General features: G+C 39.2%; 27 protein-coding genes, 4 long non-coding RNA genes, 4 other non-coding genes and 1 pseudogene across 48 annotated transcripts; 22 read left to right on the forward strand and 14 right to left on the reverse strand.

Moving 5' to 3' along the window:
• Nucleotides 1-5,787: 5,787 nt before the first annotated feature.
• Nucleotides 5,788-45,029, reverse strand: LOC144051077 (collagen and calcium-binding EGF domain-containing protein 1-like). Of its 4 annotated transcripts, XM_077564852.1 has the most exons (11): nt 44,752-45,029; nt 43,700-43,780; nt 11,613-11,665; nt 10,622-10,756; nt 9,815-9,952; nt 9,053-9,174; nt 8,860-8,977; nt 7,974-8,113; nt 7,803-7,838; nt 7,483-7,518; nt 5,788-6,237 (listed from the first exon to the last, which is right to left on the reverse strand). In XM_077564852.1, exons 1-11 carry the CDS (start codon nt 44,865-44,867, stop codon nt 6,052-6,054), a joined length of 1,161 nt encoding a protein of 386 aa, XP_077420978.1. In that variant the 5' UTR covers nt 44,868-45,029; the 3' UTR covers nt 5,788-6,051. The 4 variants fall into 4 exon arrangements, with proteins under 4 accessions (XP_077420978.1, XP_077420979.1, XP_077420980.1 ...); XM_077564853.1 differs by lacking the exon at nt 7,483-7,518; XM_077564854.1 differs by lacking the exons at nt 43,700-43,780; nt 44,752-45,029 and adding an exon at nt 12,440-12,879.
• An 11,131-nt stretch (nt 45,030-56,160) lies between these two features.
• On the forward strand, nt 56,161-59,023 carry LOC144051032 (uncharacterized). Its single transcript, XM_077564782.1, has 3 exons — nt 56,161-56,453; nt 56,940-57,164; nt 58,089-59,023. Exons 1-3 carry the CDS (start codon nt 56,261-56,263, stop codon nt 58,997-58,999), a joined length of 1,329 nt encoding a protein of 442 aa, XP_077420908.1. The 5' UTR covers nt 56,161-56,260; the 3' UTR covers nt 59,000-59,023.
• Nucleotides 59,024-60,123: 1,100 nt separating this feature from the next.
• On the forward strand, nt 60,124-62,894 carry LOC144050338 (uncharacterized). The gene is made up of 4 exons (XM_077563492.1): nt 60,124-60,176; nt 60,599-60,651; nt 60,739-60,792; nt 61,480-62,894. The coding sequence occupies exons 1-4, from the start codon at nt 60,124-60,126 to the stop codon at nt 62,625-62,627; spliced, it is 1,308 nt and encodes a 435-aa protein (XP_077419618.1). The 3' UTR covers nt 62,628-62,894.
• A 598-nt stretch (nt 62,895-63,492) lies between these two features.
• Nucleotides 63,493-65,998, forward strand: LOC144051036 (uncharacterized). Its single transcript, XM_077564787.1, has 2 exons — nt 63,493-63,957; nt 64,207-65,998. The coding sequence occupies exons 1-2, from the start codon at nt 63,831-63,833 to the stop codon at nt 65,112-65,114; spliced, it is 1,035 nt and encodes a 344-aa protein (XP_077420913.1). The 5' UTR covers nt 63,493-63,830; the 3' UTR covers nt 65,115-65,998.
• Nucleotides 65,999-66,728: 730 nt separating this feature from the next.
• LOC144051035 (uncharacterized) lies at nt 66,729-68,950 on the reverse strand. Its single transcript, XM_077564786.1, has 2 exons — nt 68,538-68,950; nt 66,729-68,296 (listed from the first exon to the last, which is right to left on the reverse strand). Exons 1-2 carry the CDS (start codon nt 68,659-68,661, stop codon nt 67,347-67,349), a joined length of 1,074 nt encoding a protein of 357 aa, XP_077420912.1. The 5' UTR covers nt 68,662-68,950; the 3' UTR covers nt 66,729-67,346.
• A 317-nt stretch (nt 68,951-69,267) lies between these two features.
• LOC144051033 (uncharacterized) lies at nt 69,268-71,609 on the reverse strand. The gene is made up of 2 exons (XM_077564783.1): nt 71,191-71,609; nt 69,268-70,822 (listed from the first exon to the last, which is right to left on the reverse strand). The coding sequence occupies exons 1-2, from the start codon at nt 71,315-71,317 to the stop codon at nt 69,651-69,653; spliced, it is 1,299 nt and encodes a 432-aa protein (XP_077420909.1). The 5' UTR covers nt 71,318-71,609; the 3' UTR covers nt 69,268-69,650.
• Nucleotides 71,610-72,929: 1,320 nt separating this feature from the next.
• LOC144051028 (uncharacterized) lies at nt 72,930-75,611 on the forward strand. Its single transcript, XM_077564779.1, has 3 exons — nt 72,930-73,290; nt 73,642-73,812; nt 73,949-75,611. The coding sequence occupies exons 1-3, from the start codon at nt 73,185-73,187 to the stop codon at nt 75,295-75,297; spliced, it is 1,626 nt and encodes a 541-aa protein (XP_077420905.1). The 5' UTR covers nt 72,930-73,184; the 3' UTR covers nt 75,298-75,611.
• A 252-nt stretch (nt 75,612-75,863) lies between these two features.
• Nucleotides 75,864-79,990, forward strand: LOC144051026 (uncharacterized). The gene is made up of 4 exons (XM_077564777.1): nt 75,864-76,013; nt 76,841-77,031; nt 77,754-77,924; nt 78,153-79,990. The coding sequence occupies exons 1-4, from the start codon at nt 75,898-75,900 to the stop codon at nt 79,424-79,426; spliced, it is 1,752 nt and encodes a 583-aa protein (XP_077420903.1). The 5' UTR covers nt 75,864-75,897; the 3' UTR covers nt 79,427-79,990.
• Nucleotides 79,991-80,142: 152 nt separating this feature from the next.
• On the forward strand, nt 80,143-87,227 carry LOC144051027 (uncharacterized). Its single transcript, XM_077564778.1, has 3 exons — nt 80,143-80,635; nt 81,952-82,329; nt 85,755-87,227. The coding sequence occupies exons 1-3, from the start codon at nt 80,476-80,478 to the stop codon at nt 86,885-86,887; spliced, it is 1,671 nt and encodes a 556-aa protein (XP_077420904.1). The 5' UTR covers nt 80,143-80,475; the 3' UTR covers nt 86,888-87,227.
• A 209-nt stretch (nt 87,228-87,436) lies between these two features.
• Nucleotides 87,437-89,033, forward strand: LOC144051039 (uncharacterized). Its single transcript, XR_013293983.1, has 2 exons — nt 87,437-87,846; nt 88,275-89,033. It is a non-coding gene; the product is annotated as an uncharacterized LOC144051039 (long non-coding RNA).
• A 1,725-nt stretch (nt 89,034-90,758) lies between these two features.
• LOC144051023 (uncharacterized) lies at nt 90,759-96,571 on the forward strand. The gene is made up of 6 exons (XM_077564772.1): nt 90,759-90,929; nt 91,032-91,158; nt 92,419-93,572; nt 93,653-94,210; nt 95,053-95,246; nt 95,834-96,571. The coding sequence occupies exons 1-6, from the start codon at nt 90,861-90,863 to the stop codon at nt 96,327-96,329; spliced, it is 2,598 nt and encodes an 865-aa protein (XP_077420898.1). The 5' UTR covers nt 90,759-90,860; the 3' UTR covers nt 96,330-96,571.
• A 157-nt stretch (nt 96,572-96,728) lies between these two features.
• Nucleotides 96,729-103,508, forward strand: LOC144051022 (uncharacterized). The gene is made up of 6 exons (XM_077564771.1): nt 96,729-97,948; nt 98,461-98,783; nt 99,442-100,841; nt 100,912-101,478; nt 102,229-102,422; nt 102,751-103,508. Exons 2-6 carry the CDS (start codon nt 98,594-98,596, stop codon nt 103,247-103,249), a joined length of 2,850 nt encoding a protein of 949 aa, XP_077420897.1. The 5' UTR covers nt 96,729-97,948; nt 98,461-98,593; the 3' UTR covers nt 103,250-103,508.
• Nucleotides 103,509-104,027: 519 nt separating this feature from the next.
• LOC144051029 (uncharacterized) lies at nt 104,028-106,632 on the reverse strand. Its single transcript, XM_077564780.1, has 2 exons — nt 106,232-106,632; nt 104,028-105,392 (listed from the first exon to the last, which is right to left on the reverse strand). Exons 1-2 carry the CDS (start codon nt 106,500-106,502, stop codon nt 104,047-104,049), a joined length of 1,617 nt encoding a protein of 538 aa, XP_077420906.1. The 5' UTR covers nt 106,503-106,632; the 3' UTR covers nt 104,028-104,046.
• A 582-nt stretch (nt 106,633-107,214) lies between these two features.
• LOC144051024 (uncharacterized) lies at nt 107,215-110,118 on the forward strand. Its single transcript, XM_077564774.1, has 2 exons — nt 107,215-107,644; nt 108,092-110,118. Exons 1-2 carry the CDS (start codon nt 107,518-107,520, stop codon nt 109,780-109,782), a joined length of 1,818 nt encoding a protein of 605 aa, XP_077420900.1. The 5' UTR covers nt 107,215-107,517; the 3' UTR covers nt 109,783-110,118.
• A 783-nt stretch (nt 110,119-110,901) lies between these two features.
• LOC144051034 (uncharacterized) lies at nt 110,902-113,341 on the forward strand. The gene is made up of 2 exons (XM_077564785.1): nt 110,902-111,364; nt 111,757-113,341. The coding sequence occupies exons 1-2, from the start codon at nt 111,172-111,174 to the stop codon at nt 112,662-112,664; spliced, it is 1,101 nt and encodes a 366-aa protein (XP_077420911.1). The 5' UTR covers nt 110,902-111,171; the 3' UTR covers nt 112,665-113,341.
• A 426-nt stretch (nt 113,342-113,767) lies between these two features.
• LOC144050339 (uncharacterized) lies at nt 113,768-119,371 on the forward strand. The gene is made up of 4 exons (XM_077563494.1): nt 113,768-114,257; nt 115,320-116,078; nt 117,443-117,649; nt 118,239-119,371. The coding sequence occupies exons 1-4, from the start codon at nt 114,065-114,067 to the stop codon at nt 119,252-119,254; spliced, it is 2,175 nt and encodes a 724-aa protein (XP_077419620.1). The 5' UTR covers nt 113,768-114,064; the 3' UTR covers nt 119,255-119,371.
• A 1,340-nt stretch (nt 119,372-120,711) lies between these two features.
• On the reverse strand, nt 120,712-121,539 carry LOC144050340 (uncharacterized; annotated as a pseudogene).
• On the reverse strand, nt 121,381-131,257 carry LOC144050341 (uncharacterized). Its single transcript, XM_077563495.1, has 6 exons — nt 130,884-131,257; nt 128,791-129,848; nt 126,726-126,912; nt 124,788-125,942; nt 123,690-123,899; nt 121,381-123,475 (listed from the first exon to the last, which is right to left on the reverse strand). The coding sequence occupies exons 1-6, from the start codon at nt 131,002-131,004 to the stop codon at nt 122,655-122,657; spliced, it is 3,552 nt and encodes a 1,183-aa protein (XP_077419621.1). The 5' UTR covers nt 131,005-131,257; the 3' UTR covers nt 121,381-122,654.
• Nucleotides 131,258-131,675: 418 nt separating this feature from the next.
• trnat-cgu (transfer RNA threonine (anticodon CGU)) lies at nt 131,676-131,748 on the forward strand. Its single transcript has one exon. It is a non-coding gene; the product is annotated as a tRNA-Thr (tRNA).
• A 1,848-nt stretch (nt 131,749-133,596) lies between these two features.
• trnat-ugu (transfer RNA threonine (anticodon UGU)) lies at nt 133,597-133,669 on the forward strand. Its single transcript has one exon. It is a non-coding gene; the product is annotated as a tRNA-Thr (tRNA).
• An 830-nt stretch (nt 133,670-134,499) lies between these two features.
• Nucleotides 134,500-139,381, reverse strand: LOC144051025 (uncharacterized). 2 transcript variants are annotated; one of them, XM_077564776.1, is made up of 3 exons: nt 138,901-139,381; nt 138,390-138,635; nt 134,500-136,369 (listed from the first exon to the last, which is right to left on the reverse strand). In XM_077564776.1, exons 1-3 carry the CDS (start codon nt 139,091-139,093, stop codon nt 135,135-135,137), a joined length of 1,674 nt encoding a protein of 557 aa, XP_077420902.1. In that variant the 5' UTR covers nt 139,094-139,381; the 3' UTR covers nt 134,500-135,134. The 2 variants fall into 2 exon arrangements, with proteins under 2 accessions (XP_077420902.1, XP_077420901.1); XM_077564775.1 differs by having other exon boundaries at nt 138,279-138,635.
• A 461-nt stretch (nt 139,382-139,842) lies between these two features.
• Nucleotides 139,843-142,688, reverse strand: LOC144051037 (uncharacterized). Of its 2 annotated transcripts, none has more exons than XM_077564789.1 (2): nt 141,450-142,688; nt 139,843-141,293 (listed from the first exon to the last, which is right to left on the reverse strand). In XM_077564789.1, the coding sequence occupies exons 1-2, from the start codon at nt 141,538-141,540 to the stop codon at nt 140,410-140,412; spliced, it is 975 nt and encodes a 324-aa protein (XP_077420915.1). In that variant the 5' UTR covers nt 141,541-142,688; the 3' UTR covers nt 139,843-140,409. The 2 variants fall into 2 exon arrangements, with proteins under 2 accessions (XP_077420915.1, XP_077420914.1); XM_077564788.1 differs by having other exon boundaries at nt 139,843-141,341.
• Nucleotides 142,689-142,837: 149 nt separating this feature from the next.
• Nucleotides 142,838-144,981, reverse strand: LOC144051038 (uncharacterized). Of its 2 annotated transcripts, none has more exons than XM_077564790.1 (2): nt 144,789-144,981; nt 142,838-144,313 (listed from the first exon to the last, which is right to left on the reverse strand). In XM_077564790.1, the coding sequence occupies exon 2, from the start codon at nt 144,283-144,285 to the stop codon at nt 143,269-143,271; it is 1,017 nt and encodes a 338-aa protein (XP_077420916.1). In that variant the 5' UTR covers nt 144,286-144,313; nt 144,789-144,981; the 3' UTR covers nt 142,838-143,268. The 2 variants fall into 2 exon arrangements, with proteins under 2 accessions (XP_077420916.1, XP_077420917.1); XM_077564791.1 differs by lacking the exon at nt 144,789-144,981 and adding an exon at nt 144,580-144,746.
• Nucleotides 144,982-145,927: 946 nt separating this feature from the next.
• LOC144050342 (uncharacterized) lies at nt 145,928-152,207 on the reverse strand. The gene is made up of 5 exons (XM_077563496.1): nt 151,717-152,207; nt 150,262-151,296; nt 148,206-148,225; nt 147,809-148,016; nt 145,928-147,501 (listed from the first exon to the last, which is right to left on the reverse strand). The coding sequence occupies exons 1-5, from the start codon at nt 151,907-151,909 to the stop codon at nt 146,561-146,563; spliced, it is 2,397 nt and encodes a 798-aa protein (XP_077419622.1). The 5' UTR covers nt 151,910-152,207; the 3' UTR covers nt 145,928-146,560.
• Nucleotides 152,208-152,800: 593 nt separating this feature from the next.
• LOC144051031 (uncharacterized) lies at nt 152,801-155,568 on the forward strand. Its single transcript, XM_077564781.1, has 2 exons — nt 152,801-153,278; nt 153,996-155,568. Exon 2 carries the CDS (start codon nt 154,043-154,045, stop codon nt 155,387-155,389), a length of 1,347 nt encoding a protein of 448 aa, XP_077420907.1. The 5' UTR covers nt 152,801-153,278; nt 153,996-154,042; the 3' UTR covers nt 155,390-155,568.
• A 1,722-nt stretch (nt 155,569-157,290) lies between these two features.
• Nucleotides 157,291-160,047, forward strand: LOC144050528 (uncharacterized). 2 transcript variants are annotated; one of them, XR_013293863.1, is made up of 6 exons: nt 157,291-157,381; nt 157,460-157,633; nt 158,146-158,227; nt 158,553-158,642; nt 159,165-159,334; nt 159,706-160,047. It is a non-coding gene; the product is annotated as an uncharacterized LOC144050528 (long non-coding RNA). The 2 variants fall into 2 exon arrangements; XR_013293862.1 differs by having other exon boundaries at nt 157,345-157,633.
• On the forward strand, nt 158,338-158,472 carry LOC144051128 (small nucleolar RNA SNORA31). The gene has a single exon (XR_013294004.1). It is a non-coding gene; the product is annotated as a small nucleolar RNA SNORA31 (small nucleolar RNA).
• LOC144051127 (small nucleolar RNA SNORA31) lies at nt 159,371-159,504 on the forward strand. The gene has a single exon (XR_013294003.1). It is a non-coding gene; the product is annotated as a small nucleolar RNA SNORA31 (small nucleolar RNA).
• Nucleotides 160,048-160,357: 310 nt separating the features above from the next.
• LOC144051067 (general transcription factor IIF subunit 2-like) lies at nt 160,358-165,282 on the reverse strand. Of its 2 annotated transcripts, XM_077564836.1 has the most exons (9): nt 165,118-165,282; nt 164,625-164,698; nt 164,440-164,464; nt 164,130-164,268; nt 162,482-162,541; nt 161,803-161,884; nt 161,479-161,578; nt 161,059-161,202; nt 160,358-160,767 (listed from the first exon to the last, which is right to left on the reverse strand). In XM_077564836.1, exons 1-9 carry the CDS (start codon nt 165,184-165,186, stop codon nt 160,645-160,647), a joined length of 816 nt encoding a protein of 271 aa, XP_077420962.1. In that variant the 5' UTR covers nt 165,187-165,282; the 3' UTR covers nt 160,358-160,644. The 2 variants fall into 2 exon arrangements, with proteins under 2 accessions (XP_077420962.1, XP_077420963.1); XM_077564837.1 differs by lacking the exon at nt 162,482-162,541.
• Nucleotides 165,283-166,015: 733 nt separating this feature from the next.
• On the reverse strand, nt 166,016-168,160 carry gpalpp1 (GPALPP motifs containing 1). Its single transcript, XM_077563837.1, has 7 exons — nt 167,815-168,160; nt 167,619-167,742; nt 167,448-167,537; nt 167,059-167,308; nt 166,722-166,886; nt 166,517-166,618; nt 166,016-166,412 (listed from the first exon to the last, which is right to left on the reverse strand). The coding sequence occupies exons 1-7, from the start codon at nt 167,891-167,893 to the stop codon at nt 166,194-166,196; spliced, it is 1,029 nt and encodes a 342-aa protein (XP_077419963.1). The 5' UTR covers nt 167,894-168,160; the 3' UTR covers nt 166,016-166,193.
• A 605-nt stretch (nt 168,161-168,765) lies between these two features.
• cyp27c1 (cytochrome P450, family 27, subfamily C, polypeptide 1) lies at nt 168,766-178,109 on the forward strand. Its single transcript, XM_077563836.1, has 9 exons — nt 168,766-171,401; nt 172,648-172,838; nt 173,051-173,250; nt 173,349-173,558; nt 174,263-174,426; nt 176,326-176,492; nt 176,646-176,724; nt 176,916-177,119; nt 177,238-178,109. Exons 1-9 carry the CDS (start codon nt 171,105-171,107, stop codon nt 177,355-177,357), a joined length of 1,632 nt encoding a protein of 543 aa, XP_077419962.1. The 5' UTR covers nt 168,766-171,104; the 3' UTR covers nt 177,358-178,109.
• A 674-nt stretch (nt 178,110-178,783) lies between these two features.
• Nucleotides 178,784-188,308, forward strand: rbm26 (RNA binding motif protein 26). Of its 4 annotated transcripts, none has more exons than XM_077564443.1 (22): nt 178,784-179,235; nt 179,434-179,552; nt 179,661-179,779; nt 180,009-180,097; nt 180,187-180,458; nt 180,708-180,983; nt 181,054-181,293; nt 181,490-181,630; nt 181,725-181,865; nt 182,121-182,229; nt 182,319-182,478; nt 183,452-183,646; nt 183,896-183,997; nt 184,091-184,159; nt 184,243-184,341; nt 184,895-184,969; nt 185,611-185,781; nt 185,940-186,044; nt 186,297-186,500; nt 187,107-187,193; nt 187,453-187,566; nt 187,870-188,308. In XM_077564443.1, exons 1-22 carry the CDS (start codon nt 179,177-179,179, stop codon nt 187,957-187,959), a joined length of 3,036 nt encoding a protein of 1,011 aa, XP_077420569.1. In that variant the 5' UTR covers nt 178,784-179,176; the 3' UTR covers nt 187,960-188,308. The 4 variants fall into 4 exon arrangements, with proteins under 4 accessions (XP_077420569.1, XP_077420570.1, XP_077420571.1 ...); XM_077564444.1 differs by having other exon boundaries at nt 183,899-183,997; XM_077564445.1 differs by having other exon boundaries at nt 181,490-181,621.
• A 6,586-nt stretch (nt 188,309-194,894) lies between these two features.
• LOC144050662 (uncharacterized) lies at nt 194,895-222,977 on the reverse strand. 3 transcript variants are annotated; one of them, XR_013293898.1, is made up of 4 exons: nt 222,684-222,977; nt 203,424-203,516; nt 200,710-200,773; nt 194,895-195,679 (listed from the first exon to the last, which is right to left on the reverse strand). It is a non-coding gene; the product is annotated as an uncharacterized LOC144050662 (long non-coding RNA). The 3 variants fall into 3 exon arrangements; XR_013293899.1 differs by having other exon boundaries at nt 194,895-197,946; XR_013293900.1 differs by lacking the exon at nt 222,684-222,977 and adding an exon at nt 204,756-204,818.
• Nucleotides 222,978-227,768: 4,791 nt separating this feature from the next.
• LOC144050661 (uncharacterized) lies at nt 227,769-267,626 on the reverse strand. The gene is made up of 3 exons (XR_013293897.1): nt 267,422-267,626; nt 246,013-246,089; nt 227,769-235,363 (listed from the first exon to the last, which is right to left on the reverse strand). It is a non-coding gene; the product is annotated as an uncharacterized LOC144050661 (long non-coding RNA).
• On the forward strand, nt 229,801-236,629 carry obi1 (ORC ubiquitin ligase 1). The gene is made up of 6 exons (XM_077564152.1): nt 229,801-229,966; nt 230,154-230,289; nt 230,837-230,928; nt 231,262-231,483; nt 231,595-231,683; nt 234,207-236,629. The coding sequence occupies exons 1-6, from the start codon at nt 229,895-229,897 to the stop codon at nt 235,474-235,476; spliced, it is 1,881 nt and encodes a 626-aa protein (XP_077420278.1). The 5' UTR covers nt 229,801-229,894; the 3' UTR covers nt 235,477-236,629.
• pou4f1 (POU class 4 homeobox 1) lies at nt 237,603-240,601 on the forward strand. Its single transcript, XM_077564153.1, has 2 exons — nt 237,603-237,925; nt 238,308-240,601. Exons 1-2 carry the CDS (start codon nt 237,803-237,805, stop codon nt 239,322-239,324), a joined length of 1,140 nt encoding a protein of 379 aa, XP_077420279.1. The 5' UTR covers nt 237,603-237,802; the 3' UTR covers nt 239,325-240,601.
• Nucleotides 267,627-278,976: the final 11,350 nt, after the last annotated feature.

Below are 278,976 nucleotides of genomic sequence, written 5' to 3' on the forward strand. Positions count from 1 at the left end.
AACATCAACAAGAAGTACTCTGCGGCTTTTCATAGGAATTGTTACAACTTGTATTGCTTTTCCAAGGGAATGTACTAACACACATCATCATTTTCATTAATAGAATGTTGTTTTTATTATGGACTGACACGACAAGATGACATCTGCACTCACGCAGGCAGGGATACGATATCGCTAGCTATGTAGCTTAAACTCCGAATTGTGATACTTCCTATGGGAAGCAGCTCACTTTAATTTTATTTTTCTAATGGCAGGAATACTGTCATTATGTGCTGTATTCGTCTATCTTTGTACTCTGTTTTGAGGTAACAGGTTAGCAAGCATATAAATTGACCCAATCGCACACCTACATGGTTATCAACCCAACGAACAGAGACAATACACAGCTATCAGTGGCTAACACAAAGCTAGCAGAATCGTTCAGACAAATATCACCTGGCTAACATATTAGCACACAGCTAACAGGGCTATAAACAATATCAATGCTTGGTCTGCCCCTGTGCACATTTACATCATGCCTCGCACCAGACTTGACCTGATCATGATAGCCCTTCGTGTTAACATGCACGGTGAGACTCGGCATCAAATGCAACGCTACGGGCCAGGTCAGAAGGTCGACGACGTTGGAGACGAATCAGTCTCGCAGACTTGCATGCGAAGCGCTCATAAATGGCGCAGGAAGATGAGGTGTTTGCAGCCCGAGCGCCTCGGGACAGGGGAGTTTACACAGAGTGTTGCTATTAATCCGCCCTCTCTGTGATTGCGCTTCCGTAACAATGCCTGTCATGTTGTAACATTCCCGTGAAGGAAGCACAAGTCCTCACGCACGGCTTCATTTGCTTGGTAAACAAATGGCATAAGTGTAGCACAGTATGAGGAGTGTTTGCATGAAAGCAACATGTAAGGTTTGTTACAGACAGAGACACAAGGCAATGATTTACCCTAGCCGTAGTTGTGTAAAAACCTCTTTAAGATATGTGCTAGCATGTAATAGCCACTGACACAGGTGTATTTGGTCACTTTTAGCTGTCTGCCTTTGAGCTCGGTTGTGATCTGAGCGCAACCGGTTGACTTTTGTGCTGCTACGGACATCATATGTATGTATGTATGTATGTATGTATGTATATATATATATATATATATATATATATATAAGTATTATAGTATTAAAGTATTATGTTTTTTTAATCTCGAAAACAAGCAATACTTTTATCGAAAATATGCAAATGACTTTTTTCTCAATATTGACTTTTAATCAGGAAAATATACAGTACACATTTTTATTGACTTTATTCTCCTAATGCTATGACTTAAATCAAGAAATTACATTTGAAATTTCTCATAATATTATGATTTTTGTGTCTCAAAAATATGCTATACAATTCTCAAATATTCTGGCACTTTCACACAAAATATCCATCTCTTTTCTTGACTTTAATTTTATACTATTCTGGCAATATTATACTCTGAAAATTAGGGATGTTTGATACCACTTTTTTCAGTTTGATTCCAGAGTAGTCACCGATACTGATACCAAGTAAATTAAAAAAACATAACAAAACAAAAAAACTAATCATTTTAAAGGACAACCTTTGTATCCCAATATAGCATTTTTCCTTAAAATTGCATTACATTTTCTTTTACCTTTTATCCATTTGTTCTTTAAATACAGATTTAGTATAGAACACATAATAGAATGAATTTAATAATGTACTACTACTAACTTTTTTTCTCAGAAAAAAAAAATCTTGAAAATATACTACTTTTTTCTATAATATATGACTGTTTATCTCAAGATCATACAACTTAAGACTCCTTTGAAGAGTGGGCGGGTCACACACACACAGACACACACACACACACACACACACACACAGTAAAGCAGGCAGTATTGCGCCTGCGGCGTGTCACTGCGTTTTAAGAATGAGTTAGCGTGTCAAGGTTGCGTGTCTCGCCGGCAGACCACGCCCGCACCTGTCAAGTGTTCGTGCAGTAGAGCGTATGTGCGTGTTAGGTACCAAAAAGTGTGTGCGCGTGTATGTGTTAGCGTGCGCTGAATACCCTAGCGATGATGGACGTGATGTTATTTTATTATTATGTTGCAAACACGCTTTGGAAAAAAAATATTTCATATATTTGTATACCCTTGTCACCTTTGCTGACTTGTGCCATGATCAAAGTTTCTCTGTGCCAGCTGTCACATTTTTTTGTGTGCCACTGGATCAATCAGTCATGGAGCCTACATTTGACCTCACAATGCGGCATAGTTAACGCATGACAACAATTTTCTCATATGAAGTAATGAGAATAGAAATCACGCATGACACGATCACGGTCAAATAGCAAATTGAACTTAATTAACTGTACACACGATAATTCTAATACAAGTGTAATAATATAAATATTGCAAATTGTAATCAGTACAACCAAACATTAGCAATACTATAAATATTTTATACTATATTAATATAGTTTTAAATTTATAGGCCACTCCTCCTGGCTGACGTACGACGTAATAGAACTTAATTCATTTCTGGTTTCCAGTTGTGCAAGAATAATTTTCTCTCCGGTGTCCAGGCACTGATTAATTTGCCTGCTATTGTGTTGTTCAAATTTGGATGTCCTCCCCTTTAGTGCAGTTCCAGCCAGACACCTCTGAAAAGTGCATTCGGTCACACAACCTCGTAATTCCGGTGTAAACGGTTATGTGTCAATCATAGGTTAGCTTAGCAATTGGCATGGCTTCTCAGTCTTTCCTCACTAGTCAGAAGTGTAGCTTATTCGCCACAATGGAAGCAATGATTACTGACTTAAGAGCGACTCCACAACGCATTTATTCGTATGACCTAGCCAGCTGAAGCTCGTTGCTGGCTAGCTGGTGTGGCGTAAATAGCACTGAGATTGCCTCGACCTCCGACTACTCGAGTGACGTGATGTGAGCACGTCCAGCCCAGCGAAATTTTTGGGGACCGCCTCTACAGTTCAATTATTGGAAATTTTTTAAATGTGATTCTCAGGTTTGCTATTCAATGTGTTTTCAAGAGGCACAAAATGCTAATTTTGATCACAAACTGCGATACAAAAAAACTTACTTCGAGCTTTGGTGTATTTTTTAATACATATAATGGACATAATTCATCATGCTTTTGTCATAATTCTCATTACTGCAAAATAATCACTCTTAATTGTTGATGTAATTTATTACAGTGAAAAACAAACAAAAAAAAAGATCAACCGTTATTTTTTTTTTTTACTGTAAATTATAAACACTTTAAGTAGGTCTTCTTGCTCTTTTCAACCATCTACCATTGATCTCCCCTCCGACGCCCCCCGCAGGCCAACGGGCGGGCCTCCAATCGCATAACAAGAGCCCACGGAAGTGAGCTCATCTCTTGTGTTCTTTCTGGCACATGACACGCTTTTCTTACTTATTACTTACTTAGTGACGGAATTGTTTCCTGTTGTTTTGGGGCCTCGACTGTCGGTCGCCCTGACAACCAGTGCGGAGACGCCTGTCATGCGAGGCTCTTACACACACACACACACACACACACACACACACGCATTAAACAATAGCTCTTGTATGTCAATACAATATATGTATAAAAATACACATAGACAAACACTAACAATCAAATACACAACACAATGTCCAGACAGACCACCAAACATCAGCCAGACAGACGTGTGTACGTGCTTGCATGTGTGTGTGTTTTGACTGGTGGTGGTGGGAGCGAGTCCGGGCAAGCCCCCCCCCACCCCTTCACTCTGCAATTATCCCCCCTCAGCTGTTTTTACCTCTGACCTCTGCTACCTACACTTCTCATAATGACACCTAGCCACGCTAGGGTTCAACAGTGTGTGAAGACGTCCATGTGTGCGTGAGAAAGCATGAGTATTTATGGCCTGTCATGGGTGATGGCTTATTGGAAAATACACATACATGGCAGGTCGGGATCCTCATCTGGGCAATTTGGAATACAGTAAAATGTATTGAAAAAAACCCAGATGCTGTTTTTTAAAGCTCAAAAAATGGAGTATAATAGGTGTAGGTGTTGAACACATTTTTGAGTTGTTCTTTTAAGAATTCTTTTTTAATTACAAAAAAAATGTTTAGCTTGAGAAAAATATTGATAATAGAGACAGTGTTACAGGAGGAAATTTCATTACAGAGAAGAATTTTAGAAGAATACAGTTTTATTATTTTAAAATTGAATAAATTTGAGTTTGAGAACAATGAGAAATTGTCCAGTTATAAAAGTCAAAATTAAAGTAGAAAAAAATGCAAAATTATTTTTTCTTTGATTAAAAAAAAAAAAGCCAAATTTTAAACTGGTACACACACATATGGAAGGGTGATAGTGCACCTTGGTGCCATCCTCTGGTCAATACCAAAAACATGAGGGACAAAAGGAAAAAGTTTATGTTTAAAAGTTTGAGACAAAAGCCATAATTTTACAAAAAGTAAGTCATATTTGGTCCAACAAAAGTACCATAATTCTATAATATCTCATCCATATCTATAGAAAAGAAATTTTGTATGTATTTTATGAGTTAAAAAAAAGTGCATTCTAATGTTACTGTAAGAGGGGAAAACAGTCTAAAATAAGGTTTATTAAAGTGATTTTTGAAAAGAAAAAAAGTGGACAGGGATTTTTTTTTTATTAAACTCAAGCTTAAGGAAAATACTTACCAGTAAAAGAAAATGATTTTCCAAAATTGATTTTTAAAAAAAAGTGGTACTACAAGTTAGCAGGCTCCCTCTAGTGATATTCGAAAGAATTATTGCATAAGTACAGTTTAGTTTTAGTTTATTCAATTTTGGAGTTAACTAAATTTCCATTTAATCTTCCGGAACAATAATAATAATAAAAAATACCTTAATTTTAATTGTATTAACTTTTGTGTGCATTACATTTTAATTAAGGAAAGTTGATGGGGAAATTGTTGATTTTGATTGCTGCCTGAAATAAATGAACAATGAATGAATGAATGAATGAATGAATTAATTAAATCTTAGGTACTTGTTTAACATATCAGATTAGAAAATTATGAATGTTTATCTTGAAACATTTTCGTCCCACTCTAATTAGCCTCACAACCACTTTTTCCCCCATCAACATATAAACATCATGATAAAAAATAATACACTGCACTTGACTGTTATTTCATTCATGCTGAGAAAAAACAAATAAACTGGTGCAAAGTATTTCCTGCTTCAGCCCTTGAAATTATATACTGTATACATTTGTTGATTTGGTTAGAAAACAAGATGCTTTTCCTCAGCCTTCTTGATGGCTACTGATACGAAGGAGAAAAAGATTTAAGACACTCACAACTTGAGTGGATTAACTCCAATCTTGTGATTTTACGTGGGAGCACAGTAGTACACACACAGTCCAAATTGTTGGTACACCTTAGTGGAAATTGATAGTCTTGAGATTTCATTGTACTCAGACTCCAGACCCCCTGTGTCAGATTTAGGAAAGTAGCAATAGATAATAACATAGCCTCTTCCATGTTTCACAGTAGGGACAGTGTTAGTTTGTTGGTATACTTCATTTTTGCATAGAGCTGATGTGCCTTGCCTAAAAGTTCCATGACTTGTCTGTCCATGGGACAGTCTCCCAGAAGCTTTGTGGCTTGTTGACATGCAGTTTGGCAAATTTCAGTCTCACTTTTTCATGATTCGTTTTCAACAGTGGTGTCCTCCTTTGTTTTTTCTTGAAAATGAGACCTTATTCTCATTATATTGATGTTTTCTTAAATACAACTTTTGTGCATATATGACTTTTTATTTTTTTATTGAACAAATATGACTCTAAAAATATGACTTTATTCCCTCTCAGTGCACACTGACAATAAACAATGTAATTGTAATTCCAAGGGAGATTCCCTGTTTGCATGCTAACCCGCAGCAGGAGGAGAGAAGATGAGGAAGAGATGCCTATCGATCAGGCTTGTCCTTTCAAGTCCTTTGTGTCCTTCCAGAATCCTCAATTTTTTTTTTTTTAAATTTTATTAAATACCACCAGCAGCGTTCCAAAAAGTTCAGGTGCTGAACATGAGGTCCCCTTGGCCAGACCCCCACTCGGCAAAATCGGGCTCCCCACCGGAGGGAGACGAGTCCAACGAGAGGCCCCTCTTCTCGCCAAACACTTTCTCCTGCAGCTCGATGATGTCGTTGCGGATGTCAGCCATCATCAGCAGCAGGAAGTCAAAAGAGCCGGGAGGGCCCTGATGGACAGATCGTCATGATGAATGGTGTGCTTGTCTCAATACTTCTTTTTTTCAATTAATCAACATATTTTTCAAATAAGGTACAAAAAAAAACGTGTAACGTAATATATATTTTGAACAGATCAGTTGTTTTGATTTAATTTCATACAATTGTTTTGTAATTTAGTTTTTCAATGTATTTTAATAATGTAAAAAATGTTCAGTCGTATTTTCATTTTCACTTCACGTTCATGTTTACTTTCAAATGGGAATTATTAGTGCAGTTGTATATTTGTTAGTTAAATGTCAACAAATGAAATGCACAGTCACTTAATTGAAATAAATTATTACCTTTAAATGAGGCTGATTTCCGAAATATAACAATAATTAAATAATTTTGTGTTTACCTCTTCCTTCTCTGTTTTGGCCTTAATAATAATAATAATAAGAATAATTATCATCAACACGCTAGAGGTGTGGAGTATTTGCCCTGGAAAGGAGGAGAATGAAAATTAGCCGTAGCAAGACGGAGTATCTGTGTGTGAATGGGAGGGACCCAAGTAGAAGAATGCGGTTACAGGGAGAAGAGACCAAGAGGGTGGAGGAGTTTAAGTATTTAATGTCAACAGTCCAGAGCAATAGAGAGTGTGGAAAAGAAGTGAAGAAGCGTGTGCAGGCAATCTGGAACAAAAAGGTTTATAAAACTGTGGAGAGACCAGCGATGTTGTTTGGTCTGGAGACAGTTCTGCTGAGGAAAAAACAGTAGGCAGAGCTGGAGGTGGCAGAGATAAAGATGCTGAGGTTCTCTTTGGGAGTGACCAGGATGGATAGAATCAGGAATTAGTATATCAGAGGGACAGCGCATGTTAGAGGCTTTGGAGATAAAGTCAGAGAGGCCAGACTGAGATGGTTTGGACATGTCCAGAGGAGAGATAGTGAGTATATTGGCAGAAGGATGCTGGGTTTCCAAATGCCAGGCAGGAGGTCTAGAGGAAGACCAAAGAGGAGGTTTATGGATGTAGTTAAAGAGGACATGAAGGTAGTTGGTGTGAGAGCAGAGGATGCAGAGGACAGGGTTAGATGGAGGCAACTGATTCACTGCGACGACCCCTGAAGGGAAAAGCCGAAATGAAAAGAAGAAGATCATCATCATCATGCACAATCATATGTATAAAAATCTATATGAGGACACACAAACCCAAACATATATAACTACCACTACTACTGGTACTTTTGATCTATTAAAATGTGCAATTAACTCACAGGAGGACCACTGGGACCATCTGCTCCTCTATCACCCTGGAAATGGCAAATTGTATACAAGTATGGTTAACACACCAAACATCACATTACTTGTCACAGAAATTAAGCGTGCATCATGTTTATGTATATGCAGTATATTTGCGAATGAGAAGAGACTGAGTCATTGGTTAATTTTGAGCTGCTGTGAGCTGTTGTTATAACTTCCAGTTTGGCCACCAGAGGGCAGCAGTGCATCTCACAAGTACATACATGGACATAAACACGAGGAACTAGTTTTTATATGAGTATGCACTGTGTATGTATTAGGATATTGAACTGACCTTTAAACCGTCTTTTCCTGGGGCCCCGGGTGGTCCCTGCATGGACGGTAAAGCACATATTTCAAAACGTTATATAAGTCATGCAGAGTGGTGGCTTTCTATTTCAAATGATCTACAGTATGTATACAATTGTGAATGCTGTGTTGTTCTATTGTTTATTTTCATTTTTACCACTGGTCCTCTGCGGCCTCTTTTGATGTGCTTCAGATCAGGCTCTGGACCTATGGGTCCAATGTCCCCCCGGGGACCCCGAGGCCCTGGAGGGCCTTCTACGCCTGGGTCCCCTCTAGCTCCTGGCCCCCCTGGGTGACCTGCGGAGTTGTTACAGGTAAGTAGATTAGGTTGAGATGCAGGAAAGGCAGGTGGATAAATAGGTTTGTAGATTAGGTCGGTAAGAAGAGATGTAGCTAAAGCCTAGAAGTTAGATTTGATAGGTTGGTAGGAAGCTAAGAAGGTAAAGTGGGTAGGTAGGTAGGTTTTTCAGTAAATGTGTATATTGGGAAATAAGTTCGGTCGGTATGAAAGGTAGGTTGTCTGGTAGAAGGTTGGTCGTTAGGTGGGTATTTCTATCCGTGAGGTGTAGTTCTATCCATGTGTAGGTTGTTCTGATCAATATTTAAGGGTTAGGATATACACAAGATTATGTAGAGGCTAGGAGGTAATCAGGTAGGTAGCCAAGCAGATCAAATGGTATAAGCAGGTTTAGGGAGGTGGTTGGTAGGCAGGTAGGTAGGGGGCAGGAAGATAGACTCGGTAGCTAGTTTAGGTACATACTGTACAGTATATGTAGGTAGATAGGTAAGTAGATTAGGTGTATCAGTATATTAGGCATACATTAGATTACGGCAGGTAATGTTACTAGACAAGGTAAATAATTATTAGTTAGGTAGGTCTGTGTACCTTAGGTTGGTGGATTAGGTAGACCGTTTAGGTAGGTCGGTAGGTAGGAAGAAGATTAGGTAGAATGTGTATTTAGGTTAGCTGACTTTCTGGTACATTCTGTGGTAGATTAGTAAATACAGTAGCTGTGGTAAATTAGCTATGTGGAAGGCGTCACCTGGGACCCCAGGAGATCCTGGAGGTCCAGGTTGACCAGGACGGCACGAGCCGTCCCGGCTTTTTTCTGGCCTCCTAAGAGGAGGTTTGTCACTGCGGTTGGCCAGGAGGTCAGGAATCTGCCAGCACAATAAGCATTATTATTAGCACTACAACTTTAAGTACAACCAGTATTAGACCTCCGCCAAGGCTACCTGCGGACTGGCCAGTCGCAGTTTTATTTGCAGCAGACTGCTTTTCATGTTGATGAAATCCTGGCAGGTAAAAGTGCAGGTGCCCGCACTCATTAACGTGTCCGACTTCCCTGACGAACTCACTGAAAACCAGTGCAACACACATTAAAAACAAAAAACAATTGCATATAGTTTTGCTTTAATTAAGGTGCACATTAGCTAGTTTTGTTTTTTTAGGGAAGACACCTCTCATTTGGTTTAGCTTTGCACAAACTGTGGCACACACTAAAATTATCCACATTGTTGCTTTGAAACCAACACATCAGCGTTGACGAGCAATACACTGTGATTTAGGGTGATATACCCCCCAAATATGGGATAAACTTCTCTTGCGAAATGTTGCTGTGCCTTAGTCAAGCCGTGCACACAGCGTGGATTTATTGCTGTGCTTCATGCTTTGGAGTTACAACATTAAAACATTCAGCTGCTCCACATGGGTTGGATATAAATACATAGAATGACAACATGTCTACTGCACATGCACCAGCTTTTTAAATCATCATAACACAAAATGTGTTTCGCATGCTGGGAGTGCACCTGCAATAAATGAAGTCTACATGTATGTTTTTTATGTTTATGTAGCCTATTTCATATGCTCACACAGTACACAAAGGCCATTTATCGGGCAAGCAACCATATTTGGTAATTGCAAAAAGTAATAATGGACAACATATGTCTCACTATAATATATATATATATATACACATTAGTTTAGCATCTTACGGTTGTGCACGGCGATGCAGGAACACTGGTCAGGAGCCAGAATGTATCCACTGTGGCATCGACACAGGAAGCTGCCTCCCGTGTTGACGCACTCGTGCTCACACACGCTGCCGCCCGACTCCTCGCACTCATTGATGTCTGCGGAAAGAGAAAAATTGACATTGCAACGTTCAAATGGAACCACTAGGTCAGGAGTGGCTAAGTTCGGTCCTTGAAAGCCACTATCCAGACTGTTTTCCATGTTTCTCTTGCACTAACACACCTGATTCATGATCAGGATCGTTATCAGGCTTCTGCAAAGCTTGCTGATGAACTGATCATGCAATTCAGCTGCACTGGAGGAGGGAGACATGGAAAACAGGCTGGATAGTGGCTCTCGAGGACCGAAATTGGCCACTCCTTCGGGAGTTGGTTAAAAAATAGTGCTTATAAATATACGTCTGCTACTCATAATCCTCATAGTGCTGTTTTAAAAATATTTTCTTTTCCCTTCCACCTTTCTTTTAAAATTATCAAGCAAAATACAAATAAAAACATCAGAACACATAAATGATCAAGTAATCAATGTATATATGATAAAATACAAAATAGAAACACAAAAATAAACATAAAGAAGCAAAAAATAAAAGTAAATACAAAACATCAAACTAGAAAACTGCTTAAAAAAGTTCAATAGTTTAATAAAATGTAATAGTGACTATTTTTAAGATTTTAAATGAGTAAACAAATGAAATGGCTAAACGCCTCCACAGAAGACTGAATTCTGTTCTGTGATTCAGCCTTTGTCCTCTTCGTAACGTTACTGACCAAGACAATAAGGAGACTTGTGGTTGCGGTGTCTCTCCCGGTCGAAGCGATAACCAGGGTAGCACGTGCACACCACCCGTCCAAAGTTGTCGGTACACTGTTGCTCGCACGGCGACACAGCGCACACGTCCACATCTGCACCAAAACAAATTACATAGAGGAAGCCATCAAAAATTAATTACGGAATAGCCATAGGAGTTTTTTGGAGTGCCAAATGTGTATTGTGGGCTGAAAGTACACTAAAACTAATGTATCTTTGTTCGTCTATCTATGACAGTTCCGCACAGTGACAGGCAGAACAATAAATTCTCTATAGACAATAGATTATTTGGATCTTTCCTTATACACTAGTAGGCTACTTCTTCAGCAACTTAGAATAGGATACAATTGTCCCAATATCATATCTATATGTAGCCTGCTTTTGGTGTGCATATGTGTGTTTATTTCAAATGTAAAAAATAAAGGAACATTTATAAGTACGCTTGTGAGCTTTTCCTAAAACAGTATTATTATAGGTCATATCTACTATAACCATAGATACAGTGCTTTATATTTTACAATATAAAAAAAAAATCTCCAATTTTGCTACTCTTTCATAGTGGAACAACGATGGACAAGAGCCACCTGCGCTGTTCAGTGTATTTAATGTCAGTCATTTCCTTGATAAGAATACAACAAAATACACGATGATTGATGATATATTCCATATGACGCATAACAATGAAGCTTCGCCTCGGCCACTTTGTTGTTGACGCCAGCAGTGAGCTAATTTGACTTACATCATCGTTCCAAAGTGACAAAAAGGCAATGATGTGGAATTCTTTGGAGCGCCGCGCGAAGCCAATGTGGTCTGCAGACCTTGTTTTGGCGCAGGATGTTTCCCTGCTATAAAGGCGGCGGAATGGGAAGATTAGATGGGAGTAGGGGAATTATGTGTGTGTGAGTGTGTTTGTGTGAAAGAACAAAAAGATTTAAAGTGTGTTTTACCTACTTTCAGGTATGCACTGGCCCATCACAAACCTGAAGCCTTCACAACATTTCCTCCTGAAGAGAGAAAACAACCAGAAAAAAGGTTTGAATATTGATATTGAAATATGATGAAATTTGTAAAGTTATATTATTATCATTATTCAAATCAAATCAAGTATTATGAAAAAGCATTTTATTTTATAGGAATAAAGTTACTGCTTTTGTCCGATAAATATACTGTACACTTACTGAGATTTTTTTTTTTAGAAAGAGAATCAATTAGGGATATTACCAGAAAATGTTATAAACTATTGTACAGGGTAAAAAAGAGTTTTAATAAAAACAATATAAAAATCCAATCAAAACCAACCAAAAAAAAACAGGTTGTGACAACTTGGAATTTTACAAGCATAAACTTGCAATCTTATAAACACAAAACATTTGAAAATCATCTAATATAATTACTTTATTCTTATAAATATAATTTGCCCGTTTCCCCATTTTTCAGTGTAGCCCCAATACTCTTTTTTTACAACACTGATCTGTATCGCTTCTAAAAATATCATCCGTTGAGTCCCGTTTTAATTCATTCGTGGAAGCCATTACACTATAAAAGTGATTTAGGGTATTTGTCACATGTGGCCCAACACATGTTACACACATCACAAGAGGAAATGACTGAAGCGGTGTGACCGCACAACAAATATCACACAAGAGGGGAGGAAATGCGTAACAAAAGAAGTGTGTGTTAGCAGTCCGTGTTGTCGCATTTTATTCATATGCAGCATCCACGCAGTGTCACTTTAAATAACCCCCCTAAACCTTTTTCCCCCCAGAGTGAATAATCACCCATAAACCGCCGAGACAGGCCTGAACAGATGAGATCCAGATGATTGGGCCGCTTTAATCCCAAACTGAGGTGGAGACAGGTGGGTGAAAGTTAAGATGAAAATTGTCACTACTTCATTGAGTCCGTCGACAAATCAGTCGGCGGCGGTAATGACTTGCAGATGGGAGCCGCGTCCTGCGGGAGAAACTCATACCTTTTACGCCGCTCGGATTAAAGCGAGCTTCAAGGTTACGTGACGTGAAGATTCTAGTCGGTGTGATTCTGATGTTACAAGCAACGTTAAATCAGGGCGAAAGTGCTCTTTATTATAGGTGACTTCATTTCTACAAGACATCCATGCGGTGAGGCCAAGTCAGGAACAGTTCACCATCCTAAAATAGGAAATAACTACTTTTTGGGAGCGACGACTTTTGTTCCAGAACACCTGAAAAGGGACATATTATGTAAAAGCGACATTTCGGTTGATTATGCACAAATAGTTGGTTCTCCAGAGTGCCTGCTAACCATCAAGTGTGAAATTACATATACAATACAACGTATTACAACTTGGATTCAAATTTGAGTTACATTGCCAGCACAGGATGGAACTCCTTTTTAAGATCCGTCCTTTTCAAGTGGCAGAATACATGGAAAATGGGATCATGTCAAAACTTTATTGCTGTGAGTTCTAGTTAAGACCTGTTCAATGTATACAATTTCAGATTTAAGAGTAAAGATTCAAAGACTCAAGAACTACTAAAGAGGACATATGCAAAAGTGACAATTTGTTAGCTTTTATACAAAATGGAGCCAATCTTTCTGTTCTCAAGATCGGTCTTGGTCTCAAGACCACTTTTTAAGGGTCTCAGTCAGAATTTTTACCCGCTCTTGTCTCGTCTCGGAAAAGGCCAGACTCGGGAATCCTGATCAAGACAGGTCGAGACCAGTCTAGTACTACTGTGATCAGAAGTGAACTAAAAAAAAATCTTAGATTTGAAATTTAAAAAACAACATAGACTGCAACACGACTGTCTATTTTCTAAAAAAGTTTTATCCTGAAGGAAGATGCGCCATTTTCAAGTTATGGTCTACGAAAACTCTATCAAGGTCTATCATCAAGGTAACCATACCGTTGGGAAAAATGAACTATAGTAAATAAAATGAGCAAAAAGGTGCTAGTATGGAATCCCCTTTGTCTTTCTTTACGTGACACAGCGGGAGCATGAACGATGAACTGCGATATAGCGCGGGACAACTCGGCAGCAATTCTACATCAACGTCTGCACGTGTCCCTTGGGTGCTCCCGGTAGAGAGCACGGAGGAAGCCGTGGTGTCTGGATGAGCAGATGAGGGCAGCAGGAGAGCTGACCCGTGTGTTTTTGTTTTGCTGTGTGAAAGTATGCCGGATAGACAGGAAACAGGCCTCCAGAACACACTGACGAGTGTGCGTGCATGTGTGTGTCTTCACGTTTGACGGTTCTGTGGAGGACCTTCGTCTTCTTATTCCTAGAACAAGCTCCAGACACTTATCCCATGCGGGATTCGTAGTCCTTATACCACAGAGTGTTTAACCTCCACTTCAGCCTGACGGTCTTTCTCTCGTTGGTGCTTATTTGACAAGATTGCTTAATGGAGTGCTAATGCCTGCTTCTGGTTACTGTCAACTCGGCACTGTCAGCGCTGAATCTTTACATTGTCAACCGCCTTGAGCATGGTCTACCATCTGGTCTTAAGGACTTCCAGTTGGTCTTATGGACTGATGTTTCTGTACACACTTTTTGGGCAAGTGCTGATCTCTCATTTGCATCTCTTAAGATACAGTCTACATCATTATTTTTCAAAATAGGGTCCAAGAGCCGTAGCTTGTGAGTCTTTTAAAATGATTTTACGTTTATTACGTTGGATCATTTTTATAAGTCTTCTGTTTACGGCGGAACAGACATTCGAGGTTTTCAACAATTTGGCATAAAATCCATGGTCATCCATATTTTATACTGCCTAACCTATTCAGTCATGACAGGAACCATAGCCAATCCCAGCTAACCTTGGACCAAATGCGGATTACATCCTGGATTGGTCATCATTGAAAAAAAAATTTTTGCCATCAAAAACCTTTCAAAATTCAATAGGTCATCCATCTGTCCATCGATTCTTTCTAGACTGCAGACCATGGGAAGTAAAATTCTATCTCTCCAGATACGTACACTCTACACTACAACATACTGCGTCATTGAACTTAATAATCACTGTTAATAATGGTTTGTACCCTTTCCAGAACACCAAAAAAGGTAAAAGTGCCCAAAATCAGGAACATCTGAGTAGGACTCCAAAAGACAATCATGCTTTGCATATAACAAATGACAGGGTACCTTCATAACTTGGGTTTGTTCTACATGTTCAGACGTGGACCTCACAGGAAAAGAAAGATGACCAGAACATACACCTGCATTCATAGTGTATACCAGAGGTGGGCATCGAGGGCCGGAGTCCTGCAGGTTTTGCATGTTGCCCTTCTCCAACACAGCTGATATATGATTAGCTCATCAGCAAGCTCTGCATAAGCCTGATAACGATCCTGTTGATTGGAATCAGCTTGTGTTGGAAGTGAGAAACCTCCAAAACCTGCAGGACTCTGGCCCTCGAGGACCGAGATTGCCCACCTCTGGTGTATACCCTAGCTCGGTTGTGTCAAAGTCTGGTCCTCCGTTTTAGAGGTTTCCCACGTCCAACACAGCTGATTCATATTCAAGCTCATCAGCAAGCTCTGCAGGAGCCTGATAATGATCACTGAATCAGGTGTGTTGGAGTAGCGAAACCTAAAAAAAAAATTAAAAAAAATTAAAAAAATGCAGGACTCCGGCCCTCGAGGAACAGATTTTGACACCTGTGCAGCTGATTTCACTATTCATGGTCGGGCTCAGCAAGAGCTGAAAACCATTACTTTTCTATCTGGTTTGATATACACAAAATGTGCTATTAATATAAGCATTTGGGAATATGGGAGCTTCTTGTCTTCATTTCAGGATGTTGTAACACATTTTCTTCCTAACACATTCTTGCCCACATAAGTCACAGCAACACATACTGTAACTGTGAGCCTTTTAGCCCTCATCTACAGTGTAAAGTCATCCAGTTCCAACTCTGGAAACTATCTCTTGAGTCTTGTAGTGATGCTCTGCTGCTTTTGGCACCTACAACCAGAATGATGGCAGCATTGAAGGTTAGAGATGAGATGTGCAAGAACCCCCCCCAAATCCAGCACCCGCCTGAAAGGTCAGTTTAGCCTGTAGACAGTCAGCGTCATCACTCACAAAAGGCCCCCCCCCCCCCACCAATCCATCACCGAGAGGGATTTGTGCTGCTTGTTTGTTGAACGATTTTAAATCCTCCCTATCGCTCCCTGGCCAGCTCGCGTGATGTGTTGCCGGGAACTGACAACAGATCTGTTTGAGCCACGTAATGCCTCGTTTATTCTAGTGGTAACCTATTTCACCCGGTGTGTAAAAAAAAGCCCCAACAGCGAGTAGAATAGCGAGAGAGGTTTCACTTATGATTTGATTCGACCTGATTGAAATGAAGTAGGGACTTGACTTGCTTGAGTTACATGAAGCTTGCTTGAAACTTGAGGGTTTACACTTAAGACCTTTTTATGACTTGCGCCTATGTGACTTATTTGTACCTGTGGTGAGTAATAAATAGTCTGGTGCAGTACAGTATTATCCACTCTCACAGTTCTCCAGAGGAAATAATGTCAAGTGAATTCATCTGCTTCAGGCTCAAAATGTCACCGCCCTAAAAATCTATTATTGTTTATCTTTATTAGAAGAGATATATTTGACATTTTGTTCTCAAAACCGGCTTGTCTGTGACATTATTCTGTCAAAATAACTGCCCCAAAAAGATAAATTAAGTTTTTGGAATTGGAATCTGACTACCCAAAGGATCAAAATCGTATCACAAACCTGAATCCTTCATAACATTTCTTCATGGGCAGAAAAAAAACACAAAGAATCATAACTATGATAAGGAAATAATTGACATTTTTATTGGAATATTGTTGACATTTTTATGACATAACTTGTAAAACCACAATATTACAAGAAGGCTCTTTATCCTATGATAATAAAGTTACATTATGATTTTACGAGATAGTTCATGACAAAGTTTAAAATTTCGTAAGAATGAACCGGTAATGTTACTACATTTTTAGCGTGCCTAAGAAAGTTTTAAATAAATAAATTGCTTTTATCAAATTTCCACCTATTCAAATCTAATTCAAAGAGAATAACAATAAAGATTTGACGCAACTTACTTGTGAGTTTTTTCTTTCTACAGTAGAATAATGCTAAATAGTAACAAAATCGACACATGTGATTGGTAAGCTAGTTTTTCAACGTTTTGTTTTGCTTACGTCAGCACATGTGGGCAAATCGTGCGTTATTGCCCAATTTTTTGCTGTTGGTGAAAGCCAATTGATGAAATATTGGTGCAATATTTACATATTCTTACAGTTGTGTTGACAATATGTGTGTGTGTGGTCGTCGGTTTTGTGTACAATAAGCTCCAGATGCTGCAAGTTCGGATGAAGAATACTATTGATTTTGAGTGTGGAAAAGTCTCTGACTGTGTTTGTGTGTGAGTGAGTTTTAATAGATGGGTTAGCTCAACAGGCCTCAAAGATTCCCTTAAAAAGATGGATTGCATTGTCAGATTTTGTAATTCAAATGATATCATATGTTTTATAGACTATAGGACTATAGATGTATTTTCCCCATCTTTTGGGAGCGCTTTTTTAATATTTTGATTTGTACCTCCGCCAGGGAGGATTTGTTTCTCTTGGATGGGCTCTCTTCTTGCCAATTTTTTTGCCATATTTTTTCAAGAATGTCTCTATCCATACATGATGATAAAATAAGAGAGAGATAGAGATACAAATGGGGAAAGGAGGGGTGGGGGGGTGGTTGTTACAGGGGAAGCCTTTTTTTGAATAATGCTTTTACATAAATTTTTTGTTTGTCTATAAACTTAGTATATTTATTTTTTTATTTTCATTTGTTGCTCTTTTTTTGGGCATTTTACTACACTTTAACTGCAAATGTGTTTAATCGGGATTGATTTGAAAATAACAGTTTTGAACATGTGATTTGTGTTTGTGTGATTTTCTAATTATTATTATTTACACATGAAAGCCAACCAGCGTGTTTTATGAACGTGTTTCCCAGAGCAGCCTGTTGCAGCCCCTTTTGGTGTTTCTTTCTAATTACAGTACATTCGTGTGTGCGCTATTCTTGTGTGAAGGTGTTACACGCCAAGATCTCCTCCAAGGCCTCCTTTTTGGCTGTTTATTTGTCCTGCCAGCCCACCGAATGCTTCCAGGACGCCGGCCTCTGGGGAGGTATCAGACCTTCGCCTCACAGAGGAAGCTTTGACTAGAGCGAGCCAAGCAGGCGGTCCGGATGGGCTTCCGCCGCCAAACACGTTTGACCTGCACTTCCTGCTTTACTTCCTATGTTATGCATCGCCTCGCTCCCGGCCCCGGCGCCACCTGCCCATCACGTTCCCATCTTCCTTAAAACACATCCCAGGTGTCTTTTTAACATTTTTATTAGAATACCCAAAGGATCAAGAATTACAGTACTCTTTTACCCTAATGTTCTTGTTTCTCAGAAGTGAGCCTATTTTGAGGTCCTTTCTCCTGTATATGAGCCACTGCTCACCCCAACCCTCAGGACTGGAGCTAGGGTGTTGCAACAAGGTAAGCGGCTACTTGTTCACAAGCAGAAAGTAGAGAATGCAAAGCGAGCCCCCATGAAGACAAAATTGCATTTTCAGTGGTTATTGAGCAATTCATCACCAAGTCACCAAATTTCATTTTTTACTTAGCAGGTTTGTGCAAGAGGTGCATGCAACAGACATACAGCGTTTGCGATCCATTGCACCAAATTGTGGAATACTGTACATTTTTTTATGAGATGATAACTCCCTATTATTACTTTTTTTCTTTTATCGACTGTAAAATGTTCTGTTTCTGTATCCTACATACAGGATGTCAAAAACGTCACTATACACTTCCATTTATATGTTTATTTTCAGGTACAATTTAGACAAAAGAACAGCATTTTGCAATGTTGCTCCAAAATGTCTCATGGCAAAGGTATATGAATACGTTTGCTTACAATAATTGCAAAGCTTAAGCTGCCAAATGATACCTGAAACAAAATTCAAAACAGGGAGTGTATTGTGTTTTTTGGGGGGGAGAGAGACAGTGATAGCTTTGATCGTATTTTCACTGATGCAAGCGTCACTTCATCACCAGCCCGCCAAAATTCAGATGCTGAACCTCAGAAGTGTGATGTACACAGGCCTCTAAACAAGTTGAAAGAAGCATAAACATGGATTGTAGATCCACAGAATTACATTTGTCAATTAGTGTAGCAGATCCGTGCATGTGGCGCATGCAGTAGACCTGAGGAAAAAAGTGAGCCCCATAAAAGCAGTCAAAGTGAAAGGAGGTGAGAACAAGTGAGCGTGCCTTCCTCGGAGATGACAAGCGTTTGTAATGTGCCCCTGACCCCACAAAGGGCTCCGTGTCACCACAAGAATTTGCCATTGGTGACCCTCTGAGCATCTTACTATGACACACACACAGACACATGCGATGGTCTTTGTCCACTGGGAATCGTCACATTGACATCTGACAGACAAGCGTGCTCGCATGGGAACGTGTGTGTGTGCAGGGGGGAGAGGACACAAAACAAGCTTGAATTTTCCCCATGGGAATTTTCTTGCAACACATTGAAATACACTTAAACTCTACGTAAACACTCTCACAGCCACTACTGAAATGCTCTAACACAAAAAAATTAAAAGGCTCTCACTGAAATAACATTTGCACCGCCACTATAAAATACAGGGGGGGGGGGGGGGGGCTAACATCAGCAAAGGTTATGCTTCAATACATTTCATTTAAGAGGAGACTGAGGAAAGCGAGAAATGCTTTGCTGCAGCAAAGTAGAGACTGTGGGCTATAATACTACAGCAACAGGCTAAGCTAATGTTTTAGTTTTGTCATCTCAAGCTATGTATTCTCAAATTTGAGCGCAATGTGTGCAGTTGTATTACATGACAGTTTGACACAAGTGCTGCTTGCCTCGGGCAAACAATAGCATGGCAACAGTATAGTTACAGTGTATTATATTGGCCTGCTGGTTTGTTGTTTTGAGGCGCACACACTCACACAGCTAATGAAGACCACATTGTATGAAAAGAAAAAAAAAAACTGTGGTTTTCCAGAAAGGCGTTCAGGTGCACGCTAATCAGAAAAAGACGACTTGACTTTTTGTGTGCGTGTGTGTTGTTGGGGGTCACACTCCTCTGGTCCACAGCTCCTACCAAGACAATTAGGCTTCCATTAAAGACAGGAAGCTCAACGCAAAAGGCCTCGTAAAAAGATTTGGACAATGATAGAAAAGTTCAAGAGAAATGAAGCAAGTGTGAGAAAAATAATTTGGGGCCTCACGCACAAAGAGTTGCATGGCTTTCATACGGAAATGCGGCTTACGGACAAATCCAAACAATGTCGCACGTACAAAAAAATCCAGACGTATGACAATGTATGACTCACAATTGGCAGCCATTTTGCGTTGCCTCTGAAAACTTCTGTTCGGCTAGGATCCCTGTATGGAGTAATGAGAGCCTCTCAAAGAAGGAACTTCATTGTTTTGCATCGACCATTCAAAGTATTAAAACAGGGCGCACAAACTGGTTTGAGGTGTTGAAAGGGCTGTGTGGTTTAAAGTTTTGTAAGAAAAGCTTTTGGGGGAATTTTTGGTGGATACACATGTTAGCATTTAGCGTCTCTTGTCAGAGTCAATCACGACGGACGTTTGTAAGGAAATGCAACGCACCACGTTGTCTTTGGCACGTATGATGTCACCGTTGTGCATCTGCACACAAAAACACACAGTCTAGAATCTGATATCAAATCCTGATGGAGCGAGCTCTGTAACACAGGAAGTGTCAACAAATACACAAAAAATGGCTTGGTGTTTTCTTTGTATTTCCACTGACTGCAGCAAATAAGCCAATATGTAGTTAGTAGTTAGTTTTTATTTATTTGTTTTTTTATATATAAATCTTGCACTCCACAAATACGCCATATACTGTATTTAAAAAAAAACTAATACCAAAACAAATTTTAAACAAGTAAAATAAAATGAAGTATTTAAAAAAAAAAAAAAACTCTTGCTAGAAATTAATTTAAACTAACTAAAAAACAAAAAAGTCAAAAAATAATAATAATAACTCAAATGAAAAAGTCAATACGACTATAACCCTGTGGTGACCAGAGGGCCCATTAAAAAAACAAGAGACAAGTGGATACACACATAATAGGTGACGTGTGCACTTTGGGAATATAAGAATGAAAGTACTCTGGAAGCATGCGGCTTTTCTTCATCCAGATGAAACACAGATACTCGTCGGTGGGGGGGCGGAATTGGGGAAGTTGGCCAATCCAACCAACAAACGGCAGCCTGACACAACAATTCTCTTGAACGCTCTCTCAAGCTGTCAATATTTGATTTTATTTCACTTTCTCTGGCTTTGTGTTCGGCTTTCAGCGCCAGACGTTTATACGACTACGCCTCCCCAGAGTTTTTCGTTGCTTCCCTTTTACTTCCTCTCATTTCTTTCCACCTCCATTACTCCGCCACTCATCTTATGCTTTCTGTTGTGCTCCCTTGCCACAACAGGACAAAACTGAAGGTGAGGCATGGATTTAAAAGTTTGCCATAAGAACTTATGTGACTTTTTGGGTGGGGAGAGAAGGTACGATACGATACGATACGATACGATACGATACGATACGATATACTTTTATTTTCCCCGTGGGGAACTTTTTCCTGGACTCCGTCCAGCTGCAGTTTACAGTAAGGAAAAAACAACAGAATAGAAAGAGATAAAATCAAAATTAAATAAGAAGTGCAGCAGTAGTTTACAGTAAGAAAAACAACAGAATAGAGAGAGATAATTAAAATAAACTAGAAAAATTCCCGCGGAAATTTTGAATGGGACTGCTGACTCTTTGGTAATGAGCTGAACAGTTTAAAATTTAAACCACTGGAATCGCTCAAGAAATGTGGAAGTTAACCATAATCAACATCAACTAAAAGTATCTCACTGTCCCTGAAAATGTATTTTAAAAAATGTAAATGAGCTGAACATTTTAAAATTTAAATGACTGGAATCGGTCAAGAAATGTGGAAGTTAACCATAATCTAAAAATATGTCACTGTCACTTTAAGAGCACATACATTTTTGACTTGGAGACGTCACGCGCCCCACATTCCATTGAGATCGCATGAGAGAAGCACCCCTTGTACAAAAGCCTCTCACGACTTAACGGTTGAAGATACAGATTCAAGAAATGGCTCGTTAGAACGGCAAGGGTTTGGGGAACACGAGCATGTTCTCATTTTCTTAATCGGATAAAAAATGACCAAATGAGAGCAGGTTGAAAACTTATGATTTATCAGAAATGGAGAGAGGAAGGCGCCTGAAATTAACATGTACAAGACAGGCGAATTAGTCCGACTTCTCTTGCTTAAGGTGAAAATAAAGGTACTAAATGACACCTTAGTCAAATAAAAGTTAGTTTGTCTGAAAGAAGACACTCGTGACTACAAAATGTGAGAATTTGACGTCTAGTGACAAAAGATCGTTGCCATGGTGACGAGTTGAAGTGACGTCACGCACCCACATTGCATTGAGATAGAATGAGAGAAGCACCCCTTCAACAAAAGCCTCTCGCGACTTAACGGTTGAAGATACAGATTCAAGAAAGGGCTCGTTAGAACGGCAAGGGTTTGGGGAACACGAGCATGTTCTCATTTTTTTAATCGGATGAAAAATGACCAAATGAGAGCAGGTTGAAAACTTATGATTTATTCGAAATGAAGAGGAAGAAGTCGCCCAAATTAACATGGGAGAGATAGGCGAGAGAGTCCAACTTCTACTCGCTTAAAGGGAAAATAAAGGTACTAAATGACACCTTAACCAAATAAAAGTTAGTTTGTCTGAAAGAAGACACTCGTGACTACAAAATGTGAGAATTTGACGTCTAGTGACAAAAGATTGTGGCAGTGGTGACGAGTTGAAGTGAAATTTTTTCTAATACATTATTTGGTTCCCGGCACTGGATGGCTAATTAGCCAACAGAGTGTGTGAGAAAGCTAATTCAGCCACTGTCTTTGAACCCGAACAGGGGGGGGGGGCTTTCATTCCTTAAAAAAGATTTCGACACTGAGCTAAAGATGGGACAAATTCCTACAAAATGAGCTAAAATTCGTATCGGTCGGATAACGTATGCGCGCGCAGCGTGTCTTGGAAAAAGGTGCTTGAAGTGTGATTTTTTCCCATTCATTCCCAATGGGGAGTTAATTTGGGAGTTTTTTGGGAATAGCGTCGCCAAGGTAACTGGGAATTCTTAGAAAAATAATAGCGCAGCGAGTCAGATCGAGCCGCATCGTTTGATACCTCATTTGTGCCGGTGCGATGTACGGTACGGGCCGCATTTTAGCGGAAAAATCGTGGAATAATATATAATAACTAGAAAAATTCCCGCGGAAATTTTGAATGGGACTGCTGACTCTTTGGTAATGAGCTGAACAGTTTAAAATTTAAACCACTGGAATCGCTCAAGAAATGTGGAAGTTAACCATAATCAACATCAACTAAAAGTATCTCACTGTCCCTGAACATGTATTTAAAAAAATGTAAATGAGCTGAACAGTTTAAAATTTAAATGACTGGAATCGGTCAAGAAATGTGGAAGTTAACCATAATCTAAAAATATGTCACTGTCACTTTAAGAGCACATACATTTTTGACTTGGAGCCGTCACGCGCCCCACATTGCATTGAGATCGCATGAGAGAAGCACCCCTTGTACAAAAGCCTCTCACGACTTAACGGTTGAAGATACAGATTCAAGAAATGGCTCGTTAGAACGGCAAGGGTTTGGGGAACACGAGCATGTTCTCATTTTCTTAATCGGATAAAAAATGACCAAATGAGAGCAGGTTGAAAACTTATGATTTATCAGAAATGGAGAGAGGAAGGCGCCTGAAATTAACATGTACAAGACAGGCGAATTAGTCCGACTTCTCTTGCTTAAGGTGAAAATAAAGGTACTAAATGACACCTTAGCCAAATAAAAGTTAGTTTGTCTGAAAGAAGACACTCGTGACTACAAAATGTGAGAATTTGACGTCTAGTGACAAAAGATCGTTGCCATGGTGACGAGTTGAAGTGACGTCACGCACCCACATTGCATTGAGATCGCATGAGAGAAGCACCCCTTCAACAAAAGCCTCTCGCGACTTAACGGTTGAAGATACAGATTCAAGAAAGGGCTCGTTAGAACGGCAAGGGTTTGGGGAACACGAGCATGTTCTCATTTTTTTAATCGGATGAAAAATGACCAAATGAGAGCAGGTTGAAAACTTATGATTTATTCGAAATGAAGAGGAAGAAGTCGCCCAAATTAACATGGGAGAGATAGGCGAGAGAGTCCAACTTCTACTCGCTTAAAGGGAAAATAAAGGTACTAAATGACACCTTAACCAAATAAAAGTTAGTTTGTCTGAAAGAAGACACTCGTGACTACAAAATGTGAGAATTTGACGTCTAGTGACAAAAGATTGTGGCAGTGGTGACGAGTTGAAGTGAAATTTTTTCTAATACATTATTTGGTTCCCGGCACTGGATGGCTAATTAGCCAACAGAGTGTGTGAGAAAGCTAATTCAGCTACTGTCTTTGAACCCGAACAGGGGGGGGGGGCTTTCATTCCTTAAAAAAGATTTCGACACTGAGCTAAAGATGGGACAAATTCCTACAAAATGAGCTAAAATTCGTATCGGTCGGATAACGTATGCGCGCGCAGCGTGTCTTGGAAAAAGGTGCTTGAAGTGTGATTTTTTTCCCATTCATTCCCAATGGGGAGTTAATTTGGGAGTTTTTGGGGAATAGCGTCGCCAAGGTAACTGGGAATTCTTAGAAAAATAATAGCGCAGCGAGTCAGATCGAGCCGCATCGTTTGATACCTCATTTGTGCCGGTGCGATGTACGGTACGGGCCGCATTTTAGCGGAAAAATCGTGGAATAATATATAATAACTAGAAAAATTCCCGCGGAAATTTTGAATGGGACTGCTGACTCTTTGGTAATGAGCTGAACAGTTTAAAATTTAAACCACTGGAATCGCTCAAGAAATGTGGAAGTTAACCATAATCAACATCAACTAAAAGTATCTCACTGTCCCTGAACATGTATTTAAAAAAATGTAAATGAGCTGAACAGTTTAAAATTTAAATGACTGGAATCGGTCAAGAAATGTGGAAGTTAACCATAATCTAAAAATATGTCACTGTCACTTTAAGAGCACATACATTTTTGACTTGGAGCCGTCACGCGCCCCACATTGCATTGAGATCGCATGAGAGAAGCACCCCTTGTACAAAAGCCTCTCACGACTTAACGGTTGAAGATACAGATTCAAGAAATGGCTCGTTAGAACGGCAAGGGTTTGGGGAACACGAGCATGTTCTCATTTTCTTAATCGGATAAAAAATGACCAAATGAGAGCAGGTTGAAAACTTATGATTTATCAGAAATGGAGAGAGGAAGGCGCCTGAAATTAACATGTACAAGACAGGCGAATTAGTCCGACTTCTCTTGCTTAAGGTGAAAATAAAGGTACTAAATGACACCTTAGCCAAATAAAAGTTAGTTTGTCTGAAAGAAGACACTCGTGACTACAAAATGTGAGAATTTGACGTCTAGTGACAAAAGATCGTTGCCATGGTGACGAGTTGAAGTGACGTCACGCACCCACATTGCATTGAGATCGCATGAGAGAAGCACCCCTTCAACAAAAGCCTCTCGCGACTTAACGGTTGAAGATACAGATTCAAGAAAGGGCTCGTTAGAACGGCAAGGGTTTGGGGAACACGAGCATGTTCTCATTTTTTTAATCGGATGAAAAATGACCAAGTGAGAGCAGGTTGAAAACTTATGATTTATTCGAAATGAAGAGGAAGAAGTCGCCCAAATTAACATGGGAGAGATAGGCGAGAGAGTCCAACTTCTACTCGCTTAAAGGGAAAATAAAGGTACTAAATGACACCTTAACCAAATAAAAGTTAGTTTGTCTGAAAGAAGACACTCGTGACTACAAAATGTGAGAATTTGACGTCTAGTGACAAAAGATTGTGGCAGTGGTGACGAGTTGAAGTGAAATTTTTTCTAATACATTATTTGGTTCCCGGCACTGGATGGCTAATTAGCCAACAGAGTGTGTGAGAAAGCTAATTCAGCTACTGTCTTTGAACCCGAACAGGGGGGGGGGGCTTTCATTCCTTAAAAAAGATTTCGACACTGAGCTAAAGATGGGACAAATTCCTACAAAATGAGCTAAAATTCGTATCGGTCGGATAACGTATGCGCGCGCAGCGTGTCTTGGAAAAAGGTGCTTGAAGTGTGATTTTTTTCCCATTCATTCCCAATGGGGAGTTAATTTGGGAGTTTTTGGGGAATAGCGTCGCCAAGGTAACTGGGAATTCTTAGAAAAATAATAGCGCAGCGAGTCAGATCGAGCCGCATCGTTTGATACCTCATTTGTGCCGGTGCGATGTACGGTACGGGCCGCATTTTAGCGGAAAAATCGTGGAATAATATATAATAATAACAACAAAAATAAACCACTGTCCTAGGTAGAATAACAATATGTGCCTGCTTGCTTCGCAAAGCAGTCCCATAACTAGAAAAATTCCCGCGGAAATTTTGAATGGGACTGCTGACTCTTTGGTAATGAGCTGAACAGTTTAAAATTTAAACCACTGGAATCGCTCAAGAAATGTGGAAGTTAACCATAATCAACATCAACTAAAAGTATCTCACTGTCCCTGAACATGTATTTAAAAAAATGTAAATGAGCTGAACAGTTTAAAATTTAAATGACTGGAATCGGTCAAGAAATGTGGAAGTTAACCATAATCTAAAAATATGTCACTGTCACTTTAAGAGCACATACATTTTTGACTTGGAGCCGTCACGCGCCCCACATTGCATTGAGATCGCATGAGAGAAGCACCCCTTGTACAAAAGCCTCTCACGACTTAACGGTTGAAGATACAGATTCAAGAAATGGCTCGTTAGAACGGCAAGGGTTTGGGGAACACGAGCATGTTCTCATTTTCTTAATCGGATAAAAAATGACCAAATGAGAGCAGGTTGAAAACTTATGATTTATCAGAAATGGAGAGAGGAAGGCGCCTGAAATTAACATGTACAAGACAGGCGAATTAGTCCGACTTCTCTTGCTTAAGGTGAAAATAAAGGTACTAAATGACACCTTAGCCAAATAAAAGTTAGTTTGTCTGAAAGAAGACACTCGTGACTACAAAATGTGAGAATTTGACGTCTAGTGACAAAAGATCGTTGCCATGGTGACGAGTTGAAGTGACGTCACGCACCCACATTGCATTGAGATCGCATGAGAGAAGCACCCCTTGTACAAAAGCCTCTCACGACTTAACGGTTGAAGATACAGATTCAAGAAAGGGCTCGTTAGAACGGCAAGGGTTTGGGGAACACGAGCATGTTCTCCGAAATCCCTCATTGGCGCCGCTTCGCTACACCGTCGACACGCCACTCAACCCCCCCCCCCCCCCACGTCGACGACAGACGAGACAAAAGCCTTACTGTATATTGTAGCAACGAGAGATGTACACAATTGAGATTTAGAGCCTACTCAAACTTTTCTTAGTTTTTTTTTACTGCACATTAAAACTTTAATGTAACATCTGCTAGCTCTTTGCTAGCGCTAGCAGGTGCAGCTAGCATGTAGGCTACCATCTCTAGCACTTAACTTTTCCAATCTTGTTAAAACAGCAACATAACGTTCAAACACATCAAATACGTTTCAATACATCGCCAGTATTAACGTGATGTAGTTTAGGATGGGGAAAACTTGCAAAATCACACTTATTTAGCATTATTCACCAGACTACAAACAATTGCCTTGCAACTTACCTCAGACGAGATGAAATGGGAGGAGTAGGTTCTCGAGAAACTTCTAATTGGTGTCATTAAAGCGTCTCTCATTGGCCACAGCACAGACAAGCAGAAAACGAACCAATCAGGGAAAAGAGAGAAGACTAGATCCAACTATCATCAAGATTGGTTGCATTCCATTGAGATTGTATGACAGACGCACCCCTGGAACAAAAGCCTCTCACGACTTAACTCTTCAAGATACAGATTCAAGAAATGGCTTGTTAGAACGGCAAGGGTTTGGGGAACACGAGCATGTTGTAATTTTTTTAATCGGATGAAAAATGACCAAATGAGAGCAGGTTGAAAATGTATGATTTATCCGAAATGAAGAGGAAAAAAACACCCAAATTAACATGGAAGAGATTGGCGAGAGAGTCCAATTTCTCTTCGCTTAAAGGGAAAATAAAGGTACTAAATGACACCTTAGCCAAATAAAAGTTAGTTTGTCTGAAAGAAGACACTCGTGACTACAAAATGTGAGAATTTGACGTCTAGTGACAAAAGATTGTGGCAGTGGTGACGAGTTGAAGTGAAATTTTTTCTAATACATTATTTGGTTCCCGGCACTGGATGGCTAATTAGCCAACAGAGTGTGTGAGAAAGCTAATTCAGCTACTGTCTTTGAACCCGAACAGGGGGGGGGGGCTTTCATTCCTTAAAAAAGATTTCGACACTGAGCTAAAGATGGGACAAATTCCTACAAAATGAGCTAAAATTCGTATCGGTCGGATAACGTATGCGCGCGCAGCGTGTCTTGGAAAAAGGTGCTTGAAGTGTGATTTTTTCCCATTCATTCCCAAAGGGGAGTTAATTTGGGAGTTTTTTGGGAATAGCGTCGCCAAGGTAACTGGGAATTCTTAGAAAAATAATAGCGCAGCGAGTCAGATCGAGCCGCATCGTTTGATACCTCATTTGTGCCGGTGCGATGTACGGTACGGGCCGCATTTTAGCGGAAAAATCGTGGAATAATATATAATAATAACAACTAGAAAAATTCCCGCGGAAATTTTGAATGGGACTGCTGACTCTTTGGTAATGAGCTGAACAGTTTAAAATTTAAACCACTGGAATCGCTCAAGAAATGTGGAAGTTAACCATAATCAACATCAACTAAAAGTATCTCACTGTCCCTGAAAATGTATTTTAAAAAATGTAAATGAGCTGAACATTTTAAAATTTAAATGACTGGAATCGGTCAAGAAATGTGGAAGTTAACCATAATCTAAAAATATGTCACTGTCACTTTAAGAGCACATACATTTTTGACTTGGAGACGTCACGCGCCCCACATTCCATTGAGATCGCATGAGAGAAGCACCCCTTGTACAAAAGCCTCTCACGACTTAACGGTTGAAGATACAGATTCAAGAAATGGCTCGTTAGAACGGCAAGGGTTTGGGGAACACGAGCATGTTCTCATTTTCTTAATCGGATAAAAAATGACCAAATGAGAGCAGGTTGAAAACTTATGATTTATCAGAAATGGAGAGAGGAAGGCGCCTGAAATTAACATGTACAAGACAGGCGAATTAGTCCGACTTCTCTTGCTTAAGGTGAAAATAAAGGTACTAAATGACACCTTAGCCAAATAAAAGTTAGTTTGTCTGAAAGAAGACACTCGTGACTACAAAATGTGAGAATTTGACGTCTAGTGACAAAAAGATCGTTGCCATGGTGACGAGTTGAAGTGACGTCACGCACCCACATTGCATTGAGATAGAATGAGAGAAGCACCCCTTCAACAAAAGCCTCTCGCGACTTAACGGTTGAAGATACAGATTCAAGAAAGGGCTCGTTAGAACGGCAAGGGTTTGGGGAACACGAGCATGTTCTCATTTTTTTAATGGGATGAAAAATGACCAAATGAGAGCAGGTTGAAAACTTATGATTTATTCGAAATGAAGAGGAAGAAGTCGCCCAAATTAACATGGGAGAGATAGGCGAGAGAGTCCAACTTCTACTCGCTTAAAGGGAAAATAAAGGTACTAAATGACACCTTAACCAAATAAAAGTTAGTTTGTCTGAAAGAAGACACTCGTGACTACAAAATGTGAGAATTTGACGTCTAGTGACAAAAGATTGTGGCAGTGGTGACGAGTTGAAGTGAAATTTTTTCTAATACATTATTTGGTTCCCGGCACTGGATGGCTAATTAGCCAACAGAGTGTGTGAGAAAGCTAATTCAGCCACTGTCTTTGAACCCGAACAGGGGGGGGGGCTTTCATTCCTTAAAAAAGATTTTGACACTGAGCTAAAGATGGGAAAAATTCCTACAAAATGAGCTAAAATTCGTATCGGTCGGATAACGTATGCGCGCGCAGCGTGTCTTGGAAAAAGGTGCTTGAAGTGTGATTTTTTTTCCCATTCATTCCCAATGGGGAGTTAATTTGGGAGTTTTTTGGGAATAGCGTCGCCATGGTAACTGGGAATTCTTAGAAAAATAATAGCGCAGCGAGTCAGATCGAGCCGCATCGTTTGATACCTCATTTGTGCCGGTGCGATGTACGGTACGGGCCGCATTTTAGCGGAAAAATCGCTGGAATAATATATAATAACTAGAAAAATTCCCGCGGAAATTTTGAATGGGACTGCTGACTCTTTGGTAATGAGCTGAACAGTTTAAAATTTAAACCACTGGAATCGCTCAAGAAATGTGGAAGTTAACCATAATCAACATCAACTAAAAGTATCTCACTGTCCCTGAACATGTATTTAAAAAAATGTAAATGAGCTGAACAGTTTAAAATTTAAATGACTGGAATCGGTCAAGAAATGTGGAAGTTAACCATAATCTAAAAATATGTCACTGTCACTTTAAGAGCACATACATTTTTGACTTGGAGCCGTCACGCGCCCCACATTGCATTGAGATCGCATGAGAGAAGCACCCCTTGTACAAAAGCCTCTCACGACTTAACGGTTGAAGATACAGATTCAAGAAATGGCTCGTTAGAACGGCAAGGGTTTGGGGAACACGAGCATGTTCTCATTTTCTTAATCGGATAAAAAATGACCAAATGAGAGCAGGTTGAAAACTTATGATTTATCAGAAATGGAGAGAGGAAGGCGCCTGAAATTAACATGTACAAGACAGGCGAATTAGTCCGACTTCTCTTGCTTAAGGTGAAAATAAAGGTACTAAATGACACCTTAGCCAAATAAAAGTTAGTTTGTCTGAAAGAAGACACTCGTGACTACAAAATGTGAGAATTTGACGTCTAGTGACAAAAGATCGTTGCCATGGTGACGAGTTGAAGTGACGTCACGCACCCACATTGCATTGAGATCGCATGAGAGAAGCACCCCTTCAACAAAAGCCTCTCGCGACTTAACGGTTGAAGATACAGATTCAAGAAAGGGCTCGTTAGAACGGCAAGGGTTTGGGGAACACGAGCATGTCCTCATTTTTTTAATCGGATGAAAAATGACCAAATGAGAGCAGGTTGAAAACTTATGATTTATTCGAAATGAAGAGGAAGAAGTCGCCCAAATTAACATGGGAGAGATAGGCGAGAGAGTCCAACTTCTACTCGCTTAAAGGGAAAATAAAGGTACTAAATGACACCTTAACCAAATAAAAGTTAGTTTGTCTGAAAGAAGACACTCGTGACTACAAAATGTGAGAATTTGACGTCTAGTGACAAAAGATTGTGGCAGTGGTGACGAGTTGAAGTGAAATTTTTTCTAATACATTATTTGGTTCCCGGCACTGGATGGCTAATTAGCCAACAGAGTGTGTGAGAAAGCTAATTCAGCTACTGTCTTTGAACCCGAACAGGGGGGGGGGGCTTTCATTCCTTAAAAAAGATTTCGACACTGAGCTAAAGATGGGACAAATTCCTACAAAATGAGCTAAAATTCGTATCGGTCGGATAACGTATGCGCGCGCAGCGTGTCTTGGAAAAAGGTGCTTGAAGTGTGATTTTTTTCCCATTCATTCCCAATGGGGAGTTAATTTGGGAGTTTTTGGGGAATAGCGTCGCCAAGGTAACTGGGAATTCTTAGAAAAATAATAGCGCAGCGAGTCAGATCGAGCCGCATCGTTTGATACCTCATTTGTGCCGGTGCGATGTACGGTACGGGCCGCATTTTAGCGGAAAAATCGTGGAATAATATATAATAATAACAACAAAAATAAACCACTGTCCTAGGTAGAATAACAATATGTGCCTGCTTGCTTCGCAAAGCAGTCCCATAACAAGAAAAATAAACCACTGTCCTAGGTAGAATAACAATATGTGCCTGCTTGCTTCGCAAAGCAGTCCCATAATAAACCACTGTCCTAGGTAGAATAACAATATGTGCCTGCTTGCTTCGCAAAGCAGTCCCATAATAAACCACTGTCCTAGGTAGAATAACAATATGTGCCTGCTTGCTTCGCAAAGCAGTCCCATAACAAGAAAAACTAGAAAAATTCCCGCGGAAATTTTGAATGGGACTGCTGACTCTTTGGTAATGAGCTGAACAGTTTAAAATTTAAACCACTGGAATCGCTCAAGAAATGTGGAAGTTAACCATAATCAACATCAACTAAAAGTATCTCACTGTCCCTGAACATGTATTTAAAAAAATGTAAATGAGCTGAACAGTTTAAAATTTAAATGACTGGAATCGGTCAAGAAATGTGGAAGTTAACCATAATCTAAAAATATGTCACTGTCACTTTAAGAGCACATACATTTTTGACTTGGAGCCGTCACGCGCCCCACATTGCATTGAGATCGCATGAGAGAAGCACCCCTTGTACAAAAGCCTCTCACGACTTAACGGTTGAAGATACAGATTCAAGAAATGGCTCGTTAGAACGGCAAGGGTTTGGGGAACACGAGCATGTTCTCATTTTCTTAATCGGATAAAAAATGACCAAATGAGAGCAGGTTGAAAACTTATGATTTATCAGAAATGGAGAGAGGAAGGCGCCTGAAATTAACATGTACAAGACAGGCGAATTAGTCCGACTTCTCTTGCTTAAGGTGAAAATAAAGGTACTAAATGACACCTTAGCCAAATAAAAGTTAGTTTGTCTGAAAGAAGACACTCGTGACTACAAAATGTGAGAATTTGACGTCTAGTGACAAAAGATCGTTGCCATGGTGACGAGTTGAAGTGACGTCACGCACCCACATTGCATTGAGATCGCATGAGAGAAGCACCCCTTGTACAAAAGCCTCTCACGACTTAACGGTTGAAGATACAGATTCAAGAAAGGGCTCGTTAGAACGGCAAGGGTTTGGGGAACACGAGCATGTTCTCCGAAATCCCTCATTGGCGCCGCTTCGCTACACCGTCGACACGCCACTCAACCCCCCCCCCCCCCCACGTCGACGACAGACGAGACAAAAGCCTTACTGTATATTGTAGCAACGAGAGATGTACACAATTGAGATTTAGAGCCTACTCAAACTTTTCTTAGTTTTTTTTTACTGCACATTAAAACTTTAATGTAACATCTGCTAGCTCTTTGCTAGCGCTAGCAGGTGCAGCTAGCATGTAGGCTACCATCTCTAGCACTTAACTTTTCCAATCTTGTTAAAACAGCAACATAACGTTCAAACACATCAAATACGTTTCAATACATCGCCAGTATTAACGTGATGTAGTTTAGGATGGGGAAAACTTGCAAAATCACACTTATTTAGCATTATTCACCAGACTACAAACAATTGCCTTGCAACTTACCTCAGACGAGATGAAATGGGAGGAGTAGGTTCTCGAGAAACTTCTAATTGGTGTCATTAAAGCGTCTCTCATTGGCCACAGCACAGACAAGCAGAAAACGAACCAATCAGGGAAAAGAGAGAAGACTAGATCCAACTATCATCAAGATTGGTTGCATTCCATTGAGATTGTATGACAGACGCACCCCTGGAACAAAAGCCTCTCACGACTTAACTCTTCAAGATACAGATTCAAGAAATGGCTTGTTAGAACGGCAAGGGTTTGGGGAACACGAGCATGTTGTAATTTTTTTAATCGGATGAAAAATGACCAAATGAGAGCAGGTTGAAAATGTATGATTTATCCGAAATGAAGAGGAAAAAAACACCCAAATTAACATGGAAGAGATTGGCGAGAGAGTCCAATTTCTCTTCGCTTAAAGGGAAAATAAAGGTACTAAATGACACCTTAGCCAAATAAAAGTTAGTTTGTCTGAAAGAAGACACTCGTGACTACAAAATGTGAGAATTTGACGTCTAGTGACAAAAGATTGTGGCAGTGGTGACGAGTTGAAGTGAAATTTTTTCTAATACATTATTTGGTTCCCGGCACTGGATGGCTAATTAGCCAACAGAGTGTGTGAGAAAGCTAATTCAGCTACTGTCTTTGAACCCGAACAGGGGGGGGGGGCTTTCATTCCTTAAAAAAGATTTCGACACTGAGCTAAAGATGGGACAAATTCCTACAAAATGAGCTAAAATTCGTATCGGTCGGATAACGTATGCGCGCGCAGCGTGTCTTGGAAAAAGGTGCTTGAAGTGTGATTTTTTCCCATTCATTCCCAAAGGGGAGTTAATTTGGGAGTTTTTTGGGAATAGCGTCGCCAAGGTAACTGGGAATTCTTAGAAAAATAATAGCGCAGCGAGTCAGATCGAGCCGCATCGTTTGATACCTCATTTGTGCCGGTGCGATGTACGGTACGGGCCGCATTTTAGCGGAAAAATCGTGGAATAATATATAATAATAACAACAAGAAAAATAAACCACTGTCCTAGGTAGAATAACAATATGTGCCTGCTTGCTTCGCAAAGCAGTCCCATAATAACAACAAGAAAAATAAACCACTGTCCTAGGTAGAATAACAATATGTGCCTGCTTGCTTCGCAAAGCAGTCCCATAATAAGAAGTGCAGCAATAAGTAGAAATCTTCACAGAAGTATAAATGTGTAGAGAAGTACATACATGAGGACTGTACACACCCATATACACACACTCTCCTATATATATATATATATATATATATATATATATATATATTGCACCACTTAGTTAATGTCGGTTATTAAGCAGTTTGATGGATGTCGGCAGGAATGAGTTATTGTAGCCTGCCCACTTTTACGTTTAGAATACAGTTTTTCATAATTATTAAAACACATTCCTTGAAACTGCTACCCATTTTCTCAAAACCTTAAACACTAATCCCAAAATTAAAGCTAAATTTGCAAAAGTCAATTTCTTCTACCCAATTGGCCTGATCACATTAGAAGAAACGTGTGTGTGTTAACTTTTGAGTGGTTCTGTATCAAGATGGCAGCTGTGTTTTCATTTTCCACTCATTGTTTACAATTTTGCAACACAAGTGTATCACAGTGTCAAATGGGTTTTGTGACAGAGAATATGTTTAAAATTGGAGTTTGCAGTTTTCAAACTGCTTCATTGCTAGCATGACTTATTCATGTTGGAGTGTTGCAAAACATGAAATGTTACCGGTTTGATGTTGTTGTTTTTGGGAATGTACATATGGAAACCAAGGCTGCTGGGTGTCCCTGCACCGTTCTGTTGACGATCCTTGTCAAGGTATTTTTGAATAATAATTCAAATTGTGGCATAAGATGGTGAAAATCCCCTCAGTTTACCAACTGTTTACAGTGAAGCGGACTTTATTATCATTGCTGACGCTGCACAGTCAACAGACCTTCAGTCGGACAATCTGAAGCATACACTCTCTGTCACTTTCGTTTCTGTTCTTCGTGTCTCTTTATCGTTTCTGTTTACAGTACTCTTCAAATGTCTTGTTAGCCTGTCTTGCCCCCAGCACTGTTTGCTTAGCTGGACAACTCATTAGCTCTGTCTGATTTCAATCTAATCTGCCGTGGAGCCCCCCCCTCTTTTTCCCCAGCAGACCTTCTGCAAAGCCTCATTATAATTGCTCTCATTTTGCTACTAGATACAAATAGATGCTGACGTGTGTGTTTATGAGTTTATGAGCACAGTTAGCAGCTTTTTAAAGCCAGAGCGGAAGTGAAAGCCAAGTGTAATGCCATAAAACAAAGGAGATGAGTAAGGGGAGTAGGGGGTGAAGTAATCCCACTTTATTGGTGTGACAAAGGCCGCATGCACACACACACACATTCACACACTTGCCATGGTCTCCCTTTGTGATGTCCTGAAGTTCACTGACGTGTCAGCTGACATAACGAGTATGTCTGTTATGACTTCGGGAGCACGGGGATCATTTCAAAACCGGAGAATCAAAGCCATGACAGAAGACACGGCATTAATTTGCTTTTGTCTTTTTACACAGAACCCAGCGGAGGTGGAACTGTGTGTCTGAGCTGTCACACAGCAACACGGCACCCCGCTGTCAGGTAATTTGACGGGTGGCAATGTCAGCATCTTGTGTTTTGGCTCTGCATGAGTCAACTGACGAAGGTGAAAAGTTGATTTTCGGTGTCCGTGCCATTTGCACTGTAACAAGGACCAGATAAAAGTCATAAACATAGCTTTTAGCGGCAGCGTGAAACTGGCTAGTACTACCTGAAAATGTGGAAAATTGGCCTAAAAGAAAAAAAAGTGGAAAATGTATTACTTTTATAGGAAATATCTTTTGTAAGTGCCTTCTGATACTACCCCCACTGTTCTGTGGACGGTGCCGATTATATACAGTAGAACAGCAACTCGAAATAAGGCAGAAAATGGCCATCTTTAACAGCCAGTCTGAAAGAGGATTCTGATATTACCTAAAAAAAAAATGTGTGACTGACCTCTAAAAGAAATTTTACAGGCAGTGTAAAAAGAGTTACTGATACTAATTCCAAAGACGGATTTCGGGGTCGATTATGTGTCAGTGCAGTTTAAACTAGTGACCACGGGAAAAAAAAAAAATCTGATACTACCTCCTAAACTGCTTTGCCTAAGGCCCAAGATTTCTGTGTCCAATTCACCCCCCCCCCCCCCCACCAATTCTGTTTTAGCCGTGTTAATACTGAAGTTGCGGCTTGAAATAAGGCAGGGAAAAAAATACAAGCAGTGTGAAAGTGACTTCGGATACAACTGTAAAGATAAAATAATGCCTGTTAGTGCCGCAACAAAGACGCAACCCCCAAAGAGAAGGAAACAGCCAGCTTTTAAATGTTCAGTTTTCTGTTTCAGTGTAAAAGTGACTTCCAAAGAGGAAAAATTGTCAAGTCAAATTTATTCCACCATTCCATGTCTAAAGGCTTCTGATACTACCTCTGAAAAATGCTATATCAACTTTGTCCCCCTCTTTGCTTTTCGATTCTATTAATACAGAAGCGCAATTTCAACTGAGTAATCAACGCTTATTCAGCCTTTGGCGGAAGTATTTGAGCCACTCGGGTTGTGTTTTACCTACACTTTATTGGTGGGGACAAGAGTCAGAAGGGCATGTATACTTTGCCTGCAGGCCTCGACACTTCATCCCTAAGGACGAGATTTACGCCCGACCGACAACCTCTCATGACCTCATCTGCTTGGCGCGAGTGTGATACTTGTGAAGCACGTTTACCCCACCTGACCCGACGTTAACACTACGGCTACTAGACGGACGTCTGGCTTGTGTTTCTGTCCTGACAAATCAGAGCGCGTAAGGACGGGAAGTTGTTGAGCTGGAGATGGAGTCCAGGGGAACATTTGACATTGACCACCACTAGCCACCGAAGTACGGCTCATTCACATGGCATGAGAAAAATGTTTGTGGTTACAAATGACAAACGACCTGGAAAAAAACAAAAACATTAGCATTTTTCCCAGTTTAAAACTGTTCCCGGGTAGGCACTGGATGGGTACTGAAGTCTGTACTTCTTTTGGTACGGACTGATTTGGGTTGGTACCAAGCACGGATTCCGTCAAAACACACCAAGGATCAAGAATTACGTCACAGTACAACTTTCATTACCATGACAACCAGGGTGGAGCGGCAGCCCAGTGTCTTAAAGAGAGAAAAGTGACACCAATATGTATACAAGCTATGTATAAGTACATTTCACCTTTAAATTATTTACATTTGTGAAAATACAAACCTCCTACGGGAAAAGTGTCAAAATCCGAAGTGCACTCTGAAAACTGAGCCAACGATAACAACATTCACCGACCGCATTGGTGTTTCCCAGGGCTCTTTACGCACAAAACAATGAGTAAGCAAGTGGTAACAATAATAGGTTGTACGGTCGGTAAGTAAATCATGAACTCAATGTTTGGAAATGACCACAATCGACCCGCAGATAGCGTAAAATAAAAGCTTCTTTTGTTTGCTTTAGTTGGGGTTTCTGCTATTTATCACCTCTGCCAAAGAGATTTTAAAGGCAATAAGACAATAAGTCATCCATATGATTAACAATGTGTAAAAATCTGTTCTAAGCTAAGTTAAGAACTGTGGCCCAAGCTACTTGGACCACTTTGGAATTGATATTTGTTAAAATCAGCAGGAATATTTCAATGAAAAAGAACAAACAACAAGATGGACATTCGTTAACAACCATTACGTATTCCACACAGCTGTTTCAAGTTTCTTCCTTAGATATCAAACAACGATGCTTGAATATTTGAAGACGTCGGTCAAGAATTGTGATTGTTGAATAAAAGCCAAGTTGTCATTAAATGCTAAGTATCGTACCTACAAAACAATAATCTTGGCTTGCCAAGTAGAAACAAAGACAAAGCCGCCATACTGTTTTTATCAAATTTTAGATTTGCCCCCTTGATGTGGTTTGATGAGAATCTATCAGTGTCAGCCAAAACAGTTCAGTGGGAAGGAAAGTAGAGCTTGCATTCTGTAAGATATGACCGTCAGTTTAGCATAAATGTGGTTAGCTTGTATGTGCTTAGCTTGTATGTGGTTAGCTTGTAGGCGGCTAGCTTGTACGCGGTTAGCATGTATGCATGTATGTGGTTAACTTTATATGTGGTTAGCGTGTATGTAGTTTGTATGTCATCATTCGTCACATAGCAGCACATCTTTTCAATGGTGCTGAATCTGATCAAGATGTCCCCCGTTAAGTACACTCAGTTGTTTGCTGATGTACTGTAGTCTGCTAGATTGTCCCTATCATTATTGTAGTTTTTAACATTTTTTGTTTCAGTCTCTTTCACCCCCTTAATCGTGATTACTAAAACCCTACGGTCTTTTTTAATTATACTCTACTTCGTTAGCCTTCACACTATTGTTCGTTTGGTCATGTTTGAACACAGAAAAATCATGATATTTTCCCTCTTAGTGTGTTTGTTTGTTTGTTTTTTGGCTATTTGTGACAACAGCAGAATATTGACTCTTCAAGTGCCGAGCGGAAAACAAGACAAAAGTGTTTTGTGAACCATTTTGTCACTTTTAATCAAACTGTAGTTGGTTTCTGTGTGGTTTGTTTGGTCATGCGTAAACACATCAGAATGGTGATTGCCCCAGTGCTGAATAGAAAGCAAAACAACTGTGGCAGAGCAGGTTCAGTTTTGACATTTTGCCACTTTACATGTGGGAAAGAAAACTGATAGGATCGACGAGAGGTTGTTTTTGCTCGTTTATGAGTGGAAATGGACACGACTGACAAAAAGTGGACATATTTGGAGTATAATATATCATGTTTACAGAAATATCTGCCTGAAGTTTATGCTATAAAATGAGCCACAGAGAACAAAGTACATTATTCCTGGAAGAAAAAAAAACGGCCTCAATTGCTGACTGCACATCCAAAATCTTAAACGACACATGTAAGTGCTTGGACACGCCAACACATACACTCACGCAATCTTGCAAAGCACACACACATAAAGCACAGAATCCTTCCTTTAGGGATCCAGGCTGGAAACTCCTGGCAGGAATTCCGACACAAACGTGGATGTGAACGCATCTAAAGGATCCCTGATGCGACACAGTCCAGACTTGACTTGCATGGGAACGCTTCCTGGTCATGTTCACGGGAGGGAAGCCCTGCACGGGCGCCCTAATGAGTCAAGACAGGAAGCGGTTGCGGTTAAAGTGTAATGTCAACCTTCCATCAAGAACCTGAGGAGGCTCTTTAGAGGTCATTAAGAGAAACAAATGTCTGCTTTGTCTCATCCAAGGTGACTTGTTAGCTCGGCCATTTTAGCTTTCAAACAACATTAATTAATCGAGTCAAGCTAACGCTAGCGCAATACTGCTTGTACTACCTCCAAAGGTGCAACACTGCCTATTTGACTTTGACCACCATTATACAGAACCATTATAAAAAATATAAATAAATAAAAACAAGAAAAAAGTTATTGTGTAAACAAGCGGTCAAAACAACCTTTTTTCACCCATCTCTACTATTATTTGTCATTATCGTTGACTCTTAACTTCCACGTTACAAATGTGTTCCTTTTTGTCCTCCATTTTTTGTTTATTCACCTGTTCGTTACAGCAGCGTGCTGCCGTCACACTTACAGTACTCTTCACAGCTGCGAGGCGGCCGACTCCACTTTGTGTGTTAAATCTTAACATGTTTGCGCTGTCTTCAATTAACTGTATTTGTGTGGGCTCTACTTTTATTACGCGTCAGTCAAAACAAAGGCGCTTGTTGTCTTGTTGTTCTCTCCAATTTTGTGAGACTTCCACAGCTGAGAGCATTTAGCCACACATACATAGCAAAAAAAATAAAAATAATTACGTCATCATCCTGACAATGCAAAACATTTGGAGGCAGACTCAACATGCACACTCGTGGCATTCTGCCAAACCGAGTAATACGAGCGCGAAAAAACCACAACAATGACAATGTTAAAAAATCATTTTTGGGCCTCATTGCTGAGAAAACCACAGAAGGCGGGATATAGTGGTCATTTTGTCAGCGGGTGGTAAGGGGGTTCACTCAAAATGACGCTGCAAAACTCCTTGGGGACAAAAACATTGGATTTTGATTTTAAAAAGACATCTTTCCAGCTAGAGAGCATGAGAATCAAGTTCCCTAAAGCGGGGTATTAAATTAACATACTTAACAACCACACACTAGTCCAAATGTTGAGCTAACAAAACTAGCATCACTTTGCAGTTTATAACCCAACAAATATTTGAACACAAAAAGCATGAAATGACTAACAATATCAAAGTTTTAGTTATGTTGTTCTTCTTTATGTTACACCAAGCACAAAAAAGCATGATGCAAAAACGTTTTAATTCTGTCGAGTGCTACTCTTTTCTTTTTTTTTTTAAACCATGACAACATTTTGTGTGACTGGAACAAATTACTAACATTTCCACTCATTTCAGTGGGGAAAATGGCATAGGGTGAGCAGTTGTCACAGCGATTCATACGATAAACCGTTTTAAAGAGAATTTAACTGTTAAATACTGTTTAGCTGGCGTGTTTCCATCATACCAGCACTAGAACTACTTCCTGCTTCTGTATCTGTAAGATTCATGGGAAATATAGTCCTACTCGCCTAGTGCTGCAGTTGCTGGTCAGACCCAACGCAAACTGAGCTTTTCTAGCGGCATATTTCCATTGTCACAATGCAGGACCGCCGCTGCCGGGAACTTGAAAAAAAGGTTGGATAATGGTGAGTGCAGTGCCTTATTTACAGCTGTTAAACTGTCAACCAAGAGAAAGCATTAGCTAAAGTAATAACACAACCAGTTTGACTAGCGATTACATTTGTTATATATAGTGCCTGGTGAGTATTTATTTTATATTTGATTTTCAGCGAAATTGTAGTCGCAGTTTTTAATTTCAAAAATATGAACCCCCCTTATAAAAGCAACAAATTTCAGTTGAATTATTTGGATGATTCTCGGTCAAACTCAGCCATGTGGAGCAACACGTCAGCTGTACAACATGACAGAAAGTGTCATGTAATCATCCCGAGTCAAGACAGCTCGTAGGCGAGGGCAATTGAAGCGCCATAAGTGGCGTAATTAGCCCGGCTGTTTGGACAGGGGCCAGGCACGCCGCTTCTAAACGCTTAACACGTCAACGGCAATCACACGTAAAAATACATCCGGCGCTCCGAGCGATGATTGGGCTCGCCGGGTCTGAGTCAAATGCAGTTTAACGGCGTCACTCCACACTCGCTCTTTCTCTCTGGAGGAGTCCCTGAGAATAACTTATGTAGAAGTGTTGAGTGGCCCCCTCGCAACCCCGAAACTTGTCGCCACTGTTTTGTGTATATTCTACTGGCACGTGTGTTGTGTTAGCACATCCTAGTGCGTAGTCGGATGCAGCTAAGGCCTTGTTTACACTTAGAAGGGCTTCCTAATTACACGTAATGTGTTAGAGCATATTGATTGACAAGTAGACTAACAAAAAATGAGGCACTGTAATGAGTGGATAACATTTGAGTATCATGATGGCTATGGCTTACAGCGCCACCTGCTGCTTCGGAATGCCCTTTATAATCAGTGTCATCATGGAGCCCGTCTTGATTTGATTTGAATATCATATGCAGCATTATGGAATAATTTTAGTTTGATAAGAGATTATTCAATAGGCAACTGCCAACAAAATCAATGTAAGAAGTTTCATATGTTATATCATAAAATATACATATTGTTTTCCTACATTGGTCTACTAGGTGTGTGTTCCTGGTTTCAAACAGTTAAAAAAAAAAGGCCCCCAATAAACTCATATCAACTCATCAGATGGGAGTTATTACTTTTTTTAAAGGACAATTTGATCCAAAAATGTGTGTGGGGGGGGGGGGGGGGACAAGATGACATCCATCTTCATGTAAAAGTGCCTCACGCGGAGTTGTACGTCATTCAGCAAGCCAAGAAAGCAAACAAGATGCAGTCCGACCGCGACTGTGAGAGCATCCTGACTAAACGCCAGCCAGTTTTTCCTTGAAGGGGGAACTTGTCTAAACAATAAAAGGACTCACTGACGTGTTCCCCTGGCGTGTGGGAAGCTCCGTGCGCTCGTCATTCCGACATAAATCTGCATTGAATTCTCAATTCTTTCTATTTTTACACTGTACTGCCAGGAAGAAGTGTGATGATAACCACAGAGCATGAAATTGAATTTATGGTAATGTAGGAAAGGATATAAATGAGCAACGCTGTTAAATGTGAATTTTTTTTATATATATATATATATATATATATATATATATAAAAAATAATAATAAAAATGGAGAGCAATGATGACATGTCAAATCGAATGAACAATACTGAGCTCTCCATAGAAAAAAAGAAAAAAAAAGTGAAATACTCATCCATTATGTATTTCAGTATTTGATTTTGTGATAAAAGTTATTGCGGTGCTAAATTATTTGCACATAGTTACCAGCAGCTATTACGCAGCTACATGGTGGTTAGCAAAAAAAATAAATCTATAAAATATGAGCATTTTTAGTTTATTGTAGCAGGCTAGTATTAGTAGCTAACACGCAGCTAACAGAACCTGTTCACTTAACTAAAGCAGCAAATTTAGCACACGACTAACACGGCCTGTCACAAAGCTACATGGTTAGCAAACAAACAAAAAGAAATATAGCTATCAGTGGCAAACACCCAGCTGACAAGGGATTTCACATAACTAGCACAAAGCAACCAGAGGCTATACAGCTAAATGTTTAGCAAACAGCTAAAAGAGTCTAAAAATTTGGAAATTCTTAGTTTCTTTCAACAGTGTTAGTAGCTAACACACAGTTAACAGAACCTTTGACTCAACTACAGCAGCATTAACACACAAGTAAGATGACCTTGTTACAAACCTACATGGTTAGCAAACAGCTAAAAGAAACTAAATGTACTGTAGCTATCAGTGGCTAATGCAAAGCTGACATGGGCTTTCACACAACTAATGCAGATCTAAATCATTAGTTCGCAACTGAGAGATGCTAAATATATATATATATATATTATTTTTTTAAATCTATATACTGTATGTGCCATGTGGGTGGATATTGCCCTCAAAACGAGGAGTTTGTACAGTTTTCTAGATTCTTCCGGTATGAGACGAAAGCAATAAAAGTAACGAATCACATCCTCTGCTGTCAAATATTAAGTGGATGGGAAGTTGGGAAAAAAATGGACATGATGGTGAGGATGTCAAACGTATCCTGGAATGCAGACACATGAATTAGGATCGTGTTAATGCCTATTAAGTGGGCTTCTTCAAAGCCACTATGCTTTTAGGGATGAGTTTTTTTTTCTACTCCTTGTGGGAATACACAATTGTGGGTCTGGTGGGGATGAAAGTCCTGGAAAGGCTAGGCCAGGCTGCTATAACAGGAACATTATCAGGGTGTCTTACCTGAAGCAGGTACTGCTCCTCCCTCCAGCTTGGACGCATGGATACTCCACGGTTAAGATTTTATTGTCGGGACACTTGCCGCTGAGGAAACAAAAAGATTTAGAAGATTTTTTTTTCCGCAACTGAACACAATGCATTCATGGCTACTCATTCAAAAGTCTGTTCTGGTTGTTTAATTGAATCTTGGCCAATAATTTGTTCCCGTCGGCATGTGATGTCCAAAGAATTGAAGTTGTTTAATGTACATTAACTACAACAAATACAAATACACATACATTCTTAGCTTCTTAGTCTTTAAAGTTAAGACCGGGTGTTTTGTTGTTTTTAACATCTTAGTATGCAGTGGTTAACTTATTTTGACACTTGCATGTTGAAAACGTATTATAATTTACTTTTTATAGAAAAATATTGGGAAAATCTATCCATTGATTAATCTATCCATCTATTTTTTTGTCCCCCTATTTAGCTGTCTACCTATCTACACATCAGTACAGTACCTAGCTAGCTAATTGGTCTGTATCTATCTTCACTGTACATATTCTAACTATCCATTTATATCTTCCTACCTCTTAATTAATCAGTCAGCCAGTCAGTCAACCAATCAGTCAAACCATCTATCTATCCATCTATCCATTAATCCACACTCCTTTGCATACCAATCAATCAATCAATCATTTAACTAATCAGTTTATCTACTGTCCTGACCAACCTATCAACCAATCAATCCTTTAACTAATCAGTCGATCTACAGTCCTGACCAACATATTAATCAATCAATCAATCCACCTACCATTTATCATTTCATCAAGTTACCTATTGACCCAGCCAACCATCTACCAATCCATCCTTCCATCCATCCTTCTATCATCCATCCATCTATCTCAGTCTATTGACTTAACCATAATCCAAAATGTTTCTGTCCATCTATTAATCTATCCATCACCTATCATCTTATTTATCCATCCATCCATCCCTCCATCCATCTATCGACCCTTCTATGCATTAAAGTGGAGATCATTTGAATGGCAACCAAGTGTCTCGAAAGGACCTACTGTGGCGCGTCCTTCCCATGTGTGGTCCTGATGGAGCTGGCACCACAGTTGCAAAGCAGAGCCGCACACATGGCGGCACCAAACGCTAGTAGAGTGGCACCATCAATCTGACCCATGTCCGTGACCGATGCCCCTAAAGCTCCTTCAATTCTTCACATGAGTGTGCCACCTCCAATAACAAGAAGAAGAGGAGGAAGAAGACTCTTTAGTCCTCTGGCAGGACCGCAGCGAGGTGTCGCACGCATGTGAGCAGTAGTCCCTCCCGTGCTGCGCAGTCCACCCTGACTCGATGCACTGAGGCGGAGAAGGAGGACTTTACAGCTCAGTGCGCTCCCTCTAATCCCCCCTTGGATTTACATTCTTGCCCCCCCCACCCCCACCCCAGCTCACCCAGTTCCTCTTTAAAAGAAGCGGCTCTACAAAGGCACGCTCCTGCTGCTTTTGCTACAAAAGACAGCTAACAACAATTGGCTAATTACAGCTAATGTATTTAATATGGCCCTATTATTGAATTGCCTCTAATATGGTAACAATTGAATAACACAATTGATTCCATTAAATCCTTCTGTTTTCCAGGCGCTATTTACCAAACAAATCTCAATGTATTTCTTTGCTAACTGTCAACTGGTGCTCAGAGATTGATACAGTATTTAGACCAAAGTGGATGAGCCAATAGAGTCATATTGTGGTTTGGCATCCGCTGATTCACATATTCGCAGAAGAAAAAAATTAACAAAACCTTTCTTTTTAAAAGTCATTTGAATTTCTAAACTTGTTTTATCTTTCTCTGTGACTTTTACTCACTATTATTGTAGCACTTTGAGATCTCTTGTAGATGTAAAGTGCGTTACAAATAAAATATATTATTACTATTCAATAATTACATTTAATTTTCTAAATTTTTTATGTGGTTTTGGGGGATTTCCCCGGTTATTGGTGGAAAACATATCTATTGAATACATTTCAGTGTATTTGGAGAATTTGGGGGGGGTTTAAGGAATTTTTCATCCCCCGATGATGTGGAAAAAAATACTACTAAAACTAATAAAAAACAAAACAAAAACGAAGCATTTTCAACAAAAAAAATTAACAAATAAAAACTTACTCTAAAAACTCATTAAAATGAATTGAATTTAAATACAAAAGTAATACAAATGAACTATTATGAATAATCCCAAACTATTACAACCATGCAAATGCCAACACTGTGCCAAACACAATGATCAAATAATGCTCTGTATTAAATACAAACTACACAAAGCTAGCATGGCCATAGCAACACAGCAACACACTCGAGTTATTTTCAAACATCTGCGTGATCTGCGCGAGGGTGGAGGATTTATTGAAAGCAGCCAGATTACATTCAGGCGAAATTATCTTAAAATGAAGAATTTACTGTTCTTGTGTGCACATAACACTTCACATTTCTTCATACTTATTTCTCTTGAGGACACTATGTATGGAAAATGCCAAAAAGTTGTGAGATCAGGATGAAATCTGTCATCTAAAATGAGTAACGAAAATGGAAACTGAGCCAAACTACAATACACCATATTGCTCAACATCCATTCATTCAGTGTTATGCTCTCACAGTAAAATTAAACACAAAATATGAATTGAACACTAAAAATTCAACCACTGGATAAAAGTTTACGATATCTTAATTCCCCAACATGAATCATTTTGCTGTGTCATGATTGACTAATCAATGACAGACGAAGAGATGATAAAGAAATCACAAGTTGAAATTTAATTAAATAACTTATATATTAATATATATTAACTCATTCACTGCCATTGACGGCTATAGACGTCAAAAATTCATTTGAACTATTTCTATTAGTTTAACTTTTTTCCCCTACTTTTGTTAACAAGAGTATGAAAACTTCGACTTTTTTTATTGTACATTTAGAACAGATATAAAATTTGTGATTAATCGTGCGTTAACTAGTGAAGTCATGCGATTAATTACGATTTAAAAAATGTAGTCGCCTGACGCCCCTAAATTTTAATAATTTTTCCTTTTTTAAATCGTGTCAGGCGATTACATTTTTAAAATTGTAATTAGTTGCATGACCTCAATAGTTAATTCACGATTAATCACAAATTGTATATCTATTCTAAATGTAAATAATTTTTTTCTAGGTTTTCATACTCTTGTTAATAAAAGTGGAAAAAAAAAAGTTAAACTAATAGAAATAATTCAAATGAATTTTTGACGTCTATAGCCGTCAATGGCAGTGAATGAGTTAATAAAGGATCTGGGTCGAAGAAGTTTTTTTTAAATGTGTAATAGAACGGAAAAGAAGTCCAAAAACACACACAAATACATGCACACAACGTTGTGCTCAACATTTCCAGCATTAAAAATCTGACAGCGAAATAATATACAGTAAATATTACAAATTGAATTGAATTGTCAGATTGATGCAGCCAAACAGTTTAAAACACTTCCATTTGTATGTTTTTCATTTTCATTTTGAGCAGTAGAGCTCCAGCAAATAACCATGAATAATACTGAGGTTGTGATTAAAACATAACAAAAATTGAATGAAAAATGATATTTGGTATTTTTAAAAAGAACTTAAAGGAAAACACACACACACACTGTACATGGTGGTGAAACATAACCGCGGTAACGCATTGGAGCTTTTCCGCAGACAGATGGCTTGCGAGCCCCTCAACAACACCAACAACGAGAAGGAATTATTGCATCATTCTTCAAGGTTTCCTTTGTTGCTGGGAACAAGCTGCAAGTTATTAACTCTATTGAACCTCCAATATTTTTTTTTATTTTTTTTTTTACAACCAGGAAAGTCGACATTCGTGTTCGGCTCATATTGACCCAACAAGTTTTGGGTTTTTTTTTATTACAAAATAAAAAGTGAGAGGCAAACGGCACCATGTTTTTTGTGTGGTAGCAGAGACTTTAAAAAGTCTTCACACATTGAATCAGTAACAGACAATGTAGATGTTTTGCTCGGTGCTGCTGTTTTGTTTAGCAAAAAAGTTGAATTTTGTGTTGTATTCCCATACTCAATATTAAAAATGGCACAGCTTGCTAGGCTAGTTAAGAATAACAAAGGGTGAGAAAGGAGTGTTGGGGGGGGGGGTGCCATTGTTCTTAATAAATTGGTTTATATATTGTAGACTACAATATAGACCTTTTCTAGACATGCAAAGATACAAATAAAGTATTTATGACTAAAATAATAATGTGGTGAATAAAGGTAATTCCATTTTAGAAGCAACAATTGTTTCCTCCACTTTCTGCTCTGTGTCAAAGTCCAATTAAAGTTCATCTTCAACCTCAAGTAACTGTTTTAAAAATGGTCAACTTACAATACAGTTTGCTGTTGTTTTGATGGTGAATGCAGAGATGGAATTTGGTCGCTAGACAAAATTGAGAAAATCCTAAACTATTTGCCTTATCACCCTTTACAGAAAGCTGTTAAAAACTTTCTCAAAAATGACTACAAATATGAAGAAAAAAAAATTGCTTTCTTGACTGATTTCAGTGTGGTTGGTAAATTAAAGTCAAAGAATTTCAAAGTGGCCCTTGCAGAATTCCACTTTTCTCTATGCGGCCCTCAAATGAAAAAAATTGGGCACTCCTGCACTAGGGAGTGCCATTAAAGAGTTATTCACCCTATAACATGAGAGCAGGGTCAGGCCATGTTAAGTAATGGCACCCATTCCGCCTCCCCGCCACATCTCTTGGCCAGCGCTCAAACACAAACACATGCTTCTTATTCAGACTCAAATGAAGAATCCACATGCAAAAAAAAAAAACAGCCCTTCTTTTATTTAATACAGTTAATAATGTGTATGTTGTTCTAAATCTCATCTATTCTGGGTGCAATTCTATTTTTGACCACTCGATGGTGGCACTCAAATTACTCTGAGTGTGAAAATTTGACAGAAGAAGTTGATCAACAAAAAAGAAGAAGAAAAACACAGTCTAATTCTTAATGAAAACTGTTTAATGTTATCTTCTGTCACCCCGCTTTTAAAAGCTACAGAAAGTAACGGAACTACCCTAGGTTCATTTTATACATTTGTAAATTTTTAGGCATGACTATTGATGTATATTGTGAGATGATAAATTAAGTTTGTTACTTTGAAAAAAGTACACTGTTACAGTGGGGTGGTCTGAAACATACCCCCGATGATGGAGAGTTGAATTACTGTAAATCTATAATGTATAAAGAGGGAAAATAATGGTTGTTCGAGAGGCGCAGCTGCTGCCGAATTGGCAGACTGGTCTTCATTATTCCCACCGCACGTTGACTTTCTGTGCCGTTCCCAGCACGCAGAGTCCCTGTGCGGTTCCCATTTATCTGCTTTTCATTTCATTGGACTTCTCGTCATTCGCCAGGATCAAACCTCCCCAATTAGAAATGCAAAGAATTCCTCCAGAACTTTTCCCAAAAGGAGCCGCAGGCTTTGTGAAAATTGAGCGCTGCTCACCTTTTGCCATCATGAATATTCTTAAAATGACCAAAATTAATGGGAGCGTAAAGAGGTCAGTTGAGCTCTGTGGCATGTTGAGTGACAGCCTCAATTGATCAGGATTTTTGGGGGGATGTGGGATGAGAAGCGGTTTTGGATGAGGTTCACTGTCGGGGCACAAATTTCAGGCTATGATGGTTCTATTGGCTTCACTTCGAGAGGGGCATCTGTATTATTTACATAGTTCACGTCTATTGGAATTGCATCAGCAGGCGAGCAACTGTGCCAAAAAAAAGATGATATATTAAAAAAACATCAAAGTACCAGAGCTACTAACTAGATCCTACTTTTCCTCCAACAAGGTAAAGATTTGTAAAAACATAGCAGCATCACTACTTAGTCTTCTATAATACATTAAAGTGAAGAGAGGAGGAAAAAATAAACTTCAAACGTCACTTTTGACTCAAAGAAAGTGTTTTTTTGCAAGGTGTACAAGTTGCCGTGATTTACTCAATTTGAAGTTACAGGTGCAGGGAGCATTCATGCAGCTGGAAACACATTGACCTAAAAACATGTCAGCCGTTCCCAGCCAAACTTAAATGTGTGTCAGCTGTGTGAGGCACCGCAAATTGTCTTCAGTGTTTACAAAAAACACATTTGTTTGAGTTACTGAAGACGCCAACTTGTAGCCTATTCTGTGTTTACAAAAAATAATTGACTAGTTGTTGGGTCACAAAAGGTTCTAAATTGGTTTTAATGTTAACAAAAACTCAATATGTTCAATGAAGAAAATTGACATTGATGTTTAGGTAAACATGTATGCTAGGTTCAATGAACTCATATTTGATGTTTTAAACATCTGTGAATTGCCTGACATTTTTAAATTGCTGTAAAATCCTATTAGGCCAAAAAACAAACTTACAATGTTAATATTCAATGACATTGTAATATGACTGTATAGTTACTGTATAGCTCATATACTCATTTATGCCAAGTTCACATTTAAGAAAGACTACCAGGATCAGTGAATTTCCATACCAACGTAAGTTTAGACACAAATTCTCATTGTTTGTGACAGCATTTTGTCATCTTGCCATGACAAAATCATGTTTTCCACAAATGTTAAGGAAAGGTGGTATTAAGGTTAAAACATTTTGCTTTGACAAGAGGTCCTTTTTAAACTCCCACCCTTTATTTATTTTTTCCCTCACTGCCTGTTCCTTGCTTGGACTTCCTGGGTCTTCCTAACTTCTTCCTGCAGGTCTGAATCCAGCCACTAGGTGCTTGGAGTGTAAATGTGCATGTGTGCGAGTGTGTTCAATGATAGGTTCAATGGGCGTGAAGTGCGTAGAAAGCTCACAGTCAGGAATGCTGCTTGACCTCAGACAGGAGGGATTGCAAGGATGTGGGAGAAGAGTGACCTATTCACCTAAAACACTTGCATTATACAAAGGGGGAGTGGGACATGTTGGGTTACTGGTCGTGATGGACAGATGAAGCTTCATGAAGCACTTGCAATATTTTTTTTACTCCTGTAGATGGTGCTCTGAGTTTAAAGTTGCAGTGGAAATTGATTAAATTTAATATCTAGTCATCAGTTGCAAACGAGAAAGGTCATTGTAAATTTACAGACTTTAAATAATAATAATAATAATTGTAACATTTAAGAATAAAGTCATAAATTTCATTTTTGCATGACAGTTGTAATTATATAGAGATTAAGAATAAGATGATAAGATGTAATTTTACTAGGGGGGGGGGGGGGGGTAATTTTAGGGGGGGGTGAAAATCATGATGTGACAATATGGTTGCATTTTTATTTATTTATTTATTTTAGAAAATAATGTGTAATCTTGTCAAACTAGAGTGGTAATTTCACCAGGATTTTTAAAAAAATATATTATGGTACGACGACATAGTCATTTTAAAAGAAAATTGTTTATACGCTAAATATTTTTAATTAAAAGGTTTGTATTTCTGCAGAAAGAAATGTGTGTGATCTTATTATGACGGTAACACTTCAAAGAATGGCTACATGTTCTGGCTCCTCAGTTTTGACATGACCCCAAGTAGGAACTGTGAAGTCAACAATGACAAACAAGCCGACACCCACACCGAAACTTATAACAAGACATTAACGAGACATGCCGAAATCAAAAACAATTTTCTGCTTGCCGCGAGACTTCTCTTTAAACGGCAGCTGTGTTCACCGGGAATTATTCATATGCGTTTGCTTTCGGACTACCTGTTGCTTTTACGACGTCCCTTGACTCCCTTTGCTCAAAGTATACAAAAAAAAGTTATATATGAGACAGGCCTGCAGTGTTTCCATGGTCGCTGAACTGAGTAAAATGTTTTTTTTGTTTTTGTTTTTTAAAGGTGGTGCCAGGCACTTGTCCCTGCAGCTTTCAGGTCAGGGAAGGTATGCAGCAAAAGCACTCCGTATGTAAGTAGAAGTACAGATACTTGTGCAAAAAATATATATATACTGTGGTAAAATAAAAAGTACTGTATTTTCCGCTACTTGTGGTGGATTGAAACTGAGCCCTGTTGTCCCCCTGAAAAAGTTTCGGGATTTACCTAATGATGCCACGAGATGGCAGCAAAGCACCACTTTGATTAAAGGAAGCTCCTCAACTCACTTCACCATTGGCATCTAGATGGTGCCCAAGAAATACTTTCACTGGTTTGGCCTGAGCACAGAAAGAATGATTCCGTGAGTTTTAAGCAAATAAAATGAAAAAAATAAAATAAAATCTTACGATGGGGTAAATTTGCAAATGCCAAATTATGAGTTACTTGTCTGATTGAACTCATTCACTTCAGCAAAACTGAATAAGTACAAACTCTGAAATGTTCTTGGGTACAAAAGAAACAATAGCTTTCACCTTTAACATGCTTGTCTGTAATTTTCTTTTTTATCTAGAGACAACAATTTTTTTCGCTTCCTTTGATCCATGTTTACTGTAGTACACTCTCCAAACCGCACAGTGACTACTTGTCAGCCTATTTTGACAATGTAAGCAGTACAAGAATAGTGTGAGAGGCAATATCAACAAATAAGCAACCATTTGGAATTGGAGGCACCAAATGTAGGCTTTTAACAAGGTGGCCTCTGTGTCAGCGCAACTGTAAAGCTGTGCCATAAGCAGGAGCAGATGAGGACGGCGCTGCCAGTCGTCAAACCGTGAATAGTTTTCTTTTTATTGTCGGTCTGTCTTTACTGTTTCTTGTAAATTTCGCCGTCGGAGTGCGGAAGTGATGTCAAGGGGGGAAATGGTTGGGATTTAAAAATAATGAAACCCACCAGAGAAGCCAGCTTTATTAATCCACCGCTAGAACGATTATTACCTCCTCCAAGTACAAAGAGACACGGTGGTCTTTCAAAACAAAATGTCTGGTTGAGTTCAATTACAGAAAACGTGTAGGAATAACCACAGAGCAGGAAGTGGGGCTTACTGGGACTGAGCAAAGTGGGCAATGCAATTAAATATCAATTACATACACATTTTAATGTTACTAAGCCGTAACTTCAACAAGCTGGTGTAACGCAGTGGGCAAGTGGTTTTAAAGTCTGCTCACATTTCTTAGGCTTAGGGTTAGAGTCTCGGCTCAGCCATCGCTCCATACAATTTCATAAAAGTTCGTTGCACTCTGTCTGTTGACAGAGTGTTTACTAGCTTCAATAAGACTATGGCAGAAAAAATAAATACATAAAATATGGATTCCAGTGCAGTAAGCACTCGTACTTAAAGAGAAAGTTCCACCATATTGTGTGACTTTTTAGGTGTAATTTTTATGTCCAACCAGGTTGTCAGTATCTGCTGAATGTAACTATTAAAGTAACTTGTAATCTAACATAGTTACTTTTAAAACAAAAATAATCAGTAAACTAACTTAGTTATATTTAAAAGCAAGTAATCAGTAGAGTTGCTTTTTAAAGCAATCAGTAAAGTAACTAAGTTTCTTTTTAAAGCAAGTAATCAGCAAAGTAAATAAGTTACGCTATAAATAATATAATCAATTAATCAAAAATTAAAACACATTTCATTTAAAATGTTCTGGAAAGAAGGTACAAATTTTAATGAAATCTCTCATTCAAACCATCACTACGAGAAACATCATTGAGTATCTAACAAAGCGTGACAATTCAATTTCAAACTACAGCAGTGCAAGAAAAGTATATAATATTTCAATATTTCATCCCTGCTTCTCCTATTTTTTGGTTGTTTTTTTTTTGTTTACAATCCCCTGTGCATCACATTTCCCGTAACATCGCCGTCATCCGTCACATCATCTGACTTCCATTATTGATTTATTTATTGGCCACTGGCAGGCAAACACAGGCGACGTGACGCAGAGTCTGCTGGCCATGCCGTCGGTGTGTTGTGGCTCATAAAAAAAAAAAAGAAGAAGAAAAGAAAAGAAAAGGCGATGCGCAGTGCACGCACTGCATGTGCAACAACAGTGACTGGGTGGTTTGATTCTTCCTATTGGACTGTAGCCCCAATCTAATATCGCAAGAGCTGTATGCCATTTGATGACTGAGAGAAAGAGAAATTACGAGATGAAAAGAATAGATTGTTATAAATACATTGGTACAATTTAATTACATAACTATTTTAAAGTGGGCTTGAAATGTGTGTGCGTGCTTCTCATCGTGTTTAAGCCAGCAGAGAAGGTCTTGCTGGCCCGGACTGTTCACTACTATGAGATACATTAGCAACACAATGGCTAATACTAAATATGACAAATTAGCCAACCCCCCCCCCCCCCCCCCCCCCACCAAAAAAAAAATAAGAAAAAGCTCATAGAAGTTAATTTAATACATTAGGATTCTTAAGAGGCACCAGTAGCTGTATATAATACAAATTGGTATAATAATGCTACATTCATGATTACACACATGTGCATGCAAATTATTCTGTTACCAAACAATTGGGGGTGTTTTTCTCCTCAAGCAGATTTTTGCACTTTTTTCCCTCTTTTCTATGCAAAACACATGACAGTTGGCTTCCTTTTCTGCTTAGATCTGGATTGGCTTTGGCCACAGTGCTTCTTTTCTTCTTCTTTTTTTTTTTTTTTTTTTTAATAATATCCATATAATGAAGCCGTATTGTAATGAAATGTCTTTCCCCAAGTGGTGAGCGTTGCTGTCAGTTGAAAGCACAACAGTGTAGATGAGTTGGATCAAGAAGAAGAAGAAGAAGAAAAAAAGAAACAAAGAAAATGGTCTCCTCCTCATGTGTTTTTGCTTAATGCTGCCGGTGCTTTGTTTATGCAGCCCAGAAAGAGCAAAATAACGAGAGAAAGGAAGAGAGATACGGAGAAAGAGAATCAGGCAGAGGCCAGCTGCTGCTCCGAAATATTTAGAACACACTTCCCGCCGCCCAGTTCAGCACCACACTGTGACACCTGTTTATTAGGTACACCGCAACGGCCAAGTTCTAATTTCAAAACACATTTTCTCCCATACAGCTCAATGAAAACAGAAATAAAAACCCTGTGTGACAATATAAAGAACCAAAGAGACTAGACGAACTATGAGTGGCTAACACATCATCATCTAACGTTACATATAGCATATTTCATCATATAATCTATGCTAACACTGCAGCCCTGCTTATCTTTTGGTTTAGACGTGATTGTGCTTCTGTGAAGTCTGGTCGATCTTTACACAGCCTAGAAAGTCGGGAGTAAGATTTTATTTGGTGAATTAGCCCCTTTTTATGATTGCGGCAGTTTGACAGATTGTCAAATTACGTTGTATTCTGTGGGTAAAATATGTTTCGAAATTAGAAGAACTTAAAATTCAAACGAAGCAACTGATTTTACCGGCCTTAAACATCACACTTCAATCACATGCCTCTAAAATAGCCACAATTTGCATTAGATTATTTATATTCCCATACAACCATTATTTTTTTCTATTCTATGGTTATCATCGCATATTCTCCCCTTTGTTTCACTGGTACCCTTCTGTGGTGGAATCACACACAAAAATAGCCCAAAAAAAAGTGCAACAAACAAGTTGTCACTGCTCATTGATGTAAAGTCTTGCGAGGCCTATTTTTGAGATTTCGTTTGACATTTTTTACAAAAATGTATTGTTGCCCTCCCGTTGCTCCACTTTCGGACCCACTGACTGATTTCGTTCCAACCCGAGCCAAGGGGTACGCACATGAAAGCGTGAAATGGCGTCGCGCCACCGTGACCGAGCCTTCATTAATCATGGCCACAGAGACCGCTGATAGACGAGCGCCAGATCTGATCCGAGAATTGCTTCTCTGATCCGGCACCAGGCCTGTGTTTGCCTCCAGATGTTGTGGCCCTCCTGCATATGTGTGAGTGAGTGAGTGAGTGAGTGAGTGAGTGAGTGAGTGAGTGAGTGAGTGAGTGAGTGAGTGAGTGAGTGAGTGAGTGAGGGAGGGAGGGAGAGGGAGAGGGAGAGAGAAAGGGAGATGGAGGAAGGGGGGTGGGGTTGCACAAATTTCTTCAGTATTGTGTTAAATATTGCAGATTCAACATCATCTTTATAGAAAGTGTGGAATGAGATGGTCCTACAGTGCCATCTGCTGAAACATACTATAACGTTTTGTACTTTATAATTCAGGGGTGGTCAGAAATGTATCATGGACCTCATTGTATTGTCTAACAGATAAATGGGGCGAGGTTATTTGAAGGTGTTTTTTTTTTAAATTATTTTTAAAAGTAATTAATGTACCGAACGGCCCGGTATTTTTGCGAGTTTCTGCGTTGTGAAAGCACCCCTGAATGCACCGTGCACAGCAAACGTGTGGCGACTGTTCTATTTTTGTTATTATTTTTCATACTTTATTTAGGAACACAAAACAACATGTCAATAAAACAGCCAAGAGACAAAAGAAAAAGAAACATCCTACGAAAATATAAAGCTCACACAAATCCAAGTGCTGTGACGAATGTGCTTCTCGGAACTTACGGGCATTTACCCACAGGACATTACCCACAATGCAACGCCGCCCAGTCAGTGAAAACAACTGCTTTAGCCTCTAACGTATATTCCCCTCGGAAAATCATGCCAAAAAGTTGTTGTGCGGTTGGGTGTTCCAACCACAACATGATGGAAACGAAATTCTCGTTTCATGTTTTTCCCATAAACCCTGAACGTCGAAGAAAGTGGGTAAACGCAGTCAACAGAGTGCTACCGGACGGTTCGGAATGGACGCCAACCAAGAACACAGTGCTTTGTAGCCAACACTTCCTAAATGGTAAGAATCGTTTTTGAGTATGAATGGCGTTTACTTGACCATTAATAAACATTTACGGTGCACTGCTGGAGCAGCATAGATGTAAACAGACAAAGACATTATAATGTACACAACATCAGTGTGCAATACTTAAATGAAACTTTACTGGAATGGCATTTTTTTAAATCTAGATAGTTGTGCTTTATTTAATTTGATATGTAATCAACTGAATTGTTTTATTGAGAATCATGTTTCAGCCATGTTGCACAACCCTACTAAACACTTCTTTTTTTTAATCGTTTATATTGACCAGTTTATTTACCTTGTTCATAGCTGCATTGCCCTCTCATTTAAGGTTGAATACTTTATGTTAAAACGTGTCGAAATTTAGCCTTTTCCCCCCCTTTGTGGACCTTATTTTCAATCATACTAATAATAATAAGAGTAATCTGTTCTCTAGTAATATGTAGCATGATTAATTTATATTCAATTGCTTTCTGTTTTCAGGGAGACCAAATAAAGACCCTGCACACCCGGACTTTATTCCATCCATCTTCAAGCATATCCAAACTTATCCAAAGTTATCAGCATCAAAATTCCAGAAATTCTCTGTTGCTAAAAGAAGAAAAAATTTCATCGGTACACCAACACAGTCCAAAAAGAGGAGGGTACATCAAGGCAGCCTTCAGACACCGACAGTAGTTCCTTGCCCCTCATCTCCTAAATTCAAAGGTGTGCGCTTCCACTGTGGAGGGAAATGATAAGAAGTGTAAAGTTTTCACTGGTATTTCATGTGATGTGTTCCTGAAAACGTTTTTATTATTGGTGACATTTATGAAAGCCACTAAAATAGCCAATAAATTGGAATTCAGACACCAGTTTTTTAAATAACATTTACAAGAGGCTTGATCTGCCCTTTGAATACATCGGCTATGTTATGAATCTCTCACCAAGTCAGGCAGGCTAGTGAGGTCTTCTGGAGGTGCATCCAACTAGTGTCGACCAAACGTGACGTTATGATTAAAGTGTACCTCCGGAGTAACAATTTCAAAGTATTGATGGGGAAATTTTGCATTTATTGTAAAGTTTGATAAATAGCTTGTTCCCATTTTTATGTCTAGTCTTGTATTTGCCAAAGTAATTTGGCGTGTTAATTTTAATACTCATCGCCTTGTTTGGGGCAGATGTGACGTCGCCTCATTGACAGGACGTCATTCGTACCCATTAGTTACTATTGAGTGAGACGCCAGATCACTTGCCTGTCTTACTTTGTTGCTCATCTATTAGTTGTTCTTTCATGTTTCATGTTGAGCTTTGGTAGTTGAATTAATACAAAGTTTGAAACCAATGTGTAGCTGCCGTCAAAGGGAACTCTCAATTATGTATGTTAATTCCAAAGAACAAAGTTGAGCCTTGATTGAACTGGAAAGGAGTAACACAATCAATAATCATGATCTCAGTATCAATCAAAGTAACCATGATTATTATATTTTACATAATCGCCCAGCCCAAATTAACTTGCAATGTAAAAATAAATCACATATTTGAAATAAGAAATATAAAAGAAATATGCAGCATCAAAGTCACAACCTAAAACTTGACTGAGGAAATCTTGACTTTACCAAAACCATGTTTTTGTCTTCTTGTGTTCTGCAGATGCCAGTAACCATCTTCGTCCTGAGCAGCAGGAGCCAGAAACCCTTTACATTAAACAGGAAGAGGAACCAGAGCCCACACACCTTAAAGACGAAGAAGAGGAAGTTGTTATTACTGCGTGTCCTTTCAAAGACGAAGAGCAGGAAGTTAAGATCACCGAGTTTCCTTTGAATTTTGTCATTGTGAAGGTTGAAGAAGGGGATGGCGACCTTTGTGGAGGATCCCAAGCGGACGATCGCTTCGCTCTGCTATCAGAAAGTGACAAGATAACATCACACTCTGACACCGACACTGTTGATGATGGTGATGCTCATTGTTATGATGATAATGAGAAGGAGGATATGACATACAACCCTAATGGAAAAGGTGTGAAACATTCTGAGAGTGACAAAACTTTTTCCAGCATGTCGTCATTAAATAGACATACAAGAACACACACTGGAGAGAAACCCTTTGTCTGCGCAAATTGTGGTAAAAGATTATCTCGAAAGACTGGAGGGAAACCCTTTGCCTGCTCATTTTGTGGTAAAAGATTCACAACTACAGGAAAACCATTTGCCTGCTCAGTTTGTGGTAAAAGATTCCGCCACAGGACCAATTTTACAAAGCACATGCGTAAGCACATTAGAGAGAAGCCCTACCTCTGCTCCATTTGTGGCAAAAGATTCTCTCAAAAGAGATACTTAACAAGACACAAAACAACCCACACTGGAGATAAACCATTTGCCTGCGCGTTTTGTGGTAAACGTTTTGCTAGAAACACATATTTAACAACACACACAAGAATACACACTGGAGATAAACCATTCAGCTGCAGTTTGTGTGACAAAAGATTTTTTCAGAAATATCAGGTTAACAGACACAGGTGTGCTGGTGACAGAAGAGCATTGGTTCATGAAGCTGCAGAATAAACTAAGCTGAGGTTGTGTTGACAATCATTGACTCATTCCTTAATCACTGTGCAGTGGGCGCCACCCTTCAAGGCAGACTTTCAATGTACAATGTAAAAATTCATAATCCAAGTGTAGCCCAACTCAAGAAAACAGGTGAGCCAAAATGGTTCTTACCTGAGCTGTTAGGTGCTGTGATGTCATTTTCAGTCAACAACTGATAAAATGGCCGCCCACTTAAATGGACATAAACAGGCGGACTTTGGTGCTCAACTCATATTCTACAAACGCTGTATTAATCTATATTCATAACTAACAGTTGGCTAGCAATGCTAATTTTACAATATCTTATTTACGAGCTGGTAGCTACACAAATTTGCTATTCATTCCTGGCAACAAGCAAGGTTTCTTCTTAGTCTTTTCATTGTGCATCCAGTTCACACCATCAAGTCAAAAATATTTTTTGTAAGTTTGAACTTAACTTTACTATGTAAACATACAGGAGGAGAAATATAGCTTTGGTCTGGTTTTGTGGATGATATTGTTTGAAAGAAATACTCACTTTTGTCTTAGTGTTGTTTTTTTTTTATTACAAGTAAGATTGAAGAAGTGTCTTAAAATATTATATCACATTTATCTAACCACAGTTTATATTGAGAAACTGTTTAATTAAGAAAGACATTGAGGTGACTTGTAGCTTTTGCTCTGACGGACCTGAAAATAGGCTTCACTTATTTTGGCAATGTCCACATGTAAAATCTTTCCGGTATAGGCTAAGTATTTTTGTAAGAATTCATATTGAAATAATAATTTTGTGTTATTTTGGAGGAATGTTATTTTTGTTTTGCTCGGGGGAGCAAATACGTTTCCGATTAATATTATCTCATTGACGAAATTCCACAAACAAGTGTAAATTTATGGGAACTACTACTTACTTTCATTAACAAAATGAAGCTTCTTCAATTAGAGATTGTATGAAGGAAGGGGGGGGGGGGGGGTAATATTGACTATTTATGCCTCCGTGGCGTAAAGTGTAATATATTTATATAATTTAATTGGAATTCGTGTATAATATCTATGTACAGTGTCCACAAATGTACATGGTTATATTGTATGTATTATATTGTAGGGAAATTAGGAGGAAAATGGCGCTGACTAGTCACTCTCAAAATACGGAAGTGGAATTGCGAGGGCGAAGGTTAATTACATAAAATCTCTGCAATGTTAAACATACTACGTGATAAACATCGATGAAATAACATGCATTAATGTGGATACCATTTAAAGCTGAAAATTTTAAAATTACACATTGGGTGTGATCGATACAATTCCTCAATGTAGTCAATAGTCTTTTTAAAGCAGGTACTTATTTTTTCTTGAGCACAATGTGGGAGTAGTAGCAGGCAACATTTATGACAGCTGTTGTTTGTCCAAGTGGGGTTGCCGTACAAGGTCCAACCACCACATAGCTCATCTACCGCGTACAGTTTATGCAACCATGCCACCTTTGGTGAATATCTTTCCAAATTACTGAACGGACTGAAGCACCTGTCACTAATTTAATGGCCTAAAAAAAACATCATTCGTGTCCGGATATACTGTACTCGGTGCAAGTTAAAGCTTCCCGAGCTACATTAGCTTCGCTCGCTACCCGCTAACAAAGAGACACTTTTGTGAGCAACACACCGCCCAGCAGAGATCAACTGAGAGTATAAAGTGTTCTGTTTAACGTGTGAAAATGTGTGCAAACATTGTTAAAGACGAAGAGTTCGTGGAGGACATTTCGGAGACAAAAGAACGTCAAAGCAGAGGAGGTTTGTTCACAAGTAACTTGGTTGCTCATTACTGGATTTTAAAATTAACTTAGTCATTAGACTGGTCACTTGATTCAATAAGTAATTTAGTTGCTAAAAGTAACTACATTAGATTACAGATTACTTCAGCTACATTCAGCAGATACCGACCACACCACCTCAACCTAAAATTGACAAGCAGTTTTTCAATGCTTTATGACAAATGTAATAATCAAAAACAAAATAACGACAATAAATCAATAATGAGAGTCTTTCTGGATTCCACTAAACATAAATATGATACTTATTTTCATAAGAAATAAGTCATGTTTAAGAATTATGTTTTAAGCCTTTTTTTTTAAATTAACTTATATACTTGGTTTTAGTTATTTCTAGATTTCACTTAACATATTTTTTTATGTAAAATGATTTTTTTTTTCACCAATCATATTTAACTGTTAATTCTATAATAGCAAAATGAAGCACATAATGTACATTATTGATAAATATAACCAATACATTTTTTAACATGTTGCATTGTCTCATAGCCGTTTTTTGTATGCAGCTATAAATCAGTATTACGGTATCTTGTTATGATCATGTGACCGTAATGAGACAATTAAAAATTAGATTGAAAACACAGTTTTAAAAAAGAAAAGTTTTTAACAATGTATGGACTGGACTTGTTGGTCTTTTTGTGGTCTGCAGACATCAGTGAAGAAGATCTTCATCCTAAGTGCGCTGACGTTCAAGAGGAGAACCCAGAGCTTGCTCATACCAAAACAGGAGGGCCACCCAAATACTCTTGCACAAAAGAGGACGAGCAAGACGACGATATCACCAAGTTTCCATCACCCTACGTCATTGTCAAGGTTGAAGAAGGCGATGGAGAGCACTGCGGAGGATCAGACGTCCTCTTAGCTCCACTCTCAGATAGTGACGACAACATAACATTCCAAGCTTCTAATGATGGTGATAAGGACGAACACCCTAAAGGTGATATGACATGTTGCACTGACAGCAAACGCATCCAGTGTTCTCACTGTGACAAAACATTTCGCAAAAAGTCCTTGTTGAAAACACACTCAAGAACCCACACTGGAGAAAAACCTTTTGCCTGCTTACTTTGCAGTAAAAGATTCTCTTTAAAAACCAATTTAACGACACACACAAGGACACACACAGGAGAAAAACCTTTTTCCTGCTCGGACTGTGAGAAACGATTCTCAACAAAGACACATTTAACAAGACACACAAAAACACACACTGGTGATAAACCGTTTGCTTGCTTAATTTGTGGTAAAAGATTCTCTTTAAAGACAAATTTAACAAGGCACTCAAGAAGACATAGTGAGAAACATTTTACATGCTCTGTTTGTGGTCAAATATTCACTCAAAATAGAGATTTAACAATACACACCAGATCACTACACAGCGTAAAAGTTTTTATCTGCTCAGTTTGTGGTAAAAGATTCTCTAGACAGGCAAGTTTAAACAGACACGCAAGAACACACACCGGAGAAAAACCTTTTGCCTGCTTAGTTTGTGATAAAAGATTCACTCAGAGGGGAGATTTAAGAATACACACAAGAACACACACTGGAGAAAAACCTTTTGCCTGCCCAATTTGTGGAAAAAGAGTCTCTGGAAAGTCAGGTTTAATGATACACACAAGAACACATACTGGAGAAAAACCTTTCGCCTGTCCCATTTGTGATAAAAGATTTTCTGGAAAGTCAGGTTTAACAATACATGTGGGAACACACACTGGAGAGAAACCTTTTGCCTGCTCAGTTTGTGGTAAAGGATTCTCTAGAAAGTCAAATTTAACAATGCACAAAAAAACACACTCGTGAAAACGTTTGTCAACTCAGCTTGTGGTCAAAGATTCACTAGAAATGCAAATGTAACAACACACGAGCAAACCCTGGTGATAAACCATTCAGTTGTGATATTTGTGAATATTTTTAAATAGTGGAATAAATAATTGATCAAACTTGGGGAAATTCTAAAAGCAGATTGAGGTTGTCAACATTTTCAAATGGCTGCGGATCTCTGAAAAATTTAATTGATTATTGATTTTTAGATCGGAAGTTGTTTTAATAAAAGTCACATGCATTACAGTTTAAAGCATTGATCACTGTGATCTGAAAATTTCTCCACAAGCGTAAATGAAAAGACTGAATCATAATCTTGTTGAAGCTGCACTCATTTCTGTTAAGAAATTTCAGATTGCTCATATGATTTTCAACAAAATAATAAATGTGAATATTTTTCAAAAGTATATATTTTTTTGTCCAAAACACTGGTAAAAAAAAAGAAAAAAAAAAAGATTGGAGTTGTCTTTATTTGGGTTATTAGGCTACAAAATTACGAATATACTAGTTCGACCCAATTGAGATCAAATTGGGGATAATGAGATTGTCTGTGATTTGGACCATTTTAAGTCAACCGCTGGAAAGTTGATGGTTACTCAAGATCAGTTTGGAATGATAATGCTGTACATTTTCTGAGAAATACGACTCATTTTTATTGCAATATGATAGTACAATGCTGGCTGGTCCACTCGGCACACATTTTATATTCTTTCATTCGATGTGACGAAATTATATAAAAATGTGCTGCAATATTTCCAGTTGCCTGTCAATGTAAATCTTTTATTTTGAAAACCGGATATTAGACGCATTAGTGTTGCTTTTCTCACTTTTTTCCTTTGGTTTTAACCGTAACCTCTGTAATAAGGTCTCACTAAACTGTTTTTCGGTTGACTCCATGGTCATAAACGAGAGCTCCTGGAGCGGTTCCCCTCCCGAATGTGTCGCGAATATCTAAAACTATCTTCACCACGGTTAATAATTCTTCCCGTGCATCCACATTACTGGACTAACCTAATAGATCATGAAATATCCTTTGTGTCCGGATAAATTCGTTCTGAAGCAAGTTTAGCCTAGCTTGTCTTTGCTTGCTTGCTTGCTAGTTTACCTAAGAAACGCGTTGCTTATCAAGTTCAACACCTCGACAAGGGATCAAGTGAGAGTGTAAACTGTTGGGACAGCCTCATGAAAATGTGTGAAAGAAAAATAGTACGAGGAGGAAATTTCTCGGACAAAAGAGGAGAGCGAGCAACAACGCCAACTGGGTTCTTGGACGCTGTGTTTATGTCTCACGATGAGTCACACAAGACAGGTTTGTCCACTTCCCACTGTTAAATGTTTGGCAAATACTTTCTATGCAGAGCAATATTTATGTCTTCTCTCAGTGGAATCCTTGAAGCTAAACATCCGGGCACTGTATGGCGTCACATAAATCTCTTTAGTCTTACGAAAGTAATTCAGCGTACTAGTGAGTTCATGCTCAGATCAGGACAATCGTAGTTGCAACATGAGACCTGACTGAGGAAAGCTTGACTACCAAACTATGTGTTTGTGTCTGCAGATGTCAGTGAAGAAAATCTTCATCCTGAGCAGCCAGAGTCTCCTCACAATGAAAAGGAAAATAAGCCAGCATTTGCTCAAATTAAAGAAGACGACGATCCGGAGATTCTTAAGATTAAAGTGGAAGAGGAGGAGGAGACTGATATCTTCAAGTTCACATTTACTGGCATCCCTTTGAAGAGTGAATGTGAAGGAGAGGGTCAGCATGAGCCTTCAACCAGCAGCTCAAGTCAACACATGGCAATAGAAGGTGATATAGACCACTGTGGAGGATCACAGCCAGACGGCCTCTTAGCTCCATTATCAGATAGTGAGGAAATAACGTCACAACAATCTTCTGGCACTGAGGCTGACGATGAACATTCAAAAAGTGATATGACAAGCCACGCTGCCAACAAACGTGTGAAATGTTCTCAGTGTGACAACACTTTTTTCAACAAGTCATCATTGAAAAGACACATTACTACACACACCGGAGAAAAACCTTTTGCCTGTTCAGTTTGCGGTAAAAAATTCCGGACAAAGGGAGATTTAAGAATACACATAAGAATACACACTGGAGAGAGACCTTTTGTCTGTTCGGTTTGTGGTAAAGGATTCACTCAGAAGGGACATTTAAGATCACACATAAGAATACACACTGGAGAGAAACCGTTTGCCTGTTCAATCTGCAAATTAAGTTTCAGTCAACAGTCAGCATTGGGCCCACACATGAGAACGCACACTGGGGAAAAACCTTATTCCTGCTCAGTTTGTGGTAAAAGTTTCTCTCTACATGTCAATTTGGTAAGACACAGAAGAAGGCACAGTGGTGAGAAAGCATTTAGTTGCAGCGTGTGTGATGAAAAATTCTCTCATAAGTCGGAGATGAAGAAACACACGTGTGCTGGTGAGAAGAGCAGCGGTTAGTGAAGCTGCAGGACATTGAGTAAAATATGAAGTGAGATGACTTTCTCACAAAATGTCTCATTTTACTTTGTTTTGATTGAGTCACATCAATAATTGTTGTCTTAACTTGACCTCTGTTAAGACAGTGTTGATAGTGTTATGATCTAGCAATCAATGAGAGACTACATCCATTCCTTTGTTTTGTAACAAAATAAATAATAGTCCTCGTTATTATCATGAATCAATGGAAAACGCTACTTGTTGTATATTTTGTGTCGCACATGGCACAGAGAAGTGGATCACAATCTCTCCAACTACTACTTGCATATTTTAGATTTTTGCCTGCATTGGGATTCAAACGTGCGGCTCCAAAGCAGAAATGAGCTACTGCCGCCCCAATACAGTCAACTACGTTGCTGTTCACGTTTTACACCCCATTATTATTTTTAAGTGATCCTTTTTAATAGGGTTTTACAGTGCATGCAAGTTTGAGTTCAAACTAGCGTGTGTTTTTTGTGCTACAATATACGGGGAAACACTGACCTCTACTGGATGGAAATGCAGTGTACTTGATACAGACCCCAAAACAGAATATATGCCTGTATGGAAAGTACTGTGTGGGTTCGTTGAACAGTTTGGTGTTTTATTATACAATGTTTAATTATTATTGTTTGTTGTTGTTGTTGTATGTGATACTGCTCTGTGTTTATTTTTTTTCTGTCAACCTTTATAAGGCTTTTTTTTAAATTACATATTAGCACAAAGCAAGTGGATATCATTAGACAAAACTTGTTTGCTTAAATATTTTGGTGCTTACATATACAATGTTTAATTCTAATGTTGTATGTGTCAGTTTTACAATAAACCTCGACTGGGAGTGACAAATAAACAGCTTGAAGCAAGCATGCCAAGCATCTTATTTATAGAACCGTACCAAGAGACACACGCACACTTCATTTAAAGCACATACATGTACATAGACATTACAAAATGCATTTTCTATACATTGTATGTTTTGTGTTTAAATTCTACAATGGGTTTAAGAAGTGAAAGGTATATATATATATATATATATATATATATATGTGTGTGTGTTGCAGTGTTTCCCACAGATTTAAAATCTACTTGGGTGGGTGGACTCCGGCGGTGGGGATCGGAGGGTGGTTAGACAGGAGGTGGGTCTCAGTCCTGTTACTATGTCTCCTCTCGCCTAACGATCCACAAGTGAGTGACGGCGAACTAACGTTACATGCGGTATATATCCTGTCGCGACAAATATTTTTTTAAATAAATTTTCTTGAAAACTTTTTGGGTGGTGGCCAATTTACTTGGGTAGTACTTAGTGCTGTCAGCCTTAATATCTAGAGAGAGAGAGAGAGAGAGAGAGAGAGAGAGAGAGAATATGTGCTACTAGCTACTCCACTGTAACATATGTTCACAAAAGGAAGATACATGGCAAGCTCTGAGAACATTTACGGTTTTATGTTTTTTCAACCCAAAGCATTCAATTCTGTAAATTCCTTCAGTCCACACTCCAGTGCAAGTTGGCGTCAGGAATGCGCCATTAAGCACCAACCGCCAAAACAAACAAAACACAACAGATGAACGTGTGCACAACCCAACAGGCCATGTAAACACATTTTCTTTTTATATTTTTATTTTGCACATTACATTAACAAACACAAGTGACCCGTTTAGCACCGCATGATCGGTTTTACTCAGCATATTCAGTTACATCGTAACTGTACTGAATCAACCGGCAGACGTTTAGTCATTAAAAATAACAGTGGTTAAACTTTTATCGTGGTTAAAATTGAAACATAAACCAGTACGAATGTGACTTTAGTTAAGAAGAAACTAATTACAGATTTGATGAATTAATTATTTTTGATGACATTTGCATTTTATTCCGAATTACATGTACTGTACTGTGAACCCTTTGTAATGTACACCCCCTTAATTTGTAATTACCAACAGATGCCACAAGGCAGCAGCAAAGCACTATTGTAGTCTAAATGAAGCTACTTAATTTGGTTCAATACGGCACCAAAAAAATGTTTTTATTGCTTTGACCTGAGCACGAAACTGCAAACAGGTGAGTTTAAAAAAAACTGAGGATATGCTATAAAAAAGAAAAAAATAGGGACATTCTGAAAGGATGTGTGGGTTCACTGTGCACGTTTTCCATCTTGCCATAAACACTCAAAACTTTCTGAAAAACGTTCTTTGCAGCCTACTTACAATCTTGCAGCTTTATTGACTGCTGCTCTTTTCGCCAGAACACTTGTGTTTGTTCATCTGGTACTTGTAAGAGAACTGCTCATCACACACACTGCAACTAAACGGCTTCTCCCCAGTGTGTGTTCTTCTGTGTGTTGTCAAATTGCGACTTTGAGCAAATCTTTTACCACAAACAGAGCAGGAATAGGGCTTCTCTCCAGTGTGTGTCCTCATGTGCAGCACCAATCCAGAATGTTCACTGAAATTGAAGTTGCAGACCGAGCAGGCAAAAGGTTTCTCTCCTGTGTGCGTTCTTGTGTGTATGTTCAAATGTGCCTTACGAGCAAATCTTTTACCACATAATGAGCAGGCAAAAGGTTTCTCGCCAGTGTGCGTTCTCATGTGAACGTTCAAGGGTCCTTTACGTGCAAATCTTTTTGCACAAACTAGGCAGGCAAAAGGTTTCTCTCCGGTGTGCGTTCTTGTGTGTGTAATTAAATTGCATCGCCTCCGGAAAGTTAATGTACAGAATGAGCAGGCAAAAGGTTTACCTTCTGCTTTCTGTCTTTTACCACAATCTGAGTAATTTAATTGTTTCTCTCTAGTGTGTATTCCCATGTGTCTTTTCAACAATGACTTGCTGGGAAAAGATTTGTCACACTGAGAACATTTCCCCCTTTGTTTGTCAGTTTGACATGTCATATCACCTTTCAATTGTTCATCATCTTCAGTGTCAGAAGAGTGTGAGGTTGTGTTGTCACTATCTGAAAGCGGAGCAAAGAGGTTGTCTGCTTGTGATCCTTCACATTGGTCTTCATCACATTCTATTTTGTACTCATCTTCAATTTTCACGATGACACAAGTGAATGGCAACTCAGTGATATCAGCCTCTTCCTCTTTAATGTGGGGAGGCTCTGGCTCCTGCTGCTCCGTCCTGGAGCTCCACTCCTGCTGCTCAGAATGACGATCTCCTTCACTGATGTCTGCAAATCACGAAAAGACAAACATAACGTGGCGTGTTTATTTGCAGAGTACAATTTGTATGTAAGGCAGTTCAAAGTGTTTTACAGTTGCATACAATTTCAAGAAGGCCAATAAAACAATCAATTCAGTAACTACAAGTACGAAGTCGGCAATTTGCAGGATGCTAGATAGTTTAGCCCGATTCGCTGTAACCTGAGCAAAAAGAAGTAAAAACTCGAAAACAAACGATTCAGAAGAAACCTGCTCTGTGCAACACATCTTGAAGCTTCTTGAAAACAGTGTCCTGTTGGCATGGCGGCTCGTTGTCCTCTTCTGTTCCACTAATCTCGTCCTCGTACTCCTCTTTCACACGGTTTGCACACATTATCACACGATAATCACAACACTTGATCTCTGCTTAGCGACGTGTTGATTAAAAACGCGTCTCTTTGTTAGCGGTTAACAAGCTAAGCTAGCTACCGAATCTTCAACGTCACCCAGACGCGTTTTTTTCCGGACACGAAGATGCCATTGAAGTCGTAATGGGACGTTCTCTATCAATGGTTCGGTAGTCTTGTACTAATTTATGAAAAAATATTTAGTGAAGTTCGTTAGGTTACACAAACCGAAGTAAATCTACGGCGGAAGTAGTATAGCAAATCCACTGCAGCATCCGGAAGTTACAACATTCAATCTCCAAATAAACACGGATTAGAACCTCGAATTTTAGAACGTGATTTGAATAATACTGTGCCATAAATAAACGTAAAATATTGTCAAATGAACGATGTCTCGTCATTTTTGGCGATTAACTCGTTAACGAACCCGCGACCCTCGTGAGGATAAGCAGTTCAAATAAAAGATGGATGGATTAACTCTAACGACAAAAAAAAACATAAAAACACAAATTATCATATTTACAGCACAAATAAAGGACTAACAATTGGTGAAGGTGGGCTGTGTGATATTATTATAATAATATTTAACAGGCAAGGCAAGGCACAGCTTTATTTATATAGTACATTTCATACACAATTTATGTGCTATACATCGTCAAAAGTACAGCTAAGGACAACTTTTATAAGCATTTACAAAGAGTTAAAGACATGTAAAAGCAAAGTAAGAAGTAGCTTACTAAAATAATTTTGGAAAATTTTATTTTAATAATGCTTCCCTTGATCATAGATGTGGTTTGGAAAACACATAGTTTTTAACCTGGATTTAAAAGCATTTACACTTTGCGCTGACTCCAATTTTTTTTGGACGCATTTATTGCATTTATGTGCAGCATTCACCATGCTTGCTTTGAACTCTGTGCTCCACTAATTGGCCCAAGTCTTAACCAAATAAATAAAAAAAAAATAATATTGCATTTTATTTACGATTACACAAACTTTTACATTTTGTTTCATCCACTTCTTTAAAACTTAATTGACTGCTGCTCTTCTCACCAGCACACTTGTGTCTCTTAACCTGATCCTTACGAGAAAATCTTTTCTCACACACACTGCAACTGAATGGCTTCTCACCAGTGTGTATTCTTGTATGTGATGTCAAGTGTACTCTTTGAGTGAATCTTTTACCACATACCGAGCAGCAAAAGTGCTTCTCTCCAGTGTGTGTCCTCTTGTGTTCAGTCAATCCAGAACGATCACTGAAAGTCAAGTTGCAAACTGAGCAGGCAACAGTGTTCACTCCGCTGTGCGTTCTTGTGTGTCGCACTAAACTTGTCTTTGCAGAGAATCTTTTACCACAAACTAAGCAGCAAAAAGGTTTTTCTCCAGAGTGCGTTCTCATGTGTTTAACCAATTTTGAACGTTCACTGAAACTGAAGGTGCAGATTGAGCAGGAAAAGGGTTTTTCACCAGTGTGTATACTTGTGTGCGTTCTTAAATGTCCCTTTATAGAGAATCTTTTACCACAAACTAAGCAAGCAAAAGGCCTCTCTCCAGTGTGTGTTCTGGTGTGCCTTCTTAAATGACCCTTTATAGAGAAGCTTTTGCCACATACTGAGCAGGTAAAAGGTTTCTCCCCAGTGTGTATTCTCATGTGAGTTGTTAAACCACTTTTTTGAGTTACTCTCAGGCCACAAACTGAGCAAGAAAAAGGTTTCTCTCCATTGTGTATTCTTGTGTGCGCGTTCAAATTTCCCTTACTAGCAAATCTTTTACCGCAATCTGAACAGGTGAAAGGTTTCTCTCCTTTATGACTTCGAAGGTGAACCTTCAAATTCCACTTTGAGCTAAAAGTTTTCCCACACTGCGTGCATTTCTCGTGTTTCTTGTCCGTGTGACGTGTTCCATCGCCATCATCATCGTCATCAGTGTCAGGAGAGTGTGATGTCATGTCGTCACTTTCTGACATTGGAGCTAGGAGGGTGTCTGTTTGGGATCCTCCACAGTTGTCTCCATCACTTTCATCAACATCATCCTCACTCTTCACAATGACAGTCAATGGAAACTTGATATCAGCCTCCTCCTCTTCCTCTTTAACGCAAGGGGTTTCTTGCTCCTGCATCTCAAGATGAAGATATTCTTCACTGGCGTCTGCAGGACACAAGTAAACATACAAATGGGTTGGTTAAGTCAAACCTTTGCACTGCCAATTCTAATGTGGTGACTTTGTTGGCCATTCGTAGAAATGTCCACATAAATTAATTGTGTTGACAATTGATCACAATTCTTGGACATTAACATTTTTCACATTAAGCATTTCAGACATTTTAGACAGTCACAATTATGAGTAAGGGATGTTTAGTCCACACTATCAAAATCGTTGCGTGACTGATTACCAACACAGCCGCTGTCAACCCCGTGACGTCATTCAGGCCCCAGATGTTCGACTTCACAAATAAGGCTTTCATTCGTAAACAAACACATAAGTAATAACTAAACAAGATTAGAATTGAACAAACCTGCTATGTGTGGTTCATGTTGAGGCTTCTTAAAAACAGCGTCCAGTAGATGACGTTGTCGCTCGTTCTCTTCTTTTGTGCCAGACAGTTCCTCCTTGTATTCTTCTTTCGCATTTTTTGTACACATTTTCACGCGACATTCACAACACTTTACACGCACACTTGATCGCTGCTTACCGATGTCTTGCGAGTTTCTTTGTTAGCTGCTAACAAGCTAAGCTAAAACAGCTCGAGAAGCTTTAACCTGCAGCGGGACAAGTTTCCTGAGACACAACGGATAAAAAAAATATTTTTAGTCAAGTGAAGTCGTGATGGGTCGTACGGTTTCAAGTCTTTCTTCCTGGACCTACAGTACTTAGTAGGCTAAAGCGTAGTGATAGAGACGAGGCTGCCCAGGTTCCGGAGGATAACTCACGAAATCCAGGAAGTAATTGGAGTTTGTACCCAGGCGTGATTGGTTACGATGATGATGACGTCACTGAATATACCCCAGCAGGTCTTGTGAAAACATGTCTTTGGAGTCGCGCTTTGGATCGTATTTGCCACCAAATAGAAATACAATTGATCGTTTTAGGATTTCACTAGGAAGAAAAAAACGGTCTTTTGATGTAATGCTGTCGTTCAAATTATTTTTTTGCAATTTAAAAACTTTGTTTTTAGCGCACACTTCCTGTACAGTCTCCTTCAGCGTAAGAGCTTAAATGACCACATAAACCAACAGACACAGTGGCTCATTCAGTGAATATTTTACAACTAAGCATGAGACGTGCTTCTCCCCAATGTATGTCCTTAAGACATCAGTGAAGATCTTCAACCTGACCAGCAGGGACCAGAGTCGCCTCCCATTAAAGAAGAGGATCCAGAGACACATATTAAAGAAGAAGAGCAGGAGTTCTGCTATCACCGAATTTCCATTTAGATTCAATGTGAAAAGTGAAGATGATGATGATGATGATAAAGGTGACGTGGACAACTGCAAGTGTCCATTTACTGATCTAATTGTGATAAGTGAAAAAGATTGTACTGCTTGATTTTGGTCAAAGTGATGAGAACAGATGGGTGGAGCCTCCAAAGCAGCATCTCAAGGCAACATATGACAACCGAAGATGCTGGAGACCACTGAAGGATCACAAGAAGGTCTCTTGGCATCACTATCAAATAGTGCTAAAATCGCGTCATACTACCCTGACACTGATGATGAACATTCTATCGGTAAAATTGGATGCCAAACTGACAACAAAAGTGTGAAATGTTCTGTGTCGAAAAACATTTTGTTCAAAGTGGGATTTGAAAGTACATGTGAGAACACACTGGAGAAAAGCCTTTAGCCTGTTTAGTCTGCACCTCGACTTTTTTGTGATTTGTTCAACACACAAGAAGACACACTGTGGAGAAACCCTTCAGTTGCAGTGTATGTGCTTTTCTTATACATAGCAGATTAACAAAACAAACACAAATGTGCTGGTGAAATGAACAGCATTAAAAACCGTGGGCTTGGTCAGAACCATCAAAAAGCCCAAAACGGGTCACATTACCGCCTAGGGGCATAAAGTTGATAATAAATTATGAGGAAACCTTTAGTTCTCGTAAGCTGTACAGAGTGTATAATGTGCACCTACATAAAAAAAGGCTTCAAAACAGTATAGCGGGAGCCTGAGTGCAGTAAATCTTATTTGTCGCATATCTAGTAGTTTGTCCAAGTGGTCTTGCCGTACAACTTCCGCAGCAGACGTACTTGCGCAACCGTTTTTCAAATCCCTCCATTAAATAAAATGTCCTCAATTAGCGCTGATCCTACCAAGTCCTCGACGCAGTGCGTTTCATCACAATTTTACTGGTGTTAAAGAACATTGATCAAGTCTTCGTGTCGCCTCGGTGCACGTTGAAGCTTCACGAGCTAGCTTATCTTGCTAGCCGCTAACAAAGAGACGTGTTTATGAGCAACAAACACATCGCTCAGCAGACACCAAGAGTGTGTACAGAATAGTATAAAAATGTCTGAAAGAAGGATAACGGAGAACGCGGAAATTTTTTGGGGAACAAAGGAGGACAAGGAGAGACAACGTCAACTACTGGACGCTATTTTCAAGCAGCCTCGAGGTGAGTTACACAGAACAGGTTTGTTTACTTCCTACGGTTATTTGTTTAGTACCTTTTTAATTACATCCGGGAACTATGATAAGATAGGGTTCTGTCTTGTACCTCGTGGTTGTGAGGATTCCTGTTTTTTTTTTGCTTGCTTAATGATCAAAACGTCAATTATTGGCATCCTGAAAATTGCCGAATTTGTACTTAAATCTGCTGAATAGCTCAATAGCCTTTAAGAGAAAAGTAAATGTGATTATTGGACTAAACGTAATAATTTTGTATGTTTCTAAGAGACATTGCTAAAAATGTTTTCACCAATAACACTGACAAAACCACATGCTGTTGTCTTTTTGTGTCCTGCAGATGTCAGTGAAGAAGATATTCACCGTGAACAGCAGGAGGCAAAGCCACCCCACATCAAGGAGGAAGAGAGGCCAGAGACCTCACAAATCAAAGAGGAAGAGGAGGAGACTGATATCACCAAGTTTCCATTAATTACTGTCATTGTGAAGAGTGAAGATGATGAAGACCTAGGTCAGTTGTTACTGTTCCATCCCATTCAAGACAATTTTCAGACCATCCATTTATGATCTGTACTGCTTACAAATTAATTAGAATAACCAGTGAAAATCAAATATTGCTTTTCCCCCCTTTTTCCTATGTCCTGCAGAGATCAGTGAAAAGTATCTTCCTCCTGAGCAACAGGAGACACAGTCATCTGATGTTAAAGAGGAGGAAGCGTCCCTCCACATAAGAGAGGAAGAGGAGCCAGATCCCCAACACAGTAAAGAGGAGGATGTGCAAGGGACTCTACACATTAAAAAGGAAGTGGAGCTGGCTGATATCACCAAGTTGCCATTTAATGGTTATCTTTTGACGGATGAAGATAAAGGACAAAGTGATGAGAACAGCAGCTCAAATCAGCACATAGCAACAGACTGTGATGGAGGATCTCAAGCAGAGCTCTTAACTCCACTGTCAGACAGTGACGACGTAACGTCACACTCTTCTTTCACTGATGATGATGATGATGATGATGATGATGAACACTCTAAAGGTGAAATGGCATGTCAAACCAACGAAGGAAACTGGGAATGTTCTCAGTGTGGGAAAAGTTTTTCTTCAAAGTATGGCTTGAAAGGACACATGAAGTTACACATGGGGGAAAAAACTTTTTCATGTTCAGTTTGTGGCAAAAAATTCTCTACGCGAGGAAATTTGAAAAGACACAAAAGTACACACACTGGGCAAAAACCTTTTGCCTGCTCAGTTTGTGGTAAAAGAGTCACTAGAAAGACAAGTTTAGAAATGCACATAAGAAAACACACTGGTGAGAAACCTTTTGCCTGCTCAGTATGTGATAAAATGTTCTATACACAGCAAACTTTAAAAAGACACAAACGAACACACAGTGGGGAGAAACCTTTTGTCTGCTCAGTTTGTGGTAAAGGCTTCTTTATAAAGGAACGTCTCATAACACACACAAGAACACACACTGGAGAGAAACCTTTTGCCTGTTCAGTTTGTGATAAAAGATTCCATGTAAAGGCACACTTAAAAACGCACACAATAACTCACACTGAGGAGAAACCTTTTGCCTGCACAATTTGTGGTAAAAGATTCTCTAGAATTGGAAATTTAAAAATACACACAATAACTCACACTGGGGAAAAAGCTTTTGCCTGCTCAGTTTGTGGTAAAAGACTTTCTACAAAGGGATGTTTGAACAGACACATTACAACACACACAGAAGAGAAACCTTTTCCATGTTCAGTATGTGGAAAAAGATTCTCTTTTGAGAGGTATTTAATAAAGCATACAAAAACACACACAGGAAAGAAACTTTTTTCTTGTTCAGTATGTGGGAAAAGATTCTCCGTAGAGAGGTATTTAAAAAGGCATACAAAAACGCACACTGGAGAGAAAACTTGTTCTGGTTCATTGTGCAAGTTGAGCTCGGAATCAGGACTGGACGAGCTTTATCTTGAGCAACAGGAGCCCGACCCCCTCCAACATTAAAGAGCAGCCAATGCTGTAGCTTGGGTTAATCGGTTTCCCTTATTGGTGGCATCAGAGGTTCAACGCCTTAAGAGCACACATGTTAAGAGAGGGATTTTTGTCTTGTTTCTGTTAGCGAGGAAGGAAAGCAATTGTATTTTTGTTAAAGTAATACTTAGGTTAATTTGGATTATTTTCACAGCGAGAAATGTTTTGTTTGTTGTTTTGGCCTTGGTTTATCCGTAAGTCGTTTTGCTAAGTTAATAATTGATGGTAAAACTTTTTGTAAATAAATAATTTTCAGTACACAAGTGTGTCGTTGGCTGCTTGGGACTTCATGTAATTCACTGGACACACCTTAGCGGGGCAGAACAGTACCAATTGTCAGGAAGCTTTGTGACTTTTTCTTTCTTTTTTGGCAATTACATTTAATTAAAAGTACTTATTGTTGATGGCTGAATAACTCTCAAAATATGAATTATACAACAACGTGTTTTTTTAAAAAAAAAAAAAATGCAATAATTCCTTAATTGGTAACTAAACGCTCTCCATCTAACTGAGCTGTCATCATACGTCATCATCCGGACACGTCATTTCCGTTCCAAACCTACTTCTGATATAATGGTGCAGTGCTGTGTCCCGTGTTGTAAAAACAGAAACGATGTCAATAAAACGATATCTTACTACCGCTTTCCTCTGGATGAAAAGAAGAAGAGACGATGGCTGACACTGATACGGTAAAATTAATCTCTCTATTCATGATTACTATTTAGTGTAGGCTAGCGTCAGGAGCTAGCTAGTAGCTATAGCTTGCTAGTATTGGTGCTAAACGTTACCGTAGATAAGATAACGTTACTTGTTCATAATCGAGTGTTAGGGCCACATTAAGAATTTTCAAATGTTTTTTTTTAAAGATTAAAGTAGTTATTTACGACAATTAAGTAAGAAAAATTATGATTGTTAAGTCATATCTAAGGCTATAAAGTTATATATGAGAATAACGTAATTATACCTAAATTAAGTCATCGTTTTGGAGAACAAAAGTTATCATTTAGGAGATAAAAATCGTAATTTAAAAGATTTAAGTTATTATTTTCAATATGTAAGTTTGTATTGAGTAGTTTTACGAGATGATGTAATGATTTACCAAGATCAAAGTATATTTACATGAATAAAGCCATTACAGTATTAACAAGATTAAAAATAAGTGACTACAGTATTCAAGTCAAGATTTTTGAGAATAAAGTCATTATTTATACGATTAAAGTTACTATTTATGAATATAAAGTCGCAAATTGTTGTTTTTGTTGGGGATGAGGGGAAATCAGCAGACAGATATTTAAACCTTTGCATCCAGAACCACTGCAATATCTCCTGCACTAATACAAGAAAGATTTCAGTATCTGTGCTGTATAGAAAATCATTACTTTTTAATGGAAAATGCAAAAACAAACACTCCAAGTATGTCTATATACAGCAAGTTGGTTCTGAACTTGCAGAACCTACTTCAATGTTGTTTAGAGCCACTTATTTATTTTAAGTAATGTTTGTTATTTTTTTCTAGGCGTAAAGATTTCACCCCAAACCAGAACTCAAGGGTCTGTGGATGGCATTTTCCTCATGGCAAAACAGCTGGGCCGACACGGTTTGCCTGGAATGAGGGAAAAACTTTCCCTAACCACATCAACCTTCCGACCAAACGTAAAAGGAAAAGGCTCTATGGTGTCCTAGAGAATGAAGAAAGAGCTGAACCAGGTCCAAGTCACCTTGACATTGCTTAAAAGACTCAACCCCAAATTGAGCATGAAATGCTCAAAAAACAAATTGACAAACCAAAGGAAAAATTAGACGGACAAAAGCAAACATGTTCGACTGTTGTGGTGCTTGAAATTGACAATGAAATGCTCAGAAAAGAAAATGACAATCTGAAGAAACAATTGGAGAAACAACAACAACAAACAAATTTCCTCCTCCCCTGATAGAATTAACTATTACACTGGCCTGCCAGATGCTGCCACAGTCTTCTTTTTGGAGGCGCTGCTTTCTAAATTTGAATCTCGCGGTGTGTTCCACAGTGCGGGTTTGTACACTACTTACGACTTGTTTAGTCGATGCTTTGTTTCCTAGAATTACTTATTGCGGGCACTGTCAAGTTTGATTGTATCAGAAAGCCCTTTACTATGACTTTTTGTCATCATTCTTGCCTGCAAACTTATTGCACACTACATGGCAGGAGGTGAAACAGTTTTGAAGCTATATTTTTATTTCTAAAAGCTAATATCCTATGTTTTAAGACCCTACTAACGCATACAGAGCATTAGCAAGTTCGTAACACAATAAAACTATTTGAGAGCACCCATTAACAATGTTCCTGAGTGATACTGCTACATGTGTGTACGCAACATCAAAGTCCCTACACCAGCATTGAATGCACAACGCTTGACTTGACTGAACCACCCATTTATTTTCTGTTGCAGATGTTGGTGAGGAAGACCTTCATCGTGAGCGTCAGGAGCCAAAGCCGCTTCACGTAAATGAGGACGAGAAGTCTGAGATCTCACACATCAAAGAGGAAGAGGAGGAGGCTGATATCACCAAGTTTCCATTCTTTGGTATCATTGTGAAAAGTGAAGATGATGAAGAGCAAGGTCAGTGGTTACAGCAGCATCTCATCCAAGTCTGGATGCTGTTTTCAAGCAGCCTCAATTAGTTAGTTAATCCTGAATTTATGTCCCTGACAGCCTAAAATTAACATTTATTATTATTTTGGCTTTCTTTAACAGAGGGATATTAACAATTTGTCCACGTGTGGAAATGTATGAATAATAATACAAACATTACCAAATCAAATGTGCGTGTCTTCTTCTGTCTTGCAGAGGGAAGTGAAAAGGATCTTGCTCCTGAGCAACAGGAGTCACTGGGATCTCATGTGAAAGAAGAGGAGGAGCCAGAGTCTCACCACAGTACCGAAGAGGATGTGCTACAGACTCTACACATCAAAACGGAAGTAGAGTTGACTGATATCGCCAATTTGCTTTTGACTGGTTTCCCTTTGAAGAAAGAAGATGAAGGTGAAAAACACAGAGGGGCCGAGCCACCAAACTGCAGCTCAAATCAGCACATGACACCAGATTGTGATAGAAGCCACTGTGGAGGATCCCAAGCAGACAGCCTCTTAGCGCCACTATCAGATAGTGAGGAAATAACGTCATATTCTTCTTTTGATGATGAACACTCTGAAAGTGAAATGGCATGTCACACTGACAAAAAACACTGGGACTGTTCTGAGTGTGGGAAAACTTTGGGATCAAAGTATGACTTGAATGCACACATGAGTTTGCACATAGGGGAAAAAACTTTTTCCTGCTCAGTTTGTGGCAAAATATTGTCTACTCGAGGAAATTTGAAAAGACACATAAGTACACATGCTGAGCAGAAACCTTTTGCCTGCTTAGTGTGTGGTAAAGGATTTACTGTGAAGACAAGTTTAGAAATGCATACAAGAACACACACTGGGGAGAAACTTTTTGCCTGCTCAATTTGTGATAAAAGATTCTTTTCACAGGAAGCTTCCAAAAGACACCAACAAACACACACTGGGGATAAACCTTTTGTCTGCTCAGTTTGTGGAAAAGGCTTCTTTGAAAAGGGAAGCTTAATATCACACAAAAGAACACACACTGGGGAGAAACCTTTTGCCTGTTCAGTGTGTGGAAAAAGCTTCTCTGAAAAAGGAAACTTAAGAACACACACAAGAACACACACTGGAGAGAAACCTTTTACCTGTTTAGTTTGTGACAAAAGATTCCAAGCAAAAGCACACTTACAAGCACACACGATCACTCACACTGAAGAGAAACCATTTGTCTGCTCAGTTTGTGGTAAAAAATTCTCTAGAATTGGAAATCTAAAAGCACACAGAATAACTCACACAGGGGAGAAAGCTTTTGCCTGCTCAGTTTGTGGTAAAAGGCTTTCCACAAAGGGATGTTTGAACAGACACATTACAACACACACAGAAGAGAAACCTTTTCCCTGTTCAGTATGCGGGAAAACATTCTCCCTAGAGAGGTATTTGGTAAAGCATACAAAAACACACACAAGTGAGAAACATTTTCCTGTTCAGTGTATGGAAGAAGATTCTCTCTAGAAAGATATTTAAAAAAAATATAAAAGTAGCAAGAGGCTAAGCCCCTCCAACATTTAAAAGCAGCCAATGTTTGCTTTAAGGTCGGTGCAGGGATTTTTTGTTGGTTGTTGTAGGTAGGGTTAATCAGCTCTCCCAAAGTGGTGGCATCAGAGTCTCAACCCCTTTAAGAGCACACGTGTGAAGAGAGGGCTGGAGTGACTGTGTCTCCCGGCTGGCCTGGGAACGCCTCGGCATCCTGGAAGGGTTCCCTTATTTGCGGCCCTTTCTAAGGATTCAAGGAATTTTCCTATCCGCAAAATTCAAGGGTACAAATATACTAACACACGTTTCCACATGGCATGGCACAAAATACAATCCCTGAGGTCCCAAGTTATCCCACTAAGTCCCAAAACTTTTGAACATTGAACATTGTATTTTTAGTCCATGAATAATATTAGGTTGAATTTGATTATTCTCCCAGCAGTGAGAACTGTTTTGTTTGTTGTTTCGTCCTCAGTTCACCCTGGAGTCCTTTTGCTAAGTTGATGGTAAAACTCTTTATGTAAATAAATAATTTATAGTGCATTAGTGTGTCGGTGGCTGCTTGGGACCTGAGGCCTTCGTGTAATTTAATTTCATTGACAAACCTAGACAGGACACAACTGTACTGCTTAATTTCCTCTTTTAGGTCTGGGACACAATAATTCCTCGTGAGTGTCTTTGTAGTCATTCAAGCCATGTGTTTTATCATATTTATTTATGCTGCATATTGAACACATTCCAATAACTAAATACCTTTAGTCGTTTGTCCAAGTGGAGTTGCCGTACTGTCGCTGCAAATTACGTTTTGGCTAGTGTAGCCACACCAGACGTGCTTCAACGAAACCGAATTAATTCTTGCCGAATTGGTACCGAACGTACTGAAGCCTTGGCATAATGCGAATTTACTGGATTAAAACATAGTTAATTAAATCTTGGTGTCTGGCTAGATTCTTAACGGTGCACGTCGAAGCTGTTCGAGATAGCTTATCTTGCTAGCTGCTAACAAAGGGCTACTGTTTGTTTTGGACATGCCGCAAAGATCACAATGTTGTGATTATCGTGCGACAACGTGTGCAAAAAGTTTGCAAAACGATTACGAGGATGAACTTTGTCGAACTAAAGAGAAGAAGGAGCGAAAACGACTGGACGCTGGTTTCAAGCAGCCTCGCGTTGTGCTACGCAGAGCAGGTTTGTACACGTCTTCATTCTTGTTAAGTCAGTGCTTTCTTTTCTTAGAATTATTTCTTTGTTTCAGGAATTATCGAGTCAAGTATTATTTTATAGCCCTTAATCACAGGAGTCTGAAATGTATCTTCTTTATGTCCAAAGATTGCCAGCAAACTTACTGCACACTCATTTAAATGTCAAAACACTCTGATTAAAATAATAAAAAAAATAAAAATCTCCAACATTTTCGTATTTCTGTGCAATCAATGTTTGAATTTGAGCTTTGATCACATTTGTAAAATGCATATACTATTAATATATAATAATAAATTAAAAAAAATCAACTGAAAATTCAACATTCAAATTTGGCGTCAAAAAGCTACCAGTGCGAACAATCCGAGATAGTCGTCCAACTTTCACTAGTAGCCCAAGTAGCCCAGTCAATGATCATGTTACAGTGTGGTAGCACAATCTCCTGTTGTGAACCTCACACAGCAGCCAAGCGGTTACTTCCTTAGTTTTTTTTACTTCCAAGATGCTGACTCCCAGGTTAAATCTGCAATTTTATCCATCCATGCGTTCACTGTCCTGCTTGTCTTCACAATGGTCGCGGGTGTGCTATACCTACTGCATGAAAAAAAAAAATCTCCTTGCCTTTCCTAATTTACAATTTTTTCGTAACAGTTACCATTTCCACTTTAGGAGTCGTGCCTAACAGTTTGTTTATTTTACACTAAGAATCTGCGCTTGTAGCTCAGTGCAACCTAACACCGAAGTTGAGTGCTCGTGTCACGTCATAATTGTACAAACGTACAAAAAAGCATCACACTGCTGATTGATTGCGTGTGTAGCAGATAGCTAGCATGAATTCTATGTTGGCTGGTGAGATTCATCTGACCTGCTGAGTTGGAGAGCCGACGTCAAGGGAGAGTTAAAGAATTTAAAAACAAAAACACTTTTTGTCATATGTTAAAAATGTGTGTATAACTTCTTGACAGTTGTATATTATTATCTTATGAAAAGCAACCGCCCTTTGGTCCCATATGATTCCTGTAAATTTATCTTAATTATTATTTCAAAACTGACTCGGCGCAAGGAGAACAGTATTACAGCAACAGGTCAATTATTTGTCATTCCTAAAATTTATGATTTTGCACTACAATTACTGAACTGCTCAAGGGCCTTTAATAAATGTGATTATTGCGCCTCATATATATATATACATGTTTTTGATAAACCTTGTCAAAAACATGTACAATACACAGCATCAAAGTCACAATAAACAGCAAATATTAACTTTGTCAAGCATGTGTGGTTTATCTTCTTGTGTCATGCAGACATCAATGCAGGGTATCTTAATCCTGAGCAGCATGAGCCAGAGACTTCCCACACTGAAGAGAACGAGGAACTAGAAACCTATCACATTAAAGGTGAAGAGCAGGAGGCTGATATCACTAAGTTGCCATTGACTGTTGTCATTGTGAAGAGTGAAGATGATGAAGAGCAAGGTCGGAAGGCACAGCTCCATCCCAATCAATGTAAAGAGACACGAGGGCCGGAGCCTCCAAGCTGCAGCTCAAGTCAACATCTGACAACGGAAGGTGATGGAGACAATTGTGGAGAATTCCAAACAGGCACTCCGTTAGCTCCACTATCAGATAGTGACGACATGACTTCACACTATCCTGACACTGACGATGATGAACACTCAAAAGGTGATAAGACACGTCACACTCGAAAGAAACACTGTAAATGTTCTCAGTGTGGGAAAACCTTTAATCTCAAATATAATTTGAAAGTACACATGAGAACGCACACTGGTGAAAAACCGTTTCCCTGCTCAATATGTGGTAAAAGCTTCTCCGTAAAGGGATATTTAAGAACACACACAAGAACACACACCGGAGAGAAACCTTATACCTGTTCAGCTTGTGGAAAAAGTTTCCCCAGACTGGGACAGTTAAAAACGCACACAAGAACACACACTGGGGAGAAACCTTTTGCCTGCTCAGTATGCAGTAAAAGCTTCTATATAAAGGGAAGTTTAATCAGACACAAAAGAATACACACAGGTGACAAACCTTTTGCCTGCTCGGTTTGCGGTAAAAGATTCCTACTAAAGTCACATTTAAGAACACACACAAGAACTCACACTGAGGAGAAACCTTTTGTTTGTTCAGTTTGTGGTAAAAGCTTCTCCGGAGATGGAAATTTAAGAACACACGCAAAAACTCACACTGGGGAAAAGGCCTTTGCTTGCTCAGTATGTGGTAAAAGATTTGCTGAGAAGGCTTGTTTGACGAGACACACAAGAACTCACACTGGAGAGAAACCTTTTCCTTGCTCAGTTTGCAGTAAAAAATTCTCTGTAAAAGGAGGTTTAATTAGGCATACAAGAACGCACACTGGAGAGAAACCTTTTTCCTGCTTGATTTGTGGGAAAAGATTCATTCAGAAGGTACAATTGGGAATACACATAAGAACACACACTGGGGGGTAATCGTTTACCAGATCCTCCCTTTTAGAGGAGATCACCAAGTTGCCGTGGACTGATGTCATTGTGAAGATAATGATGAACACTCCAAAGGTGATGATGTCACACTGATAAGAAACACAGTGAATATTCTCAATGGGACAAAACCTTTGGTGCCAAAATGGGTCGAAGAAGATGCGTAATGCTCCATCTGTACGGGAAAAGATTTGCTCAGAAAAGACACTTCAACATGTGAACGTTCAGTCAATTGGTTTTGTTGTAAATTTTTCTATTTTAATACAATTAATTTATGTTTTTTACTTATTCAAACCTAGAATAACTGTACAATGATATGGTTCTGTATTTTATATATGTATGACTTTGTATCCTCTTGGAAGAGTTTCTAACAAGATTCTAAGACCAAATTTGACAGTACACACAGGTATACACAATGCTGAGAAACTATTTACCTGCAGTGTGTGTATGTGCATAATAAAAGATGAACTCATAAGTGTTAAGTTGAGAAACATCAGAGTTTTGATTAGAAGTGCAACTGTAAATGAATCTTCAAATAAACTAAAGAAACTTTGATATATTTACTTTTAGTGTGTATGTGGTCCTAAATAAAATAAAGCCTATTTTAGAGTGTATGCAAGTAGTTATTTGATGTCAATGGCTAGTGGTAAAACATTCACTCAAAAATTTACTTTCACAACACAAATGAGAGCACACACTGAAAAAAAATCAACTGTAGTGTGTGTGTGATAAAAGATGTCCAAGAGAAGTGGTCACTAAAGCTTTGAATAATTTGTAAAATAAATTAACTTTGTATGGTAAGATAGAAGTGTAAGTGATCCTGATTAAAATACAAGTCTTCAAACTGTGACGACTGATATGCCATGCACGTGTATAAACAGTACAAATCTGTCCGTAAAAGTCATGACTCATGCCTCACTAATAATTCTTTACATAGGTGTTTTTTTTGCAATGGAGGACCAAAACTGCCAACATTTAAAATAAATAAATGCCTAAATGTGCAAAAAACGGATTACAAAAAAACGTAATTCAAAAATTGAATACAATATTGGCAGTTTTGGTCCTCCACATTTTTCAGCTACTCTTTGCGTTTGACAAACCTTACGTGAATACACAATTGAATAATTTAGTGTTCCATTTTTTTGTCGATTGTCGTGTCGTGTGGCGTAGTTTGTCCAAGTGGATTTGCCGTACTACTTCCGCAATCGCTTTTCTCCTGTTTAGGTTTTATGTCATCAAACGCGTCTCACTAAATCATTCTTTACTAATTAGCACTGAAGGCACAGAAGCCTCAACACAGTACCCCCCATCACTGCTGTACTGGAATAAAATATATTTCATTGAATCTTCGAGTTCGCATAAACTTGCCTCAAGTGCAAGTTAAAGCTGCTCAAGCTAGCTTAGCTTGGCCAAGATCGCTCGTTGCGGATGAGACACATCTGATCAACATATCGCTCATCAGATCAAGCGTGAGCGTGGAGTGTTACTTATGATCATCGTGTGAAAACGTTTGCAAGAATGACAGAAGAGTACGAGGAGACAATTATTCGAACAAAAGAGAAGAACGAGCAACGTCATCAACATTTGGACGCTGTCTTTAAGCAGGCTCAAATTGTGTTACAGAAACGAGGTTTGTACACGTCTCGTTTCAGATTAGCTTTTTTAAATAAAAATATTCATGTGTATTCCACAAAGTTTGATCAGAAAATGTGAAACGGTTGTTTAATACATTGAAACTGGGCCTCAAATCGTAGGAAATGTTGGCTACACAAGACGTTCAATTATTTTGTCAAATCAAGTCAGGACTTCTCTGCTGGAAGAATTGACCCACATTTACAACAAAATTTAAATTTTTGTTACACGATTTTATTCCAAACCGTATCTTCTCTTTATGTTGTAGTGTTACACTTTGCTGCACTCTTCCAGTTTGTTGATGTGGCTGTACCCCCCCCCCCCCTCCCCCCAGTCAGATTTCAGCCTCAATCTGCTGACCTAAATCTAATATTCCTAGGGCCTGTCATTCAAGTCATTTCAACTATATTAGCAATTGGATAGCTTCTTTAACCAATCAGAGTTCAAATGGTAGTGGCAAGTGTGACATGTGACGCCAAAACTGAAAATATCTAGATATAATCTTTATTGGGTGGATCTGATGGTGTCCAGGCACCATACAATTACAAGGAACACCATTAAATAATGGCCATTCTGAAATTTAATCATTATGATCTTCCAATTACTGAACTGTTCTGTCACTTTTCAACTAGGGCAGTGGTGTCCAAACTCGGTCCTCGGGGGCCGGTAGTCCCGCAGGTTTTGGAGGTTTCCCTGCTCCAACGCACCTGTTTCAATCAACAGGATTGTTATCAGGCTTAGTAGAGCTTGCTGATGAGCTTCAGCTGTGTTGGAGGAGAGAAATATCCAAAACCTGCGGGACTACCAGCCCCCGAGGACCGAGTTTGGACACCACTGAACTAGGGAACATAGATATAATTCTCAAACCTCATAATTACATGTAACCGATAAACACTGCAGAAACCATGTACATTATAAACAATAATACATAACATAATAGTCACAACATGGAATTTCACTTTGTCAAACCATGTGTGTTTGTCTTCTTGTGTCTTACAGACGCCAGTGAAACATTTCTTCATCCTGGGCAGCAGGAGCCAGAGTCTGCTCCCATTAAAGAGGAAGAGGAGGAAAAGGAAGAGACCTCATATATTAAAGAGGAAGAGGAGGAAGAGACCCTTTACATGAAAGAGGAAGAAGAGGAGGAGGACATCACCAAGTTGCCATTGACCATTGTCTTGTTGAAAAGTGAAGATGAGGAAGATCAAGAGCGGAGCTCACAGCTTCATCCCAGTCAAAGTGGGGAGAACACAGAGGCAGAGCTTCCAAGCAGCAGCTCGAGTCAACACATGAGGAAAGAAAGTGATGGCGACCACTGTGGAGGACCACAAGCAGACAGCCCGTTAGCTCCGCTATCAGAGAATGACGACATAACGTCACACTCTTCTGACACAGATGAAGACGAACAGTCCAAAGGGGATGTGACATGTGACACTAATGACAAACGCTGGGAATGTTCTGAATGTGAAAAAACACTTTTCAACAAGTCATCATTGAAAAGACACATCAGAACACACACTGGAGAGAAACCTTTTGCCTGTTTATTTTGTGGTAAAAGATTCACTCAGAAGGGACATTTAAGGAAACACAAAAGAACACACACTGGAGAGAAACCCTTTTCTTGCTCAGTGTGTGGTCTTAAAGTAAATCAAAAGTGTACTTTAACAATTCATATGAGAACACATACCGGAGAGAAACCTTTCGCGTGTTCAGCTTGTGGTAAAAGATTTGCACTGAAGTCAGGTTTAGTGAAGCACACAAGAACACACACCGGCGAGAAGCCTTTTGCCTGTTCAGTTTGTGATAAATCATTCAGTGTGAAAATCGATTTAAACAGGCACACAAGGACGCACACTGGAGAAAAACCCTTTGCCTGCTCAATTTGTGGTCAAAGATTCACTCGGAAGGCACATTTAGGAAAACACACTAGAACACAAACTAGAGAGAAACCTTGCTCCTGCTTAGTGTGTGGTCTTAGAGTGAATCAAAAGTGCAGCTTAATAACTCACATGAAAACACACAATGGTGAGAAGCCTTTTGCTTGTTCAATTTGTGATAAACGTTTCTCTCTAAAGGGAAGTTTAGTCAGGCACACAAAAACACACACTGGAGAGAAATCTTTCACCAGTTAGGTGACAAAGGTTGAACAGTTTAGTTTTGTAATGCAACTTATGCATACACATTACTGGGTTTATTATGTATTCATTTATCTATTACTTTATTACTGTGATTTTGATTGCTGCCTGAAATAAATGAACAATGAAGCTCCTTGCAATAATACATCAAATTCTACTGTCAACACACTGCAATTATTGTATTCCTCTTGTATGTTCATTGCCGTATGTACGTATTTTAAATGGTATGGTATGTAAATGTAACTTGGCGTGCCATTTCTTGTGGCAATGCAAGAGCAAAAGGGCCCGATTGTCTTGGTCTACACAGCATATTAAAGGAAATTAACCTGCTTTCCAATATAGAGAACCTTCTTGGAAACGCGTCTGCAACAAATGTGCAGAAAACATTGATTAGGAATTTAAAAGAAACACGAATATTGAGTAGGATATGGTTTTGTTTCGTTTTATTTGATGCCTTTGTGCTGCTCAACATGTCAATCCGCTAGATGGCGGTAATGCAACAAAAGTTCGTTTGGCAACCGCCATTTAACGTTCACAATAGGAAGAAGAAAAACGAGAGTCGGGAGGTTCGTGCTGTACAGTTTCCGCATACGGTTTGTGTGACCAAACGCGCCGCAGTTTCTGCAGAAATTGACTGCTGGGCGTACTTAAAGCCTCGACATGATACGCCTCATCACTCTTTTACAGGAGTAAAACATAATTCACCAAGTCCTCGTGCAGTGTCAAAATTATCTCGGTGCACGTCGAAGTTTCTCTAGCGAGTTTAGCTTAGCTTAGCTTAGTTTAGCTAAGTTTGTAGCCGCTAATAAAGAGACACGTTTGTTGTGTGGGGAAAATGTGTGCAAGAACATCAGTGGAGTATGTGGCGGAACTTTCTGGAACAGAAGAGAAGAAGCGTCAACGTCGATTATTGGAGGCTGGTTTCAAGAAACTTCGAGTTGTGTTAAACCGAGCAGGTTTGTTCATTCAATCCAATCATTAATTAGGGTTTTAAACTAGGCTTAGGCTTTCAAATCAGAGTTTTGAACTATAATTAGAGTTTAAAACCAGGGTTGGGGTTTTTAATTAGTGCTATTAGTGCTTGAAACAAGGGTTCTTTTTTTCCAAATGAGTTCAGATTTGTTTAAAAGGGTTAGGGTTTCAAATCAACGAGGCCCTCACCCCCACCCCGAATTGCGGATTGAGGGGAACATTAGATTTTGTATTTCCAGTTACTGAACTGCTCAAGCACATTTGAGAGAAAAGCAAATGGGAGCCTCAACCCTGTTTTTAATGAAAACTGCCCCCAAAATTCTACCCATGGCATAAAGTTACAGCGTTGGACTTGACTGCACAAAGTTTGACTTCTGCAAACCAGGCGTGTTTGTCTTCTTGTTTCTTGCAGATGTCAGTGAAGAATATCTTCATCCTGAGCGACAGCAGCCAGAGCCCTCATACATAAAGGAGGAAGAGCCCGCCAACATTAAAGCCCCCCAAATTTAAAACGGAAGAAGAGACAGAGCCCCCCAAATTTAAAAAGGAAGAAGAGCCAGAGTCGGACAACATTAAAGTGGAAGAGGAGCCAAAGCATCATCATATTTAAGAGGAAGAGGAGCATTACCATGTCACCAAGTTGACTAGTGTGTCTTTGAAGCATGAAGATGAACACTCCAATGGTGACATGACATCTCATGGTTCTCTCCAATTGCATGGCTCAACCACATCCCTGGATGAGCCAAGTTTTAAAAGTAAAAGTAGTAGAATAGACAACTCTGTGTTAGAAAGAATCCAGAAAAGAACATACAACAAGAGACAGTATTGCTTGTATTGATCTAAGCCCTTTGCAAAGATGGCGCGACACCTGGATGGTGCACATAAAGATAAGGGTGACGTGGCTACAGCCCCAAGCTTTACAAAGTGCTCGAAGGAGAGAAAAAAAGCAGCTGAATTACATTTGCAACCGGGGCAATTTTGATCACAATGCTGCTGTTTTGAAGTCAGGAAAGGGCGAGCTGGTGCCATTTAACACGAGCACTGCTAGAATTCTAAAACAACTCGATCTCCCAGAGCAGTCATTTTGACGGCTTGCGCTCTCGCACTCACGTAATCGCCTAATATGGTTATCGCTGTTTTGAGTAACTAATAAAGCCCCTCTCTTGCTTTTCTGTGGAAAACGGGTGTATTCATTTCAATTATCAGGCTTGTACTGCCAAAAACATCATGACTCCATCACATCTAGGAGCCTACTTTTTACTATAAGCTTTTACTCTACACCTTGAGCTGCGTCGCCACTTCCAGTGAAGCGGTACACGGTTCCTTTTAGCGGGCGTGGGCTTGTCTTGTTTGGACTTGCTGTCTGAAACTGCCGAGCGTTCCAGCAACCACTCATCGTGATTTGTCACTCTCTGTCAGCTTCTCAGAATGTAGCTGTGTCAAGTTTTCTCTACCAGAATCTGCAAGTATTCAGCAATTTTGTCGACTGTGCTGAACCTGACCGACGCTGAGATGGTCCGGCTGGCTAACGTTTTTGGGCATGACAGAGCAGTACCGCCTGAGTTTGATGGCACTCGAGCAAGGAAGGTTAGCCGAGTTTCAGGGCCACAACTTGGAGCAAATTGCAATACAGCCACATGGTGCGTTATTTGGTTTGACTCTTGGAATATTTTTTTTTAAGGAGAGCTCAGTATTGTTCATTCGATTTGACATCATCATTGCTCTCCTTTTTTAAAAAAATAAAAATTTTCTCATTTTTTAAAATATATATACACATATATATATATACACACATATATATACTGTATATATATTTGTATGTGGGTGAGTGTATGTGCGTGTGTGTATTCATCAGTTCACCTAAAGCCCATTAAAAAAAATCCCATACTAATAATATAATATAATAATAAATTGCCAAATGCAGAAACATCAATGTAAGTTATCACGATGTAGTGGCTCTCGCTAACAGACAGAATTAAGTAACCAGAATTAGGTTAAAAAATTCTACATACGTAGACCATGTTTCTATAAATTTTGATATTTGGAATATTTTGACAGCAGTGATGAAGATGATGAAGTCAATTGTTGTGGGAGGCTGTTCGAGGGAGGAACATTTTCGACTACCACTGATGTAAACGCTACTGCCAGACTTTTGTACTAAACTTGCTTTTTTTGCTACAGAATCTCAAAAAAGTGAGTACACCCCTCACATATCTACAGATATTTAATTATATCTTTAGGTGGAACAACACTGAAGAAATGACACTTTGACACGATGAAAAGTAGTCTACAGCTTATGTAACAGTGTAAATAATGCAAAATACAGTCATTAATAGCTAAACCCCTGGCAACAAAAGTGAGTATACCACTGTGGGAAAATGCCCAAAATGACAAAAAAAAATTGTGGCCACCATTATTTTCCATCACTGCCTTCACTGTCTTGGGCATGGAGTTTGTCAGAGCTTCACGGAGACCTTACGCTCCTCCACCTTCCATTTGATGTTGCCCTTGAGATGTTCAATACGGTTTAGGTCTGGAGACCTGTTTGGCCAGTCCATCACCGATGTTGTTTGTGTTATTTATCACAGAGCTGTCTGTCCTAATCATCTTAGGTAAAGCGCCACAGAAGAGGAAAACACGTTGGAGCCACAAAATAGTCTAGGCAGTGAAAAAGTCGTTTCATCACCTTTTGTATTGTTCCAGCAAAGTATGACTGAGGAATGTTTAAGGGCAGAACCGGAAGCTCTTGTGTGGGCTATTGAAATATATTTTTGTAGGACAAGTTTCCTTTACCTTTGTCTCCTCCTGGCTGTTGTTGTATTCACCGATCTGTTGTGCAGTATTGATTTATGATCAATAAAGCATTTAAGAAAAAATGTACTGTAGGAACAACAACTTCCGGGTCGCGTTTGAAATCCTTAAAAATTAGATTTAGCCAAGTGTGTCCGCCCTCCGTTTCATTTGGTCCAATTGGATTTGAGCAGACAGACTTGAGCGCATGCTGGAACGTCTCGCTTCATCCCTACGCGAGGATTCGTGGGGTCAATTTGCCTCGACAGCTTCTGAAGTGAGTTTAGCTTAGCATGCTACCACAATCGAGACGCGATTGTCATCAATACAGCGCTAAACAGTGATCAAGTGTGAATGTACTTGTGATTGTGGTGTGAAGATGTGCGCAATAAGTGTGAAAGAAGAGTACGAGGAAGAACTTTGTGGAACAAAAGATGAAAACGAGGGACAAAGTCGACTCATGGACGCGGGTTTGAACAAGTTTCAAAATGTGTTACACAGAGCAGGTTTGTTCACTTTTTACTCTCACTTTCTTACTAACTAACTAACTACTTTATATTATAAATAAAGGAAAATCCAGCGTTAGTTTTTTCTTCTCGCCCCACTGGAATTTCCTCGCAAGGTCCACCATCCGGGTACTCCACTGTATAGAGCGTGGAAGCCGCTTTGCATTGTGGGTTGTGGCAGACTGGTTAGAATGTAAACAAAGTATGTAAATAAAAATCCTTCTGGATTCTTATGGATGTTAAACGTTTTCCATTGTAGATATTTACCGTGTGACGTCGCCATATGCAAAGGCTTGTTTTTTAAAACTGTTTATTTGCTGTAAAATACAAACTTGGCAACAACCAACACTCATTTTTCAATGGAAATCAACAATAACTGCCTAGGGAATAGTAGTTCACAAAAAACATTAAAAAAAAAACCATAGAATGTTCACATACAATTGTAACAATTGTAAATTACAGACATAAAATACAAATAAAATAATAAATGACATTACAGTAATTAAATCAGGACATATTCAACTCAACACAAGAGGTAATTTCTTCAAAATATTATATTTGCCAAATTAGTTTACAGGATATTGAAAAACGGGGTTAGATTTCTTAAACTTTTTCTTGTGAATAAAGAAATGTTGGACATGAAAAGAACATATGGTCAGTAGTAGCTTGCATGTTCGTGGGAAAAGGTGAGGTGTTGTATCCCCCTGGCATTTTTGTTTGTTCTCCTGTTGCACTATTTTGATCACTTCAGTGATGTTTGCTGTTAAGTAAAAGCAAAGTAGTTGCCAGACCCTCACAAACCATTTTCATGCTCTTAAACAGATTTTTGTGTTGCCATCAAATTTTTAAGCATGTTAAAAATGTATTTGCGAGCATAAAAATGATTTGCAAGCATTGATTGATTTGCGAGGGTCTGTCGAACGTCTTTGTCAGGATTTGCAGTCTTGAACGAAACCTGATGAAATACCAAAACCATTATTAAAATGTACGCAGAAGTTTTGATTAGAAGGTTCACAGCAAATAATATGCATTGTCAAACAATAACAGTTTTACTCAACTAACATGGATTTTTGCAAAAATGCATGGCTGGTTTGCTAAACATTTGGTCAAGGCCCAGTGAAATCGGTCATTACAGAAAATCTCATATCAAGACCGTGAAAAAAAGAAAAACATTTCTAATTAGTGCTTGCTGTTTTCAACCATGAGCATGATGTTTAACTCAACCAAACCATATTGTTTTCATCTTCTTGTGTTTTCCAGGCCCCTGTGAAAAAAGTCTTAATCCTGAGCAACAGAAGCCAGAGTCCCTTCACATTAAACAGGAAGAGTCAGAGCAGCTTCACATTAAAGAGGAGCCAGAGCACCGTTACGTTAAAGAGGAGCCAGAGCACCATTGCGTTAAAGTAGAAGAGGAACCTGATCACCCCCACATTAAAGAGGAAGCGGAGGAGTATGACGTCACCAGGTTCCATTCGATTGGGGAAGTGAAACCTTTGAAGAGTAAAGGTGAACACAAAGCTAAAAGTGGGGAGAACAGCGGTGCAGAGCCTCCAAGCAGCAGCTCCAGTCACCACATGACAACAGAAAGTGATGGAGACCACTGTAGAGGACCGCAAGTAAACAGCCTCTTAGCGCCGCCATCAGATGATGACGACGTAACGTCGCACTCTTCTGACACTGACAATTTAGCACCGTCATCAGATGACAACAATGCAATGTCACACTCTTCTGACACTGACAGTTTAACTCCATCAGATGACGACGGCGTAACGTCACACACTTCTGAAACTGACACAGACACTGATAATGATGAACCCTTTTGCAGTGATATGACGTATAACGCCGACGACCAAAGCAGGGAATGTTCTCATTGTGGACAATCTTTTGTCCTCCTGTCTCTTTTAAAAATCCACATGCGTATCCACGCTAGGGAAAAATGCTACACCTGCTCAGTTTGTGGTAAAAAATTCTCCAGTGATGATTTGGACCTGCGTCATCGTTTTCATAGCGAAAATATTTCCCCCGCCATATTGCCGGTCATAAATATGGCAGCTTTCAACAGGGAAATACTTGAAAATCAAGACGATCTTTCATTTTCATGCATTATGTTAAATATGGATCGTACGAGCAAGAAGAGATATCTGGAAAAACTTGACCAGGCTGGTACACGCGATCCGTACGCCTTGCCAGGTTTTCTTTTTCTCACTCTTGAACACTGTGAGGTCGGCGACCTCCCCAACATGTGCTACGAGGATATTTTGAACTATATCATTTATGCAACATCGATGTATACTCAAGAGGAGTTGAGAGAGTATAAGAGTCTTGATGCATATAAGTATTTTGAGGATGGGCATGTACGTGGGACCGGCGTATGGGAAATTCCCGGCAAAGAGATATATCTCATCGTGTCAAAGGTAGGAATCTTACGAGAAAGCAATACTTGGCAATGAAATTTCACACCACTTATCATACATACACTATTCATGACTTTCAGGTGATGCGTTCCCAGCTTCAAAATAAGCTCCCACTGCGAGTGTGGGTTGTGGTCCAGAAAAAGGGCAGTGTGCTATCTTATCACTGCACCTGCATGTCAGACTTGTCTAAGCACTGTTCTCATGCTGTTGCCACCCTGTTCGCTGTTGAAAACCGTGTGAGGATGGCACAGGAGATGAACTGCCCCGATGTGAGACAAGAACAGACTCAAGCTACTTCAATGACATATTCAGAGATGGCTGACGTAGACACTACAGCAAATATGAGGAAGATAACGGAGGAAGCCGAAGAGGACGTCACCGAGTTGGACGAAGTCCCCTTCCCTACAAGTCCAGAGAAGGCTGCTTTTTATCAAAGCCTATCAGAATCTGTTGTGAGTTGTGCTGTACTGAATGTGTTGCCAGACGTCCACAAGAGGTTCATGCCAATATCCGTGTTGAAAACTCTACCTCCCCCTCTGACAAGTCTTTATCAAAGTAAATATGAGCGGATAAGTGAGGAGGATCTGCGGAAAGTAGCAGATGAAGTGTTCAGAAATATGAAGATTACAGAAGAACAGGTAGAATTTTTATTTTGAATTCAATCAAATTATATATGGGTCATTTTCATATAATATGATTAATAGCAGAAATTTACACACACAAAAAAGTTGCTTTTTTTTTGTATGCTGTCCTTATTTATTGGTGCACAAGCTTCCATTTCCGATCTCAAAGTATTTGAAGCAAATGTAAACAACAAAGATGGCTGATCATCACGTTTGGTTACGTAAAGTTACTTTTTTAGAATAACTAAATTCATGTTGCAATAAATAAATAGATGAATATGTTAAGAATCATGTCAACTTTTCTTTTTTTTTGCCACTTACGGTCTCTGTCCCTTTGTTTAGTGACATCTGATTTAAAACTGGTGGGTGAAGTCGGATTCTTTTCTAAAATTGGTCATTGAAAATTTTGTCTTCGGAAAACGTGATTCGAATCATGAAACTTTGGGACACATAACCTTAAAGACAGATTAGCATTAAAAGTTTGGAAAATATTATGTTAGAATTTTTTTTCTTAAAAAATGATTACTGTTTGAATTATTTTAATAATACTTTAAATACTCATCAGTCAAATAAATTGACTTTAAAAAAGGGAATTTAGTGGGGTGTATCTTTGCAGTGATGAAATTATATGAGAATGACCCATTGCATACATACTGAATATCAACGCCTTCTTAAAATAATTGCTTAAGTCATTTTTTTAAGGAAACAAAAATGTTAACCATTTGCATCATGAGATGATTTAGGCACAAAAAATATATATATTTGGGCAATTATTTTAAGGTGACGATATGAAAGTTACGTGAGGTACAGTATGTATGCTGCAACATTCCGTGTTTGTTTTCCTTTCATCTCTACAGGTAGCTACTGTTGAAAAAGTGACAAGGAAGCAGTCGGCATGGTCGACCACTCTATGGTACCGGCAGCGTGCAGGACGGTTGACTACCTCTGACTTCAAAGCGTTGACGCGGACCAGCATCGAGAGACCTTCCCTGTCACTAATCAACAGAATCTGCTACCCTGGGAGCTGCGTACTCAGTCCAGATGACACAAGGTACTGTACTTATGCAAATGGTCATAATCTAATTTATAATTGTAGATGTCAAAATTGTCTAAATACATTTTGTTATCATTTTTATAATGCCTCTTAAAGCTGCAATATGGAACTTTTTTTCCCAAAAATAACTTTACACTAAGATTTTTATTTGACCATTTATGACTGAAATGCCTTCTAATTAGTCGATTAACACCTTAGCTGTTCACAATGGGTACTCCTGCAAGCCTCTGGCCAATAGTTTTCAGACTGGATTTGGGTTAGAATTTCCCGTACCCTGTCTGCGGCTGTGACGTAATGTGTGTGTGTGTATGTGAAGAACGGTATGTGCAGTTTCATTTTTCGTCAGCAGGTGGCAGTAACTATTCAAATGGAATTTTCTACGTTCAGTAGCTTTAAGTCACGTTTTGAATACAATTATGTAATTGACACATTGCAAATAAAAACATCAAAAACGACAACTATTTTACTGTTCAGGATTCAGACCACCACATGTATAACTTCCCTGCTTGTGGTGATGCTTGTATATCTAATGACGTGTCATACACAGCATTACATGACCTTAAAAATGATTTTTCTTTAACCAGGTGGGGGTGTAAGCATGCCAAAACTGCAATGAAGCTTTACTCTTCCATCCAAGCTTCTTCCCATCAGGCCTTCACAACTAGGGATTGTGGATTTGTTGTGTGGAAAGAAAACCCACACGTGGGGGCCTCGCCTGACAGCATTGTGAGGTGTAAGTGTTGTGGAGTTGGTTGTGTACAGATCAAATGTTTTCACTGTCTACAACAAGAAAGCCTGACCGCAGTTGACCATGATCATTCGTTTTACTGTTGTAGAGATGACTGGTGTGAAATTCCTTTAAAACATGATGATGCCTATTACTTCCGGGTGCAAGCGCAGCTTAGAATTACAAATGGTAACTACTGTGACTTTGTTGTGTGGCGCAACGACACAATATCAGTTCAGCGAATTAAGTTTGACGTCAATTTCTGCATTGACACCAGTAGAGTTAATTTTGCGTACTGCCATATAATTTTGCCAGAGTTGTTAGGCAAATTCTATTCTAGAAGAGTTAGTTAAATTGTATTTTAGAAGTAGTGTGAAAGGTGCAATATCCAGTTCTGCCACATCAGTTCTGTTACTGTAGGAATGTGGATGATGGCATATTGGTTAGTTGTGTGGGGATGGCAGAGTGCAATCAGATAGTTAGACAAGGCATGCAGACGATTGACAAGTGTGCCAACCAACTGGTTGTGTGTTGATTGCAGAAAGAGGGGGAGTACAGGAAGTAATGGGAAATAAAGTGACAGTGAAAAAACACAGACCAGCACGACATGGCTCAGGACGTCTCTTTGGCTTCTTGTTTTTTATTTGCCTTTTCTTATGCTGAGGTCAGATGACATGACTAGCCCAAGGTTATTTTACTTAATGAAATACCGTAACTAAAATTGGAAAAAAACAAAACAAATTTTTCATTAATTAAAAAAAAACATTTACTACATTTAATTTTGTCAAAACAAGCTATAACGACAATTTCATTTGTTTTAATCTTTGGCAATTAATTTAGTAACTATGCCTTTGAGATTGTTTTGCATTAAATTCGGTGGGTTTGGCGAGTGGCAACGTAAGATGGCTGCCGGTGGCTTCACTTCTGCGGACGGCGAATAAGCGGCATTGTTAGTCCATTCGGTGGTTTGGAATGGCTCACTCGAAACACGACACTATATGTAACGTGTTCTTTTTTCTTCTTCATATATAACAAATATAACGTGCACTGTACAACTGGGTTTAATAATTCTCAACAGGAATTAAGGCCACAAAACCACTATAGAAGTTGTTAATTTGGCAAACAAGGAATGGAAAGTGAGTCCATCCTATCAGCATCTAATTTAAGAGGTGTATATATACACAGGACTTATTATAAATCATAGTCTATGGACTGTTAAACAATACCTGTATTTGATTTGTGGATGGTTGTTTTTAAAGTAATATTTATGTTGAATTTTTATTACACAATACTTACCCTTTTGTTTTTATCTTCCACATAAAAAATACACCCTGTCCCCCTCAACAAAAACTAATAAATACTGAATTAATATAAAGCTAAAAGGGCAACTCCAAGAAAAGCTTTATTTTAAAACTTAATTTAATTAATGGCCTCTTGAGAATGGTGCCTGTAATTCCAGAAACTCACATTTTCAGTGTACAGTTTACAGGTATAGTTGTATATTTTTTCTTAATAAATATCTGTCCGCAATGAATACGTTTTTGTTGTTAGTTTGAATGTGATCACGCTGCAAAATAGGCAAGACTTTGGGCTTTAATATTTTATGTATTGTCTTGAACTGTCGCGAGAACAACTTCCGGGTCACATTCAAAAGTGGACATAAAAAAATGAGATTCAGCCCCAGTGTCCCCGCCCTCCGCTTCATTTGGTCCAATTGGATTCGAGCAAACAGTCTTGAGCCATGGCATGCTCGAAACGAGTTTAGTTTAGCTTGGTAAACGCAAACAAAACGCGATTGTTATCAACACATCGCTAAACGGTGATCAAGTGTGAATGTCAAGTATTGTGATAGTGTGAAGACGTGGCAAACAAATGTGAAAGAAGGATGTGAGGAAGAATTTTATGGAACGAAAGACGAGACGGCTACCGGACGCTGATTTGAAAAAGTTTCAAAATGTGTTACGCAGAGCAGGTACGTTCACTTTTTACTCACACTTGTTTAGTCACGTGCTACTTTTATATCATAGATAAAATGAATAGAAATAATCCTATTCAAGGCTTTTTTTTTGTGGAATTCCCTCGAGTGTTCTATCATTCGTGTACTCCTAGATAGTGATTTAGTGCTCGGAAACCGCCTTGCATTGTGGGCTGTGGCACACGTTGGAAGGCTAGGAAGACTTTAAACCAAGTTTGCAAACAAAAATACGCGCTAATGTCCTCTTGACAGTATAAAAAAAACAATATATTTTGATTTTATGGATGAAGGCTTCCATGTTAAGAGGGTGCGCAGTTGAGGGAATTACAGGCAAAAAAAAAATAGTCGCCAAGTCTGTAAGTGTATTTATTGTCATTTTTGTAATGTAATAAAATAATGTGATATGTAAATTTATAATAATTTGATAAAGTTAACCATGTTTGCAGTAAAAGATAAAATAACATCGCAATTACTGATAAAGTGATAATAATTTCCACATCATTTTGCAGGTGAACCGACAATATGAGCCTAGTATGAGTGGATGAATGCTGATGGCTGCCAATAGTTACCAATGGTGTATGAGAAGAGGCAGAACAGGAATGCAGAAAGAAACAAACGACAACAGAAAAAGAAAAATGCTTGATGAGTGAAAGAAGAATGTGTGATAAAACAGAGCTAAATTTAGAAGATTTGCCACCTGAGGAACCCCCAAGTGAGGAGAGTCCCATTCATAGGACAGCTTCAACACAGACGGATCCTGTCAAGCCAAGATCTGAGATGTTGAAAACCATGCAGAATGAAGTACAGCGTCCGCATCAACGTCCTCCCAAGTGTAGGCACTCTTCTTTACAATTAAGCAATTAACGATGTTGTGATATTTCATTGCGGGGAACAAATTGGCTTCATTTGACCAGCCTGATTTTTAAAGTTTATGGGGATGTAATTAGTAGTATTCATAATAATAATGAAAATAATAATAAATGCTATTTGCAAGTGATCTCAAAGTACTACAGTCAAAACAAAATACAACTTTTAAATATTAATAATTATTATTATTATGTGTGTGTGTGTGTGTACGTGTGTGCGTGTGTGTGTGCGTGTGTGTGTGTGTGTGTGTGTGTGTGTGTGTGTGTGTGTGTGTGTAACTACTTAAGGTGGGACAGTAATCTGATTCAGAGCATTATTTTATAACATGGTGTAGTAAAAATGTAAATCTGAAGGTTTGCAGGTAATATCAAAATTTAACAGTTTAAATCCACTAATTGGGAAAATTGGACTCTTGCTGGCTGGTTTGCTGAACCCTTGGTCGTGCCAAGTGAAATCAGTCTTTCCAGAAAATGTGATCTTGAGACCATTTTTTTTTTAAACAGAAAAATATTTATCTGAGTGACTCGCCCCCCCCCCCCCAAGAACATCACATTGTTATTCAGTCATTCACACCATATTTAACTATACCCTACCATTTGTTTTTGTCTTCTTGTGTCCTCCAGGCCCCAGTGAAAAATGTCTTTATCCTGAGCAAAAGAAGGCAGATTCCCTCCACATTAAACAGGAAGAGTCAAAGCAGCTTCACATTAAAGAGGAAGAGGAGCCAGAGTGCCGTAACATGCAGAAAGAAGAGCCACCGCACGGTTACATTAAAGAGCCAGAGCAACGTTACATTAAAGATGAAGAGGAGGAATATGATGTCACCATTATGCCTTTGATTGTGGAGGTGAAGTCTTTGAAGAGCAAAGAAGAACCCCAAAGTCAAAGTGCGGAGAACAGCAGGGCCGAGGCTCCAAGCGGCAGCTCGAATCAACACGTGATAACAGAAAGTGACGGAGACCCGAGTAGACGTCCACAAATAGACAACTTCTTAGCGCTGCTATCAGCTGATGACGACGACGTAACGTCACACTCTTCTGACACTGACAATTTAGCTCCGTTATCAGATGATAGATCCATTAAAGAGGAAGATGAGGAGTATGATGTCACCGAGTTGCCTTTGATTGCGGAAGTGAAATCTTTGAGAAGTAAAGATGAACTCAAAGATCAAAGTGAGGAGAACAGCGGGGCAGAGCCTCAAAGTCAACACATAACAGAAAGTGATGGACGTCTGCACGTAGACAACGACTTAGCGCTGCTATCAGATGACGACGATGTAGCATCATGCTCTTCTGACACTGACAATTTAACTCCATCATCGGATGAGAGCGATGAGTTGTCATATTCTTCTGACACTGACAATTTACCTCCATCAGATGACGACGACGAAACGTCTCACTCTTCTGACACTTATAATGATAAACACTTTAATAGTGATGTCATATTTAACCCCAACAATGAATGCTGGGAATGTTCTCATTGTGAACAAACTTTTGACCTCGTGTCTCATTTGAAAAACCACATGTGTATCCACACTGGACAAAAACGCTACACCTGCAAAGTTTGTGGTAAAAAATTCCCCAGGGATGCTTTGGACCTGCCTCATCGTTTCCATAATGAAAATATTTCTCGCGCCACATTAATGGTCGTAAATATGGCAGCTTTCAACATGGACACAGTGGAAAGTCGAGACAATCTTTCATTTTCATGCATTCTGTCAAATATGGATGACGCGAGCAAGAAGAGGTATCTGGAAAAACTTGACCTGGCGGGTATACGCGATCCGTACACTTTGCCAGATTATCTTTTTCTCGCTCTTGAATGCTGTAAGGTTCACGACCTCCCCAACTTGCATTACTATGATATTTTGAACTATATCATGCGTACAACATGGATGCATACACACAAGGCGTTCAGGGAGTATAAGAACCTTAACGCGTATAAGTATTTTGACAAAGAGAACGTGCGTAGGACCGGCGTATGGGAAATACCTGGCAAAGAACGATTTCTCATCACGTCAAAGGTAAGAACCTTACTGGAAAGCTGTACGTTTCACAGAGCCTAAATGATAAACACTATTCATGACTTTTCAGGTGACGCATTCCCATCTTGAAAATGAGCCGCCGGTGCGAGTGTGGGTTGTGGTCCAGAAAACGGGCAGCGTGCAGTCTTGTCATTGCACCTGCATGTCATACCTGTGCGAGTACTGCTCTCATGCTGTTGCCACCCTGTTCGCTGTTGAAACTCACCTGAGGATGGCACATAAGATGACCGGCGCTGACGTGAGACACGAACAGACTCAAGCTCCTTCAACGAAGGTGCCATATTCAGAGGTGGCTGACTTAGACACTGCAAATCCTATGAGGAAGAAGAGGATGAAGGAGGAAGCCAATGAGGACGTGACGGTGTTTGAACAAGTCCGCATCCCGACAAGTCCAGAGAAGGCCGCGTTTGAACAAACCCTATCGGAGTCTGTTGCGAGTCGCGCTTCACGGAGCGTGTCGCCAGACGTCAAGAGGTCCACGGCAATATCAGAGTTGAGAAGTCTACCTCCGCCTCTCACACGTCTTTATCAAAGTCGGTATGAGCAGATGAGTGAGAAGGATCTGCGGAAAGTAGCAGATGAAGTGTTCAAAAATATGAAAATTACAGAAGAACAGGTAGAGTTGTTATTTTGAATTCAAATTACATATGGGTCATTTTCACATAATGTGTTTAACAACAGTAAAGACACTTTGGAATCAAATTGAGCTTCTTCTTTTTTTCTATTTTTTAATGCTTCCTTCATTCCATATGGGTATGTGTCTTGAGGGTATTTTTCTAAAAAAGTTATTGATTAAAAATTTAAGCATTCATTTATGTAATTGTAATGACAGTAAAACATGCTAAAGTTACAACACTAACAAATTAATTAAAACATTTGTTACAAAATAATCATTTTGCGGTCTGCTATTGTCTAAATGCAAATTGGCTGCCTCATCTTGGCATTTGAGCTCACAGATCCCTCTGGTGCATTGCAACGATATAACAAGGCTCTCAGTGGTGTTAATGGTAAAGAGAGATTGCTTCTTCTTCTTTTTTTTATTTAAATGATGCACATGTTGGTGTTCTTTAAAAAGAAACATTAAACAATAGGAGAAACATAAAGTATGTCCCAAAAATGTAATTCACATAACGGTAAAGACGTTTTGACATTAAAAGTTTGAAAAAAATTTTTTTTACTTTTTGAATTATGGCAACTGGCAAGAATTCTAGTTCTCAAATCAGTGAAATGTATTGTCTTTCACAAGGAAATTTCCTTGGGTATGTCTTCACAGTTATTAAATTAGGTGAAAATGCCGCCTATATGGAAACGATAGTTTGTGTAATGTATCATGTATGCATGCTTCAACTTTCTTTCTTTTGTACAGGTATCTAATATTGAAAAAGAGACGCGAACGGAGTCAGCATGGTCAACCACTGTATGGTACCAGCAGCGTGCAGGACGAGTGACTGCCCCCGACTTCAAAGCGTTGACGCAGATCAGCGTCCTGCAACCTTCCCTATCACTAATCAACAGAATCTGCTACCCTGGGAGCTGTAAACTCAGTCCAGAGGACACTAGGTACTGTCATTTGTCCCTTTTTAATGTATGATTGTAGATTTCAAAATATATACATTGTACCGTATAGTATTTTTTCTCCTTTGTCTATAAAGTTTTTTGTTTTTTTAAATAATGGATCATAAGTTGTTGTTTTTTTTTCTTCCTTTTTTTGAAAATTATTTTACCTTGTCAGTGCACAAAAAGGGATGGTAACATTTGCATGATTATGATTACATTGCATGACATAGTGATCTTACGCCAATAGTTTTGATAAAAACTACTGGCTGAAGATTGACGTGTCATACACAGCATATTACCTGAAAATTGCATATGATTTTTCTTTTACCAGGTGGGGGTGTAAGCATGTGCAAACTGCATTGAAGCAGTACTCTTCCATCCAAGGTTCTTACCATCAGGCCTTCACAACTAGGGAGTGTGGACTTGTTGTGTGGAAAGAAAACCCACACATGGGGGCCTCACCTGACAGCATTGTGAGGTGTGCGTGTTGTGGAGTTGGTTGTGTACAGATCAAATGTTTTCACTGTCTACAACAAGAAAGCCTGACCGCAGTTGACCATGATCATTCGTTTTACTGTTGTAGAGATGACTGGTGTGAAATTCCTTTAAAACAAGACGATGCCTACTACTTCCGGGTGCAGTCACAGATTAAAATTACAAATAGTGACTACTGTGATTGTGTAATGTGGCGCAACGACAAGATGTCAATTCAACGGATTAAATTTAATGCCAGTTTCTTTAACATTCAATCTGGTAAAGTTAATTTAGCGTACCGCTATATAATTTTGCCAGAGTTGTTAGGCAAATTGTATTCTAGAAGAGTAAGGTAAATGGTCATTTAGAACTACTGTAAAATGTGCAACATCAAGTTCTGCCATATCAGATGATTGGGGGAAAAAAATGCTGTTACTATAGGATTGTGGAAGATGGCACAATTTTTAGTTGTCGTGGGTTGCAGAGCACAGTTTGATAAGGCATACATGTGATTGACAAGTGTTCCCAACAACTGGTTGTGTGTTGATTGCAGAAACGGATTTAAAGCGAGTAATGTGAAATAAAATGGCAGTGAAAAAACATGCACCACCATGACATGTCTCAGGCCTTCTTCATGCCTGTTTTTTGCTTAATTGCCTTTTCTTATGCCAAGGTCAGACTGCATGAATGTAGCCCAAGTTTCATGTAAGGTTCGGAGTTAGGACCCAAAAATGGTCTATATGACAAAATAAGAGTCACACATACAGGAAGGACCATAGCAACTGTGTCACAACTGGCAACTTCATCATCACAAGTGACTTTGCAACTACATAGTAACTGACAACTTCAGATACTGCGCCACGTTAAATAAATTATACAATAAAACATTGCAGTCTGCACCTAAACGTGACGTCTTACTCATGTTTTATGTTGGCGTTTCTACAGAGGCTTCTCAGTGGGTTTTAACAAAACACAGCCAACTTTATTACAACCATTCACACACTGCCTGCACTGAAGTCAGACGAATGTACAATTACACTACACTACACACAAGGAAGAAATGGAAGCAAGAACTATATTGAACACTCAGTTTGGTCTTGTATTTTACTCAGGATTCATGTACATTCTTCCGTCTTATCACAGAGTCAAAACTTTATTTATCTTTTCCTTTTTCAGCACAGTTGTGTCTCTTAACATGATAATTACAAGATAATATTTTACCACAAAGTGAGCAGTCAAAGGGTTTCTCCCCAGTGTGTATACTTATGTGCCTGATTGAATCTCTCTTCCGGGTGAATCTTTTATCGCATATTGTGCAAGCAAAGGGTTTCTCTCCGGTGTGGATTTTTGTGTGTCTTCTTAAGGTTCCCGTGTCCGAGAATGATGTACCGCAAATTGAGCAGACAAAAGGTTTCTCTCCAGTGTGTGTTCTTGTGTGCCTCACTAAATATGGCTTCAAAGTGAATCTTTTACCACACACTAAGCAAGCAAAAGGTTTCTCACCAGTATGTGTTGTTTTGTGTGATATTAAGTATGCCTTCCAACTGAATCTCATACCACAAACTGAGCACGCAAAAGGTTTCTCCCCAGTGTGTGCTCTTGTGTGTCTTCCTAAACTTCCCCTTGTAGAAAATATTTTACCACAAACTGTGCAGGCAAAAAGTTTCTCACCAGTATGTATTCTTAAATGTCTTCTTAAGCTTCCCTGACCAGAGAATCTTTGACCACAAAATGAGCAAGCAAAAGGTTTATCGCCTGTGTGTGTTCTTGTGTGTGTTTTTAAATTTCCCTGAGTAGTGAATCCTTTACCACAAAATGAGCAGGCAAAAGGTTTCTCACCAGTGTGCGTTCTTTTGTGTCTTCTTAAGCTTCCAGCTTCAGAGAATCTTTGACCGCAAACTGAGCAAGCATAAGGTTTCTCGCCAGAGTGTGTTCTTGCATGTGCTTCTAAATTTCCCTTCTGAATAAATCTTTTACCACAAACTGAGCACTCAAAAGCTTTTTCCCCTTTGTGTATTCTCATGTGAAGATTCAAACCTGACTTTGAACAAAATGTTTTCCTACACTGAGAACATTCCCAGTGTTTGTTGTCAGTGTGACATGTCATTTCCCCAATTGAGTGTTCATCATCATTAATGTCAAGACTGTGTGATGTTATGTCCTCATTATCTGACAGTGGCGCTAATAGGCTGTCTACTTGGGGTCCTCCACAGTGGTAGCCATCACTTTCCTTTATCATGTGTTGGCTTGAGCTTGAAGGTGCCGCCCCTCTGTTGTCCTCACTTTCGTCATCATCTTCACTCTTCAAAAGGACAACATTCAATGGCAATGCGGTGATTTCTTCCTCATCCTCTTCCTCTTTAATGTCGAGAGGCTCTTCCACCTCTTTGACATAGAAGAGTTCCGACTCCTCTTCCTGTTTCATGAAGAAAGGCTCTTCATCATAAAGCTCCTCTTTCATATGATAGGACTCTGTCTCCTGCTGTTCAGAACACACATCTGCAGGACACAAGAATATAAACACATGGTTGTGTGGATAAATAACAGCTTTTGCAACGTAAAAACAGCACTATGTTTTTGACAGTGTTTGACTCGATTGCCTTTTATCGGGCTCCATTCTTTTCAACAGGTTGTACTTGGATGATTTTGCCTTTAAACGGATTTGAAATGAAAATGGTGCCATCTAGTGGGCAATTTGTGTTTAGCCAGTACAGCCTCGTAAACCAGCCCTAGTTGATTAAATCAGATGCGCTGATTCTGAGAAAAGTTTGGAGTGGTATATTTTTTTGGTTTGGTTTATTTAGCAACAGTTTATTATGGTGTATTAAGAATTGACGGCCTTATGTACGCATACACACACAACATACACTATCAACACAATTAGCCAACATATCACATCAACACGCCTAAAGGCATCAATTGGCACCCTGAAAAAAAAGTGGCCGCAGACTGAAGTCATGTCATCTAAAAATGAGTAAGTCAAACAAATATTTTATGTCTGTGGGAGCGCGTTGGCCTTAAAATGGAATATGGATTTTGTTGCCTTGATGAATTAAGTATTGTAAGGGAAATTAAGACTACAACGTGGTAACTTAGTTCACTGCATATTTAGTTACTTATAAAATCAAATCACTGTCGCAATGCTGCACATCGGCCAGATTCAAGATAAGATAACCTTCGTAGAAGGTAATACATGACAATAAATGCGGCGTTTTATTTACATGGCTAAGATTTTCGAAACCAAAAATGAAGACTGTGTGCAAAAATAGAAAATAACAAAAAACATGACTTTATTCTACAAGTTCTTGAACAAAACTGGTAAAGTAAACATAAACAACCTGCTCGATGTGGTTCATCTTGAGGCTTCTTAAAAACAGCGTCCTGTTGTTGACGTCGTCTCTCGTTCTCCTCCTTAATTTGACACAGTTCCTCCGCGTGCTCGTCTTTTATACTTTTAGCAAACATTTTCACGCGATACTCACAACACTTGTTAACAAACTCGTCTCTTTTGTTAGCGGCTAGCAAGGTAAGATAAGCTAATGTAAACAAGGCCAAGATGCTTGTATGTGCACGCAAAACAGTTTTTTTATTCGGACACAAAGATGTCATAAATCACGTTTTAGCCCAGTAAAGTAATCGTGGAGCGCATTGCGTCAACGCTTCAGTCCGTTTAGGACTAATTCGGGGAGAATTGTTTAGGTAGTGTAGTTGGAAAACGGACGCGAAAGGAGAGCTGAAGCGAAAGTTGTACGGCAAAACCACTTGGACAAACTTATTAAATCTACGGACACTGGAAATGTGTGACGAATTGAATGTCGTTTAGTCACTGCACAAATTCGAGGGGAAATAGATACAGAGACAGCCAGCAAAATACCAGACAAGTACAGAAAAGCAATTACTGTAAGTAAATGATGGCACCATGATCATCCAGTATTTTATTGCGAAGCGACCAACTGCATCCATCAAGCTAAACATACATCCAAGTCAGACAAAAAGGTGATCATGGTGACGACCTGGAAACAAGGACATGATGAACAAAATTATTTCACAAATTAACCATATACAGTCTTTTTATATAGATATTTTGCAGAAGCACTTGACCAAATAACAGGACAATATTCCAAATGTGTCAAAACAAGTGATGAACGACAATATGTAAAATTGTGTGTGGAACACATTTCTATCATGTTCTTGATATTGCAATATCCCTTTAAGGTAGAAAACAAAACAATTTTCTTTCTTGCGCTGACTTCTACTGATCCACGCAACAGTCCGGTAGGTGGCGGTAATGTGCCGGAAGGCAGTGATTACCAAATACCAACCGCCATTTAAACAAAAAGAAGAACACCAAGCAGACGAAAAGAAAAGTTAGCGAGATGGTACAATTGTTTTGGCTGTGTCATTTATTTCCTTGCTACTTGTTCTTTATTCTGCGCACATTTCTTTCGTGCACATGAGTTTTTTGTTCGTTTTTCTTCGTAATCACAGGGGCTCGCTTTACTGCAGTTTAAGACTTCACAAGCTGCTTAGCTTAGCTTGCTGGCTGCGAACAAAGAGAGGCCGACGTTTACAACACAACACTCCGTAAAGAAGAAAGAGAAGGTGTTCTGGTTATCGTGTAATAATGTGTGCAAAAGGTGCAAAAGAAGAGTACGAGGAAGTACTTTGTCGAACAAAGAAGGAGAACGAGCGACATCGTCAACTGCTGGACGCTGTTTTTGAGAAACCTCAAGATGGTGTGAACAGAGAAGGTTTGATCACTTCTGTTACAAATGTTTGGTTCTACTTCTGTCACACATGTTTGGTCCTTTTTTATCACACCAAAGTTTCATTTTTATTCCTTTATTTAACTCCTCTCAGGGGGAAAAAATCCTCAGGGCAAGCCTTTTTTTTCCAACGTTGACGACACAGGACGGAAACAAAATAAAAAAGCATACATGATTAAAAACAGATTCAAAAGAAAAATAAATATCTTGCCCATTGTATAGAATGGTGCATGAATTTAGTTTTAACAAAATGTACGATGGCTTGTCTCAAGATGTTGTACTTGTCACTAAAAAAATAATCAAGTGATACACAAATAGGATTTTTTTTAGAACACATCTCAACATGGACAGAAGGAATACATGGTGAACAATAAAACAAGCTTGTCTGACTTGTCCAAACCATATACTCTTTGTTTGTCTTGTGTCCTGCAGATGTAAGTAAAAAAGATCTTCATCCTGAGCAGCATGAGCACAACTCCAGGGTGGAGAAGCAGGGGCAGGAACCCTCCCACATCAAAGAGGAAGAGGAGGAGGAGGATATCGCCACAGTGCCATTTATTCGTGTCATTGTGAAGAGTGAAGATGAAGATGAAGAAGGTGATAGCGAACACTGTGGGGGATCCCAAGCAGAGAGTGACACATCTCCTGGCACTGATGATGACGAACACTCTAAAGGTGATGCGACGTCTCGTCCTGACAACAAACGCTGGAAATGTTCTCAGTGTGAAAAAGCCTTTGGCAACAACTCCGCTTTGAAAATGCACATGAGAACACACACAGCAGAGAAACCTTTCTCGTGCTCAGTTTGTGGTAAGGAATTCTCTCAAAAGGGAAATTTGATAAGACACACAAGAACACACACAAGACCAGCCACACTGAAAAAACAATGCTCAGTTTGTGGTATGAGATTTCGTCAAAATTCACATTTGAAAAAGCACATGAGGTCACACACTGGTGACAATTCATTTTCCTGCTCAGTGTGTGGAAAAGAATTCTCTCGGAAGTCCGTTTTGACAACACACACAAGAACACACACTGGTGAGAAACCATTTTCTTGTTCAGCTTGCAACAAAAGTTTTAGTAGTCGTTCATCGTTTATCCGACACAAAAAAACACACACTGGTGAGAAACCTTTCGCCTGCTCACTTTGTGGTAAACAATTTTCTCAAAAGGGAAATCTGGTAAGGCACACCAGAAACCACACTGAACAAACCACAGCGTCTGGTATGATAGAGAATCAAAATGCGCAGTTGGAAACACAATTGAGAAAACACACAGGCAAAAAAATGTTTTCCTGTAAAGTGTGTGGTAAAAAATTCTCTCATAAGTCTGTTTTGACAATACACGCAAGAACACACACGGAAGAAAAAACATTTACATGTTCAGTCTGCAACAAAAGCTTCAGCGGCCGTTCGTCGTTTGTTCGACACAAACGAACACACACTGGTGAGAAACCTTTTCCTTGCTTAGTGTGCGGTAAAAGATTTGGCGAAAAGGCACATTTTATAGTACACACAAGAATCCACACTGGTGAAAAACCTTTTTCTTGCCCAGTGTGTAATAAACGTTTTAGTGCTTTTTCAACATTTTCCCGACACAAAAGAACACACACTGGTGACAAGCCTTTTACCTGCTCTGTGTGTGGTAAAAGGTTCGCTTTGAAAACGTATTTTATGGTGCACACAAGAACACACACGGGGGAAAAACCTTTTTCATGCTCAGTCTGTAACAAACGTTTCAGTGGTCGTTCATCATTTGTCCGACACCAAAGAACACACACTGGAGAGAAACCTTTTACATGCCCAATGTGCGGTAAAAGCTTTGCTGGAAGGAAATATTTTATGATCCACACGAGCGCACACGCTGGTGAAAAACCTTTTACCTGTTCAGTGTGTAACAAAAGTTTTAGTGTTCAGTCCTCGTTCGTTCGCCACCAAAAAACACACACGGACGACAGGCCGTATTCGTGCTTAGAGTGCGGTATAAGGTTAACTTGTCGTTCACATTTAGATAGACATATGACAACACACACTGGAGAGAAAATGTTTTGTTGCAGTGTGTGTGACAGAAAATTCTCTCGCAAAGACAATCTGAAGATACACAAGTGTGCTGGCAAGAAATAAAACCACAGACTGGATGTAAACTGGAAGATAATATAAGCTTATTTGATTAATTGATGTGACAACAAATATGAGTAAGTAGTGTTGATGTTGTGTCGGGCTTTCTAAAGAATTCCTTTGTTATTGGCGGCGCTTCACTATCTTTTTCAGTGCATTGACAGCTGTGTTCAATTCAAATTGTATGGTGTGGAATTTATACAATAGATAAAAAATTTTGATAAATCAAAAACAAAATATTGTCCTTCGCTGTCTTTATTTCTTGAGCAAAGTGATGTGGTGCATTTTAATGATTTGTCACACTGTATTCAACTTCCTAAATAAAGCAGAGAGAAATAAAAACAGGACTAGACTCACTTTGTTCCTGGCTCTCTCGCTGGCGCTGCTCAAACTAGTACTGTACAAGCTGTAAATGACCGCTTGGAAAATGGCACCATAATCACTCGAATAAACTCTGCCAAAAAGTTGTTTTTTGTTTTTTTAGCAAATACATCCAGTTAATAAAAAAAAGTGGTTAGTGTGACAAAATCTTTGTCAACAAGGCAACCCTTAAAAGAGACATGAAAAAAATCTGTTGTTCCGTTTGCGGTACAAGTTTTTATCAAAAGGGAAATTTGCTAAAACACGCAAGAACACCTACTGGAGAAAAGCCTTTTCCCTGCACAGTTTGTGGGATGAGATTAAATCAAAAAGAGCATTTGAAAATGCACATGAGAACACACACTGGGGAGAAACCATTTCCCTGCTCATTGTGTGGTAAAACATTCGCCCAAAGGGCATTTTTGAAAGTACACATGAGAACTCACAGTGATGAAAAACTCTTTTTATGCGTAGTCTGTAACAAACGTTTTAACGGCCACAAACGAGCATATGCTTGTGAGACAGTGTTCACATGCACTGTGTGTGGTAGGAACTTCCCTAGTGAGTGCAATCTGAACGTACACAAGTGTGCTGGTAAGAAATGAAAACCGCATGACTTTAAATTAAAGACTGTAACAACACACTTTGTTTGATTCATTAAACAATGTGAATGTGAGGCAAAACTCTTCCCTTGTTATGTGGTCAGTCAGGCGTGTAATGCCACTCCACACCTGATGGAGGCAATAATGCGCAATCTTGTATTTTTTATTTTTTTTTGCTGTCGGAAGTTTAAAAAAAAACACGAAAATACGATTGGAGGCTTGTTGCAACGTTGATACTTTATTATAAATATATCTGCCGTAAAGTAAAGTGAAATTGTTCGTGGCGGAATAAACTCGTCTCGGTGCATTTGCGAAGCTTCTCCAGCTAGCTTAATTTAGTTAGCTGCGAGCAGCAGTGAGATGCGGAAGTTAGCGTCGTCTCGCTAAGAGGAGATCAAGTGTGAGTGAAAATTGTTGTGATTATCGTTTGGAAATGTGTAAAGTCGAAATCCTGAGAGCGTTGTTAAATCAACGACTAACTGCCGCCGTCGAAGAAATATTTATAGTGTTTGAAAGGACGATCGCAGAGTACGAGGAGGAACTTTGCCGAACAAAAGAGGAGAACGAAAGACAACGTCAGCTACTGGACGCTGTTTTCAAGCCTCAAGTTGAGTTCCACAATGCCGGTTTGTTCTCTTCTGCTTCAACTACTATTTGTTTTTAATCAACATCTCAGTGTAGTATTATCTAAATGCCGAGAAACATCCACGTGTTATTCTGCAGCAAAATTATTTTTAATAATTTTTCTCCCTTGTTTTTGTCTTTCTGAAATTTCCACATTTCTAAACCGTCAGCTAACACACAAAACACACTTCCGGTACTGACTTTTACAGCATTTTTGCAACCTTTATTACTATGTAGGCCGTATTCATCATGCATTTGTAACCAATACTGAATACTAAAGATATTTACCATTAGAAAAACAAAACAAAACAAAAACACTCTTTAGACCTCAAGTTCATCTTGACTGAGCTAGACTTGACCAAACCATGTGTGTTTGGCTCCATGCGTCTTGCAGACATCAGTGAAGATGATCTTCAGCCTGAGCAGCAGGAGTGGAACTTCACAGTGGAGCAACAAAAGCCCGAGCTCGCCCATGTTAAAGAGGAAGAGCCCCTCTCCATCAAAGAGGAAGAGGAGCAGGCTGATGTCACCAACTTACCATTGACTGCCGCCGTTGTGAACATTGAAAATGAAGACGATGGGAATTGGTCACAGCTTGGTCCCAGTCAAAGTGAGGGGAACAGAGGGGCGAAGCCTCAAAGCAGCAGCTCAAGTCAACACCTGACAACAAAAGAAGTAGGATCACAAGAAGACAGCCTGTTAGCTCCACTGTCAGATAGCAACAACACAGCATCGTACTCCCCTGACACTGATGAGGATGAACGCTCGAAAGGTGATATGACATGTCACACCGGCGACACACACATTAAATGCTCACAGTGTGACAAAACTTTCATCAACACCACCACTCTTAAAAGACACATGATGATTCACAAAGGAGAGAAAACATTCAATTGCTCATTTTGTGGTAAAAGATTCAATCAAAAAGTACATTTGATAAAACACACGAGAACGCACACAGGAGAGAAACCTTTTCCCTGCACAGTTTGTGGTATGAGATTAAGCCAAAAAGAATATTTGAAAGTGCACATGAGAACACACACTGGTGAAAAACCATTTCCCTGTTCAGTGTGTGGGAAAAGGTTCTCTCAGAAAGCATTTTTGAAGGTACACACAAGAACACACACGGGTGAAAAACCCTTTTCTTGCTTAGTCTGTAACAAAAGTTTTAGTGCTTATTCAACTTGTACTCGGCACCAACGAACGCACACGGGTGACAAAGTGTTCAGTTGTAGTGTGTGCGATAAGAAATTCACTCGGAAGGACAATCTTAACAAACACAAGTGTAGTGGTAAGAAATGAAGCTGGAAAGTGGAAAAAAAAACATAAAGGTAATGAACGGTAACGGTGTGTTTGAATTCAATACCTATCCAAGTAGTGACCAACCTTGGTTACTAGAAAAGTAATGTGTGCCATGGAAAAAAGGGCAGACAGAGACGGGTGCTTCCTCTGTATTTATTTTGTAAAATACACGCTGTTTAATCAATGTGAGATTGTAAAAATGTATTTGTTCAATATGTATTATGGAGACTGAACCTGCTGACATTGATCCCATATGTTGTAACTAAGTGTCAGATTTTTTTCACGAAAGTGAACATAGGGGCACCTTAAGATACGAGTGATCTGACTTATGAGTTTTAGAGATACAAGATATTCTGATGATTTTTTTTTTTTACTTTGACTTGCAAGCAAAAATTTGTACATGTAGATAGACTTTGGGAAAAAAACTGAAAGGCATATATTCTTTATCCTTTATGAAAGTTTCCATGTATACGCTTTTTGAAGCTTATCAGTCTTCTCCAAGAACTCTTTCAATAAGTCATGTGTTGGAGCTGTTTTATTGTTCTACATAAAGTGTCAGTTTCATTCAACCAACAACACTACTGCTAACCCCCCCATGAAGACTCGAAAGTAGTACTGTGTTATTTTATATTGATTTACATTTGTTGGACTGTTTAATAAACAACGTTTTAATAATTTTCTGTGTTCATATTTTTTCATTTTGTTAAAAAAAAAACTTTATGTTAATAAAATGTTGAACTGCGCTGTAGTACTTTTTAGCAAAGATGCTACAATTTTTTTTAGATGCTACGAAACTGAGCAAAGCTGCTTAAATGTGCTTTAAAAGGGTTTGGACTGTTATGGTCAGTAAAAGACGTTTCAAGCGTGTAATAACACCACCGAATCTGGTAGAGGCAGTAACGCTTCGAGTCTGGTTTGCCCGAAGGAAAAAAAAAAAGAAGAGGCGATCTAACGCCACTTAAAAGCCGAATGCTGTTGAACCAGGTAACATGTCTTTGATTTTCAACATCCCTTTGATAGTCATGTTCAGAATATATATATATATATTTTTAAAATCAAAGATCACGTCGCCACGTTTGATCTCTTTGAAGATCAAAGGCACCAGAGTAGTGTGCGTCATCAACGACGTCATCGTCACTACGACACAACAAGCCTCCTTCAACGCTTTACTAATAAATTTACAGGGTTATTTGATGCACCAACAAGTTTCGATACAGCACGTGCGGCCAGGCAGTAGGCGATTACTTCAGTTAAGTTGACTGACTGACTGGTTGATTGCAATTCGTGCTGTCTCGTTGCACTTTGAAGCTTCGCCAGTTAGCTCTTGTTAGCTTAGCTTATCTTGCTAGCTGCGAACAAAGAGACGCGGAAGTGAGCAAGTGAGTGTAAAGTCTGTGAAAATGTGCAAAGTAGAAATGCTTAAGGCGTTGCTAAATCAGCGACTAAGTGCGGCCGTCGACGAAATTTTTGGACTTTTGGCGAGAACGATAGCAGAGTACGAAGAGGAACTTTGTCGGACAAAAGAGGAGAACGAGAGACAACGTCAACTACTGGACGCCGTTTTCAGGCCTCAAGCTGAGACACTTGCTGCAGGTTTGATCATGCAGGAAATTAATATTAATTATGTGCTTCTAACTCCACGTTAAGTGGAACATCCGGGCACTGGAAGAATTCGTCGGTGTCCCCATTAATTAGATTAATTTAAAGCACTGGTTCTCAACCCCGGTCCTCGAGTACCCCTATCAAGCCTGTTTTCCATCTCTCCCTCAACCAGCACAGCTGAGGATCGTTATCAGGCTTCATGCACCCGTGTAGGCTGTGCGAGACATGTAAAACTGGCTGGATAGGGGAACTGGAGGACCGCCGTTGAGAACCTCTCATTTAAAGGAACGTTAGAGTTGAATATAAATAATTCACTACTCAACTGGTGGTGAACGTTCAGAGCCAGCAAGCCCATAATGTGTTGGCCTGAGCATTGTTACTCCTTGAATTATAATATTTGTTTCATGAGTTTGAGTCAAAATACCCTCAACAGTGTTCTCTTCATTTCTTCATTCTTTCTTTTGGCCAATCAAATGTAGGACATTAAGAATCAATAGTTATGGCTCATGTAGTAGAAATTTAATTAGCATGGGACTGTTTGTTTGTGTTTGTTGAACAATTTTTATTTTAAATTCACCTTTCTTTATTGATGTCATCATGTTAGTCCTCTGATTGGTTGGTAAGTGCAAAACTTGTTAAATCCAACTTGCTCGCCATACATTGATCCAAATATCGAACGATGGCTGTACTATAAACAGGCCTGCTTTGTAATTGGCCCAGAGTTTGACAACTTAGAGCAGGGGTGGGCAATTCATTTTTCAAAGGGGTCAAATGAGAAACAAGAGTAGTTTTTTAGGACAAATTTAATCTCAACTGTGTCCCATATAAATTTAATTTATTTATACTGCAAAATATTAAATTGTCCTATTAATAATGTCTTGTCTGTTATATATGGTTGTAATTAAGATATACATTTTCTTAAAAAAAAGTATTTAACAGTATATACTTATAGCAATCTTGTCTGCAATATGCATGACCATTAAATAATTAAATTGCCTTAACTGAGCAAGGCTGAACTTACCTAATTATGTGTTGTCTTTTTGTGTCCTGCAGATGTCAATGAGGAAGACCTTCTCCCTGAGCAACAGGAGTGGAGCTCCAAGGTGGACCATCAGGATCCAGAGGTCGTGTATGTTAAAGAGGAAGAGGAGGAGGCCGATATCACCGAGTTGCCATCGACTTGTGTTTCTTTCAAGAGTGAGGATGATGATGATGATGGGGATGGGCAGCCGTCAAACCTTCTTTGCCATCAAAGTGAGCAGAGCAGATGGATGCAGCCTCCAAGCAGTAGCTCAAGTCAACATGTGACAACGGAAAGTGATGGAGACCACCGTGGAGAATCCCAAACAGATAGTCTGCTAGCGCCACTATCCGATGAGGACAATAGAACATCACACTCGAAAGGTGATACGTCATGGCACACTAACAATATGCACTTCAATTGCTCTCAATGTGACAAAACATTTGGTAGCAAGTATACTTTGTCAAGGCACATGAAAAGTCACGCAGTTTGCAAAGAATACTGGAAATGCTCTCAATGTGGGAGAACTCTTGGCGACAGGAGGAATCTGAGAAGGCACATGATGGTTCACACAGGAGAGAAGCCATTCATGTGCTCAGTTTGCGGTAAAAGATTCTCTCAGAAGGCCAACTTGATAACGCACACAAGAACTCACACTGGCGAGAAACCGTTCTCCTGCTCAGTCTGCAGCAAACGCTTTGGTGATCGATCGGCTTTGATTCAACACAAGAAAACACACAACGGGGGCAAACGTTTTGCCTGCGTGGTGTACACTCCAAATTTAAACACATGAGAACGCACACTGGGCAGAAACCATCTGCTTAGTTTGTGGACAAGATCCTCTCAAAGCTGCACTTTGACAAGCATGTCAGGTCAAACACATGCAACAGGGTAACATGATTACATTTTACAGTTGTATTAGTTTACCAAACCGATGAAAAAAAGATAAACTTGTAAATGATGAATGCATATAAATGTAGTGTCTAAGTTATGCCACAAATGCTTGTCATTGTCATATGTACATGTCGATACATAATCGTCAAACCACGTTGAAGTTTGTGTACATAAAGTTTTGAAAATCTCTCGGTATCAGCTCAGCTATGTTTTTATAGAATGCTATTTTTCTCTATTAAATACACAGAATAAAAATTGAACAAATTAATGGAACCTCAATTCATTTCCATAGGAATAAATGCATAGTGTTATATTGGCTGTCTTAGTGCTACACTGTTTGTGTTCAAATATACAGTAAACATGCAATCAAATTCAGCAAAGGCACAACTATCAAATGTGTGTAAATTATCTCATCTTCTTTTTTTATACAATGAACCACCTCTCTGCTCCTCCATCTATGAAAATAGATGAAAACTCAATTACTCGGACTCTAAAAATGGGCACACTTACATCTTTCTGATAGATGTGTCTGATAAATGGTAGTCTCACCACACAATTTTTTCTTGCATACTTGTGTTAATGAAACAAACATATTTAGTACTATAATAGTATTTATTTATTATAATGGTATTTAGTCTAGAATGAAATAGTTCCTATCCAACAGTACAGAAAATATCTGTTAATTGTTGTCAACATCATATTCATTTTCTAGTACAGTACTAGCAAAAATCTAAACAGTCGTCAACCACGCAAAAGTTTTGTTAAAGTACTGGTAAGGGATGCTCTGTAAACAATGTCTGACATGACTCATTATTGTAGTAAACCTACTTGAACACAAGGCAGAAGAAATAGGTAAAGTGTGGAATGACATTTCCACACCTGCAGGAGGCACTAATGCACTATAACCAATAAACGTTTTTGTCTGCAGAAGATGCACATATTTTGTCCAAGTGGAAATGCCGTAATCATTTTTGTGGATCTACTTCCGGGTCCGGTATGGTTTATGTTTGACAATACCTTCATTAGAATAATCATTCTTAAACGTCCTGAAACTTCGACACATTACGCCCCACCATTAATTAACTGACGTAAAATATCTTTAATTAAATCCTCCTATCCGATCAATCAGTCTATTCTTGTTGCGTTTTTTTAGAAGCTTCTCCAGCTAGCTTTGGTTAGCTTAGCTCGTTAGCATCTATCAAAGCTACGCGTTTTTTGTTTTTTTTTATCAACACATCGCTGATCAGAGTTCGCGTGTGAGTGTATGTTTTGAAAATGTGTAAAGTCGAAATACTGAGAGCGATGCTGAATGCACGACTGAGTGCGGCCGTCGAAGAAATATTTGGAGTTCTTGCAAGGACGATCGCAGAGTACGAGGAGGAACTTTGTCGGACAAAAGAGGAGAACGAGCGACAACGTCAACTATTGGACGCTGTTTTCAAGCCTCAACATGAACCACACAAAGCAGGTTTGTTATCTTTATCGTATTCAATGCATTTAAATTAGGTACAACACGCGTGTGAACGCGGCTGCGTACTGGATGCCTACTCGTTGTTTTGTTCTGTGTATCAATTGTTTGAATAATTGATTTGATAGCTATAAACGCCCCAAATCTGCCCGATTGCGAGGGTTTTTCCTGTGCACTGACCTCTTCAGAGCAGCCTATCAGTTCAACGGGATTTAGGTCTGGACTCTGGCTGCCTCAAACCTGTAACTTGGTAGTCATTCGTTTGTTGGTTTGGATGTGTGTTTAGTTTTACTTCTCTTTCCATTTTATAAAAATGATTTGTACAGGCATGTTGTAGATCACATTCGTGGTGGTAAACATGTTAAAATGATTTATTTGTCTCATCTTTTATATTGCAAAAACTGACATTGAACAGGGGGTGTGTAAACTTTTTTATGTGCACTTTATGGGTGGAGGTCTCCACCATTAACACAACTACAATTATTGTGATTGGGTTCAACAGGGGGAAAAAATGCAATTGAATATGTCAGTTTACATTTCCAAGGACAACTTATTTTGCTTTCGTAATATTTATTTTTGTGTCCTGCAGACGTCAGTGAAGAAAATCTTCCACTTGAGCAGCAGGAGTGGAAATCCAGGGTGGAACAGCAGGAGGCAGAGCCTTCCCAATATCAAGGGGAAGAGGAGGAGGAGGCGCCGGCAGACCCCTTCCTCATTAAAGAGGAAGAGGAGAGAGAGCATCGTCAATTGCTGGGGTTGCCATTTTCTCGTGTCATTGTGAAGAGTGAATATGATGAAGACAAAAGTCAGAGTGGCGAAAACAGAGCGGCAGAGCCTTCAAGCAGCTCGAGTCAACATTTGACAGCAGAAGGTGATGTAGGCCACTGTGGAGGATCACAAGCAGACAGCCGCTTGGCTCTGCTATCAGACTCTCACTCTCCTGACTCTGATGATGAACTCTCTAAAACTGGTATGACACGTCACACTGGCAACACACACTGGAAATGTTCTCAATGTAACAAAAACTTTGGTAACAAATCTAGTCTGAGAGTGCACATGAGGATTCACGCTGGAGATAAACGATTCATGTGCTCAGTTTGTGGTAAAAGATTCTCTCAGAAGGCACATTTAATAACACACACCAGAATTCACACCGGAGACAAGCCCTTTTCTTGCTCCGTCTGCAACAAAAGTTTCATCGATCATTCAGCACTGGTTAAACACACAAGGACACACACTGGAGAGAAACCTTTTGCATGTGCAGTCTGCAATGTAAGTTTCAGTGATCGCTCCAATTTGGGTAAACACATGAAAAGACACACAGGAGAGAAACCTTTCGCCTGCTCACTTTGTGGTAAAACATTCTCTATAAGGGGACATTTAAGAACACACACAAGAACGCACACTGGAGAGAAACCTTTCACGTGTGCTATCTGCAAATTAAATTTCAGTGATCGCTCGGGATTGATTCATCACAGGAGAACACACACTGGAGCGAAACGCTTCTCCTGCTTAATTTGTGGTAAACAATTTTCTCAAAGGGGTCGTTTCACAAAACACATACAAATACACTCTGGTGAGAAACCATTCAGTTGCGGTGTGTGATTGTACGATAAATACCATCTTAATAGCTTTGAATACATTGTGAATAACCTTTGACTGTGTTGTAGGCTGCAAATGTGTATATGTGATCCTAATAAAAATCAAGTTTCTAACCAGTAATAGTGTTCAGTGCAATTATCCGCTGTTGTTTTGGTTAGCAATAGAGTGGGCTACGCCAAGTTATCTCTTTAACGTCTGTGTCAAGAAAATGGGGAAAATTTCTTGAACACATTTATTTTGTCAATGTCCTGAAACCGAAGGAGCAGACTGAAGCATCACGAAGCTTGCTAGTGGGCAGATGTGTAACGAAACTAATGGAGTGACGGTCATTTAAGAACCTGCTTCTAGCCCCAATTTACCCCTTCAGTGAAGAAATATCCTACCCGTCTCTTGATCGCATCCTGGTTTTGTGTCCTGGATCCAACTCCCAGTAAAGTGCACACATTCAGCAATATCGGCTGACATACAAGGTAGCCAAAGTTTCAAACCATTGGCTTCTTCCAGCTATCTGCCATTTGTCTTCAAGGGGTCAGAAATTACTTTGTCTCCAACAATTAACAATTGACAGTCATTTTTCACAGCGTCTCTCTTCCTCTTTTGTCAATAAGACTGGTAGTTTTTGGATCGATGCAGCATACACAAGGGCAGTTCGTCTTTCCGTTTCTGTCTGTTGCCGAACTCAGTCCTCGTTGTAACAGCCAATCCACGGCGACTACAAAAACGCTTAATTAAATCATCAACTTTCATACAGTTTAAATCGTTTAAGTCTCCATTGCTTCCCATTACTCTTGACTACTGTTTGGTAGCCGGGTAACGCCCCCCTGCCCACGATGCACTGTGCGTTGCGAGATGCGCACTTCGCTTATAGCCTAATATACTACAAACTATTATCCATTATCCCAGGACACTTAAAAGTCATATATATAAATATTTGTGTGTGTGTGTATATAAAGAAATGTAATCTTACAGGAATAAATAGTATTTTTACAAAATAAAGTTGTCACATCAGTCGGTGACGACATTTTCATCCTTTGCCGTGATTGGTCGAAACAAAAGTTAGGTAGACGTGCACACGATTCTGCTTCGTCCAATCAGCTCGAAGTGTTGTACGTTATGCCCCGCCTTTCCCGAGCAATTCATGCAGAGCAGTCACAGACTGATATTGTGGAGAACTCCCTCGAGTGAAGCACAAATCAATCTGGCTATTGCCAGACTAGTTATCGCTGCAAACCATAGAGATGATGAGGCTTGTGACAAAAATGCATGAAACACTGGTCTAAGACCTTGAAAGCAAAATTACTATTGCCACTACTAGCTAGAATGTAAATCAGCGCAGTTTTACTTGTGAAATAATTCTGCATAATCCAGTCTCACACTTAACATGAAAATGTTTATTTTTAAATATTTTTCTGAACTTTAACATGCTCATTAAAGTCAATCATGGAATGCACCACAACCACTATGCATGTTCTTTCAGTGTTTAATACTGTACATGCAAAAGTCACATTTTCCAAAGTCTTTCAAGTCCAGCAGCTTCATTATGACAATTATGTTTTGTGAGGGAATGTCATTGCACACACTTCAACTCAACACTTTCTCTCGTGTGTTTTCTTGTGTTTAGCACGTGATGAATGTGACCTAAAGCTTTTGTGACAGACTAAGCAAGAAAAAGGTTTCTCGCCAGTGTGCGTTCTAAAGTGAGCTTTCAAAGTTTCATTTTGTGTGTATCTCTTACTGCACACTGAACATCTAAAAGGTTTTTCTCCTGTGTGTCTCCTCATGTGTTTAATCAACGCCGTGCGACCAGTAAAACTGTTGTTGCAGGTAGAGCAGGAATATGTTTTTTTTCTCCAGTGTGTGTCCTTGTGTGTACCGTCAAATTTCCCTTGTAAGGGAATCTTTTTCCACACACTGAACGGTTTCTCTCCCGTGTGACTTCTCATGTGTTGCATCAGAACACTACTGTAGTAAAATGCTTTATCACATTGAGAACATTTCCAGTGTTTTTTGTCAGTGTGACCTGTCATATTACCCTTAGAATGTTCCTCCTCATCAGTGTCAAGAGAGTGTAATGTTGTGTCTTCACTATCTGATAGTGGAGCTAAGAGGCTGCCAGCCTGTAATGGTCCACAGTGGTCTCCATCACCTTCTTCAGCCTCATCATCAACCTTCAAAGGAACACCAGTCAATGACAACTGGATGATGTCATCCTCTTCCTCTTTAATGCGGGGAGGCTCGGGCTCTTGTGATTCCACCTTGGAGATCCACTCCTGTTGCTCAGGGGAAAGTTATTCTTTCCCTATACAGACTTGAATCAATTTAAAAAATAAAAATAAAATTGTATATACAACAGTATTGAATATGAGAACGAGTAAAACGTGCAAATATTACACACGATGGCATGAGCTGAGATTAGAAGTCTGAACCACTCGACCGGGTGGCTGACAGTGACCACTAGTGCACTATATATGCTGCCCGACATTAAACGAACCAACTACTCGTCCTCCTGATTCCATTATGAAAACATTTATAGGAAAAGTGGTGGCAAAACAACGTCAATAATGACGCGATCGGATAATGCACAAGCCCTCTCTGTTTAACACAACTGTCGGCCTAAAAACAGCGTCCAGTTGCTGTTCGGTGACGTTTATTCTCCTCTTTTGTCCGACAAAGTTCTTCCTCGTACTCTGCTATCGTTCTTGCAAAAACTCCCAAGAACTTCTTCAACGACCGCACTGATTCAGCAACGCTCTCAGCATTTCGATTGTACATTTTCACACTGAAGCTCTGTGCTTAGCGGTGTCTTTTATGGCAGACAGCAAGCTAAACTAGCTCGAGAAGCTTCAAAGTACACTATGACGAGTTTGACCTGATACAAAAAAAAGGTTGATGCGTCATATAAGAGAAAAAACGTGTAGAATAATGAATAACACGGCTACGAACGCTAATAAAAAAAAAACCTAAATGGTAGCTTTTCTTCTTCCCGTGGATTTTATATGACAGTTGGATAACCAACTTTTGGTGTATAATCGCCACCTACCGGACTGGAGTGCGGAGTATCCTACTCATAACATATTACACTTGTACCTTAATTCTTCATTTTTCATTTCACTCTCGCTTGGGCGTATCTAAAGCTCACTCGTACATTTTGGCTGATGAAGATTGGGGGTGAGGGGGTTGAACAGTGACACACACAATATTGACAGAAAAAGTACCCATCTGTACGGTCACAGTATGTATAGTGTGTATCACAGAATGCACCACAACCGCCAAGCATGTTCTCTCACGTTTAATGCCCCCCCAAAAAAAATCACACTTCCCAGTTTTCAAAGTCGCAACTTCAATTACTGCAACACATTAGTGTAACTTAATGCTTTTGAGGCAATGTGTAATTGCACACACTTCAACTCAACACTTTCTCTCCTGTGTGTGTTTTTCTGTGTCGGGCACGCGATGAATGCGACCTAAAGCTTTTATTACAGACTAAGCAAGTATAAGGTTTTTCATCAGTGTGTGTTCTTCTATGTCGGGCAAATGATGATCGTGTAGTAAAGCTTTTGTGACAGACTAAGCAAGGAAAAGGTTTCTCGCCAGTGTGCGTTCTTAAGTGAGCTTTCAAAGTTTCATTTTGTGTGTATCTTTTACCGCACACTGAACATCTAAAAGGTTTTTCCCCGGTGTGTCTCCTCATGTGCTTAATCAAGGCCGAGCCACCAGTAAAACTTTTGTTGCAGATTGAGCAGGAATATGGTTTTTCTCCGGTGTGTGTCCTTGTGTGGGCCGTCAAATTTCCCTTGTGAGCAAATGTTTTGCCACAAACTGAACACACAAACGGTTTCTCTCCTGTGTGAATTCTCATGTGTTTCATCAGAGCGCTGCTATAGTGGAATGTTTTCCCACAATGAGAACATTTCCAGGATTTCTTGCCAGTGTGACCTGTCATATCACTCTTAGAGTTGTCATCATCAGTGTCAGGAGAGTGTGACGTTATGTCGTCACCATCTGATAGCGGAGCTAAAAGGCTGTCAGTCTCTAATCGTACGCAGTGGTCTCCATCTCCTTCTTCAGCCTCAACATCAATCTTCAAAGAAACACCAGTCAATGGTAACCTGATAACAGACTTCTCCTCTTCTTTAATGTGGGGAGGCACGGGCTCTTGCGTTTCCACCTTGGAGATACACTCCTGCTGGTCAGGGGGAAGATATTCTTTCCTGGAACTTTCTGCTGGACACAAGACGACAGAAAATGGTTTGGAAAAGTCATGCAAAGACAAAATCAATAACCAAATAATTAAACCTTGAATATACAACAGTACTGAATATGAGAATAAGTGAAATTCGAAGCTTGCTTTGGTGACTGGTGGTAACCAGTGGTGCACTACGCTGTCAGATATTGAACGTGTATTTGATATAAAGACGCGATCAGCTAATGCACAAACCTCTGTGCAACACAACTTGCGGCTTGAAAACAGCGGCCAGCAGCTGTCGCTGACGCCCATTCTCCTCTTTTGTCCGACAAAGTTCCTCCTCGTACTCTGCTATCGTTCTTGCAAGAACGCCACATACTTCTTCGACGGCTGCACTTAGTCGGCGATTCAGCAACGATCTCAGCATTTCGACTTGACACATTTCCACACTGAAGCTGAAGTGTCACAGCGGCAGACAGCGAGTTTAACTATCTCGAGGAGCTTCAAAGTACACTATGACAAATTTGGCCGGAGACAAAAAATATATTGTTGGTGTTATATGAGGGAAATGCATGCAGAATAAAGATAACACGTATAAGAAAGCAAATACAAACAGACCAAACGCTGTATTTCGTAGCTCTTCTCGCATAAACTTTAACTTCCGGTTCATACTGTTAGTACATTCTACTGCATTACTGCCCCCTTAAGGAGTGAACGTGTGCATACATACATACTGTATCTTCTGGTGCAGGTGCCTCTTTCAAAAAAAAAAAAAAAGATGACTAGAAATAGTGCAGTCAAAGTTTCAAAATCAGTTTATAATTTGTGATTTGGGTCCAGTCAAGAAATTGACTTAAACGGAAAAATTGGATCATACTCTTCTGCAAACTATCAACATTTGCACTTGCAATTATGACAAGCTCAGACATTACTTTTTTTTATATTGCTTTAAAAAAAAATCACATTGGCACATTTACTGTTTCCACAATATAATTGAAGACCAGAGAACCTTTTTTTCTAATCACACTGAGAATGACGTCCGTAAAGGCACACATCCAACACACGGATATTACAGGATAGACAGTAATTACACTTACACATTAATTTGTAGTACTTATTTTACAATGTATTTTGTTTTTTCACAAAAAACATACAACCCAAAAATATTTTTAATGGCATATCAGTTTATGTCAATGGTGAAATTTAATTTGAAATATCAATAAATGGAGTTACAAGCTTGGTCACAAAATAATAATAATAATAAACTTGTAAGCAAAAACACTCACTGTAAATAAGTTAAAATAAAATTCTGCTAATAATACGAGCTGTTAAATCTTCAATATTAAGTTATATTGAGTGCTGTCACTGGTTGTCCAAAACATCCATGTTTGTCAAGCTGATACTTATGAGAGAATTTCTCATCACACACATTGCAACTGTACACTTTCTCACCAGTGTGTGTTCTCATGTGCCGAACCAATTTTGAACGTTCACTGAAACTGTAAGAGCACAAAGAGCAGGGAAAGGGTTTCTCCCCAGTATGTGTTCTTGTGTGTGTGTTTAATTGTGCCTTCTGAGCGAATGTTTTACCGCAAACCGAGCAGGCAAAAGGTCTTTCCCCAGTGTGTGTTCTCATGTGTTTTGTTAAATTATTCTTCTGCGTTAATTTAAGACCACATACTAAGCAGGAAAACGGTTTCTCACCAGTGTGTGTTCTTGTGTGCCGTCTTAAATGTCCCTTTGTAGAGAATGTATTAGCACAAACTGAGCAGGCAAAAGGTTTATCCCCAGTGTGAGTTCTTGTGTGACTTACTAAACTTTTTTTGATCGAGAAGCTTTTACCACAAACTGAGCAGGAAAAAGGTTTCTCCCCAGTGTGTGTTCTCATGTGAATTTTTAAATTTGACTTTTGAGTTAGTGTAAGACCGCAAACTGAGCAAGCAAAAGGTTTCTCTCCAGTGTGTGTTTTTGTGTGTGTTCCCAAATATCCTTTCTGAGTGAATCTTTTACCACAAACTGAGCAGGCAAAAGGCTTCTCCCCGGTGTGCGTTTTTGTGTGTGTTATTAGCTTTCCTTTATGAGGGAATGTTTTCCCACAAAACAAGCAGGAAAAAGGTTTCTCTCCAGTGTGTGTTCTCATGTGCACTTTCAAAGCATACTTGGTGTCAAAAGTTTTTTCACATTGAGAGCACTTCAAGCATTTGTTGTCCGTGTGGCACGTCATATCACCTTTAAGGTGTTGTTCATCATCATCATCATCATCATCATTCGTGTCTGGTGTTGTGTCGCCTCTATCTGATAATGGAGCTGAGAGGCCGTCTGCTTGTGATTCTCCACAACCCTCCCTATCATCTTCTTCTTCATCACCCTCAATCTTCACAATGACACACGACAAAGGCAACTTGTCCTCAGCCTCCTCTTCCTCTTTAATGCACAAAGGCACTGACTCCTCTTCCTCTTTAATATGATGGGGCTCATGTTCATGATGAAGATCTTCACTGATACCTGCAGGACACAAATGGTTTGGAAATGTCAAACTTGGCTAAGGCATTTCTCGTTGTGTAGTGTTTTTGGCATATTTGTTTCATTAAAATTGTTGTAATTTAATTAATTAAATTTAATAAGACGGTCGATTTTGCTCATTTAATAGCATTTCTCTTGACTGCATTGCTTCTATTACATAGATGAGGCATGCCAGAAAATTATGAGACTCATGTGACAAAAGATATATTTGAAACCCAAACTAGCGTCAATGTTGCGGTGACTATAAACCTTAAAACAATTTCCATTTCAACACACATGAGTACAGAACATCAGAGGTGCAATGATGAATCAATCATTTGATTGTAAAATTAATAGAGTAGATATTCTCAAATTTGTGTCATCTTCCATGAAAGCAGATCTTTGCATTGAATCAAAATAAAACATTAGCAAACATTTGTTTCTAAAACGATCAACATTCTGTCATTGCTTAAAATTTGTTTTGGGCCAACTATATCATGTTGTTTTGTTCTTTATTTTTTTCCCTTTGTTATACATGTTTTAAGGCTTAAGGCTAATGTTTTAATGGCAGGATCATGACTAGTTAATAAGAATGCGAAGTTACAGTGATGCACAGTATTAAGAGGTGGATTGAGTCTCCTACTTCCAAATAATCCCCTAATGAAAGACCAGGTGCCACCACTATTTAGAAAGAGAACGATCCCATATGAAATGTAAATAAAGTCATTCATGCAAAAGAAAGAATATTGTTAAGACATTAAACTAGTTGCTAAGAAGGCAACAAACCTGCTCTGTGTAATACAACTTCGGGCTTCTTGAAAACGGCGTCAAATCGTTGATGTTGGTTCTCTTTCTCCTCTTTCGTTCCACATAGTCCCTCTTCGTACTCTTTTTTCACACTTTTTGTACACATTTTCCCACGATTAGCACCACACTTTTCACCTAGACTGGATCTGTGTTTTACGTTGTGTTGCTAACAAACGCGTCTCTTTGTTCATAGCTAGGAAGCTAAAATAAGCTAGTCAACGCTTAGGTAGCTGAAGAAGCCTCAGAGTGCATCTAGAAGAGTTTATCCGGAAACGAAGTAGTGAGTAATGATGTTAAAGTCCAGTAAAGTAATGACGTACTGTGTCGAGGCTTGAATATGTTCAGTATTAATTCAGAAAAAAATGTTCAGTTCAGCCATAGACGAGACTTGTATACGTTTTGACTACGTGACGTCACAGTGACGTATGACGGGCCACTGCTCATCATTGGATGAAGCGTTTCGAGGTGCCGCACTTTAAAGTCTTTTGTATTTGTGTGTCGAAATATTGGTTACGATTGCTCTGCGTAAAAACAAAACAAAAAAACACTTTAATGTGGAAGGAAGGTATTCTTTTCAACAAATTGGCTCTGTCCTTTAGTGGAGTGACGAGATGAACGTTATGTGTGTAAAATGTGACATCACAGCATTATGTTAAAGGGAAGGTAGCTTTAGTGTTTTTCATTTACAAGAAACCAAAATGTGCTTCACATAAAATTAAAAATGCAACATTTCTAATATAAGACCTAAAACGTAGAAGCAAAGTAAAGAAATAAAAAAATCACATAAACAAAAATACTTCTAAAAGCAAAGTAAAGCAAAAAGTAGTCTACTAAAATTACTGAAAGAACATAAGGTGCAAGAACAAGAGTTGGGATATATATATATATATATATTTTAGAAATGCTTTAAAAGAGCTTAACCATAGGTATGGGAAAACAAAGAATAGTTTGTTTGTTTTTTACGTGGATTGCAAAGCATTCTTACACTTCCACTGGCAAGCAGCACAACTAAATGCTGCATCACCATGTTTGCTTTGAACTCAGAAGTCTCCACTAATTGACCCGGGTCTGCAATACAACAACTACAAGAGTAGTTAGTTAAATATTTATCTTAAAAATGGGCTTGAAGTTGATGCAATAATTGCAAACTCGTGAGAATGTGCTGCATATTCGCCAGTTCCAGCTTAATTTATTATGCAGCTTTATTTATGAAGAAAACTGCAAAATATTCAGCAACGAAAAGATTGTTCAAAGATTTGCTCTCAATCTATTTTCACCATTTTAAATTAGTTAAAAATGCACAAAAATAATAGATGACTTAGGGATAGCCCACGTCACCTGCAAAATCAATCATTATTTACGCAATATTAATCAGAGTACCATGTTTTTGACAGAGCAGTGACAACATACAAAATATTCTTATTTGCAATTTTGAGGGGTCTCGTTCCCCTTTAAAGTCCAAAGCACGACTACTGCAGTGTGTAAAATAATTACACTTTTACAATAAGTTTATTTACTTACCATTCTCTTTTAACAAATAGGTTCATACAACCACAAATCAATTAATCTGCTACACTTCATTTTTATGCTGTTTTTCATTATTTATTGACCCTTTGTCATATTTTTTCGTTCATTCCCGAAGTTAGTCAGAGTTTAGCATATAAATTCTCCTTATACAAAGAACTTTTTTTCTTATGTGGATGAAAGGGGGGGGGGGACTCCAATGACGTAGCAGGCTTTCAGGTTAGGAAATTGTTTTAAACTTTTTCCTGTTTTTATTAAAATTGGATGATACTCCGAAGGTAGATTTCAACCAGCCCACTAAACAGACGGACTACAATCGCACTCACCACAAATTGTGTGTGGGTAGCGCCTGAAAGATCAAGATCACGGATTTAAGCAGCCAAAATTAGTTATATTTTCATAGATATTAATATAGCAGTAGCAGTAATTACAAATGATATTCACATGCATAAGATTGCATACATATTATATAATACTGAACACTATTACTATTAGACCAGTACATGAATTTTCATTAAACTGATACTTCTGAATGAAAATCCACTGTGTGTTCTTGCATGTGTGTGTTTACATGAGATTTACGAGCAAATGTTTTACCACAAACTGAACAGGAAAAAGGCTTCTCTCTGGAATGTGTTTTCATATGACTTATTAAATTCGACTTCTGAGTTAATTTAAGACCACACACCAAGCAGGAAAAGGGTTTCTCCCCAGTGTGCGTTCTTGTGTGGCTTATTAAACTTGTCTTTAAAGCGAAGCTTTTACCACAAACTGAGCAGACAAAAGGTTTCTCTCCAGTATGCGTTTTCATGTGACTCGTTAAATTCGACTTTTGAGTTAATTTAAGACCACACACTAAGCAGGAAAAGGGTTTCTCCCCAGTGTGCGTTCTTGTGTGCCTTTTTAAGTTTTCGTTTTCAGAGAATCTTTGACCACAAACTGGGCAGGCGAAAGTTTTCTCACCACTGTGTGTTCTCGAGTGTCTGCTTAAATGTCCCTTTGTGCTGAATCTTTTACAACAAGTTGAGCAGGAAAAAGGTTTCTCTCCTGTGTGTGTTCTTGCGTGCCTGTTTAAGACTCCTTTTACAGAGAATCTTTTACCACAAACTGAGCAAGCAAAGGGTCTCTCTCCAGTGTGTGTCATAATGTGCACTCGTAAAGTGTACTTGGTACCAAACATCTTGTCACACTGAGGACATGTCAGGTGTTTGTTGTCAGTGTCACTTTTAGAGTGTTCGTCATCACCATCACTATCATCATTATCCTCAGACGAGTGTGACATTGCATTGTCACGATCTGAAAGTGGAGCAAAAAGGTTGTCTGCCTGTGATCCTCCAAAGTGGTCTCTTTCACCATCTTCTTCATCACCTTCAATCTTCACAATGACACATGGGGATGGCGACATGGTGATGTCAGCCTCCTCCTCTTCCTCTTTAATGTCGGTGGGCTCCAGCGCCTCTTCCTGTTTAACGTGAAGAGGCTCTGACTCCTCTTTGATGGAGGGGGGCTCTTCTTCCTCTTTAATGGGAGATGACTCTGGCTCCTGCTGCTCAGGATGAAGATTTTCTTCGCTGAAATCTGCATGACACGTGAGAAATGAGCATGGTTACAAAGTTAAGCTTTGCTGGGTCAAGTCTCATGTTGTGACTGCAAAATATTCAGCAACGACAAGATTGTTCAAAGATTTGCTCTCAATCTATTTTCACTATTTTAAATTAGTTGATAATGCGCAAAAATAACATATGACTTAGGGACAGCCCATGTCACCTGCAAAATCATTCATTTTTTATGCATTAATCAGAGTACCATGATTTAGACAGAGCAGTGAAAACATACAAAATATTCATATTTTCAATTTTGAGGGGTTTCGTTCCCCTTTAAAGGCAGACATCCAAAACACGGCTACTGCAGTGTGTAAAATAATTACACTTCTAAAATAAGTTTATTTACTTATTTTCTTTTAACAAATAGGTTCATTCAACCACAAATTAATTTATCTGCTACACTTAATTTTTATGCTGTTTTCCAATATTTATAGACAGTTTTTCGTTTATTCACGAAGTTAACCAGAGTTTAGCATTTAATTCTTCTTATACAAAGTTTTTTTTTAATTTTCTTATGTGGATGAAAGGGGGGGGGGGACGCCAATGACAGCCAAAATTAGTTATATTTTCATAGATATTAATATACATAGACTTTGATTTTGTGTATCATTAATGCACGTTTTTTTGCGAATGTTTATTACAACCATGTATAATCATGACGTTTGAGATTTATATTCTTCATCCATCTATTTCCCCATTTACTTTCTTCTCAACATCTCAAGTGAGTACGATGCATGTATTTCAATAGTCTATGATTTCATCATGTTAGTGCTCAGATGATGCCAGTGGCACATTTTCGTGTTGTTATAATGCACATTTGTATTGTATTGATGGTAATTCTATAATTGCGACATGTGGCGATGCTATTAAGAGGTGGACTGAATCTGTTGTAAAGATTAGTGGATATTACCGATGTCACTCTATATATAGATAACGTTATTCATTCGAATACTGCGATACTCGTGAGTAACAAAACATGTTACTATCTGAGATTAGGAAGTGAACAAACCTGCGCTGTGTACCACAACTCCCGGCTTCTTGAAAACAGCGTCCTGTTGTTGACTTTGCATTTCATTCTCCTTTTTAGTTCTGAGCTCCTCCACATCCCCCGATGTTCTGTTTGTACACATTTTCACACGGTAACAATAACACTTTGCTTGCAAAACCGTCGTCTCTCTGTTAGCAACTAGCAAGCTAAGCGAGCTCCAACGTTCACCGAGTCGCGTTTATACAGACACCAAGATGTGATTACTGATGTTTTGATCCTCTTAAGTAATGGTGGAAGTACTGTGTCAAAGTGTCAGTATATTCAATCGGTACTAATTCGGGGATTGTGAAACAAGTGCTAATTTAAACATAACACGGAAGTAGATTTTCAGCAGTAGTACGGCAAGCCCACTCGGACAAACCCGTGCCGCGGCAAATAAAACTTTTTTCTCTATTTACAAGCTCCGTGTTTAAACGGAAGGGGGGGACACCCTGATACATTTGGTTAAAAAAAACAAATATACATACCTTATCTTTGGAGGCCATGCAAGGGTACAATGCAAGACCTTGTAGCTCAGTAGTTAGAGCAATGGTCAAGACAAGCTAAACATTCTGAGGTTAAATCAGTGAAATTGTCCACACAGTTCTTATAATGTGTCAGGAATTGAGTGCCATTTCACTAGTGTGAATATACTTTGATTATAATGGAGACCTCTGCTTTACTGAAACCATTCTAACCAGTGCAATGGTACCTTTTTGGTCAACTATTTTACTATGACTGCAACTGATGCTAATTATGAAACAAGACAATTCCGGCGTCATAGCTCAGCGGTTAGAGCACTCGTTTCGTAAACCAGGGGTCGTGAGTTCAATTCTCACTGAGGCCTACGATGGCCATGAACAAAAAGGTGAACAAATCTTCAAACCAAATAAAAACCACAAAAGCAAAATGTGATCACAAAAACAAAACAAAATGACAAATACAAAACAAAATGACAAATACAAAACAAAATGACAAATACAAAACAAAATGACCAAAACAAAACAAAACAAAACAAAATGACCAAAACAAAACAAAATGACAAAAAGGTAACAAAAACAACAACAACTAAAAAAAAACCATTCAATGTTCACATTCACACAGCCACAACAACAACCCCATGAATACAAAAAGGTAAGTGCACGAACATAAAACCCTGACACACTTTCACAAATGATTAAACACAATAACTTTTAGCTAATGGAAGAAGTGTTTACGTGAGGGGAGGGATGAAACCATTAACAGCACAGTTTACATGTGCTTAAAATATATAGAAATAATACAGTTTTATAGTAGTGTTAGCGTTTAATTTAGTAAGATAGTTGGAGAAAACAAACGTCGTCTGGCACAAATGAACTTAGAAATCCATCAGATAACAAAGCGATTGTAGATTGTTTAAGAGCGTGGAAGTTTAGTGTAGTGCTACGGCATAAGCCAATCGGACCAATGTTCATTTTGCGAATGGGTTCGAACCTCGTTTTGGGCAAAATCCTTTCAGGCACTTAATATGATTTATTTTATTTGAATGTAATCGTACAAAAAAAATATTTGTAAAACTAAGAGTTGTTTTGAAATTTGTGGGCAAGGTAAATAAAACGAGAACATTTGGTTGCCAAAAGCGAGGCTCGAACCCACTCGCAAAATGAACATTGTTCGGGGAGCTGTATAGTTTACTACTACACCGGACTTCCGCTGTCCAGTCGTCCTTTAAAAGCTATACCATCTTATGATTTCTAATACATCTGCCGTGCTCGTTTTCTCTCCAACTAACTCACTAAATTAAACGGCTAACGCTACTAAAAACTGTAATATCTATTATTTCTCAACATTTTAAGCACACGTAAACTGTGTTTAATTGTGCTGTTTAGTAGGCGGTACTTTCGTCCAATCTCATTCCTCGGATCCCCCTACCCTCCCCCCACTTAAACATCACTTCCGTTAGCGAAATGTTGTTGTTTCATCATTTGTTAATGTGTTTCGGGGTTTTGTGTTTGCGTGCTTACCTTTTTGTGCTTGTGTGTGTGTGTTTGCGATTACTTATTTACTTACTACTTTGGTATTTTTGAGTTAATTTCAAGACCACACACTAAGCAGGAAAAGGATTTCTCTCCAGTGTGCGTTTTTGTGTGCCTTTTTAAGTTTTCGTTTTCAGAGAATCTGTGAGCACAAACTGGGTAGGCGAAAGTTTTCTCACCACTGTGTGTTATCGAGTGTCTGCTTAAATGTCCCTTTGTACTGAATATTTTACCACAAGTTGAGCAGGAAAAAGGTTTCTCTCCTGCGTGTGTTCTTCTGTGCCTGTTTAAGACTCCCTTTACAGAGAATCTTTTACCACATTAGAGCAACCAAAAGGTCTCTCTCCAATGTGTGTCATAATGTACACTTGAAAAGTGTACTTGGTACCAAACGTCTTGTCACACTGAGGACATGTCAGGTGTTTGTTGTCAGTGTCACCTTTAGAGTGTTCATCATCACCATCATCATCCTCAGAAGAGTGTGACACTGCGTTGTCACGATCTGAAAGTGGGACCGTTACAATGCAAGGCCTTGTAGCTCAGTGATTAGAGCAATGGTCTTGAAAATGTGGGGTCGTAAGACGTGAGTTAAATTTTCACGGTGGCCTGATTATGTAGAAAACAGGTGTACGTGCCAGGCTAGTTATGCAGTTGTCTAAAAAGTTAATGCTAATTACTTAGGCCTCATAGCTCAGTGGTTAGAGCACTGGTCTTGTAAACCAGGGGTCGTGAGTTCAATTCTCACTGGGGCCTAATGTCATGAACGATATTAGCCATATGTTCAAGACAAGCTAAACATTTTGAGGTTAAATCAGTGAAGTTGTCCACACAGTTCACACACAAAAACCTCATGTTCACAAAAAGGTAAGTACACAAACACAAAACCCTGAATCACTTTCACAAATGTTTAAACACAACAACTTTTAGCTAACGGAAGTAGTGTTTACGTGAGGGGAGGGATGAAACCATTAACAGCACAGTTTACATGTGCTTAAAATATATAGAAATAATAGATATTACAGTTTTATAGTAGTGTTTAATTTACTAAGATAGTTGGAGATATCACACATCGTTTGGCACAAATTAACTTAAATTTGAGAGCGTGGAAGTTTAGTGTAGTGGTAAGGCTTGCGACTCTTTGACCAATGTTCATTTTGCGAGTGGGTTCGAGACTCGTTTTGGGCAAAATCCTTTCAGGCACTTAATATGATTTATTTCATTTGAATGTAATAGTATATTTTTTTTTTGTAAAACTAAGAGTTGTTTTGAAATTTGTGGGCAAGGTAAGTAAAACGAGAACATTTGGTTGCCAAAGGCGAGGCTCGAACCCATTCACAAAATGGACATTGCTCGGGAAGCTGTATGGTTTACTACTACACTGGACTTGCGCTGTCCAGTCACCCTATACAAGTTAGACCATCTTATGTTTTCTAATACATCTGCCGTGTTCGTTTTCTCTCCAACTATCTCACTAAATTAAACGGCTAACGCTACTAAAAACTGTAATATCTATTATTTCTCCCCAAAAAATGTCAAGTGGCTTTTGCACTGTGAGAATTCTGAAAAGAACGATGAAGCACATGGTAGTACAAGAATCTTTGTTTATTTAAGGCTACATTTAAAATTTTAGATGAAATGGATGCCTTTCATTTGCCAAAACTGAAGTGTCATTGAGGCATTAATTGACACACATGATATGTATTTACAGATGGAGGCATAGGAACACACGCAGTCACCATTAGGCAATCCCATGATGCACTGCACCAGCATCCCATTGAGAGTCTCAATCAGTTTTCTTACAATCCAGTGCTTTAGACCAGGGTTTCTCAAACTTGGGTCAGGGGACCCCCCAGAGGTCCTCGAGTCGTAGCTTTGGAGTCGGCAAAATAATTGCCAATAAATTATGATGTCATATCACTGAAATAACCTACATATGAGACTGGCGGAAAATAAACAATAAACCAATTACTTGTCCCCACCTTAACATTGCAGGATTTATATATGACTTTCTTTCCTTGTTAAACTTGACTAAACGTTTGTTAACGTAAAGACAACCCCCCCACCCCCACCCCTCCCCCCAAAAAAGACTTTATTCTTATTTTTACAACTTTTTTTTTAAATTGTAAAATTACCAGTTTTCCTCAAAAATAGTCAATTTTTTACTTCCTCTACCATTTACGGGTACACATGAACACTAGAATTTATTTAATCAAGCGTACTAAACAGCCTCACCTTGGTGTTTTTTCATGTGTTGCGACAGTCCTGAATGACAACTAAAACTGGTGCTGCACAATGAGCAGGAAAAATTTTTTTCTCCCGTGTGTGTCCTTGTGTGTGTCATCAGATGTCTTTTAGTAGAGAAGCTTTCACCACAGACTGAGCAAGTAAAAGGTTTCTCTCCAGTGTGCGTTCTCCTGTGAATAAGCAATCCTGAATGATCGCCAAAACTTTTCTTGCAGACTGAGCATGACAATGGTTTTTCCCCAGTGTGTGTTCTTGTGTGTCGTATTAAATTCCCCTTCTGAGTGAATGTTTTACCACAAACTGAGCAAATGAATGGTTTATCTCCAGTGTGTGTTCTTGTGTGGGAAATCAAATGTCCTTTTATTGAGAATCTTTTACAACAGATTGGACATTTGAAGGGCTTCTCCCCCGTGTGCGTTCGTGAATGCCTCTTCAAAGTCTCCTTTTGAGAGAAATTCTCACCACAGACTGAACAGGTAAACGGCTTCTCTCCCGTGTGTGTTCTCAAATGTTTAACCAAGGCTGGGCGAGCACAAAAACACATGTTACAGAATGAGCATGAATATGGTTTTTCACCAGTGTGTGTTCTTGTGTGCGTTATGAAATTTCCCTTAACAGAGAATCCTTTCCCACAAACAGAGCAGCAGAATGGTTTCTCCCCAGTATGGATCCTCAAGTGTCTGATTAAAGTATCCTTCAGTTTGAAGCTTTTATTGCATACTGAGCAGCTGAAGGGTTTTTCTACAGAATGAACCCTCAAGTGTCTTTTCAGTGTTGACTTGTCACCAAAAGTTTTTCCACACTGAGAACATGTCATGTGTGCGCTGTCAGAGTGACATGTCACATCACTTTTAGAGTGTTCATTGTCAGTATCAGGAGAGTGTGGCGTTGCATCATCAGTATTTGATAGTGGAGCTAAGATGTCTGCTTGTAATCCGCCACAGTGGTCTCCATTACCTTCTGTTGTCATATGTTGACTTGCGCTGCTGCTTAGAGATTTCGCCCCTCTGGTCTCCTCACACTGACCTTTGTCTTCATCGTCTTCACTTTTGACAATGACACGAACCATTGGGAGGGCCAGCCCTTGATGCTGCTTTCCCGAGTCTTGACTGCTCCACCCTTTCTCCTCTTTAATATTTGGGGGCTGAGGCTCTTCCTCCTCCACCCTGGAGCATAAAGGACTCCACTCCTGGTGCGTAGGGGGAAGATCTTCTCCACAGACCATTGCAGCACAAAAAAATACACACAAGTCAAACCACATTTAATTATATATATATATATATATATATAAATTTAAAGTAATATTACCGTGTATGTATACATGGATTTTCAAGTAAGCCTCTTTATCATCGTGTTTACATTTTCTAAACTTTTTTTTTTTAAAGCCACACACACACATATTTCTAAAATGTATTTTAAACCATTATCATCAATCTATTTTCTGTATAGCTTTTCTTCATAAGAGTGACCTTCAAGTGACCTTTTAGGAGGAGAATAAGTTAATGATCAAATACAACGTGAACATGCGTGAGGAAGAAGCGACCAAACCTGCTCTATTGAACACGTCCAGTAGTTGACGCTGTCGCTCGTTTTCCTCTTTTGTCCGAGAAAGTTCTTCCTCGTACTCTGCTATGGTTCTTTCGAACACTGCAAATATTTCTTCAACTGCCGCACTTAGTCGCCGATTCAACAACGCTCTCAGCGTTTCTACTTTACACATTTTCACACGATGATCGCAACACTTAGTCACACTTGATCTTTGCTTAGTGCTAGGTTTGAGGTTCCTAACTGTAACCGCTAGCAAGGTACGCTAAGCTAACTGGATACACGAGCACCGAGTTTAGCCGGACTTGGTTTTAATAAACATCTTTACTTTGTTATAAGCTAGACATAAGTACAGATAAAAACTCGAACGGTAAAAATGAGTCAAAACACGGACTTCTTTACACCGACTTGGCAGCGTCTTTCCCTTGACCCATTTTCTATTTTCGGCACGGCAGACAAGACAAGGAAGACGGTTAATTTCGAGAACATTACCGCCTCCCTCAGTTGTGGAGGTGTCATGACAAGAGAGGATGCCCTTTGCTTTTGCTTTTTTTGCACAGTGTAATCACACATCATGGTTCCATTGGAGAATGTTTGAAACCTCTGTCTCGGGGAACCTAAAAAATTGAACCTCTGTCTCGGGGAACCTAAAAAATTGAACAATCTAACTTCCAAGTGGTTTAAATTTCGAAATATCTTTTCCACAGCAAATGTCAACTGTTTCAAGGTTATCTGTCAATATCCTCAACTCTTTATTAAAAAAATGTCTTCATAGCTATTTAAATGTACACTTTGATATTCAGAGTCTTGAAGTCAGGTGTCCTTTTGATGACAAAACTTGATTCCAAACAGCTATATATTAAAATAAGTCACATTGTTCCAAGCTCAACAGTGAAGAGTGGCGCTGTTGTTACAGACATTTCTCGAAGTCTTCACGGATGATAAAAAATCTTCAGCTTCATTTTATGCTGCTCTTCTCACCAACACAAGTTTGAAGTAGACTCCGGAACTAATTCTTATGTCAGTTCACCTTTTTATGATTAATTCATGTGGTGTGTTGTCATGTGCCAAAATAAAGCAGCACCAAATCCAAATGTTGTGTTGCAGACTGAGCAAGGAAACGACTTTTTTTTAGTGTGCGTTCTTGTGTGTGTTCTCAAATGTGACTTTTGAGAGAAGGTTTTACCGCAAAGGGAACACGTAAAAGGCTTCTCGCCAGTGTGTGTTCTTGCATGTGCTTTCAAAGAGCCTTTCACAAGGAATCCTTTCCCACACATCGAGCAAGTGAAAGGTTTCTCACCAGTGTGTCTTCTCATGTGTCGAATCAAAACGGAATGATCGCTAAAATATGCGCCGCAGACAGAGCAGGAAAACGGTTTCTCTCCTGTGTGTGTTCTTGTGTGTGTTGTCAAATTTCCCTTGTGCGCAAATGTTTTACCACAAACCGAGCAGATGTACGGTTTCTCTCCTGTGTGACTTCTCATGTGTCTTTTCAGATTGCTATTGTCGTAAAATGTTTTGTCACAATGAGAACATTTCCAGTGCTTGTTGTCTATGTGACTTGTCTTATCACCTTTAGAGTGTTCAGCATCAGTGTCGGGAGAGCGTGGTGCTGTGTTGTCACTATCTGATACCGGTGCTAGGGGGCTGTCTGTTTGGGATCCTCCACAGTGGTCTCCATCACCTTTTGCTGTCATGCTGTGTTGACTTGAGCTGCTGGTCGAAGGTGCCTCCCGTCTGTTCTCCTGTGAAGTGTGACTTTTGTCTGCAGCCTCTTCACTCTTCACAATAACACGAATCAACGGCAACTCCTGCTCTTTTGGTTGCTCTTGCTCATCTTCCTCTTTAACGTGGGGTGACTGTGGCTCCGCCTGCTCCACCATGGAGCTGCACTCTTGCTGCTCAGGGTGGAAATCTTCTTCACTAACACCTGCAGGACACAAGAAGACACACAATGTTATGGAAAAGAAGCCACCCAACCCAACCCGTGGAACCAATCCTCAGCTATTTACTGAAAAAGTAACCTCACCATGTTCGCCACGAGATGCATACATACAACATTTTCGGTGGCAGCAATCTGAGTCTGAGTACCCAATAGGAATGCTAATGCTGCAGATGCCATGTGATGATGATGATGATACTGCTTGACACACACAAAAAAAGCTAAATCAAGTTACAGTGAAAAGTAAACAAACCTTCTGCACGTAGTCCATCTTGAGACTTGAAAACAGCTGCCAGTAGTTGACGTTGTCGCTCGATTTCCTCTTGTTTTCGACAAAGTTCCTGCTCATACTTCGTTACCGTACTTTCAAACGCTGCAAATATCTCTTCGACAACCGCGCTTAGTCGCGCGGCAACCAACGCCCTCAGCATTTGTACCTTACACATTTCACACGATATTCACCACACTTTACACTCACACTTGTTCTTTGCTTCTGATCAAGCGTCTTTTTTCACAACTAGATGGTTAAGCTAGCTTGAGCGTTACGCTCAGACGAGTTTTTCCGCGCACGAAAAATCACCAATGTTAACCCTCAGCTACGACTAAAATGTCTACAAAATAAGAAACAACGCGGTATTTATAGGTTTTTCATGTCAATGTTTTGTCATTTTTTAAATGTTGCAATCTTGCTTAAAATAAAATAGCTGTTCAAAATGGCTACCATTGAACACGCATGCGCACAATATAGTCCTGTTTTACAGATAATAAAGCGTCTTTTCGGAATAAAAGTGCGTCTTTTCGGAATAAAAGTGCAATATTACAAGGGCAAGGCTGTATGTGTTTTTTTAAACTAATACAGTATGATTTTCTTCGATTGTTCTTTAACATCAAACGATTACAATTTATTTCGAAAAATAATGTATTCTCGTTTGATTTTGATCACAGTAAAAATGTCAATTTTGTTTTTGTGAAGATAAAGAGTATTTTCTTGAACACAATATTCTCATAACATTGCATTTCTTCCTCTACTTTTTCGCTCAACGTCTTTTTTTTTTTTTTTGTAGTAAGCGACTTTTTAAATTTTTATGTCTGTCCTTGGAAAAATTGTACTGATGATCCCTATTCCATAATGTACAAGTAAAAAGATTAGACACATTGTTTACTGAATATTTCACTTGCATCTATGAAGAGTGTGTTCCAGCAATCATTTGATTTTATTGCAGTAAAAAACATTTTAATATACAAGACTTCTATATAAATTACAATGTTTGTAAAGAAGACATCAGCTTCTACTGTAAATGATGTAATAGCATCCATCACATCATCCTGAATTATGATACATAATTTAGATGTGCTTGTGAATTTCATTATGAGTGTTAAGATACTAACTCTGGAAAAATTCAAAAGTATGTTTGCTAAACAAGGCGGAAAGGTTTTTTATTTTATTTTATTTTTTAAATTCACATATTGTGGCATTTCTATGTCGATAATTGATCCGTGATGGTCTAGTGACTAGTGAGTCTCCAACTGATAATTTTTTATTAAAGGTTTTAGACAACAGGGCAAATGTAATAACTGCATTAAAAAACACTAAATCACTAGAATGTATGTTCCTCTGTGTATTCTAATACTGTGGCCTGTAAAATACATAGGAATATACGTTTTAAAAGAAATACAATTATTGTGTCCAACAGGACCTCAGGTGACTGAAATGATCTGATTATATCTCATACAAACGTGCTTTGGGTTTTGATTCAACACATCACATCCCTCCAGTGTGTGTTCTTATGTGTGTTATTAAACTTCCCTTAACAGAGAAACGTTTGTCACAAAACGGACAGGTGAACGGTTTTTCACCAGTGTGTCTTCTCATGTGATTTTTTAAGTGCGTCTTTTGAGAGAATCTTGTACCACAATCTGAGCATGCAAAAGGTTTCTCACCAGTGTGCGTTCTCATGTGTTGAACCAATGTGGAACGAACAGTAAAACTGGTTTTGCAGACAGCACATGTGAAAGGTTTTTCTCCCGTGTGCGTTCTTGTGTGTGTTCTTAGATTTTCCCTGCGAGGGAAACTTTTACCGCAAGTTGAGCAGGCAAAAGGTTTCTCGCCAGTGTGTGTTCTCTGGTGTACAACCCACGCAGAGCGATCACAAAATATTTTGTCACAGATCGAGCAGGAAAACGGCTTTTCGCCAGTGTGTGTCCTTGTGTGTGTCGTCAAATGGGCCTTCTCGTAGAATGCTTGACCGCAGAATGAGCAGACAAATGGTTTTTCCCCCGTGTGATATCGCATGTGTCTTTTCAGATTCTTTTTGTGGCTAAAAGTTTTATTACACTGAGAACATTTCAAGGGCTTGTTCACATTCCCTTTGGAGTGGTCTTCGTCAGTGTCAGGATAGTTTGATGTTGTGTCATCACTATCTGCTGTGGATTCTCTGCAGTGATCTCCATCGCCTTCTGCTGTTATGTATTGACTCGAGCTGCTACTTTGAGGTTCTGTCCCTCTGCTGTGCTCACTTGGACTTTTGTCTTCATCGTCTTCACCTTTCACGATGACATGAATCACCGGGAAGTCCAAACCTTGAAGCTGCTCTCCCTCCTGACTGATGCAGTGCTGCTCCTCTTCCTCCTTCACGCAGGGAGGCTCTGTGAAGCAGATCTTGATACCGTCACCATCATCCATTGTATATGTTGCTGTAAACAATGGCAAATCTCAACATTAAAAGTGACGGTCATCAAGTGGTAATATGACAATGACATATCAAAATGGCAACAAAACAATGTAGTAAAAAGTAAACAAACCTGCTGTAACACAACTTGAAGCTTTTCGACAACAGCGTTGACGTTGTCGTTTGTTTTGTTTGACAAAGTTCAGTCTCGTATTCGGTATCATCAACAGCCGCAGTTAGGCTCTCAAAATGTGTAGTTCTCACATTGAAACGTCTGCTGTCGTCTTTTCATCCATTTCATTTACATCACTTTACACTCACATTTGATCTCCGATTAGCGATGTGATGCTAACTTATGCTTCGCTGTGTTAGCAGCTAGCAAGATAAGCTAAACTGGAGAATCTTCGAAGTGATTAGATACCAGTTTGGATGGACTTTAATAATTACCAATTTCCCCTCAGCCTGCTATACAATAGAATTACGCAGTGAAATTAGAAAAGACTGTCTGCTGGCCGCAAAAACGCAGATGTAACTATAAGATAACAGCTCCGTCTTTTTTGATGGTAGCTGAATGTGCAGCTCACTGAGTACGGCAACTCCACTTGGACAAGCTATGGGAAAGTTGATTCGTTCCAATTACAATTATGTTCGGGTGGCAAAATCTCCTTAGCCAAAGGTTCCGCTTTTAGGTAATAGGGACAATATTAAATATTCTTTACACGGGGTATAGTTACTTCAACTTACTTGTAATACATTACATAACAATTACATTATTTAACTTAAACTGTATATAATATTTAACTTACATGTATTTCATACATTGTGGAGTTGTTATTACATGAACAGATGGTGAGTCTCCAGCAAACAAACAACAAAAAGTATTTTTTTTTTAAAAAAAATACAAAAAAATCCTATTTAAAAAGTTAATAAATAACAACTAGAACATGGTGATGACTGCAAATACTTTTTCATCGCAACATACTTTTTGTGTTTGGTGGTGAGCCGTCAAGATATTCCTAAGGTAAAATACAGTACAGGCCAAAAGTTTGAACACACTTTATTATACAATGCATTTGCTTTATTTTCATGAGGTTACTTTGTAGATTCCCATCAAAACTATGTATGAACTGATGTGTCGATATGACCTTAACACACAAAAAGAGAAGGTGAAATAACTAAAAATATGTTTTATATTATAGATTCTAAAAAATAGCTAAGCTAAAAGTAACCAAAAAGTAAAGCTCTGGTTACTTTTTTGCATACTTTTGTCATTCTTACCTCTGGGAACTCCTTAAAGACTGTTGGAAAACCTTTTCAGGTGACTACCTTACCTAGAAAACTCCAAATGTGTTTGTTAGTTGTCATAGTTTTGATGCCTTCAGTGAGAATCTACAATGTACAGTTGTGAAAATAAAGCAAATGTATTGAATAAGAAGGTGTGTCCAAACTTTTGGCCTGTACTGTATGTAACACTGGCTACAAAGAATAAGTCTTCATTTGCGGTAGGAGAAAAAAACTGAAGACATGTGAAACATTTATATTTTAAAAATTCAACATTGGTTAGTTGTTACACATGTTCCATATAAGGTAATGGATAGTGAGTTTCAATCAGTTTCTTGACAAGCCTTTTCATTTCAGCAACATGTCCAATGAAAATTCAGCCAAATTGAATTTGTTTTCCTCCATAAAGAATATAATACAGTAAAGAAAACAATGTCACACTGGTTAGTACATCACAGCCTATTTTAGCAGATCATATGTATAATACAAACGTAGTATATAATTCAAACATATAAAATCAGTTCAATTCCTTTTACATAATTTACTGTACATGTACTGTACACAGTATCTCCTATCACTTTTGTTTTGTACTAACACGGAAACTACTGAAACCTTACAATGTACAGAACACTTATCAATGTAGCTATGGCACAAACTTAACCTAAGCATTATTACTTACTGTGTGTTCTCATGTGATTATTCAATGAAGAATGGTAACTAAAGCTTGTATGGCAGATGGAGCAGGTAAAAGGTTTTTCTCCAGTGTGTGATCGTGAGTGTGTTATCAAATTTGTTCTTTGAGTGAATCTTTTGCCACATTCTGAGCAAGCGAAAGGTTTCTCTCCTGTGTGTGTTCTCATGTGCTGGACCAACCCGGACTGAACTCGGAAATTTGCATCGCAGACTGTGCAGGAAAATGGCTTCTCTCCAGTGTGTGTTCTTGAGTGTGTTCTCAAATTTCCCTTTCGGGAGAATCTTTGACCACACACTGAGCAAGAAAAAGGTTTTTCACCTGTGTGTGTTTGTGTGTGTGCTACCATGGATTCCTTTCGAGAGAATCTTCTATTGCAGATTGGACAAGAATAAGGTTTTTCCCCAGTGTGCGTTCTCATGTGCTTGACCAACAATGCACGCACTCGAAAACTTGTGTTACAGATAGAGCAGGGAAAAGGTTTTTCTCCAGTGTGTGTTCTTGTGTGTGCTATTAAAGTTGTCATTTCAGATAAGCCTTTCCCACAAAATGAGCACACAAATGGTTTCTCTCCTGTGTGAATCCTCATGTGTCTTTTCAGATTTCTCTTGTTGACAAAAGTTTTGTCACATTCACAACACGTCAAGCGTGCATTGTCAGTGCAACACGTCGCATTACCCTTGGCGTTTTCATCATCAGTGTCAGGAGAGGGCGATGTTGTGTCATCGTTATCTGACAGTGGAGTTTCGAGACTGCCTGCTTGTGATATATTTTCACATTGGCTGCGTTGGAACTGTGAGGAGTGAGGCTCATCATCGTCATCTTCACTCTTCACGACGACACGAATCACCGGGAAGTCCATTGCTGGAAGTTGCTGACTAATGCTGTGTTCATCCTCTTCCACTTTAACGTGAGAGGGATATGGCTCCTCAGGCTCAGGCGGAAGCTCTATTATACTGGAAATTTCTGCTGGTCTGATCCCGCAAATGTCCTCCATTGCTGGTGCTTTGATGTAAGATGTCAAACTGGAATGATAAGAAATCATATAATCATCATCATAAGGACAAGACGAGATAAGACAAGAAATTCGCTCGAGCTAGCAGACAAGTTGCAGATCACGGCAATAATAACTACTGCCTAAAACCAAGGGCGGGCAATTCAAGTAGGGGTACAAATTCTCACAGGAGTCCTATATTTTCTTGGGCAAAGGGGAGCCACTTCAAATTTGCTACACTTGCTAAAAATGATCGCAGTGATACACAGAAAAAGTCATGTGATGGCTAGGGTTTACCTTTTTAAAATGGGAGGGGGTTCATATTCTCACAGGGCTCCTGTGAGAATTTATAGTTTTACAGTAAGAAGTTACACACATGGCGATGATTTCTTCGTCATGGGTCGAGTCGGTCACATTTTGAAAATCGTTGTTGTCCACACCGCTTTATGCAGACTTAATGATAAAATAGAAACATATAAACATTTATATTAGAGAAGTGGACAGACCTGATCTATGTGTTCTTTTAGTTCGAGAAAGTTCCTCGTCGGACTCTCAGACTGTTTCGCTAACTTCCGCGTTTCTTTGGTTGCGGCCAGCTAGCAGGCTAAACTAGCCTGTGGAATTTCAGACTGCATCTAATCGAGTTTACCCCAAAGAGTAAAATTAATGCTGTTCAATCAGTTATGTGAAATAAAAACTTGCTCGACCCCCCCCCCCCCCCCCGAACAATAACAAGATTTGACAACATGGTCTGTCTTGTTTCAAGCGCATATGTAGCTAAGCCGAGACAATACTACTTTCTACGGCAATTTCACTTGGACAAAATACATTGTCATGAGATATTCCTCCGAGTAATTAAAACACAGCATAGAAGCGGCGATAGAGTTATGTTATTCCATTATGTAAAATATTAACCAATCAAAAAGATACATTTTTTAAATAAACAAATATACAATTTTGTATGAATAACATATAATATAATAATATATAATACAGCCTATATAACTACGACCACACCACTAAGGGGGCGGGTGGGGCGCACGGACCCATTCTAATATTCGAGACGTCATCGAGCAGTTGAGGAAATGAGGAAACAACCGTGAACTTTTAATTGATTTGATTGAATGAATGATTTATTTTTCATTAAACAAATCAATTGCAAACTTTACATTCATCAGTTCAGAGGTCAGTATATTGCCTTTTAGTATGGAACCTAAAATTAATATTTTTTTAGGTCAGTATATTGCCTTTTCGTATGGAACCTAATTTTTTTTTTAAATAGTAACTGTAAAAAAAAAATCAGAATTATTTTTGAATTACATTTCAGTCTCATAGTAATGTACATTAGAGAAATGAGAGAATATGTCTGGCTCTTTTCTGGGCATATTCAATCGATCACCTCGCCAAATAGTAACAGATTAGCAGTCATAAACGAGGATAAGTAATACGGTTGATGGCTGGATGGATTTAGACAGAATCTTTGTGACAAGATCATGCAATTTCATTATAAAGTTTCTTACGGTGTAAGATTTATTTACATTTGAACAGGGATGTGTATTTTTTACATACACTACTTTCTTCATTTGATTCTACAACTGGTGGCGTACGAGAGATGACATTCAAGCATTTATGAATTTGTATCAAATGTTTCTTTTCTCAATGAATTAAAAAATATTTGAAGTGGTATAAATTTAATGTATACATCACATCATGACATAGCAGACCACATCTACAAATGTGCTGTACAGCTGAGCTGGGTTAGCGATTATGTACACAGCATACAGTCTTTGTGTTTATACTGATGCTATATCACAACTTTGATAATAGCCGTGTTTGGATTGGAATCACTCCGGTGAGTTTGCCATTTTGAAGTGGTGGTCAAATATGTATTGAGCACGGTTACAGTACATTAACCTACAATGCATGAATAAGCGATGGTCAAGCCCCCCCCCCTTCCCCAATCTTGCGACAATGCAAAAAATACAAATAAAACGAAGACCGAGAACAGCGGGAAATATCATACAAATGTACATTAAGTGTTTTCTTTGGATTCTTATTTTTTTTTAATACTTGTCTGAAAAACAATGTTGTTAAATATTTATTACCAATGTCTACCAACTACCGTTGATCTGGTATGTTGTATTTGTGCAACTGTAATAAGCTAATTAACAGCACATTGAGTCATGTTCACAAAGTCTTTTTCTTTTGTTGATGACCGATGAGTGAACTTAAAATCACTATACTGTGTAGTGTTACCAAAAAATAACCATTAACTTTTTTAAATCACACAAACTTGAGCAGCAGCAGTGTGTGTTTTCATGTGTTTCCTCAGTGATGAGCGATCACGGAAGGTGGCGTCGCACATTGTGCAGGAAAACGGTTTCTGGTCTTTGTGTCTTCTGCTGTGAGTACTCAGCGCTGAGCGATCGCGAAAACTCGTGTGGCAGATTTTGCAGGGAAATGGTTTCTCTCCGGTGTGGGTTCGGTTGTGCGCTATCAAATATTCATTTTCGGAGAATCTTTTGTTGCAGAATGAGCAGGCGTAGGGTTTTTCTCCGCTGTGTGTTCTTGTGTGTCTAATCCAAGTTGACCTGTGAGGGAATCTTTTACCACACACCGAACAGGAAAAAGGCTTCTCGCCAGTGTGTGTCCTCATGTGTATCATCAAAGAAGCCTTTCGGGAGAACGTTTGACAGCAAACTGAACAGGAAAAAGGTTTTTCTCCTGTGTGGGTTCTTGCGTGTCTTATCAAGTGTCCCTTTATAGAGAAGCTTTTACCGCAGTCTGCACACATAAAGGGTTTGACACTTGCGTGACATCTCATGTGTCTTTTCAGATTCCTCTTCTTTTCAAATGTTTTGTTACATTCAGAACATTTAAGTTTTTTCATGCCCGTGTGACATGTGGCATCGCCTTTAGCCTGTTCATCGTCGGTGTCATGGGAGTGTGATGGTGCGTCGTCGCTATCTGATAGTGGAGGTAAGAGGCTGTCTTTAGATTCTCCGCAATGGTCTCCATCTCCTTCTTCATCATCATCACCACTCTTTACAATAACACGCTTAAGTAGCATTTCCTCCTCCTCAAGTTCTTGAAACGACTCTCCCTCCTGGCCGATGGTGCGTTCATCCTTTTCCTCTTTAACGTAGGGAGACTCTGGTTCCTGCTGCTCCACCCTGGAGCTGGATTCCTGCTGCTCAGTGGAGATGTCTTCACTGACGACTGCAGGACACAAGAGGACAAGCACACATGGTTTGGAAATGTCAAGGCTTGAGTATATCTTCGCTTAAGTGTAGAAAACATAACAGAAACGCAATAAAAGACAAGAGAAGGTGAAAACTCATAGTTAGTTGGGCTTGAATTTTTTTACGATAGACGTCGTATAACATTTACGTTATTGTTCAGGTCTCAACATATTCATACTCGACTAATCGTACATACACCTCTAATATACAATAGTTACATCGAATCGTACCTCCAGTGATTTATCGATGATATACCAACGCGTGAACGGAGGAAGTTAACAAACCTGCTCTGGTGAAAGCATCCAGTAATTGACGTTGACGCTGGTTCTCCTCTTTTGTTCGACAAAGTTCCCCCTCGTACTCTGCTATCGTACTTTCAAACACGACAAATATTTCTTCCACGGCTGCACTTAGTCGCTGATTCAACAACGCTCTCAGCATTTGCACTTTACACATTTTCACAGGATCGAGTTCAGCTTTAGCGGCGCGTTGCTAAATTCCACGTCCGTCTTTGTTCGCAGCGAGCACACTTAAAAAGCTTGAGATGCTTCAATGTAACACGGAGGCGAGTTTATCGCGACACGAATCATTAATTATATCGACGATGTTCGAAATAAACGAACTGAAATAACCTCACAAGCACGCGAAGGTAAGAAGAACTTTAGTTAATTTATCATTTACGCCATTTTGTTTGTAGCCACCTGAAGTTAGAAAATCAACTACGGATAGTCCCATTGGACAAATCAGTGTTTTCGTAGCATCGTAACTTTAGTCATTGTGATTTGAAAACACACTGAGAGCTATACGATGTACATAAATCGCCACCCACATACTTATAATCATACAGGGTGGGACAAAAAAAGTAAGTGAAAACAGAACGACTAGGGGTAATAAGGATGGAAGGTGAGAAGGATTAAGGAAACAAGGATGTATGGAATGAAGGGAAAGGGACGCGATGAAGTGAAAGAGAATGGAAGGAAGGGTGAAACTAGGATGGTATGAAAGAAAGGAAAAATGATGGAAAGAAGGAAGGGAAAATAAGAATGATAAAGTAGGCAAACGTGATGAAGAATGAAAGAAAGTGATAAGGAAGATAAGGATGAAAAGACGAATGGAAGCGAGGGAAGAGGAAGGATAAATTAAAATAAAGCAAGTAGTACTTCATCCTCTTGGTAAAAAAAATGAAATAAAAAAGTTTTGCATTCAAACAATACAAGTAATCATTACAGAAACATATCAGATGATGCGCAAAGGAGACACTAATCAGCTGGAAGAACAATCTGCATTTATTTGATAATGTTTTTCTTCAGTCATATCATTAAACTTAACTACATGCAGAGATTGAGGGGGGGGGGGGCATTTGTACATTTCTACCCTCTGATAGGTGCTGCTGGAGTTTTGAAAAACTAAACAGGACTCTCTAATAATGCCTTTTTTTTAATTCAGCTTGTGATTTTGGCTTTTTGAATGATTTAATATGGCTTTTTTGGAGATTCAAACCCAGTTTTCAGGTTTGCAAATATTTTTTTCAAAGTTTTGAGAACGTTCAGAGTTGACAGGTTTCAAAAACGGGAAACAAATCAATGCAAACAAATTTTTGTGTAATGTAAACAATTGCTTAGTCATACAAAAATGTTTTCGAAGATTCAAACCCTTATTACGAGGTTTCGAGTATTGGCAGGATTCTGATTCCATACTCTACTTCCACCCACTGGTCTTCAATTGTCATTAATGAATTAATTATTGGCCTGCAAGTGTTTATTCTGGATAATTCCTTCTTTTTTTACACCACATTTTCTATCCCCTTCATTACATAATTGTATTGATGTTTGTATTTCTTTTTTATTTACATTTGTGCACGTGTTAAAATTTCAGAGTTTCTACTCTTGTTCACTAGTCGTATTACTGCACTACAATTACTAAGATTATTATTTGAAGGGAGATTGTTTAAATGATCATTTGGATGTAAATATTGTAAATTTGCAATTGACAAACACGTCTTGAATTTAAAATGATGCTGCATATTAATAGGATGGTGTTAGTTACATAATAGGTCAGGTTAGGTTGAAATTTAATGGACACTCGACTCAGACTTGCTTGATTTTTGACAACTTGAGACATGTTTGAAACTTGAAGGTTTCCGTGACGAGACTTTCATGTGACTTGCACATATGCTACTTGCAAAATGTTTGCGATATTTCACCTTCAAGTGAAATTTCAGAATCAAACTATAATGCACTGTAAAGGTGAACTTAATCTGACCTTGTCAAAACTTTTGAATGCACATGTACAACCGGCTCTTAATAAAGAGCCAGACGGTGACATTCACCACAAAGTTTAAAGGTTATTGTGAGTTTTAGGTTCATCCTGACATTTTGTGTAGTGTATATGACCTACTCCCGACTCACATACATTTCATACAACGGGTGGTGTCAAGGAAGTAAGTTGAAGTGATAAATTTAGTCTGACTTGTTAGTGGAGGAAGTTACGTACATCTGCACTTACATTCTTTCAAAATCAAATAATTGTAAGATTAATTTGAAATTACATTCAAGTTTTGGATCATAGTTTAGCATATTTACAGTTTAAACTATTAATATAGGCAATTAATAAAAAAGTAAACATTTCCAGGGAGTGTACAAATTGTTCATGATTTTTCTCTTAAAGTTCCCTATGTTGAGGAAATACATGTGAAAGAGCTTCTAGTGTTCCATTTTATTAACAGTCCTTCATTGACTGCTGGTGTTCTCCCCAGCACACTTGTGTCTGTCAACCTGAAACTTGTGCATAAATCTTTTATCACACACACTGCAGCCAAAAACTTTCTCCCCGGTGTGTGTCTTCATGTGTGTTGCCAACGCCGAACGAACCCGAAATTTTTTGTTGCACACGGAGCAGGTGTACGGTCTCTCTCCAGTATGCGTTCTCGAGTGTATGATCAAGCTTCCTTTCTGAGTGAATCTTTTGCCGCAAACCGAGCAGGCGAAAGGTTTTTCTCCAGTGTGCGTTCGCATGTGTATCATCATTACTGAGTGCACCCGAAAACTCGTGTTGCAGACTGAGCAGGTAAAAGGCTTTTCCCCAGTGTGTGTTCTTGTATGCGATATCAAATGTCCCTTGTGAGCAAATCTTTTATCGCAAAACGGGCAGGTAAAAGGTTTCTCTCCAGTGTGCGTTCTCATGTGTGTAGCTAGAGCGGAATTATCGCGGAAACTTTTTGTGCAAAGTGAGCATGTATATGGTCTTTCTCCCGTGTGTGTTCTTGTGTGTGCCACCAAACTCGCCCTCTGAGAGAACTTTTTGTCACAAAGTGAGCAGTCAAAAGGTTTTTCTCCTGTGTGACATCTCCTGTGTCTTTTCAACGTGGAGTTGTCGCTAAAGGTTTTGTCACAATCAATGCATTTAAGATGTCCACTGTCGCTCTGACACCTCACATCACCTTTAGGGTCATCGACAACAGGACAGTGTGACGACATGTCGTCGGTGTCTGATCGCGGAGCTAAGAGACTGTTTGCTCGGGATCGCTGTTTTTCGCTTCGGATGTGTTGACGCTGCGAGGAGTGAGGCTCGTCTTCATCTTCACTCTTCACGTGGACCACAGTCAATGGGAACTTGGCTATGTCAGCCTCCTCCTCCTCCTCTTTAATGCAAGAGGGCTCAGTGTCATCCTGCTCCTCCCCAGGGCTCCACTCTTGGTGCTCAGGGAGAAGATCATCTTCACTGAAACTTTTCGGAGGTCTACCTCCACCAACGTCCTCCATTGATTGAGCATCTACAACAAACGTCAAATCTTAAAATGTACATTGCAATAATCAATCAGCATTATTTACATGACTATTTACAGACTTGAGGTCCAGGCAGTGCTGGGATTAAATATGACTTCAGACTGCATTTCATCCATTCATTTTCTAATCTATACTGTGTGTCCATTATGATCGCAGGATAATATGGAGACCATCCGAGCTGTTTTTTGATAGAGGGGTGGGGTACACCCTGGACTGATCACCAGCCAATCGCAGGGCAAATATTGATCATGCTTTATCCCTTTTCACCATTCATTCCATCCTTTGAAGCATTTCATCCTCCTTGATTCCATCCGCATTCATCATTTCTTGATTTCACACGTTCACACTTTGAGTTTCAAAACCCAATCGGAAGATACAGAGCAAGTAAGAGTAAGAAGTGAACCAACCTTCTCTGTTTGATCCAAACTGAGGCTTGAAAACAGCGTCCAATATTTGACGCTGTCGCTCGTTCTCCGCTTTTGTACGACAAAGTTCGTCCTCATACTCTGTGATCGTTTTTTTTAACACTACAAACACTTCGTCAATAGCTGCACTCAATCGCTGATTGAGCAACGCTCTCAGCATTTGCACTTTGCACATTTTCACTCGACAATCACAACACTCAATCTTTGCTTTAGCGATGTGCTGATTACTTGAGCGTCTCTTTGTTCGCAGTTAGCAAGCTAAGCTAGCTAGAGGGACCCTCGACCGATTTACGGCAGGAAAATAAATAATGTTTGACAGTGTTATACGAAAATAAATACATTCGGAATACAAATGTAACGACTGTGTAATGGACGCACAACACTAACATGAACAACCACGTCGTCTTGTTTGCTTTTGTTAATGCTAATGTTAGACCTCGTCCATTCTTTTCTTCTTTGTCTCTTTTTGCAACTTCTTTTTCTGTTTTTTAAGGAAGGCACACAAACTGGATTAGCGCGTTACCGCCACCCATTGATTTACAACGATTACTGCCTTAGTTTACACGTGAGAGGAGTGACGAGAAGATACGGCGCTCATCCCTCTGTGATAAAAATAAAAATAAAAAGGAAGACATGTGAGTGGGATAAGTGACAAACCTGTTATGGGTAATTTAGCTTGAGGCTGAATTGTAACCAGTAGCTGAAGTTGGCGCTCGTTCTCCTTTTTTATTCGTTAAAGTTCACCCTCGTATTACGTTTGCGCTTACGCTCTTCCGAATAAACTGAAGTGAGAGGAAAACAAGGTAGTCAACCCAAAGACCTGTCAATAATATTGTGGCAGTCTTCTGTGGGAATTAGATTTTGCTTGCCTTCGTGAATCATTGCGCATGCGTATATTGACATTAACGGCAGACGGCTGGGAACAAAACACTTTCGAACGTTGGTATTATTGAAGCCTACATAAACGCACCAACTAACTGGCCTATGATGACTTAACATTAACAAACATTATTTAGCTATACCATGCATAGTATACCTTTGTTGCGTTAATATTAGCAAACACTCCCTGGTGCGGTAGTACGCCTTTAAACTTAATTTAATATCCTTTATTGAAATATATTATTTCATAGTAAGACGGCGTAAGGAAACCTCCACGCCTGAGGGAGGCAGTAAAGTTGTAAAATATACTCGCTGTTTTGTCTGCCGGAAATTACAACTAAGTCAAGGAAAAGACGGAAGCAAGAGGACGCTGGTGCGGTTTAATCCATGTCATCGCATTTATTGTAACGCCCTTTGTTATTTATTGTGTCAACATATTCTCCCTCTCCGGATAAACTTGTGGCAGTGTTAGTAGCTTCTCTTGCTAGTTTCACTTGCTAGGTTAACAACATATCGCCAAGCGGATCTCAAGTGTTTCGGTTGTGTATGTGTGTGAAAATGTGCGAAAGAATAGTTGGAGAGACTCTCTCGTGCTGAGGTGAACGGGCGTCACCATCAAAAACTGGATGCTGTTTTCCAGCCTGATGCCGAATTACACGGAGCAGGTTTGTTCACTTACAAGTACATATTACACAACTTCCCATTTTGTCAGAAACTCAAAAGTTTTCAGTGTCCTTATTGGACAATGACGAAGATGATCATGTGTTTTTTCTTAGGATCATCGTTAACTTAAAACGGGCACGCTTTGTATAGCATGTCACTAGTATGCTCTCACGGGAAAAAAAAATATGCCACAGTATTCTGGTTGGGAGTCACTTATCCACGAACAATAAAAACATGACCCTGGATGGTAAATCTGCAATTGCTTCGATTCTAACTTGCAGGTCAAAGTCAGAAGGGTACAATATGTTAAACTATGAGTCTTCAAATTGCTCTATAAATGTGATTTCATGTTAAACTACACATTAAGACCAGAGATGTTCGATACCACTTTTTTTTTTAGACCGATACCAGTACGATAAGCCACTTAAGCTTCAATATAACTGTGACGACGGATAGAAGAGCTAGGAAGGGGCTTATTGTACTAAAGCCCAGATGAAGACTAAAGCAAGCGCATACAAGTCACTATAAAGTAAAAAAACAAACATTGATTGTATTTTCAATCATGGAGGCAGCACTTCATCACCAATTCACTTAATAATGTGTGTGTGTGCGGTTTTGTACAGGGCCCTGTGTTGATAGGCTAGTTTATTGTTAAGGATGAGGTGAGTTTATTATTGACTTTCCCAAACCGTGTGTGTTTTTCTTCTTGTGTCCTGCAGACATCAGTAAAGATCTTTACCTTGAGCATAAGGAGTGGAGCACCTTGATGGAAGAGGAGAAGCCAGAGCACCACCACATTAAAGCGGAAGAAGAGCCAGATTCCCGACACGTTAAAAATGAAGAAGACGAACACAGCATCAGTCAGGATGGAGATCAGCTCCGATGTCTGGACGAGGCTGATGTCTCCAAGTTTCTAATCACGGTTGTGCCTATGAAGAGTGAAGATGGCGAAGAAGATGATGATGATGGAGAGCACTGTGAAGCATCTCAAGCAGGCGGCCTCTTAGCGCCACTATCAGACAGTGAAGACCTAATTTCACACTCTCCTGACACTGGTGATGAAAAAACTGAAAGTGATAAGAGACGTCACACTGACAACACTCGCTTCAGATGCTCTGAATGTGACAAAACGTTTTATGACAGTAGTAATCTGAAAAGACACCAGAAACGTCACACGAACTTCACAGACTTCAAATGCCCTCAGTGTGACAAAACTTTATATGACACGTCAACGTTGAAACGGCACATGAGGGTGCACACTGGGGAGAAACCATTCAGTTGTTCATTTTGCGGCAAAAGTTTCTCTCTCAGGACAAACTTTATAACACACACAAGAACACACACTGGAGAGAAGCCATATTCCTGTTTGGTGTGCAATGCAAGTTTTAGTGTCAGTTCATTATTAGTCCAACACATGAGAACACACACTGGGGAGAAACCTTTTTCATGTTCAGTGTGTGGTAAAGGATTCTCTCAAAAGGCAAGTTTAATAACTCATTCAAGAACACACACCGGGGAGAAACCTTTTGCCTGCTCAGTTTGCGGCAAACGATTCTCTCAAAAGGGACACTTTGTCAGGCACACAAAAACGCACACTGGAGTTAAACTTTTTACATGCTCTGTCTGCAATACAAGTCTAAGCAGTCATGCAGTATTAAGCAAACACATGAGAACGCACACTGAGAGACCCTGCAGCTGTTCATTTTGTGGTCAAACATTCACTCAAAAGGTCAATTTGTTAAGGCATGTACAAACACACACTGGTGAAAAGCCTTTTGCCTGCTCTGTGTGTGGTAAAGGATTTTCTCAAAAGGCAAATTTGATGACGCACACAAGAATACACACCGGAGAAAAACCTTACATCTGCTCAGTCTGTCAAATAGGTTTTCGGGATCGTTCAATATTGGTTCAACATATGAGAACGCACACTGGTGAGAAACCTTTTACCTGCTCAGTCTGCAGCCAAACATTCTCGCAAAGGGCAAATTTGACAAGACATAAAAGAAGACATGGTGGAAAAAGAAAGTCTTTCTGCTCAATGTGTAACACAACTTGCAGCGATAGTTCAGGATTGTGTGAACACGTGAGAGGACACACTGAAGAGAGTATATAGTGTTCATTCTGTTTTCCGTATACACAATAAGTAAATATACAATCTAAACAATATGTGGTGTGCAGTAATTTAGTATGATGTACTAAAGTTATCGTTCCTTCAAAAAATCTTTCTGAATAGCGTTTCAGGATTTTTTTACTGCACATACTTTGTATTTAAATAAAGTCAACACAACTTAATCGTGTCCTTTCTTGTTTGGATAGCTACTTTTATGCTAATTACATATTTTACACTGTGCTATACTGGGATACTCTGAGGGAGAAATAACCATGCAGTGAATGACAAGCAACTCATGGATCATTTAACAACGCAGCGATGCTATATCTAATACATCAATGCAACATCCAGTACTTAAAACCAAATGTACAAATGAATTGTTGGTCAATTACTACATTTTTAGACTATTATATGTTCTTTTTACCTAATCTCGTGTATCAACACACAAACTTTGAACTTGTCTGTTGACCGCAGACCTACCTATATAATATGTTATAACAATAAATTATAATCTAATTTACTGTACAATAAATATCTAATCCAAAATGTTTGCATGCCGAACACCAAAACCGAATGTGTTTTGAGTCCATTGCTGTTCCGTAAGAGTGATCGCTTTACGGCGAATGCGTAGTTTAGATTAGTGACAGGCTGACAGCCAGGTAATCACAAAGGTTACATAAAAGTTAGTCAGATAAACCCATGTTGTTGCGGTCATTACTGGTGACATGCCAAGTTATTCTCATTCTGTCATTTGATAACACACATACGATCACACACAGGCGAAAAGCCTTTTTTTTTTTTGCTCCATCTGCAACACAAGTTTCAGTGATCGTTCAGGATTAGTTAAACACACAAGGACACACACTGGGGAGAAACCTTTTATCTGCTCATTTTGTGGTAAGAGATTTTTCTATAAAGGGACATTTGAAAACGCACGAAAGTATCCACACAGGGGGAAAAAAATTCTCCTGTACAATGTACGACAAAAGTTTTTGTGATCGTTCAGCATTTGTCCACCAAACGAGAAAACACTCTGGTGAGGAAGTTTTCAGTTGCAAGTTTGTGCGAAGAAAGATTCTCTTACAAGTATCAAGTGGACAAACACACGTGTGCTGGCGAGAATAGCAGCAGTCACGAAGCTGCAGTGCTTTGAATAAACTCAAGACTGACTCACTTTGACAACACAATCATCAGTGCGCTAGACATTGTGCAGTTTGTTATCACGTGCCAGATTTATCACATTTCAATTTTAGACGTTCTGCACGGCTCCCGGGTACTGACATGGAAGCAATCAAGTATATTCAGAATGATACAAGTTAGTGCATGCTATCATTGGAGTTGATGGTTTAGTTTTTTTGCCTATTTTTGATCTTAACTACAAATTGAAATATGAAAACTGCATTGTGTTTGAGCAAAAAATAAAGTTACTTTTTTTTACCAATTGGAAAGGAAAATAATGAATACTGTGTTCCCATTTAGACACTTTGAGGTTGATTGATAATAACACAATGCTTTTGGTGAAAATAAATATTCCACGGCCGGGAAGCGGAAGTAACAAAATAAAAGCTCTAGGGCTGTCTGTGTTTGTAGTGTCATATGTGTTAAAAAAAATAAGGGTGTAGAAAAATCGACTCTTGGACATACATTAGAGATAAAAACTACCTGAAATATTAAACACGTCAGAAGAACTTTCTGTGAAACCTGTATCAACGTTGCTCTGGGCATCCGAGGTACGACGTGATCCTGGGGGTGGAGTTAAAACCAGCTTTGGAGTTAAAATATTAATAAGTATACCTTTTGTGACTCTAGTCCTAGAACATTTCAGACACATCTCATATGATACACATTGAAAGTCATTTATATGAGAACAGAGTTTTGATATTGTCGTTTATTTAACGGTTCAGGTTTTCCCACAGGAAGTCGACGCTCTACGTCATATGCCGCCATTTTGTGGTTGGGGAAACGAGGTGCTCGACTCGAGACAACTGTATCTCAGTGAGTGAAAAGGCGAGTGTGCATGCTGAGTTGGCTGCAAAGTTTTCGGCGAAATCGTTAAAAAAATCCCTTTTCCAGAATGTCGAAGATGCGCCGCGTCATCGATTGTTTTGCCAGTAAAGCAAAGAAGTTGGGGAGGAGGTTTGACGGAAAAAGTGATTCTGCTGCTCTGCAAATGCCCGACTTGGAACTTGTGACGGGCGACACGTGGAGTCAAGTACATCGTCGTCATGTTTTCTCTCTTGTGATATGGTTAGTATGTTTTTGTTTTGTTTTTAATCGAGAAGCCGTTAAGAGAAGCGTCTTATTATTGTGGCTGTAGGATATTTTAGCTCACCATCCACGTGAGCTAGCCAGCCTGTTCAGTTTGTTCCATCCATTCTCTAAAGCGCGTATGCTTACTAGGGTCACAACACTATTTTATTTCACTGCTCACTAAAATGAAAACGTACCTCAATGTTGACAAATCGAATTCGATATAACTCTAGAGCAACACCGCTAAACTGATTGTGGAATTGCCTCGTGGCTGACTGACACGTGCTCATGTGGCTAAGGCTAATGCTAATGCTAACCCGAGTTAGAAGACTCGTAGCTTGAACATATTCGAGGTTTTAATGTTTTTCCTCACATGAACGTGTACTGCAACTTTTAAAAATTCAAATAAACCGAGTCTTGGAGTCGATGAAGTGTATAATTTTGTAATCATGGGCCAAACTAGGTAGACATTTATTTGAATACACTAATTTATTTTATGTACCCCCCAGCCCAGCCTCCACAGTTGTCCACATGCCATTTGAACACGTGGACATTTCTTTTGACTGATGAATTCTTATGCTGCATTTGCTTGTAAGTATACTTTACAATTAAAACCTTGAACATTACTCAACGTTGATATGTAGTTCAATGCCAGTTTGACTCTTCTTTTATATGTGGTGATAGGTCAGTGTGGACCATAGCTGCATCTTTGACAGCCTAGGCTCTCTTTTTGTGAGACATTCTGGGTTAATTTTTTCTAGATGCAACAATAACTGTCCCTGCGCTTTCTGCGCACCTGCCTTGTGGTGTATCGGATTGAATAGGGGACTACATGTGAAAAGTGATATTCGGAAACTGTGCACGGCAAACTTTTGATTAAAATATTGACATTATATCTTGTGTTTTTTATGCCCAGTGTCAAAGGAAGGCTGGAAACAGAATGATTCGGACAGTGCTCACTTGCTATTCGTGGGTCATCCGAACTGAGCCTTGCTGCAAAAAATCTGTAAGTGATTGTAATCGGTTTACCTATATAATAATAATAATAATAATTGGCAAACTTATCAACTCACTTCAAACCTCAGGACCAGGATACCACAAGATGCTCCTTGATTCACTTCCTCCAGTTCCTTGACACCAATATGACATATTATAGCTGCAAATACTTTGATTGCTTTGGTTTGAGTATAAAAACGGTGACTATATGAATCATAAATTCTGCACCGGGAATAAGAGGGGTTGACCGTTTTAACTCTAGTATGATTCTACTTTAACATGGTGATAAGTGTGAATCTTAGCTGCGTCTTTGACAGCCTGGGTTCTCTTGTGAGAGATTCTGGGTTTTATTTATTTAATTATTTATTGATGCAACATAAACTGTCCCTGCATTTTCTGCATACCTGTCACGTGGCGTCTTACATTGAATAGGGGAAGAAATGAAACCTTATTATGTGGAGAATGTGCTCGTTAACTCATTTGAGCAAAGCCCTTACATCCCATTGTTTGTCTTTTTTTGTCTGGCGTTAAGGAAGAAGAGAAACAGGTCCAACTGTCCCGTCTTGTGGCCGTGATGGAGAAAACGGACATGTGACCAAGCGTCTGGTCTGAGGGAAAATAGGTTTTAGAATGTTGCCAGTGTCTTGGTTGTACAAGTCTCAATGGGGCCAGATTGACCAGTTCCACTTCAATTCCTATCAGGTCAGTGCTGGTTGAGTTCCCAAATTGGGCTTTGTGATGCATCCACTGATAGACCTGAAGCAAGTTGCATTGGCTTCTAGGTTTGCAAAGAGATGCAAAACTAAACTTTCCTCTTGCTTTCTGACTGCTACTCTTACTTGGCAGCACAGTTTGAATTGGGGAATACATCTTAAGCTTATACTTCTTTCTCTGGTCTCTTCAAACATTTCGGATATCTGGGGTGTCATTTGTGTATTTTGCCCACATTGTCTTTTTTTGCACCCTCTGCGGGAAAAAAACCCTGATCTTGTTTCTAAAGCTACTTTTAGCAGTTTTATCTTGGGCTGTGAGATTTACATCAGTGGTTATTCACTCCATATGTTTTCTTTCAGGAGGAACATGTCTTCTGGCAGGAAAAGGTTGATGTTACCTGTGACAGCCTGGCAACCGCTCTAACCATCAAAACTGCCATCTTGAAAGCTCATTTTGCAACTCTAGTATCCACGCAAACCAAGAAGAGACCAAATGAGAGGGTCTTTTTCTCGGAGAAGCATGCTATTAATTAATATTTGTGTGTTAACTAGCAGTCTGGTATAAAGCCTTTTTGGTGGCCCAGTCAGGACCGGTACTGGCCCTGTATATTCATCATATAATGCGATCAGTTGTAATTATGTATTGAACATCTTTATACTGTGCAATTGCATTCATGTTGAATAAAGTTCTTGTTAGCACCACTGTCTGCGTATTATTTAAAAATAATTTGGTGCTTAAAGTAGTTTTGCATCCTTGTCACCATTTCTTATGAATCTGTTAAGGCTAGGGGTGCTTAGGCTAGCCAAAGTTAGCAACATCACCCCAACCTCAATTCATGCCCCTTTATCCAGTTGTGTCTGCTGGGAAGGTGGGTTAGTCATTTGGTCTGAAACCGGAAATGCATATTTTTTAGAGGGCAAGCGGTTACTGTAAGTATTGGAACAATGTTTCTCACCAAAAGTAAAGTTAAAACAAAACACAGGAAGGATGAGAAGCTTACTACAAAAAATAAACAATTAAAAATCATATTTATTGCAATTAGTTTTAGTATTAAATTTAAAAAAAAATCATGAATGGGTGGAGATTCATGAAATGCTAAGCTAAAAATAAGCACAAAACTTAAGGGGCAGTTGGTGTGTCACCGTGTCCATCATAAACATGCTATTAAAACTTGCTTTTCAAACACACAAATAATTTACATAGTTTGTCACACACATCTCAAGTGTTTAGAACCCGAGGTTCCACAGTACACTCTGTGATGGGGCAGGCCCCATCTAACCAAATAATGCCTATTTGTCCTATTCGTCAGATTTTTCCTCGCCTTGATAATGTCGATATTCGGGCTTTAGCTCCCAAGTGTTCTTATGCGTCCCCTTCACATTGTAGATGCCGATGTCGCGCAGGATTTCCTTCAGATAAATCTGTGAACAAGAGTCGGTTTGAGTCACTATTGTTAGTTATGGTTTAGTCAAATAATGCCCATCACCATTGTGGTGAGTAAAACTAAAGCTGGAACTGTTAGCACCAAAGTAACTTTAAATAAACAAAAGCATAGAAATGAGAAGTTTAATCTTATGTCTACTAATCTTTTTCCAAACTGAAATTTCCTTAAAGTTGCAAAGTTTGTGTACAGTAGCATTTTTTTTTCATCTGTTACCGTGGGCAAAATATAAATAAATTAAGCTATTATTTCAAATAGCACGATGTCTCACCACAGGCTGCTTGGTAATGTCCACCAGATCTTTGATGTTGTAGTATTGGTGCTTCTCAAAAGCAGAAAATAACATGTCCAGCACCTGCTGCTTGTCCGCTCGTGCTCTCTTGCCCTCCTCCTTCTTTTTCCTTTCATACTCCATCTGACAGACATGAAGTAGCAGATAAATATTTATTATCCAAGCCCAAATTGTGATACATGACATATGCAGTAATACCTGCCCAAATTGCTTGTAACATTAGAGTATGAAAATATACACCCACAATCTACATAAGGTATGCCAGTATTATTTAAAGTGATCTTGTTTAAGAGCTGTATCAACATTGTTGCCTTTAGAAAAGATGGGAAAATGATTTCAGGTCTTGCATTGTCATCATGAGATGATCTGAAAGCAGACAAATGTGAGATCTGTTCTTACGTTGTACGCGTGGTTAGCCACAGGTTTGTAGTTGTTGGTGACTGCTTTAGTCAACTGTTGTGACAGCCGGATCGGCTTGGTGGACTCTTCAATTTGTAACCTATTTCAAGACCAACATAAACATTTTATTTTGTTTTTTGTGCAAAAAGACAATTGAAGACATGGGGTCATATTCAAAGAAGAGAAACAGTACCCTTAAAATAATTCTCAGTGCAGCATTAGTTATTGAAAATAGGCTACAATATATATTTCTTAAATGTGGCATTTTCTTATCACTTAATAGGTAATATATGTTCTAAATTGAGTTTTACACAAGCCACTCACCTCTTAAGCTTCATATAGCCTTCACTTACTGCTGGCCTGCAATCTGCTCTCTGTACCACAACTCCCTCCAAGGCAATTTTATCTGTAGCGAGGGGAAATACATATCACAATTTAGTACATATTTTTTAAGATTTTTTCACCCTTAATTTTCTTGATGAGAAACCAAAAGACTAATCCCATCTGTTGAATACTTTATGAAAAATAGAGCCATTGAACAAGCACTTGGTGTTCGCCATCAAGCAATCACAGTAGTCGTCCTTTTAGTCACCAACAATCCCATGGTACACCCCTTTAACTTTAATTGTACTGCAAGTACTGTAAATGGGAAAAACTTGTGCCTGTATCCCCGTTACACAACTTGACTTGATATGTATTTTGTGTGTATACCTTGTTTTACACAAACCTTCAATTTGTAAAATACAACTGCATTGGCAAGGCAATATGACAGATTCAGACCAAATCTTGACTCACCTCAATAAATAATCCACTTAAGGTACCTTGGATTTGAGCTTTGCATAGAAATGTTTGTATCACAAAGCCATTAAAATTTATTTTGACTTTGGGTGTGTGCATCTTCCAGGGTATATTATTTATCGCAACAAAAAATATTGTCATTTTATGATGAAAATAAATATCACTCGTTTGTTTGTGTGTGATTCACCCAAAATGGTGAACTCACCTGGACCAGCCCCTGCCCCTGAACCTGAGCTGCCACCATCAGATCTCTCTTCTGATTGGCCTACAGGGGGGAGGGAGGGATGGTAAAAAATAAATAAAAAAAAGTATATATCGGGATGGAAAATAGAGGGAGGAAGGGATCGAACAATCAGAGCCACTCCGAGGGTTTAGTCGCACACGTGTTGTCACGGGGAAAATGAATTCAAGTGAAATGTGTTGAGCACACACCAGCAAAGCAAGCATGCTCTCACAAGCAGCAGTACAGAAACCCTGACCCACAACAGACGGTGCTTCCCAAGTACACAAAAGTCACAACAGGCAAGCTCACTGGCCACAACATTTGTACTGCTGCATCTTATTTACCGTGGTAGAGCTGTCTTGCAGCATATTAAAGGTTCCTAAAAAAATGTTTGCACAGCTTGTTTTGAAGGCAGTACCTAATGAAGTGTCCTGTGAGTGCACTCCGACTTACAGAACAAAAATAAACATAACACTTCTGTTTTTGCTTCTATTTTTAACAACTTGACAGGTGACAAGGCGGATTTCTCTCAAATATTGTTTACAAATCTGTCTAAAGCAACTGGTGAGTTTACCCACCTCACAAGTGTGGCATGACAACAAGACTTATTACACGGGTGTGTCTTATCGGTTGAGCGCAATAAAAGGGCATTCTAAAACATTTTACAATTGTATTTTTCATTTAGCAATTTTACTGTATTGGGAGGATCCAAGGGTGTCAATATCATCACCCTCCTAAAACAATGGCCTTTGTCATTTTTTTCAGAAAACATGAAAAACTTAACCAAATACTGATTTTATTATATTTATTTATAATTTTATTTCATTGGTAGAACTGAATGATCCATTCAATTGAGGATGTAGCCTTGATGCATGACATTTTCAGCCTGGAATCAACCGGCTGTTCGGGGAAATTCCCGATGACCACCACGCCCGTGGTTTCACGTGACAAGAAAATATAACAGCCTTCTGGGGGGAGCTGTGAACTACAATGTGGCCCACCACAAAAATGTGTTGGACAGCCTTGCTCTACATGAAACTCCTTAACTAATTTCAATGTCCTTTGGCACCAAGATGCCTCAAGATGGCGCTAAAGCAATACTTTACATTGGTCAAGTGCTTTAGCCAATAGATGGGTTTTTCGGTAATAAGGTAGGTTCCAAAAGAAGATCAATCAGCAAATAGGTGAATCCAAGGAAAGCCTATGACTGACAGCTTATGAATAAGGTTGCATTAAGTAAATCCTCAAAGTAAACATTGTCTGACTTATATGCTGTTAAAAATACATTTAGACTTTCGCAAACATCTTGACTCAAATTATTGCAATGATGAGTTAGCTGACAAGAACTACTATACATAAATCAATGTATATAGACCAACAAAATGGTTGCTGTCGTTTTCCTGTCATGACCGAACAATCACACAATTTGGGAGAAACCACCGAGAGGTCACAGAAGAGCGGCAAGCGTTGCAGGCAAGACTGCATGGAAAGCCAGCAAACGGGCACCTTCACCAAGTGGAAAAACTTACCTTTGTGCTGTAGAGTAAAGCAGTATTATTTCTCAGCATTTGAGAGAGAACATCAACCAGCATTCCCAAGTTAATCTCAAAGAAGAAGGAAACAAGCTCACCCGATGATGTCTCTGTGAATACTGCCAATGTCTGACCTCCCACTGTCTGCATTGTCAACGGGTGTTCCCGCGGAGCAGACACCGTCTTGTCTTCTATACCCTCAATCACAGTCAACTCTTCATTTAACGTAAAAGACACCTGTAAGTTAAATTTATGTTCAAATTTGTGTTGCTCATTAATAACCCACCCAATTCATTAGTAGCTAGACTGGACACAGATGAAGGCAAGGCCAACATATTCCACTAGGATAACTACCCAATTAAACAGTTGCAGATGGTTGTCAAAGATATACAGTAGTATAGTTCTTACCTCTGGTTTCCCTTGATTTCCTTTCCTTGAAAGAAGAAACCAATGGATGTGTTAATAAATTAGAATAACAAATTGCTGTAACTTCGTAAAAGAAAAAAAATAAGATTTTAAAGTTTAATACCAGAAGTAGCGAATTAAAAATACAGACAAGCTTTTATTCTCCCTGCTGTTATGGTTTCACATACTTGGAGATTCTGAGTTTGCCAACTTCGCCTCTTCCTGTGGCTTTTTCCCATTGATGAGAGAGGTACTTGGGCACCTGCGTTCAGAGTCAGAAGACATTTGTTTACTTGATGCATTTTAAGACAAGCTGAATACTCCAAACATAGGCAATAACCCACTTAACAATTAAGAGAATTATATTACCGAAAAACATACAACTATAAGTCTTGTAACTATTTATATTTCTGCAAACATGGCACAACTACTAATCTTAATGTTATGCCGAACAACTACGACTAACGCCATGAAGGAGAAACGTTCAGTTAATTTTTATTAGTATTATCGTTCTCGTGAAGTGTTACAAAGATCTCAGCTGGGGTGAACGTTTGTATAGAAATATTGTGTATTCGATTCGTTTAGCCACCGTTGCGGCAGCTACGCTAAAGCCAGTTTAGCCTTGTATTTTTTGTACAAGCTGACCGTTAATATTTCGAAAACCTACATATATGCACATACCTTTACAAGCCAGACGCCCGTATTTAGTTTAGCACCGGTTAAATCAACGTCTCCTGCTTTTTCTGACATGGTAATTTAGTTTTAGTTTAGATTTAGCAAGATAGCTATTTGTTCAACGTACCATGCGCAGGCATACTACGCAATACGGTGCCCTAGAAGGTCCAAAACAATGAGAACTTCAATCTTTCAGATTTACTACGGTATTTGTTTACGGTTTCATGTCCTGTACTGTCCTGTACATACGTGTAAGAAACCCCCCCCCCAACATTTTTCATGATGCGTTTCATTAGTTTTAATATAATTGAAGACTTATAATTGTCAAATAAGCACGATGAGTGGAAGGGTTGGCACTGATGAACTAAGTTACTATTTTTTTTTTTTACACAAAAACGTCACCAATTTCAGGGAAAGCATCAGACAAAATGTAATCAAAGACAGAAAATAATGTCAAAAATAATAATTTAGTACAATAAAACGGAACTTTATTTTTTTAAATGGCAAACATTTATTTTCTTAAAATGGCAAAAATCAGACCGTAAGATGACAGATCTGTCACTCAGCTCGTAGACATGACAAAAGCAGGCAAAAAAGGTCAATATTCTTATGATGGCCAATGGTCATATACCAGTAATCTGATTTAAGATGTCTGTGGCTGATTTGGTTTAGACTACTTTACGATTAAGTCCCCCTGTAAACACTTTCATTATGGTTGCCCTTTTAATGAGTTATTTGATGTGCAGCAACTCCGATGACCGCTTTTATTTTCCATTTTTCAAAAAATAAATAAAAATCAACTGCTTTGGTACAACTGTGCAGACCTGCAAAAACCTTTGAGAAAGAAATTAATAGTTCACCATTTTTTTTTGTAAAAAAAGGAAAAAAAAAGTGAAAAGTCATATCAAAGTAGGATGAAACTTTACTTACAGTCAAATCATTTTACATTAACTACATTAAACTAATAGTAAAATTTCCAGGAAAACAATGCAAAATCTGCCTGCTCCCGGAGCTTATCTTCCAAATAATTGGCTATTTATATGTATTATTGTGTAGACAAAATTTCAATGTAAACACAGTTCTTACAGGAACATCCTATCCTTGCTGTGGGAGAAGCGTGTGTTCAGTTCCTGAGATTTCTTCAGCAGACGCTGTTTCTGTACATCATCGAAGCGGTTAACCTGCAGGTCAGTTTCCCGGTCAAATGCTCTTCTCTCCGCTGGCTCGTCCCCCACCTGCTTTGCTTTCTCCCTCATGTTCTTTGTATGCAAACTCATCAGAGTTTCTGAGCGTTTAGTTTTCTTAAATCAAAAAGAAAGTGTTACAGATTTTGCATGATTAACATACAGCTTGTCAAGTACAAGATTATAAAATAAAAAGAACAGTGATTGTTAGTACAACTTACATTATATGTGGACACCTTGTCTGCCATTTCCAAATCCTTTTGAGAGATTTGTGGCACAGAGTCTTTCTCAGTCTCACACTTTTTCTTCTTCTCGAGGCGCTCCTATTGTTCAAGAAGAAACACATTACTGTGAGATGAAAATTATGCTGCAAATATACATGTGATACTAATAAGCCAAGAATGGCAATTTGCTGGCTTTTCCTACCCTGGCCTTGCGTTCTGTGTCTGCAGGTGTATCGGTCCAAATAGAGCGGTCACCCTTCTCCGGACCAGACCTCTTCTTGAAAGTGCGAGCCCCCAAGCCAATGTGTTGTAGTTCTGGTGGAAGCTCTGTCATCCAAGTCTCCCGGCTTGGCGCCACAGGAGTATCCTAGAAATGCAAAAATATACATTTGTACCAATGTAGAGAGTGAAGCTGCACTGTGCTTTCTGTATTTTAAACATGGCCAATTTTTCACAAACACCTATGACTTTTGCTGGACTTAATAGGAGAAAGGCTTAAGAATAGTTACAGAAAAATGAGAAGAAAATGTTGCACTCACAACTTTAGTCAGCTTGTCTTTCATTATTCGTGCTCTGCGTTCAATGTCCAATGCCACTGTATTTTGAACTGGACCATTGGATGGCATGGGTCCAATAATAACCTCATCCTCCCCTTCACTGCTGAAAGAGTCAGCCTTGTAGCCTGGGGGTAAGGCCGGTCCTGGGAAACCCTCTTCATCACCATCATTGTCATCATTATACGCTGCATGGCGGAAACCAGGAGGCAAAGCTGGTCCCAGCACAGGTGGCCTGAAAGAAAAGTTAAGTTACAACTTTACCCAAAAAAATTAATCTAACTTCATATAGGCTAGTTCTTTGCTTCTTAACTGTCATCACTAGTTAGTGTACTCGTTTGTTTTTTGTGCATTTAAAGACCTTCGTCGGTCACCTCTCTGGTGAACTCTGTTTCTTGCCAAAACCTGGTGGTAATGCCGGTCCAAAGAATCCGTCATCTTCTTCAGCCTTTGTCTTCTCCACTCTTTTTAACGACAGATGTTAAGTCTGTGTTTATTTTCACGTTAACATTAATGTATGTAGTAATCTCATCCGATTTACATACTCTACATGTTTGTCTTCAGACGTGTGTCCCGTCTTGACTCTTTTGACGACCACTTCTTCACTTTCATCCGATGAGCTGGACGCTTCTCCTCGTTTGTAACCGGGAGGCAAAGCGGGACCGGCAACTAACACAAATTACAAAACTATGATGAAACTGAGTGATTTAGCATTGTAGCATGTACTGTAATTATACTCACATCCACGTTCATCATCAGAATCGTCAGCATTTTTAAAGTTTGGGGGCAAAGCAGGTCCTATTGAATTTTGAGAGGCCATATGGGCACCGGTTAGCACAAATTGCGCTTTATTCGCTTTCTAAGATTTAAGTCATAAGTCATTACTCTACATGTAAAATACTACACAACATTCAGCACACAGATCGACATTTTGGGCAACACTACGCATGCTCTCTTTCACTACACAGGAAGTTACCTATAAGAATAAAAGTATTATAAATCGTATTATTTGTTATTGTTACGATTGCTGTTCATTATGTGTAGTTAATAACTAGCCATATGGGTAATGTATCTGCTTTAGCTTACTTTGTATTTTCTCGGTGTTTGTTTAAAATTTGCGACTGAACTAGAAACAAGTAAATATTTATTTTGAAAGTTACACCCAGAAACAGTGTTATTTCCATTTTCCGTCATGGTGGCAAGTTGCGACTCATCTACGCTAACTACAGTACAGCACTGCACATTTTATCGGCTCCGTCGGTCTCCGCTGAATCGTTCTGTGTGCTGTGTGGTGTTATTTACTTTACTGATTACCTCAAGATTGCACTACTAGGGCCGAGGGCTTGGTACATAGAGATAATTTACCACTAAGTAGAGCCTGAGCTGCTTGACGACGTGCAAACATAGCCGCCATCTTTAACCGGGACTAACTCGTTGAATTCCTTTCCGATTTTGATACGGATTTTTGAAACTTTAGACATGCAGTTAAGAATGATACATACAAGACATGTGGGTGATTTTATAATGGGGGCGGGGCTTTCATAACAGGTATAAAACGTCATAATCCACGTACTGTATTATGAAAGTGACTGCGCTACATTTCAAAATTAACATAGCACACACATTTACAATTACAAAGGGGCAGCACTGGTCAAAGGGCGGGGGCTACCAGGGGTTTTAGTGTCATGATATAGCAGCCATTTGAAATAGGAAATTAAATCAATCAATCAATCAAACTTGTTACTTTTTCAATGTGCTACATTGAATTTTCAATCGTAATTTGACGTAACATTATTTCCATAGTTAAGTCGTGATTAATCACAAATGATGGTTTGCAGATTTTATATCTTCTAAATATACAATAAAACTTTTTTTTCAAGTTTTTCATGCTCTTATTAATTAACATAAAAGTGGACAAATATATTTACCTCATCCAAATATTGTTGTATCTATTAGTTAATTGATACGGTAATTTTATAATGACTCATAACGTTATTTGAAGTTTAAAAGATACAGTTAAAACTGTAAAACATTGAGTCGTGGATTTGTGTTGAGGCAAAATGTGGATAGCAGTTTTTTTGCCACTAGATGGTATTAGTGTTTCATGTTGGATATTGGTGAAATATTTTTCTTTCCAAATCAAGAGTAAATTAATTAGAACATAAAGCAACTTGTAGACTCCTGCTCAATTTTCCAATGAAACTAGTCTCCAATCCTCACAAACATATTAATTATTATTACGTTATTATATAGTTTTATACTGATGTGCATTATCATTAGTGATACAGCTTCCCGGCAAATAAGCCAAAATAAAACTGATGTTACACAAGGTATCTTCTGGAGTTGCTGAATAAAATACGCCTCATGTCGAAAGAGCAAGTGAGTTGGACTCACTACATGAGACATGACGGAAATACACTCGGCTCTTGGCTTTCCACGTTTCTTAACCAACATCATCGCATGATGGGGTGTATTGCTGAGGCAAGTAACTAGCGTCTGCTAGCGTTTCTGTTTTGTTTCCGGAACAGTTTTCAAATAGGGATCATGAGCTCCATATCTGGTGCTGTTGACACAGTCTAGATGCAATACCAAGCAGCAAAGTGTCTTCTTTTAAGCAAGGGCATCAATCCACTTTTCTCGCACTACAAGCTGGTTAAAATTGTGACACTTCTTTGATCTTTGACCACAGGAAGGTGAGAGGCTACAGAGCACAGATTCAGATGGTCCAGAAAGTCAGTGAAGAAGACCTGAATAACATCTGACACTATTTAATGCTGCCCACTGCAGGGATAATTTAGCATCATGTTCCTGAAGCTCATGATGGCTGACCATCACAAAATATTTGATAATATTATGGGGGGAAAACTACAGGTTTTAGTATTGAAAACAACCATTTGAATGTTAGTAGACTGACTTATAAACAGAGACAAAAAATAGTTGATATAATTACATGAATGCTTATGGAACCTTAGAACAACATTCAAACCTGATTTTGTAAAACGCTGTAAAAACACACAACAACTGTGAATCAGTCAATAAATAGGTTTAGTAGATTTCTGATTTAGTTTTATAAGTCAACTATAGAAAATCAAGGTGTGAAATTCTTTGGGTGACAAAAGACAGGATTTATTTTCACTTAGCATATGGGAATGTTTAGAATGAGATTTTGGGGTATTAATTACTGCTTTGTTTTTGCTTTAAAAGTCAAGACAGTTTTCTTCAATATAGGACATCAAGAATGGCATCTATAGCCTCGTGCATTGTGTAATGTGCCAAAGAAGTGAGCGTGGGAAAGTGTCCACCTTTGCCCATTCATTTTTTTTGCCAGACCAAGGGGTTCTGCTCTCTGTGAATCCTGTTTTTGTGTCCTGTCTTCTAACACTTGAGGCCACTTGGCTTGGAATGAGTTGATTAGATGTATTTGAATTCACATGTCTGCACAGAGGATAGATCACATCACTTAAATAGAAAGCACACATCATAATATTACCAATATTCAACTTTTATGGCAGCTTTAAGTGTTTTTGTTTAAAGGGCGCTTGACTTTGATTAAGTAACCATGAGGATGAAAAACAGTGATGAGCTATTTTAAAATGTTAGGCTATAAAAATCTCGTTTAACTAATAGCTTAGTAAAAGCACAGTACCGATTCCAAGAATCTTACAAACACATTCCCAAAGTGTGCGTAAGAAATGTGCTCATGCAGCTTCCAACTTTCTTGGTTATGTGCGCGTTAATCCTAGTCTGTGCGTGCTTGATAGGTGCGGATGCACACATGCTGATTGATTTTTTTTTTTTTTAAATGTTGTAATAATACCCCTCATTTTCTCAAAGAAAGGATTCGCCCAGCAGTCTTTTTAGAGGGTGAAGGAAACTCCCACATCCGTATACAGAGGTCTCCTGAGGCCATCCAATCCTCTTCTTTCATTTAAGTTGTACAGGGCTCCCTTTAAAAGCGCTTCACAACACGAGCACAGCAACTTCACATTACTGCACGCCGCTGAGGTAGCTTTTACGCACGGGTCACAAAAATGGCCGTTCTCAATAATTTGAAGGCAGCTTTTGGGAAGTATTTGCACGGCGATCATCTGAATCAGCATCTGGTGGTCACACTGCGTTCTTTGCACAAGTCGGCAGCCAGCGAGGTTTTTGGGATCCCGGCGTCAACAGACGAGGACAACGTGTCCCCAGGTCTCATCACAGCAGGGCAGCTCGCAAGCAAAAACATAAAAGTTAAAAGTTTGAAGGAGATGCCCGGTCCCAGCATGACGTCCAACCTCGTCGAGTTCTTCTGGAGAGACGGTTTTAGTAGGATTCATCAAATTCAGGTAATGGCATCTAAAAATTGGTCAACTGTTCTCAGGATGTTGGATAAAAGCGCATGACGCGAATTGTCCATTATTATATTTCCAGACAATGTGGGTAAACAAAAGTAAATGAACACTTTTGTAACTCATGCCTACTGTGTTCTTTTGATTCACGTAACCATGACAATACAGGAAGTTCCAGATTTTTTTCTTCTGGCGCTAAAGGGGGGCTTGGTACAATAATGGATAAATACATTTTAAAATATAAAATAAAATACTGGAAGATCTTAAGGCTACACAGATTTCTGACGGGGCTACATCTCCTTCTGGCCCCGTTGTCAATCCATCATTGCTCATTTCTTCTTAATTGGCTTATTGCAGCCTTCAGATAAACACAATGGGCAGCTAATACATACATTCATATGTTACAATTGTACAACTGTGAAAACATAATGCTCAATTTGTGAGTGGCACATACATTTGCACATGAGTTGTGTGGAGTGTTGTTATAGATTGGGGAATGTGATATTCTTCTTGAAAAGTACTCTATAGACTACTTGATCATAAATGAACTGATATTGATGTGATGAGTTATAAAGTTATACACAGTTAGGAGTAATTATACATGGATTGTCTCGGATTACTTATCAACACATGTACGGATTACTTACCAATACATGTACGACTGCGTCTCTCAAGTGCTTTAAGATTAGAAGGGTACTATCCTCAAGTGCTTTAAGATTAGAAGGGTACTACACTCAAGTGCCTTAAGATTAGAAGGGTAGTGTAGTAATCTTCTTCTTCGTCTTTAATTTCCGGCAGACCGCGCACTAAATCATTTCAGGTTTCCTCATTTCACTTCTCATAACTCCTATGAAAACCAATCACATACATTTTAAACAGCACAATCTTGTTTGTTTTACCACTTTGATTATTTAAACCACATTAGCAAATATTAACTAATTACATTTAATCAATTTTAGAATTGATTAAAGTATGTAGATTTATTTAGTTTTAATGCATTCATTTAAAAACTCTGAGTTTTTAAATAGAATCAAATAGATGTAAATGCATAAAAATACCTCTGCCATAAATCATTTCTGCGAGTGTAGGAATTATATTATATAAATATACATATCATTTATCATTAAATCTGACAAAGTGATAGTATACAGCTTTCCATAACTTTAAAAACACATCTAAAATCAAGATGGCCAAACAAGAATAATGCTGTCAGCATCTGATAATGGTTGTCAATGTTTCATAGATGGAGCACACAAAGAAATTTGGGAAAATTTTCAAATCCCGTTTTGGGCCCAAACTGGTGGTCTCCATCGCCAGTCGGGATCTGGTGGCTGAGGTGCTGAGGGCGGAAGGTGTGGCCCCTCAGAGAGCCAACATGGATTCCTGGAAAGAGTACAGAGACTTGAGGGGACGTTCAACAGGCCTCATCTCAGCGTGAGTAGTTGTTCTTTCAATCAAGTGGCAGAAATAATAGATTATGCCCAGTACACATTACTGGGTTAAGCAGAAAAATCATGAATTTGTGGTCCAGTTTTCAGCACTATTTGTATCTGAACAATTTGACATAACTATACCTACAATTTTCCTATTGCTCCCTATAGAGTAAAGGTCTTTAATACAAAGCATCAAATTGCTATTTTCTACAGGGAAGGAGAGCATTGGCTGAAAATGAGAAGTGTCCTTAGGCAGCTCATCATGCGCCCCCGTGATGTGGCAGTCTTCACTGAAGACATTAACAAGGTGGTAGACGATCTGATCAAGAGAATTTGTATCGTACGGAGCTTGGAGGTGGATGGAGCAACTGTGCTCAACGTTAATGACCTCTTCTTCAAATATGCCATGGAAGGTTAGTACAGAATGCAGTTTTGTGATGTAGGAGATGAGGTTGCTATATGCCCCAATATGCAATTGGAAATGTTTGTTATTTATTTTTTGTCTTTACAGCTATGGCAGCCATTTTGTTCGAGTGTCGTTTAGGCTGTCTGGAAAATGAGATTCCCCAGGAAACTCAAAACTACATCAGTGCACTGCACCTCATGTTCAGTTCCTTCAAGACCACTATGTATGCTGGAGCCATCCCCAATTGGCTGCGGACCATCATCCCAAAACCTTGGGAGGAGTTTTGCTTCTCTTGGGATGGTCTCTTCAAATTCAGTAAGTCAGCAACATCGTGTGATGTTGGAGGCACCGGCATGCACAGTGCATTTTGCTACAGTATATATGCATGCGATAGTACAGTTTGTTCAAGTAACTACAAACAAAGTATTATTATTAGTATTATTATTAAGGTTAACTTTTTAGCAAATAAAGAGTTTCTATTTAGAGCACAGGTGTCAAATCTAAGACCCTGGGGCCAGATCTAACACGTCACATCATTTTTACGTGGCCCTCTAAATTAAATCATGTGGTTTTATTTCACGTTTCTTGGTAAATTCTGTAACAATGTTGCAAAGTGTCTTTACTTTTAATAATGTTGCGATTTAGAAAGCATTAATAAAGTTAATCATAGTTAAACAAACGATTTTCCAAGTCCTCTGATTTCTAAACTATTTTTTATATGTAACGATATGATGAAGTGATTATACAAATACAGTATATAGTGTTTTTTGGGGGATAAAAATGACTTTGACACTTTTGTATCAGAATATGCATACTCCCAGATATTCATTTGTAAATTGGGAATTGTGAAAGTGAAGTAAAATTCCTTACAAAATGAGTTTGTGGGAGTATGGGTTCCATTACATAACCTGCTCTCTCCCGTTTCTTTCTTTCATTACCTTCCCTCAACTTCCCTTCTCTTGTTGCCCCAACTCCCCTGTTCTATTCATCCCACCTTCTCTTTGTTTCTCTACTTCCAGGTGAAAATCACATTGACAAGAGGCTCAATGAGCTCAAGGCCCAATTTAACCGGGGAGAGGAGGTGAAGGGAGGACTGCTCACACACATGCTCATCACAAAGGAGATGAGCATGGAGGAAATCTATGCCAACGCAACAGAGATGTTACTTGCAGGGGTGGACACGGTGTGTGATAGTCAATCCGCACTGTTGAGGAATGTAGTGGTGCTATCAATATGGGGTTTTGCGGCAAATGAAGGAATCACATGTGTGTGTTTGTGAGTGTGTATGCGACTGAGTCAGCGTTAAGTTTCAAAGGTGGCGTTTCACAACCACATCTTGCCTGTGTGGTTGTGCCAGCGTCAGGTCAAATAGTCAATAGTGGTGGTGGGGGGTGTTCCACAGAACCCCCCCATGACAAACTTGTTCTCAGTCTGATTTGGTTTCTTGTGATTGGTCTGTGTCTGTTAGATCTACACAGGGGGGCTTTTGTCTTTTTTTCTCTCTTCAGACATCTGTGTTTGGACTTCATGTGTTTTCACATGAGGCCATAATTAGATAGCACTTGCACCGATACAATTGTTATAGGGCATTATCGTTATGAAATGTTCACCATTATTTGGTAAAACAAATGATGTATTGCTTTAAAAATGCTCCGATGAAGAAAAGCAATGACTTAAGGGCACGGCAATGATCTATATTCAGATCTATGTCCGGTATATAACTTTTGTAAGACTTTCTGATTAATTATGCCACAACACAGGGAAAAAGATCCTGGACTATGTCACAATACAAATTTGAGTCATCTCTTTTCAACAGTGTCGATTCATCCATGTCTGGGATAAGAATAGGAATGTGTACATCTGCACAGCTACTGCCTAATTTGTTTGGGGTACTGTCCGAATTTTCCAAATTATGGGCCCAGAGTGTTTTGTGCTCATCTGGGGGCAGCAGGATAAAAGGATGTGTGTTTTTGTTGAACTTGTTGCAACGGCCATGTGCTGGTAGGGGAGGGTTTAACTGCGCTGTGCCTTTACTCAGCAAACACAGGAGCTGTCAAGACATGTTAGCAACAGCTAGAGTTATGGCACAGATTGGGCAGAGGTGAGCTGGGTTAATGGGAACGGAGTGGGCCAGATTCTCTTAGAATCTTAAGAGCCATTTTTTCATAGTGGGGGAGTAAAGATGTGATGGATGCAAGAAAATCGGAGATTGTGGGGGATGGAGTGAAAGGAAGGCCTTTGAATATGAATTTGGATGGGCCTTTGTTATATGATTCCCCTTGGCCTTTGTCGCAGGTGTTGCCAGCGTCTCTGCCAGCTGGCCTTGATGATCAGCAAGGGTGCTAAATGGGGGTGGAGGGGTGTGGGGTGTGTAGAGGAAAGAATTGGAAAGGCTGTAAGCTGGTGACTGGAAAGTTACCAAATGAAAAGAATGGCCTGGATAAAGGTTTGTTTGTCCGTTGTCAAACAGTGATCCCATACTGATCTCCAGGCTCTATTCATAGTGAATAATCTGTAAGCGTCATTACATACGTGGGTGGGAAAGTCACAAGAAGGCTGGATGGAAAGACAGGAAGTGAGATTTTAGGGCAATCTGTCCACTATGGGAAGATGACACATACATGAGAGTAAACTTACTTCTTTCTGTGAAATTTTAGCGGAGTGAGCAATAATGTAATATAAATGATGTTTGGGTGGTTGTCAGAAGAAATATTTAGTTTTTGTGTGAGCCTATTTTAGTGTTTAACATGAAACGTGACTATTTTTATTCCAGCAATGGAACAAAAATTGTGGCTAGATTTAGCACATCTAATTAAGGTATATGTTGAATAATGACAAGAGGGCTAAAGGACAGCAGTGCAGCTGGTGTCTGCTCAGCACGTGGAAAAAAAAAGCCCCCGCACCCCCCACTCAAAAGCCCCTCACACTTTCTGAACACTTACGCAACGTGATAGAAGCTCTTATATCAGCAGTCACTGCTTGCGAAACTTCTCCCACAAATGTAATAGACTTTAGTAAAACATTCCACACTTCAAAAAAGATTCCCAAATATAACAAGGTCTTACTTTACATATTTTCCCAGACATCCTTCACCCTGTCATGGGCCAGCTATCTGTTAGCACGGCACCCTCAAATCCAAGAGCAAATCTACAAGGAGGTGGCGAGGACTTTAGGACCCCGAGGTGTTGCCGTGGCCGAAGACATGTCTCGCTTGCCTCTAATCAGAGGCCTGGTCAAAGAGACTCTCAGGTGCACATTGCATGCTACAAACAACTCTAACTAATTCTGTAGTCACATTCTACGCATAATTAAACATGTTTGTTAGTACAGTATTATCTTTAAGTCCTATTGTAAAAGTGTGGTGCTGAATAACAGTCTTTGTGTGCTCCTCCCTGAGAGCAGGCTTTTTCCAGTTCTCCCAGGCAATGGACGGATTACCCAAGATGACATGGTGGTGGGCGGATACTACATCCCCAAAGGGGTACGACTCGTGTGGACGTTATACATGTGTGTCTTGTAGGGTTAGCATGTGCTACAGGAAAATTTAGTCTTTTTTTTTTTTTTTTTAAACAGTGCAGCCAGTTGTAATGTGATCCTGCATTACTCATGCATCTTTGTCGTACCAATACAGTCCAGTTGTTCTCAATAGCTTTCTCTCCCCCACTTTGTTAGACTCAGTTGGCTCTGTGTCACTACTCCACTTCCTTGGACGACGAGAACTTTGCTGATGCTTTAGACTTCCGACCAGATCGCTGGATAAGGAAAGATTCCTCAGATCGTATTGACAACTTTGGCTCCATTCCCTTTGGCTACGGTATCAGGAGCTGCATTGGCAGGAGAATAGCTGAGTTAGAAATGCATCTAGTTCTGACCAGGGTAAGAAATAAACCCACTTTTGGCAACACAAATATTTAATGTATTGTATTCAAAGAACCATGTTTTGCATGAATGCAAATGTGCACACTTCTCACTCTTGTCTTGTTATATACTGTAGCTCATCCAAAGGTTTCACATTGGCACGTCTCCTCTCACTGCTGAAGTAAAGGCCAAAACCCATGGTCTTCTTTGCCCTGCAGAGCCTATCCACCTACAGTTCATTGACAGAAAAAATTAGGCGAACAAGTTCTTGGTAAATTCTACTGTACTGTATGTACATTTTTCATGTATACATATGTATTATTTTTTTTAGTCTCACAAGACTGTTTTCTGCACATCGTCCAATGTTTCTACTGAGGTTTTACACGGGCAACAAATGAAGGACACACATCTTACTGGACCAATAATATATCGTCAAATACTGTAGCTAATTATATGTTTTTCCTTTTTATACCAAAACACTGCATTTTGTTACAGCTGTGAATCCTATCATTAATCCTGTTTTCTGTTATAAAAAATATCAAGTGCAACATGAACTGTAATCTACATAATCACACTGTACCATTGAAAATCAATGCAAATGTTGTCTGGTATAATTTTCAGCACATTTACACATGTACTGTTTTCTTCCTGGCTTTGACAAAGAGATTCACGGTGAATGTTGATGGTAAACAGTGAATGTATTGGAAATTAACTTTTTTCATAGCAATGTCTGTAATTCCCTTACTTTGCTGACTGTTGTCTGTGTTACTTTATTTTTTAATTAAAAAAAAAATCATTACCAAGTAGCCTACATACCTATAAATTTTTATTCCCTTTTCAATCAGAAATGGTTGAATCAGTATGCTAGAATGTATGTACAGTATGTATGTTTATGAAAAAGAAACAGTTATTAATGGAGCAATAGATGGAAGTTATTTGTAAAGAGTCACAACTGTGAAACAAATAAAATGTAGGAATGTGTTTCTGTATGCACTGTATCAGGACAAACAGTTTGGTGTTTTTATTGATGTATAAGTCTATCTATTTTAGAGCTAAAATATGTAACGAAGGAAGGGGTTAAGATTCTCACAAATTTGCTTAGAGGAAAATAGAACAATGTTATATATTTCGAATTTTGTTATTATTATTTTTTACTGTAGCTTCAGTAAAACTGGAAACCATAAATATAATCTAATAATTATTTGAAATATGATTTGTTTTTTAAAATATTTTCTTAACGAAGTATGTATTTGTATTTATCGGATTTGTGTGTGTGTGTGTGTGCGTTTTTTAACTGCTCTTACCATAGTTTTAGTAAAAATGGAAACCAAAAATATAATGGAATTCTGATTTGAAAAAATATATTTTTTCCCCGTCAGAATATGTTAAATGTATACTGTTTGAAGCGTGCAAAGAGGTGAATTTGAATTATTCATAATAGACACGACAAAAATCCTATGATCAAATATACATATGACTACATTTGTATAGCTTAGTTTTAAATGCATATTGCCCATTTAGTTCCTTAACATTAATATTAACATTAACATTTCAGTCATTCTAGAGGCTGATATGATGATTTTATTGTTTCCCCGCAATGTTCATTTTACATTGCCGTATCCCATGGCGATGACAAATCCATCCTTATGAAACGCCGATCTCGCGATCGCTGTCAACGAGATCAAAAGCGGAAGTAAATAGTCAGATAGGCACGTTAGCTACCGAGGGGCGTAAATAAAAAAGTGATACGTTCAGCGTGCAAATCACCTGCATTTTTTAACTGGTTAATTTTAATTCTAATTTAGAGTCAAGTTAGTGGAAACGGTTGATACATAGGCGCACCTGAGACGTGAATCCGTAACAGTCGCGTTACAGGCTTCCGATAGCACGTTTTGCGGCCTGGGACTTATGCTAAGTCAATCAGCATTGTTACCGCTGAGTTAAGCTAACGGCGCGTTTAGCACCTTAGCTTAAACTAAAGACTAAAGTGGCCACTTCAGCAAATGTCCATTCTTCATCGAAGCGTATAATCAATCCGGGCAGTGGTGACGAAACAATTTCCGGCTGGATATAAAATGATAATAGAAAATCTGGATGCTTTGAAAACATGGCTGTCTGACACGCTCGAGCCCATGTAAGTAGAAACGTTAGCTGTTAGCTGCAACTAAGTTTACACTGTAGTTAACTCGGTGTGAATGAGATTTTGTTCCACAAGCATACACTTACACCGCAGAAAAGTGTGGATGGCATTAATAGTTCATTTATTTAATAACGTCTATATTATCCCCGAAGAGCTGCTTTCATTTTAAAGTTGTTTGTTCTACTATTGTAGCTGCGATGCAGACCCATCAGCACTCGCCAAGTATGTTGTTGCCCTGGTGAAGAAAGACAAAAGTGAAAAAGAACTAAAAGCCTTGTGTATTGACCAGTTGGACGTGTTTCTCCAGAAGGGTACCTATTGATCTTATAATAATAATTTGTCCAGCAACAACTATTGTCTGATCTTCAACATGGTTTATATTGACTATTTTGTTGTTATTGAATCAAATTATCTTCCAGAGACTCAGCAATTTGTGGACAAGCTGTTTGATGCTATAGACAGCAAAAGCTACCTGCCTCGGACGGAACCACCACCCACTTTGGCCAAGGTTGATAAAGATGAGGCGAAAAAAGAGGAGGTAACTTTTTTTTTTATCATAAAATGAGGATAAGTGGTTTGGAAGATGGATGGATAAATGTGTTCCTAATTGTATCACATGAAAAGAAGGGACAACCAGACGCATATCATAGTTTCACCTTTATTTAGCATGTCTCTATTGATTGTTAAAATTGTATATCAAATTTTATTTTCACCTTTGTAATGTAAAATTGCAATTTGGCCTAACATGCATCACATTTGTTGTTCAGGCAAACAGGGAAGAAGAACGTGACAAAAAGTTCTCTCGAAGAGTGAATAACAGCCCTCCTCCAAGTTCTCGTTACAGTAGAGATAGCAGGTGTGTGCAGCAAATGTCAATTTTACATGTAATGTTTCGTATCATCTTTAACTGCCTATGATATATGTTGTTGTAATCCAAATTATTAGGAGAGTAGATGATCGTAAAAGAGATGACCGTTCCAGGAAGAGGGATTATGACCGCAACCCACCCAGAAGGGACTCTTACCGCGATCGCTACAATCGGAGGAGGGGTCGCAGTCGTAGTTACAGTCGTAGCCGAAGCCGGAGTTGGAGCAAGGATCGTAATCGAGACCGTGAGCGAGACAGGGACAGAGACCGGGACAGAGACCGCGACCGGGATCGAGCCCGAAGCGGGAGTCCTCCACACAGCAGAACTCGTTCAAGAAGCAGGAGTAGAGGTAAGACAGTGATTGTTGCAAGTGCAGATATTTGCTGAAAGAAAATGCATTAAATACCAGCATTAGGAACTGGCCTATTCCAGTTGTGATAGTGGCTCATTCTGCCCTGAATAGAAAGAAATACTTCGGATACCTGGCAACACTTATTAATAACTTCAAATATCAAGCTGTTTGCACTCAAATGATTAGTTTCGGTTTAATTTCTGTAACTCAGGTTTCACTGTAATGCGTCACACTCTTCGTTTACAGAACGGGATCCTGGGAAGTTGAAGTATGATCACGATCGACCGGACAGGTTGGAAGGAACTGAGGCTTACACCCCGGCTGTTCTGATTTCCACCACAACCACTTCCCATTTCCCCGTGCCAACACTGAGCAGTACCATTACAGTCATCGCGCCCACTCATCATCACAGCAACAACACAACTGAAAGCTGGTCAGATTTCCACCCAGAGCACCCTGTGGATCGCGGCCCTTTCAGGGGGCCCCCTCCTCAACCGAGAAAACGGTGCCGTGACTATGATGGTGAGGAAAACAGCGCTCATTAAACCCATGTAGACATTATTTTGGTAATGGTGTCATGTCTGTCCTTCAGAAAAAGGCTTCTGCATGAGAGGAGACATGTGCCCTTTCGACCATGGCAGTGACCCAGTTGTAGTGGAGGATGTCGGTCTGCCCAATATGCTGCCCTTCCAACCTCCACCCATCCCGGGTGTGGACGGTCCTCCGCCCCCAGGCCTTCCACCTCCACCACTAATGAACCCCTCACCTGTGAATCTTGGGCCTCCTGTACCTCCACCAGGCACTCTTCCACCAAGCCTTCCGCCCGTTGCAGGTAAGAAATATAACATGAAAATCCTCAACATGCTGGAGAATAAGCACTTGCATTTTGAGCGAAATTTTGAACATTGTCTAAAAAGGTTACAGTTACATTTTATTTTGATATGCCTCTCCTGACAGTCAATAACAACATCTTAAGTACAGAATTATTTCCGCCTGTTATAGGTCTTTACATTTTTCTGCCATTTCAGGACCACCGCCACCTCTTCCTCCACTTCAACCATCTGGAATGGATGCTCCTCCAAATTCCATTACGAGTGCTGTTCCCACTATTGTCACCTCTGGCATGCGCTCTTCAATGCCTACACCACTTTTCTCCTCAAGTAATAGTAGTTGTGTGACTTTGATTGTTCGCTCTTTAATGCCTTTGCAACCTATTGACATAAATATTAGTTACACCGTTTCTTGTTGTACTCTATTCGCCAGATACGTATGAGACTGATGTGTACAACCCTGAGGCTCCCAGTATCACGAGTAACTCCAGGCCAATGTACCGTCACCGGGTCAATGCCCAGAGGCCCAACCTGATTGGCCTCACTATGGGGGATGTGGACCAGCCACAGAAAGGTAGGCCTCATCTGATGGCAAACATAATTTGATTCTGGATCAGTATTTCATATATTTTATTACATGGCTTTTGGAGACATTTTGAATAAATTTACATCATTACATGTAAAAAAAATAGATTTTCCATTCATGTTCGACATTTTCAGCGTATATAATAATTACGGCCTAATGGTCTTATGGCCTTACCTGTGTAATGGTCAAGTCTTTTTGAGCAGCATTATGTAGACCATTCAGTTAGGCTTTGCCCTTCCTCAGACAAAGTTCCAAACAACAGTATGAGAATTGTTATGGATTCTGGCCTGAGGAAAAGACCAGCTGCTTCACATGATGGAGGCATTCTCCACAAGAAACCTTGGTTTGACAGGTGAGACGTTAAGTGGAGTATTACCGTGGCGGGATTAACAAAAGTCGCTTCACACACACATACACACACTTTATTCTTTTGCTCCCCAGACCTAACTATAACAAACCCAACCACTTGGGCTACCACAGAAGGGGTCCCTTCAACTCTACTAACACAAAGCTGCTTGTTCGGCAAATACCCTCTGAACTCAACAACATCAGCAAACTCAATGAACATTTCAGCAAGTTTGGGACCATCGTCAACCTGCAAGTAAGTCAACTTTTAACTGCTGTTTCTTTTGTTTGTCTACTGTCTGGTGGTGCAAAGGTGAGCAATTCTGCCCATGAGCTAATATTTAATTTTTTGAGCATGCATGTGTACGTGTCTGCCAATGTCATTTAAATATAAAGAATGTGATTTCTCTTTACAGTGTATAGTTGGATCTTTGCAAAATAAAGTTTAAGATGGACATTTGATTCACTAAGTGTTTGAAATACTGTTTATATTTACATATGTTTTAAGCTTTAATTTAGGCAATTATCTCTCTTAGGGCTCGTAAATGCAGAAATGAAGCTGATCTTTTTGTGAATTATTTTTAAAAGGTTTCCCATAAAATAAAAATCGTTTCAAGAAATATGTCCACATGAAGGCGCTGAAATGCCGTAGTATATATTCAAGGCCTGAAGTGGCACTGTAATGCTGCCACAGGAAGTCTCCAAACATTAAAATTAGCTTATTAACAGCAATGGCAGGAATGAAAAGGAGACGTTTGTGTAGATTTAGGACGAGGTAGAACTTCAATTTGCAAAAGAAAGCCCATATCACCGTCAAGGTAAAGAACGTCCAACACGATCCACAATTGTTGCCGTTGTTGCCATGTTCGTGCACAGTCACGCGAAAACTACGTCATCGTTTCAGGAAATGTGTGTGTGTAGGGCACTGTTTTGAGATCTATCTTTTGAGATCGCCAACTCCATGTGGACGAAACATTGAAACAATAAAATAGCTTAACAGATACACAGGAACACATTTCTGTGTGGACGGGGGCCTCCGGGAAACTTCGTGGCCGGTCTTGGTCCCTAAATTGTGCGAATAGTGGGGATCCACAAATCCTTAGCATTAAGGTTTCATTCCGTTAGTTTTAAGGAAAGCATTATCCCTCAAATAACAATTTCACAACTATTTTTGTGCCATTTATTCTGCATTGTTACCATGTTTTAAGATATGCTCTATATTTCCGAAGGTGGCCTACCAGAATGACCCAGAGGGTGCGCTGATCCAATTTGCATCCCCAGATGAGGCCAAGCGGGCCATACAAAGCACGGAGGCTGTCCTCAATAACCGCTTCATCCGAGTGCATTGGTTCCGGGAGAATGGAAGTGATGGACCAGGACAGGGTCTGCCTCACGTACAGCAGTTACAGTCACAGCTAGCCATGGTAAACTATTATTTTTGGTCTTATCAACATAGTCTTGAGGTTGGGGGAAATTCTCACTGCACAAATTATCATTCCTACACTGTTCTAGCATCGTTTGAGTTGGAATTTTTTTGTTTCAGATTATGTACACATTAATGTCCAAACAGTACAGCAATTCCATTAATACATTTTCCAGCAACAACATTTATGGGTTGAGAACCCTTTTTTTTTTTTTTAAACAGCATTTATTGAAATCTTTCTGTCATTCAGCAGCCCTCGGCGACGTCGTTGAAGCAGTCTGTCAAAGATCGCCTTGGGCCTCTTCTCGCTGCAAACTCTGAGCCTTCACAAGATTCCAGTGTAGCTTCTCAGGTGCGTATTTGTGGGAGTTCTGCGAGTCTGCTTGTCAAAAGTATAGTATTTGTAATGACATGTAACCCCTTCGCCCTCTTCCAACTAATTCAGAACCCTGCTAAGGTGTCAGTGAAAGAGCGTTTGGGTTTCTCAGCCAAACCTGCTGTTCCTGTTGAAAAGGTAACTGTCAGTCAATCAGATCTTCATGTTTCCCTATATATTGTATAAAGGTTTTTTTGTGTTCACATTTTATGCAATTTCAGGTGTTTTCAACTTCGGCAGGCCTCTCAAAGACTGTATACAATCCCGCAGCCTTAAAAGCTGCCCAAAAAAACAAAGACGACTCTGTGAAGAAAAAACAGGTGAGAAGGGAAATGGTGCTAAAAGACTGTAAGGGGTCACAAACCCCCCGGCCAGTACCTGTTCTTGAAATGTAGGATGATGGAAGTATAATTCTATATTTATAAATATAATCATACCAGAGGTGGGCGCGTCAATGAATTTTGAGCGTTTGTCAATTGTCAACAGTCGGGAGCCCCTTCCGTCATTGTCAATCCATCAATACTTCATCCGTCCATGGTGACGAAAAAGCCACTTACTTATATAATATTTCAAAGTTTCCCGTCATTTGGCAATTGTCAACAAAATGGGCATCCATCATTGACTGGTTGGTTGACTGAATGCCTCACCTCTGAATTACACCGTTTCAAAGATTTGTTGTTTTTCTATTAACTAGTAACGGTTTTAGTAGAAGTGAGAAGTACTTCATGCTACACCGAAATGAAATGTAAACTATAAACGGAACGTATAGTGGGAAATGCCCAGTGGTATTGGTTGCGCTCTACTGTAATGCAGTTGTAACATTCAATAGCATCAAGTATTTGATAATGTCCTGTCTGATAAACACTTTCACAGGAAGCCCTAAGGCTACAGCAAGATGTGCGGAAGAAGAAGCAGGAAATACTGGAGAAGCACATTGAAACACAGAAGGTACGGTCATCTGGATGATTGTACTGATGGAGGCTGAAGAATTTTAGACATTTAATTAGACAATTTTATTTTGTCTATAACTAATTTGACAACCTCGTTATTTTTCATGTACAATTTATACCTTTAAAAACACATCTTTTCTACTTGCTGTCGACTGAAAATCACATCACATGAGCTCAGAGCTCAGGTAACGACCAATCATAGCATAGTTTGCAAACGTCACATGACCAAACCCAGAAAACAGGTGAGCCGTGATAGGTTGTACTAGAGCTCGGAGCACCTCTGATGTCATTTTCAGTCGACAGCAAGTGGCAAAATGTGTTTCTGAAGGTATTGTACATGAGAAATAATTTAATCAAATTAAATGCTTCTGAAAATGGCTAAATGAGTCCAAGTATCCCTTAAAACATTGAGTGAAGTAGTTTCCGTTACATTCCAAATTAGAATAATCTACATTGGCAATCAGATAACTTGTAATATGTGAGTTGTGGAGTTGTAAAAGTTTAATGTGTATTTAGCTTAAAGATGTCACATGCAGTGTTTGACGACAGTAATTGCTTTTAAAATGTTCCAAAACACGATTGTTGGCTAATGCAACCTTATGCCCTGAAATGCTCAAATTATGCCTCTGCTGGCCACAGCTCCTGATCTCCAAACTTGAGAAAAACAAAACAATGAAAGCAGAGGATAAAGCCAAGATCATGGAAACCTTGGGCACTTTAACCAAGAGCATCACCAAACTACAAGAGGAGATAAAAAGCATCTCAAGCAGCAGCAGCAATCTACTGCCCACAGTCAAGACCAAGGCCCAAGTAATACTTTGTGAATGCTCAGCACAAACATTCAGCTCTTATTGTATTCAGTTTTTTTTATTTGTTTGTTTTTCTTCCTTATTTGGACATGATTTTGATTCTGTCTGCCTTCAATTTCTATCAAAGATAATATAATGTAATGTTGTTTTTTCTCCCAGGCTCAGAGAGAACTGCTGGATACAGAACTGGACCTGTACAAGAAGACTCAATCCGGAGAAGACACTGCTTTGTTGAAGATTAAGTATACCCAGTTGCAGATAGAGGTACAGTTGTGCTAAATTTGCATATGCTGCCAGAATTTTTAAGACTTGCTATATTCTTAAAAGAAAACCTGAGTGATCAGTAAAAACACATTTATTTTATTTTGAAAGGACTTCAAATTGAATTATAAAGCATTTCAGAATAGCACAACCATTAAACAAAACACAGCAAAAAAAAAAGTTCTCACTTCCAGTCATACATGGTTATATTTTCACTTCAATTTCATTTTGCTTGCCCCCCGTGCCCCTGTTCAGGCTGCTAAAAGGGGACTGCTGACACCGGGCCGAGGTCGCGGGATCTCAGCTCGAGGGCGTGGCGCTCAGAGGGCCCGTGGCAGAGGTGCCAGAGGACGGGGAAGAGGCCTTCCACTGCACGTGGTTGTGGACCATCGACCCAGAGCTCTGGAGATTTCCGCTTTCACAGAGATGGAGCGGGTACATCTGCTGCCACATTTTGCTGTAAGTCTGCTTATTCCTACAGTACTCAGAATAAGACAGTAGATGTCTACGAGATGCACTATTATGTGCAGTCCACCAATGCACATACTGGTTACATTATCCCCTTTGGACCCATAGATGATTGCAGTGGGCATAACATTTGCGTGTCTAAACCATTAAAATGCATAATTTGGATGATGTCAACACTTCTGGTTCATGATTGGATCCTAGCTAACCAATCACAATCGCAAGTTGATTTGCATGATGTTTGTTAAAAATGTTTCATATAAGCTTGGTAAATTTACAACACGTTAAAGCCATATTATCCTGGCGTCCACTGTATTTTATTTTTAGTCTCAAAATTATTTAATACTAGTAATGTCTTTGTTATTCTGCCTGTGACGAATGCATATATACTTCATGTATTATTTTTGTTTGGTCGTGTGCCGTGAGAGTTTTCTAATGTAAGAAATGTCATGGCTCCAAGATAACAATCACAGATGGTTTCTAAACCAAACTGAAGTTCCTAAACTGTAAATATGTATGCATAATGTGGCACATAGAGCGATGTTTCTGTCATTGGACGGATTGTGAAGTGACCGATGTTCCATGTTGACAATTTTAAAGCAATTTGGAGAAATTGAAGATTGCCGGATTGATGAAAACAGCTTGTCTGCCGTCATCACCTACAGGACAAGAGCAGAGGCTGAGCAGGTGAGTCACCTTCTAAATGTTATTGGCAATAATGCAGTAGTTCTTAACCTGGGTTTGATGAGTCAGTATCAGGGGCTCGGTAGAGGTCAAAAGACATACCCCAACTCAAATGATTCTGTGAATGCGCATAGAAAACTGGTGGGGTTCATACCTCCAGCAAGATTAAGAACCACTGCAATGACACATTGTTCGTGGTGTTTAATTTTTTTCCCCCTTCAATGTGTTTTAATCTTGCATGCCTTTTTTTGCCCACCTGCAGGCGGCCCTCCATGGCATCAAGTTGAACAACCGCTATTTGCGCCTGGCCTGGCATAAGCCTGTCTTGACGCTGCATGCTGCTGATGTGAATGAGGCAGAACCAGATGAGGATGAGGTTTGTGCTAAATCTGTTGTCTCTTGCAGATCAACAGACACATTTGTCATATTGCATTCCACATTATATAGGGCAAATGTGGTAATTCCATCATAGCACACAAGAGGGAGCCATTACACAAGGCTGCTCTGATTAGAACTTTTCTGTGCAGTCAGTGAACGATGTACTAGTTTAGAACAATGACAAAAGGTTAGCTTTTGTTTTCCAGCTCTTATATTGGATCTCTTTAGCTTCAGCATGTATATTTAATGTTTGTATGTGGACTGTCTGCTCTCAGCTTGCTAATTTTTGTTTTCTCTGCAGTACCCCGAAGAGTCCCTGAGCGATGATGCCTTGCTGCAGGATGACGACGAGGAAGAAGACGACAACGAACCTCGCTCCTGGCGCAGATGAAAATGATCTCAATGTTATTTCGCAGTTGAGTGCAACAATGACCAGTTGTTCAGCAATTTATTTATTTTAATGCCTGTTAATAAATCTGGTAAGGCACCTAGGCTTGACACCACACAGATGTAACTGGCTGAAGAAACAAACAACTTGATTTTTAATATGTATTCCAGATGCAACCATTTTTTTTTTTAAAATGCTCTTATTGTAGAATTGTTTTTCTTTTCGTTTGTAATATGGATAACTAGTTTCTCTGGACATGTGACATTTTGCTGAATATTTGCTTTGAGAAAACAATTCCTGTAATGCTGTTTAACAAAATGACAGACCATAAAGCTTTTTCAGAATAGTGTTACATTGATTGGTTGAAAGTTCATATGTAAATATATTATGTCTGGGTTCAGATAATTTGTACGAAAGCTTACTTTCTCTGCTTTAATTTTGAATTGTCTAAAAAAAAAAATGAAATGGTCAGAAAAACTGCCAAAAACAGGTGGGGAAAAAAGTATGGCAGTTAGACAAGCGCAATCCTTAAAAAGCTGTAACTGACCATTAAAACAAAAAACAAAAAAATGATCACCTAATGAGCAAACTTCCTGAACAATTCCTCCATCCCGCAATTGTGGGATTGGTAAGGAAACCTTCAATATGTCAATGATTCCAGTCCAAGGTAAGGATCTATCAACAATTTCAGTCATTTGCACAGTACAATGTACAGTATCCACAACAGTATAACTATGTGAATCAAATCCTTGGAATGTTTATTTTTGTTGCAGGTGATCTTTCCAGAAGAAATTAAGAAACGTCAAACCTTGTTGGCACTGTTAATATGGAATTAATTTATATTAAATATATGTATTTTCCTATTTCCTTAGCTTGTGATTATTTGCTCCCATATACAAATTGTAAGAAAATGTTCTCATACAGCATATATATATATATATATATATATATACTGTATGAGAATATATATATATATATATATACTGTATGAGAATATATATATATATATATATACTGTATGAGAATATATATATATATATATATATATGCTGTATGAGAATATATATATATATATATATATATATATATATATATATATGCTGTATGAGAATATATATATATATATATATGCTGTATGAGAATATATATTCGGAAACAACAATCTCAGATTTCACAAAAATCGATCGGTGTATAACTCAATTGATAACTGCGCAGAACATTAAGTCATAGCTATTTCAAACTAAAAATAAAGTGTGTTTTCAAATTTAAACACATTTTGTAGAACAATCGCAAGTCACAAAGCTATGTCATCTGTGTTGATCAGCTTGGCCTTTCGCTTATAAATCCAGCAGTGACTTTAAGTGCTGCTAAACTTGGTGTGTGTATGAGGTGGCTCAGCACCCACAGAGACTCCCCGCAGAACAAGCTCCCACAATTCCTCAGCCTTCGATAAAAGAGGACAAATAAGCCAATCAGCATGCAGCACTTCAAGTGTTCCCAGACCACCCCTGGTGCTTGTCTGGCTCGCAGATATAATTGTGAGGAATCAGATTTGTGCTTGTACAATTTTGGCCCTTCATCATTTAAGCTTTCCACACCACCATCTAGTGTAGCTAACCCTCATCCCTCCGTCTCAGTGAGAGGGGGTGTTAAAGGCCCCCCTTCCGCCAGCTCATTTACCTACTGTGGCGTCACCAAACCTTCACATACACGAGACAAAGGAAACATCAAGCTTCATTTGTGCTCAAACAAGCTGTAGGCCTAGTGATTTTTGCTTGTATACATGCATTGGCATTGTTCAGAACTTCAGGCTACAGCCCTGACACTGACAGAAATCTGTGTAGCCCCAGTTATTGCCCTCCAGCATTTTATTTGATATTCTAAAATATATTTGAGAGACTATTTTAATTTATTGTCTCAGCCCACCTATGTATAGGACAAGCCCGCCTTAACCCTCGGATAAGAAAAAAAAATCCTGGAGCTGTCTCTGGTGTTATTTTATTTGTCATGGCATCCGTGTGATTTACACAATTAGCCACATTCCCACACGTGTTACAAAGTTACAATTCAAAAACACAGGTGACTTGCTGCTACATCTAATTGGACAAACCAAAAGGGAGCGCTAATTAGACCTTGATCTTTCTCCCATTTTCTCTCCTTTATACTTCCCTCCTATTTTTTTCTTCACTGGTAGTTTTGGACATTTTGACATGTATACAATATTCTCTGGGGTCACCTAAACATTTAATTAATTTATTTATTTATTTACTGTTGAGCAAGATTGAAAATTCAGTTATGTTGACTACAGGGGATATTTGTGTTCAAACTTATTATTTGTCACTAAAAAGTTTGTTTATTGGGGCCCGTAGGGGCTTGAGAAGACGCTCGTATGTATATGCAGCATCTAGGCTAGTGCATAAAATAACACACTTTCCAGTGTATTTATTCAGATTCATTTGAAACATCTAAGCCTTTTCACAACACAAAAACATCCTTGCATGCCAATTAAGATAAAATACAACAATACCAAATTTTGACAAATCGTCATATCTGAATCCAAAATTATTGATTGTTCACGTGTATTTACAAACCTTTTGTCCTTTATTCAACCATGTAAGAATATAAAGAAGGTGTTTTCCACATTGACCCCCCTCCCCACCACTACAATGCCAGGCCTCTGTAAAGACATTAATATTTGATGTGGTCATGGGCTTCCATAAGCAAATTTCACTCCCTAGCAAGTGGAGCCAAAGCATGATTAATTTAGTATTTCTACCCCTTTAAACAACACAGGGCCCCTGGCCACAAAGCTAGGCACAGTTTGAAACGAAAGTAGCAACCCCTAAATCATAATCAGCATCGTCATTCAGCATCATGTGGCTTTGGGGACACATTGTTGTTCTCGCTCAGCATCTGCACTCCTGTGAAGAAGGCCTTGCCTCACACCAACATGCACGTTCTGTTCATGATGGCTTTAGTCTACTTCTCAGTCCACCTAGGGCTGTCTGCTCGTTCAGCTTGTTGGCTGCAAGTTCTGTTCAGTTGACCTCCATGAAGAACCTGACCTCTGATGGAGTGCAGATCCCAAAGAAATTTACATTACATCAATGTTTTGGTGTCAGAAAACATAAACGACATAAACGGGTGATCTCTCAAAAGTGACAATAGTGCAGTTACCATGGTAATGCTGAAATCATTTTTAAAATACATTCCTATACAAACAGTTTAATTTACTGTTCATTAATAATAATACAAGGGGTTAATACTAAAGTCTTTAGTCCACTCTCAACCATAACAGTGCTTTTTGCATATGAAGGTGAGCAAAGTTTGCTTTTTCAGGTGCAAATGTGAGTGAAAATACATTTATGAGTGCTTTAAATCTTTATTTGAGACAACTTAAAAAAAAAAGTTTGTTCCAAACTTTTAAAAAATGGTTTACATGAAGTACACTCTAAAAAACAAAATAATTGAACCAACTTACGTCTAAAAAGAGAATTGTTGACCAACTTACTGAATTGCTTAATTAATTAAGCAAAAGCTTAATTGCTTGTGGTAACACACAACCGAATGAAGTTAATCCAAGTTAAGTTTAATTAATTATTAGGTAATTAAGTTTAATAAATGGAGTTCATTAAACTGTAACTTAATTGTTAACACACAATTGAATTAAATTAATCCAAGTTAATATACAGTATTAAGTTTAATTAATTATGAGGTAAAGCAATTCAATTAAGTTGGCCAACCATTCTCTTTTTAGACTTAAGTTATAAATAAGTAAAATAAATGAATGCATAGAATAAATAAATACATAAATTATTATTATTATTATTAAATTGGTTCAACAATTCCCTTTTTAGAGTGTACCAGTGGTTCTCTCTCTCTGTTTTTTTGTTACGCCCCCTAGGATGAAGAAAATGCACCTCCCTCAACTCTCCGCCGTGACTTTAAATACAATCATTTCTCTTTAAAATTGTTGTAAAGACACCTCTGCAGAGAAGCTGATACTCCTTGCACACTCTCTGACAATGAGGGCACAAATGCCAACTACTGTAGTGGATGTGCAATTACACATTATTCTTGTAAGGCAAAAAAGCATGTTCCCTGGTCCTAGTTGAGAAAAAAGTAGTGTCTGGGCTAAACAATAAAGCCAATTTAATTATTTCAATTTCGGACCACTTGAAATAATTGGTTTGCTTCACCTTAAAAAAATTATTTAGTTAGAATTTTTTACTTCTGTCTGGGATTAGTGGTGGTCCAATTTATTAGATTAAATATTTTTACTTTCATATTTCTTCATTTTAATATTGTTGATGATTTTTTTTGTCAGATCATGTATGAGTTCAGTGCCTTGCTCATTGACATGTTGACAATGCTCGAGAAGTGCTTTTCTTGCCAGTGCTTAATGGGAAATCTTTTGTGATGCCTTGTCACTGCCACGTCGAGCGTGTTCATCGTAGCCACCGTGACTGTGATTAGTCCGTCCACTAACCTGATCATCGTATAGTTGAACTCCATTAGAGATAACGTGCTTGTGCAGATGCTGCAGCACACGGCAGGTTGCTTCCCGGGCCGTCCCCTCTCACATTGATTGCTCCTGTGATTTGCAGCATGCAATCCGATGCTCTGTGACAGCTTGTAACTGAGGTTAAAGATGGCAATTTAATTATGTGTCAGAGGTCACGTTAAAATCTGACCCTTGACCCCTGACTGCAGGACCATCTGATTAGTGACAACCTAGCGTGATTGTTTAAGCAACATTGCAGAGAATGTGTGCATGGTAACAGATAATTAATGAAGCCTGACCTTTGATGGGGGACTTACATTACGAAAAGGATACCTTGAATTTGTGCATCTTTGTCATGTCAACTAAACTTTCCTGAAACAAATGTGTGCAATACAATACATTTCCCATGTCACAGAAATGGTTGTTGTAGGCAGAAGGTGATGAAGCCACTATAATTAGCTGTTTAATGTACACACAAAAATCCCATTATACTCAACAGCCAAAAGTGTCTTTCTAATGAGAAGCATTCATTCAGATGGACAAAGGCATCAGTGTTGTTGCTGACGTTCTTCTCTTGTAGACATAAAAATAATTTGAGGTACTCTGTTAATCTGGACCATCACTGATCTGTTTCCATGGCAAATCCAGCGCAAGTCTAACAAAAAGTGGAGTCTAATTTTTTTTTTTTTGTTGAGTTTTGTTTCTTTTGGTATTTTGCTTGCCTAGTGTCGATGGAGTATTGTGTTGGATCTGTCGTGTACCGCAGTAGGATGGAACACAGCCAACTCCAGGCCAATCAAAGTGGCTCCTCTCATTCTCTTTAAAATCAGGGTGGTCAAGATGCGCTTGATATTGCGGAAGCAAAAACTGACCTGTTGGGGTGCGCGCATGAGATATCTTCATTTGTGGATGATGTAGTCGGCCACGCATGTGACATGGTAAATTGGAGACTGTCTTGCACCCCAGCTCATGTGTCCATATGTGACTCCTCCACGACTCATAGTTCTGCCAAGTGGTCAAGGGGTGCTATTAAAATATTCTTAAAATGATAATGATACTAATTAATTCAATAAATTGATTTCTACAATGATTTGAAGGGATTATCCCATGCAGTTGTCATATTTATCAATGAAATACGATGACATCCACTGCACATATATGACCAAAATTGTGCTACACCACCCGCACCACCACTTAGACCAGCTTTAGACCAGCTTTTTGCGATTTTTTATGGTAAAACTAAAGTAGACTAGCCCCACCAGGAAAATGAAGATGCACCCGTTTTCACCTGCCTGTCTATAAAAATATGTGCCCTGTGATTGACTGGTGACCAATCCAGGGTGTAATCGGTCTTCTGGTTTAATGTAATGTTGTATTTGACTTTGATTGGCAAACTTTTAATGCATTAGCCTTATAATGACAAATTAGTTTTATACATTCATCCCAGTAAAATAATTTTTCACAGTGTTGCCTTCATAGTGATAAACACTCTCACTTTGCTATAATAATGTATTATGTCTAATATCATGGTGTTATTTTACAGTTGTGTGGTCACTGAAGAATATTTAGCCTCTCTTGTGTGGCAAAATAATTCAAACAATATTACAAGCAACCCCGTGGTGCATCACCTTTTCAGTTGTTATCTATCAGTACAAGCTCTTTGTGCTTTATGAGCCTTTGGGTGAGGACAAGGTAGTTGGCGTCATTGGGCCCCAGGATGCAAGGCTCCTTAAAGCAAGCCACATATGCAAATGATTGGCCAATTGCAGATATACAAATATGTACCCATGGTCCAGGCGGTCTAATGGCTCCCGCTCCCCTCCCTCCTCTGGCTTGCTCAATGGCTCATTAAGATATCTGCTTGGTTTATTATGTGAATAAGTCACGGCTGGCTTGTTATGACCCTCCAGGTTCCTGTTTGTGCTACAAGATGTGTGGCGCTCAATTAGGCTGCCTGGCTGGCAGAGTTAACCCTTCGCACCATCCACATAGCCTGTGTACAGTGTGGGGAGGGGGTGGCGGGTGTTTGAGGCAGGGATCAAAAGATCAATCCTAATACAGTGCTACCAAGCTGACCTCTCAGATGTAATAAAGGCGCCATCTTTCACCCCTGGGGCCTATTGGGCGCCTCCCACCCCATGAACAAACCTGGTATCTTTAAATTAGCTGACTGCCGTGGCCTGCAGGTAATTGCATTAGTTTATCAATGTTCACCACTATTTATTACTTGCTGTGACAACGCTAGCATCCCGGTGTTAATGTCCACAGTGAGGGGACAGGGAAATAAGGCCTTTGTGTGGCGTGTCTCTTTGCAAATAAAGAAGAAGAAATCACTTGTTATTGGTTTTAGCTTCATAAGTTCAATTTTAATGATCACCAGTAAACTTTAAATTCAAGAATCACATTTCAGCCTTATTGAAACACAGTGGAGCTGCTAAAGATGAACACAATCCATTCCAGCACATTGATCGACCCTTAATATATTTGACATTTTATAATAGTTTTCCATGGAAAAGTTCAATGAATTAATTCAAGGGAAAAACTTTATCATAAAATGTTTATTAACTGACAGGCAATCTGTTAACGTCCCTATAATATAAGTCAAGAACATCTTAGCCACAGCTAATATTAAAATAAATAGTTACGTCAAAATTTTTCTTTACAATATGTTCTATGAAAATGACACAGTGCCTAAGGGGTCAAGTAGCAACCGTCATATGGTGGGGTTTGGTCATGTGACAGTCGTTACTTGAGTAAGGTAAAGATGTGGCCTGATTGCTGTTCAGAAGACCACATGGTTTCATTTTGCCTGGGATTGTTTTACACACTCATATTTTACCACTCAGGGGTTTATTATTGTTGTCTTTGTTTCACTATAAAGTCACCCGTGGATGACCAGCATGAACTTCTGTGAAATGGTGAAACGATTCAGTGTTTGATCAGCAAGCGCATCTGGGTGGGACTCTTTCAGTGAGGGGCTTCTTTTGTTGAGATCAGTTTGGAACTTGGCACATCACATGTAGAAGGAGGTTGCTTATTTCATCCCTTTCCCCGGCAGTCGCCTTTTGGTTGGTTGTCTGAGTTGCCATCTTCCTGCAGTGACTGGTGTGGATCCACAGTGGTGTTGGTGGTCAGCAACACTTGAAATGACCCTGTCCATCTTTGCTAATCCCAGGTCATTCCAATCTCCTGGTGTAAGATTGTGGAGCGGTCATTTAACTGTTGAGAAACATGAGAGAGTGCAGTTACCAGGGGCTTACAATATTAGAAAATTGCATCATCAAAGAGTTGTTTGGATAGTAGGGTTTTCTCTTTTGGGCCAAATCCCAAAGATGCTATTTCAAACGGGTTTAGATTCGGTCTATTTCCTTTTCTCATTCTCATGTACCTAAAGGACAAGGGGCAGGACTTTGGTCCAACTCATTACTGCTTCCTGACAGCATTTTCAATGTATTTATTTAAATTTTTTAAAGTAACTAGTTACTTTACTGATTACTTGATTTTAAAAGTAATGTGTTACTTGACTGATTATTTGATTTAAAAAGTAACACATTATTAATTAGTTTATTAATTATTTTCAACAGATGCCAACAATTCTGAACATAAAAATGACAGCTGGTTTTGCCAATACTTTAATGACAGCACATTTTTAACAGTATTGTTTAAAGGATAAGGTTGTTGCTGTGCAAACGAGTCGTGTAAACTGTAAAGACAGCAAAGTGCTCAAGTGGGTGGTCTTATCAGGTTTCTGAGAAAGATCTATGTTTTGCTCTTCTTGGTATCTTAATGAGGGACGAACTCAGCTTGTGTACTAGGACTGTTTTGTGATGTGAGGCAGAGATGAAGGAGTGAGATATCTTTTTTCAAAGTGTTCTGTTAATCTGTTTTTCTCTGAGAACTAAGATTTTAAATATTCTTAGCTTTTGTCTAAATCAGATACTGAGCTTTATTTCCTCATCACACTTGGACTACTAGAAAAATGGTCAGTGATCCACTGCCTATCGACAACCATGTTATGCTAGAATCATTACAAGATTAGCACCTGCTTTAAAACCTTTATGAGAGCAGGCTTACTGTATGTGATTAAATCAGATTAGGATTGTCACACTGAAAAACAATAATACTGCATTTGAAAGAATCCCTCTGGCAGGAAGCAGATTTCCACACACGTACATTATGATCTGTCGGAGGTACCGCACAGGCCAGCCATCATTCTCTGGCCCTCAGATGGATGAAAGCTCACGGTGCAACATGTAGATGAGTGGCGCTCCGCCGCTTGATCAGCCCTTTGCATATTTACTGGCAATAAATCACATCTAACACATCCTCCCTCCTTCCACTTTTGAACCTCCCAACTCTCGTTCACACTTTCTTTGTCATTCACTTTTTCTTTTTTTTCTGCCGTCTTTCACACTGCTTCCCTCATTTTATGCATTCCGCCGTCTCTTGATCCTGCTCCTTGCGCTCCCTGCTGCTTAATTAAAGCATGTATTATTAATGCGGCCATATCTTTGTCCATCCTTCTTCCCCCGTACATATGACTGCTACATTACATTTAAATTGTTTTGGTGTAATTCGCCTTTTAAAGTCCCCCATGTAATCAGTGTTTGCAGAGGCGAGGGAAAGTGGCCGAGATTACAAGCTTGTACTGCAACTTCCTGTTAGATGTGCGCCTTGTTCACTATAGGCGCCGTAATTAGGCCTGTTTTACAAAGCGAATCAAAATGGCTCCATTCTGCACAATATGAGCTTAATAAAAAGAACTTGTCAGAGTGTGCAGTCGTTGCCTTTGCCAAACCCCAGGGAAAGAGCGGCAACACTTCAGTGCTTATAGCCTTTTGATAACGGCCACCATTTTCCTCCGGAAGCCATCAAAATGCAGAATTAAAGACTTGTGGGATTTTTAACGTTCAGAGACACAGTTTCCTGTTGGATGATTTTTTTTTTCAATATCTCCTTTTGTCACTTTGGCTCGTGATTTTTACAGAGTTTATTTACCAAGACTGTCAAACAAATTCCCACGTCTATAGCTGTATTTTGTTTCGCCGGATTTAGTTCCCATACAAAAATGGCTATTGAATGAGTTAATATGTGAAATTAATAACAGGTTAAGTATTTTTTATTTTATTTTTTGTAGGCAGGAAGCTGTCTATTGCTGTGAAGCAGACATAACATCAACTCAAAACTAACTACTGTAGTTCAATATTCAAAGTTCACGAGTAGAAAAAGGAGATTGTGAGATGGTGGCCCGGTGGGTGATGTCTGGTCGGTGCTGGACTTCACGTTCCTTTCTTTTCTTTGGTCCTTCTTCGTCTCTCCTGACGGTCCCACGACTCTGGCTGGATTCTGAAGTGTTTGGTTTAGGTGAACGGTATGGGATTTTTTTTTACACGCACGCACGCACACACGCACAAACACACACCCACATACAAAAAAAAAAAAAGGAGAGCAATGATGATGACATGTCAAATGATCAATACTGAGCTCTCCAGAAAAAAAAAGAAAAAAAGAGAAAAAAGAAAAAGAAAAAGGAGATTGTCATTTCAACCGTATTTCATAGTTTTGAAATCTAAATCTTTTTGCTTAATGTTTGCCACGTTTGGCTTGTGATTTCAATTTGTTAAATAAAGCATTACCCCCCACCCCCAAAAAACAAAACAAACAAAACGAAAACAGCCACGCACTAAAAGAAAAAAAAATATATATAAATCCATCTTTGGCCTCGAACTTCTAGTAGATGCGATGGCCATGTTTGCAAATACCGTACATAGTTTTTTTTTGACACAGTACACAATAGAACTTGCAAATACAACTTATTTGGCTGATGATGAGGTATTAAACCACTTAAGCTTTGGGGTTGTACGTGTGAAGTCATGACCTTTCCCTTCAAAGTCACTTTCTTCTTGCCTTCTCTTATAACGATTATGCCTCATGAAACGCTTTTGACGCTTTGCCCATTTATCACTCCCCAAAACCTTCTGGTCCAACATTATCGATTAAGATGGCCAATTGGCTGGATGATTTAAAATGTACCTCCTTCATTGTCACATGATGGGCGCAGAACGAGATTGAAATTGAGGCTGAATGAGTGTAATAACAATAAATAAAGCAGATGAAGCAGAATCTGTCAGGCAGACAAAAGCTGTCGATAAGATTCTGCTGCGTCTTACAAGTGATTACCAAGGAAGTGCTCATGATTAGCTGTGTGGAGATGTTTGAAAAGTGTGCTGTGGGAACGAGATCTCCCTTTAATGGGACAGATGCTGCACTTGAGTAATGTGGTGCCTCTTCATGTAGAGGAGTAGGTATCACTGAACGACTCAGTAATATTATACAAGAGTGTTTAAATATTTTAATTTGTCAGAGGGGCCCCTCCCATGTCCTGTATTACCCTGACAACCATCCTTCATCAGCTGAATGAATACATTATTCATTAGCACTAATTATTTTCACATAACGTCTGCCCTGATATATTTAACCTCCACATTACACCAGGGATAATGGCCTTGTAAAATTGAATTGCAAGAAAGAAGTGGAGTTGGAAAGCTCATTTAAAGAACATAAGAGAGTGACGGAGGCACCGGATGGGATGAGAGGGCTTTTGAAGCAATTGAAGAGGGACATGAGAGGGGGCTGATGAGAAGAGTGTTAAGCAATTTGGGACAAGGAGCCCCGAAGTGACGGGACATTTGTTCCTGTCTCATTTGCATGTTAAGAGAAGGGCCCAGTAGGTCTCCGTCGGGTTTAGGATAAACCTTGACACCCCGCCGCTCTACGTTCAAATTGGCTCCCACTGACGGGACTCAAGACCTCACCCTTTAAAAAAGGAAAACCTGAACTTAGGGGTACGTTGTGATGGGGATCTGTCTTGCCACACTTCAAAATAACTCTCATACTCATAAGTTTAACATTTCAGCAATATTACTAATGTTTAACTCCAAATGAGGCCTTTTGTCTTGTCTGGCACTCACACTCAGCTTGCACAAGGATCATGGAAGCGATATCTTTTTATGCTCTGTAATAATAAATATGAAAGTTAGTCATATACAACCGGTTGCGAGGGAGTTACTGATCTCCGTTTTTCTCTATTATGTCAAGTTTTTGAACCATAGAGCCCAGTTTTCTTAAAAATAGGAAAAGTACTTACTTGACAGATAAGTGCATGTTCTATAAGAAATTTCAAATATTGACATACAAAGAAATATGAAATAAATACCGGTAGGCATGAATGTAAATTTTATAAGTAACATTTATAATTAACAATTAATAGTTTTCTGTTAGTAGATATTGCTTAGTACTGACCTATTGGGGGCTATTCACACTTCTCACCGTATTGTCTCAATTGTGACTGCACAAACAAGTTGCTACATAGTTGTAGATGAGTCCAATAGTAATCAACTCTTCTTACTACATAATTTCTACAGCTAATCAGTAGAATTTTGCTTATCTGGAGGGTAAGCTGTGGAGTAAACAAACTTATTATAAATATTATATATATTATATAGTATATAGCCCCATCCATTTTCTATATTGCTTGTCGTCATTTAGGGTGATGCAAAACCAGGAGACCAAAATATCAGAAACATCTCTTATTATGATGCGCTGCCATTTTACATCAATTTACACGAAAACTAAATCCTAAACATTATCTCTCTGTCAGTCCAGCATTACTATATTGTTAAATGCAGAGTTTTTGACACCTCTTTTCTATTGAATTTCATCATATTTCACAGGTGCGCTTAATGTTGTGGATGGGGAGTTTAGACATGTACAAATGCGATTTTATGCTAAGTAACAATGCAATGATCATTTCAGAGTCACATTAATACGCATTTTTTCTCTTTTGTTGTGTTTGCTGCAGAGGCGACCACGTTGCTCTGCAGGCTATGTGAGCATAAATGTGAGCGAGCTACTTTGTATGCTTGATGTCGGGTAATTGCAGTTCATTTCAACTGGGAAAAATCGAATTCTCACGCCTTTTTGTGTTGGAGGCCCAGAAGGCATCGCTCTCTTTGTGTAAAGTATCTGTCTCTCTGACATTTAGATTTGCCTTTTAAAGATGGCATTTTTCAAAACTGGCATTCCTTCATATGTTTTCTACAGGCGACAAAATTATTCTTTGACATCCCAGTCATTGTTGCTATTAAGTGACACATTCATCCAACCTTAAGCCATTTTCTTTTCCTTGGTAATAATGATATTATTTCATGCTATGGACAAAAATGGCTGTGTCTGAACATAATCATTACCAGCATTGCCCAAAGACGACTTTCCTTGGACCTTGTGCCTGAAGCAAGTGAAGACGCAGCTCATCTGCAGGCAAAAAAACAAAACAGAACAGACGTAAATATGTGCCACATGAGTGTGACTTATATGTCAAATAAATAACCTATAATGGCAATAGCTTGATGGGGCTTGATGGCTGCTGAGAGTGTGCACTTGTCTCACTGAGGAGTAATGATGTCTTCAGTGAACGACTGGCATGTTCATCCTTGAATGACTCCTTTGGATTGCTCGAATTTTCCAATTACTGCTCTCTGGTGCCTCACAATCGACCTTTACCTACTCCGAAAATTACCATGCTATCCCTAAATAATTTCCTCAACAAAGATGGTGCTTTGCATTATGAAATATTCACAACTCAATTTTCCCTGCTCTATCAGACTTTGGTGCATGCTATAATTACATAATAATCCATAATGTAATTCATTTTGCGCGTTTCGGGAATTGGAGTCCCTGTCCCGGTAAATATGTCAGTGAAAATATGAGGATGGCTGTGTTGCAGAACTCTTTCTTTCTTTCTTTCATGGCGGTGCAGCCATTTTACAATCAGGAACTAGAAATGAGAAATTATATGAATACAAAGTTATTTATTTTTGAACTACAATCATTAAAAAAATCATCCACCAGTACATATTAAATTGTAAATATAGTGCAGCGTTGTTGTAAAACACTATTATGCGTATTGTATATACTGTGTTTTTATGACTTTGGCGATGGCTGGATCGCGCCACCGCTGCCTCATAAGCAGGAAATGGGCGTGTGCAGTACATTAAGTTTTAGTACATTAAAGTTTTAAAAAAGAAAAAAAAAGAAAGCTGTTTCTTTTCCGGTTGTTGCTTCAGGTCTTTCTGGTGAACTGCTGTTGATATAGCGCCTCCATAATGGCGCAACACTGCAACTGCAGTTAAAATGAGTAGCTGCCGAGCTTAATCAACACAACTGAAGCGCTGTGTTGAGCGATATTAGTGGCTCAGGCTGGAGGTGGCGAGAAAATTATGGTGGAGGTGGCCACCTCTGAATTTTGTACACAGGAAAAACCCTGATTCAACGGTGACGTATCAACTAGTCTGTCAGAGAATGGCCCAAAGCATTACAATTGCAGCAATGCAGCGATTCACATTCATTTACAATTTAGTTATGTTCAGTTACGTGTGTGTGACCTTCAGTTGCCATGCAGTAAAATTTGTTTATGTTATAGAAACACTTGAGATGGCACTACATCACCATAAGATATGCACAAATATGGGCAATAAAAAAACAATTGGTTATGGGAATTAGTATCAATAAAAGTTAACAGGGAGTACTTATGTTTGCAGTGTTAAATAATTTTAAGATGGTCTTGTGTGTGTGTAGAAGTTAATGTTTGTGGAAAATATCTGTTAGTAAAATGAATGGGCCCAGTCTCACAGCAGAATAGACAAATGACACTGTTGACCAGAGAAGGCTTAATATGAGAAGATTTACCTCTCTCACACACAAACTTTCTTACACTTAAAACGCTCTCACATACTCTACTGAAAGACTCTCTCACACCCAACTGAAATGTTCTCACTTATACAAAACCACCCAAACCATATTACACCACCTGAAGATGAAAAATGAAAATGGTGCGCCTGTCAACGAAAATAGAGCCGTCCATCTTTCCTTGTCATCCCCTCATGAGAACGATACTTCTCAGATGTGTAGTTATGCACCGCCAAAGACAATGAATACTGATTTAGGAATAACATAACTCCTCAAGTCAGCCGAAGTTTGTTGCTAGCTCGCTGATGGGGTGTAAGAAACAACTCGACTTCCTACTGTAAGCAAGTTGCGCCACATGCGCATGCGTCCAGCCCAGCTAAGCTCAGGACTGTCGAAAATGTCGAAATCTGTAATGATCTCTTTTGCTATTCAATATCTTTTAATGAGGCGTAAAATAAAATGAACAGATGTAGTCAAAACATCCAATGTTTTTTACTTGTATACTCATTCTGCTAACTAATTTTTCAAAACTGCTTTGTCATTGTTATCAAATTGTGACTCCCTTCATTTACTTGATACCAATTAGTGTTGAATTCCCATTCCTCAGAGTATTCCTGAATACTTTGCTCGGAGGAGGTGTAATTTAAATGGCATCAGTCACTGTACCCCTGCGTGAATGAGAATTATGTCCACACTCATATCTCATGTGACACACAGCAGAGGATGGAAAGAGTGCTATAATTCATCAAATGTTATTATCAAGCTAATTATAATGGGAAATATAGTCAAGACTCCCCTTTCTGCTTCAATTAAGAATGGATTAACAAAATGATCCGCGATGCTAATCATGTTCAGAATAATTGATCATTCATCTGAAGATGAATGAGGCCGAGAACTAAAACTCAACAGGACCTTAATTCATTTAGAGGACTCAGGAAACATGTTTGAATTATTTAGAATTTACTGACATACAAAATAATATTTTGTGGACACACGCATTACATCCTATAATAAATGTAAGGACAGCAATCACCACTTAACATTCATGTCACAAAATGGCTCAGTGGTACTTGGCCATGCTCTATTAATTTGCAGAGTGTGCTCACTTGGTGTCATGTCTTTGCAGCGCCGGTCCCCTATGACTCTTACCTCCCATACTCATGCACAAGGGGGGGCCCTAATTAGATTCTCATGTGTATTTAATAGACTCACTTACTATGGTCCTGCGAGAGAGCTCAGGATGCTATCAAGCACTTCAACGGTTGATACGTGACCAAGTTTGAGACCGAAGGACCAGGCACTGTTGAATCTGAGGAGTACATAAAGTAATACTTCAGTTAGGCGTCTTATTTTTCATTTTCTTTTTTTCCCCTTGCATACTGATTTGAAAACACAAATTGAAAAGAAAGAATTTTACCCCAACAAACCAAACAGGTATCAGATGCTAAAGTAACTGCCAGGATTAACTGTTGAAATTTCTCACTCAAAACTTTAGAGTCAATTTACTTTTAATGGCAAACATTACTTTACTTTACTTTACTTTACGTTAATTACTTATAAAAGCTAATATAACTTAAATGTTTTATAAATGTATTGCAGATTGAAATCCTATAATATTATTTAATAGTTTTAATGTGTGCCCAGTTTTGTCCAAGCATTGTGAACAAATGGAACATTAGCACTGATGCTAGCCATGACATGCTGAGTTAAATTTATAAATTTATAAATTTATATGCTGGTGAAAACAAAAATTGGCATGTTGAATCCAAAATTGCAGTCAGTTAAAAAACAACAACAACTGAACGTCAAGATATTTCAGCGTGCCCTCCAGATAAGCAAAATTCCGCTGATTAGCTGTAGTAAGACTATACATAGTAAGAAGAGCTGGTTTATGGTCAAAAGGATTTTTAGGTACAATAACTAAAATGCACCCTCTCCCCATCAAAATGTCCACATAAATTAGAATGATGCACAAAAAATTAAAATTATAGTAATTTCACTCAACTGTTTAGAATCAGAATTTAGAATTGGCTGGCAACCAGTTCAGGGTGTACCCCGCTTACTGCCCGAAGCCAGCTGGGATAGGCTTCAGCGCCCCCCGTGAGGACTAAGCGGTTAAGAAAATGGATAGATGTTTAGAATCAGGTCTATCTGTACGATTGGCATATGTTCAACGCAGCTACATAAGGTTAACTGTGCAACACTATTGTGATTGTAAATAAAAGGTGAACGTTGGGCCCTTTGAATTTTGTCTTGTATCCTAATGAGGACAAACATCTGGACCAATCTCACACCGACGGGCTGTGATGGATGTGACCCCCGTGGCCAGCCCTTGGCCCCTAAACCCGCCAGGACCGATCGAGCAGAAGCCCAGCTCCTGTTAACGTGCTGCATGGCAACATAAATCGGTTCTTGCACCGCTTAACTGTCCAATTTGCATGCCCCCTTCACAAAGACAACTCTTAACAACACAGGCACGCCTGCATGCAGATGAAAATGATATGCCGCCCAATTCAACTTTGCAGAAAAATCACACTGACATACTGACAGATGGAACTTTTCTTCTCTAAATATGAACACCACGGAAACACAAAGACAGAGAAAAAGGAGCGAAGACGTCCGTTGGGAGAAGGCAAGATAAAGAGGGTGGTGAGCCGGGAGTCTGGGTAGTTTTATCTGGTGGGCAGGGAGACAGTGGAGGGAGGATCTGTCTCTGTTAGAGAGGACAAGGCCCTGTTATTAAAGCCATTTATCACTGGCTGAATATTCCCCCTTTAATAGGCTCTGTCGTTAATTACCTAACTTTGTCAAGATAGGGAGTCTGGGGCTCTCTGTTCTCTTGGCAGGCATGTACACTCTCACACACACACACATATCATCAGGTGAAGAGACATTTCACACATACCGAAGCAGATTATACGCACATGGCAAACATCAAATGCTGTCACTCTTCTGCTGTTCTCGGTTTTCCAAAATATGATAACAACATGACACACCTGCACAACATATTGCAGCCAATATCAATCAGACAAAAACAAACTCATGTTATTGTTACTATAGGAAGACTAGAACTAATTATGTTTTGGATTTTGGGGGGATGAAATTGGGATGATAACTGACTGGTTGATTCATCGCTAATCAAGATTTCAATTTTAATGTTGTTTAATTGTGACTTCAGGAGCCAGATTCGATGAAAAAGCTACTCCCGCTGATGAATGCACATGGACTGGTAGGGTTCAGTACCTCCAACAAGGCATTAAGAACCACTGGCCTAACTCTAATCCTAGCCTTAACCTTGAAACGACTACATGAAATCCGGTTGTTTTAACTAAGATTATAGGCCAATGCTGAAAAAAATCTGAGCCTGGTGTCTGTGAAGATGACAGCGTGTGCAAACTGATCTGGAAATGAGTACATCAGCAGTGAATATGATAATAAGCGGCGAGAGGGCTGCATAATATGGAGTCAATTCTCAGTACTACTGATTAAGAAGAGTCAAGTGTGTGCACAGATTCCCACATGCAGCACCAAAAGAGTTTGCTATGTGTCCCAGTAGGTTTTCCACTAGTGTCTGATCGTTTACATTGCACTTATCTGAAGATAGGAACGCGAGGCGATGTGACAGCCACACCATTGATCCCTTCGGCCTGATTAGCTCCCCCTTCAAAGCAAACTAATCAGATACATTGATCATGGAACGCTTTTTAACGCTTCCCCCGGCAATAATATGATTTTTCTCCAGTCCAATAACTGGTTGAGAAAGTGGTGCCAGATATTTGAGATTTCAAGATTTCCTAAGGGACACTAAGAGAGTCAGTAGCCTGATTTTTAACGCATTTAGCATCCACTCCAGTCACGGTGATAAAATGCTATTTCATTACCTGAACAACTGCCATGATTGCTGTAAACTTGATTTGTAGGACTCATAGCAACAAGGGCTGTTACACACCACACATCACCGACAAGGGCTTCATCATGCGCTTTGCTACTTTCACGTTTGTCCAGAAGAGGAGGCTGTGTTCCCTACAAACAACAGGAGGCTGTCAGGAAGAAATGCAGTTTGGTAGAGCCAAGAGACTTCATGCCATTAAGAGAGAAAAACATGGACAAGTTGGTTTGAAATGCACTTGGCGGTAAAAACAGACTTAAACTTCTTTTTCTTTTTTTTAAGATGTGCATGAAAGGGATTTCACCATTTTATGACTGTGTCATATTAATCAATCAAATGGAGACATAATTAAATAATTCGTACTGCACATTAAATCTAGATTAAATTAGTACTTATCAGTTATAAGACCTAAAAGTGAAACTAGCATACACCTCCTAAAGAGACACAGCAGCAACATTTATCTGACATTTTAGGCAACTGTAGGCTATATATTACCAACATACATTAAAGCAATATAGTGTTTGCAAAGGTTCAAATACATTAATTCATTAACACCACATACATAACAACAATGACGTTAGCCACACACCCCTGCGCCATATGATGAAGTCTGCAATTGTATCAAAAATGTTTCCAAAAATGTGTTTTGACCACTTTCACCCTTTATTCCTAAATAAGCGAGCAAAATAGCAAAACAGCTCTCAGAATTATTGAGTACGCTTTTTCTGACTTTCGGCTCAGGAAGTCACTCGCAAGATTTGTTTGGCACAGTTTGTAATTTCTAATGCATATTGTTAAATTGAAACCTCTCCGTTGTCCCACTCAAAAGTGAACATGCCTGTTTAAAAAAAGTCAGAATATCTAAACAAGCTAAACTCAGTCCTTTTAAAGTCCCCAAAAAGCAAGTCAATAAAAGAGGAATAATTTTATTGCTAGTTGTCACTGTGACAACCCTTAACACTGAGCATAGTCTAATTGATTATAGATGTAATTTTCATTATTGACAATAGGGGGCAGGATCCATACATTGATTTAACATCCATTGTGTGCAGGACAAGTAATTGTGCTGTGATGTCAATAAACGCACAGCTTTGGAGAGTTAAGCTTTGTTGTCGTCGCCTGGATTGCACTTGACTGGACCTTATATTTATGCTGCTTACGTCATCAAAGTGACACGTGTTAACCTGTTTACATCTAAACACACTCCCGATCCATGTGCGAACAACACGTGCCATCTGTGATATTCGTGCAATGATGGTGATCAAACATTACGATAGCGTATCGTCACATCCTTTCCTGTGTGCCACGGCCTCAGGCTAAACATCAGCACGGTGCCTTGCAGCTCTTCTTATGACAAAATGTAAATGTCTGCATTCATGTCTGCTTTATTGTCACTTGTCACTTGGCTTCAGCTGCTTATCCATCTTGTGAGTTTTTGTTGGAAACATCTGACAGGGCGAGCATGTCTTATTTAATCCCTCTCACTTTTTTAACGGCTGTTCAAAACCATTTTGCTTGTAAAGTCAGCTTGTCAGAAGAGGTAAAGCTACCTTACAGCCAACATTATTCCAAGGAAGAATATTTCATATTTTATATTGCAGCTGTACAATAACATATATCATGGATGATTCCTACTGGAGAGTGCTAGTAGTTTTTGTCTAAAAATAAAATACATGCCAAAAAAAATCCCCATCTGATAAGTTTATGTACTGTATGCTGCAGGGCTGAAAATTTCAAAACACTTTTAACACCATCCTTCATGTTTTCGCAGACAAATGTGGCCAGATGTCCTCTGCAAGTTGACCACTCCAAGGAAGTGCACATCCCATCATTATGCTCGACAGTTAATGTCTCATGCATCCATCAACATTTAAGCAGCCCTTATGCATGATGATGTGTGACTTAAAAGCCTGCCTGGTCACATCTGATTAGCGAATGCCTAATCAGACAAGTCCCTGCACACGTGGACCGCCATGAAAAGCTGAGGTTGATTTAGGAGACGAGCACAAAGAGGGTCAGAGTAGACAAGGGCTCCTTGGTGTAAACAATTGGAATGAAGTGGAGATTTTAAATGTAAACACAAGAAGAGCAAATCTTTTTTTTTTTTTTTTTTTTAACCAAATGTAGGCCCTCTCTTTGCGGCGCATCTGTTCAATGGAACCCGAGTTAATCATTCCTGGATTTTTACTGGACTTCTGAGACACAAATCTCAGTGTACCTGTTTGCCGTTTGATTAACGAGACACTAACACGCGCGCACACACACACACACCGATCGTCCACAATAATGTGCTAGGGATGTGCAAGTACCAATACGAGATATCAGTATTGGTCTGATACCAGTCTTATTTTAATGCAATGGTTCTTAATCTTGTTGGAGGTACTGAACCCCACCAGTTTCCTATGCGCATTTACCGAACTCTTCTTTACTGACAAAAAATCTATGATTTTTGTTTCAAATTCAAGACATAGGTATAGGGCTTACTGGTGGACAAAATGAAGAGGGACAGTAGCCTCTTCATCGAATTTGGCTCTCTGCCTTGAATTCAGAAAGTGTTGTGTTCTTGTATTCCCCATCTGCATGCATTTTAAGGAAGTGTAACTTTAGTTTTACTCGATAGTTAGTTGTGCTGGACTAGAATTGCTCAACTTGGCATTGCAAATCATGCCAATGCTGACTCCCATCACTCAACTCACAAATTTGTAGAGCAGTTAAAAAAAAGCAAAAAAAAAAAAAAAAAAGCAGATAGGCTACAATGAAAACACAATGAAACAGCAGAGGCCTCTGGAACACCATACATTACTTCAATTCATATTGCACATATTCGGCTAGCCACTTTTTTTTTTTGCTCAACATCGTTAGTATGACGGTATTAGTATTACAATATTAAAGAAATCACACGCTGTACCATCACAACAGTCACAAGTCTCAATGTTGCGTGATCACCTGCAGCCAATAAGTGTCATCACGATTCATATGAGTCCAGTATGTGTCTTGAGCCGAACCCCTGAGAATGACTCACCGAACCCCTGGGGTTCGATTTGAACCCAGGTTAAGAACCACTGTTTTAAGGTATGGGGTACTCAAGGAGAATGCCGATACCATACTCATACTTAAGGCCCCCAAAAATCTGACATTCAGTAAGTCCTCAGCAGTAGTTGGCGTTATACTGTGGCAGTTTGACACCTCCTGGAATCATCGTGTGCTTCAGAAAGAAATGTTTTGTTCACAATGTTTTTTGTCTTTGTGTAAAATGAAATTTTATATAGCAAAAGTACAGGAGGTATTGGTGCTCGGTTTTGGTGAGTACTCATAGAGTGAATACTCCTACCTATCTAGAAAAAAAGTGTTATCGAATCGAAAATGATAATTACTGTATAGCAATTTTTTGGAATAGTGTAGAACTCATCTTGTAAATTGTTTGCAAATTATTAGGTACAGCTTTCAATGTGAGACTGCAGTTCCACACCACTGCAAACTACAAGCACACCACAATATACTCTACAGTAGAACGGTACGTACGAGCTTCATTGTATAAGTGGTCATAACAATTGATTGAATGATTGTATAAGTGGTCATAACAATGTGGGTTGTTGCTTTAGAAGACACACTTAAAAAGCTTGTCACTAATGTATCCATCAGTACTAGGCAGACAGAGTGAGATAAATGCAAATTGGGATGGATTTGAGTCTTGGCTTGATTGTATAAGAACCAAGACCACATGATGATGGGAAGTCACTTTTTGAGGCGGCGTTTTACGAGGTTTGCGAAGCCAAAGAGGAGAGATCAGGCACCTCAGAGGATGTGACATCATACAGGGGTGACGTGGGAGGAGAGAGCAGCAGTGCAACCACAACTCTTCACTCAGTGGCTCCCTACATTGTAAAATATTGAAAAGCTTTTTGTTGTGCCTAGTTAAACATTCACTGATGTGACACAAACTGTGAACAATGCTATTTCCCACGAACGGAAAGTCCTCTCTTTCTGTATAATTCATGATCAAGAGCTGCAGAGGAGGCCGCAGTTTGCTCTCGACGTCGCTGAGCTGGAATACAAAAAAACATCTTAAGAATATTTACATGAGTAAATATGAAACAGGACACTGATTTGATAATAAAAGCAATACACGACGAGCCTAAATAGCATGCCAGAGCCTTTGTCTCATTTTTAGACTAGAGATGATTTTTCTTTTCCCCCCTCTTATTTGAGCTATTTTTAGTTGTACTTTCCCCTCCAAAGCAGGAGAAAAAAAAGAAGTTTTAAAGGACTCATACTTGTAGTACTAATTTGTTTACACATTGAAATACGAACAATGTCGGATTGTCGTTCTCCATATCTGGGGAGCTCATGCAAATGTTTTATTTTTGGCACTGCTCGTCTGTGCCGGGCTGATCAGTTGGAAGGTTCACAGAAAATCGCTCTCATGATGCTCTCATAATAAATAAATCATTTCATCATCACAGTTGGGAATCTAATTCCTACTGACATTCAATGAACATGATTTTCCAACATATGGAGGTATGGGTCAGCAATTTAAACTGTAGCCACATATTTGGTGTGTTGGCTTGTGTGTGTGTGCGTGCGTGTGTGTCATCGCCAAAACAAACACGACGTGGAGCAGCCCAGGGACGCTCCAACCATAATTGTGCAGGTGGCATTTAAGGAATACTCATACAACAGGGGTCAATTTCTCTTCAGGTCACTGAGAATGACATCATCAAACCACTATTAACTCTGCAAATAATTCGAGCTGTGCAGCCTCTCTATCGACAGCGCATTCCCTCAAAACAAACAGGCAGCTCTGGGCTTTGCCCTCAATCTAAAAAGCATCACCTCGAGTGGATAAGAGAGAAACGGCCATCCAGGCAGCAGAGGACCAACATTGAACAACTAAAAATGACACTGCAAACAATCTTGAGCAACCATTTCCCCATCACCTCCATCATCACTTATTTTCTCATTCTACGACGTGGTTCTTAACCTTGTTGGAGGTACTGAACCCCACCAGTTTCCTATGCATATTCATCGAACCCTTCTGCTTCTTCTTTTTTATTATTATTTATTTTTAAAATAAAACATGATGAGGTATAGAGTAGTCTTTTAATTGAATCTGGCTTTATTCAGCTTTAATTAGAAGGCACTGTGGTCTTGTATTCCTCGTCTCCATTCAGTTTAAGGACAATTTAGTTTTGCTAGATTGTTAGCTGTGCTGGATTAGAACTGCTCACCTTGGCATTGCAAATCATGCAGTTAGGACGCTGAATCTCATCACTCAACTCTATAGAGAACTTAACAAAAAAGAAAAGCAGATATAATGAAAACAACAGAGGCCCCAGAATTGAACCCTGTGGAACACCATACGTTATGTTACACATTTGAATTCATGCTGCACAAATTTGTCCAACCACTTTCTCTTTTTGCACAACATAGTTTGTATGAAGGGATTAACAATAAAAAAAAAATCACACGACGTACCATCACAACAGACACAAGTCGACTACTGAGCGCACCACATTCCCAGCAACACATATAGGCCAAGCAATGTTGCGTGATCACGTACAGCCAATCGAGGCGTATCATCACAAATTATTTGAGTCGGGTGCGAGTCTCAACCTCTGCCGAACCCCTGAGACAAACTCACCGCACCCCTGGGGTTCGATCAAAACCAAGTTAAGAACAACTAGAGGATTACAGTCTGCACTTTTACACACACGAGCTTCACACTCTCAAGATGTTAGATAGTATAGAATTAAAACCTGTGTTTTGAAAAATACTACTACATTTTTTTAAATCTCGCCAATGAGTTATTACCTTCATGTTTTTTGCAATAACATCTAAGATCCACATAACAGTAGATGACATAGTAACATGCAAGGTGCCGCCCAATGGTTATTCTCTAGTCTGCAGCACCGCAGTTGAATAATTAATGTGGTCTGTCCAATACTAAATAAAGTGGACGTCACTGCTCTCCAGTGCATTTTTCCTCCCCAGATAGGTACATGGTAATTGCACTTTTACTGTAGGACGTGTTCATTAGATAAAACAATATAGCTTTTCGTTAAAGGTGATGAAAACGCATTTGATATAAATGGGATGCAATTCTTCTTTGTTATGAACAAATCACAAGAAATTCACAGCATACTGTTGTTGTTTGTTTGGCTCAAAAGTTCGTAGAATGATTTCATACTGGCACATCAATAACTAATTTCAGTGATGATGAGGACCTTTACAGCCAAATCGGTTCCTGATTTTTTTTACTTTTTAAAAATAGATGTTTGGATTCATGTGAATGCAGATATTATTGACATGCCCGCTTACTTCTACGACTTCACTTTTGCTGAGGCCAAAGTGGACTAAAAAAAGCGAAACATCAATTTCACCGAGTGAACTGAACCTGAGTGACGGTCGTGCTGCTTCATTGAGCACGCGTTTTTTTTTTCCTGCTGTTTTTTACAAGAAACAATCGGCTGTGGCATTACAGTGCAATAAAAGCACAGACAGCATATGGGAGGTTATGGCGGGAGCACGACACATGATCAATAGCCACGGTGACTCGCTCTTCTCCACGTGCACCCTCAACCGCATCACCACCTTTACCCCCAATCGATGAACTTGCCTGAGTAAACAGATCTGTCCCAACGCTCGCTGCTCCTCTTTGTAACAGGATCCTCCTCCTCCTCCTGGTGCTCCTCCTTGTCCGGGCCAAGTCACAAAGAGAAACCAGATAGTTTCTCTCAGTGTTATTGCTCATCTCCTCAACTATCTGTTGAAGTAAGATGGCTAAATAAAGACCTAATACATCATCTGCATCATCATCACTGCTATTATGTCCTCCAAATGAACTGCCAATACTGTACATATGTTATCTTCCTGAATCAAGTCAGTGTAAAATTACCTGCAGTCCTCTCTTAAGTGATATCAATACATTTCATCGTGAATTTATACAAATGGGTTGTTCTCAGAAGACATGGTCCATGTTTTAATCAAATTCCATTGCACTAGCCTTTATCTTTTAAACAAGAGCACCATCTAGAGGAGTAAGAAAAAAAAGATACCGCAAATGCTTCATGAAGCATTTTCCCATCAGGAATGGACACCATACACTGAGCATTGAAGTACAAAATTATTTTTAAATTAATAATTTTTATACTTGAGCACCTTCACTACCTTCATACAGAGATATTTAGTTGAAAAACTGATACACATTTCTAATTATATGCAGAAAATTACCTCTGAATGGTGAACTGACGGAAACAATGGCTGTCATGTACAGTTGTTGCTTTCAAGGATCACGGTGGACACAATCAACTGATCACTGTTCACTTTGCAAAATACAAAATGCCTGAAACTGAACTGCACGTCTTTCAAATCCTTCTGACTCACACTCAAGAATAAAATAAAATAATATAAACTAAACTAATTTAAACTAAACTAATTTAAACTAAACTAATTTAAAATAAAATAAAATAAAATAAAATAGAATAAAATAAAATGAAATAAAATAAAATAAAATAAAATAAAATAAAATAAAATAAAATAAAATAAAATAAAATAAAATAAAATAGTGCATGCAACTAGCATAAAAAGATTATTTTTCGGTCATTTCCAATGAAGGTGGACACCATGCTCAACATGTTAACTACTTGGTTGTAGCAGAATAAAGAAAAATGGTTATTAACCATGTTAACATAGCACCTTTAAGTGGAACAATTTTAGTTTCTAAAATAGTTCCAGTGGATAATATTACACCTTTTTGTTTATTGACGCAAGTACCTTGTGGACTCAAATGAACGACCGTAATTGTTGAATGTAATTGTTTTGTTTTATTTTGTTTTGTTTTAAATACGAGGTTTTTATCATGTAAAAGTTCACCGATTCTGTCAAAGAGGCAAAGTTGTGACAGCAACAACATAGTGGCATGATTATACGGCAACTTTAACTGTGACATGACATCAACAAAGTGTTATTGCAACTTTTTGCTCATGTAAAGGACTTCAACAGCACTCACTGTGTCAGCTGTATGAGAAAGGACAGATCTGCCCATCACCGCAGATCTTATACACTGACTTCCTCTTTTATTTAAGCTTCCATCTGGAAAGCCACACTGCTTAGACACAGCACCAAATGTGCCCTGTTTGATTCTTAATGAAATGCTCTCATGCTTCTCTTTGATTTGAAACTTTGAGACTCAGACTCATGTTCAGCCGATATTAATAGACTTATAAAATCTATTGTTACGCAGTACACAATCCAAATCCTGCCCATTACATTATATTGCGCTTTCAATCTGCAAGGTGACATGAACAAAAATCCTCAGGAGCCCGAGAACATCAAACTATTCATTCTTGTTACAATTCAGCCAGAGAGTGGGGAGATGCAGACCAATCTATATCTCCTGTGACCCTCAGTAACATGTCTTTAAGCTCGCTAATTAGATTTGGAGACACCAAGTGAAAGGATGGCCTCCCCGGGCAGTTTGCTATCACAAATGGATCTGCTTAATATTGGAGATTAATAGACAAATATGTAATCTTACCCATGACTGAAGCTATGATCTGGTTAGTGAGAAACATGATGGATGTTGAAGCATTGGTGCACGAGAGTCGCCTTAACCCTTTTAAGACGAGATTGCTTTGCAGGTTAGAGACGCTTAAAAGGCGACGTGGCGCAGAAATCATAATAGCAGACGCGACTGAATGAATACTCCAAGTTTGCAGACCATTTTTAATTATTTGCCAATGACTGTACTTTTAAATACTATTAGAAAACTGATGACTTTGTATGAAACCTTTTGCTTTAATTAAAAAAAGATAGGCTATTATCTTCATAAAGGCAAAGTATTTGATACATCTCTTGTATTGCATCTAATTGGAGAGTGCAGATACCCAATGTTGCACCTGGTGAGCATGCAGAAATGAAAGTAAAACGAGATTGTTGTCTTAGCATAGTGGAAATCTCTGGGGGTCTGAAAAAAACAACAACAATTATTAGTAATGATCCGTCTCTAGATTACAATTGTTGCAACTGCAACAAAGTAAGTGGCATCAGCCCTTTTAATGAATGCCGTGAGAAAGTTATGATATTTCATGCATGGTCTTCTCGAGAGTGAAGACTGCATGAGACGTTATTCCCATGCAGAGACAGGTGTCAAAAGAAAGGAAGAAAGTCTAATAAAAGATCTGATTCAATATGCAGCACAGGAGGCCCACTGAGTGGCTTGAGGATGTGAGTTGCACGCCACTGCCTTTGCAGCCTTCGCCCACTAAACACCGAGAGGAGACTCCACTATTGGCACACTTTTAACAATACATTTCTGTACCTTTATTACCTAACATGTTCAGGTTGTCATCAGCATTAGTCACATTTTTTGCACAGTGCAGTGAAAGACTCAAGGCTGTCTAAAATTGTTCTGACAATGTACGTCATTATTATGTTGCTATGTTCTGAGGTTTTTCCATGTCCGTACTGTGCCCCCCTTTAAATCTTGGGCCTTGTTTTTTCTCACCCACTTCCTTATATTTTCTTTTCTTTCTTTCTTTTTTTTTTTCATTTAAGAAACTTAGGGCACTGCTTCCCGTTCTGTCTCTCTCTGTTGGTCATTGTTATTTTCATCTTTCTTGGACAGGTTCTGACTGGTGAAGTGAATTTCGTTGCTCTGTACTTGTACAGACAATAAAAACATTCAATCCCCCCCTTTTTTTTTTTTATTATAATTTGGGCAGGTTAGCCTTGTCCTGGCGTGGTAAGACCATGACAGTGTAATAAATTCAAAAAAGAAGACAAATGTGACAGACGTCAATAAAGGAGGGCATTCACTATCATTCCTGCAGCAGTCAAAGATGCATTCAGCTTCTGCATTTCGAAGTTGTATAGAGCGTAGCAGCACACAATTTCCTGAACAGGTCATGCAACCCTAAAATGCTATCTTTCAAGCTGGTGCGCAAGCTATTTTGGGATGTATTGTGGAGTGTGTGTAAAACGACGGGGTCGAAGCCGCATCACATTAAAGTGCTAAATCACAGAGAAAAGCTTCTGTCGCCGGCAGAGCCTTGTTAGTCACTCCTGATACATAATGACTCCTGCCTCACGGGCAAACTAATTATCAGGTGCTTAACAGCCTGAACCTACAACACAGCTGCCGTAGACCTGTGAGGAATAGCAGGCACATGACCACCTCCTTCATCTCATCTTCTTCCTGTCTTGTTTTCCTCTCCCTGCTCTGTTTCTCTCCCCCTTTTCTGTGTTCTCCCAAAGTACCAGCTGGGAAACTGGCCTTGGGATATGAGCTAGAAGCATACAACCATATGCTAGATATTTTCATGGAAGGTGCGTTGAAACAAGTGGAGGATGGGGGAGGATTTTATCTTTCACAAATGTAATAGAATATAATTGCTAAGTAGGACACTTCTATAGTTTGTCTGTTTCGATGCATGTTCTTCAGAATCACAAATGTCTTCAATGAAAAAGAAAATCTGTCCCTTTCAAACGCACAATAAAACACAAACACTGCAAACCGAAGACTGCAGGGGAAGAAGCTACTAAGGACACAAACACAGCTTGCTCATTAGTTACTTTCTGTTTGGACTTAGTCCAAATTTCTGCAGGTCATAACACACCGATAACAGCGAATCTAAGTTGCTGATCCAGCGTGCTGAACACCAAAGTGTTCAGAACATGCACATGGCCTTCCAAAATAGCCTATTATACGTTTGTGTGAGACATGTCGCCTCTTGTCAGTGAGTTTATGGAGCAAGCACGGATGCATCCGCTGTCACTGGAAGATCGTCTTATTGATTGAGAATGATGTCTGTCACGAAAGGGCTGAGGAAGCAGAGGTCAAAGGTCAAATCACAACTAGGTATGGGTCGGTATCAGATTCTGATGGTATGATGAACCGTGAGCAAAAAAAATCGCGGTTTTAAAATTACAGCTGTAAAATAAATTTATTTGAGATATTTCAGTAAATAAAAATGGTATTTTTGTCCATTAACAACAATCTATTTTATTTTTAGCAAAATATATTTGGTTGGTACAGAAGGAACGTGTACCATGTTAAGTTTAAATAAATAAGTGAGTGAACAACAAACAAACAAATAAATAAACAAATAAATAAATGTTAACATTCTTCTGTTTTAATTGTTCTAAGTAAGTCACAGAGTCCCATCACTGGTGAGCTATTTTGTAGAACAGACCCTTGAGCTCAGTATTGTTCATTCGGTAATTTCACCGTCAAATCGGTAAAATTACCGAATGAACAATACTGAGCTTTCCAGAAAAAGAAGAAAGAAAAAAAAAACAGAAAAAAACCCCAGACCATTGAGCTACTTAGGTTGTCCTTGTGGCTAACTTGTACCTGCTGGCACCTTATGTATTTATTTAAGTAAATTTTTATTTTTACATATTAATCGGGGCGAAAAGGCTGCTGTGTTTGCAAGGCAATTAACTTCAAAGAGGTGTCTCATTTATTCAACTCTGCAATCAGCCAATCATATTATGCCCTGCTCAAACGTGCCCTCGAAAAACAAAAGAAGAACTCAGCACTGGTGACAGCCAGTATTAGCAGTTATTGAAACCTTGAATTTTTAAAACCACGGTAAACTGTCAAACCGGTAATTGGCCCATGCTAATCCCAACATGCTCTTTTTCAGCATCTGTTACAATTTTCTAAGGACTTTTTTTTTTAATCCTAAAGAGATTATTGTTCTCAGTAGAATAAAACATAATCCAAGTGACATGTTTTCTTTTGGCGATTTTGTGTTTATAGATTTACTTCACACTCTTAAGGATGAATGATAAATCAAGATAGCTCAGGTAGCTGAGGTCACATGTTAAATTGTTCCTCTAGTTTCATGCCATGAATAAGAATGCTATAGAATTACAACCTGGGTAAAGTTGCTCAGGTCAGACAGCTTTTTCTTTGTCCTGTGCACCACTTTACCGTTCACAAATTTCAACTTCTTTGGACAATACCCCCAATCTGAGTGAGATTCAAGCTGGTCAAGGGTCCTCTAGTTAGCAACATACTCTCTACCAGTGCTCTGTCTCATGTCGTTTACAAGGGAGTCCAGTGCTTATGCTTGTGCGAATGGCCTGAATGACAGATTTTTTCATTGTTATTAGTAGTGAACAGACCTCTGAAAGGGTCAGGACTGTAACCCAGACAGAGACAATGACTCCTCAGTGGCCTCAGTCTCGTTTCTGAGCAGCTCGGCTTTTCCTAACAACATTCTACAGGACACTTTCTATCAGTTTTCTCTCACATCCCGTTATTTCCCTCCATCACTCATTAACCTCTCAGCTGGCTGAATCAAAGTTCAGGGCAGAGAAGAGAACCTCAGACACAGCGATTCAGATAAGAAGAACACCCTACACCCTCTTATAGCCTCCAGCTTAGTGATATATGGATCTGCAGGGGCTAATAGCAAAGTATTGACAGGGAAATGGTGTGCTTATCCTGCTACTGCATGCTGGCAAGAGCTCCCCAAAGCAGATGGGGCATACTTTGGGGAGAGGAGGAGGCGGCTGAAGAGATGAGGTAGAATTGTATTGGGACAAATTAGAGTCTTTATTACTTTATTTCAGCTAATTTGTCTATGTATTTGTAAATAAAAACACACATTATCCAACTCAAACTACTGACTCAAAACAAATACTGTAAACTCAGTTCATAGTATGGGATGAATTAATCGTTGGTAGGACTTTCCAGGCAGTGCTATACACTGTGAGTGATTTTTAGTAATGATTTTCATCATTTGGTTTGGTTGGTGCTGCCAAAAATAACAACAGTACAGAGCATGACACTTCCATAACATTAGGTAAAGCTGTGCACTCTAATGATATCCAATACAGGAGCTAAATCTGAAAATGTACCTTTAAAAATACATTATTGTTTAGATCAAATGACACTTTAAGGTGGGTATTCATTTAATAGTATATTTATATTTGTTTTTGTATAAGCAATGAAACAAGCAAACTTTCATGAAAGATAAAGATGTATAGACTGTTGATAAGTATCGGATGCACATGGCATAATTTCGTTAGGTGCCAGTGAACTGCTGGTCTAGTAGTTTAGAGACTGTAACTGCCACTCTTAGCGACTAATCCCCAATGCAGACAGCCCACTTGACATACACATTCACTGGCCATAAAATTAGGTACCCAGGCGCAAAAAAAAAAATAAATAAAAGAAGTAAAAATAAATAAATCTCATGACTGTACATCATCTATTGAGAGCCGTTTTTCATATTTCACAACATTAATGTAGCTAAATAAATCGTGAGTAAATTAACTGAACCATACTAATGTTACATTTATATATCTCTCCTTTAGTATATTTAGTATTTAATTTATTACCTTTGCAAAACCATGAGCGACATTAACTGGACCCCATCACTACCATCTTACCAGTAGTCAATGCCTTGGACCACCACTAACTTTGTTTTTTATGCAAAAACCACAAAGCCAAAATATTATAGAAGGGTGGTGCAAATGTGCAGATAAAGATTTTTTTTTTTTTTTTAACAATTAATGTCTCTATGAAACCATTGGAAGATCCATCATGAACCAGGAAGTAGCCTGCAGCGAAATAAGTGACAGATGACAACCAAACACAAACACAAAGCCCTATGACGAAAGCCTTGGTGGGGGTGTGCATCCTCCAAAGTGGAATTCTCGTTGTTTATGATCATTATAGCATTGCTAAAAAAATGAAAATAAATCCACAGTACCCTAGTGTATGGCAGTCATTTGACAACATACATGAGCAATTGAGCATGAAGCTGTATCAGTGAGCATTGGGCAAAGACAATGCAGCATCTTGCCAGGGGGCGCCAAGCACTATGGGCCTCGTCTACGACCATGATTACCCACTTGACATCTTTATAGCTATGTGGCAGACGTCCTCTTCAACATAACTGGAGAGGGAAACGCAGTGTGCCAAAGTGGCCCCACAGTGCTCGGTGTGGGCCATCAGAGTTTTGTGTTGACATAATTAGCCTGCTTAGCTGCCATCTGGGCTGTGGTTGTTGGCGGGTGGCATGAGCCAGGTGCTTCATGGGTAATACCAAAGAGAGGCACACAGCAGATGCGCGTGGATAAAGCTGCATGCCCACCATGGCGCAGATCTGGAAGTCAGTTAAGTCAAAAATATGGGAGTAGTTTGAGGATTTTGATAGTTTTAAACAATTTAACCTTACTGTTAGTTTTTTTTTATTTTTTTTTATTTTAAGAGCAATTATGTTCCCGGGTTAATTTAACCCAGGGTATTTTTAATTATTAAAATGCAGATTGAAAAACATTTTTAGGTTTCATTATGAAATACTACCATTTGTAGTTATTTAACTTTGAAATGGGTCAGTTTGCTTAATTTTCCAAAAGCCTCCTGATAATAAATTATAGCCCATGATTTACAGTTTTCAATGCAAATATGTAAAACTAAACCATTTTGATTGCCTCTTGATAAGAGTTTTTATAAAATTGATATAAAACCAATATTTGTACAATGGGTCAATTTGACCTGGATTGTTTAATATTCCAAAAGCAACCCAAAAAAAAGCATACTAATAACTATTTCCATTGCACATATGTTAATATGTTACATAACTTAACCATTTCTTAGACAAACAAACAAACAAACAAACAAACAAAAACATTTGTATTTATATATTTTGTTACTTTAAAATGGGTCAGTTTGACCCAGGCTATGCTCAATGTTCTAAAAGCCTCCTGAGAAAAATTATTAATTGTTTTCATTGCAAATATGTTAACCATTTCTCATTGTCTGCTGACGTGAAATTTCATAGCGAAAAAATAATATTTCTAGGTTGTTTTTTTGTTGTTATTTTTTTACTTTAAAATGGGTCGATTTGAAGCATAGCATTACAGGTGGGTTTAAAAAAATGGTTAAACTGGGTCTGCAAGCAAATATTTATAGTTGTTTCCTCTTTTCTAATTCTGAGGGGGGGGGGGGGGATCTACAGCATTTTACTATGGCACAGATGCTGAATCTGAGCAAATCTCTCTTTCCAAGATACACATGCCGAACAAACCAAGTAATCGTCACTGTTATCAAGGAAAAGCAGGTGCCATTTAATTGCTGCCATCCAGCTCAAAATTGGAGGACTTTCTGGAGCAGTTGAGTTGGCCAGTAACTTGATAAGGCCGCTGGATTTACTCGATGAGCTAGAAAGTTCCTGAGCAAGCAGCCGGCATGTGGTTGTTGTTCCCAGAGGGCTGGGAAACCGTATCTGCCCTGCAGGAGCATCCTCTTTGGTAAGCACTTCTTATCCAGGCCATCACTGTGGGCCGATAGCAGCAGGGTAATATCCAGTAACTGCAGCTTTATGTGCGATCCAATACTTGGATCAATCCCTTGGACAGGAGGCTCGCCATTAACCCCTGAGATCTCTCTCTTGTCTCTCCTTTGTTTTGTGTGTGTGGACTGAATGTTGTGTTTGAGCCTGCAGCTTGAAGTGTGATGATGAATTGAAGATGTCAAAAAAGACATTCACGCAGACGTTTTTTAATTTATTGTGAGATATAATGTTAATCACCTAATGTGTCCTGCAGTCTCAATAGCTTGAGCATGTATTGTGACAATACAACACACAATGGCCACGACATTCTTAATCTTAACACAAGAAAAAAAAAGTATGCTTAAAGATTGCATTATTGAACAGCTTTGATTTGAGCTAAATAAGAAAACTCCCTGTAAGTAGATCATACTTGCACTGAACTGCATGTTGTTACAATAAAACTAGTCACAGATTCTTATAATTATTATTTGCATTATTTGAAATTAATTTTGCACATGGAACTACATAGTGGTGTGTCCATTGATAATATGCCTGTGCAAGTGTATGCTTGTTTTTAAAAAGGAAAGTAGAGAACAAGGGCTTATATGTGTGTGTGTGTGTGTGTGTGGAGCGGTGCACATGCTTACCGTACTCGTGTTTGAGTGTATGTGCAGGCAGGAAAGCTAGAAATATGCATAAAAGAGATGTTGTGGATAGGAGAGAGAATTTCCTTAAAATTCTCAATACTTTAGGGAATCTTGCCCCATATATGGTCCCATATGACAGAGCAGAAGAAAGGCAGGCTGAACCAAAGACACGCAGCTCTGAAGAGCATCTGTAGTCCTCCCACGGAATATAAATGGGTTGTCGCTGAATTTGGTGCCATGTGCTTTGCTAGTGTCACACTAGTCAACACTAAGTAGTAGCGCATTCTAAAACATTGAGTTACACAGATTGTTCAAAAGTAACATTTTTCAGCAAGCTTCAAACTAAAAAAAAAAGCCCACAATTGACATGTGATAGCAGAGTGTTTTGTCTATGTCAGGAATTTCAGTATTATAAATATGAAATATCAATTACAAGTCACTCAACAAAACACAAATTGTCCAGTTTTTAAATGATATTCATATGACATTGTTAAGACAAAAAAAAAAAAGACACACACTGTCCACACTAGTCAATGTTGTCTTTACAAATTCAGACAAATGTAAAGCTGATTTTTTATTTTTTATTTTAAACTATAAACAAAACAGAAAGCATTTACAATAGTAAAAGTCTGAGAAAGTTCACCTACCTTGAATTCAACTTTTTTTTTTTGGTGCCTCAAAAGTTTTCAGTGCTGTACAATGGAGATGTCAAGCCAAGCATGAGCTGAGTGGAGCGCATCCTTGTATTTCCGGGCCACGAGGAAGCTCGCAACACTCGGCCACATTCCAGCGGGAGGCACACGAGCTGGGGCGAGGTCCGGGCATGTCGGAGGTTTGGCCAGTGGAGCCCGGCAGTGGAGACCTTGGGACAGGCTCACGGGGAGGCGGACTGAGCCAGACTGGGCTCTGCTGCGAGGCTTTTTCGCCTCTCCTTTACTGAATGAAAGCAATCCCTAAGAGTGAATGGGTAATGAGAGACCGGCTCCTGAGATTTTAGCTTTCTTAATCATGTTCATAATTAATTCAAGAACATTGATAATTTCATTACATTCTTTTTGTCTTATCAATAAATGATGTGCCTGCACTTTTGGTCTTGTGTATACGGCAGAGGAGAGAGGGAGGAAGCAAGGGAGGGAGAGCGACAAGAGAGGTAATACTGCACTAAAAGCACAAGAGTTGGAAAATGATACAAACAGGGAAGTGGTAATTATAATCTTTGACCAAGCCACTGGCTGCACAATATGAAGTCAAGTGGCTACAAATAATTAATAAGGCCTCCTGGTGTGTGTGAGTGTGTATGTGTGGAGTTGAGTGTGTGTGTGCGCGCATGTGTTGGGGGATTACACCGCATTTGTGCTGACAATGTCTTAGTTGACTGTTGTTGCACCCGCCCACTTTTAGCAGATATTTAATCAAATATGAAAATTGATACAGAAATTACATCCTCTGATGTTTTCACCAACATCGTGTTGTACACACTGTTTGCTAGTTAGTGTCACAATACACTCACTCTCACCTCTTGCACAGGGCTGGAGGACGCCTGTCTATTAATGCCCTTCAGATCCAATAAAGGCTCAGGATTCAGGGAGATTAGTGGAATGAAGGAGACCACTCATCCCCCTTACACACACTCTTCTTTGCCCTTTGTGAGGTCAGAAAACCTAAAAAAAAGTGAAACACTTTTTTACTCTCTGTCTTCTATACTTCTATTTGGCAGCAGGAGTAATGACATACTATGCATTTTTAATACTTAATTTTTAGAATGTTCAACAACCCTTCACCTCAGATATGCACTATGCACGTAATTAATCAAACCGTTTGCTGGTCAAACCTGCTCTGAAATTAGAATTGATGTAATGGATACCCCCACTTCCTAAAAATAGCACTATTGAATTGGAGGATTGTGCTGAACCGCCTATTTTGAGCAAAATTTCAACAAAGCCAGATGTCTTCTGTTTCCAAATCATCAATTTACTGCAACCCCACAAAATGAAGGTGTCTTTTGCACACAATCCCAAAAAGTTATTGCTTCATTTATACACTTCCAGGCAATAGAAATAGAGGATAATATATTAAAAGTTTAATATGAAATATCCGATATTCCCTCCTGTTAAAACGAGGACATTCTTCTCAGATAACGTGCAAGAAAGGTTCCAGGATTTTCTTCTCTCTTGGGGCTCAAGTGGGGCTAAGAAATAATTTCTAAATATAATCAAATAAAATTGGCTTACTTGTAGCTCCCCTCTAGCGCCGTCCCTGAACGTATGTAATGACTTGCAAAGAAAGAACCTGACCTCATGTCCACCAGAAAATGTTTTTTATTTATTTCGTTTTTTATTTTGGCCTTTCATTTTGCATAACAGCTGCAATTAAATGACTTTTCCAATTCTCTTGCCATGGTGAACATGAAAATGAAGAATATTTTTCAAACTTTGGTCTGAACAGAGATTTTAACGCCAAAGCTGAACATTTGTTTTCAAATCATCCGAACCCACCTGAGTGATCATCAAGGTCGTATTAAAAACAGACAACGTTCACACAGTTCTAAATAAATCCTTTAGGGGAATTTCCACACTGTATGTTAGGACATCACTCAATGATATGATGAGATAATAGATCATTATTGTCCGGCTTTCATTTGTGCCTAAATGTACATTAATAGGATGGAGGAGTTTTGCATGAAATCAGAGCTGTTTGGTGAAAGGTGCAACACAAGGTTATTTGAGTTCTGCCACTTTTCTAATGGATTTTGAATGGATTACAATACTCTCGGGTAAAGCTCTACGAAGCATTAGCGATTCAAATACTTTATGTCCTATTTCTTGCTCATGTGCCACGGGCCCTTGTCCTGAGATATGACCAGCCTAACATGGGAAATATTAAATAAAATACAAAAGTAAAGAGGCAAAAATATAGATTTACAGCAGGCAGTTTCGACAGTAGACTTGATATAAGGGGTTCATAACAAGTTTTGCATTTTATCCCTGGTCGCCCTCATGCGCATTTTCATCATATTTTATGTGATCTATGCATGCAGTACTCATCCTTGTGACGTGTCCTTCTCAAACCGATTGCTACAATACTTGTCATGATGGCCCCTTCCCAGCTGTGCAACACCACAGAGAAGGGAGCAGCAGGCTATAGCATTACCATAATACCCTCACCCTCCTTCCACGGTCCCAAGGGACCAAGTGGGCCTGCATGGGGATGTTGGCTGTGGAGGGGACTCAACCGGCTGCCGGACCTGCAGGCTGTATACAGTGTGTGTGTGTGTGTGTGTGCGTGTGAGAGAGGGAGAGAGAGCAGGACAAGGCTGAACCTGCCTGTGGGCAATGTAATAAAACCGCCACACGCTGCTGGTAGTGACGGTGGCACTGCTGCTATAGCGGCAAAGGAGGGGATAAATATAAACTAGGCCTGCATCAAAGAGACGGCCCTCCAGTCACAGCCTGACTTACACCCTAATAATTAGGGGCCTTTCCAATAAAACAGGGGGTTGTGGCCATGCATCTATTTTACTTGTGTTTGTAGCTGCAGTGGAACCCGTGATCGGATTCTGTCTTTGGATGAAGCTCAGGAAGAGCAACGTTTTAATTTTGTGACGTTTAGGAAAAATCCCAACCCTATCCCTAACCCCTAACCTAACCCCTCATTGTTATTTTATTCCATCATCGCTAAATGACATATTTTTAGGTCAATTTCACCGGTTTGTCAGTCCGTCACGCCATCATCGCTATTATCGAGATGAACGAACAAACTCTATTAAGTGACACAACCAGCTCAAATTAACTATTAAAAATGAGATTTTCTTATATTTCGCACTTCTATATATTCTACATTTTCTATACAGTATTTTGGGTTATTTTTCTTCATCTCCTTCTTCTCTTAGTTTATTGGCGGATTGTAACTTTTTATACTCAACGTGGCCTGTCCATGTTGTAGTTTATATTCTCCCAGGCTATAGGAGGCAGTGAAGAGCATCTATAGTTGGGTTTCCATCCACCCATTTTTATTCGAAGAAATGCGCAAATAAATCTGAATAGAAATGCTCGAAATTTGAAAAAAGGGCCCAAAATTAACAATAAAAGTTTTTGCGCTTAGAGGGGTGTGGGTGGGGGGGATTTTGAAGTGTATCGAAAAAAGCAAAATGCAAATTTTGGCTATGGAAACAGGTCTTGCGAATAACCGCTGGCAAGACCGGATACACATTGCACATTTTGACCGGATATTATGCACGAACGTTTGTAGTCACAAAGAAATGTCGGACGATAAAGTAAGTTATGTTTGGGGGGGACGACAAAACAGAAATCTTTTTGGAATTAATTAAATAAGTGAATATTATTAATACTATTTTAGATGGAAAACATCAAAGAAACGCTACGGTTTTTCAAGAATTACAAAAGAAAACTCATACGACGTCATCGCACGACGCAGTTGCTTCCTGGTCTTCTTCTTCTTCTTTTAAATTAGTGGTGGATCACGTCTCTGTGGTGTATACCGCCACCTACAGCGGTGGAGTCCCCTCTCAATATTCGCAAAAGAAGAACAGATGGAAACGGGCATAAATCGCGTGTCCGTTTTGCGCATATTCAGTAAATTTGCTTAAAATTTTTGAAACAGTTAGATGGAAGCCTGATTTATGTCACTTGAACAACACTTCACTGCAAAAAAAGAAGACAACAATTTTATTTATTTATTTATTTAGTTTAGGGTGAACAGTCTACGGACATTTAAATAATAATAATAATAAAAAAGAATCGGGAAGTACAATATACTGCTGGCAACGGCTTTTGTGGGGACCGTCCGCATAGCTCTGGACTGCTAATGCTTCCGTAGCGATAAATGAAACTTGTCTAACTTGAATACCTTGATTTCTCTGTGGCATTTTCTTGTTAATTTCTGTCTCTCTCTATAAATGCCAGTGTATGGCATACAGTTGTACCAATAAATACAAAACAGGAGTCCGTCAGTTGATACTGACCCATTTATTGACAATTACACTCTCACCAATCTGTTGTCTGTCATTGACAGATTGACCGACCCTCTGTCAGTATTGACGTAATGCCCACCTTTCTTTTCAGACATGACTGTTTTTTAACAAAACAATGGTTATCTCATTAACTTTCTCGTGAGCTTTATATTTCCAACATTACATTTGCCGTACCATTTAAGAAGCCATATGTTTCCTGGAATGTCCATATTTTGTTCCACCTCTGGCTACAGTGCAGCTAAATCATTCCTAAATTACACTGATGTGCGATTGCAAAATGGAGACAGAGAAACGTCGAGAGAGCGAGGGGAGCGGGGTGGGGTGGCAGTCCAGGCAGGGGGTATCAAACTAATTAAAGCAAGCATTTGTCACAGATTAAGCCTTAAACAGAAAAGGTCATCTGAGCGCCAGCGCCCACTGTTTCGCTGCTGTGCTCTTAGGGCAGTCTAAACCTTTCCGAGGTAAATGGTAAAGATGCTATTTGGTAGCACTTGGGGGGAGGGGAAGCCGTGCTCAGTACTGGTGAGACTGACACCCGGGTCATTGGTTCTTTGCTGTCCATTACACGTGCTGGTCAAATCTGGCAATTGCTGTCATTTAGGGATGAAAAATAAGTGCTGGACAAGATCAATAGATGCAGCCGTCTGTAGCAGCAGTGATTAATTGACGGTCGCCAATTAATGACCAGCCTGTTGCACAGCAATACAATCTCAGAAGAGGGAAAATGGGGTTTATTGAAAATTTCTGTCACTTCAGTCCAGTATTGAATATTCTGCATATAGACTGGTGCAGAAAGCACATGTTCAGATTTTGGTTGTCTTTGTAAACCATAATAAGAAGCGATGGATCATCTGTGGACAATTTGTTGTTTTTAATAATATCACACACAATACATAAATAACACAGAATTTGAATACCGTAATAATCAAGCAAGCCTTCAAGTCTCCATTTGGAGTTAATAGAGCCTGAGATGGGTCATGATGGTTAAACAAACCACAATTTATTGTTCGAAGTGCTTCTGTCTGTTGCTTGGATTGAATTCCAAATGTACCAAATGGACATGTAAACGTGAATAAAATAAATAAATAAATAAAATAGTGCCAATATCTTGTTATGCTTACAAACCACAATCTGTGCTACAGATTAATTTATTTGGAACCAGTCAATTGTAATTGTATTGGGGAGATGTCCTGCTTGGAGATAAATGAAGCACAGGACATGTTGGTTTAGATATGACTGATAGCTTTTGAGAGAACGTATACTCGTGAGTCCTTTTGTGATGAGAATCGTGTAATTTGATTTCTTTGTAATTACCGAAAAGGCAATAACACATTTTTATTTATTTTAAACTGTGCATAAAATAAAATGTGGGAATCATGAAAACTCATCATACATCATCCAACAATTGGAATATTATTCTTAGTATTTTATTTTAACCAATGAGAACTTCATTTTCTCTTTATAATAACTACCCCAGCCCCTCAATGTTTTCACATAACATAGATAGAGGACATAGAAGTTTACTTGAACAACAAATGTATTTGTTGAAAAGTTAAATTTAACCTGAAATGAAGGCATGTTGTCTAGTACTACTGCGCATGCTGCCTTCTCTGCTAGATGAATATTATGGCAGCTGAACACTATTGCTGATATTGCTTCGTTTTTAACTTTTTTTTTTTGTTCAAAGTTATGTTGTATTATGCAAATAACATCCTATTTTAAGCAACGCAGTGGCATGTAGACACACGGTATTCTCCTTCAAAACAAGTACAGACTTTTTTTTAGGTAAATATGGCATGATGTGACATTATATTGTAAGTACATATTGACACAAGTGCAAATATACAAAACAAGCCACTTTTATTAAGAATGCAGAGTCTTTACGACAGACTATCATTTGGTCATAGGTTTACTTGAAGGATTCCTGATTTGAGGTCTACCTGCGGCTTCTCACAAATCCAGACTTGGAATGCAGACAGATAAACATCACCAGTTCATCACAACCTCAAGATTGCCATAATATATACAGGCACCCTACACATTTTTTTTTAAAAATAAACATAATTATAAAAAAAAAAACGTGCCAAAATAATGCACAAATGAGAAATTAGTATAATTTCTTACATGCTCAAAATATTGGCCTTCAACATGGACACATTCCTTTAGTAGGCTACACTAAGCATAATTTGACACAGCCACACATATTATTATGAATTCTATTATTGTTGAGAAGCTTCTCTTATGGATTTGCATGCGTCATCAATAGTATTTCTTTGACAGCACCTCAAAATAAGAAATTGACTGGGGTGAGCTGAGGTCATTGTGTTGGCCAAAATAAATAAAAAGAAAAAAATATATATCAAAAAATTAATAAATAAATGTATCAAAAGCTTTTTTTTTTTTTTAAGAGACCAGAGAGACTTTTTTGGTATTTAATGTATTTCATGTATTCCAAAACAATGCTCTAACAATTTTTGCATTTGGAATTTGGTAGTTTTGTTGCCAGCTGTTTACATTCTACATTATATGATTTAATTCAACCATATAGCGGACTTACAAATAGCAAAATCGGAGAACCTGACAATTTTCCAGATCATTGTATAATGTACATACTACCATTTAAAAGTTTGGTATCGCTCTCTCTCTCCCCCTCTCTTTCTGAGAGTAAAGAAACAGAATAATTAAACCAACAATAGAGCCACCAGGCTACTGATTGGCCGTTTTGCTTGACAAAAGTGTTTTGGCCTTTTAGGCTTTCCGTAGCCCGATTTGGATGTCCGTGTCATATTTGGCGCGTTTCTCAACACTTCCTGTTGGCTCATTTGAACCTCCCTCAGGAAGGCGCGTGTCACATTCGTGCTTGAAGTCATGGCACTCAACTTTCAAACTTCAACACTATGTTTGACTCTTCCGATCTCGTGTCAGATATGCCTCGGAAAGGTAATTATCATTCTTCTTCAATTTGCAATAGCTACGGAGATAATTTCCCCGCGGTGAAAGCGGCGTCAAGACGACAAGCCGGAAGCGTTTGTGCAAGCACAAACGTCGGCTACAACGTCGTTTTGAATCTATTCGATTGGTGTAATTCAAGCGTGACGTACCAAAACAGACTTTCAATGTGTTGTAGGTCAGACAGCCGGTCATATGTGGCAACCACCACGTGTTCTGTTCCTCCTGCATGGAAATGTGGTTAAAAAAAGCAAGCCAGTGTCCCTCGTGCAGAATCCCCATTACGTCAGAAAATCCCTGCAGAGAAATTATAGGTGAGCAGTTGCAGCACACACAATGCACTCAGCAGCAGATCTATTGAGATCCAACACAACTGTTTCCAGGGTCTGCATTTTTATTCTCCCCCACGCAGCCAGAGAGCAATGTTGTTAGATTATATTGTAACTGTTGTTTTGAGGTGGTGTGAAGATATTATTTTTTGTTTGCACTATTTGGACCTGTTTATTTTGACTTGTGATTTGCCCATATCATAATTCATATTTATGTAATCAATTTTGCTTTTGTAATGGACTATATAAGTAACCTATTTTTATACAAAATTGAATTCTATATTTTTTTAATACAGGAGATAGACCAATATGTTTTACCTTTTAATTTTATATTATGATATATACCTTTACCATGAAGAGATGCAATTTATACCGTGATAAGAGTTTCAAGCCATAGCGCACAGCCCTATGGAAGTTCAGCGTTTTCTTTAATGGTAAACAAAAACATTCTTGTATTATAAATCCTTATCTCACAAATGTGCAAGTTTACCTACTAAGTTCTGTGTTGTTGTCCTTGTGTATTCCCTTAAAGGGGGTACAAATGAGAGTGATCACACTGAGAGCCCCTCTGTGAGAAAATGTCTCAGGAAAACAAGGGGGGAGCTACTGCTGCGAGAGTATGAGGTATTTGACCATCAGGCCATATAGTTTAATAGACATTATACAATGTTTTTTTAGAACACTGACAAACCTTCATTTGCCCCACTGAGATCATTAAAAGAATAAACGTTTACAGTATATTGGGTCGGTCATGTCTGAGTAGTGTTACGGTACATTGTTAAAAAAATCCCATTTGCTAGACTTGGGACTCAAACTGGCCTCAGTTGTCATAATTTCTGTACAAAAATGTCATTTTCTTCGTTAATTAGAAAAAGGAGTATATAAATTATATTTGTTGTTTTTAAATTATATTAATAATTGTAAAAATGTGCATTTTATGCATTTGAACTTTGGCAGGAAGAAATTGAAAATCTGGTCAAGGAAAATGAAGCGCTGAAAACCCAAAATCAAAGTTTAGAGTTGCAACTGAGGACGGCTTTGGATCCCTGCAGTATTAACACTGTGCAAGCAGATGACAAAAAAGTGGATCCAGTCTTCATGGAGGAATTGGCAAAGAGGCTGCAAGCAGCCCAAAATGTTTGTGATGAAGTCAAACAGGACATGCTCAAACTCAAGGAGGTATGCAACCTTTAATGTTGTACTTTATAGTCTTCAGACTCCCTTTTACTGACCTTTTAATCAAGTAGTTTATGAAAAGACATAAAGACGTGTTACTCTTGTCATCCTCAGGCTAATAAAGCACTGCGATCTCAAAATGTTGACCTGGTACAAGAAAATATGAGGCTGAAAGCTGAGGTAGTCAGTAGATCCCCACAGAAGTAAGTATTTTATATTGGAGGGTAATTATTTTTTATAGAACAAGAGTTTTCATTTGTGGAGAAATAGTTAATGTCCAGTTATAGATGCCGTTGTAAAGGCAAATGGACAAATTGTCCTGCTTGTATCACAGTTACAAACGTTAGCCAGTGCAAACCGCTTCTTCCTTGATAACCGCACACTGTTTGTGCCTTTAAAAAAACAAAACAAAAAACTCAAAACATTTTTCTTGATAAAAACACTGCCGTCATAAGTTTTCCAGTTACAGTGAGCTTTTTTCTTTTCTTTTTCTGCCATTGTGAAGTTCGGTCACTTTCGGCTGCATCGCTCGGTGACTGTGTGCGGCGGGCCTTAGATAATCTGTGCTTTCTGTTTTATGGGAACACCTTGGGGGGGAAAGCTTCAGTGCACCAAGTACAAACCATAAATGCCTGGTCGGTCGGATAAGTTTGATATGGAAAAACTAGTGAACCCTGACCTCAACCCTATTCAGCCCCCTTTGGGATTAATTAGATTTAGCCAGGCCCTTTCATCGAACATCGGTGGTGTCTGACCTCAAATGTTTTTCTGGATTAACAGACATACGATAAAATCGTAAAGACATGCGCACAATTTTATAGCAAGGTTATTTTAGATAATGAAGACTGGCAAAATTAAACTGATAAAACAAAACAAAAGAAAAACACATGAAATAAAATAAAAAATGCTGTATAACGCGAAAGCTAACTGAAACTACATTTTACATGAAAAAAAAATTAAAAAAAATATAACTATAGCAAAAATCTTGTTTGTTTTGTTCAGGAATTCAAGCCACAAATTCACTGTACAAGTTGGCATCTTGGACTGTTATACAGTACCTGTATTTGAGTTGTACTTAAAAAAATAAATAAAAAATGACACAATTGCCATATTTTTTTTTTTTTATCTTGCATGCAAGAAATCCAGTTTTGTGTTTTTTATTTTATTTTTTTACAAAAACTATACTAAAACTGTTAAATATTAAACTAAAACAAAGCGTTTAAAAAATGAAACATAAAAAAATAAAAATAACCTGCCATCCATCCATCCATCCATTTTCTTAACCGCTTGTCCTCACAAGGGTCGCGGGGGTTGCTGGAGCCTATCCCAGCTGGCTTCGGGCAGTAGGCGGGGTACACCCTGAACTGGTTGCCAGCCAATTGCAGTAACCTGCCGAGAAAAGTAATTAAAATTGACTAAAAAAAAACACAACAGTCATCTTCGGTCTTTGTGATTCTAAACAACTACATAATCATAATCCTATCAAGGTTTTATCCAACATAAATTAAGTTTACCAGCTAAGCTCAGCCAAAACAAGTTTTTCTCTTTAAAACTCACAAAACTGAAATTCTGCCAACAAATGGAAAAGCTGCATTCAGAAAAATTACGTGGTTATTCACATTCTTCAGGTGTGCTTCATAAACTGTCAGTGGAAAGTAAAAATATCTTCAAAACATCTTTTCTCCCATTTATACCTAGTTCAGGAAGTTTTTGCAAGTTGCAACTACTATTTCTAGTCTGTTAAGATGTCGTGGTGCACTAAATATCAGAGAACATTACATGATGATCAGGAACAATACATCATATTGTTCATACCCATACATGCAACTCATTGATGGATTTGACCTTGAGGTGATATTTGAAATTCATTTGGTGAGTATCACCGCAAGATTTGAATGAAAGTATTTCACAAGCTTTTGGATCAGGTTCTTGCAAATTTATCCTACCAGATTTCACTCTGTTGAATGACTTGCAAAATGATGTCTTCATTTTGTGCTTTAAATCTTTTTGATAGCCTCAATTAATTCCTTCATTCAGAATGCAAAAAGGTGATTTAAATATTTTACAGGGATGTGATTTTTCCGCTAATTCGCGGAATTCCGCTTTATCTCCCCCCCAAAAAAAAAATTCTGATTTTTTTTTTTTTTTTTTTAAAGTAGTTCATTGTGTATGCACATGACTCCGACAGATAACATCTTCTGCTATAACAAAGACATTTGTGGTATGCTCTAATATGAGTTACTTTTCATTTGGTCATGATACAATTATTTGTTCATGAAATTTGAACTCTTCAACATTATTTATGTGTTAACTTAGTAATCACATTAGTTAGATATGATGATATTCTCAGTGATAGTTTTTAAAAGCAAAGGCAGTCCAATGTTTTTGAATGTGACTGATTTTGAGTTGACTAAAACTGCCATTTTATATGGGATAGTTCAATATACATTGAAAATTTATGCTGTTGTTTTGTCTATTTCTTTGTCATGTGAGTGCATTGAAAGTACTTAAAAACACGGAAAACCCATGAGCTCCGGGGGGCTCCGCCCCCCTTGTCCCCCCACCAGGGCGCTGCCCTGGACCTAGCTGGGTGCCAGCGGCCCCCAGACCCCCGGCTAAATTTTCAGATAATTTCACTTTGGTCAAATCACATCCCTGATTTTACATTTCAAAGTGCAAACAATTGTCTTTTGGGAACTATACTCTAAAACATGATTCCTCCTCAGGTTTGGACGTTACACTGTTGCCGCCTTGGAAGCCAAAATCCAGCAGTACCAGAGAGACGTTGAGCACTTGAAGAGGGCTCTAGAGCGCAGTGACCAGTACATTGATGACTTAGAGAATCGGGTCAGGATGTCTGAAAAGAGATGTGCAGAGTTGCAGGAGTCATGCAAAAAATGCACTCCCGGCTTTGAATCTCTCAGCCAGCAGCAAAGGATCCACATGATGATGAGAAGCTTGAGTGATAACGAGCGGGGCTCCATCTGCAGCAATCCTGAGGCAGATGCTCTGACAGTTTCCAAGACGATGATGTTCTTACCGTGCGCGGATCACAAGGACTCTCCGAAAAATCTGTGTGGACTCTCCAAAAAGAGCGAGGACTTGGATGACACCACCTCGGACTTGTTGCCCTCCACCCCCTCCTCTGCCTTCCGCTCTCTGACGCTGAGGAGCCCCGGTGTGCGCGAGAAGAAAGTCGCGTTTAAGCCTGTGACTCATCTCAGGAGGCTTGATTTTGATGACGTTCCCAGTCCGGGGAACACCAGCACAGAACAGCCGTTCAGCAGCAGGGACTTGTTCCCCAAATGTTTGCCTCAACATACCGACGACATGGAGCCACTAAAGCCTGTTTTTTGGGGAACTTGGAAGCTGTCGAAATCAATTGACCAATCATCTCCTGGTCCGAGTAAAGAAAGCTCGGCTGCAGATTCCGTCGCTGACGGTGAGCCCGATTGTTTCCAGAAGTCCAGTGAGGCCTCCATGGACGCAGCTTATCTCAATAAAATCTCAGAGTTGGACTCCATGATGCTGGATGTAGAAAGCTCCAGTAGCCGTGGTTCTCAGCTCTCCCCGGCGTCCTCCATTCTCCCCGACTTAGACCGCACTCTTGTCGCAGAACCGCAAGCGTGCTCCGACGTCGTAGCGCACTGCAGCGCGTTGAATAACAAAGAGGCTTCCGAAGGCTGCGCTGGAGAAGGATGCCCTCCATCCCTGCATTCGGATGTGGACGAGGGCAGCGTGGATCACGAAGGGACATCTCATGCCGAAGAGCTCTCGTTTGATTTGCTCTTTGATGCTCTGGAAGAGACGAAGGCCGGTCCCTCTGGCTCTGTCAGTCCAGCGGGCCGACAACAGGATCGCGACACCTCCCCTTGTGGGAACGCTGTGAACACATCAAGAGACAGACACACACTCAACACTGGCCAGCCAACAAAGAGAAAGTCCCACAGCCCCTTTAACGCAAGCAGTCCCACAAAACTTTCAAAGCTCATGTGAAGTTTTCAAACACTTCGCTGTCCTCTGCACTGAAACATATTGTGGTTACATGTTGCTCACAAGATTTCGTCCATTAAAGGGGAAGTCAACCTTAAGATTTTCTTTACAATAATGTTTTATACTCCTGATAGTCTAAACATGGTATTCTGATTAATATTGTTTTGTGGAATATAAATTCAGCAGCAAATGCCACCTGTTTTATCCATCTCAAGGGGCGGCCATTTTGCCACTGGCTGTCAACTAAAAATGACATCACAGTTGCTCAGGTAAAAACCAATCACGGCTCACTTGTTTTGAGTTTGGTCGTTACGTGAACCCTGAGAAACTGATGCATTCTTAGTCGACAGCAAGTGACAAAATGGCTGCCCCCTGAGATTACTAAAATTGGATGCATTTTACTGCTTAATTCGTGTTTCACAAATGAATGAGAATGCCGTGTTTTCACAAGTGGGTCTGCATAGAACATATTGTAAAAAAAAAAAAAAAAAGGTTGACTTTGCCTTTAAAACTTGTACTTGGCTATCTTGAAAAACTGGAACATCATATTGCTTTTTTGTGTGTAGATTTTAAAGTCTTGTGTAAAAAAAAAAAAAAAAAGGTCTGATAGTGTCAAAGTTGTAAGACAAATTTCTGCTGAATAGCTTAGCACACTGTCTGTCTTACTGTCTGTCCTGTTTTGTCCTGGAAGCTGTTAGTTATGCAAGATAAAAATAAAAAAAACTGGAAAAAAAGTAATAAATTCAAATGATCTTGCAATAAAACGTTCGATTTTCTTAACACCTCAGCTTGGGGCAAATATATTGACTTTCAGTCATTTGAATTTAGTGTTGAAACTTTAGCTAACATCACTAATTGTTCCAAAAAATGTTGCTTCCATTCTGAGGCGCTTCCTCTTCACGCCACACTTCAATAAGTCCCCTTGTAATTTATTAATGTTCTGTCATTTAAAGCAGAAAAGTGGCCACTCTACGGCTGAGCGCTTGATGTATATTATCATGACACACAACCTTTCACACGCACACACAAACACAGTAATTCAATTGTAGCAGAAAGCACTTTATTATGCAAATTTAACGATATCACGTGTATTTCACATACTGCTAATCACTGGCATGAAATTTTAATTGGACAACCGTTGTGGTTTGAATAAATGAAGTGTTAATTCATTGAGATTCATTAATTTAGGTAAAGACTGTACAAGGTTACACTGGAGTATTAAATCAATTTGCTTAGTGCTCAACTGGAGATGATGAGCTTTGAGGGTGAAGGTGCATCTTTCATTTCTGACGTAAATTAAATTGTAATCTAGTTTGTACATTTAAAGGAAATAGTTTTATTTACTGTATCAGCAAGAAAAAAAAAATTATTCCAGTCACCAGCAACAAAATATGATCAAATTTTTGTGATTTTTTTATTAGTAATTTTCTGTACTGTATTTTTCCCCTGTATGGCAGTTGCTACTGTGTTGTTCTAAACCACTTGAAACAATTTTACTTGTATGAAATTATATCAAGAATTTAAAATAAGCATTAATGTGAAGACAGCATTGTTCTCATTCATATGTGCAAGTGTAGTAATGTGAAGTAACATGATTCATTAAGCTTTATTTTTTTTGCTTTAGCTTAAAGCATTCAATTTAAAAAAATAACTGCAAATATAGGCTATATTTACACTTTACTTTATTAACATGTTACCAATTTATATTCAACTATCCTTGTTTTTTTACTTTAAATTTAGATTGTTGATATTTACATCAGGATCACCGATCATTAGCGCACATTCTCCACAGGGAACAAATTCCCAGTGGCTCGAGACCTGGCTAAAATTTGATGGCCGCCGGAATGAAATCAACTGTGTGCTTTTTCCATCACAAAGAATCAAGGGGCCAGTTCCGCGGCTGGATGGAGTGGCATTAAACCCTTAAAAACCGCAGACGTCTCGTCTCCTGACGTTAGTGCCTCATGCCCCGAGAGCAGCTTTTTTTTTTTTTTTTTTTATCTGTCAGCCTGTTCACTGCTTTGGCACTTTATGTCTCGCGAGAGTAGCCGGGCTGGGCTTGACGAGATCTGAGGCGCTCAGGTGTAAGAGGCTCTCTCATCCCAGCAGTGGGAAACAGTAGACAGATAAGTGCGCGTGAGAGACTGCAGGCATCTCTGTGATCTCCGAGCTCAAGGCTCGACTCGGCGCACACAACACTGCGCACTCGGCTGCATCACAAGCGGATAGACAAAGGATCACTGGCGGTGTCAAGGACTGTCTTTTCGGGCTCTTTCGGCCGTTTCAGCCCTCTTCTGTCCGTGCACTTTAATTGGAGAAGCTCGCCAAGATGATGTCCATGAACAGCAAGCAGGCGCACTTCGCCATGCATCCGTCGCTACCGGAGCATAAGTACACTACCCTGCATTCCAGCTCGGAGGCGATACGGAGAGCATGTCTACAAACTCCACAGGTACAAATTAATTCTGCTTTAAACTTGCACGGGTTTCAAGTGTTTGGCTGCACGCGGTGCTGAGCGACGACTGTGCGTAATTCCAAGTGTCGCTCCAAGGCGCATTTGCGCGCTGGCTTAATGTTTTTTTTTTTTCATGTATGCAATCGCTGTGATCTTTTTGAAAGCACGCAAATGCCGACTTCACTGTTTTCCAGAGATTTTTATTTTTTTTACTTGCTGCTTCTAAAGGACTACCTCAACTGTGTAATGAATGTGTCGCCGAAAGTCCCAACTGACAGATGCATTTATTAATGTTTGCTCCTTTCATCTCTCTTTACACGTTCTTACTAAATGAACGCCACATCATTCTCATCTTTTTTACTTTTTTTTGCCCCCGCAGCTGCAAAACAACATTTTCGCCAGTTTAGACGAGACGCTCCTGGCCCGGGCTGAGGCTCTGGCGGCAGTGGACATCGCCGTGTCCCAGGGCAAGACCCACCCATTCAAACCCGACGCCACGTACCACACCATGAGCACCGTGCCGTGCTCGTCGACGTCCACAGTGCCGCTGGCCCACCACCATCACCATCATCACCACCACCACCACCAGAACCTGGAACCCCCGGACTTAATGGACCACATCAGCTCGCCTTCCCTCGCCCTCATGTCCAGTGCGCACGACGGGACCGGAGGTGGAGGCGGCGGCGGCGGAGGAGGCGGCGGAGGGCTCATCTCCACCTCCTCGGCGCCCGCACACGCACACCCACACGCACACGCACATGCACACTCCCACATGCACGGCTTAAGCCACCTCTCGCACCAGGCGGCCATGAGCATGAACTCGCCTCTCACCCACCACGGCCTCTTACCGGGTCACCACGGGGGGAGTCAAATCGGCCCCGGGCTGACGGGCAGCGGGCTGCCGTCCATCAATGACTCAGACACGGACCCCAGGGAGCTGGAGGCCTTCGCGGAACGCTTCAAGCAGCGGAGGATCAAACTGGGGGTGACCCAGGCGGATGTGGGCGGCGCGCTGGCTAATCTCAAAATCCCCGGCGTGGGGTCGCTGAGCCAAAGTACAATTTGTCGGTTCGAGTCGTTGACTCTGTCCCACAACAACATGATCGCACTCAAACCCATCCTCCAGGCGTGGCTGGAGGAGGCCGAGGGGGCCCAAAGGGAGAAAATGAGCAAACCGGACATATTCAATGGAGGGGAAAAGAAACGCAAGAGGACCTCGATAGCTGCTCCGGAGAAAAGGTCCTTGGAGGCGTACTTCGCCGTTCAGCCGCGACCCTCCTCGGAGAAAATAGCAGCCATAGCTGAGAAGTTGGACTTGAAAAAGAACGTGGTGCGAGTGTGGTTTTGCAACCAAAGACAAAAGCAGAAAAGGTTGAAATTTTCCGCATCCCACTGATGCTATGGAAAAACAAAACAAAAAACAAAACAGACACGAAAACTAAAGTTGTTGTGACTGAATTTGGGGACCAATGGACAGTAAAAGACTCGAACACCATTTTCAGTCTTTTGTCTCCGGCGAGTTTATATACGCTGGTGCGCAATGGGCTTCAGTCATTCTATGAGAGGCTTCATATATATTCATTATTTTTTCACGTTATCGGTGAATGTGAAGTATGCAAATAAGATTACACCCACCTTGCGCCGCTCCTTTAACAAGGGAACAAGTTTAGCGACGTCGACGTTGCCTTTTAAAAACACGCGAGAAAGGGAAAATTTTAACGAGTTAATTTCTCCGAACAGGCCTATTATTTGAACTAATAGCCATTCACAAATTACCTCATTGATTGTCGTATAGCCTACTGTGTTTTTGGTTTGGCTTCTGTCGTTGTTGTTATAGAATAATCCACATGATTGTTTATTTATTCATGAGTATTTTTTTTTTCCCATTTTGGGGGCTGCTATAATTAAAATTTCGTTGCGAAATCTTCTGGCGAAACAAAAATGTAGGCCTGCATGGAAACCTTAATTCACAGGCAGCATTTTATCCTATAGGCTTTCACGTCTGTAGACATAGTTATTTCAATTTGCACAAAGACCCTTTATTTATAAGAAATGTCCACATGTTTTGTAAATACAAACATTACTTTATCACAAGATTGGAGTTGTGTTAGAATTCAAATGATAGGGTCGGTGGACACCTTTGGCATCTTATATAAAGGTTTTAAAAAAAAAAAATCAACCAGAGAGCACGAAAAGCCTTGTCTGCCGATGAAAACAAAACGGAAATGTACTTTTTGTGTTTTAGTTTGCAGTGCAAGCACTCTATGCATTGGACGAGGAATGATTCATATTCTTTGGTACAGTAGAGCCGATGTCTACTGCAATAGAACTTGCCTTGTGATGGTGTAAGTCACTGTTAACTGCCTGTTTTCACATGAAGATCACCACGTTGTTTGTCGTGTTAAATGTGAAGGAAAACCTTGTAAGTACGATTTTTTTTTTTTTTTTTTTACTTTGTGCACAGATATGTTTACAGAGCTGCGGCGACGTACGTGTGTGCGTCATGGAAAATATCTCTTTAACTCGATCCGCTCTCCTCACAACTTGTCCACCATGCATTTGTTGTCCCCTTTTCTGCTGCTCTTACTTTCAATTGTATTTTTCATCCTGTACGCCAAATTCAACAGGGAGGTGTGTTCCAGCAATCTTCTAATAAATCGAAAAAAAATAAAGTTTTCCTCTGGTTGTGAATGGCCCACAAATGAAGACATTTCCTGTGGTACTTTAATGCCAAATGCTTTAAATTAATCGAGTTTTCATTTTGTAATTATTTTTTAAGGCCTTCGTTTTGGCTTCTATGTTCGGAATAAAATTGTTCTCAAAACAAATTATGATGATAAAAGCCAACCAAGATATTGATTGCACGACGAGCAGAACAAGTAAAATACTGTGCATTTTACCTTTAAAATGTATAGATATTTTTTCTTTCTTTCTTTTTTTGTTATAAGGAAATGCTTGCCAAGCCCCAAATATTTTTCAGTTTCTTTGCTACTTGCCTTTTCACTCACCTCTTTCTATGCAATTTCAAGTAATGTGACGATGCAGTATAGAAAATAGTCTGCAGGTTTGGCATCCTCAAGACAGAAATCAACAAATCCTTTACCCCAAAAAACGTGAGTAACAATATTTTCCATTTTTCCCTCTTTTTTTTTTTTTTGCTGTTGTTTTTTGCATTATTTTTTCTAATGAGTTGCATAAAGCATACGCGGACCTATAACGAATGTTTCCAAGTGCGTACGTTTCAATGAGTTTGTTTTAATCCCCCCACGTTCTGAAAAATCCATCCATAATTTGCATGTTGTTTGGAACGCTGCAGCTACACGGCAATAATTTCAGCACCACGAACAGCTCCGCTGGCGGACCGAGGAGTGATGCATTATTGAAAAGCTATATCAAACAGCTCTGGGCTGCTGTCTCGCTGCACAGGGGCCGTGGATGAATTCGGACGGTCTGCCTGCACAATAGCCTCTAATATGTTAATGGCCGTAGGGGATGCCTGAGGTTCCGTCCCCAGCTGGCTCGCCTACCATATGTCAGCCTGTTACGACAGAGGCCTCTATTAATCAGAGGCATATTTCATCAGTAACTTCACCGATATCATAACCCTTAAAGCTCCATTAATAACGGGCCGAGGTGTCGTGACTGACCTATGATATAGACCTGCATTCTTACTGGAACATTTCGGTCACATGACTCACATCATACCTGCCATTTTAGTTATCACCCAATTATTATTATGATGACTTCTTCCAGGGAGGTTATGTTTTCATCCACAGTTATACTCCATGGCCGAAACAAAATTAGGATATGTTTCAAAGCGATAGGGCAAGGTAAAAAGTTAAACCATTACAAATTGATACACATCTGGATGAAGGTGCAGCTCACGGAGTTTATCTTTAGTCTAATTGTTAACTTTGTGAAAAGGCAACAGTTATTTTTCTTTCTCATTTTTCAATGACTAGGCTACAGTACGGGGGAAAAAATAACTGAGGAAAAAAAAACATACATACACACTTAGAACTTTTTTTGAGGGGGGATTTACTGTAACAATTTTTCATTTTTTCAGAAGAAGAAGAAGAAGAAGAAGGGTTGGTAATCCAATGAAATGCATTTGGGTGAAATGGGAGGGGCGGGAGGGAAGAATTTTTTTTCTTGTTTGTTAACCAAATTCTTCCAAAAGGCTGATCCTCCACGAAAAACGGGGGTTGCCGCCGAAAAATTCACTCACACAAATTATAGCCTTTATAGTCTTTTAAATGTTCGGGAAAAGAAATATCCGCGAAATTAATCGCGGGAGCCGAACCGTGAGTATGCGGGGCAAACTGTCCTAGAGTTGTGACATGTTTATAATTTAATTAAAAAAATAAAAATATTAAATTAAATTAAATTATTATTATTATTTTTTTTAATTAATCAAGGACCCACTCAGAGTTTGGGTGAGTGTACGGGGCACAGTTGCACATCCCTGCAAAATGCTCATACGTTGGCCAAAATAAAAGAAACTGAGTGGTCTCGAGTTGCAGCCTATAGGCAACATATGTTAATTCAGCACCGACTTAAGCAGCAGTACCAACAACAACAACAACAATAATAATAATAATAATAATAATAATAATAATAATAATAATAATAATAATAATAATAATAATAATAATAATAATAATAATAATAATCCATTATCATGAGGACAGTTCCTCCAGTCCGTTGGTGCCTACAAGAAATAGAACACCTTCAGGCCATTAGTCAGGGCAGTAATTAATCTACAGCATGGATGTAAATAAGAGGAAATTGGATTCCTGACAGATGAGATGTGAGCTTCTCTGACACCACGTCGCCAAATAATGATTTGAGCGCACGTTATGGCAACGCAGTGCAGCTGCAGATTTACGAGCGTCTGACTTTTTCGAGGCTGCTAGCGGAAGCCAGCGGGCCTGTGAGCTAATCGCAGCTGTTAGGCACCCACGTGAAGATGGATGACATCATTAGAACGCCGCTAAAAGGTAAAAGAAATGCGAGAGCTTTTCTGACATTGTTTAACTTCAATGCGGTCTGAGAGGAAAATAACAAGAACGCCCGTCGAGGGCCCAGTTGAGCCAACAATGTGCAGGGAGGCTGCATGGCCTTTGACGGAAATGTCAAACCGGGGGATGTTGAGGGGGTAGATCCCCCAGATCTGCACTCATTTCCCATTATATTTGCTCAGTAATCCGCGGTGGCAGCCATGCATCGCCCGGGACTGGTTTGAGAAGCGGTGCTGTTGACACACGGGTATATTTCAATCACAGAGGGTTCAAAGTCAGACGAACAACTTATTTGTATAATAAATCCGCCATTTAGTAAAAAAAATATTTGATCTGGGGGGGCTGACCTCTTGTCATGTAGCCACTGATGCTTCAAGGATATGCAGCTTGCCTGCATATCGAAATCTTGCAAATTGGATTCACTCGGAAGGGAACAGTGCAAGCTAGTGCGCACAAATATTTCGCGCATGTCGGGAAAACTTGAGGTGGAGGGCGCACAAGTTGCTTGTCAAAGTGAGTTTGACATTGCAGTATTTCAGGTTAATGCGCATTATGTGGACTACAAGTGAACAGATAACAGACATCCCTATTGCTTTCTAAAAGAAAAATATAACTAGATTGCGCAGGTTGAAGTGTCTCTTCGGCGGTTTTACATGCATGGAGATAAAAAAATAAAATAAATCAAGAAATCTGTCACAATATTTCACTTTGTCGTTTTGGAATAAAGAATGTTGTTGGCATTTTTGGTTCGGTGGTCAACAGGATTGAAATCATTTTCAATAATGTTTTCGTTTTGTAACTTTGAATTTGGAAAAACTAAAAATGGTGCACTGTGCACTTAAGTGGTGGCAGTTTAATTAGAAAAGTCTCATGGTAGCCAACTTTTTATTACACTTGCAGCAGCATTTGGAATGAAATGAAATTAGTCCAACTCTGCATTGCCAATCAAGTTATTTTAATGTAAAATTCCCCATGTGATGGAGTCATCAGAAATTTTTAACGATATCCTACGCGTGTTATATAGATAACGTCCCCCCACCTCCCATATATATATATATATATATATTACATGTCAATTCGTGAAAAAATTCCCACACTACAGCTAAATGCCATTTATTTGTCAGTCTCTGCCTCTCAAGCGCAGTCATGGCCCTAGGGTGACGTGCTCTTTGAACCCGAGTACTGAACCCACTTAGCTGTCGTCATCGCACCTGCCGCAAAACAAGACAAGATCACCATTGTACGTTCTTTTGATTCGCAAATGCTTTCTTGAAATAAGCTACTGATGTGGTGTTAAAAACAATATAAGAACAGCACTACAGTATAGCGTAAAATGCAAATTTAAAATGTAAAATAATATATAATAAGAAATATAGCTACTGCACATAGGATGTCTGTTGATATGTGTCTTTAAGGGGCGTGGTTTGGTGAATGACGTCAGGTGCTGCAGTCAGTCGGTCTGGTGGTTTACCAAGTTAGCATGAAGTCATGCTCCACGAGCCAATGAGAGTGTTTGAAAGTTCACTGTTGAGTTGAACTCTCGTCTCCTCTTTTTCTACCTCACTTCACTCGAGCCTACTCCGGTAAAACTGTCTTAATTGAAAAGTTTCAAACGTATGCGACTGAATTATTGTTTGTCTGTATGTTCCCTGCGATTGGTGACCAGTTCAGGACACACCACACCTCTGACTCAATCAACTGGTAGAGGCTCCAGCTCCTCTAAGACATAATAAACCAGTTTTTGCGGTCTTAAAACCCCTCATATAGCTCAACAAAGTAACCTAAATGTTAGCAACAATGACACATTGTAGAAAACTAAAACAAACGTCCATCTAAACTCAGCCTAACTATTTTTGGTAAAGACCCCGTAAATGAAGTCTCTTAAACAAATCCTTGTCTAAATGGGAAGAAAAATTACAATTCTACAAGAGACTGATGGGAACGAGGTTGATTCTCAGGTTGGCCAGTGTCTTCTGGCTCAGAATTGGATTCTGGCTCAGGTGGTTCAAATATGTAAGGATGTGTAGGCAAAAGTCGTGAGACAATGAAGCAACAGGTTTTCAGGTTTAGTAGAAATATTTGATTGTCAGCTGATCGAGGCATGAGCATTTAGTGGACACGCCCACAGTGGGCAGCAGAGACAATAGCATGATTTTTAGTCTTATTTTACATTCTTGGCAACTTTTTTAACCATTCAAATTCTGTAAGTCTTCATAAGACAATTTTTCAAATTTCTTTTAATACAACATTTTTTTTTCTAATTATTTCAATTCCAAGCACAACTTTACTTTCAAGAATTCTGATTTGTGTACCTCCACATAGACTATAACATTTCTGTCAGGGCAGTTCAGGCATTGCATGCTACGTGTGGACGAGAGCAGCTCTCCATTCGTTGATATTCAATATGTTTCTCTGTACACACGGACTTCAATAATGAGGCGAGTGTCGGCCACTGGTTGTCCGCCACCACGCCATCAAATATTCATCACTGTTGATTAAACAGCCGGCAGCTGCCAATCGTCCCGGTGTCAAATTTGTATCCTGCTACTTTCATACGCACACAGCTAGACGGAATACATCAAATGGGACTGGAATAACACTTGCGATGATATAACCATGAAGTCCAACCTGTGCATGTATGTAAGGGTGAGTACTTGTGGGTGGAGTGTGGCGCAACACTTGCACTTTAACACCTCCCTTACATTGACGTTTACATTCCTCAGCCTGGATATTTATAGTATACAATGAGAGAGAGAGAGAGAGAGAGAGAGAGAGAGAGAGAGAGAGAGAGAGAGAGAGGAGAGGTTACTGAGGTGCACTAAATATTTCATGAGTGGTTGGGGTAGAGGAAAGAATGCCCAGGAATGTTGGTTCACCTCATTTCTTGAACTACACTTGAGGATTATTGCAGAAGATCACACACACACACGCATGCGCACATGTGCACGATTGTACGCATATTGTGTTGTTACTTCCCTACGCACACTTTTCAGAATAGTGCAAAGCAGTCATTGGAAAACAAATGTCTGAGTGAGTCACAGACAAAGAGAGAGCTCATCTTACCGGTCATTGATCGCGTCTCTGTGATCCTGTTGGCCTCTTGTTACTCAGACTGGAATATCATCCTCCGGATCCCGTTACTACAATATTGGACACATGACACACCTGTCAGATCAGCCTTTCAAAATGAGTGTCAGCCAGCCAACACAATACAAATGTCAACTTCTGCTCCATTGGGTGGGCTAAAAATAGAGTCTAATCATTTTAGATTGTTTAAACAAACTTTTATGTAATTAATAAATCAATCAGGGCATACTCGAATGTACTGTACCGATTTCTATTTTTATAAGTGCCAGCGCACAAAGCAAGGCAAATCAATCAAGCTAAAGCAACACTTTTGGAATAAACATAAAGCTACATGAACCATGTGTGTGTGTGTGTGTGTGTGTGTTCTCTGCATTTTAGGAAGCCATCCCAGAGGAGCAGCGGGCAGCAACTGTGTAGCACCCACGGACCAATCCAGATCTTGGCTAAGTGAAGTGAAATTGATGAAAATTAATCTTACAAGTTATTGCAAGTGGTGGAAACTGGAAAATCCAACAATAAGATGACCAATTATGACATGCAAAGAAACATGTAGACTCCATCTAGGAAGGCTTTAAAGGTGAGTGTTCAGAGTTCCAAGAAGAAAATAGTTATCCTTTTTTTACTGTAAGGCAACAATGCTATGCAGTATGCAATTGTCTTACCTTGCCAACCAGATTGAATGAAATAAAAATGCGCCCCCTCCCATACTTATGTCAATTAAGTGCTGCATTATGATATGTAACTGTTTCCTACCGTGTTAAATCATTGTTGATAATTACTGAGAGAAATCATGAACAGGATTAGTGTCTTAACATACATAAATGTAATTAATTGTTAAAATAGGTAATTTGAGATAATTTGTTATTTCAGAAGTGTGTAGCAACTGGTAGCCTTTGGCTAGTAGTACAAAACTTAACGTACCAAAAAAAAAAATCACATTGTTTAGACATTTACCAGTACCTAGGCAGTACTTAGGTGTTGGAAAAATAAGAAAAATAAAATAATGAAATAGACCCACTGATTTCAAAGCTTGGTAAAGAAAAAAAAGGCGAGAATAGGACTTTTAGAAAACATGAGTTCAATAATACTTTGAAACACCTTAATCATAGGTATGGGTAATGACAAGTGCATTCAGTAGTTTTTAACCTAGTGTCATGTTTGGGTTCTGTTTTTCCTTGTGTGTCTCCCTTGGTCTTGTTAAGTGTAATCCTGCCCTTCCTCTGTGAACCAATCAGCGCCCTCAGCCACTTGTGTCTTGCCCCAGGTGCGTCTTGTTGTGTCATTAGCGTCTGTGTATTTAGTCTCCTGTCTCCCCTCTGTCTCTGTTGGTTCATTGTCTTTTCCTCATGTCATGGTGCCAGTTTTTGCCTTGGTGTCCCCCCCATGTTTTGTTTTACCTTGCAATTTGGAGTTCACTTTTTGTTTTTTGTAGAAATTAAAGTCCCCTTTTGTGCTTCATCTTGGCCTCCTTGCCCTGCTTCCCTGCGACTGGGTCCTCCACCAAACAAAGCCCTCCTGACACCTAGATTGAATAGCATTTACACTTTATTGTTATGTTTTCAATATTCATTCATATTATTTACTCTGATCGTAAAATAAAGCTGCAAATTGGGGGACGGTATTATGTTGCTTTTCTTTTCTTTGCATGGTCTCAACCCACATTTATAGACATTAAGAACTATAAAGAACATGTTTTATTTAAAAATTGTGTCTGACAAAACATGTACATGAGTTTGCTTTACCCCCAAAAGCATATCACTCATTATGGCGTTCGCTAGAAAGAATAAATTAGTGGCTAAAGTGTAAACTTCCTGTCACTTAGCCAAATATGTTCCATGTGGGAACTGGGAACTTTTTATGCTTCTGTACTATAGCAGAAAAATCTAAGTAAGAATACATGATTTTTTTTTTTTTTGTCTGTGACCCACCAGTTTAGAATCCCTGGTTTTAGGTGATAAAAGCAGTAAGAGGTCTCTTAAAGGCATAAGGACAAACTCTTTTTCAGCTAGAAAATATTATCAGCGAACGTTGTTATTAGCATCTTGTGTTCTGTTGCTAATCATGCTCACGCCCAAGAGACACCCATTGTGTGCCTGCGGGATCCCATGTAAGTTCTCGCCATTTCTGACATCTTTCATCAATACCACGTGTTCTGACATTGATTGCTATGTTCCTCGGTGTCCTGGCTTCTCAGCACGCAGGTCGTACGGTGAGATATCAGCTCTCCTGTTTATTACACAGGGGATTCCATCAGCTCCTCAGAAGACTGACAGCTATGACAGGCAGAGCCGGTGCTGACGCTGACACGCTACTGATTAGCCTGTCACTCCGAATGGAGCAAAGCAGTAAATGCACGCATGTCATGTCATCAGGCTGGATAAGCTGAGATCACTAATTATGCTTGTACTACAATTAGACACTCGTGCATGTCTTTTATATTACAGTTCATACGTTTACCCGGTCAATTAACATGACATATCAGATTGTTTTCAAACCTTCACCTTATTTTGGCAACTTTGTTCTTCTTCTTCTTTCTCTTCTCATTTTTATTTTGTTGAGTGCTATTCTAGTTTGTTATGTAATGGGGTGTATTTAAATTCACCGTCATTGACCAAGTATACTTGTTAATGCTGTTTTCAATTAAGGTTGGTGGGGACTTATTTGATGCTGCTTTACTGTAAATTTCAAGCTTGGCAACAACTTTAGTGACGCACAGCCACCAGTAGATGGCAGTGATTCAACATTTTTGATATGAGATCCGCGCAGTTTGTGAGTCCTGTGAGAAACGGCTCCCTTTTGGCAAACCTACCTTTTGTACTACTGCTGATTATTAAAGAAAAACATTTTCCCTGGTGAAAAGCGTGTCTATTTTTTCTTTTGCTAGATTTGGTGCATATGTAATCACTAGGTCTTGAAATAGTCCGAATGCTCTAAATTGGCTGGCAGTGAAGGGGTGAGCACAATTTAAGACCAAATCCAAAGCGTATCATCAAGTTCAGCAAATTTCTCTCCTCAAATCTCTGTTGCCCAGACAACTGTTCTTACACACAATTATCATGATTGACTCCTATATTGAATAGCAAGACAAGTGATGAAGAGTAGTGGAGGAATAGAGAGGAAGGTAAGGTGAAAAAACACACACTGAATAATTAAAAATAAAAACAGAGGGAATCGATCAAAGGGGTGAAAATTGACATTAATAGCATACTTTGCATTATAATGCAAGATTACAGGAGCGTCTATGAGGCACTAAGGGAACTTGAATCTTGAATCTGTCATGTGAATCGAAGTCACGCCAGTAACTAGTTTGACTTTTAAGTTAGGATTTCCAAGGTACTGATGAGAAGACTAACCGTAATGTTTTATGTCAGTCAAGCAGACGCATTGCTAAGTAATTATAATTGGCTATCATAGACCTTTATTGGTCAATTACCCACTCAAATCAAGTGACTCAGGCTGATCTAACCATCTTATTATACTCAATTAAAACAAATGCTCTCTGCGGTGGTAGATAGGTCTGAGAGGAGGTAGCACCAGATACTCAGTATATCATCAGGTAATTAATATTTTCATTAACTTGCTCTTCGTTGAGCTGTGACCTGCCTCTGATCATTTCATTTCCTCACCAAGGGTTCAATACTTTAGTGGCTCAATAATTAGTTTGATTTATACAGGATCTGCCTCGTTTAATGAAGGCGGGCAATCACTTTGCCTTCCTCCTTGTGCCAAGCTCTGCTGCTCAGCTTGCTCTCTTCTAATGTCCAATGAATAGTGCGAGAGTAAGAATAGGCCTTAGTGAATTGAGACAGCTCATGAACAAGAAACAGACACACGGTTGATGAAATATTTACACCCGGATCTTTGAGGGATGAAGAAAGGGCTCACGCGCAACACGACAAGGAAACACGGCCTATTAAAGATTGAAGAAAACATATATGAGTTTCCTCTGCCTATAGAGTACAAATCTTAACTCCAGTGGCCACATACTGTACATTTGGGTTAAGACAAACTATCCCTGCCTTGGTACAGTGAATAAATAAACAAACCTCTTGCCAGCGTATGTCGTCCACCCACTGAATCAAAATGGCACTCTCCATCCAATCGTTAACCACAAAGCAGGGTTATTTTTCCTTATACTTAGTTTTTATTTTGTTTTGACAAAAAAGTTAGTTTAATTAGTTTTTAGAACAAGTTTGTTAGTATTTATTAGTTTTAACTTTTAGAAAATGATCTGTTTTAGTTGAGTGTCTATTACTTTTAGCATTAGTTTTTTTTTTTAATTTTTATTATATGGAGTATTGATTGAGTGCAAGATAAAAAAAAGAAGTCACAATGTATTATGTAATAAAGTTCAATTCAGCTACAATTCCAACTAAGGCCCTAACAGAAATACTGAAATAAATGTAAATAATAGATAATGTGAAATTAAACCTGAACGCTCATGGATGATATTAATTGACAAAGAAAATGACAATTTCACTTTAATTAAAAATTAGTTTCAGTTTGTTTTATGAACACAAAATGTAGTTTCAGTTAATTTTCATTACAAAAAAAGACATTAAAAAAATACTATTTTATTTAATTAACAAAAAAGTGACACAGACATGTGAGAATCCCATGGCAACTGGTGGATGTCAGTTGCGTGAACCACTACACGGCAGTGGCTGTACGGTCCCATACTAACTTTCAACAAATTATTGTGCTCCCAAAATTGAGATGCCTTTCAATTGACTCGTTACAAATATTTCAGCAATAAGGCCAAAAATCCTTTTACAGTGATTTTGTGTTTGGATTACAACAGCTCCGTGGCCTATTTTAGAGACAATCTCACTCTTCTACAAACTCAAGCCCCCTAGCTAGTTCTGCATCAATGTTACCTCAGAATCAAGATTTCTGAAAACATGTCTGTCAGCATAATACATACTGTATACAGAGCACAAGCCAGAGGGGGAAAAAAACATGCAACTATTGCTTGACTCGGCTATGTTTTTTGTTGTTGATGGCCCAACCCAACACCAATCTTCATTGGGAAATAGTTGTGATTATGCAAATGAGATTTTTCAACAATATAATATAAAGTAACGATAGTTTTAAAGCGTTATGCAAACAATGCCATGTAGCTCAAAGCAACTGATCAAGTGGCAATAACAGGATATTTTCGTGTTTGTTTGAGCTCCCAGGCCAAGCAAGGCGAGTGGAGTCGTAAAGCTAATCTTCAGTGCCACATTAAAACGGAGGCGAATTAGTGAGCTGGCCAGACTGTCCATCTGAGCCTCTCCCAGGAACATTTTGCAAACCCTGAATGCAGCTCTCTCTGCCATTTCCCCTTACTCAATTATTGATGGCAATTATCATGGCACACTTAGACTCCACGATAACAATATATTCTTAACAAGAAGCAAGTCACTGGGCTTTGTGTCCAATCATCTTTTATTTCTTGGGGGATATGCTTTATTCCTGCATCCCTTGAATTATCATTCCAAAGAAAGAAAGCGAAACAAAGAAAAAAGGGAAAATCATATACTGTAAATTGTGTATCACATAACTGGCTTGGCTAGGTCAGAGTCACAATCTAGTGATTATCGCTGTAACAACTAAACAAGGCTCTCTCTCTCTCTCTCTGCCTTTCTTTACATCCCTGTTAGATACTTTTTGTGTTTCTTAAGGGTTTGGTCACTGCACTTGATGGGTGCGTTCGGAAACTCACTCTGATGCTCTAAGACGACTGAGAGTGGGAGTTTTCCAAGAGGCTCCCCTTCTATGAATTAACAAACAAACCCTTGTTTTTGTTGTTGTTGTGATTAGCGAGACTACTGTAAATAAATCATAGATACAGTCGCTCTTTCAGTAACACTGCTAAATAACCACCAACTTCAGATAAAGTCAACAAGGCCCGAGGTAATTATAGTTAATAAAATCAAAGGAAATTAAGAAATAAATAAAAAAGAAACAAAGAAAACTAACTAAATCACATTTTGCGTTTATAAAACTAACAAGCTACCGGGGTAAGTATAATGGTAGCAAAAATGTCCTTTATTTTTGTCCTTCCGGGGTCCATTTCGATATTGCAGTACAAAAGGGAAGGCCAGTCATTTGACAATTGTAGTTTACTTCATATATTGCTGCTAATCGGTGTGATTTTTACTTACAAACAATATTCCTAAAAGGGTTAGGTTGTGTACTAGACCAAAATATTTGTAATCTATCGTAGTCTATTGCTAGATAACAAAGTCTGTATGTTTTGTAAATACTGAAACACAGTAAAAAATAATTAGTTAATGCATCCCCAGCTACCAAGCTTATAGTTTTTACTTGAGTTTGACTCTTTCTATATTTGTACATTAAAAATGATCATGATGATGCACAATACATTTTTGTGAATGACATTAATAACAATATGTGATGGGTTTGGAGCTACATTATTTGAATCGATAGGACTGTTAACCACACAACACCCGTGAACCCAAATATTAGTGGATATGTGTGACAAAAAGCATTCCAAATGAGATGAAAATGGCAAATTAAAAAAAAACGACTACAGGCCAAGGTGTGTCACAAAGCTCACTGCATGTCCCACATATGTAAATCCCTGTAGTGCCATTAATGTAAACAGAGCAGTGTGTCAAACATTAAACACTCATATTTCTGGGCCCTCGCTGTCCTTTCTTTCCCCTTCCACTGCAGAGGAAGGCCCTAGCTTGCTGTCTTCCAACGCCGCAGGGCATGAAGCTAGCCGGCAGTGAGTTTCCATCAATTAGTGCACCCCTGCGGCCTCCTGGCAGAACCCACCTTTGACTGCACGGAGATATTGATTAGTTCAGCTTCGCTGTCAGGTCTGGACTGAACAGGCCAGGGTGATCCAAGGCCTTCACCTGAGACAAGTTCATGTTGAGTTTCTGACTCACGCACAATACACACACACACACACACATTCAGAAATGCTCCCTCAGATGACTGTGAGGTGAGAAAGAGGAAAGATGAGAGGAAAAGTCCACAACAGTGGCCTGTCAAGAGGATGATGGCTGAGAACTGACAGCCGCTTGTTAGTTTTCTTACTCATCTTGGCACTAGTTGCTATGAAAACTGCCATCTGGAGACAACAAAAAGATAAAACATCACAACTCAAGACTATTTATATAAACAGTGCATACTGTTTTGTTTGCGGATAACAATAAATCAGGAGCTATAACAAGATGATTTTTTTTTTTTTTAATTTCAACTAGGGATGTACCACTTATTGTAAGACCGATACCAGTACTCAAGAGTACTCAACTCTTTATGGGCATATTTCATCAGCATATTTGTTTTTCAGTTATTAGTTGACTTGTTCGAAAGAATGTTTGTGTTTTCTTTTCTGTGCTATGTATGGAGTCGAAATAACACTCGCAGAAATATTTCAAGACTAACTTAAGATTTATGTAATTTTCTTTGCATGACAAATTCCCATTTACTTTTTAAAAAACGATAATTTTAACACCTACCTACCAATTAAACCTTATATGATACATATTCATTAATCGAATAAAGCCAATTTATTTGCAATGCATAATACTCAGGTTTTATGTATTAAATAATACACAAAATTAATAATAATAAGAGTATTGATTTGATACACATAAAGTATATTGTTTGAATTACATAATAATCAGGTTACCTATATGATAAATATACGTGAAAAACACTTATGTCCATTTTTTTGTTTATGGGATGAATGCAGCCTTTTAAAAAAATTCTTCTTTTTAAATATTTAAAAAAGTAATTTATACTTTATTAATACTAAATACATAAAGTTAAGTTTTATTTGGTAGGTTTGTAAGGAAATTATCTGAAAAAGTAAATGGGAATTTGTTATGTAAGTGAGACTTGAAATATTTTTGTGAGTGAAACCATTCATTCATTCATTCATTTATTCACCAGTACAATCCATATAAATATTGATACAAATATTTGTAGCAAAATCTTCATAGCATCCACCTTAGCATTTTTTGCAGTACCTTTGTGGGTGTATTGCGAGAAAACGTTTGAATTCCTAATGTTATATGTTAATATGAAACAGGTGGAGAAGTTCTTTCAACACATCCTGATCATGACTCGTCCAATTTAAATGTATCTTCTTTTCTTTTCTTTTTTTTTTTATCGCTACCGGTAATTTGACTTCAAAGATAAGTCACAATCAAGTGGTTAAGGATGGCAAAGGTGTACTAAATGTAGCAATAGGTGCGACTGTACATTATTTTTGCAAAGGAGCTCAACATCAACATAGCGCCATTCTCCCCCTCCCCTTGACTTTAACCAAGCAGAACAAAGTTAATGTTGAAGAGCGGAGCCCCCTGTGGTTCTTAACGCTCTGATGAAATGAACCGTTTCACCTTCTTTTTATCGCCGTGCTCACAGGAGCTGCCATCCCATTATGGTGGCATGTCGAGATCTCTGTCATAGTGAGCAACAGAATAGTTGAAAATGTCTTAGCTGATTCAGCCACTTTCACGTTGTTCGTCGTTCGTCATCATTTCTCCTTCTGACATAAGCTAAACTAAGCTTGACTGTGGAGTCATGTGGCTTCAGATCACTGTAGCCTCAACTCAATATTCATAGTATTAAGCTTTCTCAATGTGTTTGTGAAATTATGAAATATATCTGGAATGGAAGATTTGTTCTCTGCAGTGTGCATCTTAGTGAAACGAACAATGGCCAATTGGCTTGAAATAATTCAATCATAATGTGTAACGTTTCTATTACGTCAGCTTAAGTGACACATAGTCGTTAGTTAGACTCAAATAAATGTGATCTTACTTAAGTATATATTTCTTTGATGACAGAAAATGTCATTGTCAGTTTTCTTACCTGCATTTCAGTTGTGTAACACGTGCAAGGTGTCACTTCCTTGCCAAAAATCTTTTTTTAAATTGACTATGTTGCCTCATTGCTTCCAGGGCCAACAGGGCAAAGCAACGATCGTAATTGACAGGAGAATTAGCAAAACCTTAAATATATGGCAGGTGATATATCATTACCCATAGACTTGACCCCTCGCGACCCGTCCCTACTCCCATGTGGGCTCCTGCTCAGGCTTGCGTGTAGCAGACAGGAGGGGGGCGTCTGCTTCTCAAACAGCTAAATCAACAGTGTCTCGCCATTGCGTTTTGCTTGAACGGTTTCATGAAAAACTAATCATCTGTTCATCATGGAGATCAAACATATGCACAGCGCAAATGATTAGGAAAAGCAATCTGATCAACCTCGAAGAAGCTCTAGTCCAGATGTAATACATTTCAGATGAAAATTTCCACTTCCCGGCTGCCACTGGTTTGTAATTCTCCTCATCAATCCTCATTCCATCTTTTATTTGCTCCTTAAAGTTCAGTAAAGGACCTAAAACTGTTATCTTGTTTTTAATCACAGCCCAATTGCTGGCTGCATTTGTCAAAAGTATTTTAAGTCAACATATATCTCACATCGAAACAGACAGAACTCAGAACACTTCTGTGTAAAAGACTAAATTGTCTCAACAAGATAAGTATTTAAATTGCAAAAAAATTATAGCCGGATTTTTATTAAGACGAGTAAGAAAAACACACCCAATCATCAACACTTGACCTTGTCAACAACCTCTACAATCAGTTTCCACATCTGAAGCAAACATGAAGTAAGAGGTCAAATGTCAAATGGGTGACAAATAAAACAAACAAAATGAACAATTGGGATGAAAAAGTTGAAAAGAGTTAGTGGAGTAAAGTTGAATTGGTGCAAGAGAAACCATTTAAAGTTGGCGGATTTCGGCATTCCCCGGAGATAGGAAGGGAAAACGATGATTTATGACACGCAGAGACTCTCCCGACCTTAAAAGAATTACCTGCAGATGCGCCTGTGCAGCTCGAGCAAATAAAGAGAAAATAAATAGCGGCTATGTAATGTTTGATACACCCGCTGAACGTAATAACATTTTGTCGTTTCCCACAAAGTGGACTGGAATGAAATTAGAGGTCCCTGTAGTGTGTAATGAAACGTGGCATCTTCCAACTCTAATGCATTTTGTCATCATGAGGCCATATTAATGCTCTTCTCCAACTTTCTATTGATTGATGGGCACCTTGGAAATCGAGACAAGCACAAACATTAACATCAGGGGACTGCGTGGGCAAGATTCACTTTAAGAATAAGAGATGAAATATGATGTGAACAGCTACAATGACATTTGGAAGATTTACTTAATGCACTTGATGTTTGCTTATGAGAGGGGTTAGAGCTAAAAAGGACTGGATATCGCTTGTAATTTTTTGGGGGAACTTGAAAATGTTACGACTTACCAATATTTGTGTTTTATTGTCAGCAGGTTGTCAAAGTGACATATGGTTGTAAAAATTTGTATTTTTGTCACATGTTAATCTTCCAATGGAAAATAAAAACAGTTGCGTTTGTAACTGGAGTTCATTGGAAAAAATATTTTTGGAAAAATGGTGATAGTGATAATGAGAGTGAGCCCTAATGTGTGAAGAAAAGTGGGCGGAAAACTTTAGTGTGTTGAGCATTATGCACATAATGAGGCTGAGCTAGGACATGGCACGCCAAGGGCAGCACCCACAAATGATGGACATAAACAATGCTGGAAGTCTGCTCGTCAGCAAGTTAGTATAATTGCAGTCACGGGAGCTTGCCCGTTCTAACAGTAAGTTCCACTAAAGCCAAATCAGTTGGCATGAAGGACTTGTGCTGGAATCAGCTTAGCTGTGCTGTATTTGGCAAGATGCAAAGGTTTAGGATTCTTGGGCTTCAGAAGTCTATTTGAAAGCCTGCATCGTGGCGCAAAAGTTCTATTTCAACAGTTGTGGATCACATGCCTAACTGTGTGCATGGGTGGAGTTTTCTTTCTTTTGGTATTTTCCTAGACTTTGCACAGGTTGGGCGTAAGGGGGAGTTATTGTTGTAGGATGGAATGCAGCCGACTCCCGGCCAATCGAAGCGCCTCTCCTCATTCGCATTAAAATCAGGGCGGTAGACGCGCACAAATGCAATTTACACACAGTACCATTGTGGAAGCAGAAACTGACTTGCTGTGTTCTAGGAGATGCGATTGGCGTGCGCAAAATGCGTTTATACAAGTAAACGATCTCCCCTTATGGATTACATAGATGGCCAATTGCCCATACGTGTGACGTGGGCAATCAGAGACCAACTAGCAGCCTCGATTGTGCATTTATGTGTGACACTATGCCCCCCTACCCCCCTGACCACAATTTTTATGTGTGGTCAGAGGGTGCGTAATTTAAGTCTACTTTTTTGTCGCTAAATTGCAAGATGCGCTGCGCTAGCCGGAAGACTCAGTGAGGTTAGCGCGTCTACCAATTTTACAAACACTTGCCTCAACACAAAAATGAGTTTTTACACTGAGCGCAGTCTACTTTGGGTCATCAAATTATGAGATGCAATGTTGACAATAAAATGACTTTCACACAAATGAATATTAAATGTTGACGATCTCAAGAATAAGATAATAAGATAAGATTTGCATTTGTGTCATACATGGTAATATTATTACAGCAGGGCTAATTGTCCCCAAATGATGATGATATTTTTTTTTTAAAAGAACTACAATGTCGAAGGGTACAGTTTTAATTTTAGGCCAAAACAGTGTGCTGATTCCAAATGGCAAGGAGCATTTTAAAAGCTGCCACAAAGCACAACAAACTAAAGTATAGGTCTCAGGAGGTTCAACCAAATAAAGCTCGATTTTTAATCTGGTTGTAATGCCAGTCATTCCTTTCACCAGCTGTCACACTTAAAACTTAGCAAATAGCAAAATGCCTTTTGTAGTTTGTGGGCACAGCTGAACTTCCCACAAGAGCCGACCCTTAAATGGACCGTCGGACATCCCACTGGGACCCGGCGGGATGAAATAGTGTGCGTCCACAATGGAGCGAGCAACTACAAATCTTCAAGGCTGCAGTTCAGATCACTCGCACCTCTATTGCATTAGCGCTCATTACAAAAGCTCTCCTCGGGGCAAAACCAGCAGATACACACCGTAAACTTCACGGCTGCGTTATCTTATGTAATAACTTGAATGAACTCGCACCTTCTGGTGGTGTTGGGCTCATTAATTGTTACTGGGAGGCGAAGTAATCGCCAATTAAGCTCAGTGTGTCTAATTTTACTGTCACCCTGCAAATGTAGACTAGGAGGAAGAGAGGTCATTATCGGGTGATGGGGGGAGGCGTCGGTTAATCTGTGAATAATGGCAGGGGTGGTGGCGGCGTGAAGCGTGACGTGAGCGAGTGCTTTTTAGGGGAGAAGCTCGCTTGGATTGTGTTGTCTGGCAGCTCATCTATATTTTATGCTGCCACTCAGACAAATGAAAGAGGAGCCACCCGGAACAAGGGGGGGACCTCTGACACTTCAAAGTGAAGTCCTATGGGTGGGTTCTTATTGAAGCTAGTCCTGCGCGTAGCCCGAACCGCATGCAGCAACCCCCCCCACCCGCCCCCAGCCCATGCTGAGAAGCTGCTGGGGCCTCATTAACCCTTAAACAGGCTTGAGAGGGGTGCAACATCCATGAAACTAATTACCCGAGCAACACACGATAAGACGTGACCGAGCTAACACACAAACACACACACACATGCCACACAGAGTACTGATGAGAGCAGCCATAGAGGTAATGCGTACGCCACAGAGTCATTCCTAATTGAAACCCCCCCCCCCCACCCTTAATTTTTGGTGGATATGATCAGTTTCAGTGTTACTTCCCTCCCCCCTCCATGAGCATATTTGCCGTCACACAAAAGCAGTATGTCACAATTAGCGGAATATGAGTGTGATAATGAGGAGAAAAGGAAAAGATGAAAGGAAAGCGAAGGGACAGAGGAGGAACAAAAAAAAGAGGCCCATATCAAAGAATGGTCTAATTGAGGTAACGCAGTCTGCCCCATTTGCATGAGACAGTGCAGCTTCACTTGGCCGTGTCTAATGATGCTAATGTCTTAACAAATTAATTTTGCTAATTAGGCACGCCCAGTGGTGCTCACCAACAGATTAAGCAGATTAAACAAACAACTGCTGATTATCCCTGGGCGGCTTGAAAGGTGCATTTCTCTGGGTGTGTTTTTCCCGCTGACTTTTGACTTTGACACTCACTCGGTATAACTCAAACAGGGGGACAGATAGACTTTCGAAATCTCTTGTTTCTGCACTGATTTTATTAGAGCTGTTTTTACAAAAATCACCATCATCATTCTGAATGCCTGCACCAAATACAAACTCGGACCACATTCTCACTATTTGAGTTTGTTACATGTTGTCCATGTTTTAATAATTAGCTTCTCCACAGGGCGGACACAGGCCCCACCCTCCCCAATCGTCAAGCCACACCCACTTGCCAGTGCCCAAGTGGCGAGTGTGACAGCTGCTGCTCTCTTTGGTGCTGGTAAAATGAATAGATTATATGCGGTAATTAGGTGTGGAGCTGAATCAATGTACTCTGGGGCAAGACCTGAGGGGAGAGGCCTTGGGTCTCCATTTTTGACAACAACAACAGATCACAAAAAGACCACAATGATGTAAGGAAAGATAGACAGTAAATGGCAGATACTTGGGATCATTGAGGAGGGCTGCTTAAAGAACTAAAGTACGATGTGCAGAAATATTAAGACTCAGGGAGTGTTAAAATAAATTGCATGTAAAACTGGTTCCACTTTTCCCTGAAGACTTTCTACTGCTGGAGTGTGTTTGTGGACATTTTTGCTCATTTATTCAAAAGGATTTGTGAAGTCACAGGTCACTAATGTTGTGCCCGAGAAGAGGCCTGGCTCAACATGTTCTAGTTCATCCCAAAGGTGTTCGAGCGGTTTCACACTTTACCACACTGCACATGCCCTTATAGACTTTGAGCCCTGAAACATAAGAAGAGCCTACCCAAACATTGCCACGAAGTTTGAGGCACAGAATTTGCAAAATTGTCTTGGTAAGATTTAGGGGAAATAAATAATCAATTCGTCAGAAAAGAGATGCAACCAAATGTTATAAGACATGAAAAAAGAGCAGTAACATGAGAACTGAGAACCCCTCCCTGTGATTTTATATGACATTGGGATTATAAAGAAGGCAGATGGCACAAAAACATAAGAGCAGAAACACATGATAAAAGTTGGTTGCTGAAGGGCAATGCTGAACAGGAGGAGGCCGCAAAAGAGAGGAAGGGAGCGAGCGAGGGTAAGGACGCATATGGACTTTGGCGGTGTTGTACTCATCCCCAAGCCCTGAAATGCCCTCCAGTGTTGCATCTTCCTCAATTTTGGTGGCAGAGTGCTGGGTGACCCGCCTGTGATCTCCTCCATAATTAACATATGCTTGTTAGTCAAGGTTGGTTGAACGCTCGTCGACTCCCCTCAGACATTTCCGAGCAGTCTTTTCTTTTCGTCTGGTCACAAATAACACTTATCAGCACCATCGGCTCAGCTAAAGCTGATCAAATTTACTCTACAAATGAGTCCAGAGCGTTTTAATGGGGTCATGAATATGAAGCACCCAATGTGCTTGTGTCGTATTTGTCCAATCTCACCCAACCTCATTTGGACATAATGAAGACATGAACCCACTTCTGATTATTCTCTCAATTTCCCGGGGTTCTTGACCTCTCTTTGAGAAGATAAATATAATCTGCGTAACTAAAATCAAGATAACACTAGAGAATGAATGTGTATCTTTGGGGGGGGGGACTGAAAGAGCCATTTTAATAATATTGTTCTCAGCCTTTTGACCAAAGCTCATTTAAACGGGGCAAAGGAAGTTAACGTGCTAATGTCCCTGTGTGATAATAGAGGGTGGTATATATTAGACCACTAAATATGGATAATAGATCACCTGCTATAAAAGAAAACAACAATAGAGTATCAAGCGTCATGAAGTGATTTCATGTGGAATATTACAACTTCAGTAAGCTATCATATTTTCAACAGGAAGGGAAATGAAGCATTTCAATCATTTTTTTCTACTCGAGTAACATTAATAACTACATTTTAGCATCATGGCTGCCCCTGACCAAATTGGAGTGTTAAGTGAAGTTTTATCTGGCGCCTGCACCCGACCCCATATCTCCGCATCACAAATATAGTAGTAATGTAGTACTGTAGTACTACATTAATATAAACTCAAACCGGAATGACATAAATAAATATTAAGTATAAGTTACATCAAGCTAAAAAAAACAAAACAAATCTAAACCAAACATGGTGAAGCAGCATTTGGCTGTTATGCTGCAGGCAAATCTAATAAGTTGCTAAGAGAAATGAATTCAGCCCTATATATAAATGCTTTTAAAATCCAGGTTGAATACTTCACATTTTTAGTAATTTTAGCAAGGTACTTTAGTTCTCTTTGCTTTGCCTTTGAATGTCTATCGCTGTGAGAGAAACGTCTGCATCTTGGTGGAAAGTCATCAATTTGTTTTTTTATATGACAACTGTTGATAATTCTGATTGGCAAGCCACTTAAGCGCTCTTGTATCATTGATGAGCGGAGGTAAGTCTAAATGGGCTCAGCTTTTAAAAGATACATAGATTTGGTTAATATATAAAAGCTACGATTGTTAACACAACTACTGTATCTATTAGTGTAAGCAAAATTATAGATTAACAAATGCTAGTCAGCCACTGTTAGCAGTAGCACAACAGTAACAATTTCATGGGTCATGTGATGGGCGGGACCACATAAGTAGCCTGTTGTCCTGTTCTAAACATAGCTCACCTGTAATGGGAGATTGTGATTTCCTAAGGATGGTGAAGCTCTGTCGTGATCCATTGAAAATGTGAACACTGGCAGAGATTGATAAAAAAGGGGCTTCGTATTGATATTTATCTGCTTCAAAATTCTTACAGGAAATTATCAACATGATCAGTGTTTTCACATAAATTAATTAATAACATTACTAAAGATTCATTTGAGCATCAAACTGGTAGGCCTTCATATAAATGGGTAGCCTACCCAAGAAGTAGCTCTGAGCTTCAAAACGGTTGGTAAATTAATAAGATTACTTTAACCGATTTATTGGCTAAAGTTTATAAGCGGTATAGAAAATGGATGGATGGATGAATATTATTCAGGTTAAAAAGATTCCAAATAAACTAGTATATTAACCATAAAGAATTACATTACAAAAGCTGATAATGTGGAGCAGTTTTGCCATAAACCTCCATTGGGCTGTGGTCAAATGAATTTTAGAACGATTGGGGTCCTGATGCCTCCATTCCGTATGTGGAGGTGTCTTTGCGACTTGCGCGGGTTGTTTGCACTCGCAGCATCTCCGTGACATCAAAGCGCTGTGCAAACTGAGCCCCTGGCAGCTCTTTAGAATCCCATCTCCCCTTTCTGTTTAAAGCAGGCAAGGGAGAAAAGACCCAACCTAATAAAAGAGGTGTTATTCAAAAGAAGAATAGACGACTCCGTGGTGTGTCGTGTTCACATCGGTTTGTGTGTGCATCGAGGAGATGGAGGAGAAAGGAGATGGAAAAGAGAGGGGAAATGGGTGAAAGTACAGTAGATAATGGTGAAAGGGTGCGTAAAAGGCGTTTATTGTGAGCAAAAAAATTAAGGAAGACATGGTCACCTCATTCTTTTGATTTCTTCTACTATGGTGAAGCAATTGTTTCAATGCTGCTGTTTTTCCTTCTTTCTTGCATGCCTTAAGTTGCACTGTGTCATCCCAATTGCCTTATAATGGAGCAATAGAAGCTTGCTGTGCTAGATAATTTTGGTTGCGGCCTGTCAAACCTTAGTAACCAGCATGGGAAAAAAATGGCTCCTGTGAATGCTTTCGTGTACATCATAATATCTTTTTATTTTCATTTGTTTCAAACCCCAACAAATACATTTGTGCCGCATGCGTCTTCATTGTTTGCATCTCCATTATGTGATACGTCTATATTTGTGCTTTTTCCTTTTAATGGCTGAAAGGCAGTGAGTGAAAACGAGAGACAGAGGAAAGTAGTGAAGAGAGACACAACAGCTCCGTGCAATTGACGTTGTAAAATAAAATACTTTGTAAAAGGGAAATAAATGCCGCAGCCAGTGGAAGATTCATGCGCTCAAATAAACTGGGGCTTTTGAATTTTTAATTGGGGAGCCCTAATTATGGCCATCAGACAGTACTTCTAAACACACTCTCTGCACTTTCTCCCCATTGCTCTTTCCCCCAACCTCTTCAGTTTAGCTGCGGACGCAGGCTCAGTCCGCGTGTATTTTTCCATGCTATTAATATTTGATGAAAATGGGCCAGGCTGCATCAGCTGCTCATCGCCACTAAGAACATGGCCTCCATTATAAGCCCTGTGCTTCCTCCCAGCCGCGTGCATTAGCAAGATGACGGAATGCAAAGGCATGGGCGGGAGGTACGAATGCGCACCGCTGAAATTATGGGTGGTGTGTGCTAGCAAATGTTCATGCGCAGGAGCCGGCTCATCAACCATCCCTGTCGATTGGCGCTATTAAATGTTGAGAAACAGTTGGGTGTGAGCTATAATTGAGCTGACACTAATAATGAAAGCAGATACCGTCTGGAACCCGTGGCAATGCGCTACAGATACGGATGCCCCTAATAATTCAGTCGGCGGGCAGAATGGAAGAATATATTTGGTTCTTGCCCATGAAGAAGGGTACAAAGATTTAAAATGGCTGTAAAATGCAGAGGAGCTCCATCTTCCAAAGCTGCTGCTGGTCTGATATGCAGCCGGCACAAATCAGCAAGCCAAGAGGTGATAGAGACAGTCGTAGATTGCAGAACCATACAGGACATTGATCCTAACATTGTTAAAGTTACATCGGGCCACAGTTAGAAGAACAATGTGCAGGTGAGACTTGATTGAGGTAATTAGCCTCCAACGCTCGACTTCACTTCCCCCTCCTGCAACACGCACACACACTCATGTTTTGTTTCCACGTTTGCTCACTGGGGAATGGAGGAGGGCCATGTTAGGGATCGCGAGATCGTGTAAAGCCTTCGTCAAGGACCTCCATAATGATCAACTCAACCTTGTGACTCCTGTCTGAGAGCTTGCTCCCCCAGGGATGATATGAGAGTGTGTGTGGTGTGGAGTGTGTAAGGGGATTAACCCCATAATTTGAAGATGATGAGAAATAAAGAATTTATTATAGAGATTGTGGATCCGATTTGGAGACATTCACGTTGTAATTTTTAAATTGTGAATCTTGATCAAAATAAATCCTTTTGTAAAGAAATTTTAAATACAAATACACATTTATGTAAGAATTATGTGCACATTTTTGAAGACTACAATGCGTTTTAATATGTACACAGAATATCATAGCAGTCCCCAGCTAGCATGCAAGAAGGCAGTAGAGGGACGACACAAGCAATCTGGTTAATTTGAATCTTGCCTTTGAACTTCTTAAGGGGAAAGTAAAAAAAAAAAAATCTGAGTCTATTCGAATTGTGAGAAGAGACTTGACTCATGCCAATCACAATTTATTCTTTAATCAATTGCTCCATCAAATGATGGCACTGCTATTAGCTATGATGATGATGATGATGATAAAAATAAAAATAAAAATAAAAATAAAAATAAAAATAAAAATAAAAATAAAAATAAAAATAAAAACAAAAATAAAAATAAAAATAAAAATAACGTCAGGGGTTACCACAGTGAGTCACTCACATAATTTCTTAGATACACAGTAAATTCTGTAGAAAATAAATTTGACTATTTAGAGTGGGACCAAAAAGACTCAGTTTTAGAGTAATATTTACATTTGAGTAAAATAAATAATTGGGAAAAATAAAAGTGACTCAAGGGTGGAGGAACAAAATCACAACTTTCAGCTTGGGAGACAGCCAATCTACTCCCTGTGCCACGCAGCTCCTGCTTTCAGTTAGTATATTGCCCGTGTTAGCTGCAGATTATTCCATGATTCCATGGACTCTTCCTCAAAAACCAAAAACGATGTCTTTGGTCTCTTGGAGATAAGCAAACAGTAGGAGGGGCATAGCTCAGGTGGTAGTGTGGCAGTCTCCCAAGCTGAAGGTCGTGAGTTTATTCCTCAACAATTGAGTGACTTTTATTTTTGTTTTAAATTTTTTAATTTGACTCTTTTCCTAGTGAAAATCTTAGCCTACCGGTACTCTAAAACTGAGTGTATTTGGTCCCTCTCTAAATAGTCAAATTTACTCTACACAATTTACTTTGTAAAAAAAAATTCCGAATGACATCTGTAATAACAGTTGCAACAAATTACACAAATAAAAAATTAGCGAACCAGAAACTGAATAAAAAAAATGAATCTGAAACGTATGAATTCAATGCAACCTCTTAATCACGAACAGATGCTAAGATGCTGAGAAAGTTCCAGATCCACACATACGCATGTATGAGGAGCAAGTAAAGTAAGTCTATTAGAAGAGCAGTCTTGGCTACATAGCAATTTCATCAACTTGTTCTTTAGGATGTTACATATTTTATAAAATAATGAAATTTCCGCATCAATAACAAATTATTAGTCATTGTCTGTTCCGGAGAAAGAAGCAAGCCCACATGGAGTGATGCTGGGTTAACAAGCAGGATATTAATTAAATGGAATTACGTGATGATAATTTCCCCTTGTAAATTGAGACTAAATCTTGTATGATCAGGATGACAATATATTTAAAAACACGTTTTTCCACAAGAAGTTTCAAAGTCTCAAAGTTTCAGTTTTTGCCATCACCATCCTACTCATCTGGTCCAGATCCTAAATGCTCCAAAAACATGAAATAACTGATAGGCAAGTTCCACTTGAAGAGGCCAAAAAGGGTAAGTTTGTGTTGAAGCAGAGTGGTGATACCAAATGCAAAGAGACGGGGGTAAGTAGAGTAGAAAGCACCTGTCATCTCTGGCTCTCGGCCTACTTGATCAGCATCAAATTTTAATTTTTCTCTCCGAGTTTTGCACTGAAAGGTTGTTACGCTCTCGGTGCTGAGTTTGTTAGTTATAAAGCTAATGCAAGGCAGGGAATGTGTTATGAAATGTGCAAAGTATAAAACCAGATGGTGACAGAAAGACAGAAGAGGATGTAAAATAAACGTCCTACATTTAAACTTAACACCATACATTGTGATATATTATTGATGACCGCACATGCTATTGAAATGAATTGTACATTTGTGAATACAATATCCATCTGTTACATACTAATGGAGCCCAACTTCATTAAAATGAATCCCCAACCTTCATTGAATTATAGTCTATTGAGTTAAACATGTACAAATAAAAATCCTACCGAGGGAAATATATAACACAATTACTTCAAAGGCTTTCCCAAAAGCACAGCACCAAACTGCATGAATACGGGACCCAAAACAACTCTAAACGGTTGCAGTCTCAACATGGTGGCTGTAATATTTCTTAATTGGACCACGGAAATCACACGGGCCTTTTGTTGAGCTACACACGAGCAGCAAGGCTCTCTCCTCTGCCTCTCTCCTTCTCATTTGCATATTCATTGAGATATCAATTATTTATCCCTTAGCACAATGACTGGCTGCATTACCATGTGACTCCATGCAGTATACCATACCAGCATAGGCAATTGACTGAATAATACATAGGTTATGTGAGATAAATCAGTGGGAAATAATAAGAAATAACAATGATGGGAAAAGGGGTAATGATGAATCCAAAGATAAAAAAAAAAAAATGTGAAAAACAGAATCCGCCCTTATAATTTAATAAAATATTTTGTTCATTTTGAAATAGAAATGTCTCAACATGTTATTCATTTCATTACATTACAATAAAACACAAGTAATTTTGTTTAATATATATATATATATATAAATGTTCTTAGAGTATACACGATGTAGTACTGCCTTTTACACACACACACACACACACACACACTTTTCTTAAATAATTTTCCTCCTAGCATTTAGTGCAGGAATCTGAACACATGCAAAGAAAAGAATGAAATGCAATATTCCGAAAGCTCTCATTCAATAATGTCATTACCCCTGAGACACATTCCTGTTTCCATGCTTGTGCCCATGTGAGCTGTTTTGCTCACCCTATATTATTATTATTACTATTACTATTATTATTGCAGGACACACAAAAAATGAGATGACTAATCAAAATCTTAATTTCAGCATTGCAGAGCTGCAACTCAACCAGTCTGACCTGAGAGGAAAAAAACATGGCCTCACCAGCCAGATAATACTCATTCGCCTTCGAGCCAGCTCCAACACACACACACACGCACACACAAACACACACGCACACACGCACACACAAACACACACGCACACGCACGCGCGCGCGCGTATAACCACACAACGCTCACAGCTCTCCCCCATATCCGCGTGAACAATCGCCCGTTGCCTTAGCACAGAATAGATGACCGCACTTACTTTACATGTCCCGTGAAGGAAAGTTTTCACTTTTTTTCTTCTCTCCCGCGCCTCCCTCAGACCAGACCTTAGAGTCGAGCCCAGAGAAATTGCAGCCGCCATATGCTCCCAGCTGTTACCTTATCAAAGAGCTAGCGCTAAAAAGCGTCTCGCTGCCCTTCATTTTATACATTTTGCCCCCGTATGGTCTCCCACCTTGCACGGATGCAGACTGTGCTCTCTGCATCTGGTTGCACAAGCACAATCAATATGGAAGGAGAGAGCTATTTTATGATTGGAGAAGTTGTTGTGTTTTTGGTGGTGAAATTCATTATTTAGTATCTGAACCTTCAGCAATTCAGTATCATTTATTCATAAAGTCCCTTTTTGCCAGGAGGAAATGGATACAGCTGCAGCAGTCGGGAGAGAGGGAGAGAGAGAGAGAAGGGTGGGTAGAGAAGCGGTGAGGGGGAGTAAAGAGAGAGAATGAGGGAGGAGGATGAAGAGAAAGTGTGTGTGTGTGTGTGTGTGTGTGTGTGTGTGTGTGGCATCGGGGGGTGCAGGCGGGGTAAAGTAGACGGATTGATGATATTGATCAGGCACCTCCTGAAATAAAGGCATCGGGGGCTTTAGTTTTTCCAAGCTGCTGCGATTGACAGATGAAGAGGCGAGATGGCTGCGAGGAGGAGAAGGCCTTGAACGCCACGCGCGGCGCCGGGATGAAAGAAGCTCTTCTGACAAGCTCAACCAGGCAACCGGGCTCAAGCACACTACACAAGCACAGGGACGGATTGCGAGGAATCACTCCAAATGATGTTTGTTTACTTTGCAAAAGCGGAGGAGAACGAGAGCAGAGAAAGGGGAGAGTTGTTAAGTGAGAGAGCGAAAAAGCGAGAGAAACAGCTTGCTTTGTAAATTTGCCCTTCTGAAGCTGCAGCAATGGACCCTACAAGTGCTGACTGATACGGCTGCTGCTCCTCCCTTTGAAATAGAAAAGAAGCCCATGCAGCTGCATAAAGACGCCACTTGAAAATCCCAGTGCCTCTTATGAAAAGTGCACGGTGCATAGTTAGAAAAGAAAAAAAAGGAAATCATTTACGGCGCAGTGTTTTTGTCGGTGCCTTTTTGATGACAAGCGCATCACTCTGTAGCCACAGAAAAAAAGTGGAACATATTCAGCTCTTTAAAGTTGATGTTTTTAGTGTTTAAATAAAAACAGTGGGGAAACAATTGGAGGTCTACAAGTGCAGCACTAGTAACACATATAACAGAAATCCTTCTCAGTCAGGTGCACCTGTAGCTCCTGTTGGCCTTTAACATCCACACTGTGATTGGCTGCCTTGGCTTCCTGTTGTGTGCGTGAGAGCAATTAATTATGAAAGCCATATCTGGAAGCAACACAAAAGCCTCGTTTCCACCGACGGTATCTACCCTACTGTACTCTACTCTGCTCTGCTCTTCTTGGCACTACACCAAAAAGCAGTGCTTCTCCACTGCCATGGCCACCACCCGGGACCCCCTCCTCAACCCGCCAGTGATGTCATGCTAAAGCGGCCGCAGCTAGCGTGCACTGCACACACAGGTAAAAACATTGGAGAGCGCGTACCCGGTTCTTGGTTTGTGCCGGTTTATTTCAGCCAGGAGACATCGAATGAATATTGTAGCAACCAGAAGACTGCATTTAATGTTAAAAAGGTTTGCACCTTGTTAGATATTGTAGCATTTTTAATTCTTCATTTTATTTTATTAACCATTGTTACACACTATGAACATCCCAATTCTTTATATTAACCTTGTCGAAATGTTTTGTGTCCTTAGTAGAGCAGAAGGTGTTGATCTCGGTATGGTCTGACCTTAGGCTGGTACACATTGATTGGTCCAAAATTCCTTGTTTTATTTTGTACACGCACATTTCGGTCTTGAAAACAAAATTTGCTTTGAAATAACACACACACACACTCTTTACTTTCTTCATCAGTCACGGCCACCGTAAATTTGGTTCAACTTGTTTGTGAGATTTTGTTATGGGGAAAAATAGAACCTTCAACTATGCAACATATTCAGTCCCGAACACACACCCAAATCTGACCTTGTTTACGCCATCTGCTCTGGAAAAGTACTCACAGATATGGTTTGTCTACAAATAAAAGAGAGGAGGTCCTTAAACAATAAAAGCCGTCCGCCACCCGGAAGAAGCACATTTGACGCTCTGAATCCCACGATGTTTAAGTGATGATAGAGGCTGTTATCTGTCCAGAGATCTCTGATTGATTAAAAATCTTTTTTGCAAAGGTGTATTTTTCTTACATTAAATCTATCTTCATTTTTGGAACACGCAAAGAGGACAAAATTCTAGATTCCTCTTCAACCTCCACAAAAGTCCAAGCATTAATCTGTTTGACATTGATGACGACATGTCTCGAACCAATCATTGGCCTCCAAAATAATGACGTCGCACTTTGGAACTGGGCTACTTTTTTTTTTTTAGAACCGCATAGGAGCAATACCAGAAAAAGCGAGTAGAGTAGAGCCGGGTAGAATTGTTGGTGGAAACGGGGCTTTTGCAGAGTAGCGTAGAGTAGAGTAGAGTAGATACCGGCGGTGGAAACGAGGCTTAAGACAATTGTCTGTAATATGACTATTATAGAATTATACAATTGCATTAACTATGATTGTTTCATTATGTCTGCTGCATAGGTTCTGATCCTGGTTTTGCAACACTGCTGCTCTCCAATGGTTAAAAGTCTCTGTATTATTTTAGCATTTGTGTCTACTATGAAACATTTACTGACCTTATTTATTCATCCTCTGCCATAAATCGCGCCAAGGTCTGCAGTGTCTTCCGCTGGTGATGACACTGTATGAAGTCCTGACACAAATGCCAAAACCTTAACTCAGACACATTTTATGTTCCTAAGGGCCATAAAGCAAAGGAAAAGTGCAATAATGTTAACAAAGTAAAGTCGAGTTTTTGCAGGAGCTGTCAGTGTTCACATGAGTGAGAATGAAGAACAACAGAAGATGACCCAAAAATAAGTCAACTGTAGCAAAATCGTCACAGGCAATATTCTCCCTTGTCAGGCAACGGACCGAACCCAGCCTTAAAATGACTCCAAAGGTAGATCATCACATGCCTGTTCCATTACCTCCAATAGATTTGCTCTGTATGGCTCTCGGTCTCTCCAACAAGTCCCACGGACCTTCCATCACTGGAAACGTGTGTTCAATTATGGGTTGTTGTGTTTGAAAATGAACAACTGTGTTGGAGCTGTGTTCATATTCTGCTGCCAGTGTTTAAGCATTTTATTTTTTATTATTATTTTTACAATAGTCAAAAAAAGCACGAAGGTGAGAGGTATTGTTTTTAATATCTATATTTGTTGATTTGTAGCATCATACAAAAATATATACTTCAAAGCAGATTTACAAAGTAAATCTTTCTTTCTTTCTTCCTTTCTATTAACAGTTTCCTTTTAACTAACATAGAGAGAAAAACAAATAAAATAAAAAATAAAGTAAATAATAGCGTTGATTGTTTTTGCACTTCTCTTAGAGGAACTTATTTTCTCTTTCTCTCTCAACAAGTTTGGTCAACTGATGAGGCCCATCAACAAATTGAAGTTTATGTCATTGACTTGTAGGGGTGTTTTTTCTTTACTTGTATTGTCATTTTAAGCATTTACAGAATATCGCATCAAGACTTGGCACTGTACATTCTGTTGCAACAGGAACTAAAATTGGCTTTAATTTGGTGGATCAACAAATAAATACGGCACTGTAAGATTTTTTTTTCTACTTTTGTTGACAGTTCAACTTTTACAGAGGTCTGAGCTCTCCTGAATGCAATTCTCTTTTAGTTTGTAGCATTTGTTCAAAGGAATGTTGAATCTATCAATGGCATTATTGAACAAAACAATAATACCAATCATTTTTCAGTCTGTCTTGCGCTTTGATGCCGCGGTTCAACGGTTTTGATGTGATGGACGCATACGTGAATTGACTTATAGACCTTTTTCACAAGTAGCAGCATATCTCACAAGATAGTTTAAAACGATTCTTTTAAAAACCTCTAAACAACGTGAGATCTGCAAATTGTTTATGTGTGCGCAATTGGTCATTTGAAAATGTCTCTGCCTGCGACAAAATATGTTCTTACGTCACACATACAGTATGCACACATACTAGAAAAGATTGCATCATGGCATGAGATGATTTTGTGAGTCTCCATCAGAAGTGAAGGCTCCCTGTCACATACACTTTCCCAACTTGGGGTTGTCTAATAACTCAGCAGTAGCTGCAGCGAGACATAAAGCTGCAGGACATCCATTTCTTTTCCTCCCAAACTTTGCAAAGAATGTGTTGAAGTTGCAGCTCTTGAGCAGGCGGTGTTGATAGGATGCGGAGAGGGCACCCGGCTACATAAGGGAAAAAACTCTGAAGTTCCCCTTTGATAGGAAGACATTCACACTGGGGATCCTTTTCTGGTCGGGATTGACTGGCAACTCCACACTCACTCATGTCAGCTGTCAATCAAAGTGTCAGAGCCTCCATCGGTGCGCATGGTTAGCAGCGCAGGGGGCACCAATGGCCAACTACATTAAAGCTCTCCCTTCTCCTTCATTACCGGAGGGACGTCGCAGCTCCACGGCGACAAAACCCCTGTGAATACACTTTCTGTTGTACCTGCAGTCCAATGTGATAAAATTAGGGCTTGATTCTGTACAAATCAAATGATGATGGTGCGACAATGCATGTCTGACATGTTAGCACCCACGACTAGCCAATCCTCTGCCACTTAGAGTGCGCTAATTGATTCCCGGCTCCCTTTGGGGAACGCGGCACCGCTCATTTGTGTGGCCGTGTTGCTCATATCTTGAAAATCAGCAATTTCGGCAAGTGAAAACATTCTTGTTGTTATCTGCGTGCAAACTTTGATCACAAGCCACATTTGCTAGGACCTTCTCCTCCTCGGTGAGTGTTTGTGTATTTTTGGTTGACATTAATTGATGCTGAAAAGTATTTTCATGTCTGATTTCTGTGAATGTATGTGTGTGTGTGTTTTGCGGCTGTGTGTATTTGTGGCTCATGCCAAATCACTGCCTTCTTTCTGAAGCCTCGTTGAAAAATTGATGAGGTGTTGATCCATTGTGTTTGTGTGAGCACATCCTGTTGTGTATGTGTTAGTGTACTTCAAAGCTAAAATGTGCATGTTAACCTTTACTTTTCTACACACTAAACAATCAATGTAGTATGACACGTAGTTCACTGGCTGCCTATTTGTCATTGAGCACATTTTTTGAGTACACAGCTCAAGTAAATGTGCAACAAAGGCAAACTTTGCTATCAAATATCACTTTCCTGTTTCTCCCTCAAATACATTCATGCACTAATCGGCTTGGGGGTCTGCTACCTGTTTCTTCTTCTTCTTCTTTTTTAAATATTCATTTCTTTTTTAGTTGTGTGGCACATTTTGTCCATTTAAATAGCCTGCGACTTACTGTATCATGCTTAGTAGAAATGATAATCTATTGGAACTCAAACATTCAAAAAAATTGAACTGAGCTAAAATAAAGTGTAAGTGAGGGTTTTCGACACACTCTCTGACCTACTGTGTCCAAAAACTGTGCAGAGAGCACTGGTGATAGCAATGAGTGTGCTTCATTGAGGATTGGGTCTTTCTGATGCATTCGGCCACAGATCTGTGCTAGTATTCCCAGTGAGACTGATTATCCTGGCCTGTCACAGACACGGAGGATAATTACAGGGTCTCCCTTAGGTCACTGTGCTCTCCAATCCCCATGAATGGAAATACACTGCTGAGCGACACACCAAAAAGGCCACGCAGGGAACAACTGCACACTGTCTTTTTTCTTTTATTTTCTACATTTCACCCTCATATTGAGTTCTTATTTTCCCAGGGATATCACCTGAAGATCACATTTCTGTAAACAATCCATTTTTTGTCCTTGTTTGCTTTAATTGCTCACGTTTAGATGTTTTGACGCTCCACTTGGTCAGCTCTAACCCTCCCCCTTGTGGCGTGATGATAAATTACACATTGTGGACAACAAGTCCGTTGTGAAGCACATACTCATTTTCAACTCTATTCCTTGGATGGAATTAGGTTTAACGTTGGTGGCCTATTAAGGGCTATAATGGAAGATACATAAGGAGACATCCTCTTAACCCAGAGTCTGTGTGGAAACAGACTACAAGACACCCCAAGGCCCAAAGTTGTGAATGTCAGCTGCAGTTACAGGTGACCAAAGATTAAATGAGTTAATAATAAAATTTAAAAAAGACCAATATCGACATGTGCATGTATCAAAAGTGTATTGCTGGCATCATATTTTGCCAACACTGAGTAAGGAAACTAAAAAGTAGCAGAAATTAATATCAGGTAGCAGAGGAGAGGAGGGACATGTAGGTAATATTGCATTTATTAAGACTATTAAAGTTAAGAACTGATGTGGCATTTATGACATTCATTAAAAAAATAATAATAATAACGGTTGCTCTTTTGCCAAACCTCTAAGAAAGCATTTAAGGATGACTTCAGAGGCCAAGTGTGCAACATCCCACCCAGCCAGGCAGACCCTCACCTCCCCACTGTGTGTGTTGACTGCTTAATTATTGATGCTTATGTATTGCTGATTTTGGTCTTTGTGTTGTCCCCTGTGCATGCTCTTGTAAGGAGAATGGAGGTATTTATCTAACTCAGAAAGTGGGCCTCTATTCCTCATCCTGTCCACACATCCCAATGGATATGACCTCAGCACTGCCGCAACCAGAGGACGTTCTCGCACACTCAAACAGGGTATTTGTTTTCATTCATCACTAAAATGATACAAAGGGCAGTCCTTTAGGGCTACAATTTGGTCTGGAATTACGAAGGAATCAGCATTTTAAGAAAATGAATAATCAGTCATTCAACTTTTTTTTTCCTGTTCATATACTCCTTTCATATTGAGGAATGCAATATCAATTTCATAACCACATTTGAAAGGTTACATATGCGTACACGTGATAAGCTTTAGATACATTTTCTATTTTTGTGTAGTTGTTGATATCAACAACAACCATCAACACCATTAAGAATTCTTCAAAAATATATCCAGGGTTAATAATGGCAGAGAACAGGTACCCCAAGCATAGAATATTTCTGAGTCTAGCAGAAATACAATGGCTCCCTCTTGTGGTCGACCGTCTTCATTGCTGTACTGACATTCCCCTTGCCTGTAAAATATAGAAAAGCTATTGCGCAAGGGGTTGTGTAAATATTAATTATTCAGTGATATTATGCGTGTGATTACTCTGTATATTTAAGCTATATGTTATGTGCTTTATTTTGTATACACAGCACGTGCATAGCTAACAATGGGGTGTAGAGTAAACTATACAGCTAAAAACATTTTTTGTGGGGTTGAACTCATTTGCTCAGTAAAGTAAAGTGTATACGTGTATTTTGAAAACCTAATTGCAGCAATTGAAAAGCAGTATACCCTAAATAGATGCAGTAAAGATGGTAAAACAATTGTCAGTCATGTTTGACAATTACTCAGTATTCTTCAATATCAGTCAGAGGAGGATTTAATCGGAGCACTCTTGTCTTCCAAACAGATGATACATCTTATGAGTTTGCTGCTGCCTGTCTCAGAGCAGCTTAATAGAGCGTATCAAACAGATTTGGTTGCACAAGCTGTAGCGCTTTCAAGGTGGAGGACCTCCAAAAACAATATTAGCAGTATTGACATCTTTAAAGTGTGGCAAAGGTCTCATCCCAGAGGCTTCCAGACTAATGGGGAAATATTGAGTGTTGCCAGAACAGAGGATTTCTCCTAAATTGTCCATTATGTCCCTTGGACAAGCACTTCCATCAGAGATGAATGTATCGTACATATGTAGATGGGCGGTAGGGAACGTGATCAATTTTGATGCAATAAAAGGGGTGATAACTCAAAGTATGTCACACTCTCCAAGCATTAGCTTTTGGATGTCAGAAGGAAAACTATTTAAATAAGATCTTAGTTCCATTTCCTCCCTTACGACTCCTCTTACGGTTGTCTGCGAGATTTGATCAATGCAACCCTTTTGATCCTTCCCTTGCATTATTGTACACTTAAAATATTTTATGTCTCAATCACTTTCGTGCTTTCTCCTCTTCAAACCCATTTCCAATCATCCATTATCACAGTCCACCAGATGAAAAAAAAACAAAAAAACTAAACAAAACAACATATGGATGCAGGACAGCATCTGCCAGCCTGCACTTGGTAACCCACTGAACATACTTTACATGTTTGACTGGATGAACGAACTGGCAGGACGTGAGAGACAGCGAGGTAATTGTGGAGCTGCTTTCAGTTCTCTGATGCATAACTAAGACAACAGCATGCAACACTTCTTTTTAGCCCAGGGCTCTATCAGACCGCCCTATCTCTCCTCTCCATCCAGCCGTGTTGGGTCTGCATGCCAGTCATGCCAGCCAGCGGATGCCGCTGTAGCTGATGATAACGGATTGTATTGTTGCAGGGTGTCCATCCCTCTTTGGCCACTGTACTGTACTGCTTTTCAACCCGGTGGTTACTTTTGTTAGGTAGGATGAGCCAGAGAGAGAATCAACACATTTGAAGCTGTACAAAGATTCAAAGCATTTCAGAGGAATTTAGACATTTCAGTGTTTTCACACTTGCAACCTGACACTTCAACCTTCTAAGTATGCAAAGCCTCATCGTGGTATCCACGTTTTGACCCAGGCAGTCTTGGTGTGTTTTTAACAAGGTTGAAATTTCTCTTTGATGAAAGCTCATCAGAAAGATTTATTCAGGATAAATTTCAGTCTAGGAGAAAATTATTCATATGTCATTGAAAAGGAGACCGCTTCTGTTAGCTAAATGGTATTTTTATTTATTTATTTCTATTTGTTTTTATAAAGCTGTAGTTGCTGACAACAACAAAAACATTTGTAAATAAATAAATGTGTACACCCATTTTACTTTTCAGAAGATGATGCAAGTTAAACGTTATTTTTCCTCGCAACTTCTTGTTATCTTTCCCGACATAATTTGTATCTGTAATGTGGGGCTGCGGGATTTTGGCCAAGATGATAATCACGATTATTTTGATCAAATATTGTAATCCCGATTTTGAATCATGATTATTTATCATGTTAGGGTATTTCTATTGCACTACTTTTCAACAATGAAAAATAAAATGTACCCATGAATTTAACATTTACCAAAAGCTGAATAAATATTGCATTATTTTGTTTTCACTAGTCCAAACAATGGATGTTAATCCCTTTCGAGGCACTACAGCTCCTTAATATGTTGCTCCTCATCTCCAATTTTGATTGTACTTTCTTCTCTTGACATGATTTTTCTCATCAGTCCACCCAAGTGATTTTAGGCTTCTTCATTTGTTTTAGTTATCTTTCTTAAGAAAGCTTTAACCATGCGTTTGCCACATGGTGGTTGGCTGACTACTGGTTGAGAAAATGCTTGAAGAATGCACACAGAAAACCCACCGAGCACGGGGTTAATACGTAAACACACTAAGGAAGGCCAAAGACCAGATCTAAACCCCCACCCTCTGAACTGTGAGGCAGATGTGCTAAATGTTCCTCCACTGCGCCTCAGTAACATAAATGCTCCTCAGTTCTGAAAAACAATGAAGAGAAGTAAAAAAGTTGTGGAATAAAAGCCAAAGCAACTCAGTGTACCTCTTTTAGCGCTGACTCACAGTCTTTACAATAATTCAAGTAATTGCTAGACTTTTGGTGACTCAGTGTTCTTATTCCTCATTGTAGCCCACTGTCATATTATCCTGCCTTTTTCCAACTGAGCTGCATGCTGAGACCTCGCTACCCATGTCTGTGACCTTTACAAATGTTGTCCTTTGTGCTCTTATTTGTAATCTGACCTTATTAAAATCTATTTCATGAAATATGCTCGCAGGTAAAAGTCAATTTCTTATTTGAATATGATAGCAGTGCCATTCCTCAAATGGTAACAAGTGCATGGATGGAGAAATACAGGACAGAAACAAGTGTACACACAGACACAACACAATGGAGAAAGAGCAAGACAGGCGTGAGAGAAATGGAGAAAAATGTGGACTTGGGATACAATTCAAGCAGACAATTTGACTTTCCATCTGTGTGTGTGCGTGTGATCGAGTGGCACATCTTTTGGCCATAGCAGCTACCCAGTGCTGCCTTGACAACCTGCGATATGCTAAACCACCCTGCAGGACGGAGACACCATGCATAACGATGCAAAAACATTGAGTAGCAAATGAGGTAAACAAAGGAAAAAGGAAATTTTTAGCATTGGTTGCTATGCATTCTATGCATTAAAACTCTTGCCACTCACAGATAACAATGAACACTACATGGCGACAAACACAAAGACACATCTTCAACCCTATAAAGCCAAACGTTTCATATGAAATACAAGACATTTTGAGCCCTCTATTTTATGAATATATATATATTTTTCCCATTAAAACCCTGACATTTATTGATCTGACGTATATGATCTGACACATGCATTAGAGGGCAGTATCACCCAGTTTAATTGAGAAAGGAGAGACACCCATACTTATTAATAGTGGGAAATGTTCTTTTTGATGTTTGGAAATACTGATATGTTTGATATGTCTGTTTATTATAATATTTTTGACAGTTATAAATGTACGAATTTAAAGCATTGTGACCGGATGTATCAAATATGACACAAATCAAAAGTCATATGCGGAAAAAAAAAATGTTGTTCAAAAGGAACAATGAATACTCTATTTACAAAGAATCAGTGTTTTCTCTCATATATTTCATGGTTCAGACTTTATAGGGTTAACCGTTTGTGGGGAACATCTGTGGAACTTGACAGGACAGTGGAATACTGGTTAGCATTTATCAAACTCACATTTCTGAGGTTTGAATCTATGCTTTGTCCTGTTGTTATGCTGTCCCAGTTTATGGAAGCACTTTCTGCTGATCATAGACAGGCGCACGTGAGCTCAGTGTAAAAACTGACACATCTTCATTTTCGCGCCAGGGTAATTTCTGACTGCACCCGTGTACGAAAATGACAAAAGAAAGAAAACTCCAGCCACTTTGTGCTGGACTTGTCCTAGGCAATAAAATAGGGCCTTAAATTGTCTGTCTGTAAACGTGGATGTGAATGCCTAGTCTATACCAGCCTTGAGATTGACTGTCAACTCGTCCCAGGTGTACCACACCTCCTGCCCAAAGTCAGAAGGGATAGACTCAAGCTCACTTGTGACCTTAATAAGGCGCTATGAGATAATGAAAGGATGTTGGGCATCTTTGAGCTGCCACTTCCATTTTAAAATGGACTCCTTACACTGTGTTTTCCTCGTATGTTCATCCTGACCTTGTCCTCATCTTTCTCTTCATTCAAATTCACATAATGGAGAGACTCTTCTCATTCTCCGTTCCGTTCAATCCTTGTCTTGCGTTTTCTCGTCTGCGTGAGGCCCCCTCCCGAGCATTAAAGGCTACCTTCCACAGCTGGTTTAGACTGATTATTTGGGGTATCAGCATGAGCTTTGAT

This window comes from Vanacampus margaritifer, chromosome 4 (assembly GCF_051991255.1).
Source record: "Vanacampus margaritifer isolate UIUO_Vmar chromosome 4, RoL_Vmar_1.0, whole genome shotgun sequence".
Lineage (NCBI taxonomy): Eukaryota > Metazoa > Chordata > Actinopteri > Syngnathiformes > Syngnathidae > Vanacampus > Vanacampus margaritifer.

Bases quoted from the DNA above. Each gene is read 5' to 3' on its own strand.
- LOC144051077 (XM_077564852.1), bottom strand. From the start codon at position 44,867: ATGGGTCAGATTGATGGTGCCACTCTACTAGCGTTTGGTGCCGCCATG. The intron at 11,666-43,699 runs GTAAGACACCCT...TTCTCTCTTCAG, and splicing joins AGGAGCAGTACCTGCTTCAG to GAGGAAATGTTGTGAAGGCT. The intron at 9,953-10,621 runs GTCAGTAACGTT...CTCTTTCCGCAG, and splicing joins CAAGTCTCCTTATTGTCTTG to ACATCAATGAGTGCGAGGAG.
- LOC144051032 (XM_077564782.1), top strand. From the start codon at position 56,261: ATGCCAAAAAGTTGTTGTGCGGTTGGGTGTTCCAACCACAACATGATG. The intron at 56,454-56,939 runs GTAAGAATCGTT...TTCTGTTTTCAG, and splicing joins TAGCCAACACTTCCTAAATG to GGAGACCAAATAAAGACCCT. The intron at 57,165-58,088 runs GTGTGCGCTTCC...TGTGTTCTGCAG, and splicing joins CTCATCTCCTAAATTCAAAG to ATGCCAGTAACCATCTTCGT.
- LOC144050338 (XM_077563492.1), top strand. From the start codon at position 60,124: ATGGCGCTGACTAGTCACTCTCAAAATACGGAAGTGGAATTGCGAGGG. The intron at 60,177-60,598 runs GTTAATTACATA...TGCAAGTTAAAG, and splicing joins GTGGAATTGCGAGGGCGAAG to CTTCCCGAGCTACATTAGCT. The intron at 60,793-61,479 runs GTTTGTTCACAA...TGTGGTCTGCAG, and splicing joins AGAACGTCAAAGCAGAGGAG to ACATCAGTGAAGAAGATCTT.
- LOC144051036 (XM_077564787.1), top strand. From the start codon at position 63,831: ATGAAAATGTGTGAAAGAAAAATAGTACGAGGAGGAAATTTCTCGGAC. The intron at 63,958-64,206 runs GTTTGTCCACTT...TTGTGTCTGCAG, and splicing joins CGATGAGTCACACAAGACAG to ATGTCAGTGAAGAAAATCTT.
- LOC144051035 (XM_077564786.1), bottom strand. From the start codon at position 68,661: ATGTGTGCAAACCGTGTGAAAGAGGAGTACGAGGACGAGATTAGTGGA. The intron at 68,297-68,537 runs GTTTCTTCTGAA...CGTGATTTGCAG, and splicing joins AGATGTGTTGCACAGAGCAG to ACATCAGTGAAGGAGATCGT.
- LOC144051033 (XM_077564783.1), bottom strand. From the start codon at position 71,317: ATGTGTACAAAAAATGCGAAAGAAGAATACAAGGAGGAACTGTCTGGC. The intron at 70,823-71,190 runs GTTTGTTCAATT...TGTGTCCTGCAG, and splicing joins ACATGAACCACACATAGCAG to ACGCCAGTGAAGAATATCTT.
- LOC144051028 (XM_077564779.1), top strand. From the start codon at position 73,185: ATGTCTGAAAGAAGGATAACGGAGAACGCGGAAATTTTTTGGGGAACA. The intron at 73,291-73,641 runs GTGAGTTACACA...TGTGTCCTGCAG, and splicing joins TATTTTCAAGCAGCCTCGAG to ATGTCAGTGAAGAAGATATT. The intron at 73,813-73,948 runs GTCAGTTGTTAC...TATGTCCTGCAG, and splicing joins TGAAGATGATGAAGACCTAG to AGATCAGTGAAAAGTATCTT.
- LOC144051026 (XM_077564777.1), top strand. From the start codon at position 75,898: ATGGTGCAGTGCTGTGTCCCGTGTTGTAAAAACAGAAACGATGTCAAT. The intron at 76,014-76,840 runs GTAAAATTAATC...ATTTTTTTCTAG, and splicing joins CGATGGCTGACACTGATACG to GCGTAAAGATTTCACCCCAA. The intron at 77,032-77,753 runs GTCCAAGTCACC...TTTCTGTTGCAG, and splicing joins TGAAGAAAGAGCTGAACCAG to ATGTTGGTGAGGAAGACCTT.
- LOC144051027 (XM_077564778.1), top strand. From the start codon at position 80,476: ATGCCGCAAAGATCACAATGTTGTGATTATCGTGCGACAACGTGTGCA. The intron at 80,636-81,951 runs GTTTGTACACGT...TGTGTCATGCAG, and splicing joins CGTTGTGCTACGCAGAGCAG to ACATCAATGCAGGGTATCTT. The intron at 82,330-85,754 runs GTGATAAGACAC...TGTGTCTTACAG, and splicing joins CGATGATGAACACTCAAAAG to ACGCCAGTGAAACATTTCTT.
- LOC144051023 (XM_077564772.1), top strand. From the start codon at position 90,861: ATGCTGGAACGTCTCGCTTCATCCCTACGCGAGGATTCGTGGGGTCAA. The intron at 90,930-91,031 runs GTGAGTTTAGCT...TGTGGTGTGAAG, and splicing joins TTGCCTCGACAGCTTCTGAA to ATGTGCGCAATAAGTGTGAA. The intron at 93,573-93,652 runs GTAGGAATCTTA...CATGACTTTCAG, and splicing joins TATATCTCATCGTGTCAAAG to GTGATGCGTTCCCAGCTTCA.
- LOC144051022 (XM_077564771.1), top strand. From the start codon at position 98,594: ATGAGTGAAAGAAGAATGTGTGATAAAACAGAGCTAAATTTAGAAGAT. The intron at 98,784-99,441 runs GTAGGCACTCTT...TGTGTCCTCCAG, and splicing joins GCATCAACGTCCTCCCAAGT to GCCCCAGTGAAAAATGTCTT. The intron at 101,479-102,228 runs GTAGAGTTGTTA...TCTTTTGTACAG, and splicing joins TGAAAATTACAGAAGAACAG to GTATCTAATATTGAAAAAGA.
- LOC144051029 (XM_077564780.1), bottom strand. From the start codon at position 106,502: ATGACATCTTTGTGTCCGAATAAAAAAACTGTTTTGCGTGCACATACA. The intron at 105,393-106,231 runs GTTGTTTATGTT...TGTGTCCTGCAG, and splicing joins AGATGAACCACATCGAGCAG to ATGTGTGTTCTGAACAGCAG.
- LOC144051024 (XM_077564774.1), top strand. From the start codon at position 107,518: ATGTGTGCAAAAGGTGCAAAAGAAGAGTACGAGGAAGTACTTTGTCGA. The intron at 107,645-108,091 runs GTTTGATCACTT...TGTGTCCTGCAG, and splicing joins AGATGGTGTGAACAGAGAAG to ATGTAAGTAAAAAAGATCTT.
- LOC144051034 (XM_077564785.1), top strand. From the start codon at position 111,172: ATGTGTAAAGTCGAAATCCTGAGAGCGTTGTTAAATCAACGACTAACT. The intron at 111,365-111,756 runs GTTTGTTCTCTT...TGCGTCTTGCAG, and splicing joins AGTTGAGTTCCACAATGCCG to ACATCAGTGAAGATGATCTT.
- LOC144050339 (XM_077563494.1), top strand. From the start codon at position 114,065: ATGTGCAAAGTAGAAATGCTTAAGGCGTTGCTAAATCAGCGACTAAGT. The intron at 114,258-115,319 runs GTTTGATCATGC...TGTGTCCTGCAG, and splicing joins AGCTGAGACACTTGCTGCAG to ATGTCAATGAGGAAGACCTT. The intron at 116,079-117,442 runs GAGAACGCACAC...TTCGCGTGTGAG, and splicing joins CACTCCAAATTTAAACACAT to TGTATGTTTTGAAAATGTGT.
- LOC144050341 (XM_077563495.1), bottom strand. From the start codon at position 131,004: ATGTGTACAAACAGAACATCGGGGGATGTGGAGGAGCTCAGAACTAAA. The intron at 129,849-130,883 runs GTTTGTTCACTT...CGTGTCATGCAG, and splicing joins AGTTGTGGTACACAGCGCAG to ATTTCAGCGAAGAAAATCTT. The intron at 126,913-128,790 runs GTTTAATGAAAA...CGCGTTTGTTAG, and splicing joins ATTTTCATTCAGAAGTATCA to CAACACAACGTAAAACACAG.
- LOC144051025 (XM_077564775.1), bottom strand. From the start codon at position 139,093: ATGTGTAAGGTACAAATGCTGAGGGCGTTGGTTGCCGCGCGACTAAGC. The intron at 138,636-138,900 runs GTTTGTTTACTT...TGTGTCCTGCAG, and splicing joins AGATGGACTACGTGCAGAAG to GTGTTAGTGAAGAAGATTTC. The intron at 136,370-138,278 runs GTGATAAGACAA...TCTGTGGAGAAG, and splicing joins TGATGCTGAACACTCTAAAG to ATCTTCCCCCTACGCACCAG.
- LOC144051037 (XM_077564788.1), bottom strand. From the start codon at position 141,540: ATGATACCGAATACGAGACTGAACTTTGTCAAACAAAACAAACGACAA. The intron at 141,342-141,449 runs GTTTGTTTACTT...CATTGTTTACAG, and splicing joins TTCAAGTTGTGTTACAGCAG to CAACATATACAATGGATGAT.
- LOC144051038 (XM_077564790.1), bottom strand. From the start codon at position 144,285: ATGGAGGACATTTGCGGGATCAGACCAGCAGAAATTTCCAGTATAATA.
- LOC144050342 (XM_077563496.1), bottom strand. From the start codon at position 151,909: ATGTGCAAAGTGCAAATGCTGAGAGCGTTGCTCAATCAGCGATTGAGT. The intron at 148,017-148,205 runs GTAAATGATAAA...CGTGGAATTTAG, and splicing joins GTGGCTACAAACAAAATGGC to CAACGCGCCGCTAAAGCTGA. The intron at 147,502-147,808 runs GTTTGTTAACTT...TGTGTCCTGCAG, and splicing joins GGATGCTTTCACCAGAGCAG to TCGTCAGTGAAGACATCTCC.
- LOC144051031 (XM_077564781.1), top strand. From the start codon at position 154,043: ATGGAAGAGGAGAAGCCAGAGCACCACCACATTAAAGCGGAAGAAGAG.
- LOC144051067 (XM_077564836.1), bottom strand. From the start codon at position 165,186: ATGTCAGAAAAAGCAGGAGACGTTGATTTAACCGGTGCTAAACTAAAT. The intron at 161,579-161,802 runs GTGAGTGGCTTG...GTCTTGAAATAG, and splicing joins GGCTATATGAAGCTTAAGAG to GTTACAAATTGAAGAGTCCA. The intron at 160,768-161,058 runs GTGAGACATCGT...TCTTGTTCACAG, and splicing joins ACATTACCAAGCAGCCTGTG to ATTTATCTGAAGGAAATCCT.
- gpalpp1 (XM_077563837.1), bottom strand. From the start codon at position 167,893: ATGGCCTCTCAAAATTCAATAGGACCTGCTTTGCCCCCAAACTTTAAA. The intron at 167,538-167,618 runs GTATGTAAATCG...GTCGTTAAAAAG, and splicing joins TCTGAAGACAAACATGTAGA to AGTGGAGAAGACAAAGGCTG. The intron at 166,887-167,058 runs GTGAGTGCAACA...TTGCATTTCTAG, and splicing joins AAGACAAGCTGACTAAAGTT to GATACTCCTGTGGCGCCAAG.
- cyp27c1 (XM_077563836.1), top strand. From the start codon at position 171,105: ATGGCCGTTCTCAATAATTTGAAGGCAGCTTTTGGGAAGTATTTGCAC. The intron at 172,839-173,050 runs GTGAGTAGTTGT...TATTTTCTACAG, and splicing joins TCAACAGGCCTCATCTCAGC to GGAAGGAGAGCATTGGCTGA. The intron at 176,493-176,645 runs GTGCACATTGCA...CCCTGAGAGCAG, and splicing joins CTGGTCAAAGAGACTCTCAG to GCTTTTTCCAGTTCTCCCAG.
- rbm26 (XM_077564443.1), top strand. From the start codon at position 179,177: ATGATAATAGAAAATCTGGATGCTTTGAAAACATGGCTGTCTGACACG. The intron at 184,970-185,610 runs GTACGGTCATCT...TGCTGGCCACAG, and splicing joins AGCACATTGAAACACAGAAG to CTCCTGATCTCCAAACTTGA. The intron at 186,501-187,106 runs GTAAGTCTGCTT...ACAATTTTAAAG, and splicing joins ATCTGCTGCCACATTTTGCT to CAATTTGGAGAAATTGAAGA.
- obi1 (XM_077564152.1), top strand. From the start codon at position 229,895: ATGGCACTCAACTTTCAAACTTCAACACTATGTTTGACTCTTCCGATC. The intron at 230,290-230,836 runs GTGAGCAGTTGC...ATTCCCTTAAAG, and splicing joins TCCCTGCAGAGAAATTATAG to GGGGTACAAATGAGAGTGAT. The intron at 231,684-234,206 runs GTAAGTATTTTA...ATTCCTCCTCAG, and splicing joins GTCAGTAGATCCCCACAGAA to GTTTGGACGTTACACTGTTG.
- pou4f1 (XM_077564153.1), top strand. From the start codon at position 237,803: ATGATGTCCATGAACAGCAAGCAGGCGCACTTCGCCATGCATCCGTCG. The intron at 237,926-238,307 runs GTACAAATTAAT...TTGCCCCCGCAG, and splicing joins CATGTCTACAAACTCCACAG to CTGCAAAACAACATTTTCGC.